This window comes from Schistocerca gregaria, chromosome 8 (genome assembly GCF_023897955.1).
Source record: "Schistocerca gregaria isolate iqSchGreg1 chromosome 8, iqSchGreg1.2, whole genome shotgun sequence".
NCBI classification, from domain to species: Eukaryota; Metazoa; Arthropoda; class Insecta; order Orthoptera; family Acrididae; genus Schistocerca; species Schistocerca gregaria.
The window spans coordinates 68,626,328-68,914,685 of NC_064927.1; the positions used below are offsets into that span (position 1 = coordinate 68,626,328).

Sequence of the window (288,358 nt, forward strand, 5' to 3'; positions counted from 1 at the left end):
TGATGATTGTGAAGCCTTATGACCAACAGCCTGTGGCTCCTTCAGCTACTGGCTCATGTCTGGTTGTAGACCGGCAGAAGCTTTGGAAGGAAGTGTCCTGAGGGTCCCCTTCCTGCTTCCTGGGAAGCCATTGGATGGTGATTTGTCTCCAGCTGGGAGGTGGTGGGGACCAGTATCCCCAGAGCATGGGAAGCCAAAAATCCCACAGTAAGTGTGGGGGAAGCATTAAGAGGAGAGCCCCCATCCATCAGTGGGGCAGGCATGGTTGAGCAGTGCTAAGGGCACACAGTAGGAGGTGTAACGGACAGGAATACCATTGCCAAAATGGAGCGATGCCATCACAGCTGCAGCATATGACACTGCTATACATGCTGGGTGTAACCCAACCGCTCATGCTACTTCTTGGCCTCTCGATAAGTTACTTTGTCAAGATAATTATATTCTTCTAGTTTCTTCTCTTTCTGTAGAACAGTGCAATCTGTCAAGCAGGAAGGCTGGTGCTTTCCACAGTTTATATTGATTAGGGAACAGGTACGTGGAGCGTTCACATGCAGCGGTCATCAGCATACACATTCAGCAGTCATCCAAAACCTCTACAGACAGGGCTAGCATTGCAACGCAAAGATGTACTCAAATTTCACACACTTCCAAGCACCACATAGGGGAGTTGCAAATGGTTTCACATCCCATCAGTATATCATCACCTTGACCTTTCCAGGCTATGAATCGCACTCAAAGGACAAGATGAAGGCACTGGTAGCAACCCTATTATCCTTTGGACTCGATGTACAATGTGTACCCCCGTTGCTCCAAGTTGGAGCAAAGCACATCATCAAATTGCAATAGCTGATTTCAGTGAAAAATGATGCGCTGAACCATAATTAGACTATTATTGGGAGTGACAGTCACCAGTATGTCGCTCAGCTTGTTACAAGCAAGGAGTGCCTGTGACAGGGCAGAGGGATGTTGTTTTGATCAAAATTGACCCACTTTTCTTTTTAGAGATACTTGCCACTTCCCCAAACTTATCTTCTATGTTCTCCTCAAAGGGCTTTGTGGCCAAGAAGGAAACCCCATCAGTCCTTGTGCAAACCAAGTAACGCAGAGAATATTTCTCTGCTTACCAGTTAGCCCTATGTTCCTCCCATGGCATAGCTAGGGTAGGGAACATTTTAGAGTGAAATCACTTTGCATTGAACGAGTTCTTTCCTTCTGAAGAGACTGCTGGGGCCCTGAAACCACCAGCGGGAGAAAGCTTCATCTGCAAGCCATCCACTCCGAATGGAGGCTCTCCCCATGGGTGCCATCCAGCCTCAGCTACGGCTACATGGCCAGTGATCCATTGCTCAGAGTCCCACACTTCACTCGCAATGGGCACATACTCCTTGGCATACATGGGGCGTTTCCAGCTCAGACACCAACAGTGCAATTCCTGGGTGGTCCAGCGGGCTCCACTATGCAGGTACATGACAACCCCACAGCAGGATCATTACTGTGCTGGGTTTAGGGTGTATTATGTTAGTAAAGGGAAGAGTGCGAAGACAGAAAGGCACAAAGATGAAGCAAAGATGAAGCACATTGGGTGATTTTCCTAGCACAATACACGTTTCTGGAGAACTTTGAAAATTCGTTTCAGGTCAAACCCAACAATGGGGACCATGATTTATGTGATGAAAAGTTGAAGCAAACACTGGAAATGGAAACTCGAGTCCCAAATCATAAAGCAGGCCCAAGCAGGATCTACATCAAGAAAACCATCCAATGGAGAGGCAGAGGGCAAAAGGGGAATATAAGATTGCAGCATGGAAAGGAAGTAATGTGCAAAGGCTGGGGCCCCAGGGTAGCCAAGCACATCTGCAAAGTATATGGCTTTCTTGACAAAATCCAGAAATGGTGGTGGTGACACATGGGAGCTTTTCACTGTGGTGTTGGTTGGTTGAAACGCGGGAGAAGGGACCAAACTACGAGGTCATTGTTCCCTTGTTCCTAATAAAACAGGGCCACAAGTGTGAGAATAAAACAGACGAAACATGACATAAAACGGAAAGAAAGGAAAAGCCACAAGAACGAAGGGAAGGCAATGAACACTAAAAAGAACAAGCAAACAGAGAGACGCTAAAAACAGAAGAGAGTAAAACAGGAAACCAGAGTACAATGGCTGGACAACCACGAGAATAAAACGGGAAAGGCAGCCACTCTGCAACACATTAAAACCTCCACCCTAAAAGCACTAGAGTGGAGAGCACAGAGGGAGAAAGGACATTCGCTAAAACGTACATAAAAGTATAAAAACCCACTCTCATGGATAAAACATAAAATTAAAGCTGCTGTGGAGACATTGTCGCCCAACACCAAAGATACGGTGCTGGGAAAGTTAAAAGTCTGCCGCAGAGCGGCTAAAAGTGGGCAGTCCAACAAGAGGTGGACGACTGTCAATTGCGAGCCACAACGACATTGAGGTGGGTCCTCACAAAAGAAGTAGGTAACCATGCGTTAGTTACGTATGGCCAATGTGGAGCCAGCAGAGGACAACTGATTCCCCGCAAGAGGCCTGCATGGAAGACTTCCACAGATTCATAGTCTCCTTAATGACGCGCAGTTTGTTGTGCATGCTGTTGTTCCATTCCGTCTCCCAAAGACAGGAAACCCTGCGGTGTAAGACACAACACAGGTCAGCTTCGGAGATGCCTAACTCCAGAAGCACTTTCCGCGTCACCTGTTTAGGCAGCCTGTCGGCAAGTTCGTTGCCGGGTATTCCGACGTGTCCTGGAATGGCGGGCCTGTTCTAGGGCCTAGATGGGACTCCTGAATGGATGTTAGCGGAGGGTGGCAAGTGTGGCACTGGTTGATAGCTTGTAGGCTGCTCAATGAGTCAGTACACAGAAGAAATTACTCGCCAGGCATGAGTGGATGTACTCAAGAGCACAAGATATGGCCGCCATCTTTGCAATGGAAACACTGCAGCCAACTGGCAAGCAGTGCTGCTCAATACGTCCTCCATGAACATATGTGAAGCCTACATGACCATCAGCCATTGAGCCATCGGTGTAAACTACTTCAGAGCCCCGGAACATGTCAAAAATCGAGAGGAAGTGACAGCGGAGAGCGGCAGGATTAACAGAATCCTTGGGACCATGCAAAAGGTGCAGATGAAGCTGCAGCCGAGGCGTACACCATGGAGGCGTACGTGAACAAACCACAAGTAAAGGTGGTAAAGAGAAGGACTCCAGTTCAGACAGAAGGGACCGCACATGAACTGCAATCGTTAGCCCCGATTTGGGCCGCAGATGTGGAAGATGAACTGCTGTGGGCAGGAAAAGGAGACAGTAATTCAGATGATCAGGGGAACTACGAATGTGTGCTGTGTAACTGGTGAGCAGTTGCGCACAGTTGATCTGCAGTGGTGGGACACGAGCCTCCACCAGTACGCTGGTCTCCAGACTCGTCGTACAAACTCCTGTCGTTAATCGAACCCCTCAGTGGTGCACAGGGTCAAGTAAACGCAATGCTGAAGGCACTGCCAAACCATAAACCATACTCGCATGGTCAATTCGGGATTGGACAAGGGCACTGTAGAGTCGCACCAGTGTACAGCGATCTGCACCCCAATTGGTGTTGCTCAGGCAACGGAGGACATTGAGGTGCTGCCAGCACTTCTGCTTAAGCTGACAAAGATGAGGGAGCCAAGTAAATCAAGTGTCAAAAACCAATCCTAGGAATTGATGTGTCTCCACTACAGTGAGTGGATTATCATTAAGGTAAAGTGCGGGTTCCAGATGAACGGTACGACGCCGACAGAAATGCATGACACACGACTTTGCGGGCGAAAACTGGAAGCTGTGGGCTAGAGATCAGGACTGTACCTAGGGGATGGCTCCCTGGAGGCACCACTAAGCAACAACAGTACTGGAGCAGCAGTACAAAACGCAGAAGTTGTCTGCATACAGAGAAGGTGAGATGGAGGGGCCAACAGATGCTGCTAATGGCGACTAAAACTAGACAGACACTCAATATAGAGCGCGGCAGGACTCCATTCTCCTGGATATGGATGGAACTATGGGAGTCGCCGACTTGGACATGGAAAGTACGGAGCAACAGGAAGTTTTGGATAAAAATCGGGCTTGCTCCCTGGAGACCCCACTCACACAATGGGGCGATATGATGTCACTAAGTCATGTCGTATGCTTTACATAAATCAAAAAAGATAGCAATCATGTGTTGCCATCTGGAAAAGCCTGTTCGGATGGCACACTCGATGGACACAAGATTATCAGTGGTAGAGCGACCCTGGCGGAAGCTGCCCTGACACGGAGCCAGCAAGCAATGTGACTCTAGGACTCGACCCAACCCAACCAACGACATACGATACGTTCCAGCAGCTTACAAAGAACGTTGGTGAGGCTGATGGGCCCATAGCTATCCACATCAAGTGGTTTTCTTTATGGGGTTTGAGCACCAGAATGATGGTGCTCTCCCGCCATCGCGATGGAAAGACGCCATCGCAACAGATATGGTTGAAGATGACAAGGAAATGTCGCATGTAGTCAGATGAGAGATGTTTAATCATATGGCTGTGGATGCGATCAGGTCCAGGAGCTCCCACTCTGTAAATGGGACGTTACAGGATTCACTGCAGCGTGTAGTGAATGAGAGCACGTTCCCTTCCAGCCGCCATTTGTATGTGCGAAAGGCTGGGGGTAAGCCCCTGATACAGAGGCTTGAGCAAAGTGCTCGGCAATCGCGTTTGCATCGGTACATAACTGGCCATTTATGGTAACACCGGGGAAGCAGTTGGAGCCTGGTACCCGAAAAGACGTTTGATCTTTGTCCATACTTGGGAAGGTGACATGTGGCACCCAATAGTGGAGACGTATCTCTCCCAACATTATTTCTTCCATTGTTTGATAAGGTAGTGAACATGGGAACGGAGCCGTTTAAAGGTTATAAGGTGCTCCAGGGAAGAGTGCCTCCTATGCTGCTGTAGAGCTCGCTGACGCTCTTAATTGCTTCAGCAACTTCCAACAGCCACCAAGGGACTGCCTTACACCTCAGGCACCCTAAAGAGCGAAGGATTGCCTTTTATGCCACAGAAACAATTGTGCTAGTCATTTGCTCAACCGTCAAATCGATGTTACTGTGTGGGGGAGATTCAGCGGTGACAGCAGAGGTGAAAGTTCCCCAGTCCACCTTGTTCAAAGCACATCTGGGTAGGCATCCATGTGCCTGTTGCTGGGGCAGTGACAGAAAGATGGGGAAGTGATCACTACCACACAGGTCGTCATGTGCTCTCCAGTTGAAAGATGGCCGTAGTCCAGGGCTGGAAATTGATAAACCAATGGCCGAGTAACTACTGTGAGCCACAATGAAACATGTGGCGGCCCTAGTATTTAAGAGGCAGAGGTCGAATTGCAACAGTAAAGTTTTGACATCTCTGCGTCGGCCAGTAAGCATGGTACCACCCCAAAAGGAGGAATAAGCATTAAAATCTCCCAAAAGTAGGAAAGGTTTAGGGAGTTGATCAATCAGTGCAGCTAATACATTCAGGGGTACTGCACCACTGGAGGAACATATACACTGCAGACAGTTATTTCCTGTGCCGTCCTTATTCTGACAGCCACAGCTTCAAGAGCAGTTTGAAGAGGCACATATTCACTACAGACTGAGTTTAGGAGATAAATGCAAAATACACCTGACACTCGATTACGGTCGCTACAGTTTCTGTAATATCCCTTATAGCTGCAGAGGGCAGGGGTCCGCATTGCTGGAAACCAAGTTTCCTGGAGGGCAATGCAGATAGCATGTGTAAAGCTTAACAGTTGCCATAGCTCAGCCAGGCAGTGGAAAAAAACGCAGCAAATCCACTAGATCTCTAATAAAATCAACTACCGGCAAATTCTTCAGAGTCCAGGAACTCAGCTGATTTTTTATGTCGTTTGGAGGGACTGCAGTTGAATGACTGATATTTTAGTGAGTTTTGATGTGGTCTCTCTCTTCACTCGTGTTCCTCTGACTCATTCGTTGCGGTTAATAGAGGCCAGGTTTGGTGCTGAATTAACTAATCTCTTTCAGCATGTGTTGACATCCACTTACTTTTTATTTAATGACCAGTATTACGAGCAGACAGATGGAGTTGCGATGGGTAGTCCGTTGTCTCCTGTGATCGCAAATTTGTTTATGGAAGACTTCGACTTGGGAGTCGGCACCTTTGAAACCCGCCTGTTTCTTTAGATACGTTGACAATACCTTCGTTGTTTGGCCTAATGGTAGGGAGAATTTGAATTCGTTCTAGAACATCTAAACTCGATCCACCCGAACATTCGTTTTATGATGGAGGTGGAAGAGGATGGTTGCCTTCCCTTTCTTGACGCGTTGGTTAAGAGGAAGGATGATGGATCATTGGGACATGCAGTCTACATGAAATGTACTCACACCAACTTGTACTTAGAGGCTAATAATTGTCACCATCCGGCTCAGCGTGAAGGGGTACTTCGTACCTTGGTACACAGGGCACATGTCGTTTCTGACAGTGAGACTTTGCCAGCTGAGCTGTCCCATCTTGAAGTTACATTTTGTCAAAATGGTTATAGTGATAAATAGATTGAACGTGCGCTGTGCTATCGACCAACTGTACATCAGGTGATTGATGATAATTCTGAGTCAACACCTAAGTCTACTGCATTTTTGCCTTTCGTAGGAAACACGTCCAACAAGATAGGTCGTATTTTACAGAAATACGATGTGAAATGTGTTTTCAAACCTCTATCGAAAATTAGAGCACTTTTGAGTTCTGTTAAGGATGATCTTGGACTGCGTCAGGTGGGCGTATTTCATATTCCTTGTAGCTGTGGCATAGCATATAATGGTCAAACTATCAGGACCATGGAGGGAGGACTGATGTACTGAGCATAAACGGCACACACGATTACAGCAGCCAAGTAGATCTACTATTGCCGAACATTGCTTGGATACTGGTCACCCCAAGTTATATAACAACACAGCGATATTGGCATGCACGTCCAGTTATTGGGACAGTGTTATTAGGGAGGCAGTTGAGATTAAATTAGTGAGCAACCTCGTTAACAGGGATGGAGGTTTCTGTTTAAACTCTGTTTGGAATCCGGCTCTCTCTCTTGTCAAAAAACCGACAGAGTCATTGCTACCTCACCTGCGAATTCATAGTCTCACTATCGCTAGCTCTGGCTTTGGTCATCTTTGGTGGCACTAGTGTTCAGTGTGTGTGTTATCTTTCCTGCTTCAATCAGAGAACCGAGGTTTCAAATTTGTATGTACGCCCCCTGTCCGTTACAGTTTGCCTTGAAAATGGCGGGGTGTTCTCCTGCCAAAATATCGGCGATCGCTGAAAGTGTTACTTGGCTGAATTCCTGGAAGTTATTTGAAAGTTGTATACGCCAGGAGAAACTCAGGTCTCACATAGTAGGCAGTAGTTTGTCGGCTCGTGAGCAGGCTGTATTGCCAGACAGAGATCATGTGGCATCTTAAATCTTGTGCTGGCAGAAGAATATGTTGTGGTCAATTTGTGGCCACACGATACGGCAGAGGCAAATAGATTTGCACTAGCTGCACCTTCCAGAATTGATGTGGCTGCCGCCCATCAGTTAGATGGGCGATCCAGATCACAGTGTTTGCCCTCGATAGATAACTAGTGAATTACTTAAGAAAATATTTACAATCAAACAAGTGGAAATGGTAACTAAATATTCTAGTAATACAGTACCTGGAATTGATCAAATAAATTATTGTATGATATTGAACTTGCCGACAGCAGCTGAAACGGAACTGTTGTCGGTCCTTAATGGAATACGGGCAGAAACCAAAGTCCCTCAAGAATGGACCAAGCGAATTATCTTAACTGTACTAAACCACAGTAGGCCTACAGCATATATGTATATTGTAATTTGCTTAGCAAGGCTTTTGAAAGCCTTCTGAAGTTATGTTTCAAGTGGTGATTAGAAAGTAATACAATTCTGCCAACAACACGGCATGACTTTTGGAATGAGAGGGGCACCACTGACTATTTAAATATCCTGAAAATCAATACTGAAAAAACTATCACTGAGAAAGGTTATCTTACAACTTTCTTCTTGGATAGAACTGGAGCATGCATCTCTGTCGATGTTTTCGTACTTTTGTAATTTAAGTTTGGCCACCTACGAGCCTCTCATATTTGTCTGTGATCTTCAAAATTATTTACATCACAGAACCATTCAGATAGCAAGAAAACAGTCCATATGGACTCTTCTCACTGTTGGAAGGGATTTACTCAAGGTGATATGTGAAGCCCCTGTTACATAATTTATTTATAGCATATATGGTTAACATTATTAGTGTGCTACAATACACAGATGATGTCTTCTTTTATACAGAATCTATATGGCAGCTGTGATCCACCTGAGTAGTCCATGACGCACAACCCCAGGGTATCACCTCCAAAACTTTCTGCGCTTTTCTTTTTACAAAAACGTCTAATGCACCCAAAAATTTGATAAGCCTGGGATATTTTAATGTACGAACACCGGCAAAGGTAATGGGGCTTCTTCTGGACCATATACTATCCTGTATCGAACACATTAGGGTTTGTTGGGGTAAAATGGGTATAAAAATAACCCATTTTTAACATTGTCATCTAGTGGTAAAGCTTTTTAAGTATTTCCATTTACTATTGCAACCTTTCAGAATAGTGAAGTGCATGTTAATAAACCATTTAGCAATTAGACGACTGCTATTTTTATTTTATATTTATTTTACTCCACGAATGGTGGAAAATGGGTTCAGTATCTCTTTTCAATTGTAAAACTAACATTTAACAAGTACTATACCTATTTTACCTCACTATACGTGTAAGGCAGGTATAATAAGAAATCAACATACATTAGGACATACTACAGAAAATTTTAAACAATATTACACTGTGAATTGCGCAAATAAAAACATTAGCTTATTTCTGATGAAAGTCATTCTCACAAAAACATTTCACACAAAATGTAAAATCTTCCATTGTAGTCAGGAATGGGATGTGTGTCAGCAATTTCACCCGCATCAACTCATTCAAAGCAATTTTTGTTTGGGAAAATGTAATGTTCACCTTCTCCTTTGCATTTTATCAAAAATTTAATGGAATAACATTTTATTTTTATTTATGGATTCTTCCTTTACTTCTTGGCAGAACAAGTCCATATTTAAGGTTGAATAACAAGTACACTGTTTTTTTTTCTACTGATTTTTGTTTATTTCGAAGTAGTTTTCGGCTTCTTAAGCCATCTTTTGGAAACAACTGACAGGCGCCCGGAAGGGATACTGGTTCTTAGGTAACCAACCATTGTAGGTGCAGATACAATCACTTGCATAGACTGTTGTACGTGAAACTTGTTTCTTAATGTTGAGATTACACTTTACACAATGGACACTCTTAAGCACAATAAATAATTAAACTACACAATATTACATATTACATGAATTTTTTACATTGTAAACAAAACTCTATGCAAAAGACAGTATTAAACACAATAATAAGAACCAATAATCTTACATTATTATAGGCTATATGATATTCCTGCACCCCCTGATCTTGAATAGGTTACCCTTGCACTTTTAGGACAATCCTTCAGCCCTTGCTCTTGTCAATAGTTCAGGTTTTCACAATCTTTTTTCGAAACATGCAATAAAGACACAGTCTGGCATAGCACTATCGTCCTTAAATGGTGTCTTCCTACCCACTGAATGTATGTAACTACGGACCATAAATTGTTAATCTTTTCTGTTTCACAGATATCCACACTTTGCTGTAAACACTAGAGCCTCTACTATATACTTTTCCTCCTCTTTTGACAGCACTGTTGTCTTTCCACAGCCTTTGACTTTAGCAGGATTTTCACACGAACATCTCAATGTTTCATAAGGATTTTTTTTTTAAAAAAAGCATCTGCAGCTTGTGTTATTGCATTTGCATCATATCTATGAGGTTTCTTCCTTACGTACACATGAAGCATGATATGAAACAAAAGGTGAGGTTAGTTTGGGGTGAAACACACACTATAATCATTTTACCCCATGTTTTGAAATCATAAACAACATACAAACCATTACAAATTAAATCTCTAAACTAACATAGCCTAAACTTAAAATAGACATATACGATATGAACATATCTGAATTTTAATCTTCAGTTCTTGCCGGTTAACTATAAATAATGATTTTAAGCAGTGGTTTTGTTTACTCTGTCAGTTGTAAAAAGAATTCTCTCTCCACTTATAAGTGCTGCCAACAAAATTTTAGTATAATATCATACACAATGATGATTCACATATATGAACATTTTTTCAGGCACACATTATTGATAATAGTACAAAAGGATTTATTTAAAAAAACATTATTTATGTGTGTTTTACCCCACTATACCCATTTTACACCAACAGACCCTAACCACAATGGTATAAAAACAGAGTAAGCTGTGAATGTCTCACACACTGTTAAGTCATGTGTGGTGGACAGCCCAGTTGGACATCCTCATCACCTTATACTAATGGCCGACACACTCGACAATGGATTACGGAAGTTTTCCCTTTGGAAATTGCACTACCTAATGCCCTTCTAATAAAACCAAAAGAAATGCCTCTTGACATCTGTAGAGAACTAGGAGCTAAAATGTTTTTACTTTAAATATTCATAATAATTAGTCATCCTGCCGCAATTAAAGCTAAGCATTTGATAGATGAGGACACTCAAAGAGGGGAAAAAATAAATACACTCCTGGAAATGGAAAAAAGAACACATTGACACCGGTGTGTCAGACCCACCATACTTGCTCCGGACACTGCGAGAGGGCTGTACAAGCAATGATCACACACACGGCACAGCGGACACACCAGGAACCGCGGTGTTGGCCGTCGAATAGCGCCAGCTGCGCAGCATTTGTGCACCGCCGCCGTCAGTGTCAGCCAGTTTGCCGTGGCATACGGAGCTCCATCGCAGTCTTTAACACTGGTAGCATGCCGTGACAGCGTGGACGTGAACTGTATGTGCAGTTGACGGACTTTGAGCGAGGGCGTATAGTGTGCATGCGGGAGGCCGGGTGGACGTACCGCCGAATTGCTCAACACGTTGGGCGTGAGGTCTCCACAGTACATCGATGTTGTCGCCAGTGGTCGGCGGAAGGTACAAGTGCCCGTCGACCTGGGACCGGACAGCAGCGACGCACGGATGCACGCCAAGACCGTAGGATCCTACGCAGTGCCGTAGGGGACCGCACCGCCACTTCCCAGCAAAGTAGGGACACTGTTGCTCCTGGGGTATCGGCGAGGACCATTCGCAACCGTCTCCATGAAGCTGGGCTACGGTCCCGCACACCGTTAGGCCGTCTTCCGCTCACGCCCCAACATCGTGCAGCCCGCCTCCAGTGGTGTCGCGACAGGCGTGAATGGAGGGACGAATGGAGACGTGTCGTCTTCAGCGATGAGAGTCGCTTCTGCCTTGGTGCCAATGATGGTCGTATGCGTGTTTGGCGCCGTGCAGGTGAGAGCCACAATCAGGACTGCATACGACCGAGGCACACAGGGCCAACACCCGGCATCATGATGTGGGGAGCGATCTCCTACACTGGCCGTACACCTCTGGTGATCGTCGAGGGGACACTGAATAGTGCACGGTACATCCAAACCGTCATCGAACCCATCGTTCTACCATTCCTAGACCGGCAAGGGAACTTGCTGTTCCAACAGGACAATGCACGTCCGCATGTATCCCGTGCCACCCAACGTGCTCTAGAAGGTGTAAGTCAACTACCCTGGCCAGCAAGATCTCCGGATCTGTCCCCCATTTAGCATGTTTGGGACTGGATGAAGTGTCGTCTCACGCGGTCTGCACGTCCAGCACGAACGCTGGTCCAACTGAGGCGCCAGGTGGAAATGGCATGGCAAGTCGTTCCACAGGACTACATCCAGCATCTCTACGATCGTCTCCATGGGAGAATAGCAGCCTGCATTGCTGCGAAAGGTGGATATACACTGTACTAGTGCATGCTCTGTTGCCTGTGTCTATGTGCCTGTGGTTCTGTCATCTGACATCTTTAGCCTACCAATCAGAGTGGACTAACAGTTTAGTGTTAGTAATTACGTAATGTATTATCTGAAAAGCGGATGACCAGATACTGACAGATCCGAAACACATGACTGCACTGGTTTTATATATTATTGTGGTGTTGGTGTGAGAAAAAAAATATTTTCATTGACACAACAGTACCACTGAAATAATAATAATAATAATAATAATAATAATAATAATAATAATAATAATAATAATAATAATAATAATAAAAACTGCATCAAAGAAGGGAACCCACAATTTACACAGTTTCCAAATTCTTTCTCCATGTTTCAAGAAATGAGGCACACAAGGAACAGGAAAAACAGTGGCAAATATTACAGCAGGAAAAATGGATAGTGTTGAATTCAGCACAATGCACTATTCTAACCGAACAATGGTACAGCCAGGAGAAACTTCTGAGGAAACATATGACATCAATTGCTCAAATAAGGTTGGGATATGCAAGGTTTCCTGGGCACTCCTATAGAATCAGAGTGACAGACTCTCCCAAATGCAGTGAGCAGCTAGATGACGAAGATCTTCACCACATCAATTTGGGATGTTCTAAATATGTTCCACAACAGAATAAACTGGTGGAAAAACTTGCAAAACTGCAGATGCCCATGCCAAGATATATTAGAAAAACAAAACCTGAACATAAACTATTTAATAGCACGCTAACTGCAAGGAGCTGGTATAAATCTCTGCCGTGTCAAATACTGACATGTAATTTTACAGCTCTGTATAAATTAGCTGTATACTTTAGGTTTTATTAAGGGCATAACCATGGCTTTTGCGTGAAAGGCTTACACTGTTTCAGATTAGGTTTTCCTTTGACACAAAAAGACCAAACATTACCGGTAAAGAGTACTGTCCATGGCAAAACAGTGCTATCCAAAACCAGCATCAAAGCAACTGTGGTGCACTACAGACCATAGGTGACACAGGTAAATGTTGGCTGTGGAGATTGGGCAAACGAGCAACCGACCACCCACATGAACCAAGAGACTACCAACAGTATCTTTTCAATGACCGTTCAGCAAACATTGCTGCACATGGGCCTCTGTGGAAGGCACTTTGTTCATGCACCTGTGCTAACTGCTATTCATTGGCAACAAAGGCTGGAATTTGCACACCTTTACTGGATGTCAGCTAAGGGGTGACAGGTGGCCTTTTCAGATTAATCATGTTTTATGCTCTATCAGGCAGATGGTCATTGGAATGTATGGCATGAAACATCTGAAAGCAAACATGCTGCAACAATCACTGGAAGGGCTCAGGCTTCAGACCATTTCCCTGGGTGACATTTTGGAAAGCAAAATGGATCAATGAAAGTATGCATTTATCCTTGTGGATGAAGCAATTATTTGGGCTTCTTGCCACTCTGCTCATGTATGTTTCAATGGTTTCTTGGGACAGTTTTCATTACAAATTGTTCCGCTGAGGTATTTGCAGGACTTGACCAATTGAAACTGTGACTCTTCGATACTGTAGTTGTAAGGCCGTCTATGTTTTTCACTTTGGGAAGTGTTCAGTTTCACATTTCTGAATATTTAATGGAATTTCTCAATCCTTGTAAAACTACAAAATCTTGTCAAGGTCCAACTGAATATTTGTGCAGTTTTTTTCAGACTGTACTTCATTATAGGTAACAGCAGTATCATCTGCAATAAGTCTGAAGCTACTATTAATACAGTCTACAAGGTCATTAATATACGACACAAGCAACAAGAGATATTAGACACTTCCCTCAGGCATACCCAAGGTCACTTACTATAAAGAATATATATAAATAAATTTCACATTCAAGAAATCATTCACACAAAAGAACCGTACAAACATACTGTCATTGGACCATCAGACAGGTTCCTGTATAGACGACATAGCAAGAAGCATATTTAGAGTCGAGAAGCAACTTAAAAGATTTGAAATCAAATAAATCACACCCGGTCTGGAATCCCAGTTCGATTTTACAAAGAGTACTCTATGGCACTGGTCCCTTAACTATCTTGCACAAAGTCCCAAGTGACTGGAAAAAAGCACAGTTGACTCCAATATATAAGAAGGGTAAAAGAACGAACATGTCAAATTATGAACCAATATCCCTAACTTCTGTTTGCTGCAGAATCCTTGAATGCATCATCAGTTCGAATATAACGAACTTTCTTGAGGGTAAGCAGCATATGTCCATGAAGCAGCATGGTTTTAGAAAGCATCTCTCACGCGAAACTCAGCTTGCCCTTTTCTGACGTAATACACGAAAACTATGGATAAAGGGCAACAGGCATATTTCATATTTCCAGAAAGCATTTGACACATTGCACCATTACATGCTGTTAATGAAGGTACAAGCGTATGGAATAAGTTCAGAGATTTGTGAGTGGCTCAAAGACTTCTTAAATAATAGATCCCAGTGTGTTGTCCTTGACAGTGCGTGTTCATCACAGACAAGGGTATCATCAGGAATGCCCCAGGAAAGAGTGATAGGACCGCTGTTGTTCTCCATATACATTAATTATTTGACAGACAGGGTGGGCAGCAGTCTCAAGTTGTTTGCTGATGATGCAACGGTGTATAGTAAGGTGTCAAAGTTGAGTGACTGTAGGAAGATACAAGACAACTCAGACAAAATTTCCAGTTAGTGTGATGAATGGCTGCAAGCCCTAAATGTGGAAAAATGTAAGTTGATGCAGATGAGTAGGAAGAACAAGCCGGTAATGTTTGAATACAGTAATACTAGTGTCCTGCTTGACACAATAACATTGTTTAAATATCTGCGGATAATGTTGCAAACTAATACAAGGTGGAACGAGCATGTAAAAACTGAGTTAGAGATGGCAAATGGTCGACTTCAGTCTACTGGGAAAATTACAGAAAGAGTGGTTCACCTGTAAAGGAGGCTGCACATAGGACATTGGTGCGACCTATTGCTGAGTACTGCTTGAGTATTTGGGATCCGTACCAGGTCGGATTGAAGGAAGAATTTATGCTGTCTGGCATGGAGGATGTCATTCTGTCTGAATACTGCATGACATTTCAGCTCAGACATGTTCTAAAATTCAACAACAAATGTAAAACAGGGATACTGGACAATAGTTTTGTGGATCACTTCTACTACCCATCTTGTAGAAAGGTATGAACCGAGCTTTCTTCCAACTAATGGGCATAGTTACATGTTCAAGGGATGTATAGCAGATTATGGTTAAAAGAAAGACTAATCAGGCGCCAACTCGATACGGAATCTGATAGGGATTCCACTGAGGCTTGGAAACTTGTTCAAGTTTTACTGCTTCTTAACACCATTGAACTGACACTAACATCTATATCACCCACCAGTAAGTTGGTACAAGAATTAAATTGGGAGAATATCCTAGAATTTTCATTTCTAAAGAAACATTTGAAAATGTAATCCAGCATTTCTGTATTTGTTTCACTACCCCCAGTTTGTGTCTAAGTATCACACATGAGCCCCTGGACACAAACTTTCATGACTACAATTTTGTGAGAAATCCTTTGATAATACTATGTATGGTAGTCATTGAATGCGACACCTTGCCCTTTTAACAGCAAAATTAATTTCATTCAGAATCTCCCTAGCTACAGCCCTGTGTTTTGTTTTTGTTTATGCAGCAGCCTCTGTTGGTTTATGCTGACTGTATACCATGGGTTTCGCGTGATCCCATCATGAACTGTTCTACTGGATGGGCCTACATTCCTGTCAAGTGCATGGTGAGCTACTTGAAACCTGAACTGTAGTTCTTTGGTACACTCCTCTCCAGAAATACATGAAATTCATCTGAAGACCTTAAATTCATTAGCGCAAATCACCACAGGCAATAAGACTATTTCTGACGGAAACATGCACAGATATTAGAGAATGGCCGAAACATTCATAGAGGCAAGGAAAGGTGCATTTAAGGATTTAATGTTGAAACTGAGATTATCTTTGTGTAATATTTATTCACTCAGACAAAATATTAGAAATACAAAGGGGGAGAAAAAACATGCACTTGTGTTTGCATCTCCTGCAATGTTATGCTCACCATTTACATGAATGCACACCAGTCGACAATACACATGATGATGAAATTTTATGTGGTGCACTTTGATTGGTTTGCAATGAATCTCTGTCCAAAATGTCAGTTTGCCTTCAAAATTACTGATATGTATATAATAGAAAGAAACATTCCACATGGGAAAAAAATATATTGAAAAAGATGCTGTGACTTACCAAATGAGAAAGAGCTGGTAGATAGTCACAATAAAAAATACACAAGCACGCACATAAATTTCAAACTTTCGCAGCCCATGGTTGCTTCATCAGGAAAGAGAGAAGGAGAAGGAAAGATGAAAGGATGTGGGTTTTAAGGGAGAGGGTAAGGAGTCATTCCAATCTCGGGAGCAGGAAGACTTACCTTAGGCGCGCACACACTCGCGCGCGCCCACACACACACACACACACACACACACACACACACACACACACAGATATATATATATACAGACAAGTAGACATATGTAAAGGCAAAGAGTTTGGCCAGACATCTCTGCCCTAACTCTTTGCCTTTACATATGTCTGCTTGTGTCTGTATATGTGCATATGTGTGCAGGTGTGTGTGTGTGTGTGTGTGTGTGTGTGTGTGTGTGTGTGTGTGTGTGTGTGTGTGTACCTGTCCCTTTTCCCCCCTAAGGAAGTCTTTCCGCTCCCGGGATTGGAATGACTCCTTACCCTCTCCCTTAAAACCCACATCCTTTCATCTTTCCCTCTCCTTCCCTCTTTCCCGATGAAGCAACCGTGGATTGCGAAAGCTTGAAATTTGTGTGTGTGCTTGTGTGTTTTTTATTGTGCCTATCCACCAGCGCTTTCTCATTTGGTAAGTCCCACCACCTTTTTGAATATATGCATTCAAAATTAGTTAGTAAACTGCTGGGGAAGCAAAGGGAACTTCACAGCAAACATAAATATAGCCAAAGCGTTGCAGACAAACAAAAATTACGTGAAGCAAAAAGTTGTGTGAGGAGGGCTATGCGAGAGGCGCTCAATGAATTCGAAAGTAAAGTTCTATGTACTGACTTGGCAGAAAATCCTATGAAATTTTGGTCTTATGTAAAAGTGGTAGGTGGATCAAAACAAAATGTCCGGACACTCTGTGACCAAAATGGTACTGAAACAGAGGATGACCGACTAAAGGCCGAAATACTAAATGTCTTTTTCCACAGCTGTTTCACAGAGGAAGACTGCACTGTAGTCCCTTCTCTAGATTGTCACACAGATGACAAAATGGTAGATATCTAAATAGACGACATGGGTTTCGAAAAAACCCAGCTCGTGCTATTCGTCCACGAGACTCAGAAGGCCACAGACACGGGTTCCCAGGTAGATGCTGTGTTTCTTGACTTCCGCAAGGCGTTCGAAACAGTTCCCCACAGTCGTTTAATGAACAAAGTAAGAGCATATGGACTATCAGACCAATTGTGTGATTGGACTGAAGAGTTCCTAGATAACAGAACGCAGCATGTCATTTTCAATGGAGAGAAGTCTTCCGAAGTAAGAGTGATTTCAGGTGTGCCGCAGGGGAGTGTCATAGGATTGTTGCTATTCACAATATACATAAATAACCTTGTGGATGACAACGGAAGTTCACTGAGGCTTTTTGCAGATGATGCTGTGGTATATCGAGAGGTTGTAACAATGGAAAATTGTACTGAAATGCAGGTGGATCTGCAGCAAATGGCAACTGAATCTCAATGTAGACAAGTGTAACGTACTGTGAATACATAGAAAGAAGGATCCCTTATCATTTAGCAATGATGTAGCAGGTCAGCAACTGGAAGCAGTTAATTCCATAAATTATCTGGGAAAAGGCATAAGGAATGATTTAAAATGGAATGATCATATAAAGTTGATAGTCGGTAAAGCAGATGCCAGACAGATTCATTGGAGGAATCCTGAGGCAATTCAATCTGAAAACAAAGGAAGTAGGTTACAGTACACTTGTTCACCCACTGCTTGAATACTGCTCACCTGTGTGGGATCCGTACCAGATAGGGTTGATAGAAGAGAGAGAGAGAGAGAGAGAGAGAGAGAGAGAGAGAGAGAGAGAGAGAGAGAGAGAGAGAGAGAGAAGATGTAACAGAGAGCAGCGCACTTCGTTACAGGATCATTTAGTAGACGCGAAAGCGTTATGGAGATGATAGATAAACTCCAGTGGAAGACTCCGCAGGAGAGACACTCAGTAGCTCGATATAGGCTTTTGTTGAAGTTTCGAGAACATACCTTCACCGAGGAGTCAAGCAATATATTGCACCCTCCTACGTATATCTCGCGAAGAGACCATAAGGATAAAATCAGAGAAATTAGAGCCCACACAGAGACATACCGACAATCCTCCTTTCCACGAACAATACAAGACTGGAATAGAAGGGAAAACCGAACACACCATTAGGTGGCTTGCGGAGTATGGATGTAGATGCAGAAATTGACATTGCTGACTGCTTTAATGGTAAATAACTGTTCCTGCAGCAGTTATTTTTTAAAATCATTTTGTGGTGGCTGCAGTGGCTACAAGTGCTTACATACCAGAGAAATAAATAGGCTAGTATCACCTTTGTTTCCCTTTTTGACTGTCCATCTCCATACTTAAAATAAATAAATAACATTCTTACAAGAATGATATCTAATGTAATAGTCATGACTGCGCTATTAGCTACTAATGGAATTTTCTACAGTCTACCGCAGGTTGCAGAAACAGAAGCAGAATGGGAAGCTATTGCTCAAGGCTTTCAAGAATAATGGAATTTTCCAAATTGTTTGGAAGCACTCGATGGGAAGCACATTTTCATCAAAAGACCACCTTACACTAGTCATTATTATAAGAAGTTTTCCAGCATTTTACTACTGACAGTTGTAAACTGTAGTGATGAATTTATAGTAGCTGATGCTGAAATTAACAGCAGATTTGCAGATAGAGGTGTTTTTGGGTTACACTTATTTTGAAAATGTATTTTTTGAAAGCTCACTAAAAATCCCTTCGCCACCTGTATTGCCAAACAGTAACAAAATACGTTCATTACTTTTTTGTTCAGATGTTCCTTCTCCACTAACATAACTTCCTGTAACCTTTTGGACAACCTAGATTACAGAGAGAACAGCAAATTTTTGATTAAGTCAAGTGCATTGTGTTGGAGAAAATTCACTTGTAATATTAGTATCAAGATTTAGTGTGTTTCAAAGGTCTTGTTAATCTGTTCCCTTACAAGTCAAAATTCTAGTATAAGCACGTTGTTCTTTTCACAACTTTCCAAGGAAAATCAAGAACACATGCAGGCCTGCATAGTATGTGACTCTATTAATATGGAAGATGTGAAGTCTGGCAATGTCGTAGAATGCACTCAGAAGCAGCAGGATCAATCCATATGAAGTGAACCAATGAGCTCTTTTTTTTGTGTATGGTTGCCCTATAATTGTGAAGCTCCAAACAGTTTAAAAAAAAAATTGCAAGCGTGCGATGGTTATTCAATTTGGAGACATTAGCGTTAATTTGAATATCTCTGCACTGGGCTAAGTTACAACACTGCAATTGACATGACTGTTTTTAGAAATTCGAAAATAAACAGTCAAAATTACTTCCAAAGTGTGGCACTGAAAATTTAGAAAAACGACTTTCTAGAACAGAAAATAACAACCTAAGAGTGATTTATCAGATCATATTATTTTTTTCTCTATGGTTAGGTATCATAAACTACTATCCTTATATAGAGCAAGAACACAAGCAAATGTATAAATTTTTTGAATTTTGATTTTTTTTGTGAAGTTTGGGACTAAATATAAAAATTAGGTTTTGCACATATTGTACAGCTATATTGTAGTGAAGTACTCTAAAAATTTCAAGATTCATAGTTCACTGTGAACAAAGATATGAATTTTTGAAAATAAGTTAATAATTCCCATTATGCTACAATTGGTGTTATGGTTGACACTATCGCCCTACATTTAGATAGTATTATTTATTTCAGTAATAAAATGCTGAACAATAGGAGCTTTTGCTTTAGTTGTGTGATTAAAAAATTGTCCATTTAAATCTATGTTTATTCTTAATTAAGTAGCACATTATTACAAGCTCAAAATGATGGTGGTGGCGGTTAGTGTTTAACGTCCCGTCGACAATGAGGTCATTAGAGACGGAGCGCAAACTCGGGTTAGGTAAGGATTGGGAAGGAAATCGGCCGTGCCCTTTCAAAGGAACCATCCCGGCATTTGCCTGAAAGGATTTAGGGAAATCACGGAAAACCTAAATCAGGATGGCTGGAGCCGGGATTGAACCGTCATCCTCACGAATGCGAGTCCAGTGTGCTAACCACTGCGCCAACTCGCTCGGTGCTCAAAATGATAAAAGTAAAATAATGAATATGCGAAATTTCCCCATTGTTGAGAAGGCTACAGTTTTGTGCATGAGTTTAGTCCTCGAGATAAGCATGTACAGTAGCTCAGTGGACAAAGTTACAAGTCTGTACAGGAGCCCAGCAGTCAGTGACAAGTTTGTACATCAACTGTCCACCCCCACCTACATTTGCTGGGTGCGGCACTTTTGTAGTCAGTCTGTTCAGAAACCTCTGTTTAGAGTGATGTATGTACTTCACTGACCATCTGGAGTATTTTATGTGCTTTTGTTGCGAGTGAAAATTTTAATTAACTAAAATAATTTAAAAATTTAATAATAACTAAATTTGAAAGACTAATTGGAAAGTAATGAAGTGGATGAAGAGTGCTCCATTGGACAGATGGTAAGTAAAGTGTGTCACAAAACAATTTGTGGTTCCATTACAAAAAATTAAAAAAAAAAAAGATCTTAATAACTTTGATTAAGATACACAAACTTTGTTTAAATTATTAGTAAGTTCTGTATCATCAGTTTGTGAATATCATGAAAAAAAATACACTGAAGTACAATCACACTAAAAAAAATATAAAAAAATGCTCTGATCCACTCAAAAGTTCATAAAAAGTAAGTTATTTAAGGTCTGAGGGAAATAAAACATGAACATTTGTCCTTGTTAAATGCGAGTCTTGCCGAGTGAAACTTAATAAGATTCCTGGAAGTTCCCTGTGCCCAAATGGCAACTTAAAAACATTTATTGTGAATCCAAAATCAGGATAACTTAACCTTGTTAATAACATTTATAGTCTTGAGAAGGAAGGCATTAGCAAACTGGAAATTGCTTGTTCTAATTTAGAGTTACCTCCTGGTTAAAAAATACGAAAATGAGTAGCAGAAAAGGAAATGCAGATACTGAAAGCAAGGTACAATGAATTTCACATAAAATTAGAAGAGACTCAGAATCGTGGTCAAGAGAAAAAAATACTTCACAAGTTCAATGTTTCTGATCATTTGTTTAGAATAACGCAAAAATTAGTGAAACAGCAACACATTCTGCCAGTTTTATGAAAGAACAAAGCAGTAGATGTAAGTGAAGAAACAATTAAAAAGATCCATTTGTTTTTTTTATGACAATGAAACCATTAGGATGTATCCGGGTAGCAAGTGTGTGTGTGTGTGTGTGTGTGTATGTGTGTGTGTGTGTGTGTGTGTGTGTGTGTGTTGGGGCTTATGGGCACTCAACATCGAGGTTATCAGCACCCTGACACACATTAAAAGGAACGAATGTGGACCGACCTAATAAAACTGAAGCACACACTCAAAGAAAGCAGGGAAAGAAGGATAATGCTACATAAGAAAGTAAAACCTAAGGAAAGGGAAAACATAGCAACAAGAAAGCCACAGGAAATTGTCATTGGCTGGCCGCTTACATAAAATATGGGTGAGCTCGTCACACAGTGAGCAAATTAAAATCCTCTCCCTAAAATCTTTGTAAAAACATGGCACAGAACTTTAAAACTTTAACCACATTCGTCCGAGTGTTGCCTAAACGAGGTGGCAGGTCCGCTGGCAAGTCAGCCGCGGCCCGCTGGTCAGAAAATAAAACACAATCCAATAAAATGTGGCGCATAGTGACCTGAACGCCACAAGCACCACCAATTGGAGGGTCCTCCCGCCGGAGCAGGAAGCCATGCGTCATAGGGCTGTGGTCTATTCGAAGCTGAGTGAGGAGAAGCTCGTCCCGTCGATGGGGCTGAAAGGAAGTATACCACACACACGTTGTGGGCTTGACTATACGGAGCTTATTGTCAGTCACTTCCAGCCACTCATCCTCCCACCGACGCATGACTCGAGAGCTCAACAGCGAGGTGAGTGCGTGCAGGGGGATAGCACACAGAGACTTGCGGGGCGAGACACGCCTCCTTGGCTGCGAGATCTGCCCTTTCATTCCCAGCAATGCCTAAATGCCCCGGAACCCAGCAGAAAGCTACAACCTTCCCCAGTCGCTGTAGTCAGGAGGAGGGCATCCTGGATGGTCTGGACTATTTTATCTGCCGGATACAAATGGTGCAATGAGTGAAGGGCACTGAGTGAATCAGAACAGACAAGAAATTTAGGAGAGGAAGAATGTCTCATCTGCTCCAGCGCCTGCAATATCGCAGATAATTCTGCATCAAAGACAGTAAAAGTCTGAGGCAGTCGGACCTTGAGGACACGATCCGGAAAAACAACTGAGCAACCAACAGTATCCCCTTGTTTCGACCCATCCGTATAAACAGCTACACAGTCGTGGTGCTCAGATAAAATGGCAGCAAATGCTGCATTAAAAATGGTGGCAGGATTGCAATCTCTCTTGTACTGCAATAAATCTAAAATCACTCCAGGCCTCTTCAGTAACCAGGGTGGCAGGCGGTTAAAACCCAGGATTTGGGGTTGTACAGACTCCACACTGAGGGACTCTAGCACACGTTGCACACGGATCCCAAACGCAACGTAGCCGGGGGGCGGCGGGGAAAAAAGGCAGTCCAGAGGTGGATGGGCAACAAGATGGTGAGCAGGCGAGCTGGGAGCAGCAAGAAAGTGACAAGCCTGGCGCACCAGCATGAGCTGCCGCTGGATGGTAAGTGGCAGTTCGCCAGCCTCAGCACAGAGGCTGGGTACGGGACTGGTCCAATAAGCACCCGTGGCCAGTCGAATCCCAGCATGGTGAACAGCGTCAAGGATCTGCAAATAAGACGGCCTTGCTGACCCATATACTGTGCACCCATAGTCCACCCGTGAACACACAAAAGCTCAATAAAACTGAAGGAGACGCGCCCTGTCCGTTCCCCAAGACCTGTGGCTGAGGCACTTGAGGATGTTCAGTGCCTTCAGGGTTCTGGCTTTCAAGTCACGTAGGTGTGGCAGCCATGACAACCTGGAGTCAAAAATTAGGCCCAGAAACCGCACTGTGCCTCTAAAATGTAGGACAGTATCCCCCATATGCAAGGCAGGCAAAGTAAAAAGATGACAAGAACGATTAAAATGAACACTAACACACTTATAGGCAGAAAACCGAAAACCCGTCTTTCCAGCCCACTCCTCTAACCGCTGCACTGTTAGCTGCAACTGACGGCTCACAATTACAACACTGGAGGAGAAACAGAAAACAGCAAAGTCGTCCACAAACAAGGAGCACTGTACTGGACTCCTCACTGTAGACGTTATACTGTTGGTGGCTATGGCAAAGAGGGTAACGCTTAAAACACTGCCCTGGGGGACACCATTCTCTTGCTCAAAGCGATCAGACAGTGTTACTAAAGCGGGTCCGAAAAAAGCGCTGAGACAGGAAAGACCGAATGAAAATGGGGAGGCGGCCACGAAAGCCCCATTGATGCAGTTGTGCAACAATACAGTGTCTCCAAGTAGTATCATATGCCTTACTGATATCAAAGAAGATACCGATACAGTGATGCTGATGGAGGAAAGCCTGCTGAATAGCCGCCTCGAGGAGGGTCAGGTTGTCGACCGTGGACCGAAATTTTCGGAATTCACACTGAAAGCGGCTAAGGAGCTTTCTGGTCTCTAGCAGCCAGACCAGACGACGGTTCACCATCTGTTCCAGGGTCATTCCGGCACAGCTTGTCAAGGCGATACTACGATAACTACTAGGACATGTGCAGTCCTTCCTGGTTTAAGGAGAGGGATGAGGATTGCCTCCCTCAACGAGGTGGGGAACACTCCTGTCTGCCATACGAGATTAAAACATTCGAAGAGGATTTCCTTTGACGCCGCTGGCAGATGTCGAAGCATGGAGTACCGGATGCGGTAGTAACCTGGTGCAGTGTCAGAAGTCTCAGTAAGAGCCGATTCAAGTTCCCACATGGAGAAAGGGGAGTTGTAGGCCTCAGAACTGTTCAACCGAAAGTCCAAGTTCGCTCTTTCGACAGTCGCACGGTAGCGATGAAACGCGGGATCCTGGGTTGCAGTGGCAGTACTGTGTGCAAAATGCTCTGCCAGCGTCTGAGCAATGGCTCTGGGTGCCGTTTGGAGGCATCCCTGGTTCAGGACTGCAGTTATTGGTAAACGGCTGCGTTTATAGGAAATCCTCCGGATGGCTTCGCATACTTTTGTGGAACAAGTGGAACGGTTGATGGAGTCCAGGAACTCCTGCCATGACCTTTTCTTGCTCTCTTTAATGACACGGCGTGCCCTGGCTCTCGCGATTCGATAGGTGGTAAGATTGACCGCTGTTGGGAGGCATTTAAATCGGCGAAGAGCCGCACGCCTGTCCCAGATGGCTGAACGGCACTCTTCTGTCCACCAAGGCACAAGGCGCCGCGCAAGAGTGCCAGAAGACTGCGTTATGGGCAGGTCAGCAGCATGATGGATCACAAACGTGATGTTATCCAACCATTCCTGTATGCTATTGTGGCGCTCAAAGACAGCCAACCGAGTGAACAGTGGCCAGTTAGCCCTGCCAATCATCCACGATGGTGGTCGCTGCTCCAGCAATACACCATCCAGGAGATGAATGCGGATAGGGAAGTGATCGCTGGAATGAAGGTCGTCAATGAGCTCCCAGTGAACAGAGTCGGTGAGGGTTGGAGAGCAAAAAGATAGGTCAATGGCTGAGAATGACCCAGTAGCAGTAGAGAAATGAGTCTGAGTACCTGTGTTGAGGATGCACCACACTTCAGATGTTACGAGGCTCTCCAAAATTCGACCTCGAGTGAAAAGAGAAGTGGAGCCCCACAGGACATGATGGACATTGAAGTCTCCCAGGAGGAGAAATGGACGGGGGAGTTGGTCGATAAGATCTGTGAGAGCGTCTAAGGTCATTGCATCCAGAGGGGGTAAATAAAGGGAGCAAACGGTAAGCCTCCGACGTGAATGAATTTCAACTGCAACTGCTTGCAGGTCAGTATCCAGGGGGAGAGCAGAGGACTGGTGGTCATTATTGACAAACACGGCTACTCCGCCTTTGGCCCTTTCTCCAGTCAGGTCATATTTGCAATATAATGTATAGCTCCCTAGTACAGGAGCATCAGATGGTTTGAAATGCGTTTCCTGTAAACACAAGCACAGGGGGCGTTGCCATGCTAGGAGGTTCAGTTCCTCCACATGTGCCCGGAATCCATTCATGTTCCTCTGTATAATGGGAGCCAACTATCAGGGTGGGAGTACCTTCATGTCGGGGAGGAGAGCCCACAACAGGTGGAGGCTCAGTTTTGGGGCGAGATGATTGCCTCAGTCTGACATCAACCTCCATCGCCTCTAAAGAGGAGTCGAGAGAGACGTCAGAGAGAATGACATCCACATGAGCAGGCTGTATAGCTTCAGTCTCCTTCAGCGGGCGAGTCTTTACCTTTGGCTTTGGCTTAGATTTTTTGGTCTGAGGTGGCACTGGAGCCAAAACCTCAGAAGCAGTAGGTGGTGTAGCAGCGCTGGGCAGTACACAAGACTGGACCCGGGAAGGGGCAGGAAGGTCTAAGATGTCAGCTACCATGGCCTGGTCAGAAGGCTGGGGAGGAGCAGCAGGCTTCACAGGAACTGCAGCAGCACACGTACATTGATAACGCAGGTGCTAGTGCTGACAGTAGCAACGTCCGTTTGTGTAGCGGAATCAGTTTTCAAGACTGGCTGTTTCAGAATGGAAGAAAAGGAGGCAGTGAACGTGGGCGGCTGCAGGGACTTCTATATTTTCTTTGCCTCACCATACAGGATGCGTTTTGTGGTTTTAAGTTCCTGGATCTTCCGTTCCTCGAGGAAAACTCTGCATTCCCTACTCCACACAGGGTGATCCCCAGAGCAGTTGACACACTTGGGAGGAGAGGAGCAACCAACTCCCTCATGGGCGGCTTTACCACAATTCCCGCAAGTGGCTTCCCCCATACAGCCGAGAGTAGTGTGTCCAATGTGTTGGCATTTAAAACACCGCATGGGGTTGGGGTAATAAGGCCGTACACTAAGACGTAGGAAACATGCCTTCAGATTCTCTGGCAATTTGGTGATGTTAAATGTAAGGACAAATGAGTCAGTCTTTATGAGAGTACCATAATGTGTTGCACGCCGACAATTCCTTCCTGGGACCACTCAGCCTTCAGTTTGTCTTGAGGAATGTCAACAAGATTTCTGCAAGTCACAACACCCTTGCTGTAGTTCAAGGTGCTGTGAAATTTAGTCTCTATCGCAAACTCCCCAAGAAATTGTGCCATCTGAAGGTTCTGGACTTGCTGGAAGCTAGATGTTCCAACCAACAAGGTGCAATTTCACAAGTGCTTCACAGATTTTAATTTGCCAGCAATACCTTCTAAGCCCTTCTGTATATAAAACGGTGAAACTTTATCAAAACTCCCATCTTTTCTTTTAATTATAAGAAACACATTCTGCGAAGCAGCATGCATTCTGTTAGGACTACCTGAATCAGGAGGACTGGCTACACAAGCCCTCTTGTTAGATTGGGTGTTAGAACCTACCAGCGGCCCACCCTTTCTGCTGGGAGTAGAAGAAGAAACGTTCGAGGGTTCCATCTTGGTCCCACGAGCAGCTAGGGAACTAGAAGTCCACCTAGACAAAGCCCCACGTGCCTAGGTAAGCCTTATACAACTGAGGTGCGGCAGGTTCCCCAGAGGTTGCCCGCTAACGACTGTTCCACCTCAACAGCCATGCACCTCATCAGCGCGCAGCACACCTTGAGATTGAGGGGTTGTTTATAGAGGTTTATCCCATCCTCGCAATACGGGCGGTCAAGCCAAGATCCCCACTCTGAGACACACAACATTCCACCGCTGCACCGCACGGTGGTTGTTGAAGTATGCCCAGAGCTTACGGTGGCAGAGGACTGGCGGCACTTACCAGTCCCCAGCTCAGGAACCCCGGGATCGCCAAGCCCGTACCCAGCAAATGAATGCAGAGCCCCTGGGGGCTCCGGGTAGCAAGGATAGCAAAAGAGTTGTTATAAATGGAGTTAAAGAAACAAAGCAGAAATGACAGGTGCTGTCAAATTTAAATGAACTTTATGTAGCTCTCTAAAACAAAAATAATCATCCTGAATTCAAAACTGGATGGCAAAAATTTTGTGACTTTCACCCTAAGTGGTGTATTTTGACCAGATCCTAAAGAACACACACTGTACGTTTTTGTTTATACCATCCAAACTGATGATTATAGTGCAACACTCTATGATGTTAACTATAAAGCATTAGGCCTACTAGATTTAATGGTTTGTGACAATTATGGCTGCATGATGAGTTAGTGTGATAAATGCCCTGGTAAAGAAATCCCTCTTGAATTGTGTAACAAATCAGAGGTTTTACCTTCAAACAGTGAGTCACAACCGACAGGGCTGAAATAATAACTGTGGTTACATCTCAGAAAGAGTACTTTCAATCTTTAATTGATAACTTAAAAATCTCAAAAGTAACTTCTATGTTTCTAAAATCCAAATCAAAGTTTCCAAATGACAAGAAACCACTACTTATGAAACTTAATGCGTAGTCCTAGTTGATTTTGCAGAAGACTTTACATTTGTGGTCCAGGATGGAAAATGAGGCTCTCACCGAGTCAATGACCAAGCGTTCATGTGTTATGTACTTCAAAAATGAGAAAGATGAAGTTTGCAGTTCTTCAATTTGCATTCTATGCGACTACTTGGAGCACAACACTTAGGCTGTCGGTGTGTGTTATAAGTACTTGACAAATTACATAGAAGAAAAGTTCCCAAAGTGTGAGAAGCTCTCATACTTTTCAGTTGCAGGTGGTAGTCAATATACGAACAAAAAGAATGTTTCAAACCATTGCAACCACAAAGTAGATTTCAGGTTGGAGGCCAAAAGGGAATTTTTTTGCCTCTTGCCGTGGTAAAAATTCATGCAGTGGAGTAGGAGGTACAACAAAATGTTAAGTGAGTAAAGCCAGCATAAAAGAATGATCACATACCAAATTCTTACAATGGAGGACATGCTTACCCTTTACAAGCATAATATTACAGGCATCACGTGTTTTCTTATAAAGAAAGAAGAGGTAGTTCTTCATAACATAACACCACTTCAAACTAGATTTGAAAACTGTATAGCAATAAATCAGTGTTGGGACAGGTTCTGGAAATCAGGGAATATTATGGGATTTCAAACACGCCAGGGAAATATCGGGAATTTGGAAAAAAAAAATACCACTGGAAAAATCTCATTTTTGTCTCAGTAGATGAAATGGTTTGTTTACTTAGGCATTGTGCATCATTGTTGGCTGGTTGCACTACTTCCCTACCACCTCATTCTTACTGCTTCTCCCCTTCCTACCACTTCCCTCAGCTTGTGGTCAGTGCTGCCATCACTTCTTGCCACTACCTAGTAGCTGCCAATGAGAGGTAGGGAGGTGTGAGGAGTGGTTTGTTTGGATCTGACCCTCGGAGACTGCAGATGAAGCAGCTGGAGACGGCGGTTGTGTGTGCACGAGTTGTGTCTTGAGTGATTGTGGGAATGTTCTCATTTTCTGAAAAAAGCTATGCCTGAAAATTTAGTTGTGAGAGTGTGATTATATTTTCTATGTGTCTGTCTGTGGCTCAGCAATAATCTTTACGGTGAGTCGCTACCTAGTCTCATTATTATCGATTCGTGCAGTATTTGAACAAGTTACCTGTTGCATGGATTGATCACTGTGGTATCATTTCATCAACATGCTGCCTGTGGCTGATGAGTAGCTGGCTACACATTCTGTGGGTATCTGTATGGATTGGGCCTACCAATCTGAAGCCACTTGGTTGCCACTAATGTGCAGGCCCTTCCTGTCAGATCTAGTCTGACCAATCTGCCCACAGGCTGGGTCTGTTTGTGTTTAGCATAATGCAGAGGATTTTCATGGTTTATCCACGGACCCAGGACTGCAGTGCTCCTCAGAAGGCCAGAGGCCACGGGCAATGGATTTCTGGAATTGCAACTGTCTCACCACAAGTACGTTGTACAATGTGGCATTTTATAGACATTTTATTTGTTCTAGTACATTTTGGAATTTCAAAAGTAGTTTGTGTGTTAGAGCGTATGGACGATAAGAAGAAGAAGAAGAAGAAGAAGAAGAAGAAGAAAACTGTGTCAGTCACTAGTGGTTTGTACGCTATGTTCTCATATATTTCTCTAAAGAAAAATCACAAAATACCTATAAAATAATAGATATAACACAGTGGATAATAACCAACAATAACAAACATTGTAGAACCAACATTTCATTGATGGTCACCTGCAGTGTTTATCTACACAATTCTTCCCCACCTTTTACATTTCCTTAAACAGGTGTACTTTTTTCTGAGGTTATTTCTGAAATCAGTGAAGGTATTTTAAATCTGTCTTGTGACCCCAAGGAAATGCATTTTTTGTCACCAAATGTGTTTTGTTTTACTGAAATAAAATGACATCAGTGGTCTTAATTAAGCACACACAGCATCTGGCTTGCTTTCTCCATCTAAAAACAGTTCATTACGGAAGATGTTGATGTAAGTACTCAAGATTTTTGCTCACATGAAGAAATGCCATCTGCCTGCAAGTTTTTTTTTATTTACATTATTGTTTCTGTTGCCACAGCTGCACAGATAGATTGTCAACTTACATCTTAACTTATCCTTGAGATCTCAAAATCTGTCAGGGGAAAATGTTAAAATCTGTCTGGAAATTAAGGTACTATCAGGGAATTTCATTTGGGGAAACTTGTGGTACCCTGTAAAAGGAACAAGGCAATTCCACAAATCCCTTAGCATTGCATAAAACTTAGTTCAATGCTATGTAACACGACAAACTGAAATTTATAATGATCACTGTGTCAGTAAAATTACATAAAAAAAACAACATATATGTGTGCATCATGGACAATAGTGGCTTTCACAGATTGAATGAAGAACTTTGGAAACAATGACTTTTTGTGCATTTTTACCAACTTGCTGGCCCAAGAACATCATTCAAGAAATTTAATAGTGACAAAGTTTGAATACCAATTAAGGAAGCTTTCAGTACTCTAACTTGCCACATCAATTGGGAGTTCTTACTCTATATCACAAAAGCTGACTAATGAAATAAGTGTTGTTAACAATCATATCTAGGATTAGGAGGCACCCCACTTTGAAAGTATGTTGACTGAAAATATTTAGGCTACTTTAAATTTGTAAAGAACACATATAAAAGTTTAGTTCAGTAATTTGAGTTTTTTCTTATAATTCAGTACATAAACTTCAATAACAATTGATTACATCTAGCCAATATCAGACATCGATTAGGCAACAGCCACAAGATCAACTGTAGCATAATGTGAATTATTTCCTCCTTTTCAAAAATTCACATATTTGTTCACAGTGAAGTACAAATGTTGTAATTTTTACAGTACTTCACTATCATATAGGTGTACAAAATGTGCAAAACCTAAGTTTTATATTCAGTCCCACTATCCCCAAACTTTACAAAATACTTTACAAAAACCATCAAATTTCAAAAGTTTATAAAAAATTAAGGAAACATTTTTCTGTGTTCTAGGCTATCAGTTCATGATACCTAACTACAGGAAAAAATACAATCTGATAAATCACTCTTTTCTCTCTCTCTCTTTTTGTCTAAAAAGCAGATAGGCCTATTTTAAGTTTTCAGTGGAGGTAACTTTGACTGGTTATTTTATAATTTAGGCTTAGGGTATTTTCAGTAATAAACAATGTTGTAGAGAAGACTTTTCTAACAGCAGTCATGTCACTGTGATGTTGTAAATTACCACTGTGCAGAGATATTCAGATTAACGCTGCTGTCTCAAAACTGATAAACTGTTGTGCGCTTACAAATAAAAATGGCCACCATTCAGTAACAGTGGTGACAATGGTGTTTGGATTATGGAGTGCTCAACTGCATGGTCATCAGCTCTTGTATTAAGTCCCAATTTTTACACAGTCCAATTTAGTCAGTGCCAAGAATGATGATGATGATATGATGAAGATAACACAAACACTCAGTTCCTGGTCAGAGAAAATCCCCAACCCGACCTGGAATCTAACCTGGGCCCCTGTGATTCAGAGGCAACAACGATAGCCACTAGACCACGAGCTGAGGACATTCATTCAGTAACAGTGCAAGGTAATTTCTTCTTTTTTTTAAAAAAAACTGTTATACAGATCTCATGGGGTAATCACATATAAAAACCCAAAATATAATTTAAAATGTTCAAGCAATCAGCTTAATTTTTATTGGATCACTTCACTTGGCTTGACCCAGCAAGGCTACTGATCACTTGTTTGAGACATGCATTACTGGCAGTAACCGGAAATGGAGAGCTTACTACTGTTTTGATAACATGTACAAGCATCAATGTCTACAGTAATACAAGAAACAAAATTGGTATAAAACTACTTAAAATGCTTTGCTCGGGGACACACACACGTCTCCATCTTCTGCTTCGCCTCATCCACGTGGTTATGTTAATGGAGGTTAATGAATTCGAAGGTGGTTTCGTGTTCTTTCAAACAGGTCAATACATCGAAGAACCACAGTGTTCGTTCCTATAGCTCGTCAGTACCAGCTCCGGTTTTCGATGGATTCATAACTCTTCTAAGTTCTGGTCCGTAATTGATCTGCAACGAATTTAATTTCTTCACTAGCTGTAACTTGTTGCTTCGGGGAGCATTTCCCTGTATTTCGCCAATAACTAATTATATTGTTCTCTTTTCTTTCGGCTTTTACTATAATCACTTGATATAACGCAGCACGTGGCTAGTAAGCCCCTGTATTTTTCGACCAGTTACAAAATGAACATGCGTTTACCTCATTTAGAAGCCACTTTCCCTGCACACAGCACGAACTACAGTACAAACTTCAACAAACCGATCAAGAAAAACGCTTCAGAGTTCGCAGTCACAGGCTCACAGCCATATGCGACAATGAGCTGACAAAAATTAACATTATAGTCAGAGACTACATACAATTAAAAATATGATTTCAGTAGATTCGTCGACATATTGCATGACCTTCAACCTTATCTACAGACAGTCAATAATTAACACACTATGAAATACTTCACAAAATTATTTAGAGTCTTAAGGCACGTCCACACGCAACGATCTGTCTGCGAAAATGTCTGCGCACATCACATCTGCGGCGACAGATCGTTGCGTGTGGAGAGAAGATTTGCACCAACCTAAGGTGTGTGCAAACCTGAAAGTTGGAGTTGCAGGTTTGAGCGAAACCTCTCAAATCTGTGGGTTCAAACAACATCTGCACAGACACGTTGGAGCGTGTGGACAGGAGATCACCGCAAATCTGGCGCGAAACAGCTGTTTGCTCAGTCTAGTGTTTGGATTTGTGCGCACAGGGCATTAAAATGGCTGATACTCGTCAGTGTTCTCGAGAGTTTGTTAGTGAATTCATTGAAATATATAGAAACCACCCATGTTTGTGGAAGATTAAAAGTAAAGAATATAGTGACAAAGACAAAAAGATAGCACCATGCAATGCTCTAACTGAAAAAGTGCGGTCAGTTGACGCCTCGGCAAACAGAGAAACAGTAATAAAAATAAATAAATTCGTTGCGAACTGTTTGCCGAAAAGAGTTATCCAAAGTTCAGAATCTAGAAGATCTGTTGTAGGAGTAGATCAAGTATACCAGCCAACGTTATGGTATTTTGATCTGCTTGGCTTTCTTAAGAATCGCCCTGCAAATCTCGCAGTAAATTTACGTGAGAAAACTGCTTTCGATTTAGCAGCCACTGTATACACCATTTTGACCGCTTTCTCTGTTTCCTGCGGTTGGTCTGAATGTTTTTTGCAACACAATTTCCTCCATTTGTATATTTGAAAATAACTGAATTAAATTTTTGACGTTTACGGGGAGCGTAGTCGCTTGCCACTGATATTTCTTTTCTACACCGACAGATGGCGGGCGAGTAGTAGATTGGGGTTTGTGTTGTGTGATCACATCACATTTGCAGCGATCTTTTGCATGTACAGACATCTGCGCTGATGTCTGCGCAGGCAGATCGTTGCGTGTTGACGTGCCTTTAGTGATACTCCTTTTCATGAATTCACACACGTAATTAAAACTGAGCAATCATAGAAATTATTTGTTGAAACATGACTATTTCGTCGGTATCATTTACTTACCTTGCTTGCGCAGGAGTTTTCATGCAACTCCTGACTTAATCAGAGTTTGTATACACGTGTTTCGTTTGGGTTGTTGGCTATCCTGGACAGTTATTGTTTTGTCCGTTTGTTTATAGTATGGCTGTGCGTGGATTTGTGTATGGTTATTAGTGCATTTAACTTTTGAAGTGATGCATTAAGTTTTTGTATGTGTGCCTCCGAACATTAACGTCCGTTTGGAAGGTGAGCTACAGGAATGTTTTTGCACATCTAAAACACCCTTGTTAAGTCAATCTGTACCAGTACGTTGTTGATAAGTTGAAGACTACTTGAGTGAATGTGAGTTACAGATCTTATTTCGTTACTTTGTACTCAACAGCAGGATGGCAGATACAGATCGTTACGGGAAAGTGAGAATGTCAGTGGACCAGTCACAAAGTTTAGATTCAATCGCTACCAAACGTAGAAGGTAAATTATGAATAATATATTCGCATTCGTTTTTTATCATGTGATTTGTTTATTTTTGTGTACATTTATTGTAAGTAGTTTGCCATACTGGACTGATTGCTTTGCTAAATGTTGTAAAAACATTGTTTCTCACGCTCAGCAGTTGTTGAAGAGTCAAAATTGCTCGTCTTGTTTTCCCACGGCATTTTATATGACCTTGCCGGTGCTAACTATTTATATGGCCATTAAAGCAGAGTGGTTACTTCTCTTATTATTGCAGAATATCACAAATGAGATTTAATTGTGTCATTCCATGCATTCTTGAAGTTATTAAATGTAGCAAAGAAGGCTTAGCAATATTAGTGAACAGCTACAAGTCTTTCACTAATTAACTCTGCAAATACTGGTCTGTTGATGGGTTTTTAAATATTCCAGTAGTTCCCGTTCGATAAAACGACGTCGGTTTGATGATGAGCTTGTGGAATCCAGTCTTGGGACTGCGGGTTCCTTGGGAAAAGTGGCAAGAGCTCGAGCCCAGTCAATATCCAGCCCCGGATTAGGTTAGTATCTTGCTTGGCTTGCACACTTCCAGAAAAATACATATAGTAATATTATAATTATTCTTTATGTCAGAGATACAAGAAAAGTATTGCAAAGTACAGTAGTTTGTTGTTGCGCTGAGCACTTGGGGAAATGTGCTTCAGTTGTTTGTGTGGGGAATTATATGTTAGGAATTGCCAAAACATATGTTATAGGAGTACTTCTATTAATTTGGTAACTCAGAAGTTACCAGCTGCCACTTTGAGAACTAAAGTTCACAATGATGCTTTATTTTTTCGAATTGCTAGTTTTGAGGGATGCTGTGATTTTTCTATTGTGAGCCTAAACATATTAAGTAGATGCTAATCATTAAACTTTCCTTGATTAGATCTACTGATAGAGGAGGGTGCAGGTAGATGAGAAATCATATCTGCAAAACTAGAAGATACAAAAGCTTTATTGTGTTGGCCTATTGTAACCGCCTTTCTTTGAGAAGTCTTATGTAGCACCCACGCTTCCTTCATCACTTATTTTGAAATGAATGAATGATGTTCTGATGTGACTAATTACAGCTACAAGGCTACAGACAGTAGGGTCGATCCCACCCGTCGGCTTTGACTCATGGCATAAGGCTGTTGTGGTGTGTGACATCACAAAGGCGCGGAATTTAGTTTGTGGTAGTGGCGTGTTTGTAGTTGTCGATTTGATGTGTTCGGTGGCTCTCTCTGGTGGTGTGTTAGGTGATGTTTCTGGTTTAGTTTGCATGTGTGGCGTGTTTATAGGTGACATATTGTTGCGGCTGATGTTTATGCAGTTTATTTGCGTGGTAGCATTGCATGTGTGTGGTATTGGGACAGTGCTATCAGCAGAATATTTTTCAGTGAGTTAACGATTTTAGTTTTGTCATTTCGACATTATTGTAGTTTTTTCCTGTTTGTCGTGTGTGAGTTTTGGTAAATTGCCTTTTTATGTCTTTGGTAGGTATGGATATGACTGACAAGGTCAACAGTTTTCAGTTGTCAGTGATGATGGGGGACAGTGCATTGTCTCTAATAAAATTTCATCAACTATTCGGAATTTTGGATGGAGTCATGAAATGTTCAGTAGGTCGTGAAGAAATGAGGCTCACTAAAGCTCTGGTGTCTCGGACCAGGGACGGCTGAATGTGGAGATGACATAAGAATAACAAGTCAAGGGAAGTGTTTGATTTCAATTTTGTTGGTTTGTTGTGTTTTTTGAGGTAGTGATGATTGTGGACGTGGTTGCAGTTTTGGGTTTTATGGTTTGGTATCGGTAGTTTCTGTTGACCTATATAGGTCAAGAGAAGTGTTCATTCCAATGTGTGGTTGTGGCTGTGGTATCGGGAGTTCCTGTTGAGCCAAATAGGTCAAGGAAAGTGTCCGATTCCAGGGGATATTGTGTTAAGTGGAATTTGGGGAGTTTTGTGTTTGTTTGTTTTTTTTTTTTTTTTTTTTTTTTTTTTTTTTTTTTTTTTTTTTTGTGTGGTTTGGTATGGTGATGTGTGTCTAAATTTGTTTATATTTACTTTATCCCCACCCCAAAGCCCCCAATTTCCCACACTTGTCCCATTAGTTTCATTAGATTTTTTGTGGAGTGTGTGTGTGTGTGTGTGTGTGTGTTGGTTTTTCATTATATTTTCGTGTTTGTGGTTATGTTTACATAATGATGTCATAGGCGCCATATTGAAGTTGTAGTGTATGGTATTTTCCGCCATGTTTGTGACGTCATGGGTCAAAGCAGATGGGTGGAATTGGACGCTTCTGTATTTGTTATTGTCAATTTCATAGGTTGGCGGCGGTTGAGTACAAAACACTAGTCCCCAAAATAACCAGTCTTCTGTTTATTCAGAACTATGGAACCCAGTGAAGGAAAAAATAAACTTTATAAAATAATGATGTCCATACTTCATATCACAAAAAAGTTGGATGTCTCGTTATTTAATCACACAGGCTCTGATGACAGCATCTCCCATTTCCTAATCTTTCTCATTGACCAGTCAGTTATGCTTAACTTTTCTACAATGCACATTTTATTTTTTAGTAAATTTTGACAGAATGTCCCTGTTCAAATCAGATATATCCATTTCTCTCTCACATTGTTAACTGAAATTTAAAAAAAAAATGGTATTTTGGATATAACCGAAGATTACAGTACCTCCCGCCACTTTGGATCACAGTGTTGACAGCATGGCGCACACCCCTAGTTCAACCTTATGTAATATGTGACTGTGTCATCATACATTACACACTCAAAGAAACCCTAATAATACAAAAAAATATTTAATTGCAGGCACTCAATGAAACTAATGGGGCAACTGTGTGAATTAAGAGGTTTTGTGCAAAGACAAACTAAGTATATAACAACACTAATAATGAAGATGCTAAAACAACTACAAAGGCAGAAATCAAGCATGCTAAATTCTCAGCAGCCAACAAAACCACACAAAAAAACTTGAAAAACTGGTATAGGGAATTCCACTTGACCTATAAAACTCAAATAAAGTCCACAATACCACAAATGTCTGTAAAGCCCCAAAATACAGTATCAGAAATTTTAATTGACCCCCATAGCTAAAACGAAGTACGTGATACCACAAAACCAAAACTCCTGCACGTAACTACTGAAAATGTAGCCTCGTCAAGATAGCTAAAACAATCTTCAAGACAGTCCATCAAGTTACCAATAACTAACAGCATGAACCAAAAATTCATAAAAACTTGCACCATCACCAATTTGAATGTACAGTTGTACACATAAACCCACATTTTATAACATATTATAATAAAAATTAAATAAAACCACTAAAACAAACTTACGAACTTACCATGCATACAATTTTCTCAGTAACCTTCAGTAAACTGTGAACCAAAAATTATCAGGAACACTCTTCATCCCACAGTACTCATATAAGTGACACAAAGATGGAAAATGCCACTTTCCCCCTCCCTATCACAGATTTAGTGACCCCAGTACCCCACTATTTTATTGGCACAAGCCCCAATGCAATAATCTATAAACTAAATACTATTGTTCACCACTAAAAGCCGAGTCCCCTTGTTCCCTAAATTTCTGTATGAAGGCACTTCACTAATTGTACTTTCCTCAATATACCCCTAAATCTCTAAATGATGCAGGGAAGGAATGACATTTTGTGAAAGCGTGTTATGGCTATGTTCACATTGACATCTGGTACTTATTTGTAACTATGAATATGAAATGAAATTAAAGGAACGAAATGGATCAATGTCTAGCAGTTCACTGCATAATGGTTAGCGCATTGCCAATTATAATTAGTGGCAGCCCATGCAGATTGGCAAGCAGGGTGGCCTGCATACAGAAACTTCTACATTCTGTTGACAAATACTGGACAGAGCTAATCAGTAAATGAAAAAAAATAATTTAGTGACTGCTATATTAATATCTTCAGTGTTAGTAGTTATTACAATGAACAAAATATTGCAGTGACATGCTTTTTCTGAATGAGATTATCTTGTGGAGTAGGGCTTCCCAGATAGTGGTAAGCGTACCACTGGCGGTATGCAAGTATATTTTAGGTAGTTCGCAGTATAAAAAAACAAAACGCATACTGCAGTAACTAAAATTTTGGCTTATGTTACTTTATTTGATAGTAGGAAAATGACTGATAAAAGCAGCATTTGTTTAATATTAAAGAAAATGGATTTACTGCAGAATGTTTTTTCTGGACTGTACTTGAAACATACAAAGGTTGTATTGTGCCCTCCCCACGCCTCCCTTCATTAGTTGCTGCTGCCTTGGCTAGGAATGATTCATCTTGATTTGAAATTGGCAACAATTTCATCGAATCTTGTCGGTGGTTATAAGAAAGTTTTTGTTCCGCTTTGCAACTGCTGCCAACTTATGTGGTGTACCAATGTGTGGTGGTGCAGCAGCATCGAATGGTTTGTTGTGATTGTTGCTTTGTGGGGTGTCACTTTCGATAGTATCGTGATATGAAGAAGCTTGCCTCTGGAACCAGAATGCTTTTTACAACAAGTTGATTCTTGACTACTATAATTGTGATGTGAAGTTTAACGTCATTGTGTGACTTATGCACCATTGTGTTTAAATTCATGATGACATGGTTTTTAAGCCCAGAAGCTCCTTCTGTCTCCAAGGGTGCAGCTACAAAACCTAAACCAACACCTAACCACAAGTATAATGAAAGCTATTTAACTTGACATTACAGTAAATCCTTTTATATAAACCAGTGATAATCCAATTCACCTCTGTGTTATGCCTGCGGGTCTGGGTGTTAGAATAGCCCTCCCCCCCCCCCCCCCCCCCCTGCCAGCTGGAAAAGCAAGTCTCCTTTAAATCCTCCCAAAGGAGCCAAAAGATACTGGACAAAGAGCTTCATGGTCTTCCTCTCTGCCTGAAGCTACTTCATAGAATTCCTCACAGCAATCCCCTAAAGAGAAGTGATAAGGTAAGCAAGCCAAGAAGAAGGCTGCTAAGAAACAGGACCCTATGGTGGCCCCAACACCGCCACTCCCTACCAATTCTGCATCTCGGGATGAGGTGGAGATCTTAGTGTCCACTGAGGGCCTAGATCTCACTGATGCCTCATACGCAGTAGGAATGGTAACAAATACTCAGTCTGCCCTCTATGGCTATAGGAGATATTACAGGAACTGAAGAGAATATAATAGCGTGTCAGGTGGAGTTTGCATCTGTGTTGTGAACTCAGTATGTAGTGAACCTGTGCCCCTTCAAACTTCTCATGAAGCTATGGCAGTCAGGATAAGGACGACACAGGAAATCACCATCTGCAACCTTTATCTTCCTCCAGGTGGTGCAGTACCCCTGAATGTATTGCACTGATTGATCTACTCCCTAAACATTTCCTACTTTTGGGAGTTTTTAACGTCCATAACCCCTTATGGGATGGCTCCATGCTTACTGACCGAGGTAGAGATGTTGGAACGTTACTGTCTCAACTCAACCTCTGTCTCTTAAATACTTGGGCCCCCACACACTTACGTGGCTCATGGTACTTACTCGGTGATTGATTTATCACTTTGCAGCCTAGGACTTCTTCCGTCTGTCCACTGGAGAACCCACGATGACTTGTGTGGTAGCGACCACTTCCCATCTTCCTGTCAGTCTCCGCCATCATGCCCACGGATGCCTACCCAGATGGGCTTTAAACGAGGCAGACTGGAGATTTCACCTCTGCTGTCACCATTGAAACTCCCCAACACAGTAACATTGATGTGGTGGTTGAGCACATCACCAGGATGATCATTTCTGTGGCGGAAAATGCGATCTCTTGTTCCTTAGGGTGCCCCCGGCAACGTGGGTGCAGATCGCTCTATGCTGCTGCAGCTCTACAGGGCCCATTTTGAATCCTGCCTTGACTATGGGGGTCTAGTTTATGGTTTGGCGGTGCCCTCAGTGCTGCGTTTACTTGACCCAGTGCACCACTATGGCATTTTACTGGCAAAGGAGCTTCTAGGTTAAGTCCGGTGAGCAGCGTCCTGGTGGAGGCCGGAGTCCCTCCATTGAAGGTTAGATGTACACTACTGCTCGCCAGTTACGTTGTAAACATTCGTAGCTCTCTTGAGCATCCGAATTACCATCCCCTTTTCCTAGCCACAGCGATTCATCTCCCACAACAGTGGCCCAGGTCAGAGCTTACAATTGCAGTTCATGTCCCAATCCCTTCTGTCTGAACCGGTGTCCTTCCCTTTACCATCTCTACTCAAGGTCCATTCATGTACACCTTCATTGTGTAAACATAGACTGAAGCTATGTCCGGAAGTTTCACATGGTCCTAAGGACTCTGTTGACCCCTCCTCACTTTTTCTCAATTCTTGACATGTCCTGGGACTCTTAAGTGGTTTACACCAATGGCTAATGGTCACATTGGCTTCACAGGGGACATATTGAACACCATTTCTTGCCAGATGGCTGCAGTTTTTCACTGCAGAGCTGGTGGCCATATCTCATGCTCTGGAGGACATCCGTTCATGCCCTGGCGAATTGTTTTGTCTCTGTACTGGCTCCTTGAGCAGCCTACACGCTGTTGACCATTGCTACTCCCACCATCCTTTTGTAGCAACCATCTATGCCCTGGAACATTCAGTCATTCAGTGGTGTTTGTCTGGACCTCAGGTCACGTCGGACTCCCAGGAAATGAACTTGCTGACACGCTACACAGAAACCGCATCTGGAGAGCGGCATCCCTGTAGCTGACCTGCATTCATTATTATGTTAAAAAGTTTATGACAAGAGAATACCGAAAGGAATATGTTCTAGGATGGAATATGAAAGTGAAACACTGTACCAACACTTCCTCCAAAGTGGTGACCCAGAGATAGCTACGGAACTATTGTCCAGCTTGGACATGTCTCAGAGGCAGAAATGGGCAGAAACAGTCGAAACTATGGACTTTACCCACTCGAGCAGGAAAGCATGGAGTCTTCTGAGAAAACTAGGAGGAAGTGCACCAGCATGCAGAAAAAAATTCCCAAGTAACACCAGACCAAATTGCTTCCCACATCATTACTACCTCAAGAGTACCTCCTGACAAGAAACATACAAGACATATCAGACAACAGCTTTGTGACCTGAAAAAGAAGGCATCTCCCTCATCTGACTATACCCATCCCTTCACAGTTTCAGACATTGACTCTGGACTGAAGGACCTCAAACCTCTTAAGGCACCTGGATTTGATGGTATCCATCCAGAATTCCTTATCCATATGGGAGGAAAAGCTCAGAAATGGCTGGCATAATTCTTCACTGAGATCCTGCTGACTGGTCAACTTCCATCGGAGTTTAAAAAGGCGAAGATAATATCTGTTCTGAAACCTGGCAAACGCAGCAACAAGGTAGAAAACTATCGCCCCATTTCCCTACTCAGCTGCTGCTACAAGTTTTTTGAAAGGCTAATATATAACAGAATAAGTAGTGCTATCTTAGAGAATGTTCCAGTTGATCAGGCAGGCGTCGGACCAGGGCGTAGCTGCTGCGACCAAGTATTGTCTCTCACATCCTTCATAGAGTCAGGATACCAAATGAAGCAGAAAACATCTGTGGCATTTGTTGATCTAACTGCCACCTTCGACACTGTGTGGAGGGAAGGCCTTATATACAAATTTCTCCGCATCATACCCTGCAGAACAATGGCTCGACTGATTAACGGCATGCTAAGTGATCGGAAGTTCCAGGTAATCACTGGAAGCAACATAAGTAAGGAGAGGAAGCTGAACAACGGATAGCCTCAAGGAGCAGTTTTCTCACCCTTACTGTTCAGCCTATATGTATCTGATCTACCTGACACCTCTTCCAGAAAATACTGCTATGCCGATGACCTGGCTCTAGCTGTAAAACACCAGGAAATGAAGACAACGGAAGGGATTCTAGCCAATGACCTGTCTGCATTAGATAATTACTTCAAAATCTGGAGACTCCAACCCAGTGTGAGAAAAACAGGAGCGTGTTGCTTCCATCTAAATAACCGGTTGGCGAACGTAAAACTGGAAGTAAGTTTCAGAGGCAGAATTCTTCGTCATAATTGGAACCCAAAATATCTTGATGTCATCCTGGATTGTACACTATGCTTCAAACAACACCTTCTTAACTTAGCTCAAAAGCTGAGGACTCGAAACAACATTCTCCATAACCTATGCGGAACTACCTGGGGATCTTCAGCAGCCAACCTGCGATCTTCAGCTCTGAGCTTGGTGTAATCAAGTGCTGAGTATTGTACACCTGTTTGGATGAACAGTCATCATACAAAGCTTGTTGATACCCAGCTGAATACAACAATGCGCATAATATCTGGCGCAATCAGATCTACTCCAGTTTATTGGCTTCCACTGTTAATCGGTATAAAGCCTCCTGATCAACGCAGATGTACTGCCCTTATGAGAGAATTCCACAAGGTCTCCAGGAGTTCTAACCGACCCGTGCATAGCGACCTGCCACTTTTAAATCACACCATCCAACTGTGTGCGATGCTGCTGACATGGTTGCTAAGAATATCAAACCTCTTGAAGAATGGAAAGGTCGGTGGGAAGCAGTGACAGATGTGCACCTGCATAACATCATCTCAGGTGCTAAACTTCCAAGTGGATTCAACTTACCACGCAAGACCTGGTTACTCTCAACAGAATCCGTACCGGCCATGGGCGATGCAGGGATGCTCTCTTTAAGTGGAAGAAGCTGCCTGATCCAGCTTGTGACTGCAGGGCTCCATACCAGACTGTTCACCACATTGTCAGTGAATGCAGGATTCGAGCCTATCACGGCGCCAAAGAGGACTTCCGGCTAGGAACTCCAGATGCAGTGTGCTGGATTGAAGGACTGGATATTCAGTTGTAAAGACAAACTTAAGTTTCTTTTGTGTTAATATGTACATATGTATAGATAATTTAATTTCATGATATGTCTGTATTAGTCATATGCTAAATAATATTTATTATGCCACAAGGTTCTTGGGCTTTGGGAGGCGGAATGACATAACTTTGGTATGCACAACAAACTGCGTGCCATTAAGGAGACTACAACTGTTTGGAAGTCCTCCATGCAGGCTTCTCATATGCACACTCTGGTTCTCTGCCGGCTCTGCATTAGCCATGTATGGGTGACCCACAGCTATCTCCTGCACTGTGTAGACCCACCTCAGTGTCAGTGCAGTGCCCGATTGACAGTAGCCTATATTCTGGTGCGCTGTCCTACTTTTGCTGCCATGCGACGAAATCTTCAGTTGCTGGACTCATTACCATTAATTTTTGCTGACAACTCCTCATCGGCTGCTATAGTTTTACGTTTTATGCGCGAGGGTGTGTTCAATCATTCTATCTAAGTTTTAGCACATATCCTTCATCCCTCTTGTGTCCTCCACCCTACTGCTTTTATTTTGGAGGTTTTAATGTGTTGCAGAGTGGGCTGGCTTATCCTTTTTTATTCTCGTGACCAAACAGCCATGATAATTGCTCTCTTATTTTAATTCTTTCTTCCTGTTTCTTGCATCCCTATCTGGTTTTCCTGCCCTATTTTGTTCATTTTAGTGTTCGTTGCCCTTTTGTCACTCTTGTGGTTTTTTTTCTGTTTCCCTGCTTTGTGCTGTGAGTGTCGTTTTTTATTCTTTCTCTTGTGCAATTATTTTAATAGGAACAAGGGACCGATGACCTAGCAATTTGGTCCCTTCCCCCCCTCTTTAAACCAACCAACCCAATGTGTTGTATGCTTAGACACTTTCAGATCAAAGCATGAAGCTGTCATTATTAAAATGCCATGAAAGTTCTAAGCCTCTCAGTTGGTAAACATATTGATTTTTTAAAGGAAATCTTCATTTTTTTAAAAGATTCCAACTGCATGGCAAATTTCATAAATACTGATAGTCACAAGCAAGTTGAAAGAACCTCATATGTGGCTAGTTTTAGAATTGGAAAAGAAGGAAAACCTCACACAGTTGGGTAGTCTCTCTTGCTGCCCTTGGGTAAGAGGCATGATCCAAATAGTTTTGGGGGCAAAAGCCGCCTAAGAAATACAAAAAGTTTTGTTATCCAACAGTAAAGGAAACTGAAGACGTGTATTCCAATATTGAAGAAATGTTGTTATTACAACTGCAAGAGTGCACTTATTTTGCTCTTCAAATATACTGTAGTGCAGATGTTGCAAATATGATGCAGTTACCTGTTTTTGTACATTTTGACCATCACAAAGATAAGAGTTTGTATGTTCAAACCACTGAAGTCAGATGACGCAGCAATAACAATTTTCAATATGATTGGCCATTGGCCTTTATTTATTTAAAGTAGGTATTCCTGGCCAATATGTGTTGGTATTTGTACAGATGGAGTCAAGACCAAGGCCACTTAACAGAGCTGACAGCAAAAATGAAGAAAGTTGCAGTGTTTGTTGAAGCGCTCATTGTATAATACGCTGAGAAGCATTTGCTTGTAAGTATATGTGCAAAGGTTATATCGTTTTGACAGACATTGTAAAGATTGTAAACATCATCAATGCAAGGACTCTAAACTCATGGCTGTTACACGCTATTGTGTGAAGATATGGGACATGAATTTAAAAGTTTGCACCTGCAAACTAAAGTAAGATGGTTCTCTCACAGAAAGATTTCAAGCAGAATATTTGAACTGAAGTCCAAGGTTTGTATGTTTCTGAGTGACAAAAACAAAGACGTTTTACATGAAGAAATATTTGGCTAATAATCATTGATTATTATTGTGACTCGCTGATCTTTAAAAGTGCCGCTGCACAGTTACGCGCATCCTCTACATGCAGCGCTGTCTGCCAGACATGCAGCAGCAGCGCCACCTAAGCGGCCAGCCAACCAGCGTCCGCTAGACTTGGACTCAGTTATGATTTGACTGTTAAAGTGTAAACACGCCTTACTCTGTTTACTTGATCTGTGACTTTCATGTATATGTGACTTTCATGTAATACGTCTTCCTTGAAATATATTTGTTCAACTTAAAGTTATTACAATTGGCGACGAGGATGGGATTTTTCTTTTCCATCGTTGACCCACATGTTTCCATGGCTACTTTAGAGCAACTATTGCAAGGTCTCATAGAACAGAAAACGCTTCTCACAAATGCGATTCGTGATTTCGTCGCGGCATCAAATGTGGGACATCTCTCGTCATTCTCTCTACCTACTTTTCCTCCTTACGCGGAGACGGTGAAAGACTGGTGTGATTACGAAAAAGTCTTCGACAGCACTTCTTGGCATTTCATGTCGCGGACGAACAAACATGTAAGTGAAATTTCCTGACAGATTAAAACTGTGTGCCGGATCGAGACTTGAAGTCGGGACCTTTGCCTTTCGCGGGCAAGCACTCTACCACATAGGAAATTTCATATCAGCACACACTCCGCTGTAGAGTGAAAATTTCATTGTAGAAACATGTAAATCTCTGTTCCTTTCATGGATTTCATCTCAAATGTATCAGTTGTTGTTGCAATTGGCTCCTTTGGAAGATCCTGCGTCTTTGTCCTTTGCTGAAATGTGCTCACTTCTGTCTGTCTATTTTCAAAATCGCACACATGTGGTAGCCTCTCGTGTTGACTTCTATCATTGTCAAAAACAACCGAATCAATCCTATCGTGTTTGAGCTGCTGAACTTCACACCCTCAGTAGAAAGTGTCAATTTGTTACTGAAGTTCACAAAGAATCCTACGCTGATTCCATGGTACGAGATGCTATTATCCAATCGGCGCCCGACAAAGAAGTTAGGCAACGTGCCCTTCAGTTGGCAAATCTGACTCTAGATGAAGTCTGATCCATCGCTCAGTCTCTTGAAATTTCTCGCGCCGCTGGAGCGCAAATAGAGGCATGGGGCAACGTCGGGGAATTACAACCTCTGTGCTATGTTGATGAAGCGTGTTGCGTGTCCCCGTCGGATGACGCGGCCGCAGTACGCTCCCAAGCACAGCCTCGGCCTAACCGTAAAACAAACTTCTAAGAAACTGCAGCAAAACCCACGGAAACTTCCTTCATGTCTGCGGTGTTTTAGGAAACATTCACAAGAAGATTGCCCACAACATTGGGCCGTGTGACACAAATGCAATACAAACGGTCATGTGTCATCCATTTTCTAATCCAGCCGCATACGTGATGTTCATGAACATGACGCTGATTCTGATTCTGTGTGGTCTGCCAATTGTACTACTTCCCTTTCAGGGAAGTTATTCCTCACTGTCCAAATACCTGGTTGAGATGTTCACATGCAGGTGGATACTGGTTCTGCTGCCACTATCATCAGTTCTCAGACGTATCTTCAGTTGGTTTCTCCAATCCTGTCACCTGTCACTGTGCAATTACGGAGATTTCTCTCTAGGGACAATTTGATGTTGAGGTATCTTACAAATCTGTCGTTCACACTGTTCCCATATTTGTGGTCGACATTGTTGTCACTGGCTCCACCACTGAAGAACATTTTCAGAACCTCTGCATACTTTTTCATGTCTTACAGACTGCCGGTCTTAAGTGTAATCTTCAGACATCACAATTTTTTCAGGCATCTATCACGTACTTGGGTGTTTCAACTCTCTCGTGATGGTATTCGTGCGCTTCAGCAAACTGTCGCTGCGATCAGTGCCCTTCCTCGCCCTCCATCTGTTAAGGAACTGCATGCTTTCTTGGGGAAAATAGCATACTATCACAAATTTTTACCGTCTGCTGCTTCGGTGGCTCAGCCGTTGCATCACCTGTTGCATAAAAACATGCCTTTTCACTGGTCCGCATCATGTGATGCGGCTTTCCAGAAATTGAAGACTATGCTGAAACAGGCCCCGTGCCTGGCTACTTATCGACCTGGCCAACATCTTGTTCTCGCCACAGACGCCTCTCAATACGGGGTCGGTGCAGTCCTTGCGCACTGTTTTTCTGACGGTTCTGAACAACCCATTGCATATGCCTCCAAAACGGTCACGGATGCCCAACAAAAGTATTCTCAAATTGAAAAAGAAGCTTTGGCCATTATGTATGTTCTTCATAAGTTTGTTGTTTTTCTCTATGGATTCAAATTTCATTTTGTTATGGATCACAAACCACTTGTTTCTTTGTTTCATCCATCAACGTCACTTCCCGACAAGGCCGCACACCACCTCCATCATTGGGCTCTTTACTTGTCTTGTTTCAATTACGAGAGTCATTTCCGGCCGACGGCTCAACATGCTAATGCTGATGCACTGTGCACTGTCTCGCCTTTCGATGGGTTCTGATCTGGCATTCGATAGGGACGAACGTTCCTGTTTCCACCTGGATGTTGTCGAGCAGCGGTTTGTGGATGGGTTCCCCATCATTGGGGACTGCCTGGCGGCTGCTATGGGTTCTGACTGTAACCCCTCCCGGTTTTTATGCTGTATTCAGAAGGGTTGGCCAGATTGTCCGTCCGCTAAGACTTCTGATCCGTTGCGGAACTACTACGCTTTGCGTTACTGCCACCATGGCTAGGGATGGTGTTGTCCTCCTTTCCACCAAAAATGTTTCGCCGCCTGTTGTGGTACCTGCGTCTTTGCGTGCTTCGGTCTTGCGCCTCCTTCACCAAGGGCACTGGGGTGTGTCTCACACAAAATCTCTGGCGCACTGTCATGTGTACTGGCCCGGCATCGACTCTGAAATCGCACAAATGGTCGCTGCCTGCGGTCCTTGTGCGTCACAGGCCGCCACCCCCGAAGTCATCTTTGTCACAGTGGCCTTCGCCTGAGAAGTCCTGGGAGCGTATTCATGCTGACTTCGAGGGACCTTTTTCAGGTATGTATTGGCTTCTCATTATTGACGCCTAATCTAACTTTCCTCTCATTGTCCGTTGCACGTCGCCTACCACTGCGGCAACCACCAATGCTCTAGCTCACATTTTCTCTTTGGAAGGCTTTCCCTCTACTCTTGTTACTGATAATGATCCACAATTTGCTTCTTCAGATTTTTCGGATTTTTGTGCCCGTCATGGCGTCATGCATGTCACGGCCCCTCCATTCCATCCACAGTCAAATGATGAGGCTGAACGACTGGTCTGCACATTTAAGGCTCAGATGAGGAAACTACTGACTTCTTCTGCTGATGGTGTGCATCTCCAATTTCTGGCTTCTTACTGTTTCACCCCCATGGGCGACCACAGCCCCACATGCTACTTCATCTTCTGCGGCCTTCCACCTCATGGCTGCAGATTCCTTCGCTTGGCCGGTTCACCGTTGACGACCTTGTATGGGTACGGGGATATGGAAGGCAGCCAAAATGGAGTCCTGGCCTATCTTACGACACCGTGGCCGACGCCTGTATGAAATCCAGGCAGATACGGTTGTTGCAGTGTGTCATTTAGACCAGCTTCGGGCGCGTGTGCTAGCAACGCCTGTTCTGGATGCTGCTACACCACCTTCGGCTCTACCTGATGCTCGGGATACTGGAAACTCTCATTACTCACAATGCAGTCCTCTCACCATCATATCCTGACACCACCAAGAGATGTGCCCATGCAGGAACCAGATGACCATCATCTGTTGGAGCAACTCTACTCTGTTATAACAACCGGACATGCCGCAATGGGCAGATTGTTGCACGGGACCTCAGCAGATTCGACCCCCACATCTCTTGTCATCTCGACCCGTTATCATCGGGGACACTTCCGTCCTTACGGGAAGCCTCCTTCTCGAAACTTTACGGCCACTCAAACAACACCTATGGACGTTAGCAATCTACAGGCCACCTACCTCAAGACCTGTGCAAAAAAATGCAAAGGGGGGAAAAGTGTTGTGACTCGACGATCTTTGAAAGTGCCGCCGCGCAGTTACGCGTGTCCTCTACATGCAGCGCTATCTGCCAGCCATGCAGCAGCAGCGCCACCTAAGCGGCCAGCCAGCCAGCGGCCGCTAGACTTGGACTTAGTTATGATTTGACTGTTAAAGTGTACATACATCTTACTCTGTTTACTTGATCTGTGACTTTCGTGTATTGTGTCGTCCTTGAAATATATTTGTTCAACTTGAAGTTATTACAATTATATTGACCTATTTCGCTGATATCTTTGGCAGGCTTCATATTTTAAATATGGGTGTGCAAGAAGGAGGCACAACAGATTTCATAGCAGAAATCAAAACGTCATCTTTCAAAAGAAAGTTGAGAACTTTTAGTTCACAAGTGCTGAACAATAACTTTTTTTTACTCTTAAATCATTTTTGGAAGACTGTAAGATTTTGTTTGAGACATATTTGCATATTTAAAGGTCCTTCAAAAAAGGTACGAAATGTACAAAGATTACATAAAATATGACGCGATAAGAAATCCATATTCAGGAAAAGTACCAGAAGTGGTATTCATGAAAGAAACTTTAGACGTGACAAGTGACAGTTTAAAGATAGGTGATTTCAAAAGAAAATTCTGCTTTCTTTTTGGATGGAAACAAAAACCAAATGCTTTACTCTTCTCTGTTACCACTTACATGTGTGAAAGTGGGTTTTCTTACTTCATGTAAATTAAAAATAAATACAGAAACAGCGTTAGTGTTGAAGGTGACCTGGGGCTGAAGTGAGCTCAATTAAGCCAGACTTTAAAGTTGTGATTAAAGATAAACGTCTACACATTACCAGCTGCGACATCTAGATGTTATCTCATCAGAATCTCAATTTGAAAACTGTATAATTACTGACTCTGAAGTCTGACTTAGTGTAAAAGTTTGATTTGAACCTGAATGTTTTTGCTGTTTGTTCAGTTTATTGCTTCGTAGCACAAGTGGTTTATATTATTTTTGATATAAAAGTTTAATATGTATATTTTAAATGTTATTCCTCTGATACTGAATATTTGTATCAGAACCAGCTTAATTTAATTTTGTATTATTTGCCACAAATAAGTACTCCAAGTGAGCATGAACAGCTCATTAAAAAGTTCTTCCACAAAACAGTAGTAGTACTTGTGTGTGTCAGAGTTCCAGATGTCTACCACACATAGCAGATTATTGGAATGACGTAAAAACAGTACGTGTTATCCGCACTGAGCAGGATCGCAAAAATTATTACTCCCATGCCATTCTTCACGCTTGCAGCAATCACAACTCAACCTTTTGCATCCTCACTTCCCCTTCTCCGGACCCCCGGGTTCATTATAAAGTGAACAAGCTATAGTGGTACATCCCAGGTTCTAAAAATGCCATATGGTACATAGTGGCAAAAAGTCTGGGAACACCTTATCTGGAGGATTACAAAAGTCAGTCTGTAGAATTAGGAACTAACGTGGAGCCAACAATGCAGAAAAGAACTTCACAAGCACAAATTAAATAATTTTTACAAAGTAAAGTAGCAAAACTGGAATAACCCAATGAAGACTAAAGAAAATAGTGAAGATGTTAAAAGTACAGGAAAATGGTTCTACTTGCACTCCTTGTTGTCAGTCTGATGTAGAGAGTTCAGAAAGTAGGTATGATTGTGTAAATATTTCTCCATTTACAGTTCCACCTGAAAAAGTGACACAGTTTCATTTTTTTGACAAAAGTAGGTTATGCGACACTGACTGGTTTGAAATGATAAATAATATATGGGTAATTATGCTGAGAAAGAAAGCCTTTGAAATGGACTGTCATATAACATGCAGTCTTTAGGTGTTACTCAGTTTATATCAACGTCAATAATAATCACAATTTTTCTATTCAGTGCCCTTGTTTTCATTTATTTGTATCAGAATTTTCAGTAGATATAAGTTGTGTTTCAGTTCCAAATGTTGAAACAGTTTGACAGTTCAGCTGCTAATATTTTGAGATCTGACCTGAATGAACATCTTGTACTTGAACAGAACTGATACTTCCCTCCCCAGAAGAAAAAATTATTTATGCCTCTGATAGCCTATATGGCAAAAGACAAGCCCTGATTGTTAAATCACACTTGGCGTGGTTGCTTCATGACTCTACCACAACCATTCATGTAATGTGATTCTGTAAGTGTCTCCAACCTTCTTATAACACTTGACATCAATCAGCTCTGTAGATGACTCAGTTGAAAGCTAGTAACAGTACAGCTGTAAAAGCTCTTCTTTTGTTATATTAAATATAAGTGAAGAGTTTATTTGAAGAACAACCTTTGGCAGTTGTTTTTTTGTTGTCGTTGTGATTTTTGCACATTCTGGTAGCCTTGTCAGGAAACCATTATTTTCATGTACTCAAATACAGCAGAAACAATGCTCATCCTATGAAATAGCAGCTCAAAAGTAGGGTGGATTTAGAAAACTAGCCATTGTGCAGAAAATTTTATCACAAAAACATCTGTCATATCACAGCACTTACTTTTGTTATAAAATGCAACTTCAGTGTGTATTGTCAACTTCCTAGTAATTATTTATTGTGTATTCTACGGCAATTTGTTGGCTACGTGAAGTCTGTGTTTCGGATCTGGCGTTGAATTACATTGATGATGATTAAAAGCCCAGGAAGTCAATGACAAAAGAATGTGATCAGGATGAAATCAGATGCCCAAGATTTATGGTATCTTTTTCATTTTTGATTAGTGAGTCCTTGCACTTTGACACACTGAATGTCTGAAGAGAGGTAGAAGAGGGACCAATCTTGGAAATCATTGCATTCAACAGCAATAGTGGAGAACTTTTATTTGAGTTGTTCTGTGCACTTTCAGTGTAATTTGTCACTCTTCTGTCAAATGTTAGTGTACTTTGAGGGTAATAATGCATAATTAGAGAAACTGTGTAGTTTTTTCATATTCATAAGTTGATTATATGAAGAGAGTGAGGAGGAGGGAAATGACTCTCATCAGTGAAACTTGTTTTTTAGACAAGTGCTTGTTGTTGGACTGCTATCTTACACAAATATCATAGGAATTTTTAAAGTAGCAACCTAAAAATATGACTGAAAATATGATGTCAAAGATAGAAAAATGCTCCACCAGAGAGACACATTAAAGCTTCATCATAGTGGAGAGGGTCATTTGGATAACAGTGATATGTCACATCAGATGCTTTGAGTGCTGAAATAACATTAAAACACAGACAAAATTTGAGTAGAATGTATGTGTAATTGATGTTGCAGTACATGTTGTAACCATGAAATAACAGAAATTTCAAGGAGACGAGGCAGAGTGCATGACCAGTGTAAGTGGACGTAATGTGTTTGTAGTCTAAGTAGCACCAGACATTCATAGTCTAAAATCAAAGAAGAAAAAAAAAAGTTTGGATAACCTAACTACATTCAACAGTAACAAACCCAATACCATAAGTTCTCAGATTCACTAATATGCATATTTATTTTCCTTCAGCACATGTTGAGTGATTGCTAGTCTAACAATGACTCTCATAAAATCTGCCCCATAAATTTTTATCGAAAACAATGTCATTAACCAATCAAGTACACTATCCTTATATCTTGATGTCAGAAGCAAACATCACACTCATTGGAAGCTCATATAATTACTTCTTTACTGTTGTCTTTGCCGAATTTTCATAGTTAATGACAGTGAGCATTCAAAATGTAGTTCATCACAATTGACAACATGTTTGTAGTTTATGCACAGACAGTATGTATCACAAATAAATCATACAAATTATTCCAAGGTACTGTTGCATAGATTCCTGAGTCAGTACTATTTACCTACATACCCGTTACTCATATTAATATGGCCTGCCGACTGTAATAGAATACAGTACATAATGGAATTGATTAGACGTGAACTTTCATTGAAATGTAGAAAGTGCTTACTAGGCACTGACTCACTTATAATACTGTGTCTACATGATGTCATTGTGCAAAACAACTTACAGATTTTAGCCTGTTCTTTTCTGGGTGCAAAGTTGCAGAAATAAATGTCTGAATTGCTGCAAGGTGTTCCACAATGATTGCCACACCCAGACTGAGTATTTTTGGGAGGGATGATAATATTCATAGACTGGTGTACTGATTCTTTCGTGATCTCAGTACATACACGTTAGTTTATACAGCTGCAGGCTGGAAATTTAACAAAAGGATACCTGATTAGAAAAACGTAAAAGTTCATTGTACTGTTTGGGTAGCACACTGTACGTCTCTGTGGTGGATTACCTGTTTACATGTAAAGTTGCCATGTTCAAAATTTGCTAATTTGTGTAAATTCTTTTATAGGCTTAATTTAATAATGTAGAGTATTATATGATGCAGAAAAATTAGGGCAACAAAAGTGCAGTGTCAAATATTGCAACATAACAGCTCAAATGTCAAAAATATTTTTGGGTGAAGTCGGTCTGTAATTGCTAATATGTTTAAAGTTCATTAGCTTTTGCTAAACAGAAACAGGCTATTAAAAAGAATCAAATCAGGGTTATCTAACGAGTAGTGTCAATCCTCTCAAACCTACTGATGAACTCACTCCAATACTGAACATACTAACAATTCAGTTAACAATTTCTCTTCATAAACGTTGTTCCAAAGGTAACTAAATATCACCAATATAACCAACTGACAGTAAATTATTACATGAACAATAAAATTATGTGAAACATTGTATGAACATTATTTTTGTGTTTTGGAGTACACACTGCCTGCTCACTAGTGTGCATAAATAGTTCAAGCAAGACAAGGAAAAAAAATAGTTATTTAAGAGGAGTAGAATAACAGTGGATGGATTAACTTCATGTTATGTTTCACCAGTACTTACCTTTAAGGAGGCGAAATTACAGTACTGTTAATACACATATTAAAGCAGAAAAACCACCTGTTCCTTGCTAGAGCTTCTTCTTTTACAAGATGGATTTCTTTTATCTTGGTGTCAACTGATGTGTCCTTCCTCCCCAACATTTGTAAACCTATCGTCTCTTTCCTTAATGAAGGAATAATGACAGTGTTGAAAATCTACTTACCGTGTAGAGGAGATGGAGTCACAGACAGACTCCATCTCCTCTACGCGGTAAGTAGATTGCATTTGAGCTTTTGACCAAAAGACCATCCTCTAAAGTAGAAAAAACACACTCATTCACACAAGCACAGCTGTCACATATGAGGATTATCTCTAGCTGCTGATATTGAATTTTACTGTCAGCATCAGAAAGCACTGAGTAAATATATTCAGAAGTGAGTGTTAACATTCCCAGGTCTTCAAACAGGCTTCTTCAAGATATACCACTGTCAGCTTTAGATAGTATTCTTACTGCTTCCTTCTACTGACCATATACTTATTACTGTCTTTTGACTGATTTACAGACTACTGCATGAAGGATGTAGAAATAGGCACCCCTGGCATACAGAAGCAACTGAAAGAGTTTAAAACAAGTAAGTCACTGGTCCAGATGGAATCCCGATTCAGTTTTATAGATAGTACGCTGTGGCATTGACCTCTTACTAAGCTTACATTTATCGCAAATCTCTCACCTTGCACAAAGCCCCTAGTACTGGAAAAAATTGCAGACGTCTTCTATATGTAAGAAAGAACAGGCCAACATAGTTGCACACCAGTATTCTTAACATCAGTCTACTGCAGAATACTTGAAAACATATTAAGTTTGAATGCAGTGAATTTTCATGGGACAGAAAAACTTCTGTCCACAAATTGGCACAGATTTTGAAAGCATCACTCGTTCATAACTCTATTTGCCCTTTTCTCACATGATACCCTACAAACTGTGGATGGAGGACAGTAGCCTCAATCCATATTCCTAGATTTCTGAAGAGCATTTGACTCAGTGCCCCACTGCAGACTGTTGACGAAGGTCCGAGCATACGGAATAGGTTCCCAGATATACAAGTGGCTCGAAGACTAAGTGTAGTATTGTTTGTAAAAAGTGAAACACTCAGAGGAAGTGGTCCCCAGCAGAACTATAATAAGTTATGTAAATGACAAAGAGATGGTGTGGAAGAAGGCCCAGCTGTCCCCTCTTTTGTGTGACTGGACGGGGCAATGTTAAGCGATACTCAATTGGTGCAGAGCCGTCATACGAAGTGGAAATGTTAGCAAAGTGCCACTACGTTTGGCTGACATCACAGGGTCAAATAGAAGTACCCGAGTGTGTTCAAATGGGGCAGAATGATTGGTTTGCGGGAAGCAAGTCTGTCATTATGTGACATTGCGGCTTGTACAGGGTGCGCTGCTTCAACAGTAAGATATATGTGGAAGCAGTGGAGAGAAGAGAGCTGTACACAGCGTTAACAGGCTATTGGGCCACAGCATGAGGCGACCGCCATCTTGTGCACTAGGCTGTAATGGACAGAACAGCTTCGTCCACAGTATCGGTGCAGTGGTGGAGCGTGGCAACAGGTGTGGCCATGTCTGTGTTAATATTCGCAGGCGGTCTTCTGCATGCTGGACTGGTGGCATGCATGCCACTGCATTGCCTATAACACTTGATCTTACTTCCTATGTCTTGAGAGTAATCTGAACAATTACCACTATATCAGGGAGGTCTTACAGTCTGAGGCACTGCCCTCCTGCAGGCCGTTCCACATACCATATTTCAGCAGGATGATGTCCAGCCACATGTGGAGAAGAATGTGCAAGTCACTGCTTCCCTGGCCGACTCATTCGCCTGACACGTCACCCCTCGAACATGTCGGATGTGTTTGGTTGGCAGCTTGTTCATTCAGGTCCTCCCGCAGACAGTTGGTGCTTTTTGGATGCGCCTACAAACCACGAGAGTATTATCCAGCAGCAGATTCAGGTGCTATTTGATTCCGTGCCACAACATCTAGCAGCCATAATTGAAGCATCTGGTGGTTTTGTGTACAGGCCTCATAGTGTACAGGTCTGATAGTTTGTATAGTGTCATGTCCCTAATCGGTGGAATAAATTTCATTGTGATCACATTTCTCGGTTTTGGTGTTTCACTTTTTCAAAACAGTGTGTACAACAACTCAGCCCTTTAGAGTGAGTGTTCATCACAGAAGGATGTCATCAGGAGTGTACCAGGGAAGTGAGATAGAACCTCTCTTATTCTCTATATATGTAAATGATCTGACTGACAGTGAGCTGCTGTTTGCTGATGCTGTGTTGTACGGTAAGGTGTCATTGATTGACTGTAGGAGGATAGAAGGTGACTGGGACAGAATTCCTAGTTAATGTGACTAATGGCAGGTTACTCTAAATATAGAACAATGTAAGTTAATGCAGATGAATAGGAGAAAATACAGGATCATTCCATGTGAAATCTACAATAGAAAATTGATTTTCAGTGTGACCCTTTTGGATTTTTTTGAAATGAAGTATGCATGTATTCATAAATAGTAACACAAAACAACCATTTCTTATTTTTCTGATGAAAGATTTCTGAGTAATGGTTGCTCAAAAAAAAGTTTTTGACTTGTGGAACAATATTAATTAGTTTCTGACTTTGCACAACAATATTAATTTGTTCACAACTTTTGTTCAGCAGTCTCTGATTCAGAGTTTTGCTAGGTTTTAAATTGGAAGAAGACAAAATATCCTTGACCTTCACCAGTTCTTTAAATTTTCTAGTTATGTAGTTTATGTTAAATTCCTCTTGAAGCTCCTTAACACTCCAGCTTTTAGCAAAAATGATTAGAATTTCCATCTGTTTACTTAGAGATGTGCAAGTATTAAATTTCTCTTTCTGTTGAATAATTATCTCTGATTCTGAATAATAATATCTCTATTATTCGTGAGAAGGAAGCAACAATATTTTTGTGTGGATTGCTGAAATTATGTTTATTAGTTCATTTTTAGGATATGTTGCCTCACATAACTGTTTTTTCTTAACTGGAAATTCACCAACAGACTGCGAAGAAGTGTTCAAAGTTTTTAGGGCTGTAGAATTTACTGCAATGTCTTCTTTATCACTACTACTTAACATCTTTTTGCTGTTTTGTTTGACCTCAGAATGCAGTAGATCATCATCGTTTTCTGTACTATACATATGTAGAAACTTCTGTGTAATTTTTTTCTGGCACTTGTCACATGCTTTATGATTTAATGTTAGTGCAGTAATGTTGTGCAAACACAATAACAGAATTCACATAAATCAAATCTTATACCATTCCACATTAAGGGTTACACTGGTACAATAACTCTTAACCACCAAAGCACAGTCTAACAGGGAGTGTACAAGTGTCAGATAAACATTAGTCTCGCTGAGGGCCTGGGCGCTGGATTTCATGAGGCTATTTTGCACATGGCGCAGCACTTGCTGTGCCATCTATGCAGGTACGACGTGACCTCTTTAGGCTGGCTGTGGAGCTGTGTGCCTTTTGATTACATGCACTCATTCTATGGGGTTAAAACATTCCTTCCAGCTTGGGAAAAAATGTTACAATGTAAAGATGTCAGAGTCTTCATTGGAAGGGGACTACTGCTAGAGCAGGTGTCGTGCCGTCGCAGGAGGACATGGTCTGAAATGCTGTGCGCCTGGACAGGTACATTGCCCACTCCCCACGAGAGACCTATACCAGTGATAAAGGAGCCGTATCTGTGTTTACATATGGGCAGGCTCTCAGCAAAGGAGGCAGTGAAGAGGACAGCAGTGCTGGTCATTACAACAGGAGCTGTGGAGATGGAAGCAGCCTGGTGCACACTACTCCACCTGGTTGCAGTAGCACACAGAATGAAGATGGCGCAGGAGCTGGAGGGATTGGGTACAGTGCCACGGAAATCCGCACAGGTGGTGGAGGTGGCAGCGGGGACAGGGGCTATCCAGCACGTGGGCAGTCACACATGGGTGGAGCTAGTTGTACTGTCATGACAACAAGCCATCAGAAGATGCACAGTGCAGAGGTGGTGGCTCCACAGTAACGGATGACAGACGGTATCCACTTGTGGTGCTGGCCAAAACCTAGGGCCCAGGTTGCAGAGTTCAGCTGGAATTGCCATGATGCATACGCCGATGAGTAGTGAGGTGCCGGCCGAAGCAGTGTACGGGACTGGCAGCCGTGAAGCAGCCCTGCCGGGCTACAGTTGTCGATGGGAGTGAACCTGTATGAACTTGAGAACCTATTGATGGGTTCCTTGGGAGAATATTGTGTGATATGTTTTTTCATCTGGGTTTTGAATGTATGGACCAGCCATTGGACTAGGAATGAAATGGAGGGACCATTAATTCCAGATGCCACTCTGTGTATAAAAATCTTGTCCACCACAAGCATGTTTGCAACCCTTCTAAGAGAAAAATCTTTGAGAGAGTCATGACTCTAGTCACCTTTGATGTGTATGGGCAACCAACCACATAACTAAATTTTGAGAAAGCATTAACTACTACAAGACAAAAGGAGCTAAGGAATGGACCTCCAAATGCTCAGCACAGTGATTTGTCTGGCTGGCCATGATGGACAAATTGAACAACCTGACTTAAGACAGGATTGGTCAAGACAGCTGCCTAAATCCAAAAACTCGTAATGGGAAAACTGATAAGACTTCGACATGTAATGGAAAAACAACAGTTCCTCCTGATCAAATGCTGGATCAGGGTTAGTCGGCAATCGAGAAAGAAGTTCCAGATTAACATGTTGTGATGTGGGGTCAGAAATAAATCTCCCAGCTTTGCAGGCAATGGGCCGCTTTGTCTGGTAAAGATGACAACGGACTGAAAAGAGAAACCGAAAGTTCATGATCAGTAATCAGATGAAACATATAACTGTACAGGAAAATGTGAAATTGTCTTAGAGCCCACATAATAGCATTGGCTTCTTTTTCTATCTGCTAGTAGCTCTATTGTGTCTGATTCAGAGTTCTGTAAACAGTGCAATAGGGCATTCAGAAATGTCCACATATTTGTGTATGAGAACGGCCCCGAAGCCATACTGGCAGATGTCTGTGTCCAATACCAGATGTTGGACTGGTTGGAAGGTAACCAGGCTAGGTGATGAGTGTAATTTTTACTTTAATAGGGTAAAAGCATGCTCACAGGCAGGTGACCAGTGAAAAGGAACATCTTTGTGCAAGAGAATATGTAGTGGTTGGGACATTGTGGCTGCAGCAGGAATAAATTTATGGTAGTATGCAATCTTTTTGAGAAACGGTTGCAACCCTTTGACATTGGTAGGACGCAGAAAAGCTGTAATGGCGTCGAGATGATGACTTAAAGGCTTGATGTCAGCATGTGAGACTTCAGAACTGGGACACATGATAAATGGCTGAAAAATTATGGTTTGTCTAAGTTACAGTTCAAACTGGCAGCCTTTAGCACTGTGAACAACTCACAAAAGATTGGCAAGTGTTCATCTGTTAAGGAACCTGAGACTACATTACCATCCAGGTAGTTAACACACCCAGTCAAGGGGGCTGTGAGTTGCTCCAAAAATCATTGGAAAAATGGAGGGACGCTAGCCACACCGGATGGCAGGTGCTGCTATAATTGTAACACAGAGGGGGTATTCACTGTGAGGATACATTTGGAAGCCTTACTAAGAGTTCATTCTGATGGGATTAGGGATAGGTGACAGTAACAGATGGTGAAGATGGTGGATTTGTAGACTTCTTAAAATTTCCCCAGGGCTGAATGTTGCCATTAAGTTTGACAACAATTACGAGCAGAATAGTCTATTCAATAGAGGAAACAGATGTGATAACACCCAAAGATGTAAGTCGATCTAGTTCCAATACGATTTGCTCCTGTGAAGTTCTTGGGGTAGGGCAGGCATGAAGAAAATTGGGTGTGCCGTCGATTTCGTTGAAATTGGTAGGACACCTTGAACCTTCTGAAAACAGGGAGGAATATTGCCTCCAGTTGTTGGTACATAACTTGATCCAATACCAGCCGCACTTTGTCAGAAATAGAGAACCCAAAAATTTTGAAGTCATCTAATCCAAATAAGTTTTCAGTGTTGATATCATCCACTACTAGAAAGATCAAAGGCCAAAAAATGCTTTGTGCACTATGGAAGTGGAAAAATCTCCCAGTGTGTGTATTTGTTGTAAGACACAAACTAACCATAACCCATATTTTGATGTACTTTGTTTGGGGCTACCATTACTTGGAAAACACTGTTTGCTTCCATATTCATGTCAGGGAAAGCAGGCTGAGAGTTGCACACAGACACAATATGTTATTTTCTTTTTTTTTAATTGGTTGCATGTTTTCCAATGCTGTGGGCACGTGGCCTGCTCATATTGCACAAAACAATGAGGGCACAATAGAAATGGAGTGCATAGTGGCTGTTGTGATGCCTATAGCTGCTGCTGCTGCTGCTGCTTAGCACGGCACTGGCCCATCCAACTTGGAGATTGCTGTTGCATAGCTGTGATGTCTTCTTCACCTAGTGAAGCCAAGAAGGAGAAGCAGCAACAACACATACTTCACACCAAGCTTCTGTCTGATATCCTGCTGCTCTATATATTTCAAAGGACTGGGCAATGTTCAAAACATCTGTGAGAGAGGGATTTTCAAATTGTAAAACACGTTGACGTACTTCCCTATCAGGGGCCAGGTGTATACACCATCACAAACCACTGAATCAGCATTTGAGCCCCTGTGAGCTTCGGTGACACACTTTCAGTGACGGCTAAGCGTATGAAGTTCTGCTGCCGAAGCTCTAGACAATTGCTTCAGCTGCTTTTGAAAATGCTTGAACTCAATGCCAGCAGCAGCATGAGTATGTTTTGCAATAAGTAGAGAGCAATTGACACATTTCTTCAAAAGAGAGACTGGCAGTTTCCTGAAAAGGAACTAGCTCACACATAAGGTGATAAAATGAGGAAAAAGTTTTACACGTTAGGATCAGTGGTCTTGAAAATGTTGACCAAGACATTTTTCATATGCGTGCCAATCATCTGCAGAGTCATCATATGGAGGAAGCGGGGGGGGGGGGGGGGGGGGGCGCGCTTTCTGCGGCAGTGAACCCTGGTGCATAGGCAGTGCTGCCAATATTATCAGAATTCCCAACAAGCAAACTTTATTCCACTTCCACATGAAGGGATACACAAAGGCACTGGATGAAGTAGGAATCAGAACAATAACTCTCTTAACCATTAGGGCACAGTCTAACAGGTGAGTGTACAGTCATTACATAAACATTAGTCTGGCTGAGGTCCCAGCATGCAGGCTTGTATAGGAGTTGTTTTGCATAGGGCTCAGTGCATGCTGTGTCGATGCGAGGCAGCCTCTTTAGGTTGGCTCTGGGGGTGTGAGCTGTTTGATTACATGTGCTCACTCTGTAGGGTTACAACAGTTCAAAAGGGTTCTACATCTACATCCATACTCCGCAAGCCACCTGACGGTGTGTGGCGGAGGGTACCCAGAGTACCTCTATCTGTTCTCCCTTCTATTCCAGTCTCGTATTGTTCGTGGAAAGAAGGATTGTCGGTATGCTTCTGTGTGGGCTCTAATCTTTCTGATTTTATCCTCATGGTCTCTTCGCGAGATATACGTAGGAGGGAGCAATACACTGCTTGACTCTTCGGTGAAGGTATGTTCTCGAAACTTTAACAAAAGCCCGTACCGGGCTACTGAGCGTCTCTCCTGCAGAGTCTTCCACTGGAGTTTATCTATCATCTCCGTAACGCTTTCGCGATTACTAAATGATCCTGTAACGAAGCACGCTGCTCTCCGTTGCATCTTCTCTATCTCTTCGATCAACCCTATCTCGTACGAATCCCATGCGGCTGAGCAGTATTCAAGCAGTGGGCGAACAAGTGTACTGTAACCTACTTCCTTTGTTTTCGGATTGCATTTCCTTAGGATTCTTCCAATGAATCTCAGTCTGGCATCTGCTTTACCGACGATCAACTTTATATGATCATTCCATTTTAAATCACTCCTTATGCCTTTTCCCAGATAATTTATGGAATTAACTGCTTCCAGTTGCTGACCTGCTACATCATTGCTAAATGATAAGGGATCCTTCTTTCTATGTATTCACAGTACGTTACACTTGTCTACATTGAGATTCAATTGCCATTTGCTGCAGATCCACCTGCATTTCAGTACAATTTTCCATTGTTACAACCTCTCGATATACCACAGCATCATCTGCAAAAAGCCTCAGTGAACCTGAAATCACTCTTACTTCGGAAGACTTCTCTCCATTGAGAATGACATGCTGCGTTCTGTTATCTAGGAACTCCTCAATCCAATCACACAATTGGTCTAATAGTCCATATGCTCTTTGTTCATTAAATGACTGTGGGTAACTGTTTCGAACGCCTTGCGGAAGTCAAGAAACACAGCATCTACCTGTGAACCCGTGTCTATGGCCCTCTGAGTCTCGTGGACGAATAGTGCGAGCTGAGTTTCACACGACCGTCTTTTTTGAAATCCATTCTGATTCCTACAGACTAGATTTCTAGTCTCCAGAAAAGTCATTATACTTGAACATAATGTGTGTTCCAAAATTCTACAACTGATCGACGTTAGAGATATAGGTCTATAGTTCGGCACTTCTGTTCGACGTCCCTTCTTGAAAACGGGGATGACCTGTGCCCTTTTCCAATCCTTTGGAACGCTTTGCTCTTCTAGAGACCTACGGAACACCGCTGCAAGAAGGGTGGCTAGTTTCTTAGCATACTCTCTGTAAAATCGAACTGGTATCCTATCCGGTCCAGCGGCCTTTCCTCTTTTGAGCGATTTTAATTGTTTTCTATCCCTCTGTCATATATTTCAATATCTACCATTTTGTCATCTGTGCGCCATCTAGAGAAGGAACTACAGTGCAGTCTTCCTCTGTGAAACAGCTTTGGAAGAAAACATTTAGTATTTCAGTCTTTAGTCTGTCATCCTCTGTTTCAGTACCATTTTGGTCACAGTGTGTCTGGTCATTTTGTTTTGATCCACCTACCGCTTTGACATAGGACCAAAATTTCTTAGGATTTTCTGCCAGGTCAGTACATAGAACTTTATTTTCGAATTCATTGAACGCCCCTTGCATAGCACTCCTCACACTACATGTCGCTTCGCATAATTTTTGTTTGTCTGCAAGGCTTTGGCTATGTTTAGTTCCCTTTGCTTCTGCAGCAGTTTTCTAACTCGGTTGTTGTACCATGGTGGCTCTTTTCCATATCTTACGATCTTGCTTGGCACATGCTCATCTAACGCATATTGTATGATGGTTTTGAACTTTGTCCACTGATCCTCAACACTATCTGTACTTGAGACAAAACTTTTGTGTTGAGCTGTCAGGTACGCTATAATCTGCTTTTTGTCACTTTTGCTAACAGAAAAATCTTCCTACCTAAAAATGTTTCTATTTACGGCTGAAATCATTAATGCAGTAACCACTTTATGATCGCTGATTCCCTGTTCTGCATTAACTGTTTCAAATAGTTCGGGTCTGTTTGTCACCAGAAGGTCTAATATGTTATCGCCATGAGTCGGTTCTCTGTTTAACTGGTCAAGGTAGTTTTCAGATAAAGCACTTAAAAATATTTCACTGGATTCTTTGTCTTTGTCACCCGTTATGAACGTTTGAGTCTCCCAGTCTATATCTGCAAATTAAAATCTCAACCCAGGACTATAACATGGTGGGGAAATCTACTCGAAATATTTTCCAAATTATTCTTCAGGTGCTCAGCCACAACGGCTGCAGAGCCCGCAGGTTTTTTCTTTCTTTCATTCAGTGGGAAACAGGATGTAAGTTTTTCTGATTGAATTTTTGAAGTTCAGTGCATCAGTTTTCTTTATTTAGTACCTCTCCATTTTGTCACATCATGCAGTAAAATTTAAGGTTGTCTTAATAGGGTGCAAATATTAACTGGTTGTAGGCAAATAAACTTATACACTTTTGTGGGAACAGTAAAAAATTTCATTTAAGCGAATTTCAAAACACAACATTTATTAATTAATCAGATTATTTCACTTTGTGCACTCTGTCACATCAAAGGAAAACGCACAGGCCACTTTTTAACAACAACAGTTGACTACAGCTGTCTATAACTACGTATATTATAACAATTTTTACACTGGCAACAACTTCAAATAGTTTTGTCTGCTTGACGAGTATGTTTCAAATACACTTACATGATCAGTCGTGGTACATAGAAGATTCTTCTGCTTCCTCATACTACTTTTGTTCTGTGAATTTTTTACATGTCATCGCTGTCTCCTTTCACAGAGGCCAGCACAACTTTGAGGTGGAGATCCACTGCACAGAGAAAACATTAAGAACAGAAAGTGTGGCCAAACACAAAGAACCACCAGTGTCGCCCCCGTCCAGTAATGACACCATCTCTTTAGCTATTCAATTATCGTGCACTTACAGAGAACCCCACACTCGACACACGTGTCCTACCTTCCAAAATAAATTAATTTTCTTCAGCAGTTGGTAATCATCATTTGTCAGTCCTAAATACCCTGTGCAACACGTAACTTTAACAGAGTTACACTATACACTTGTCGATTTGATGTAGAGTAACTCTACAGTATTAGTGGTGTGCTTACTTGACACAGTCACATTGATTAAATATCTAGGCATAACATTTGCAAAGTGATACAAAATGGAATGAGCACATTACATTAGGTGGCAGTAGAGAATGTGAATGGTCGACTTTGTTTCATTGGGAGAATATTGGGAAAGTGTAGCTCATCTATAAAGAAGACAGTGTATGTAGAACACAAGTGTGAACCATTCTAGAGTACTGATAGTGTGTTTGGGATTCCCACCAGGTCGAATTAAAGGAATACATTGGTGCAGTTCAAAGGAGTGCTGCCAGATCAGATTGCCACACAAGTATTACAGAGTGCTTCATGAACTCAAATGAAGACAATGCTCTTTTTGTGAGGCTTTATTACAGAAATTTAGACAATTGGCATCCAGCATTTGAGGGTAATGGCAGATTGATTCTACTGAAACTGACGTACATTTTGCATAAAGACTGTGAAAATAAGAGATAAATTGGGGCTCATATGGAGACTTACAGTTGATCATTTTTCTCTTGCTCTATTTGCAAGTGTATTGGAAAGGAAAGTGACTAGTAGCAGTTTGAGGTACTTTCTATCGTACACTGTACAGTGTATTGTGGATTATATATGTAGATATACTTTATGTGCTCTGTCCCTAGAAGACAATTGGGGGGGGGGGGGGGGGGGGAATAAGCAGAACTAGCTTAGCACCTATTGCTTCGCTCACATTGACTGTATGTTCTGCACAAAAATTTTTTTTATTTTTCTTTAATTGAATTTTTAGATTCTTCAGAAATTGCAACATCTTATAAACTTTTCACGCTAATTAAAGGCACAGAAACATGGTCTTTTTTTTTGGAGGTACTTCAACCAGAACGCATTTCTGGTACCTCCTGCAGTGTTGGGGGGCTAGAATAGACCCGTGGCCTGTCCTTGCTTGTCATAAGAGGTGATTAACAGGCATCTTTTTCTTTGGGTCAAGTTTTTTACCTTTGTCGTATATGACTGTTCATCCAACTCTTAAAGGTTTTTGCGCTTTCCAGTTTTTTTAATGCTGTCCCCTCATTTTTTTGGCTTTTTAAATTCTGGTCCCCCTATTTGGGTTTGACCTCCACTTTCCATATATTACTGAAGCGTTGGCCATTTGTGGAAGGATACCTTACTGTGATGCATCACCTCTCCACTGTGTGCTGTTATCTTTTGCACCTACCAATTAAGTGGACCTCTGCACCTGCACCTGAAATCCAGCACAGAAGCCAGTCCGTTGTGGTGAGATTTCCAGGTATCCTCTCAGTGGTAGCCCCCTGAGAGTACAGGGATCGCACTGCCGATGCCTGAACTCTGACCTCTTCATGTCAGCTGAGGAGTAGGTGCCTGTCCACTTCAGGGTACCAGGACTGTGGACAACAGCTACTGTGCCAGGTGGCCTTTGCCTTGGCAGGGTGGCGCCCACACGGAGAGTCTGCAGTTGGAATGAGTAGCATCAGGGCAGATGATTTGCAATGAAATGGATCAAACTTAATGGTGGCCATGCCAACATGGCCGTCTCATCAGACAGGAACAGTGATCTTATTGCAGAAGATTACTGTCGTACAGCATTTCCGTCATTGACAATGCCTTAAGTAGTCGGGAGTCAGGCAAGGAGAAGTGGAAGTGGACAGTTTGCTGACTTTGTTCCTGCACTGACAGTGGCTTATTTGCATCAGTGAAGTCAATGTTTCTGTTGAAAACATTGAAAATAGGTTTGGGAAGGTTGCAGCAACAGAGATGAGAAATGGAGATTTGCTGATCAAAACATCATGCCAACCAGTCACTGGCACTTAAGGCCAATGTCAAATTTGGAGATACACCATTCACCATTTCTCCTCATAACAAGCCAAATAGAATTAAATGTGTTAACTTCCATCAGGACCGAATGCTACGAACTGATGAAGAGCTGTGACTAATCTGGCGTGGCACAAAGTCCATTTTATTCGTCGCATCCTGAAGGTACTCAAGGATAATAAAGTGGACAATGGAGCCTTTATCCTAGCCTTTGACAGCAATATTTTACCTGAGGTCTATGGGTGTGATCTCGGGCCTTACTTCCCTCCAGTGAGATACTTTAAGTACCAAAAGGTTCAGTCACATGTCCTCCCACTGTTCTAATGAGGCTGTATGTAGGGCACGTGGACGGATGTCCCATGAGGGCAGCCCTTGTGACACTCTCTCAATGTGTCTGTTGTCCAGAATCACACTCTCCTTGTTCACGGCAGTGCTTAGTGTTGAAGAGGGAGAAGAAAATGCGAGAGTATAAAATTATGCAGGCTTACTAAGGTGCAAGGAAAAAGTTTGAAAGATATCATCCAACTAACGTAACCTCCAATTTTGCAGCAGTAGTGTCATAGTCTGCACCTCACATGATGAAAAGGTCTCACGCAACACCTTCTGGCCCTCATCGTATTCCAGGGTCTGCAGTTGGGGGAGGGAATGTCAGATCCCTCATCCCCTACACCTATAGCACAGGTGGTTCCCACACCATCGGTGCGGCCAGAGATGCCTAGTCTTCCTCTGGCATCAGGGATAAGGACACCCTCTCAATATAAGGACCAGCAGCCACAATCTGCAGGTCGAAGAAGAGTACGGTCCTCTTCTCTCTTGGAAGATAAAATGGGGAAATATTTACAGAAATTAAAGTCTCAGACGGATAAGCAGAAAGGTAAGCTACTCTCAGAGGCTTCGGATGTTTTGCTCCCCATTCCTACAGCAGTTGAGCCTATGCACGCAGACGATGGATCACCAGATAAACCACAACTTGCTAGTGAAGTAATCACAGCCGTCTTTTCCATTTGCCACTTTGTCAGACCTGACTCCAATGCTCCTTCAATGGAACTGTAATGGCTACTATCATCATTTGATCGAACTCCGTCGTTTAATGGCTGTTTACTCGGTAATTGGCATAGCGCTATAGGAAACACAGTTTATGGTAACACACCTCCCTGCTCTAAAAAACTACAAGCCCTATTGTACAAACCATGTTAACATCGAGAGCCCATCCAATGGGGGTTTGTACCCTCATACGCTGTGATATTTTCAGTGAGCAGGTGCCCCCTTACCACTACACTAGAGGTCATGCCCGTTAGTGTCTGTGTCAGTTCGGATGACTATATGTAATGTTTATCTATCCCTGGAGGTGCCTTTCCGTTATTATGAGCTGTTCAACTTAGTGGTACAGCTCTCTGACCTCTTCCTCTTATTGTGGGACTTCAGCACCCATAACCCTCTCTTGGTTAGCGGAACTATGTTTCACAACAGCCGAGTACTAGAACACCTTCTTTCAGAATTGGATGTCTGCCTGCTCAACATTAGACCTGCAACCCATTTCAGTGTGGCCCAGGTGACGTGTCCATGGCGATCTTTGTGACAGCAACCATTTTCCTATCATTCTCTCCCTCTCCACTCACAGACATCTAGAACATGCCCCACATTCATGTGACAGATATCGACAAATTGGTACAGTATACTATTGATATTATTACTCGTGCTGCAGCAACAACAATACCACCCTACTCCTCCAGCTCACCTGGTGACCACCAGTACCATGGTGGTCTGACGATACAGCCACAGCTGTAAGGGAACACTGCAGAATGCTTCAATGGCACAAGTGCCATCACTCTATGGATAATTTAATAGCATTCAAGATACTCTGGGAGAAAGCGCAGTTTTTAATGATGAAAAGGAAGCAGGAGTGTTGGGAGCAATATGTTTCAACTGTGTGATCCCACACCTCCATCATGCCAAGTACAGACTAAACTCTGCCGCATTTGTGGCCATCCACCACCCACGGCAGTTCCTGACGCCCTTGTCAGTGGTAATATCTGCACTGATCCCATGGTACTTGCCGAGTGTTTTGCAGCACAATTCGCTGAAGTGTCTGCTTGCTGTAATTAACACACGGGAACACCTCATTGAGCACTGCCCACTGTCTCTCCACCCACATGGCTCTCTATCGTATAATGGCCAGTTTAGCAATTGGGAGCTTCGCAGTGCTTTGGCAGAGTGTTGCGATATGGCCCCGGGATCTGACAAAATCCACAACCAAATACTCAAACATCTTCATACCAGCAGCACGAAACATATCCTCATGCTTTTTAATTGCATTTGGCAAAGAGAGTATTTCCCTCTCAGTGGTGGGAAGGTATTGTTGTTGCTGTCCTGAAACTGGGAAAGGACTCTCATATTTTTAACTAACTACCAACCAGTCTCTCTGACAATTGGGCTGTGTAAGCTATTCAAACTAGTGGTCAGCTGCCCTCTTTGTTGGTACCTTGAAACTGGAGGGCATACATCACGATTCCAAAGCAGCTTCCAGTCCACTACATATCACCTGGTTTGTTTGGAATCCGCAGTGTGCAAGCTTTTGCACATCGCCAACATCTGATTGATGTGTTCTTTGACCTACTGAAGGCATATGATACTATCTGGCGGCATCACATCCTATCTACACTGCATGAGTGGGGTATCCAGGGCAGTTTACCTATTTTTATCCAGAATTTCCTGTCACTCCAACTTTTTTCGGGTCCAAATAGGTTTGACTCTCAGCAACCAGTATGTACAGGAAACCGGAGCCCTTCAGGGATTGGTGCAGAGCATTACACTGTTTGTTATTGCCAGCAGTGGTATTGTAAATGCAGTGTGCCCCACAGTCTCTCTGTCACTGTCTGTGGATGATCCTTACCTGCACTATGCCTCTGCATCACTGTGCATTGCCGAATACAAACTTCAGGGGGCTGTCTGGAGAGTCCATGATAGGGTACGAATCACAACTATCAATTTTCTCCTACAAAATCAAGAGTTACGCATTTCTGTTGACTCTGGGCTGTGCACCCACTCCCAAAATTTATCTTGGTGACCAGTTACTTGACGTCATTGAAACATTCCAATCCTTAGGTATTTTATTTGACCACAAAGCTAACTTGGCTGCCTCATGTCTACCAAATCGAGGCAGCTTGCATGAAGAAGCTGAATGCTGTCTGTTTTCTTAGTCACTCCTCATGGAGTGTGGACCGCACAGTTCTGCGATTTTACAAAGTGCTGATTTTATCCTGCTCGGACTGGATGCATTGCCTATGGGTTGACAGTACCATCTGTACTGAACCTACTGGACCCTGTTCACCAGACTGGCATGTGGTTGACTGTGGGATCCTTCCGTATGAGCCCTGTTGACAGCGTACTGATGGAAGCCGGTGTCCCACCACCAAGCATTAGACGACAGTAGCTTCTGGCAAGTTATGCAGTCACAATCTGTCAGATGCCTACCCGCCTGTGTCACTCCACTCTGCTCCACAACCACCAGTTCAGACTATTTGCGCATTGCCCAAAACTGGGATGACCAGCTGGGATTCGACTTGATAATCTACTGAAGGACTGCCAACAGCCTTCGTTAGTCTGTGTTCCTAGAGCTCCCTCTGGACATCCCCCATGAGCTGCTCCTTGTCTTGTGATACAGATGGACCTCTTTCGTGGCCCTAAGAAGAATGCTGATCCTACCGATCTCCGACACCTGTTTCTTTCAATCCTCCATACTTAATCTAATTCAGTTACCGCTACACAGATGGTTCGAAAGTCAACAATAGGGTCAGTTATGTATGCAGGGGGACACGAGAAGCACTCTCTGAAAAGTTCCTGCAGCATATACACTGCAGAGATAGTTGCCATCTCTCAGGCTTTGCGGTACGTCAAATCCCAGGCCACGAAAAAATTTTCTGTTCTGTAGCGATTCCATGAATTGCTTAAAAGGCATAACCCAGTGCTATCCCAAAAATCTTTTGGCCACCAACATCCAGGACCTACTGGCTGACCTCCACAGCTCTAGAAAGGCGGTTATCTTCATTTGGACACCGAGCCACACAGGCATTCCAGGAAATGAACTCGCCAACCATCTAGTTAAAGACGCAATTACGGGAGATCAATTTGACGTCAGGATACCGGGCACAGGCTTAAGATTACAATTTTGATGCAATGTTGTGAGGTTATGGGAATTGGAGTAGCAGGCTACTATGACCCAAAACAAGTTGAGAATGATTAAAGGGCATACATCTTCCCAGGCCTCTCTGAAAGGTGCCATTGTATTGTGCGGAATATACATCGGCCACACTACAATCACTCAAGAGTTCCTTCTGTGTCAGGAAGATCCTCCTCACTGCAGCTGCACTATTCTACTGATGATAGCACATGTTATCGTCAAGTGTGTCCTGCTGGCCTACCTGTGGCACACTCTCAACTTGCCTACCTCACTAACTCAGATGCTTGCAGATGCCTTGACAGTCACTGCCAAAGTGTTGAATTTCCTGAGGGTGAGCGTATATTACTCTAATCTATAAGTTTCCTCCATTTCCAGTGTTACGGATTGTTGTGGGGATGAGAACCTCCCCCTATGGTGGGAACCCATCAAGTGACTGCTGGTTGCTTGCTACCCCTCTCACCTTGTGTATTTAGATCCTTTTATGTAAGATGCTGCCGAGGCTGTCTCTATTTTCTTTTCCCTATCAAGTTACAACTGCTGTCGTGAACTTTTAAAACTCTTTGGCTTGCTTATATAGCTTGAGCAGCCAAGTCGTAAAGAAACTTCCATATGGGAAAAATATATTAAAAACAAAGATTCCAAGACTTACCAAGCGGGAAAGTGCTGGTAGATAGGCACAATGAATAAAACACACAAACACACACACAGAATTTGAGCTTTCGCAACCGGCGGCTGCTTCGTCAGGAAAGAGGGAAGGAAAAGGAAAGATGAAAGGATGTGGGTTTTAAGGGAGAGGGTAAGGAGTCATTCCAATCCCGGGAGCGAAAAGACTTACCTTAGGGGGAAAAAAAGGATCGCCCCCCCCCCCCCCCCCCCCCCACACACACACACATACATACATACACAGACACAAGCAGACATGGGAATGTAAATAAAATTTAATGGGATTGCTGTAGGGATGTTGTGAGGTTGACATGGTATTAGAAGGTGGAAAGGGTAATATGAGGTTAAAGTGAAAATAAATAGAAATTTATATATGGAGAGATAAAGGAGTGAAAAAAAGTCGAAAAAGTGTTGGTTTGAGATGAGCTATGTTGATCCTGTGCTGAACTTAGGTTGGTGAACAACAATGGGTGCAAAGGTTAGGTAGTTGTGTTGTCTCCAAAACACGTTAAAGCGTGGGGAAATTCAGGAAAATTTCGAAAAAATTTCTCAAAAAAAGTTACGAAAGAAAAAAACAAATTTTTTTGAAAAAAGTTTCGAAAATATTTCCCAAAAAAAAAAATTCGGAAAAGTTTTTCGAATAAAATCTCGAAAAATATGCGTGTAAATGTATTCAAAGGACTGGTCTCTGTGTGTGTGTGTGTGTGTGTGTGTGTGTGTGTGTGTCTATCTATCTATCCTTTTTTCCCCCTAAGGTAAGTCTTTCCGCTCCCGGGATTGGAATGACTCCTTACCCTCTCCCTTAAAACCCACATCCTTTCATCTTTCCTTTTCCTTCCCTCTTTCCTGACGAAGCAGCCGCCGGTTGCGAAAGTTCAAATTCTGTGTGTGTGTTTGTGTGTTTTATTCATTGTGCCTATCTACCGGCCCTTTCCCGCTTGGTAAGTCTTGGAATCTTTGTTTTTAATATATTTTTCCCATGTGGAAGTTTCTTTCTATTTTATTTACATCATCATTAATTTGAACCCAACAATTACGCTTGTTATTGTCTCTGTTGCATTTCGAAATCTTCTCTATCATCTTACTTTCTCTTTTTGTTTGTACAATTAGTTTCACTTTGTATTCATCTTCCCTTTTTCCGTAATCTACCATACATTTTATCCTGCCTAATTATACTCAATAGTACGTAATTTACTTCCAAACCATAGCCTAAAAATTTTTAACGTTTTCAACAACATAACCGCTGCTATAACATCCACTGTTCCAAGTTTACAAACATTTCGTGTAAACTCGTGAATACTGTTTCACAGCTTCAGTTCCTTTCACCCATTAAACAACCATCTCAGCTATTCCAACAACTTTCGTTTTATTGCCATTCCCGTTTTATCCCACATAACCGATCATTTTTTAGCAGCTTCCCACAGGTTTAAACGTTATTATTTCTTCATCAAACAATTGTTAGCCTCATTCTCATAACCTGCCAGTACAAAACCAGCCCTTTGAATACATTTACACGCATATTTTTCGAGATTTTATTCGAAAAACTTTTCCGAATTTTTTTTTTGGAAATCTTTTTCGAAACTTTTTCGAAATATTTTTGTTTTTTCTTTCGTAACTTTTTTCGAGAATTTTTTTTCGAAATTTTCCTGAATTTCCCCACGCTTTAACGTGTTTTGGAGACAACACAACTACCTAACCTTTGCACCCATTGTTGTTCACCAACCTAAGTTCAGCACAGGATCAACATATCTCATCTCAAACCAACACTTTTTCGACTTTTTTCACACCTTTATCTCTCCCTATATAAATTTCTATTTATTTTCACTTTAACCTCATATTACCCTTTCCACCTTCTAATACCATGTCAACCTCACAACATCCCTACAACGACCCCATTAAATTTTATTTACATTCCAATGGCTGTGTGTGCAACGCGCGCGCGCGTGTGTGTGCAACGCGCGCGCGCGCGCGCGCGCGATTATATACCTATCCTTTTTTCCCCCTAAGGTAAGTCTTTCCGCTCCTGGGATTGGAATGACTCCTTACCCTCTCCCTTAAAACCCACATCCTTTCATCTTTCCTTTTCCTTCCCTCTTTCCTGACGAAGTAGCCACCGGTTGCGAAAGCTCAAAATTCTGTGTGTGTGTGTGTGTGTGTGTGTGTGTGTGTGTGTTTTATTCATTGTGCGTATCTACCGGCGCTTTCCCGCTTGGTAAGTCTTGGAATCTTTGTTTTATTATTACGCTTTTTACCTTTTCATGTGTTTCTCTCATAAGGAGGGGCCGATGACCCAGTAGTGTAGCCCCTTTAAACACATCATCATCATCATCATCATCATCATCATCATCGCATTTCTGGTATCTGGAAACCGAGGTTTTTGTTAATTGTGCCTTATGCGATCTTGTGGAGAAATTTCTGTAGGAACTTTCATTCTCTAAAGCATATTTCTTATTATCTAGGCCTAACTGAGAAGTGAAATACCAATTTTCAAGATTTACTTTTAATTTTTTTTTAATATAATGAAATATTTTCTTAATAAATTTTATCCTCTCTTTCACAGCCTCAGGACGTTGAATTTCCAAAAACAGTGATGGCCAAATACATATTTTTATTGATTTTGCTTTAAAAATGGTTTCATAGTGAAATATTTTCATAAAACACTTTGTACCCTATTTCACCCCCTGGGTGACTGAATTTCCAAAAACACTGAAACACACAATTTTTTATTTGTATCCAAGAAGTCAGATACCAATTTTCATAGATGTTGCTTTTAAATATACTTTAGAAGTTATTTAGTAATGATAAAAAAAACTTTCATCCACTGTTTCTCTTCCATAGAGATAAAATTTCCACACACACTGAAACGTGTATTTCTTTATTTCTGAGCGAGAAAGCAAATAACAATTTCCGTGTGTCTAGCTTAAAAATTGCCTTAATAGTGGCATATTTTCAAAGAAATCTTTCACTCCCTATTTCACCCCTTAGGAGTTGAATTTGAAAACGCCCTACAGTATAAGGTAGACACCCTCTCCAAATTTCAAGTTTCTACCCTTGACAGTTTTGGTTCATCAATGATGAAGTCTTTACGCCAATACAATGGGAGATTCTTCAAAGTGCATAATACACTGAAGTGAGCTTCATGATTACTTTATTCATGTGCCGACTCCATAGTAACTTCATACACAGCTGGATGCCTAGAAATCTTAAACATGTTTTTGAGTCAATGTATGACCATTAATATCTACCTCTGTTGCCAAAAGGTTATAGTTGCAAAGTAGAATGGATAAAACGGTAACAGGACAACATTGTTTACATGAAGGTAGTTTAAAACTAGAAATATTAAATGCATGAATCATGTGTTAAGAAACAATTTGTGTTTTCTTCATTCTCTTGCTCCAAAATTGTCATGAAGTTACAATTCTTATGGTCTATAACTCAGGTAAATTCATACTATAACTTGTTGTACTGCAGAGGCAATGAGTTCTGCTGCGACTACTCCAGCCAGTACTGTCACTCCTTCCTCGACTGTGTCCGTGCCACCTGAAAATCGGCAGAGGCGCACGGGCGGTTCGGCCAGTGGACGCACAGGGGGCTCAGCTGGTAGTCGTCGCAATAAGAGGCCGCGCCATTCCCATTCAGTCGCCACGAAGGATCTCGGTCGTTGGAAGCCCACTGATGATCTAGCTCTGATTACCAATGTTCAGCTGGTAAGCACCCTTGTATTGCACATAGAAAACACTTCATTTGTTTGTACAGCTTTGTTTTTCTCTAATTACTTTACTAGAAAAGGTACCATCAATTACTTTATAAGTTTTGATGAAATCTTTGTTTGTAGACCTATAGCTCTTTCAAGAGAAGAGTCATTACTCTTTACCACCGAAGGTAGAATGGGATAGATCTCGAAACTAAAAACATGAATGACTCTGTAGTCTGGTTTAAATTAGTCGGCATCTGATGTTATAACAACTTCTGTCTGCAGGTGGCCGCTACGGCACTGCACTCTCCATGGACAATCTCCTTAACCCTCGAGTGGGCGCACCTATGTGGAAAGTACACCAACCAGAAAAAAACATTGATCGGTACCATTCCATTTTTTTTAAAAAGTCCACTCCTATTCCTTCACTTCTGTTTCAGCTAATGCACTGATAAGTTGTTGTCATACATGCAACTGAGTAGCAGTTGTACAAAATCAACAGCGAGCTAGGTGAGAACAAATTTACAGCCTGTGCCAGAAATGACCCAGATTCCAAGCTTTCGTCACAATCACACACTGATGCAGTTATCTATGGAATAATTAGTAATCAAACAAGTGGTTTTTGTGGATCTGATGCAACTGCTCTGTCTAATACTTCCAGTAGGTTACTAACATGGGGTAACACTTAAATGTCACAGTTAGAGTTTATTTTATTATTGTTTAATTAAACAGTGATTTAGCTCATAGAATGTAATAATGCAGGAGTAGGTTTAATAATGAATAAAAAAAGGTAGGGATGCGGGTAAGCTACTACAAACAGCATAGTGAATGCATTATTGTGGCCAAGATAGATAGGAAGCCCATGCCTACCACAGTAGTGCAAGTTTATATGCCAACAAGCTCCGCAGCTGACGAAGAGATTGATGAAATATATGATGAGATAAAAGAAATTATTCAGATAGTGAAGGGAGATGAAAATTTAATTGTCATGGGTGACTGGAATTTGATAGTAGGAAAAGGAAGAGAAGGAAACGTAGTAGGTGAATATGGAAGTTTCGACTTCTGTGCCTCGGCCATTAAGCATGGCGTCACCCCACAAGGGGTTATGGGCGTTAAAATCAATCAGTACAGCTAATATGTTCAGGTGTACTGCACCATCTGGAGGAAGATATACATTGCAAACACTTATTTCTTGCGTCGTCCTTATTCTGACAGCCACAGATTCAAGAGGGGTGTGAAGGAGCACAGTTTCACTACAGACTGGGTTTAGGACATAAATGCAAAGTCCATTTGGCACTGGATTATAGTCACTAAGGTTCCTGTAATATCCCTTATAGCCAGGCAGTGGAAAAAACTGCCACAATTCCACTGGAGGATGGTGTCATCATGAGACTGGGAAGGCATGGAACATTCAATTAGGCAGTTTATACCTCAGGCTCACCTGTTAGCACTGACTTATTGGCTGAGCAGTCTATATCCATTGTGTCGGAGGGCCCGGCGAGATCTAGGTCTTCAACGAATGCCAGAATCTCCACCTCATCCACAGACACAGAGTTTGTAGGTAGTGGTGGTGTGGGCGCCACCACAATTCCCTTGCTCTTGGGATCTTCTATTTCTCTCGTTGCTCCTTGGGTTTCCCTGGCTGGAAGGACGTCACTGATTCAGTCATCAGGTCTGAGGACGAGCGTGAAGCCCTGTGACCAGCTGCTTTTAGACTCTTCAGCCACTGGCGGGTGTCATCTTTCCCCCTAGCAGAAACCTGGGAAGAGAGTGACCCAAGGGACCCTTCCTAGCGAGAGGAGCCAAAGAAGACTTACGCTTCTCCAGTGCAGAGGCAGGGACTAATATCCCCAATGGTTGGGGTGGGGGGTGGGGGGGGGGGGGAATTTCTCCAGAAGTAGGTTGTGCAGGAGCAACAGGGAGGGAAGTGGCCACCACCATCAAGGGGGCAGGTGTAGTCTTCCGGCTCAGAGAGGTGACTGGGGTTGGCGGAGCTGATTGGGCTAGAGCTGTTGTAGCGGCGGTGTAAGACAATGTCACAAATACAGGATGTCTGCATTCAAATTGCCTCTTAGTCTCAATTTACGCTAGTCAGTCCAGGGTCTTGTACTCAATGATTTTCCTTTCTTTCTGGAGAGTACTGCAGTCAGCTGAGCAATGCAAATGGTGCTCTCCGCAGTTGACACAGATGGGAGGCAGGGCACATGGAGTATCGAGATGTGATGGGTGTCCGCAATCTCAGCATGTGACGCTGAAAGTCTAGCACAAAGACATATGGCCGCACTTCCAGCACTTACAGCACTGCATTGAGGGAGGGATATAGGGCTTTACATCACAGCGGTAGACCATCACCTTGATGTTCTCGGGTAATGTATCACCCTTGAAGGCCAAGATGAAGGCACTGGTAGTAACCTGATTATTCCTCAGACCCCGGTGGACATGCTGAACAAAATGTACACTTCGCCACTCTAAATTGTCAAGCAGCTATTCGTCAGAGTGCAAAAGAAAGTCCCTGTGAAATATGATACCATGGACCACATTTAAGCTCTTATGGGGCATGATGGTTATAGGAACATCCTCCAGCTTGTCACAAGTGAGTAACACCCGTGACTGGGAATAGGATACTGTTTTGATCACGACTGAACCAGATCTCATTTTGCACAAGCCCTCCACCTCCCCGAACTTGTCATCTAAATGCTCAACAAAAAACTGAGGCTTTGTCATGAAAGATTCCCCACCATCTGTCAAATATACAAGGTACTGGAGCGAATAAGAGCTGCTCCCATCCTTAGCCTGACGTTTCTCCCATGGTGTGGCCAAAGAGGGGAATGCTTTGGGGTCATACTTCTGTGCACTGAATTGAGCCTGTGAACACTTAGAGACTACTGTGTTTGACCACCAGCAAGAGATGATGTACTACGCTTCATAGCGCGTCATCCACCCTGATGTCACCCACTCCAACAATGGGGTCCTCCCCACGGGTGCCACCCAGCCACAACACAGGTCACCTGGCAGGATGGCCATTGCTGGGAGTCCAGATGCCCCAGGGTGACAGGCACCTACTCCCCGGCATATGTGGGGAGTTAATGGTGCACGCATCAGCATAGAGGGGGCTACAACCAACAGGGTACATGGTAGCCCCACTGCAATGGACTGGCTACTGTGCTGGATATCAGGTGCAACCAAGCAAACAAGTCCATTATCATTGTCAGCGTAGAAAATGATACTGCACAGTTGATGGAAAAATATGCATCCAGGAGGGTGACCTCGTCCAACATTTGGAGAACGAGCATAAGTGCAGGTCCATGCGGACGAAGGATGCAATAGGTCTCAGTGCATGATGGACACGATACACCAAGTAAGGTGCCGTTCCCCAATTGGCTAGCTCTTCAGGAAAATTTTGAAAAATAGAAGTCAAACCCTACAGGGGACCATCACATAAAGGCTGAAACATGTGAGACTCCTTTTAGTCGCCTCTTACAACAGGCAGGAATACCTCGGGCCTATTCTAACCCCCAGCAGCAGGGTGTAAAGAACAGCTGTCTTTATGTTACTGAGGTAAATGTGTGTAAACAAATTTACATTTTACTGCCAGTTTAATATACTTACGTTGTTGTTGTTGTTGTTGTTGTTGTTGTCTTCAGTCCAGAGACTGGTTTGATGCAGCTCTCCATGCTACTCTATCCTGTGCAAGCTTCCTCATCTCCCAGTACCTACTGCAACCTACATCCTTCAGAATCTGCTTAGTGTATTCATCTCTTGGTCTCCCTGTACGATTTTTACCCTCCACGCTACCCTCCAATACTAAATTGGGGATTCCTTGATGCCTCAGAATATGTCCTGCAAACTGATCCCTTCTTCTAGTCAAGTTGTGCCACAAATTTCTCTTCTCCCCAATTCTATTCAATACCTCCTCATTAGTTGTGTGACTTATCCATCTAATCATCAGCATTCTTCTGTAGCACCACATTTTGAAAGCTTCTATTCTCTTCTTGTCTAAACTATTTATCATCCACATTTCACTTCCATATATAACTACACTCTACACAAACACTTTCAGAAACACCTTCCTGACACTTAAATCTATACTCGATGTTAACAAATTTCTCTTCTTCAGAAACACTTTCCCTGCCATTGCCAGTCTGCATTTTATATCCTCTTTACTTCGAACATCGTGAGTTATTCTGCTCCCCAAACAGCAAAACTCATTTACTACTTTAAGCATCTCATTTCCTAATCTAATTCCCGCAGCATCACCTGATTTAATTAGACTACATTCTATTATCCTTATTTTGCTTTTGTTGATGTTCATCTTATATCCTCCTTTCAAGATATTGTCCATTCTGTTTAGCTGCCCTTACAGGTCCTTTGCTGTCGCTGACAGAATTACAATGTCATCGCCGAACCTAAAAGTTTTTATTTCTTCTCCATGGGTTTTAATTCCTACTCTGAATTTTTCTTTTGTTTCCTTTACTGCTTGCTCAAATAAAGATTGAGTAACATCGGGGATAGGCTACAACCCTATCTCACTCCCTTCCCAACCACTGCTTCCCTTTCATGCCTCTTGACTCTTATTACTGCCATATGGTTTCTGTACGAATTGTAAATAACCTTTCGCTCCCTGTATTTTACCCTTGCCACCTTAAGAATATGAAAGAGAGTATTCCAATCAACATTGTCAAATTCTTTCTCTAAGTCTACAAATGTTAGAAATGTAGTCTTGCCTTTCCTTAATCTAGCTTCGAAGATAAGTCGTAGGGTCAGTATTGCCTCACGTGTTCCAACATTTCAACGGAATCCAAATTGATCTTCCCTGAGGTCGGCTTCTACCAGTTTTTCCATTTGTCTGTAAAGAATTTGTGTTAGTATTTTGCAGCCATGGCTTATTAAACTGACAGTTCGGTAATTTTCACATCTGTCAGCTCCTGCTTTCTTTGGGATTGGAATTACTATATTCTTCTTGAAGTCTGAGGGTATTTCGCCTATCTCATACATCTTGCTCACCAGATGGTAGAGTTTTGTCATGGCTGGCTCTCCCAAGGCTGTTAGTAGTTTTAATGGAATGTTGTCTACTCCTGGAGCCTTGTTTTGACTTAGGTCTTTCTGTGCTCTGTCAAACTCTTCACACAGTATCATATCTCCCATATTATCTTCTACTACCTCCTCTTCCATTTCCATAGTATTGTCCACACAAACGTCACCCTTGTGTAGACCCTCTATATACTCTTTCCTTCTTTCTGCTTTCTCATCCTTGCTTAGAACTGGGTTTCCATCTGAGCTCCTGATATTCATGCAAGTGGTTCTTTTTTCTCTCCAAAGTCTCTTCAATTTTCCTGTAGGCAGTATCAATCTTACCCCTAGTGAGATAAGCCTCTACATCCTTACATTTGTCCTCTAGCCAACCCTGCTTAGCCATTTTGCACTTCCTGTCAATCTCATTTTTGAGATGTTTGTATTCATTTTTCCCTGCTTCACTTGCTGCATTTTTGTATTTTCTCCTTTCATCAGTTAAATTCGATCTCTCTTCTGTTACCCAGAGATTTCTATTAGCCCTCGTCTTTTTACCTACTTTATCGTCTGCTGCTTTTACTATTTCATCTCTCAAAGCTACCCATTCTTCTTCTACTGTATTTCTTTCCCCCATTCTTGTCAATTGTTCCCTAATGCTCTCCCTGAAGCTCTCTACAACCTCTCGTTCTTTCAATTTATCTCCTTAAATTCTCACCTTTTTGCAGTTTCTTCAGTTTTAATCCACAGTTCATAACCAATAGATTGCGGACAGTCCACATCTATCCCTGGAAATGTCTTACAATTTAAAACCTAGTTCCTTAATCTCTGTCTTAACATTTTGTAATCTGTCTAACACCTTCCAGTATATCCAGGCTTCTTCCGTATATACAACCTTCTTTAATGGTTCTTGAACCAAGTTTGTTATGGTCTGTGCAGAATTCTGCCAAGCGGCTTCCTCTATTTTCCTAGGCTTGCATTTGTGTAATAGTAAATTAGTATCATTGTCATTTCAGATCTGAAGGTGGTTCTAAAGGAAGTGAAACTGGTCATGTGAATAAATATTTTGCAATCAAGACGGATTATAAGTAACATTGCTGGAACATATGACGTGTCAGCAGTTGGGTTGGGTCGGATCCTGGAGTCACGTGGCTTACTGGCTCCATGGCTCCATGTCTGGACGGCTTCCGCCAGGGTCGCTCTACCACTGATAATCTTATGTCCCTCGAGTCTGCCATCTGAACAGCCTTTTCCAGATGCCAACACTTAGTTGCCATCTTTTTTATTTACGAAAAGTGTGTGAAACAACCTGGCGACATCATATCGTTGCCACTTTACACGAGTGGGCTCTCAGAGGCCCCCTCCCGTTTTTTTTTTCATCCAAAATTTCCTGTTGCTTCGTACTTTCTGTGTCCAACATAGTGACTTCCATAGTTCCCCCAATATCAAGGAGAATTGGGCCCCACAGGGCTCTGTATTGAGTGTATCTCTATTTTTAGTGGGTATTAATGGTCCAGCAGCAGCTGTAGGACTGTCCATCTCACCTTCCCTGTATGCAGACGATGTCTGCATTTTGTGCTACTCCACCAGTTTTGGTGTTGATGAGCGGCATGTACAGGGAGCCATCCACAAGCTGCAGTCATGGGCTCTAGCCCGCGGTTTCTAGTTTTCGGCTGCAAAATCATACCATTCATCCATAACCAGAACTTTACCTTAATGGCTTCGTCAGCTTAAGCAGAAGTGATAGCAGCACCTCTATGCCTTCTGCCGCTTGAGCAACACCAACTGGGCAGCAGATTGCTCTATGCTGCTGCAGTCCTTGTTCAATCCTGCCTTGACTATGGGAGTCTGGTTTATGGTTCGGCGGCGCCCTGAGCATTGCGTTTACTCAACCCAGTACACCTCTGTGGCATTTGCCTAGTGACAGGAGCTTTTAGGACAAGTCTGGTTACTAGCATCCTGGTGGAGGCCAGAGTCCCTCCATTGCAGGTTAGGCATGCACAACTGCTCGCCATTTAACTTGCACACATTCGTAGTTCTCCTGCACATCCGAATTACCATCTCCTTTTCCCGCCCACGGCGGTTCACCTCCAGCATTGGCGTCCCAGGTCAGGCTTCCAATTGCTGTTCATGTCTGCTACCTTCTTTCCGAACTGGAGTCCTTGCTTTTACCACCTATACTTGAGGTCCAGTCATGTATACCTCCATGGCCCACTCGTACACCAACCTATTCATGAGTCGCTTAGGGGAAGCCTTAATGGTTACCCAGGCCTGCCAACCCAAAGTTTGGTACAGATTTATTGATGACATCTTCATGATCTGGACTCACAGTGAAGAACAACTCCAGTATTTCCTCTCCAACCTCAACTCCTTTGGTTCCATCAGATTCACCTGGTCCTACTCCAAAACTCATGCAACTTTCCTTGACGTCGAACTCCATCTGTCCAGTGGCCAGCTTCACACGTCCGTCCGTATCAAACCCACCAACAAGCAACAGTACCTCCATTATGACAGCTGCCACCCATTCCATATAAAACGGTCCCTTCCCTACAGCCTAGGTCTTCGTGGCAAACGAATCTGCTCCAGTCCGGAATCCTTGAACCATTACACCAACAACCTGAAAACAGCTTTCGCATCCCGCAACTAACCTCCCGACCTGGTACAGAAGCAAATAACCAGAGCCACTTCCTCATCCCCTCAAACCTAGAACTTCCCACAGAACCACCACAAAAGTGCCCCACTTGTGACAGGATACTTCCCGGGACTGGATCAGACTCTGAATGTGGCTCTCTAGCAGGGATACGACTTCCTCAAATCCTGCCCTGAAATGAGATCCATCCTTCATGAAATCCTCCCCACTCCACCAAGAGTGTCTTTTTGCCGTCCACCTAACCTTCGTCACCTCTTAGTTCATCCCTATGAAATTCCCAAACCACTATCCCTACCCTTCGGCTCCTACCCTTGTAACCGCCCCCAGTGTAAAACCTGTCTCTTGCACCCACCCACCACCACGTACTCCAGTCCTGTAACCCGGAAGGTGTACACGATCAAAGGCAGAGCCACGTGTGAAAGCACCCACGTGATTCACCAACTGACCTGCCTACACTGTGAAGCTTTCTATGTGGGAATGACCAGCAACAAACTGTCCATTTGCATGAATGGACACAGGCAGACAGTGTTTGTTGGTAATGAGGATCACCCTGTAGCTAAACATGCCCTGGTGCACGGCCAGCACATCTTGGCACAGTGTTACACCGTCAGAGTTATCTGGATACTTCCCACTAACACCAACCTGTCAGAACTACGGAGATGGGAACTTGCCCTTCAGTATATCCTCTCTTTTCGATATCCGCCAGGCCTCAACCTCCGCTAATTTCAAGTTGTTGCCGCTCATACCTCACCTGTCTTTCAACAACTTCTTTGCCTCTGTACTTCCGCCTCGACTGACATCCCTGCCAAAACACTTTGTCTTTACAAATGTCTGCTTGTGTCTGTGTATGTGCAGATGGACGTGTGTGTGCGAGTGTATACCTATCCTTTTTTCCCCCTAAGGTAAGTCTTTCCGCTCCCGGGATTGGAATGACTCCTTACCCTCTCCCTTAAAATCCACATACTTTAATCTTTCCCTCTTCTTCCCTCTTTCCTGACGAAGCAATCGCTGGTTGCGAAAGCGCGAATTTTGTGTATATGTTTGTGTTTGTTTGTGTGTCTATCGACCTGCCAGCACTTTTGTTTGGTAAGTCACATCATCTTTGTTTTTAGATATATTTTTCCCACGTGGAATGTTTCCCTCTTTTATATATATATTAAAAACAAAGATTCCAAGACTTACCAAGCGGGAAAGCGCTGGCAGACAGGCACATGAACAAAACACACAAACACACACACAGAATTAGAGCTTTCGCAACTGGCAGTTGCTTCGTCAGGAAAGAGGGAAGGAGAGGGAAAAATGAAAGGATGTGGGTTTTAAGGGAGAGGGTAAGGAGTCATTCCAATCCCGGGAGCGGAAAGACTTCCTTTAGGGGAAAAAAAGGACAGGTGTACACTCGCGCGCACACACACACACACACACATATCCATCCGCACATACACAGACACAAGCAGACAAATATGTCTGCTATTTATTTTCACTTTAACCTCATATTACCCTTTCCACCTTCTAATACCATGTCAACCTCACAACATCCCTACAGCAACCCCATTAAATTTTATTTACATTCCCATGTCTGCTTGTGTCTGTGTATGTGTGTGTGTGTGTGTGTGTGTGTGTGTGTGTGTGTGTGTGTGTGTGTGTGTGGGGGCGATCCTTTTTTTCCCCCTAAGGTAAGTCTTTTCGCTCCCGGGATTGGAATGACTCCTTACCCTCTCCCTTAAAACCCACATCCTTTCATTTTTCCCTCTCCTTCCCTCTTTCCTGACGAAGCAACTGCCAGTTGCGAAAGCTCTAATTCTGTGTGTGTGTTTGTGTGTTTTGTTCATGTGCCTGTCTGCCGGCGCTTTCCCGCTTGGTAAGTCTTGGAATCTTTGTTTTTAATATATTTTTCCCATGTGGAAGTTTCTTTCTGTTTTATATATATATATATTGCCTCACTTGGTATCTGAGGAATGTCTTGTTTCACAGACCAGTGATTTGCGAACAGTGCACCGAGCTACTAAATTCTCGTGCCGCTTCACTGTGCAAGAAATCCAGCAGCGCTGGTACGCCTTGCTGTATGACCAAGCTGTCTCACGTGTCGCCGTGGCTGCCATGCGAAATCTCCACCCTGAAATCGTAGCAGCTGTTCGCAGCCGTGCTCTTTTTAGCAAGGCTGAAGAGCAGTTGCTGCAGACCATTAAATCGGTAAGTGCATTCTATAAAACTGCCTTAGAGATTGGCCTTTGTTGCTTATTTGTATTTTTTGAGCAAATTATGAGGTGTGAAAAGGATAAGTGGAAAAAAAGCTTAAAATAATATTGTTGAACTAAGCATCCGTTTACCATACAGGAGCAAATAGGGAAAGCTTATAGACAGTCCACATTAAAAAAAAAAAAAGTTGTTGTATTCTTAGCTTTCAGCATTTTTAATATTTCTTTTGTCATGGGAAGAGAAAGCGAGGAAGAAAGCGTAAGGCAAATATTCTGAAGGGTGAATGAAGTCACACTTAAGCTGTCCTCATACGGAACGTGAGATCATTGGAGGATGAGGATCTGATTAAGTTTTGTGACATTATGGGGTGGAAGTTCACATTCCAGAGCATTGCGACAGATGAGAGACTGAGTAAGACACTCAAGAGTTTTTGCTCTGTGGAGAGGAATGTGGCCAATGAAACGAAAGATTGCACTGTAGCCTGATTTTACAATAACGCAGGAAAAAATGGATTGCTACTTACCATAAAGAAGACACATTAAGTTCCAGACAGTCACAATTAAAAGCCACCATTCCTACGCTCAAGAAAGCACTCCTCATGTGTGCATGGCTACCTGAAGTAGCCACAAAAGACCAAGAAAGCAAAACTGGACCAGTTTACCCACTTTGGAGAATTAATTACCAACAAATAAAGATTTCTGTTTGAAAATGGCCATACAAGAATAATGGTCAAGTTAGAAAATATTTGCAGGAGATAAATGAAGAACTGGTGAATGTAGTGACTGACAGTATTACAATTATGTCAGTTATGTTAATATTGTTACACTGTTACATAGTTTAAGAGAATGGTTTTTTATAGTAGCCCAGTGAGTTAGTTGAAGTGAAACAGAAACAAATAAGTGTCACAAGAGTTGTCTTGTTCATCTTTGCTATATGCAAGCGACAAACCACAGTCTACTTAATATGCAACTTGCAGAATTGTTTCGATATCCCTCCTGTATTTCTCCATTTTCTACTGATGCTAACTGCTGTCCATGAATTTTTCATTTGAATGGGAATGAATAAAATAAAACACAAATTTATATTGTTGGATATGTTCGTTATGCAGAAGGTGTCATCAGAAATTTAATGTTGTATTACTGGCAGAAGTAAGCCAATAGTTCCAAAGCACTAAAAATTAGCTCATTGTTAGCAAAATTTGGAAAATTTATAGGGCAAGGTATATGTTAAGCTTTGCTACAATTAATAAGAATAAGAATAAGTTTAAGAATTATATAATTGTTATACATTCTATTATTATTATTATTATTATTATTATTATAAGTTAGGAATTTAATAACATCAGTCCTACCTTCCCTTCCTGGGATAAAACTTGCACAATTACCTTGTAAACCTGATGAATAATACTGCATGTTGAGTTTTTTGATGTTCTATGAAAGTACATTAGAGTGGAGAAGGAATCCTCAGTGGCCAAAAATATGTTGGTCATTGCCAACTGATCCTCTTGTGCTCTTGCTTCCTGAAAGTTTGTGTTTGTTCTGGACACAAGAGAAGCCACAAGAGACAGGAAATAGCTAAAATCTTCCATGACCATTCTGACACATTTTTTGAAATATGTGCTTTCTTCAAGAGTTAGTTCTTGAACGAGCATTATGTAAGTTCCACAGGTAGCATGTTTGTGAAGGAACTATTGTTGCCACCATTTGCACTTCCTGTGCCTTTCTTTCCTTTCTCCATTCAAAAGATCAGGCACATCAGCACATAAAAATGTGAAGTCTTTTGCATACTTTTGAAAAGCTATCACAAACTCTAAGCAGATCTACACCACCAAACGCACTGATACAAATCAACAGACATAAACACAGAGTCATACATGTATGACTTGCAAGTAGCAAGCTCATACACATTACAATGTACATCCCAAAGGCACGTATAAGTGCCATGTGTACTTGTGCCAGTACAAATCCCATCTGTAAACATTCCCGAAGAATAAAGCTGTAGACCAACTAACAGTTTCACAGACCAATGAAGGAATATTTTTTTGTGAACCTAAATAATAAATATAAATATTAAAATAACATGAAGGATTTGAAACATTCATTCAGAGCATGGACAAAATGAACAGGTCTACTTACCAGTTTGGACACTAAGAATGGAACTGCCAAATTACAGTTTTTATTCACTATCATTTAATAAATATGTGCTTATGGTGCCTACAATAAAGAAGATAAAAACATTGTAGAATCTGTAGTGTTTAACCATTCTTGTCTTTTTGTGCTAGCACAATAACTCTTCTGCTGACAACTTTCACAGGAACATGTTTTTGTGTCAAAACACTTTTTTTTATTAAAAAAAGTTTACCATTGCATTGTGAGAATATAATTCAATTGAAGTTTCCTTAGGTAACATCTAAAACCGTGTAGTCAAATTTTGCAAATACTTTTCATTGGTGTGCTTCAGAAACTGAATGATTATGTAAATTTTTGTCATTGATGCAGTTAATGTTGTGTTTTTAATTTTGGATTCTACGTACTGGACAGATATTACAGTGTTTGAAGTCTATATAGGCTGTCTGTTTGTTATTGCTAATTCATCTGGGGAAAAGTTTCAAAGAGACTTTTTAGATCAGAATTTACAAAATTGAAAATATATTTTTAATTTACACATAAAATTGCTACATTGGGTCCATTAAAATTCATGTTTGTTCTCTTGTCCATATGCTAACCATGTTGTTTTGTCTGTGGAATTCATAGAGAAAATCTTCAATATCTGTGAGCATGATACAATGCAAAAAGAAAAGTTCAATGTCCAGTCAATAAGGACATCAGCTTTTAAAATTTCCATTACTAATAGTGTGATAAAAATTTAGAATAGGTCTACATAAAAGATAAAAATTATTTTATCATTCTCACTTTTTATTAAAGCCCTAAGGACATTCTTATTAGATCACTGCCTCTATTCACCAGCGGACGTTTAGAACATTTGAAACATGAGATCAGAAGCATGAAACTACAAAGTCCCCTACTGTACATAACAGTAATCTCTTGTAGATGAAGCCAAAAAAAAAAATCATATATTTACTGTAGTAACATGATTCACGTTTTCGTCGCACTTCACGTAGTGTAGACCGGGAACTGTCTGATAGGCATGACCGATGTGAACTGACTAGGCACGGCCAGTGCTGCCTGGGTTGTTGTTCCGCCGGCAGAGGTCGCGGCCGAATTCTCGTGTGCCCTGTGGTGGACAGGTCTTTACTTGTGGCAACTACTGTCCATGACGCGCCGTGCCGATGTGCGCCTCCCGTGATCTTTCTGGTGGCTACTGTTAAATTTTCTGTTCTGTTCTGTTCTGTTCTGTGTGTGGGTGTGTGTGGGTGGGGGCGTCCATGCACTTACACATGTACATGCAGTCATGCATCTACATGTGTCACTTGTGCACCCAACTATATGTGGATTTATAAAGAAATTATGTTTCCCATAATATGGAAAAAATTAAAAAAATACTGTCTCGCGATCAAATCAGGCAGACAGAGAGTAATCTTGCCATTCACCGGTCCCTGTTCCCTGGCACGTTCACATAGTCGAACTGATACACAACACCAAATATTACATATCATACTTCTATAAAATGAATAAGGAAGTACTCAGACTTGGAGTTGCACATTCACTGCCACTTGCATGTGTAGTTTTCTGGTTCTCTATGCTGATAAGTGGAATTGTTTTAACTTCCACAGTTTCTTCAAATCTAACATCATCCACCTCATAATCCTGAAAATAAATTTCTCCTCCTTTATGACCTTTCAAATATATAACACATTTCTAATGCAAAGTGAGCTACTTTTATATGTTATATACATTATAATCAAGTAATCTTAGTGACTTAAAAAAATGTGTAAATCAAACTATAAATAACAATTTTCTTTCCAGCATCCTGATAGAGAAAATGAATGGCTGGAAATTAACAAAGGGTATGAAGAAAAATGGAATTACCCAAATTTTTGGGTGCTGTAGACGAGAGGCACATTGACATTGTGGCACCACCCAAAGTGGAACACTTTATTTTAATCATAAAGAGCACTTCAACATTGTTTTGCTAGCAATTGCTAATGCCACTTATAAAATAATTTATGGCAACATTGGCACACAAGGGTGGATTTCAGATGGTGGTGTACTAAAATACACCACATTTTATAGTGAGTTAGAAAACAAAACACTACATATATGACCACCAGCTCCTCTTCCTGGTGGAATAGGCCTGTTCCATATCGGCGCAGTGGTTAGCACACTGGACTCGCATTCGGTAGGACGACAGTTCAATCCCGTCTCCGGCCATCCTGATTTAGGTTTTCCGTGATTTCCCTAAATTGTTTCAGGCAAATGCCGGGATGGTTCCTTTGAAAGGGCACGGCCGATTTCCTTCCCAATCCTTCCCTAACCCGAGCTTGCGCTCCGTCTCTAATGACCTCGTTGTCGACAGGACGTTAAACACTAACCACCACCACCACCTGTTCCATATCTTTTTATAAAAGATGAAGCCTTTGGCTTAGAATAAAATATCGTTAAACTGCTTCCAAATCTGACTTACAAGAATAGTTGGCAATGCATTTATAATTATAGACTGTGTAGAACAAGAAGAGTTACTGAAAATGTGTTTGGTGTTAGAAGCTCTCTTTTCAGAACTTTGAGGAAAGAATTGCTTCTGAGTCCACAAAAGCCTACAGTCATAGTACTAGTTCGTGTGTATGTAATAATTCTCATCAAAACAGAAAATCTCAAACTTATGTACCACCAGAGACACATGAAAGGAGGAGATGATGGGAACTTAATACATGGATCTTGGAGGGATAGTCCTACTTTGATGGAGCCACTACCAAGAACTGGTAGATCATCATCATTGTTAAATGATAATAGAAAAGAATATGCTGAATTCTTCTGCAGTATTCAGGGCTCCATACCGTGACAGTTCAGGAAATAATTTCTTTACATAGCATAATTATTGTAAATACTGTAATTATGTAACATTGCACTTCTGTGACATAGTGGCATATATATAATTCATAAAATAATGTAACAAATTTACATACGGGTGCTACTTCCTGAGTGCTCCTATGAGGCAGTGGTTTGTAACTCTTTCAGGAAATCGAGGCTTTCAAATGTGTACAAAATAAAGTTGTACACACTATAATCAGTGCTGCTAGTTCCTCTGCTACTTTCTGCTTAGCCAGCTCCTGACTGAATTGATTTTTTACATTGTGCCTTTTACCTTCATTCTTTTTCCTAGACACAGTGAATTGTTTCTCTTCCAATTTGTTAGACCGTTTTTGACAATTTTTATAGTCCATGGACTTCACATCCCAAATGCAGGGATGTAAGCATACTGTTTCAGTTAAATGAAGTGTGTTCTGCTTTGTCCAGCATCTCGTTTTTGCTGAAGACTAATTTCCAAAATAATTACGAAGTAAGTGCGCGCACGACACATTAAGACTACCGTGAGAGACACCACCTTCACAGAACACTCGGTATGAACTGTATACAAACAAAGCAGCAGACACCAAGAGAGGCTGGTACTCTGCAAGTGCAACTTGCAACTTGCAGCAGATGCCGAGGATGACTGGCACTGTGCAAACACAGCTTCTGTGGCTTGTCAAGTTTATCCCAAAAGAACTACATATAAAATGTGTACATGGCCAGGTCTGCATACAAGTTGTGTGAACTTTTGTATGAAATGATTTATTGCAACATGTCAACTTGATGCGCACATACAAGTTGTTGTACATGTATCCTAGTGTAAATATACCTGTTGGTCAGCATTATATGTTTGAACTTTTTTTTTTACAGCATGTGCACTTTGTTAAGCAACACTAACATTAACAAGTCGTGTGTGTTATCTTCAAAATGCTGTTTTTCCATTCCATTGTGGTAAAGTAGTGCTTTTTATACTGCCAAACCCTCAATAGTGGCTTAGAAAGCAGAGACTGTGTAGCAAACAAGGGGTCTAAGTAGAAACAGCGCGAGTGGAAAACTGTTTATCATGTAAAGTTAATCCAAAAAAGTTAATTTGAAGCATTTCTCTACCAAAGAAAGTTTGGTTACAGGCAGTAAACCATTTCTGTTTTGCAGGTAGTAATTCAAACATACAACACCCCTTTGATTTATCTACTTTACAGGATAGTGACACCCGGTTGTGTGTTGACAGTGCTTAATGTAAGCAACAGAGGGAACTGTTGCTATGCATTTGAGAGACAGGGTGAGATGGTTAGGGGGGTAACTTGGTCCCAGCGACCAGCCATAGCTGAAGCCACTTAGTGAACAGGAAATCGAATTACTGGCAGTGCCGCAGAGGTTGACGCGATAAGTAGAGCCTGTGTTTCAGCATTGAGAGAGTGAAAATGAAGGGACAGCATGAGAGTCCTAAAGCCTAGAGATTTAGTAATGTCTTTCAGTTGTTAGTTTGTCAATCTACCACATTTGCTCCTGATTCAGTGCTACTTCTGTTGTTATTTGTGTTATATAAGGATTTGCAAAGTTACAAATCTTTCACGTATCTCACACAGGCTTCAAATCCCACAATTGACGTATTTCAAGAATTGCTGGAACAAAATGCCCAAGTATTTTATCCAGCACGGACAGCAAAGTCACTTTACAATCACTGGAACTTGATGAAGCAGTACCATCTCCTACCTGATCAGACTGGTATGTTGGATTATTCTGTGTAACACCTGGGAAAGGCTTTCTGTTGTGACCTTTGTTTTGCAATGTGCATTTTGAATGTTTTGATATGTTGAACTTTATCATTGCAGTTCAAGCTGTTCCAAGGGGTGAGCATGTGTTAAACTTCTCAGATGCTGAAGATCTGATACAAGATGGTGATCTGGGAGATCCTCCAGATGAGGCAGTCGAATTTGAATTAGCGAGGTCTGATAGGTAAGTGTAGACACTCAAGTACACTTATTTTACAGCTTCAACCATTCAAATTGCAACACTGAGAAGAACCTTGCATTTCATGGATTTGTAGAGTATAATATGATAATGGTATTACTATCAGCATTTTTGAGCAGCACTTTGTGTCCCTGTGTAGATGATGGTGGTGGTAAAAAGAAGTGCAGTTGAGAAAAAGTAAAAATGTTGTAGCCTCGACTACAGAGTTAGCAAGTTGTAACTGTCAGGTACCTCCGTGATTGACACAAATTTATTCACAGCAATATAAAAGAAATGCACCATAAATTTACAGTGCTTACAATTTAAAATGCCCATCACTTGAAAATGACATCATGTAGTTGGCTGCCATTTTCCTTCACACACATTTAAAGTCTTTTACTGAAGTTAGACATCAGATCTTGCAGGACTGGAATTTGATTAATGTCCTCCTGAAGTAGAGAAGGGAAAAAGGGACTAATGGATGTTTTGGTTTAATAGAAGGCTATGTAGTGCTGGAATGGGTGAAGGTAAGAAGGTAGGTAAGTGAAGGACTCAGGGAGTAGAGATAGTTGTGGCCAGGGATGGTAGGGGGAAGAAAGGGGGTTACAGGGAAGGGTATACTGCAGTGAGAGTTCCCAGCTGCATAGTTCAGAAAAGCAGGTTTTGTTTATATGGTTGTATGGATCCACATGCTATGCTGCAGTCATTGAAGCAAAGCACATCCTGTTGGGCAGAATTTTCAACAACTGGGTGGTCCAGCTGTCTCTTGGCCATAGTTTGTCAGTATCCATTTGTGCAGACAGACAGCTTGTTAGTTGTCATGATAAGCAGCACTGTGGTTGCAGCTTAGTTTGTAGACCACATGACTTTTCATAGGTAGCCCTACCTTTGATAGGATTGAAGATGCATGTGACTGAACTGCAGTAGGTGATGGTGGTGGAGGATGTTGAAGGGATATGAGCCATGAGGGGTGGGAAGAAGAATGGATGAGGTAGTCCTCATTTCGGGGCTTGACAAAATACATCCTAAACACTGGCAAAGAATAGTTGCACCAACCCTTGGTGGCAAGAACTCACAAGGGGAGTGCTCCTTTGGGGCCAGACAGTGGGTATGTGGGAGGTGGTAGATGATGGGAGAGACATGTTATGCAAGGTCCCTTTCTGTATATTGTTGGGTGGGTAATTTCGGTCTGTGGACGTCACAGTTAGATCCTCAGTATATTTGGAGACAGACTACTCATCACTGCAGATTTGCAGTCATGTATTGCTAGGCTGTATGAAAGGGACTTCTCGGTATGGACTGGGTGGCAGCTGTCAAAATGGAGGTTTGATGTGGGCAGAGTATTGACATAGCAGTCTTTGAGGAGGAGGTCAACACTGGGGAAGGTGGCTTAATGGGATGAGTAGGGCCTGATGAAGTGATTGGGAGATAAGGTGTTGAGGTCCTGGAGCAATGTGGATAGGGTTACCTCACCCTCAGTCCAGATCGTGAAGATGTCATTAATGAATATGAGCCAGGTGAGGGGTTTGGGATTCTGCCTGATTAGGAAGGATTCCTCCTCATGGCTCCATGTGGGTGCTCATTGGTATAGCACTAATTTGTCATAGGTGATGCATTAAAAGTAGAATTGCTTGTGGGTGAGGATGTAGTTGGTCATTGGTCATGGTGATCAGGAAGGAGCCTGTAGTTTTGGAGTCAGTCTGGCATTGTGGGAGTAGCGTTCAGTAGTGGCAAGGCCAATGCCATTATGAGTGATTTCTTTTTGTGGGAGAGTAGGTTACGAGTAATAGACTGAAAGTGTTGATCCATAAGAGCAGAGGTGCTCTCAGTGAGGACATAGTAACCGATCACAATGAAGTGCTCTGTGTGGTTGGATTTTTGTATCTTAGGAAGCGTGTAGAAAAGAGGAGTATGGGGAGTGATAGGGGTGGTGGGTGTGGAGAGAGAGAGAGAGAGAGAGAGAGAGAGAGAGAGAGAGAGAGAGAGAGAGAGAGACTTGGAGAAGGTTCTGGGATGGGCCTAGGAATTTGAGGAGCAATTGGAGATCATGTTGGATTTCAGGAATGCATCACTATAGTGGGGTTTCTAGGTGGACGAATCTGGCAGCTGTCAGAGTCCCTGTACCATATAATCATTGCAGTTCAAAACCTTACTGGCAAAGCCTTTGTTGGTGGTGAAAAAGTGTTTCCTCTGTAGGAACCGGGAGAAGTATAGAAGGTCTACCATGAGTCCTGGTAAATGTAGTAGATCTGTCAGGCAGAGTTTGTTGACTGTGAGGGCATGTGGGGGAGGTTTGGGGCTCTCATAAAAGTGGTGGACAATGATAATCAAAGCTAGGAATAGTGTTGGATTGTAGAGTTTTTTGAGGTGGTGTTGTGCATGCTGCTCTAGTTCTTAGTGGTGAGGACTTATGTGAGGAATACAGGAATTTTGATTGCACATCAGGAGAATTTTATGGATAGAGAGGAAGTATTGCAAGTAGGTTTGGGCCTGATTTGAATGGTTTTGCTGGACTAGGTAGGTGAGGGATGTGGGCTGATGGGATTTGAACAGGTAGAGGTGATTGTGGAAGGTGGGGTTGAAGCTGGAGGTAGGGAATTTGGTGGTAAGGCCACCCATTGTGGGGAGATTCCATCAGCTAGGAAAAAAATGCCAGAACAGTATGTAGAACTGGATTCTGGCTAGGAATAGGGAACGTTTGTAGAGGAAGGGTCTATAGTGGAGGGTAAAAAATGCATAGAAATATGTTGCAAAATCTCGTACAGATATTCAAAAATGGCGATGTAACCAACTTGGACAGCATGGTGGAGTTATTAAAACTGTCTGAAATTGATCAGTACTGGCCGCCCGATGGCTTGTAAACTGAGAGACTGTAAACTGTGCGACAATCCAAATACCATGGAGAAGCCACTCCCTAGAAGCAATTGCTGCATCACAACAGTTCTCATTGGTGCTCCATATTATAATCCTCATATTACACCGTCTGCCTTGTGATGAAACTGCCGCCTCTGACCCGGACTACTCTTGGTTTGTGTACTTCTTGTTCATCTTTTTTCTATCCAGTGACTATGGAATAATGAGTGTTAATAAGTGTAAACATCAACAGTGGCGATGTGTGTTTTCAGACCTGCTGTACTTAGATTTCTGTGACATCATGGACCTGTAACTGCTGCAGCACTGGTTGGCACAACAACACAAATAGCGTCAGTTGGATAGGCAGTTAATGGAGCTATAGCATCAGCACTTAGTTTTACAACTGTCAGCATTGTTGGCTGGAGGTGACTTGCCCCCTGCTGTTCTTAAGTTTCCCTCCTTTGTGGGTGGTGTTGACAATGGGACACACATTTCCAGTGCCTCAACCATCATTTTGCAGTGTACCATGTAAATGACACTGATCAGAAGCGATCATTCTTTTCTGTCATGGTCCTCTCAGGATGTGTTAGCTTTGCTCCACAAGTTGTCTCCTATAGCGAATCCCAATACTTTGACATTTCATGGTATTTGCACTTTGAAGTTTGTCCACTGTGAAAGCCAGTCTCAGGTGCCGTGTACTAGGTAGGAATTCTGTCAGTGAGAAAAGTTGCCGTCAGAATGTTGTAAGGACTAGGTAACTGAGCTTCATGGCCACAGTCCTTGCTGTACTTCCATCTTCTTGACACACACTTGGTGAAAATCGTGTGCTGTTTCTGTGATTAGGGATTCGCATCTTCATGCGTTTGGTCTCCCTGGATATTCCATTTCAAGGCATTGAAGTTTTGACCACCTCCACCTCCTTTTCAGAGTTGATCTCTCCAGGTTTGTGTCAAGGTGGCATCCGTCAAGTTATGGCTTCACTTGAAGCTAGGTTCGGCCCCATGGTTTCACAGGCACACCCATTTCCTCACATCGTCTGGCACTGGATAGGGAAGTGCATGCATGAGCTGTGTACCTGCAGATCCTTTTTAGATGAAATTCTTAAAATCGTTATGGCTTTTGAACTTGTGTGGAGCTTGCACGGGGGCGGAGAGTGGCTGCAACATTGCCTTTTTCCTCTTCAAAGTGTGCTTTTTCTGTCATCTCATTCCCAATCTGAAATCGTATTTTCTGTTTTAGGTATACTTTCTTAATCAGCCTTCTCTCCCTCCAGTCGACACCATTCCACCACAGAATATTCATCAATTTATTCCACTTTCTCCAAGTCAATGGTAACAGTGTAAACTTCTCTTCCTCTTTCAGTGTATGTCTTGCATATAATTCTGAGCAGTCCAGCTGCATCTCTTGTACCTTCCCCTCTTCTAAACCCATACTGTTCCTGTGCAATACTTGTTCCCAGTCTTCTGTGAAGTCTTCTATTTATCACCCTTAATAGAACCTTTGCAGTAGTATGAAAAGGGTAGATTACTACTCACCATATAGCAGAGATGCTGAGTCGCAAACAGGCATAACAAAAATACTGTCAAACAAGTAAGTTTTGAAGAACCTTTGCTGTATGAGAAATCAAACTTATGGTTCTAAAGGCCTCGTATTTCTTGGCATTGCTTTTTTTCTCAATCGGTATCACTGCTGCCAAGAAAAAATTGTCCAGACATTCACCATTTTCATATGTGTTATTGCGTAGATACGTTCACTCTCGCACACCACTACATACAAAGCTCTTAATCAACTCTGCTGGTAATCCATCAGTTTCACTTGCTTTATGATTCTTCATCTCTCTTAAATCCCTTTCAACTTCACCTTCAAAGATGCAGCAGCCTATGTCCTCTTCTGTAACTCTCACATCCTCTTGTAATTCAATGTTGTTTGGTTTTTGATCAGCCTGATATAGAATTCCTAGATACTCTTGCCCCCTTTGTTCACTTCCTCCGATTTATGAACCATAGTACCATCACTTCTTTCTGTTCCCGTACTTGTCCTGCTTTCTTTTGCCTCAAAGACTATGTCAGCAACTAATCCACACTCCATTTCTTATTTTCCTTCCTTTTATGGTTTCTCTGTTTCTTTACATTTATCTTTCATCCTTGTCTTCCTTGTGCATTCTGTTTCCCTCCTTAATTCATTATTCAGCTTCTTGTACATTCTTTTCTTTCCTCAGTTCCTACTTTCAACTTTCCATATCCCCAAAACTCCCTACTAACACACAACTAAACCCAGAGCCAAAACAATAAAAAAAATATTGTTGTTAACCTTTCCACAGTAATCCTCAGTCCCTATCCAGAGGCCTGCACTGCACCCAAATTTACACATCTTGCAATTGTCAGAAACTTAGTCTCTTTCTCCCAAAACTGCAGTGGAAACACTTCTTTGTCATCAATCCTTCTGGCCAAAGTGTACCTAATCTCAGAATTGAATGCTGCCCTGCCCAGCAATAATCCTCCCCATGCTCCTCCCCCCCCCCCCCTCCCCACTTAACCAATCACTGGTCATCTTCCCAGGAATTCCTTACCTTCAACTTGACCTCGCTGTCTTTCTCCAGGTCTTTCCTAAGAACACCAACCTTTCAGCAGAAGAAAGGACAGCCATAAATAGCCACGAAACAGATCCTGACCTAATCATCCTACCTGCAAACAAAGGCTCCACCACCACATTACACTCACAGTGACTACCTGGTGCAAGGCCTCTGCCAGTTGTCTGACTCCTCCACGTACAAACTCTGCCCGAGTAATCCCATTCCCTACAGTCCCTACTTAAAGCCTTAGATCCTTTCCAGAACCTCTCCTGTGAATCCACTTCCCTTCCCATCCATATGTACACATACCCTCTACATGCTCCCCAAAATCCTCAAACCCAACAATCCAAATGTCCCATTGTAGCTGGTTATTGTACCCCCACTGAAAGAATACCTATGCTCATTGACTGAAACCTCCAACCAGATGCCCAAAATCTAGCCTCCCATCTCAAAATTACCTCCATCCCCACCCCTTTACCTCTTGGAGCCCTACTTGTCACCGTTGAGCCACTTTTCTATACACCAACATCGCTCATGCCCACGATCTTGCCACTATTTAACACTACCTCTCCCAACATCATTCAGACTCTAAAGCCACTAACTCATTCCTCATACGTCTTGTTAACTTCTCCTTGTAAAAATATATTAAAAACAAAGAATCCAAGACTTACCAAGCGGGAAAGCGCCAGTAGACAGGCACAATAAAATAACATACAAACACACACACAAAATTTCTAGCTTTCGGAGGCAATGGCTGCTTCTTCAGGAAAGAGGGAAGGAGAGGGAAAGACGAAAGGATTTTGTGTTATTTTATTGTGCCTGTCTACCGGCACTTTCCCGCTTGGTAAGTCTTGGATTCTTTGTTTTTAATATATTTTTCCAATGTGGAAGTTTCTTTCTATTTTATTTACTTTTTCTTGTAAGGTATACAAAACAAATGTGGAGCAGAGCGATGCGCAACTGCATGGCATCCACCTATGCCAACCCATTTACAGACAATCTAGAGGAAGCCTCCCAAAACCCCTGGTGTGCTTCAGGTTCATTGACGATATCTTCGCCATTTGGACCCAGGGCCAAGACACACTACACCCAAGACTCCTCAATCCAGCTTGCCTCCTTCCTGGATGTTGACCACCTCCTCTCGGACATTTCCACCCGAGCCTCTGTCCGTGTTAAACCCATCTGAGCCTCTGCCCTTGTTAAACCCATCAGCCACCAACAGTACCTGCATTTTGACAGCCGCCATCCCTACCACACCAAAAAATCCATCCCACACAGCCTGGCCACCTGGTGACAGCGTATCTGCAGTGGCAAAAACTCTATTGCCCAGTATATAGAAGGTCTCACAAAAGTTATTTACTGACAGATACTATCCCCAGACCTAGTCAGCAAACAGATTTCCTGTGGCATATCTCCACACACTCCAATCCTCCTACCACCCCCAAGAACCAGCTACAAAGGGAGCACACCCTTTGTTACCCAGTACCACCTTGGAATGGAGCAACTGAACCACATCCTTCACCAGGGCTTTGATTATCTGTCATCATGTCTTGAAATGAATGACATCTTACCCAAGTACCTTCATTGCCCATGTTTCATTGCCCATCCAACCTCAACAACATCCTAGTCCGTTCCTGTGCCCCAGACCTGCCTAACCCACACAAGCAACATTTCCTACTCCAGTCATGCTACAGGCTTATCCTACCCCATCAGAGTCCAGACCACCTGTGGAAGCAACCATATCATATACCAGATGTGCTGCAAGCATTTGCCATTGCCAAACAATGACCAAGAGCAGTGTGGACCACCCTGTGGCACAACTTGCAGAAAAACATAACATGCTTAGTTTCTGTGGCTGCTTCACTACTTGGGCCGTCAGGATCCTCCCCTCCACCACCAACTTCTATGAACAACACATTCTCTGCTCCCAAAATCATCCCGATCTCAACCTAAGGTAATCATTGACTGCATACCCTCCACACGACCATTTCCACTCCCCTTTCCCATTACTCCCACCCTCTTTCCCCTCTCTCACAGCCTACCAACTTCACACTAGGCAGGCATGTCTGACCACCATCCCCCCATGCTGTGTTAGGCAGTGCTGACTCTACCTCTACCTTTACCATGCTATCCCTTCACGTTTCCTGCCCCATTCCAGATTGCTGCTCATGCTTGACACGACACCATTTGCATTCTGGTCGCAGCAACTGGAGAGGGCGGTCATTTATGCGTGGGTTTGATGCTAGAGTGAATGTGTGTGCTTTGGCTTACAGCTAAGTGTGCAACAGTCTTTTAGGTGTGCACGTCTAAAACTCCATGTGTCATCTTTACAGTGAGTAGAAGTCCACGCTTTTCTTAATAATGTTAAATTGCTCACAGATTCACCATGAAATTATAGTGGTATGTGGACAAATTTCAGAGTCACGGCTAGCTGTAGTGAAGTGGTGCCAACAATTTGACCGAGGCCACACACATGTGGGTGGTGCAATTTCCATCTTTCCTATAAGCTGAAAGAACATCTAGGTGAAATGATATTTTCTCACATGACTTATTAATGAACGAACGGATTTATGTCATTGATGAATGGAATGACTGGCAGTGTGTGTTAACAGTTGTTGACAGAGACTTAGTTACTATATTGGAAAAATAGTGCCAGTTGGAAATGTAGTACAGCATTCAGTAAAAGTAACTTGGTCTCACATAGTAATTTGTAATTTTTTGAAGTCCCCTCATATATTTCAGAGCACTATAACCCTACAAGCAGATTTCCATTTGATGTCATTTTGTTGTCTGATGAATCCCAGTTCAGCCTACAGAACAAGGATCACCACATCTATGACATGTACCTCAGTGGTGCATGGCTACCAGAGTCCTGCATTATGTACGCTACTTAACATGAAGCCTAGTTGGCTATCAGTCACTGCTGAGTATTAAGTCTGCGCTGATCGCAACATGGGACAGCCAAACTGGCCCTGCTGATAATGCAGGGTGTATACGATCTGGGAAAAAGCTGGGAATTTTTTTGTCTGGGAGAGAACTGAGAAAAACCGGGGTATTTTTTTAGAATTCCAGGAATTTTTCATTCTTTAAGTTTTCAGTTAAATTTTTTTTAATTTGGCTGGTAAGAACCAATACTCTCAGAAATTGTTTGTTGTGCAACATTTAGCATTGCTGCCATTTGCTTCTGACTCAAAGTATCAACTTAATCCAATATTGCTTGCAATTTGGCGTCTTCAAACTTTTTTGATCGTCTTCCATGATCTTGATTTCTTACATCAAAATCATTATTTCTGAACCGTTGAAACCATCTTTTGCATGTTGCTTCTGATAAGCACGATCACCATATGCCTTGACAAGCATTCGATGCAACTGTGCAGCACTTTTTTTCAAATGAAAACAAAATATTAATGCTTTCTGCAAATCATCACTTTCTGGTACAAAATTTGACATTGTTAACACGAAAACATATGATGTTGTTTGTTCCATGACTTGATGTATACTAAATATCTTTGACAGATTTCACACCAAAAAAAAAAAAAAAAAAAAGGGCTCGTTCACAACAAATGTTCCCTATCGACACATTTGTATCTTAACGCTCATTTCATACCGGTATACCTGGTAGGTATCCTATATTTAATCTTATGTCACACAAAACAGCAAGTTATTAGCTAATAGACAATAAAGAGTGCAAATTTTCTGAAGAGTTATTGTTCTCTCAGTTGCAAATAATCCTATCCAGTATTAACTGCGAGTCTATTTTTTTAAGAGGGGCAAGATGTCAAACCGGGCGACTGGGAGCAGGAGAGGCACCACAGGACATTTTAGTTTCCATTGTCCTGAATATACCTTGATGGCATCCATTACAAAATATACATGTTGAATTCCATTGAGCGAAATACAGTGATGTGCGATAGAAGAATGCTGTGTGAAGAGGTGTGGCACTGTATTTTGGCACACTTAAGACCAAATTACATGTCTTATATTTTTCGAACACATAGTTTTATGTATCAGACTCTTCAGAAAAAAATGTGCTACTAATTAAACATTTTTTGAGAAGTCGATTTGCCCCCCCCCCCCCTCCCCCCTACCTGAAATGCTTGAGGGACGGACGGGGGGAGGGGCAGCATCTAGCATTGCCCCAGTTTGGAAATGTCGTAGGTCCGGGGTTTTTGAACAGTGCCGTCTTCAGTTGTAGTGGGGAGGCGGGTAGTCTCCACGTAACCCGTGTTTACATTTAGTGACTTTGCTGTTTCTCCTTTGTTTATTGCCCCTCAGGGGACTCAGCATTTCTTTGCTGGGTACGGGCTTGGCGAACCCGGGGTCCCAGAGCTGTGGACTGATGTGCGCCACCAGTCCTCTGACACCGTAAGCTCTGGGCATGCTTCAGCGACCACCGTGTGGTGCAACGGTGGAACGTTGTGTGTCGCAGGGACTGGGGATCTTGGCTTGATTACCTGGATTGCGAGGATGGTACATACCTCTATAAAAAACCCTTCAATCTTAAGGTGTGCTGCGCACCGATAAGATGCATGGCTTTTGAGGTGGAACAGTCGCTAGCGGGCGACCTCTGAGGAACCTGCCGCACCTCAGTTGTATAAGGCTTACCCAGGCATGCAGGGCTCTGTCTGGGCGGACGTTTAGTTCCCTAGCTGCTCGAGGGACGCACATAGCAACCACGTATTTCCCTTCACCACCTTTGCAATCAGTAAAGCGCATGAGGGAGGCTAGTCCTCCAGATCTGCTGATAGAACAGAGTAACAGGGCTCATGAAGTCGTAAATGACAATGTTTTCATTGTGATTAAGAGGAAGGAGGGCTCATTTGAAAAAGTGTGTCCTTTCTACATACATAAAGGTTTAGAAGGACTCGCATGTACTCTAAAATCTATCAAACGCCTGAGGAATGGTACCCTGCTAGTTGAGACTACTAGGGCAAAGCAAGTGGAGCTGCTTCGAAAGTCAACCAAGTTAGGCGAGTATGATATTACTGTCGAGTTGCACAAATCCCTCAACTGCAGTAAAGGCGTTGTCACCTGCAATGATTTAATGGATATCGAGGTAGAAGAGCTGAAGTAAGAATGGGCAACACAGGGCATTGTAGACGTAGAATAAAGGACACGTAGGAATAATGGAGTTATTGAGAAAGCTGCCACCTTCATTGTGACTTTGAATTCACCTGTCTTACCTGAATACGTTCTGGCTGGTTTCCTCCGACTTAGGGTTAGGCCTTATATACATAACCCTATGTGATGTTTCAAATGTCAGTGATTTGGCCATATGACTATGAGTTGGGGGGGGGGGGGGGGGGGAACTGACCTGCGGTATATGTGGCAAGGCAGCTCATGAAGCTGTGACCAACTGCACATCTCCAGCACTGTGTATTAACTGCTCTGGGAGCCATCCCGTCTGGAGCAGAGACTGCCCTGTCTTTGCGGAGGAAAGACAAATTCAGGAGATCAAGGTGACAAAGAGGCTACCTTATGTGGAAGCCAAAAAAGAGTATCGGGCGACAAAACCCCCTGTATTTGCCACATCCTATGCCTCCTTGGTGCACAACCGTGCATCAAAAGCTGACGCTTTGACGCAAACCATATCCAGCATAGCAGTATCCTCCACCAATACCTGTACCTGCGTTTGTACCTGCCAGAGCACTACCAATAATGCTGTAGCTACTCAGGCTGCTCCAACTGCACCCACCGCTATTGCAAGGAAAGCTGCACTAAACCCTTCGAAGGCCCTCCAGAAACTGAGTGCCTCTCCACTTCCTCCATCCCCGGCTTCCACAAAGAAAACAGGACCAGGGAAAGGGGCATGGCGTTTGACGTCAAACCTGCCAAAGGCACCATCGGATGTCGTCATGGCATCCCTGACTGATGAGGAGGAAATCGTCATGGATTTTGATGCCGCTTCCCCAGAACCTGGCAGCCCCTCTGCTGCCACTCGCTCCACAAGTGCCTCACCAGCGAGGTGGAAAGACGAGGAAATCTAAACCGAAACGCTGATATGGCTCTCATACTTCATTGGAATCGGAATGAAGTCAGACCTCGCTTTGAAGAATTGCGGCTGTTAGTACAGGAAAACCCCTTTTGCATCTCTTTGCAAGAGACACATTTTAAAGAGACTGACATGCCTGTACTTACAGGATACCACATGTACAGGAAAGACGACCTGACTGGTAATAGAGCTCAGGGTGGGGTGGCAGTGTTCATTAAGGACACATTCCACTCCTCACCTGTGCCCTTAACCACAATGCTACAGGCGGTTGCAGATCGGATCCTGGCCCAGGTTAATGTCACAGTGTGCTCCTTGTATTTACCACCTGCTGAGCTCATTGACAGTGAAGCCCTCACACAGCTTATTGATCAGCTACCTCATCCCTTTCTCATTTTAGGAGATTTTAATGCTCATAATGCATTATGGGTTTCAAATAAAACCTGCCCAAGAGGCCAGATGATTGAGCAGTTGATCAGGACTTCAGACAACATACTGCTGAACACAGGTCAGGCCATGCATTTTAGCACCGCTTCAGGATCGTCTTCTGCCATAGACCTCTCTATTTGTTCGCCTGTGCTTGCGGACATTGCTCAGTGGGTCATAGACGATGACCTTCATGGCAGCGACCATTATCCTATCTGGCTCCATCTCCCAGTTGAAATGGGTCGTGTCAAACAGCCGCCGAAATGGTTGTTCCAGAAGGGAAACTGGACGCTATACCGGCAGTTGGCTGTTTTTGAACAGTGTGAAGGCGTCCAGGATTGGGTGGATCACATTACGGTGGTGATGCACCATGCCGCTGATGCATCCATACCAAAGTCAAAGGGAACACCTGTGAGGCAGCCTGTCCCTTGGTGGAATGACCACTGTCGTACCGCAATCAGAGACAGAAGGGCGGCTTTGAGAAGATTCCGTCAGTGCCCCACTGACGCGAATCTGGCAACATTCCTAATAGCACGGGCACGGGCGAGACGAATCGTTAGGGAGAGTAAATGGAGGTCATGGTGTGAGTTCCTGAACTCCATCAATAGGTCCACATCTTCAAGCAAAGTATGGGAAGCCATTAGGAGGATCTCAAGGCGATACTCTCTACCACCAATAGCAGCTATACGTGAGCGGGGGTGTCTCTTGACATCTCCAAGAGACATCGCCCGGGCGTTGGCAGAATCTTTTCAATCTATTACGGCCAATTCTAGCCAGGACCCAGAATTTCTTCGCTATCGGGGTACACAGCAGGGGGCTGTTTTTGATTTCCGTTCAAACAACACTGAGGTATACAACCAGCCTTTCTCTTTGTGGGAGTTGGACTCTGCACTGTCAGTCTCTCGGGATACTGCGCCTGGTCCAGACCTGATATCGTATAGCATACTGCAGCAGTTGGATCTGCAGTCAAAGGAAGTCCTCCTCCAACTTTTTAATGAAATTTGGAAGACAGGTGACTTTCCTAGTTCGTGGAAAGAATCGATTTTAATTCCACTTTTAAAACCAGGGAAGGATTGGACCGAACCCAGTAGCTATCGTAGCATTAGTCTCAAGAGCTGCGTAGGAAAGACATTTAAGCATATGGCCAATAGGCGCCTGGTGTGGGTTCTCGAGTCCAGATCCTTACTTACCTGCTGCCAGTGTGGGTTCAGGAGGTACCATTCCACCCTAGACAACCTGATCCTACTCTAAACAGCAATACAAGATGCTTTCCTATGTAAGCAACACTTTCTCGGGGTTTTCTTCGATCTGGAGAAGGCGTACGATATTACCTGGAGGCATAACATTTTGCAGCAGCTTTATGAGTGGGGTTTCCGTGGGCGTTTACCCACAATCATCAGATCCTTTCTGTCTGATAGGTATTTTAAGTATAAGGTTGGGAATGTCCTGTCTGCCCGTTTTAAGCAGGAGAACGGTGTCCCTCAAGGCAGTGTCCTCAGTGTGACAGCTTTCGCAATTGCTATCAATAGCATTGCGTCCATGGTACGACGGCCCGTACAATGCTCCTTGTTTGTGGACGATTTCTCCATTTTCCGTGTGTCTTCCTCCCTTACAACTGCTACACGCCAATTACAGCTGACACTCGTGCGATTGGAGGAATGGTCTAAGACCTCAGGCTTTAAATTCTCTTTGGAGAAGACTGTTTGTGTAGATTTTAACCGTTCCCGTTCTCTTTTTAATCTCCCTGTTTTAAAACTACGAGACACTGTTCTCCCCTTTATGGGAAAAGTGAAATATCTCGGGCTTCTTTTTGATGAGAAACTTACATGGTTGCCACACTTAAAGGATCTAAAAGTCCGCTGTTTCAAGGCTTTAAACGTCCTTAAATGCGTCAGTCGTAGATCCTGGGGCGCCGAAAGGGCATGTCTGCTCCAACTTTATAAGGCCTTTGTGCGACCTCAACAGGAATACGGATGTCAAGCTTATGGCTCTGCACGACATTCCTACCTCAAAATGTTGGATGTGATTCACCATGAGGGTATTAGGCTTTAAACTGGGGCTTATCACACGAGTCCAGTTGCTAGTCTGTTTCAAGGCGGGAGAGCCTCCCCTGTCCATTCGGCGTCTTCTCCTCGTGGTACGGCATGCGTACAAGGCCAAGTCCACTCCTCTTTCATTGGCGTCCAACACATTTTCCCAGCCGGCACTGGACCGTCTCTTCTGCACACCGTCCGAAGGCAACAAAGCCGTTTGGCATCCGTGCAAATGAGTCTCGAGTCAGTCCACCTGGAGGGCATTAAGGTCCTCTGCCAGGGATGGAGTAGGGATCTCCCTGGCTACTACAAAGGCCAAGATTACTTCTTGATCTGGCTGCTTACAAGAAGTATTGTACCCCGGACCACCTTTTTAAAATTAAACTTACTGAGATTTTAGAACGCCATTCAGATTTTATTGCTGTTTACACGGATGGGTCTAAACAGGGGGATTTTATGGGCTGATCTGCTGTCCGTAGGATAGGACTCCCAGAGCAGTTCTCAGTTTACTATGCGGAACTGTTTGCCGTTCTGCAAGCATTAGTGCATATGCTCCGTGGCACGAAATTCATCATCTGCTCCAATTCCCAAAGTGCTCTACATGCTCATGAACAGATGTACCCAGCCGATCGGATGGTGCAAGAAGTTCAGGACGCACTCCTGCTCTTGCAACAGCAGGGTAAAGATGTAATTTTCTGCTGGGTTCCAGGGCACATAGGTATTCCTGGAAATGAACTTGCAGATGCTGCTGCCAAGGAGGCTTGCTCTATCACACCTCCTGCTTGCTGTTCCGTCCCTCTGCGGGAGCTAACATCTTTCGTGACTCGAAAGGTCATGCGTTGGTGGGAGGCTCAGTGGCTGGACGTGAGGGACAATAAGTTGCGAGCGGTGAAGGAATCTGTCCGACCGTGGCTCACCTCCTTCCGACGACGACGAGCTGAGGAAGTAGCCCTTACACGGCTTAGAATAGGACATTGTCCTTTGACACATTGTTTTCTGTTACGTCATGAGGAGCCACCAACGTGTCAGACATGTGGGACACAGCTGTCGATACGACATATTTTAACTGAGTGTGTTTTATATGCGGGTTTGTGGGAAGATTTCAGTTTCCCACCAGACCTGCCCTCTCTTTTAACTAATAATGAGGTGACTGTCGTTGGAGTTTTACGCTTTTGTGTGATGTCTGGACTTCTTCCCAAAATATTGGAATTGAGGTCTTAATGTGCTGTACAGTGGTTTGGTCACCCGTTCTTTGTAAGTGGTCACTCAGCTGCTGGTACTTATTTTTACCTGTTTTGTACTGCTCATTTATTTCTAGTTTTATCTACCTGTTTTGATTTGCTGTGCCCAATCTTGCAATTTGAACATTACAACTTCTCGCAAAGATCGGCTCTGAATTGATCTTTTGGTAAAGGGCGCTGATAACCTTGTTGTTGTGCGCCCTAAAACACTAATCATCATCATTTGTTTATTGCTCTCATGTCAAATGAAAACAAAACGAATTTCTGTGGCCAGGAGCTGTCAAGTGAATTAAAATACATTCACATAATTATGGAAGGCTAAAATGTTATTAGTTTCAGATTTTATTTTATTTCCACCTTTCTGACAATCTAGCATTAATCGCCGTGCAGAACAATGAAGTTGTTTTTGTTGGTTTGTTAAAGAATTAGGCTTTTATTAATCTCTTCCGCTGAGGCAGTCATTTTGTTTGAAACAAAGTGTTTAATTCGACACCATTGGCTAGTTTCAACTGTTTGCTGCTTTAAGTGCACGTTATCATCTTCTAGCACGTTTGGCATTATGCCATAATAAAGAACCAAGCATGAGATAATATAGAAGAAAATTTACATTTGAATTTGGACATGTGAATGTGCACTTTAAGCCGAATTATGGATTTTACTATGGTTCACGAAATTCCAGTGCTATTTGAGTAGCCTCTGATGTCTTGCTTCTTCTCTGACATAATGTAAGATATTTTAATATCTTACACGTATCAACATACAGGCTTGCTGCGTCGTCATAGCTGTGCAAGCGTGGTGAAGCCTGGTATCTGGCACTCTCTGGCAACTGCTGAAACAAACCTATTTCTTACAGGTCGCGGGAAAATATTGTGAATGGTAGTTTCAAAAACATTACTTTCAAAGCAAATTTCCTTTTCGCAAGATGAACTATGTGCGAGAATGTATGATGAATTTCTTTAATCACAGTGTGTTTGACTCTCATTTAAAAATCAACTCATTGAGGACATCCATTTCGAACAATTATGAGCCCAGAAGATCATACATTTATGTCGTTATTAAAAGTTTTACTGGCACATTTTTGTGATGTATCTAAAAGTGCAGCATGCACAAAAAAGATCAACATCATATGTGAAAACTTCTCTTGCAGCTTATTAATCTTAGAGACCAATATTATATGTGAAAGCTTTGCTTTTCTTGTAGCAACACTGTCTGTTAATTTAAACTATTAGCTTTTCCTAGTTATGTGTTTGCACTGCTTAATAGTGGTGTTGCTATTGGATGACTACACCACGTGTCCTATGCTCTGAATATCCGCTGTCATCGGCTGGCGAGATGACGTGACTTGAGCAATATGCTCTGAATATCTAATGTCATTGTGACAGGAGCTACGAGTGGTGGCTTACAAAAGAGCATCTCAATCTCGATTTCAATTCTTCGGAAAGTAACGTGTAGTGTTTGGTGGAATTCAAATTTAATCTTTCATAATACAAAAATATGCACTGGACAAATATCTTTCCAAAGCGTGTTTTTTTCCCCCTGACTTTCATTTTATAAAGTGGAAAATCTACACTGGTGTATAAAGCCATAACCATTCAAAGGACTAATAAGTTTTGCAATTCTGAGGAAAGGTATACTGTCACTTAACGCAGGAAAAGCATATTTTCACCCAGGAGAAAGTACACTTTTAACCGGAAAATCCAGGAAAAGTGTGGGAATTTTTTTTCCTTGGCATATATACCCTGTAATATGGAAGTCCAGTTATCTGCACAATCTGGCTTGCTGTAGACTGTGGCAATTCCTGGAGGGTGTCTTCTCTTGTGTTCGAGGTATTGCGCTATTTCTGCACCCGTGGCCTAGCAGTAAACAGCACATTGTTTGAATGCAACATCTCACATTAGAAGCCACTCATTGCATAAATTTTTATAGTGCCTTTTGTCTGAATGCTGAAGTCTTTAGCATAAAGATAGCACAGCGACAATGTATTTCGCTTTCTAACACACCAGTAATAACAGTTGTGTCCAGTAACATTTTTTGAATGACTTCGCGGCAGACTGTCTGCCTCCGAATGCCACATACATCACAGCTCTCCGGCAGCTGCTCATACCTGGCAGTGGCTGCCACAGTAGTGCTCCATTCCCTCACACTTTGTTGAAAGCATCAGGCACTGCTCATCACTCTGGAGAGTGAAAAATGCTTTACTGTTGTTGAGTGATGCTCAGCAAAAAGTGTAAGATTTGTATTTTATCCTCAGCGGCAACAGCTGCAGATGATCCATTTTTATACGGCGAGTATTGTATTACGTAAGACATGACTCTGGCTCAGAATTAATTTCGTAGTTTGTAACCCTTCTGACTACCTTACTTCAGTGTTTGACATTATTCTTAATGGTTTATATCTTACTTATTTCCCTTTAGAAATAATTCTTCGTGCAATTTTTTGCTCAGGAATTCGTATGTTTTCATCAAGCCACACTGGGTAATTGTGATGTAATGGTTTTGACTGTTGTGGGTTTAATTTCTTACAATAAATGGATGCAATAAACTGTGTGAATACCTTGTAGTGCATGCTCCATGACAATGCAGGCACAAAGTACATTTTGAGCTCCACTTATGTGTTCACGGTAAACTTAATGCCGATCGAAAGTGATATTTGAGCTATTCACTTAGTTTTAAACTAACAGAACTGCCTATTTTTTGAAGGTACCCAGAGTGGGAGGAAGTTGCTAATGTCAGTGTCAGCAAATGCGTACCGGACTGCCTAATTGCTGTTTCACAGATTTAGCACAGAAGAACCATATTCACTTCATAACTCTTCCCTGTCGTGTGGGCCCTATGTGACAAACCGAACTCAAATTCGTATGGTTGACAGTCAGGTCAGATTTCTTACAGACATTTGCATAGTGAAGAAGCTTCGTGTTCACAAAGCAGACACCTATGACCATTAACACAAGTTATGGAGTGGAGCTTGTGAGAAGACTTACTTTGTAATTTTTTTTTTTTCGGATTTTGTTAAATAATTTCTCCTAACAATTTGCAGTTGCATTAAATAAAGTGGAAAATAGTAATGTAGAGTGCACTGGTCTGCACTACAATTAAAGCTAAACTCACGCCCTTGTCATATGATAAGTTGCACGTGAGACCCCCTGAGCTAAAGAGATAGTTTGTGGTGTAGGCCTCTCAATTTAATATTGGTCGCCGAGTGTCACGATGCAACGTTAAAGATAAGAACTGGTGTTAATAGCGTATGGAGTAAAAAAATTGAAATTTCTATCTAAGCGTCTCATCTTACACGAAGATGAAGTAGAATAAGTCATCAAAGTCGAAGAGAATTCCAAATGAACTTTACAGAAAGATTCAGGACCACACACAGAAGTAAGTGCACAATGATAAGTGCTGTAATTGCTCCTGGATATCTTATGGTTGATCATTCTAAAACACATCATATGAGCAATTAAATCATGCCTTGCCTGAAGATTGACTTTCACCATTGTGACCCAATCAGACTGAATGCAGAACTGCTGAGTGTCTTAATTTATAGTGTGACATTGGATAACAAATGAAAAAAACATTTTTTTCATATGATATATTTACAGATTACAAATTTTTGGATTGTTTTCCTTTGCTTCTACTGTAAAACCGTGCTTCTTGCCAAACTTCACAGTTCAAGTCCAATCGGAAGTGCCCTATATAAGCCCGCCCGGCTAGCTGCGCGATCTAACGCACAGCTTCCCGAGCGGGAAGTCCCCGGCACGAATCGACCTGGCGGATTAGTGATAAGGTCCAGTGTGCCGGCCACCCTGTGAATGGTATCTAAGGCAGTTTTCCATATACCTCGGTGAATGCGGGCTGGTTGTCTCAGTTACACTGTGTCAGCGATTACTGTGCAAGCACTGTCTCCATGTATCCATACACAATAATTACTCTAACATGCAAAAATTCGGGGCTACACTCATCTGCTATGAGACGTTCCAGGAGGGGGGTGGGGGGGGGGGGTGTCCACTGGGGGCCGAACTGCACAATAACTGTGGATTTGGTGTGGGGCAGCGGTGGGCTGGGTGGACTGCAATGGCCCGTTGTGGGATTGTGAATCACTGAGGGCTACGATGGGACAAAGCCTCTCCATCATTTCTAGGCCCTCACTTTAAAATACACAATACACACCACATGTTTTGACAAATGAGTTTGCAAGTATCAAAATATGTAACAAAAATGGCATTGACTTAGAGCTTCAGTTTTTTGCACCACCAAGTGACCATAGACCTCAGATGTGACAAAATTTCAACTTGATAAATCTACCTGTTCCGTAGAAAAGGTTTTTTTAAGAGTTGGGCTGACAGACGGGCAACAAAGTGATCCTATAAGGAATCCATTATAACCATCTGAAGGGCAGAACCGTAAAAAAAAAACTGAAGTTATACGCATTGATTGTCCTGTGAGATCTGAACCAATAAATACTTTCGCCTTAATTCACTAATTCAGTTGTTAATTGTGCAAAATTTGGCAGTCCAGTAGTCCAAAAATTAAAATTTCTAGCTAAGTGTATCATCTTACATGAAGATCTTGTAGCATAAGTGATTGAAATTGAAGGATTCCCAAAGATCTGCAGTGATATTACCAATTCTTAGCTGTGCTATGGACAGCAACATAACAAAATATTTGTCATACATGCCTTTTAGGAGCACTCTGAAGGGACTGGCGAGCATATCTAGTTGGTTGGTTGGGTTTTTTTTTTTTTTTTTTTTTTTTTGCAGTGTTATCTCCTGATACTTTCTAATGTCACATATTCTGCATGTTGAAACAGCTAATGAATGAAGGTTATTGCATTATGGAATAATGTCGACAATAACAACTAAAAATATCAGTTGGTGCAATACAAAGCTTTTCTTAGCATTGTGTTACTGAATTCCATACTGGAAATTTCCAGAGACAGAGAGAGAGAGAGAGAGAGGGGGGGGGGGGGGGACAACCCTTAAATGATACAAAATAATTAGCCCAGTGAGATCTGAACAAAATAAATACTCTTGCCTTAATTCACGAAAAGAGCTTGGCAGCAAGGAGCAAATGTGATACTGCTTGTCTAGCTCTGTTGGTAGTTAAGGCAGACAGTACACAACACAAAATTCAAAATCAGTTGAAATTGAAGTGTGGAACTATATTCCTAGTTTCTAAAAATTAAATTTAAGGGAATATTATGAGAATTTAACAGGATCACTCGGCACCAATCCCGAAAGTGAGTGAACAATCACAAGGTGCCAAAGGTCATCAGCAACATTGCCGAGTCTCAAATGCATGACCAATATGAAGAACTTCACGAACAGCTCATAATGTCCTCACAGCCTGCCCCAGCCAGCCCTCAGTGGAACTACACTACCAGATGCCAGTCCAAGAGACAGTTACAAACTGACGGTAGATAATGAAAGTGAAAACTACGAATGAGTTGCACCATTGCACTATTCGGCTTGCAGTGAAAACTTATTTTAACTAGACTCAAAGTAATAAATCAAATTTTGGATTCACAGGGAAAAATTGAATGTGTGACTGCTAAAATAGAAACAAAACAGACAAATGTACAGTTGTGCACTTCCATACATTTCTCATTCCCAGATCTACCATAGGTAATGCATACTGACAAGCTTGATCATTGTTTCCACAATTTATCCTGTCTTTTTTTTATACCGAGATGATGAAAAAAATACAGATTAGAGTCATCAATACTTGCTTTGAGCCCCTTTGGAGACTGTTTCTTGTTTTGTTGGTGATGTAACACAGCATTCACAATGCAGGTGATTGTTGCTACTTCTGTGAGGTTGCCAGGAGACATGCAACACAAAGTGATAACATTCGTCACGTAACTTGTAATGGTTAGCACAGCAAAAGAAAGTGATATGACCTAGGTTTTGCAGAAAGATTGAAACTGATTTCAAAAGAATTTACCATTTTAGTAAGGGAGCACTTTACAGTGCTGCAATGAACACTCTCCAGTTGCCATAATCATAGCTGAAGTAGACAGGTCGCACCACGAAAAGTGAGAGTTGGTGCAGCTTATGCGTGAAACAACCTTTATGGAATGAAATAGTTTACTTTACTAATGCAGTGTGATACCATAAGTGGGAATTATTCAGAACATTTCATTGACACGGTAGGGAAAAGTCAAGTGAATTTAGCAGGATCAATCAGTCCCACACCTGCAAATCACTTTCATGACAACAGAGTTGCAAAACAGTGTCCGTGCTAAAGTGCTGCAAAGTCTTAGTGAAATTAAGATTAGTCATAAATTGAATGGGACCTAATGTAGCAAGATATTTTATCGATTCTTACTACACCTCTATAATAATTCCCATAGGAATATGCTGTTATTTTTGCACTAACAACACCCTAAGGAGCAATCTGGTGGAAAATCGGGAGGAAACTGCACCAACATGAGGTCAGTGTGTCAACACAGCACATGGTCTAGATGGTACATATGCTGCTCTCATTATTGGTTTATATTTGTCAGTCTGAAGTTACTGAAAACTGAAAGGCTCTTTCACAAGATGCTGTTCGCATTTACTGGCAAAGCTTCCTGAGTGACTACCCAATAAACATTATGTGTAGACGACAGCTGTCGTTCTTTTGATGTATATATGTAAACGGGTGGGCAATAAACTGTAGTGGAATGAAGTCAGGTGACGCAGAGGGAGTTTTTCATGTAGGCAGCAAAATACCTGATGGTGGCAGAAGAAAACCAGATAAAAAAATCTAGACTGGCACAAGTGAGAACAGCCTTTATCAGAAAATAAGTATGCTGATATCAAAGGTAAATTTCACTGTTAGGAAGACTTTACTGAAAGCATTTGACTGCCATCCTGCTGTTATTTAATGGTGTATGTTGTTGTCAGTACCCATAAGCATTACCTATGATCCGAGTAACAGAAATAGGATAACCACTCACAGGGGTATTGTTCAGCTTTTCTACTGGCCACACCACATATTGAAACCTGCAGAGCACAGTGTCTCACACTCAGGCTAGACTCGTCTGTCTATTAACACCTTACAACATGCAAAGAAACAAAGTGCTACCAACTTCTTATCTATTGATGTGAAGTCAAGAAACTACCCCAGCACTGTCAGACTATTTTAGATAATTTGAATGACTATACTGTTGCTGATTTATTTATCCCTTATGCACATATGCTGTGTTCAAGAACCTAACAAAAAGGCGCCATTTAGTATGTGATGTATTATTGCAAATGAATTACAGGCTATCATGATAATGTTACAAAAAAGTCTTTCTGTATATAAAACAAATTATTCCACATTGTCACGAATTAACAGGATATTATGCACTTTTGGCTTCAAATCGGTTTGTCTCTACATTCACATTCTTACTGAAGCAGCATTACAAGACTACTACAAAAGTATGCAAAAGTAGCAGTAGAGGTAGATGTAAAACAAAATCTAGCTAACAAATCACTCATTGCCACAGTAAGTCAATAAAAATGAAAGGAGCTGAAAAAGTAGACACTAAGAAGTGTGGCAATTCATCAAATTTTTCGTCTTTAGATTTACAGGGTAGAGAATCTAAAGTTGCGACAGAACTTGTGGGAGAGAAGTTGTGCTAAGATTTCTTTACCGATTGTCGATCTGCCTGCTGGCGGTTCTTTCACAGAAGGGGGAAGATTCTTGCCTGCAGCAAGATTAGGACCTAAAATTAACGTTCTCTTCCACTTGAAGGGCAAACACTTTCCAACTAAGGTAGCATATAAATGCTTCTAACAGTGCTCTCTTATTATCCAGTCACAGCATTTGCATTGTAAATGGTGAAGTAAGCTGCAGGTTCTGTTGGAACAATCTTCCTGGAAACAACAATTTGCTACCTCTATGTCATACCTTCAGTGAGAATAACGCAAAATATTTAATCTAAATGACAAGAAAATATCGAGTGAATTTACCAGGGTAAGTAATTAAACAGTCATATAGTTGCCAAACACGTTCTACAATGTTGCCAGTTCTCCATCAAACTACCGACAGGCAAAATACAGCTGCTCAGCCAATGTGAATCTTTAACTGCCTGGCATGAGGAAAGATTGCATGTCAAAGACATGCCAGTGCCAGCTATAGAAATTCTTAGCATAGTTCAATGAGTTTTATTTACATTTATGTAACTATGATTTGTATCCAATGTGTAGTTACAAATAATAATCAGATACACTTACTGCAACTCTTACAGCATAAATAAAGAGCTGGGAAAAATTAGTTCCATGGTTCCCCTCCTCTGTGGCTGTTGTAGGTTTTTTTCCCGTTTTAACTAAACTGCAAACAGAAAAACTAATTCAATGGAAGTGATTTGCTTTTGTAGAATCGCCGGATACTATTAACATTATGAGCAGATAATATTCATGTTAGTATTATACACTTGAAATAGTTATCCTTATGAATGCTTGCATTGTCAACACCTGCAATATGTAATAACACAAAAGAAAAGACAACATTATAATGTTTGTCAGTTTTTATATTTGCTAATTGAATCTCATAATTAAGTTGCAACAAACCTAAAGTTTCAAGTCACAAAATCAAACTGCGCAAGGGGTTTTTTCACAGTGTCTGGGAAAACACGACTCAAAAGCTTTGAAGATAATTAAATAAGTGAATCAGTGAAGTGGAAGCTCAACACCTGATTCAGGTGACATGAAAGGAGAATCTGAAACAAGGAACAGAAGGGGCCAACATTAACGTTTTCAAGATACTCATGGTGTATTTCAACTTCTCTCCTGAGTCAGTTGCTCATCAGTTCTTGCTCAACTGAAAAGTTGAGTGTCACTTAAATAGAGTGAAACCAGAAGGACAAATAGGCATGGAGTTTAGACATCTCACTTTTTACGTGACTGTGGAATAAGTTAAACATTGGGAAGGCAATGAATTTTGAAAATGAGGTTGGAATAAATTAAACATTTCAAGATGAAACCCACAGCATGCTAACAGCACAGTTCTAATTTTTTGTGCTCTGTGTTCAAATCCAATGTAATGGTGTTTTTTTTTTTCCTTTTGTTGTTATGGAAGTATAAGAGATCAGTGGCATCAGTCTTTTTGTGACATGAAGAAGTGCTTTGGAATTATTTACAAAATAATTAAGTTTTTCAAATGTTATTAAATTGGCTTAATCATTGCACATTGTATACAGCATAGCCCTACAGAAACTGGTATAGGCATGCATATTCAAATACAAAGATATGTAAACAGGCAGAAGATGGCACTGTGGTTGGCATTGTCTGTATGAGACAATAAGTGTCGGGCGCATTTTTAGATCGATTACTGCTGCTACAACAGCAGGTTATGAAGATTTAAGTGAGTTTGAACACGGTGTTATAGTCGGCACATTAGCAATGGGACACAGTACCTCCAAGGTAGTGATGAACTAGGGTTTTCCCGTATGACCATTTCACGAGTGTACTGTGAGTATCTGGAATCCAGGAAAACAATAAAACTCTGACATTGCTGCAGCCAGAAAAATATCCTAGAACAACAGGACCAATGACGACTGAAGAGTATCGTTCAACATGACAGAAGTTCAACCCTTCCGCAAGTTGCTGTAGATTTCAATGCTGGGACATCAACAGGTGACAGCCTGCGAACCATTCAACAAAACGTCATCAGTATGTGTTTTGGAGCTGAAGGCCCACATATGTACCCTTGATGACTGCGTGACACAAAGCTTTACACCTGAGCCTGCCAATGCCGACATTAAATTGTTGATGATTCCAAATATGTCGCCTGATTGGACAAGTCTCATTTAAAATTGTATCGAGCGGATGGGCGTGTATGGATAAGGAGACAACCTCATAAACTGGGGACCCTGCATGTCAGCAGAGGTCTGTTCAATCTGGTGGAGGCTCTTTAATGGCGTGAGGTACGTGCATCTGGAGAGATATGGGACCCCTGATATGCCTAGATACGACTCTGACAGGTGATGTGTATCTAATCATCATGTCTGATCACCTGCATCCATGCATGTCCATTGAGCATTCCAATGCACTTGGGCAATTCCAGCAGGAGAATGGGACACCCCACACACATCCAGAATTACTGCAGAGTGGCTCCAGGAACACTCTTCTGAGTTTAAACATTTCTGCTGGCCACCGAACTCCCCGAATATGAACATTATTGAGCATATCTGGAATGCCTTGAAATGTGCTGTTCAGAAGAGATCTCCACACTCTTGCACTCTTTCGGATTTATGGACAGCCCTGCTGGATTCATAGTGTCAGTTCCATTCAGCACTACTTCAGACATTGGTCAAGTCAATGCCACATCACATTGTGACACATCTACGTGCTTGCGGGGGTCCTACACGACATTAGGCAGGTGTGCCAGCTTCTTTGGCTCTTTACTGTATAAATCTTAAGTAAAGAGCGGTACTTGAAAATGAAATAAAAAATAGATTTTAGTATATAAATTTTTGCTTTGATTTTTACTTTTATACTTCATCAATACCAGTGTATTCCACAGAGTGAGATCCATCATAAAAATTTTCACACAATAAAAAGTCGATGAAACACCTGCAACATATCAAGGCACATACACTGATGAGCCAGAACATTTTTACCACCTGCTTAATAGCTTGTCTGTGTCTTTGGAATAAAATACATCACTGATTCTGCGTATCCAGGATCTGACAGTTTGTTGGTAGGTTTCTGGAGGTATGCGGCATTAGATGTCTACGCACAGTTCATGGTAATGAGCGACTGATTTGCGTATGGGGTGATGGCATCTGATAGTGGCCCATATGGGTTCCATAGGATTTACACCAGGTGAATTTGGTCATGAGTTCACTACAATGCACCTCAAACCACTGCTCCACAGTTCCGATTCCAAGACACAGACAGTATACTGCTGAATGATGTCATTGCCACCGGGGAAGATATCAATCACGAAGGGATGGAGGTGGTTCTCAGCCGTTGGCATGTCTTAATACTACAACAGGCCCCCATGGAAGTGCAGCAGAATTTCTCTCATAGTGCAATACTGCTCCCACCAGCTTGCATCCATGGCGCGCTGTATTTTTCATGCTGCTGTTCACCTTGATGACTGCGTTTGTGGAGATGACGGTCAACTTAGTGTAGCAAAAGTGTGATTAACCCAAAGAGCCAACACTCATTGTTTGATCAAAGGTCAAGTCCCTATGGTCCCGTGTCCACTGCAAACTTTATTGACAATGTCGTTAGGTCAACATGTGAACATGTAGGGCTTGTCTGATGAGGAATCCCATGTTCAACAATGTAAAATGGACGGTGTGTTCCGAAACACTTGTGCATGCACCAGCATTGTGCTCTTGTGGCAGAGATGCCGCAGATAACCATCTAACCTACTTCACAGAGCAGAAAAGTCTACGAGCCCCACGTTCTGTGAAGAGTCATGGATGTCCAACCATTTAGCACGTAGAGGCAGTTTCACTGGCCTATGTTTTTCCGCGGCAGTAGCACATGTACATTTTCGAGAAACTCATTCACAGACCCTGTGTAATAACAATTGGCTCTTTGTCAAAGTCGCTGATGTCAGTAGATTCCCCATTTGCGGCTAAAATCATCGCTAAGGCGAACCCCCCTCCCTCCCGACAATGTCCACTCCACTTACATACCTTTTTTTAGCATGTCACATGCTCACAATGTCACCAGGTGGCACCCATTGTTATGATGGGCTGTGGTTATAATGTTTTAGCTTATCAGTGTATGCCACAGACACATTTTCAATGTGACTATTTTGAAAAAAAAAAAAAAAAAAAAAAGCAGCTTTGTTAACATTCTAATTATCTTGAGATCTGGTGATAATTTCGCTGTAATCGAACCATATGTATTCACTGTTTTGAAAGCTGGTGCTTGCAACTGATTAAGGATCCAGGAGATACTTTATTAATTTCATCGCTTCTGTTTGTGATTTCCGTTTGTTGTGCAGGGAGAATAGCACAGTTTTGTAATGAGCGAATGTAATTTTCCCTGTCAGTAAAAGTGTACATCATAGGGTTCTTTTTTTTGTTTTTTTGTTTGGGGTTTAAGGGCGCTCAACTACTGAGGTCATTAGCACCCAGTCACAATTGTAAGAGCACATAGAATCTAGTAAAACTCAAGGGGTGGGGGGAAACAACAACACCAGAAGGTTCTTACAAAGATGCAGATAAAGTAAGTGAAAGAGTTAGATGTCTTTGGACAAGCCAGTCAAAGTAATAAAACGAAAAACATGAGCAGCTGCTCGAGCGTCATCAGCTAAAATATCCTGTAAAGTAGATGGCAGAGACAGGACAATACGAGATTGACTAAAACGGGGACACGACAATAAAACATGGCGCACTGTCAATGCATGACCACAAGGGCACTGCAAGGCTGGGTCACCGGAGAGCAGGTAGCGGTGGCTAAACCGGCAATGCTCAATCCGCAACCTGGTCAGAAGGACCTCTTCTCGCCGAGATGGTCGGGAGGAGGTTGTCCAAGCAGTTGGGAACGGTTTTACGGCCCGGAGCTTGTTTCCTTGAAGTGATGACCAAGTATCTCACCACAATGACACAAGCCTCTTATAAACAACCCCACTAATGTCAGATGATGGGACACAATAGGAGGCTGGCCGAGGCAGGAGGACTGCAGCCTTGGCTGTAGCATCAGCAGCCTCATTCCCAGGCACTCCTACATGGCCGGGAACCCACAGAAAGCTGACAGGAGAGCCATCATCAGCAAAAGAATGGAGGGACTGCTGGATCTGTTGCACCAAGGGATGGACCAGATATGGAGCTCCAAGGCTCTGAAGAGCACTGAGTGAATCAGAGCAGAGTACATACGATGAATGGCGGTGGCGGTGGGTATACTGAACGGCCTGATGGAGAGCAAAATGCTCGGCCGTAAAGCTGGAACACTGGTCGAGGAGCCGGCATTTAAAGGTGACGGCCCCGACTACAAAGGCACAGCCAACACCATTGTCAGTTTTGGAGCCATTAGTGTAAATAAAGGTGTGACTGGCAAGTCGCGCATGAAGTTCGACAAACCGTGAGCAATACACTGGAGCCGGAATACCCTCCTTTGGGAACGAGCTGAAGTCGAGATGAATATGAACGGGAACCTGGAGCCAAGGTGGTGTCAGGCTCTCACCCTCTCTGAAGGTGGTAGGGAGGGCAAAATCCAATTGTTGAAGCAGGTGACGAAAGCAGACTCCAGGGGGCAGCAGGGCAGACACATACAACCCATACTGACGGTCGAGAGAATCGGCGAAAAAGGACTGATAAGAGGGGTGGTTGGGCATTGACAACAGCCGGCAAGCATACCGACATAGCAGTACGCCGCGCTGGTAGGTCAATGGTAATTCAGCAACTTCAGCATAAAGACTCTCTACGGGACTCGTGTAGAATGCTCCGGAAGCAATACGTAACTCCCGATGGTGGATGGAGTTGAGACGGCGCAAGAGGGATGGCTGAGCAGACGAGGCTCCCATAATCCAGATTCGTTCGGACTATGGACCGATACAAGCGAAGCAGGACAGTGCGATCCGCTCCCCAAGATGAACCACTAAGAACTCTGAGGACATTAAGGGAATGTGTACAACGGGCAGCGAAATAAGAGACGTGCGGAGACCAACAAAGTTTCCAGTCCAGTGTGAGCTCTAGAAACTTAGTTGTTTCTACGAATGGGAGAACAACGGGACCGAGATGTAAGGATGGCAGAAGGAACGCTTTATATCACCAAAAGTTGATGCAAACTGTCTTCTCTTCAGAGAACTGGAAACCATTAGCCACACTCCACGAGTATATGCTGTCAAGACAACGCTGAAGGCAGCACTCCAGGAGGCATGTTCTCTGGGCACTGCAGTAGATCGCGAAGTCATCGACAAAAAGAGAGCCTGAGACATTAGGTGGAATGCAATCCATAATTGGATTGATCGCTATGGCAAAAAGGGCTACGCACTCCGTTCTCCTGGAGGAAGACGTCGGACAATACGGAACCCACACGTACCCTAAACTTTTGATCTGTTAAAAAGGAATCAATAAAAAGGGGCAGGCGACCAAGTAGACTCCACCTGTGCATAGTGTGGAGGATACCTCCTCTGCAACAGGTATCATAAGCCTTCTCCAAATCGAAGACCACGGCTACCGTTTGGTGCTTTCGCAAAAAGTTGGTCATGATGAATGTCGACAAGGTCACAAGATGGTCAACAGCGGAGCGGTGGCGACGAAAGCCGCATTGAACATTGGTAAGTAGCCATCGAGATTCAAGAACCCAAACTAACCGAGCGTTAACCATGCACTCCATCACCTTACAGACACAGCTTGTAAGAGAAATGGGGTGGTAACTAGAAGGAAGGTGTCTATCCTTCCCGGGTTTGGGTATAGGAACAACGACGGCGTCACGCCAACGCATGGGCACTTGATCTTCGGTCCAGACGAGATTGTAGGTACGAAGAAGAAAGCTTTTGCCTGCCGGAGAAAGGTATGTCAGCATCTGAACGTGAATGACATCTGGACCCAGAGCAGAGGACTGGGACAGTAAAAGTGCACGTATGAGTTCCCACATAGTAAAGGGGGCATTATAATTTTCCAGATTCAGAGAGTGGAAGGAAGGTCGCCGACCCTCTTCTGCCAGTTTCCTGGGAAGGAAGGCAGGGTGGTAATGGGCGGAGCTTGAAACCTCCGCGAAAAAGCGGCCGGAGGCGTTGGAGACGTCCACAGGATCAACAAGTACCTCATTACCTTAAGTTAGGCCAGGTACCAAGGAGTGGGCCATAATGCCCGACAGCCGGCACAGGCCACCCCAGATGACAGAAGAGGGAGTAAAACTGTTAAAGGAGCTGATGAAAGAGTCCCAACAAGCTTTTTTGCTGTCTTTGATGACTCTAGAGCATTGCGCTCGGAGTCGTTTGTATCCAATACAATTCGCCAACGTAGGATGGCGGCGAAAGGTGCGTAAAGCACGTCGTTGAGCACGGATAGCGTCTCTACAAGCCTCGTTCCACCAGGGGACGGAAGCGCGACATGAAGAAGAGGTAGTACGAGGAATGATAACAGCCGTGAGGTATTCGACCTGACTGTCACAACTGAGAAAATCGTGGTCCGGAAAGGTCACCAGGGAGGAGTAAAGTCCCCAGTCAGCTTTCGGTATGTTCCAGCTCGAAGGACGTGGGGATGGGGTGTGGTGCAGGAGACTAACGACACGGGAAATGGTCGCTCGTATAGGTGTCAGAAAGAACATACCACTCGAACCGACGGGCAAGAGTGGTAGAACAGATCGAGAGGTCCAAGTGGGAGTAGGTATGAGTAGAGTCTGAGAGGAAAGTCGGGGCGCCAGTATTGAGGCAGACAGGATTGAGATGGTTTAAGACATCCGCCAAGAGGGAGCCTCTCTGACAGGATGCAGGAGAGCCCCAAAGGGGATGATGGGCATTGAAGTCGCCAAACAATAAAAACGGCGGAGGAGGCTGAACAATCAGGAGCATCATGTCAGCCTGACTAACTGCGTATGACGATGGAGTGTAGACAGTACAAACAGAAAAAGTAAAGGCAGAAAGAGTAATACGGACAGCTATTGCTTGGAGTGGGGTGGTCAATGTATTGGGATGGTAATAGACATCGTCCTATATGAGCAACATGACCCCACCATGAGCTGTAATACCGTCCACAGGGGTGACGTCAGACCGCTCCGAAGTATAGTGGGTAAAAGCAATACGGTCAGTTGGGCGCAACTTGGTTTCCTGGAGACCAAGGACGAGCGGACAGTGCAGGCGGAGGAGCAGTTGTAATTCCTCCCGATCAGATCAAATACCTCTTATGTTCCAATGTAACAAAGCCATCGCTAGTCAGAAAAAAGGGGGAACGAAACGGGTGAAGAGCTGGTCACCTAGACGGCCGCGGAGGGCCAGGTTTTGAGGGAACAATGCTACAACCGGCGGGAGACGGATACTGTTCCATCGAGTCGTCGCCAGTTGCGGCCGTATTCCTGGGGTGCGTAGGAGGGGCAGCATCATTTGCCGATGACAGGCCAGCTGAGCGCCTGGCAGCAGAGCGTCCCAGCGAAACTGAGGACGGCTGGGAGCAGCGACTCACAGGGCCGCGAGGGAGGAGGATTTGGAAGGGAGGGATTTGGGAGACGGAGGCATAGACCCCGGATGGGGTGAGGAGGTGGAGGGGGAACAGGATAGGGGTGAGGATACTGTGGAAGGAGTGGACACGACTGAGGCGAACGAAGCTGTCAGTGTCACGGGATGGAAGCGGTCATACTTCTTCCTGGCCTCTGAATAAGAGTAAGGTCCAAAGTTTTTAATTCTTGAATTTTCTTCTCCTTCCGATTCGTGGGGCAATCTAAAGATCTTGGCGAGTGGAGGCCAGGACAATTGACGCACCGAGGTGGTGGAGTGCATCTGTGTTCCTCACGAAGAGGACGTCCACAATCACCACAAACGGGCTCAGCCTCACACCGTGACGACATGTGGCCGAAGTGCAAACACTGAAAGCAGCGCATAGGAAGCGGGACGTAAGGTCGCACGTCGCACCGGTAGCACATCACCTTTACCTTCTCCGGGAGAACGTCCCCCTCGAAGGCGAGGATAAAGGCCCCGGTGTCAATGCGACGGTCTTTGGGGCTGCGCCGGATGAAATGCACGCCTCGGTGCTCCAGGTTGGCCCTGAGCTCCTCATCAGATTGCAGCTGGAGGTCCCGATGAAAAATAACCCCCTGCGTCATATTCAGTGCCAGAAGCGGGACAATGGACACCGGGATGTCCCCTAGTCGGTCGCATGCCTGGAGCGCCGCCAACTGTGTGGCGGAGGTGGTCTTTATAAGAACGGACCCCGAATGCATTTTACTGAGAGCCTCGATTTCCCCGAAGGTGTCCTTGATGTGCTGGACAAAGAACATGGGCTTGGAGGTGGCATGTTGACATTTCATCTGCGAAACGTCTGCCCCAATACCACCCACTCCGACCAGGGGCTCTCCCTACGGGCGCCACCCAGCCTCAGCAAGGGCCACCTGGCAGGATGACCGTTGCCGGGAGTCCTGATGCCCCAAGGAGACGGGCATCTACTCCTCGGCCGACGTGGGGAAGGTGCAGCTCAGATATCAGCAGTATGATCCCTGTGTTGTCAGAGGGCTACAACCTAGAGGGTACATGACGACCCCACCACAATGGGCTGGCTACCGAGCTGGATTTCGGGTGCCACGGAAAGTCCATAATGATCGTTGGTGTAGATGGGGACGCACTATGGGCGTAACTTGTGCAGCCCATAAGGCGTTTAGGCCCAATTTGAGGAATAATGGGTGTGATTACAACGCCGTTACAATGCTGAGTGCCAAGGTCTTAGTGCACTGAGGACCAGTGATACACCACGTAAGGCGTCCTTCCCCATAACGCTCATACTTCTGTTGAATTTTGAAAAATGGAGGTCAAACCCCAAGGGGGACCATCACAGGGAAGTCCGAAATGGTTGAAACTCCTTTTAGTCGCCTCTTACGACAGGCAGGAATACCTCGGACCTATTCTTACTCCCGACCCGCAGGGGGGACATCATAGAGTTGACAAGTGTACATCATAGGGTTGACAGAATGCCGTACACTTCAGAGAAGTCAATTATAATGATTATTATGAATGCATCGATATTCCGATTGATTGACAACTGGGCTGCCATATAAGGAGGCAAAACTTTGCACATATCACGAGTCAGTAGTGTACAGAAATGGTTCCATTTTTAGAGCTCCATACCTTAATAGGTAAAAACAGGAGGCCTTGTAGGATCACTTCAATGCCCGTCCATTCGTCTGTCTGTCTGTCTGTCTGTCCTTCTGTCAAGCCTCCTTTTTTCAGGAACGGGTAGAGGAAACAAACTGAAATTTATTATTTGTTTGCGTTCCTGTGGAAATGTAAATAATTTCAGTTTTTACGCAAGAGCTTAAATGGAAAACCAGTCCTAAGCAAAGAAGGGGAAGCAGAAAGATGGAAGGAGTATATAGAGGTCTATGCAAGGGTGATGTACTTCAGGGCAATATTATGGAAATGAAAGAGGCTGTAGTTGAAGATGAAATGGCAGATATGACACTGCATGAAGAATTTGACGGCACTGAAAGACTTAAGGCAAAAAAGGCCCCAGGAGTAGAGAACATTCCATTAGAACTACTGATAACCTTGGGAGAGCCAGTCATGATGAAACACTATCATACTGGTGAGCAAGATGTACGAGACAGCCAAATACCCTCAGACTTTAAGAAGAATATAATAATTCCAGTCTCAAAGAAAGCAGGTGTCAACAGCTGTGAAAATTACCAAACTATCAGTTTAATAAGTCACGGCTGCAAAATACTCACACGAATTCTTTACAGACGAATGATAAGCTGGTAGAAGCCAACCTCATGGAAGATCAGATTCCATAGAAATGTTGGAATACGCAAGGCAATACTGACCCCACGACTTAGCTTAGAAGACAGGTTAAGGAAAGGCAAACCTACGTTTCTAGAATTTGTACGCTTGGAGAAAGCTTTTGACAATGCTGACTAGAATACGCTCTTTCAAATTATGAAGGTGGCAGGGGCAAAAGAGAGGGACTATTTACAATTTGTATGGAAACGAGATGGCAGTTATAAGAGTCAAGGGCCACAAAAGGGAAGCCGTGTTTGAGAAGAGAGTGAGGCAGGGTTGTAGCCTATCCCCAATGTTATTCAGCCTGCATATTGAGCAAGCAATAAACGAAACAAAAAATTGGAGGAGGAGCTAAAATCCATGGAGAAGAAATAAAAACTTTGATGTTTGCAGATGACGTAAGTCTGTCAGAGACAGCAAGGGACCTGGGAAAGCAGTTGAATGGAATGGACAGTGTCTTGAAAGGAGGATGTAAGATGAACATCAACAAAAGCAAAACAAGAATAATGAAACGTAATAGTATAAGGGAATTAATAAGACACTACAGCAGTAGATGAGTTTTCCTATTTGGGGGGCAAAATAACTGATGATGGTCAAAGTAGAGAGGATATAAAATATAGTTAACATTTTATATCCCCTCAATGGAACTGATATGCTGTTACAAGAAAAGCACTTCTGAAGAAGGGAAATTGGTTAACATTGAATATAGATTTAAGTGTCGGAAGTCTTTTCTCAAAGTATTTGTATGGAGTGTAGCCATGTATGGAAGTCAAACATGGAGAATGAACAGTTGTAAATGTGGTGTGAGTAGGGCCTCCCATCGGGAAGACCATTCGCTGGGTACAAGTCTTTCAATTTGACGCCACTGCGGCGACTTGCGTGTTGATGGGGATGAAGTGATGATGATTAGGACAACACAACACCCAATCCCCGAGCGGAGAAAATCTCCGACCCAGCCGGGAATCAAACCGGGGCCTTTAGGATTGACATTCTGTCGCGCTGACCACTCAGCTACCAAGTGCGAAGGCTGCTCTAAACATGATGCACTGCCACAATACTCCTGTAGCAACTACTTGTCCATTGTTTCTAGTTTCTTCAAAATGATCGAACAAACACGAATCGATCATTTAATATTTATGTCGAATCGATCGTCATCTTGGCATCTGGATCCACCATCTCAAAAGTTGTTTTCTGTTTGTGAGCTTGCTCAATGACATAGACAGCCCAGTACACATTAACACTTTACAAAACACTCCTAATAACAGTTTTTGCTTGTCTCCAAGAAGCAAGTGGTAGATGTGGCCCTCGACTCCAACAACATGTGAATAACCAATGCAATGGCATTATAATGTGTACGTAACAGCTACAAAATCTGGAAAGCTCACAAAGGTAATTGTCATCCATTTTTGGACAAAGTTTTGTGACTTTATGTAACAATGGAGCTGTATCTGTTTGCTACTGACACTGAGAATGGGCAAAGCTATCCCTTCTTATAAGATGGCCTTGTTCTTAATGAAATCTGAATATCAACATGTTCATAAAAAGCAATTCCACCAAAATGTATGCTGTTCCGCATACCCTATGACATGTGCTTTTACTAAATGGTGAAGAATTACATCTGCCCGATAAAAAAGTGCCCTATTCTCAACACACAGCAAAGGGAAATTGCAATTAGAAGCACTGAAGTTAATAAAACACGCCCCTAGATCCGAAAATGATTGAAGGCTCCAGCTTTCAAGAAAAGGCATTCATATGCTTGGTCTGCTATGAAATTATCACCAGATCATGAGGTAACTAGATCGTTACCAAAGCTGCTTTTCACCAAAATAATCACATTAACCCTGTGGTGCATGAATTTCCCTGCACTGGACAACTTTTCTGCCGTTTCCAATCAGTCACGAGGCTGCAAATGCATGCAGGACACAACACTAGTAGGCAGTGCCCACTGCAGTAAACTGTGCATTTGCAGCCTCAGGACTCATTGAAAATGTCAAAGAAGCTGTAGTGGACACTGTGCACCACAGGGTTAAAAAATGTGAAAAAATTATGAAATGCATAGTGGCAACTCGCCATATAATGAAGATGCTGAGTCACACTTAGGCACAACAAAAAGACCATTAGAAAGTGAGCTTACAGCCAACTAGGTCATTGTCGGGAATACACAACAAACAAACACACACCCACGCACGCACACGACTGCAGCCTCTGGCTGCTGTGGTGAGTAGCAACTATCCTTTTAATAATACTGTTACATCCCATCCTGGATTTTCCATTTTCTTAATGAATGTGTCTGTGGCATATGTGCCTTTGGACATTGCTAGTGCTTCATCTTTTTTTTATGTTTGAACATTTTTATTATAAATATCTCTGTCTGGGATACATTGGCCCTCTTGAAGTACAAAAGAAAAATAAAAGCAAAAATTTGTATACTAGACTTTACATGATTTTTCCTTTTCAATTACCATTTGGCACTTAGGGTTGTATCAAGTGTGAAATGATTAATCTAATTCAATTATGTTTGGAATACTGAAATATTTTGTAAATATATCCATAGCCTTTCCCGATGTTACAAATATACTGCTACTTTTGCATACTTTTGTAGTAGTCTTGTAATGCTGCTTCAGTAAGAATGTGAATGTAGAGACAAACCGATTTGAAGCCAAAAGTGCATAATATCCTGTTAATTCGTGACAATGTGGAATAATTTGTTTTATATACAGAAAGACTTTTTTGTAACATTATCATGATAGCCTGTAATTCATTTGCAATAATACATCACATACTAAATGGCGCCTTTTTGTTAGGTTCTTGAACACAGCATATGTGCATAAGGGATAAATAAATCAGCAACGGTATAGTCATTCAAATTATCTAAAATAGTCTGACAGTGCTGGGGTAGTTTCTTGACTTCACATCAATAGATAAGAAGTTGGTAGCACTTTGTTTCTTTGCATGTTGTAAGGTGTTAATATACAGACGAGTCTAGCCTGAGTGTGAGACACTGTGCTCTGCAGGTTTCAATATGTGGTGTGGCCAGTAGAAAAGCTGAACAATACCCCTGTGAGTGGTTATCCTATTTCTGTTACTCGGATCATAGGTAATGCTTATGGGTACTGACAACAACATACACCATTAAATAACAGCAGGATGGCAGTCAAATGCTTTCAGTAAAGTCTTCCTAACAGTGAAATTTACCTTTGATATCAGCATACTTATTTTCTGATAAAGGCTGTTCTCACTTGTGCCAGTCTAGATTTTTTTATCTGGTTTTCTTCTGCCACCATCAGGTATTTTGCTGCCTACATGAAAAACTCCCTCTGCGTCACCTGACTTCATTCCACTACAGTTTATTGCCCACCCGTTTACATATATACATCAAAAGAACGACAGCTGTCGTCTACACATAATGTTTATTGGGTAGTCACTCAGGAAGCTTTGCCAGTAAATGCGAACAGCATCTTGTGAAAGAGCCTTTCAGTTTTCAGTAACTTCAGACTGACAAATATAAACCAATAATGAGAGCAGCATATGTACCATCTAGACCATGTGCTGTGTTGACACACTGACCTCATGTTGGTGCAGTTTCCTCCCGATTTTCCACCAGATTGCTCCTTAGGGTGTTGTTAGTGCAAAAATAACAGCATATTCCTATGGGAATTATTATAGAGGTGTAGTAAGAATCGATAAAATATCTTGCTACATTAGGTCCCATTCAATTTATGACTAATCTTAATTTCACTAAGACTTTGCAGCACTTTAGCACGGACACTGTTTTGCAACTCTGTTGTCATGAAAGTGATTTGCAGGTGTGGGACTGATTGATCCTGCTAAATTCACTTGACTTTTCCCTACCGTGTCAATGAAATGTTCTGAATAATTCCCACTTATGGTATCACACTGCATTAGTAAAGTAAACTATTTCATTCCATAAAGGTTGTTTCACGCATAAGCTGCACCAACTCTCACTTTTCGTGGTGCGACCTGTCTACTTCAGCTATGATTATGGCAACTGGAGAGTGTTCATTGCAGCACTGTAAAGTGCTCCCTTACTAAAATGGTAAATTCTTTTGAAATCAGTTTCAATCTTTCTGCAAAACCTAGGTCATATCACTTTCTTTTGCTGTGCTAACCATTACAAGTTACGTGACGAATGTTATCACTTTGTGTTGCATGTCTCCTGGCAACCTCACAGAAGTAGCAACAATCACCTGCATTGTGAATGCTGTGTTACATCACCAACAAAACAAGAAACAGTCTCCAAAGGGGCTCAAAGCAAGTATTGATGACTCTAATCTGTATTTTTTTCATCATCTCGGTATAAAAAAAAGACAGGATAAATTGTGGAAACAATGATCAAGCTTGTCAGTATGCATTACCTATGGTAGATCTGGGAATGAGAAATGTATGGAAGTGCACAACTGTACATTTGTCTGTTTTGTTTCTATTTTAGCAGTCACACATTCAATTTTTCCCTGTGAATCCAAAATTTGATTTATTACTTTGTATCTAGTTAAAATAAGTTTTCACTGCAAGCCGAATAGTGCAATGGTGCAACTCATTCGTAGTTTTCACTTTCATTATCTACCGTCAGTTTGTAACTGTCTCTTGGACTGGCATCTGGTAGTGTAGTTCCACTGAGGGCTGGCTGGGGCAGGCTGTGAGGACATTATGAGCTGTCCGTGAAGTTCTTCATATTGGTCATGCATTTGAGACTCGGCAATGTTGCTGATGACCTTTGGCACCTTGTGATTGTTCACTCACTTTCGGGATTGGTGCCGAGTGATCCTGTTAAATTCTCATAATATTCCCTTAAATTTAATTTTTAGAAACTAGGAATATAGTTCCACACTTCAATTTCAACTGATTTTGAATTTTGTGTTGTGTACTGTCTGCCTTAACTACCAACAGAGCTAGACAAGCAGTATCACATTTGCTCCTTGCTGCCAAGCTCTTTTCGTGAATTAAGGCAAGAGTATTTATTTTGTTCAGATCTCACTGGGCTAATTATTTTGTATCATTTAAGGGTTGTCCCACCCCCCACCCCCCACCCCCCACCCCCTCTCTCTCTCTCTCTCTCTCTCTCTCTCTCTCTCTCTCTCTCTCTCTCTCTCTCTCTCTCTCTGTCTCTGGAAATTGCCAGTATGGAATTCAGTAACACAATGCTAAGAAAAGCTTTGTATTGCACCAACTGATATTTTTAGTTGTTATTGTCGACATTATTCCATAATGCAATAACCTTCATTCATTAGCTGTTTCAACATGCAGAATATGTGACATTAGAAAGTATCAGGAGATAACACTGCAAAAAAAAAAAAAAAAAAAAAAAAAAACCCAACCAACCAACTAGATATGCTCGCCAGTCCCTTCAGAGTGCTCCTAAAAGGCATGTATGACAAATATTTTGTTATGTTGCTGTCCATAGCACAGCTAAGAATTGGTAATATCATTGCAGATCTTTGGGAATCCTTCAATTTCAATCACTTATGCTACAAGATCTTCATGTAAGATGATACACTTAGCTAGAAATTTTAATTTTTGAGCTACTGGACTGCCAAATTTTGCACAATTAACAACTGAACTCTTATCTTTAATATTGTATCGTGAAACTCAGTGTCCAATACTAAGCTGAGATACCTTCCCCAGATGCTTCTCGTTAGCTCTGGTGTCCCATGCATATCTTGTAATATGATTGCGGTGTGAGTTGTAGCTCTAATTTCGGTGTAGACCACTGCACTCTACATTATTATTTTCCATTTTATTCAATGCGTCTTCAAATTGCTGGGAGAAATTTTTTAACAAAATCTGAAGAAAACATTTACACAGTAAGCCTCTCTACATGCTCCCCTCGGTAAACTGTGTTAATGTTCATTGGTGTCTGCTTTGTACGAATATGAGTTTTGTTCATCACATAGGACCCACATGTCAGGGGAAGAGTTATGAAGTGAATATGGTTCCTCTGTGCTAAATCTGTGAAATAGTAATTAAGCAGTCCTGTAGGCAGGTCATTAGTTTAAATCTAATTGAATAGCTTAAATATCACTTTCTATCAGCATGAAGTTCACCATTGATCCGTAAGTGGATCTTGAAATGTGCTGTGTGCCTGCATTGTTATGGAGCATGCACTGCAAGGTATTCACACAGTTTATTGCTTCAATTTATTGTAAGAAATCAAACCCAGAGCAGTAAAACTCATTACACCACAGTTACTGTGCATGAAAACATACAAATTCCTGAGTTAAAAATTGTACGAAGAATTACTTCTAAAGGGAAAGAAACAAGGTATAAAGCGTTAAGAATAATAAATGAAAAGCACTAGTTTGCTTTTGTTCTACAGTATTACTTTTATTGTGTTAGCCAGTATTCAGCTTACAAGGCCATCTTCAGGCATTTACTGAGTAGTGTCACCAGGGAAGTTATAATATTTGTAAATAACATTGAGAGAGAAGTTACACATATAGATTGAAGTAGAAACATACAGTAAGTAACATCGTTGACAGCATGGTGGTAATGCAATGTAAATAGTAAAAATTGAACATAAATAAATGAAATTGGAGTAGAGGAGGGGGGGGGGGGAAGAAAAAAAAACACTTCAACACAAAATAGGAACAGCGTGCCTACATAACAGTTTCTGTTATTTAAAAAAAAAACTAATAAAAAACATTTATTCATTTCTGCATATCTTATTGATATTGCTTAAGTTCCTTATATATTCTGTAGTTACATTGATAATTCTTTCTTCTTTTGCTTGGTTTGTGCATCACTCTCCATGTTTTATATCTTCTGAAGTAGCCTTATCAACTGCTAATAATTATGTTCCTGCCTATTTACCCTTAGTAATATTTATATTTTCATTATTGGCTCAGTTGTTCGGATTTAAGTATTACAAATTTTTAAAAACACATACAGTGATAGATTCATTGTCATTTTAGTCACAGAGACAAAACTGATTTTCCATAATTTAATGTGTGAATAGTGATTTATACTGACACTGTGTATTTGTCACTACAGGTTGATTAAGAAAGAAATCCGTTCTCTGGAGAATGAGATGGGAAACTGGCAAGTTCTCGTAGACTCGGTAACTGGTATTAGTCCTCCTGATTTTGACAATCAAACCTTAGCTGTTTTGCGTGGACGGCTTGTAAGATATCTAATGAGATCTCGAGAAGTAAGTGTTGCACATTTTCATTTATAAGTTTTCTATTGTATAATATGTATGAAATTATTTCTGCAATGACGTATGAAATTATTTCTGCAATGATGAAATGTCAGAGTAGAAATCTACATCTACATCTCTACTCTGCAAACTGGTGTAAAGTGCATGGCAAAAGGTACACCACATTTTACCATTTATTAGGGTTTCTTCCTGTTCCATTTGCATATGGAGCATAGGCATACCTTTGTGCGCACTGTGATTAATCTTGTCTTCATGATCCTTTTGTGAGCGACACATAATTACAGTATAATCTTCTTTAACAGATCTGAGGACCCAAATATTTTTTCCTTAGATTGGGGTTCTCCATAAATGGGAGTTTTGCATAGGTATACAAAAAAAGTGATCCAGTACCTTCGTTCAAGCGCATTTAGGTGATGTAAGTGCTATTTATTTACAAAACTTAACAATATCCTGCTGCACGTTCAAATACAGTACAGACAAATTCTGGGATTCCTCGTTACAGTAATTGGGCACTTTTTGTATGATATTTTGCTGTTGCGGTACTGCGAATGGCTGAAAGCAAGGGGAAACTACAGCTGTAATTTTTCCCGAGGGTATGCAGCTTTACTGCATGATTAAATGATGATGGCGTCCTCTTGGGTAAAATATTCCGGAGGTAAAATAGTCCCCCATTTGCATCTCCGGGCGGGGCTACTCAAGAGGACATCGTTATCAGGAGAAAGAAAACTGGCGTTCTACGGATCGGAGCGTGGAATGTCAGATCCCTTAATCGGGCAGGTAGGTTAGAAAATTTAAAAAGGGAAATGGATAGGTTAAAGTTAGATATAGTGGGAATTAGTGAAGTTCGATGGCAGGAGGAACAAGACTCTTGGTCAGGTGAATACAGGGTTATAAATACAAAATCAAATAGGGGTAATGCAGGAGTAGGTTCAATAATGAATGGAAAAATAGGAGTGCAGGTAAACTACTACAAACAGCATAGTGAACGCATTATTGTGGCCAAGATAGACAAAAAGCCCACGCCTACTACAGTAGTACAAGTTTATATGCCAACTAGCTCTGCAGATGATGAAGAAATTGATGAAATGTATGATGAGATAAAAGAAATTATTCAGGTAGTTAAGGGAGATGAAAATTTAATAGTCATGGGTGACTGGAATTTGAGAGTAGGAAAAGGAAGAGGAGGAGACGTAGTAGGTAAACATGGATTGGGGCTGAGAAATGAAAGAGGAAGCCGCCTGGTAGAATTTTGCACAGTGCATAACTTAATCATAGCTAACACTTGGTTCAAGAATCATGAAAGAAGGTTGTATACATGGAAGAACCCTGGTGATACTAGTAGGTTTCAGATTGATTATATAATGGTAAGAAAGAGATTTAGGAATCAGGTTTTAAATTGTAGGACATTTCCAGGGGCAGATGTGGACTCTGACCACAATGTATCGGTTATGAACTCTAGATTAAAACTGAATAAACTGCAAAACGGTGGGAATTTAAGGAGATTGGACATGGATAAACTGGTGGAACCAGAGGTTGTGGAGCGTTTCAGGGAGAGCATAAGGGAACAATTGGCAGGAATGGTGGAAAGAAATACAGTAGAAGAAGAATGTGTAGCTTTGAGGGATGAAGTAGTGAAGGCAGCAGAGGATGGAGTAGGTAAAAAGACAAGGGCTAGTAGAAATCCTTGGGTAAAAGAAGGAATACTGAATTTAAATGATGAAACAAGAAAATACAAAAATGCAGTAAGTGAAGAAGGCAAAAAGGAATACAAACGTCTCAAAAACGAGATCGACAGGAAGTGCAAAATGGCTAAGCAGTGATGGCTAGAGGACAAATGTAAGGATGTAGAGGCTTATCTCACTAGGGTAAGATAGATACTGCCTACAGGAAAATTAAAGGGACCTTTGGAGATAAGAGAACCACTTGCATGAATATCCAGAGCTCAGATGGAAACCCAGTTCTAAGAAAAGAAGGGAAAACAGAAAGGTGGAGGGAGATATGATACTGTGTGAAGAATTTGACAGAGCACTGAAAGACCTAAGTCAAAACAAGGCCCCGGGAGTAGACAACATTCCATTAAAACAACTGACAGCCTTGGGAGAGCCAGTCCTGACAAAACTCTACCATCTGGTGAGCAAGATGTATGAGACAGGCGAAATTCCCTCAGACTTCAAGAAGAGTATAATAATTCCAATCCCAAAGAAAGCAGGTGTTGAGAGATGTGAAAATTACCGAACTATCAGTTTAATATGTCACAGATGCAAAGTACTAATGCGAATTCTTTACAGGTGAATGGAAAAACTGGTAGAAGCCGACCTCGGGGAAGATCAGTTTGGATTCCGTAGGAATGTTGGAACACGTGAGGCAATACTGACCCTACGAATTACCTTAGAGGATAGATTAAGGAAAGGCAAACCTACGTTTCTAACATTTCTTGACTTGGAGAAAGATTTTGACAATGTTGATTGGAATACTCTCTTTCAAATTCTGAAGGTGGCAGTGGTAAATACAATTTGTACAGAAACCAGATGGAAGTTATAAGAGTCAAGGGGCATGGAAGGGAAGCAGTGGTTGGGAAGCGAGTGAAACAGGATTGCAGCCTCTCCCCGATGTTATTCAATCTGTATATTGGGCAAGCAGTAAAGGAAACAAAAGAAAAATTCGGAGTAGGTATTGAAATCCATGGAGAAGAAATAAAAACTTTGAGGTTTGCCAATGACATTGTAATTCTGTCAGAGACAGCAAAGGACTTGGAAGAGTAGTTGAACGGAATGGGCAGTGTCTTGAAAGGAGGATATAAGATGAGCATCAATAAAGCAAAACGAGGATAATGGAATGTATTCGAGTTAACTCGGGTGATGCTGAGGGAATTAGATTAGGAAATGAGACACTTTACAGTTGTAAAGGAGTTTTACTATTTGGGGAGCAAAATAACTGATGATGGTCGAAGTTGAGAAGATATAAAATGTAGACTGGCAATGGCAAGGAAAGCGTTTCTGAAGAAGAGAAATTTGTCAACATCGAGTATTGATTTAAGTGCCAGGTAGTCGTTTCTGAAAGTATTGGTATGGAGTGTAGCCATGTGTGAAAGTGGAACATGGACGATAAATAGTTTAGACAAGAAGAGAATAGAAGCTTTCGAAATGTAGTGCTACAGAAGAATGCTGAAGATTAGATGGGTAGATCACATAAGTAATGAGGAGGTATTGATGAGAATTGAGGAGAAGAGGAGTTTTTGGCACAACTTGACTAGAAGAAGGGATTGGTGGGTAGGACATTTTCTGAGGCATCAAGGGATAACCAATTTAATACTGGAGGGCAGCATGGAGGGTAAAAATTGTAGAGGGAGACCAGGAGATGAATACACCAAGCAGATTCAGAAGGATGTAGGCTGCAGTAGGTACTGGGAGATGATGAAGCTTGCGCTGGATAGAGTAGCATGTAGAGAAGCATCAAACCAGTCTCAGGACTGAAGACCACAACAACAACAAACCAATACTCCAGCAGTGACTTGCCAGCACTGCTGCATAGCAAAAGCAATCAGTGCAGGTCCGTAAAATTCCACTTTAAAAATAGTTTTGTTTGTAATGGGAAACAAACCAATGCCTTTCATTGATATTGGGCTTTGCATGAAACATGTGATGGGCAGTATTTGTTTGGTCTGACTCCAGCTAACACTGCAAAAATGAAATTGCAAATAACTGCTGTAACACCAACCGATGACTCTTAGGTCACCCTGTACATACTCAAAACAAAAAAGCATCACGAAGGAGTTAACTGATTTGAACAGGGATTGTTGGATTTGATGTACATTTACAGACAAACAAATGACCACAGTGTCAGGCAAATTGATTGAGAGAGAGTGCCTCACAAACTGAGAAAGTCAGTAACACATTGGTCCACCTCTGGCCCTTGTGCAAGCAGTTATTTGGTTTGGCATTGATTGATAAAGTTTTGGTTGTTCTCTTGAGGGATATCATGCCAAATTCTGTCCAACTTGTGTGTTACATTGTCAAGATACCAAGACGATTGGAGAGCCTGTCCATAATGCTACAAACTTTATCAGTAGGAAGATATCCAGCTACCTTGCTGGCCATGATAGGATTTCGCCAGCATGAAGACAAGCAGTAGAAATGCTCACCATGTGTAGACAGCCATTATCTTGCTGAATTATTAGCCTAGGACGAAGTGCCATGAAGGGTAACAAAATGGTGTGTAGAATATTATCGATGTATTGCTGTGCTGTAAGGGTGCAGCTGATGACGACCAAAGTGATCCTGAAATGATATGAAATGGCACTCCAGACCATCAATTCTGATTGTTGGATCGTATGGTTGTTGACTATCAGGCTAGTACCCCACCACTGTTGTCCACACACAATGAGAGTTTCTACTGCTTGTCTTTTTACTTGACAAAACCCACCTTGGCCAGCAAGGTAGCCAGATCTCTCCCCAGTTCAGAATGTTTGGAGCATTATGGGGAGGGCCCTCCAACCACCTCAAGATTTTGATGATCTACCATGCCAGTTGGATAGAATTCATCACTATATCCCTCAGGAGGACATACAACAACGCTGTCAATCAGTGCCAAACCATATAACTGCTTACATAAGGACTGGAGGTGGAACGGCTTGTTACTGACTTGCATGGTTTGTGGAGCTCTTTCTCATCAATGAACCATCCAGTTTTTTGGAAATTGTAATAATTTGTTTATCTGTCTGTGTACAGCACGTCTACAGGTTTCTGTCCCATTTGAATAAATCTTTCAGTATATGTCTTTTTTTTCCCTTCCTTTTTTAGTGCTTTGCAAAGGGCAAATATGTTGGAAAGTTCTTGACTGATTTACTTCAGATTTTTACTCTGTACTCTAACAAACCGTTGTATATTCTAACAAACCTTCGGACAGGTATAGGCTATATATTTTTAATATACACTGATCAGCCAAAACATTATGACTACCTACGCTATAGCCGCTATGTCCACCTTTGTCACAGATAATGATGACGATGCATTGTGGCATGAAAGCAATCGGACCTTGGTAGGTTGCTGGAGGGAATTGGTCCCACATCTGCACACATGGATGGGGGACTGTGAGCTCTGACGCCACAGTCAGTCACATCCCAAATGTGTTTGTTTGGGTGCAGGTCTGGCGAGTTGGGGGGTCATCACACCACTTGGAACTTGACACCGTGATCCTCAAACCAACTTGGCCTTGTGACAAGTTGCATTATCTTCTTGAAAAATGCCACTGCCATTGGGAGACATGATTGTCATGAAGGGATGTACATGACCCACAACCAATGTACGATACTCGGTGGCAATTGTGGTGCCTTGAACGAGCTCCACTAAATCCATGAATGCCCACATAAATGTTCACCAGAGTGTAATGGAGCCACCGCCAGCTTGTTTCCGTCCTGCAGTACAGATGTCAAGGAGCTGTTCGGCTGGAAGATAACAGATTCGCTCTCTCCCATCAGCACGATGAAGAAGGTATCGGGATTCATTAGATCATACAATGTAACATGCCCATTTCAGTCATAGTTGCCAATGTCGTAGTGTTAACATTGTCACATGCTAAGGTTGTCGGCTGTGGAAACCCATTGTTACGAGTTTTCGGTGCATTGTGTGTTCAGATAGACTTGTACTCTACTGAGCATGAAAGTCAGATGTTAGTTGTGCCACAGTTTTCTGCCTGTCCTGTTTTACCAGTCTGTTCAACATCTGGGGTGACTGGCCAATCCCACTACATCTGGACGTGGTTTCACTTTGATGTCACCACGTGTTGGAGACACACACTGTAGCACTCCTCAAACACCTGACAAGTTGTGTAGTTTGCAGAATGCTCATGCCAAGCCTACGGGCCATCACAATCTGCCCTCAATCAAACTCTAATGGATAGCGTGCCTTCCCCTTCTACATGTGGACAACACTGTCAGTTGTGCTACGTACACCGTGTGTGTGTGTGTGTGTGTGTGTGTGTGTGTGTGTGTGTGTGTGTGTGTGTGTGTGTGTGTGTGTGTGAAAAAGAGAGAGAGTGAGAGTGAGAGTGAGAGTGTGGCAGTCATTCCTCCAGGTGATGCTGCTATTGTCTGGATGGGTTTATATCGATAGTATGCCAGTGGCCATAATGTTCTGACTGATCATTGTATATAAATATATTTATTGGCTTGATGAATAAGTTTGTAACATTTTTCTGTAAGTTTTATAAACACAATGGACACATACCAGAGATTGTAGTCATCAAATTATATATACTCCTTTGCCGTTTACAACAGTCCACCTGCACTGGGATAACTTTCTGATTCCACAACTGTATAAATCATGTGGCTTTGAGGCAAAAGACTCTTTGAGTCATGTTTGGAGTTCATTTTCATCCAGAAAGAAAGTTCCTTGCAGGTTATTTGATAGAGTATAGAAAAGGTGAAAATCTGAGGACACAAGATCTAGGTGAATGAGGTGGGTGTGGGAATGACTTCCCAACTCATCTCTTGTATAGTGTTTTTTTTTATCAGGCTAGCAGAATTCAGGTTGGCATTATCGTGGGTAGCATCACTTCACACATACTTTGTGGTCATTGTTCTTGGATTGTGTTGCGAGGCATCTGAGTTGTCAGCAATGTATTTTGTATTCAAAATGACATAAATCATGTTACTTATATGTACAGAGTGTAGGTACACACATCTTAATTAAAAATAAATAAATAAATAAAATAGAAGTTTCATTTTTTCTGAACACTCTTGGTGGTATTATCTTTAAAGCAGTCCTTTAAAAAGATGTTGCTGCCACACATTTCACAATTTTTTTTAATTTTAGTTGTACACCGTTCGCTTGTTACATATTTTTATGAGCTTCAAACAGGAGTGACTGCAGTAATGGGTAGGAACTGTGATTGTTGTATACAGAAGCGAGCTGAGTGGGTGATCCTTCTCTCACAGCTCCAGGCTGCTTTGGCTTCCGACACACGGCTTGAGGCTGCTGCTAAGGGGCGTCACTATGGGGAGATAGAATGCAGGGCTGCAAGGGACATCGAGCATGTCCTAGGTGTCCTCTGATCAGTCCATTGCTGTGACTGCCCCGGGTACTGCCTGCGCTGATGTTGACCCCTCACCCGTGATCGAGTGGGAGATCATTCCAAAGTCTGACAGGCAGCGAAAAACTTTCCGAGGGGCCGATCGTAGGGCCTTCCCGGTCCAATTGACGAACAAGTTTCGGGCGTTATCTGTGGCTGACGATGTCTCTGAGTTGGATGCAGTCGTCCACCCTGTTCCAGAGGAAGCTTCTCGGCCCGCAAGGTCTGGGCATTCACAGAGGGTGGGTTTGCTGGTAGTTGGGAACTCCAACATTAGGTGCGTAATGAGGCCCCGTAGGAACATGGCCACCAAGGAGGGGGAGGAAGCCAGTGTGCACTCCGTGTGCACTCCGGGGGGAGTCACTTCGGATGTGGAAAGGGTGCTTTCGGATGCTGTGAAGAGTACAGGGTGCAACCAACTACAGGTGGTGGCTCATGTCAGTACCAATGATGTGTGTCGCTTTGGATCGGAGCAGATTCTGCCTGGTTCCAGGCGGCTAGCGGAAATGGTAAAGACTGCCAGTCTTGCTTCCGAGATTAAGGCAGAGCTCACCATTTGCAGCTTCGTCAATAGAACCGACTGGGGTTCTTTGGTGCAGAGCTGAGTGGAGGGTCTGAATCAGAGGCTCAGGCGGTTCTGGGACCGTGTAGGCTGCAGATTCCTTGACTTGCACCATCAGGTGGTGGGTTTCCAGGTTCTGCTTAATAGGTCAGGAGTCCACTACACACAGGAGGCGGCTACACAGGTAGCAGGGGCTGTGTGGAAGGGACTGGGCGGTTTTTTAGGTTAGAGGGGTCTCAGGGAACCACAGAAGGGACATCCGTCTAAAAGTGGGCAGGTAAAACACCATAAGGTAGTTGTAGAAACGATTGGTATTGTAGTTGTAAATTGTCATAGCTGTGTTGGGAAAGAACCAGAGCTCCAAGCCCTTATAGAAAGCACTGAAGCTCAAATAGTTGTAGGTACAGAGAGATGGCTAAAGCTATAAATAAGTTCAGCCAAATTTTTTTCAAACAATCTAACAGTGTTCAGAAAGGATAGATTAAATACAGTTGGTGGTGGAGTATTTATTGCTGTCAGAGGTAGTTTGCCTTGTAGCAAAATTGAAGTAGATAGTTTGTGTGAAATAGTATGGGTAGAGGTTATGCCTGACAATCGGAATAAACTATTAATTGGATCGTTTTACCAACCCCCGACTGAGAAGATATAGTTGCTGAACAGTTGAAAGAAAACTTGAGTCTCATTTCGAATAAGTACCCCACTCATACAGCTATAGTCGGTGGTGACTTTAATCTACTCTCGATATGCTGGAAAAATTATATGTTTAAAGCTGGCGGCAGGTACAAAACGTCATCCGAAATAGTACTGAATGCTTTCTCAGAAAATTATTGTGAACAATTAGTTCATGAGCCCACTCGAAGCGTAAATGGTTGCAAAAGCATACTTGACCTTTTAGCTTCAAATAATCCTGGGCAAATAGTGAGTATTGTGACGAATACAGGGATTAGCGATGGCAAGGCAGTTCCTGTTAGACTGAATACCATAATACCTACAACCATCAAAAAAAAGGCTGATAAAAATGCTCTTAACGCCTTTTTAAGAGACAGTCTTCACTTCTTCCGATCTGCTCATGTAAATGTAGAAAAGTTGTGGAATTATTTTCAGAGAGATAGTAGCCCAAGGCAAGATTCTAACCTGCGACCGTAGCAGTCTCGCGGTGTCGGACTGAGCGCCTAGAACCGCTAGACCACCGCGACCTGCAGAGATAGTACCGACAGCAGTTGAGAGATACATACCACATAAATTAATAAGTGATGGTACTGATCCCCCATGGTACACAAAACGGGTCAGATCGATGTTGCAGAAGCAACGAAAAAAGCATGTCAAATTTAAGAGAACTCAAAAGCCCCAAGATTGGCAAAGTTTTGCAGAAGTTCGAAATATGGCACATACTTCAATGCAAGATCCTTTTAATAATTTCCACAACGAAATTCTGTCTCGAAATCGTGCAGAAAAACCAAAGAGATTCTGGTCATACATAAAGCACACCAGTGGCAAGACACAATCAGTACCTTCACTGCATGATAACAATGGTGAAGTCACTGATGATAGTGCCACTAAAGCATGGTTTTCCGAAACTCCTTCACCAAAGAAGATGAAGTAAAAATTCCTGAATTCCAATCAAGAACAACTGCCAAGATGAGAAACGTAGAAGTAGATATCCTCGATGTAATGAAGCAGCTTAAATCACTTAATAAATGCAAGGCCTCCCATCCAGATTGTATACCAGTCAGGTTCCTCTCATAGTATCTGATAAAATAGCTCCATATTTAGCAATTATATACAACCACTCGCTCACAGAAAGCTCCATACCTAAAGACTGGAAAATTGCTCAAGTCACACCAATACCCAAAAAGGGAAGTAGGAGTAATCTGCTGAATTACAGACCTATGTCACTAATGTCGATTTGCAGTAGGGTTTTGGAACATATACTTTACTTGAACATTATGAAGTACCTCGAAGAAAACGATTTATTGACACATAGTCAGCACGGTTTAAGAAAATATTGTTCTTGCGAAACACAACTAGTTCTTTATACTCATGAAGTAGTAAGTGCTATCAACAGGGATGTCAAATTGATTCCATATTTTTAGATTTCCAGAAGGCTTTCGACATCGTTCCTCCCAAGCGTCTTCTAACCAAACTGCGTGCCTATGAAGTATCACCTCAGTTGTGCGACTGGATTCGTGATTTCCTGTCGGAAAGCTCACAGTTCATAGCAATAGACAGAAAGTCATCGAGAAAAATGGAAGTAATATCTAGCATTCCCCAAGGAAGTGTTATAGGCCCTCTATTGATCTTGATATATATTACCGACATGGGAGACAATCTGAGTAGCTGTCTTAGATTGTTTGCAGATGATGCTCATTTACTGTCTTGTAAAGTCATCAGATAATCAAAATGACTTAAAAAATGATTTAGATAAGATATCTGTATGACGCGAAAAGTGGCAGTTGGCCCTGAATAAGGAAAAGTGTGAAGTTATTCACATGAGTACTAAAAGAAATCATCTAAATTTTGATTACATGATAAATCACACAAATCGGAAGGCTGTAAATTCAACTAAATAATTAGGGATTACAATTACAAATAACCTAAATTGGAACGATCACATAGATAATGTTGGGGGTAGAGCGAACCAAAAACTGCGATTAATTGGCAGAACACTTAGAAGGTGCAACAGGTCTACTAAAGAGTCTGCTTACACCACACTTGTGCGGTGTGGGATCCGCATCAGGTGGGACTGACGGATGACATTGAAAAAGTACAAAGAAGAGCAGCTCGTTCTGTATTATCACGAAATAGGGGAGATAGTGTCACAGACATGATACGTGAGTTGGAATGGCAGTCATGAAAACAAAGGCGTTTTTTGTTGTGATGGGATCTTCTCATGAAATTTCAATCACCAGTTTTCTTCTCCAATTGCGAAAACATTCTCTTGGCACCCACCTACATAGGAAGAAATGATCATCACAATAAAATAAGAGAAATCAGGGCTTGCACAGAAAAATTTAAGTGCTCGTTTTTCCCGCATGCCATTAGAGAGTGGAACGGTAGAGAGACAGCTTGAAGGTGGTTCATTGAAACTTCTGCCAGGCACATTATTGTGAATGGCACAGTAATCACGTAGACGTAGATGTCAATATGTGTGAAATTTCATTTCTCCATTTTTAATAGTTTTGAAGCAGTATGTACAAGAATATAAAAAAGTCAACTTTTGGGAATTTCAGGTACTACTAAAATATGTTTCCTGAAATTTTTGGTAAAGGGCCATTGAGAATAGTTTTAATTAAGACCATTAGTGCACTGGTGCACCTCCAGTTGTCACTTGTCACACATCTCCAGGACAGCAAGTAATATGTTTAGCTCTTCCTTTTTTTTTCTTAGTAGTTTACATTCCTTAAATTTCATGCGTGTTTTTGTATTTGAGTTTAAACTCGTGTTTTGCAAGTGTACATTGAGGCACTCATTAGTGCAGTAGTTGCTTCTTTGTTTGTTTTGAAGATAATGAACCATTTGGTTCAGCTAGATAGGCATTCAATCTGGCCTCAGCTGTCACCTGTGACAAATCTCCAGGTCAGCAAGTTACATATCTAGCTTTTCGTGTGTTTTCTTAGTAGTCTATATGCTTAAATTTCATGTGCTCATGTGTCAAAGAGGTATAATCTTACATTTTGTAAATGCAAATTCAAGCAGTCTGCAGCTCAGTTGTCATTTCCTCCAAACAACCAACTACACAGACCATTAATGCATCAGCATCTATAGGTGATGCATCAGGAGGGTACCAAGTTGCATACCTATTATCTATTAGCTTTTACAGTTTATCTCTTCAGTTAGTCTTCCATGCTGTGTGCAAATGCAGGAGGAGCTGACCACAGTTCATGAACAGTTTAAATGTGGTTCTGGCTACAGTCAGCCAGGTTCTGGCTACAGTCTACCAACTTAACGCTGCTGTCTCAGAGTGTAGCAATGGCTGAGAATCGGGCATCATATCGGATACATGTGTCACATGTTTCACCTGTAGGCTCTGTTGCCAAGGCATCTCCTGCTGTATCGAATGTGGAGGATCCAACCTCGCAGCAGGATGAGTGGCAGGATGTAACATGCTCATGCTGCTTGAGGCAGAGGGCCATATGGAGACTGGCCATCTGGCCTAGTCTATTTGCACTGTTGAGTGAACATGTGGCTGTTCTTTAGCATGGACCAAGGGGGTACTCATAAACAGAGGCTTGATACTTATTGCTAGCTCCAACATTAGGCTCCCTATGGAGCTACTTATGAAGATAGTGTTCAGCACTGGCAAGAAAGCTAACGTGTACTTGTTATGTTTGCCAGAGAGCCTCATCCAAGATGTGGGGGGGGGGGGGGGGGGGGGGCTTTCTTGTGGCTATCGAGCAAGGAGGGTGCAGTAGCCTATAAGTGGTGGCTCACATTGGTACTGACAATGCCCTTCGCAAGAGTTCTGAGGCCGTCCTTAGTTCATACAGGCAGCTGGCAAGGGTAGTGAAGGCTGCTAGCATAGCATGCAGGGTGCGAGCAGTGATTGCATTTTGCAGCATTGTTCCCAGAATTGATTGGGATTCTTTGGTTTGGGGCTGAGTGGAGGGTCTCAACCAAAGGCTTTGTCTACTCTGCGATGGTAAAGGCTGCAGATTTCTAGACTGTGTTATCGGATGGTGAATTATAGGACTCCTTTGATAGGTCAGGGGTGCACTACACAAAGGAAGCAACTATCCAGGAAGCAGAGTACTTGGGAAGTGCTAGGAAGTAGTTTGAGATACTCCAATGAACACTCGCCAGTTGATAAGCAGATAGGGGCATTAGACAGCATTCAGAGTAAAAATATTTTGACTATCAAAATTTTATTAGTAAATTGTTGAGGTATTCCTAACAAAGTTTGTGAATTTATTGCTCTCCAGGAAAATTGTAAGCCCAAATCATTCTTGGATCTGAGAGCTGGCTAAAACCTGAAGCAGAAAGCTTTGAGGTATTTAGCAAGTCATGGAACATTCATTGGAAGGACAGATAGACACCGTAGGAGGGGGAGTGTTCATTGCAGTTGATGAAAATATTGTCTCTATTGAGGTTGAAATTGGGGGTGACAATGAAGTTGTCTGGTCACATGTAATAGGCCTAGGTGAAACCAAATTAATTGTTGGATGTTTTTACTGGCCAGCCAATTCCACTGTGACAGTTTTAGAGTCATTCAAAGAAAGTCTGCAATCTGCAGCATGTAAATACTAAGATATTTAGATTTACTGCTTACAGATGTTGACTTTGAAATTATTGGTGTATCAAAGTACCACTTAAATAATTTGACAATTCTGAGGCTTCCTTTAATACGATACAGATTAGCTGGCTGTTTTTCGAGGAGTTCCTTGAGGGGTGTGGGAGTGGCCATGTACGTAAAAAGCAGTATTCCATTAGAGTCCATAGACATATCACAGCACTGCACTGAACAGATATTTGAATGTTGTGCAAGGGCAGTTGAATTTAGTGTGACTAAACTTCTAATTGTTGTTGTTTATAGGTCCCTTAACTTTGACTTCAGAGCATTGGTGCTCAAGCTAGAAATGGTTCTTGATTCACTTTCTAGGAATTAGTTATATGTGTTGACTTAAGTATAAATTTTGTATATGATGGTGCAAGAAAAAGTACATTGATACATCTCCTAAATTCATATGATCTGATGCAGATTGTGTTCTTTCCAACTAGGGTGGAGGGGAACAGTAGCACAGCCATAGGCAATATTTTTATTCATTCCTCATTACTAGATGGGCATTCTGTTAATAAAAGGGTGAATGGCCTTTCAGACCATGATGCACAAATTCTAACACTAAAAACAAATGTCACATATGATTACAAACTATGCAGGAAAGTTAATCCAACAGCAATAGAGTATTTTTTAAACCTTGGCAAGGAACAAGAGTGGCAGGATGTTTACAGTGTCGATAGCATAGATGATAATTATCAACGCTTTCCTTAACACATTTCTCATGCTCTTTGAGAGTTGCTTTCCATTAGAACTTTCTAAATAGGGTACTAACAGTAATAGGCAGCCTGGGTGGATGGCTAGTGGGATAAGGATGTCACGTAGAACAAATGATGTTGTTGTTGTGGTCTTCAGTCCTGAGACTGGTTTGATGCAGCTCACCATGCTACTCTTGCAAGCTTCTTCATCTCCCAGTACCTACTGCAACCTACATCCTTCTGAATCTGCTTAGTGTATTCATCTCTTGGTCTCCCTCTGCAATTTTTACCCTCGACACTGCCCTCCAATACTAAATTGGTGAACCCTTGATGCCTCAGAACATGTCCTACCAACCGAACCTTTCTTCTAGTCAAGTTGTGTCACAAACTTCTCTTCTCCCCAATCCTATTCAATACTTCATCATTAGTCATGTGATCTACCCATCTAATAATCAGCATTATTCTGTAGCACCACATTTGAAAAGCTTCTATTCTCCTCTTGTCCAAATTATTTATCATCCACATTTCACTTCCATACATGGCTACACTCCATACAAATACTTTCAGAAATGACTTCCTGACACTTAAATCTATACTCAATGTTATCAAATTTCTCTTCTTCAGAAACGCTTTCCGTGCCATTGCCAGTCTACATTTTATATCCTCTCTACTTCGACCATCATCAGTTATTTTGCTCCCCAAATAGCAAAACTCCTTTACTACTTTAAGTGTGTCATTTCATAATCTAATTCCCTCAGCATCAACCGACTTAATTTGACTGCATTCCACTATCCTCGTTTTGCTTTTGTTGATGTTCATCTTATATCCTCCTTTCAATACACTTTCCATTCCGGTCAACTGCTCTTCCAAGTCGTTTGCTGTCTCTGACAGAATTACGTCATCGGCAAACCTCAAAGTTTTTGTTTCTACTCCGTGGATTTTAATACCTACTTCGAATTTTTCTTTTGTTTCCTTCACTGCTTGCTCAATATACAGATTGAATAACATCGGGGATAGGCTACAACCCTGTCTTACTCCCTTCCCAACCACTGCCTCCGTTTCATGTCCCACGACTCCTATAACTGCCATCTGGTTTCTGCCTTTTGCTCCCTGTATTTTACCCCTGCCACCTTCAGAATTTGAAAGAGAGTGTTACAGTCAACATTGTCAAAAGCTTTCTCTAAGTTTACAAATGCTAGAAACGTAGGTTTGCCTTTCCTTAATCTAGCTTCTAAGATAAGTCGTAGGGTCAGTATTGCCTCACGTGTTCCAACATTTCTACAGAATCCAAACTGATCTTCCCTGAGGTCAGCTTCTACCAGTTTTTCCATTTGTCTGTAAAGAATTCTCATTAGTATTTTGCAGCTGTGACTTATTAAACTGATAGTTCGGTAATTTTCACATCTGTCAACACCTGCTTTCTTTGGGATTGGAATTATTATACTCTTCTTGAAGTCTGAGGGTATTTCGCCTGTTTCATACATCTTGCTCACCAGATGGTAGAGTTTTGTCAGGACTGGCTCTCCCAAGGCTGTCAGTAGTTCTAATGGAATTTTGTCTACTCCCGGGGCCTTGTTTCGACTCAGGTGTTTCAGTGCTCTGTCAAACTCTTCACGCAGTATCGTATCTCCCATTTCATCTTCATCTACATCCTCTTCCATTTCCATAATGTTGTCCTCAAGTATATCGCCATTGTATAGACCCTCCTTCCACCTTTCTGTTTTCCCTTCTTTGCTTAGAGCCGAGTTTCGATCTGAGCTCTTGATGTTAATGGAAGTGGTTCTCTTATCTCCAAAGGTCTCTTTAATTTTCCTGTAGGCAGTATCTATCTTACCCTAGTGAGATGAGCTTCTACATTCTTACACTTGTCCTCTAGCCATCCCTGCTTAGCCATTTTGCACTTCCTGTCGATCTCATTTTTGAGACGTTTGTATTCCTTTTTGCCTGCTTTATTTACTGCATTTTTATATTTTCTTCTTTCATCAATTAAATTCAGTATTTCTTCTGTTACCCAAGGATTTCTACTAGCCCTTGTCTTTTTACCTACTTCATCCTCTGCTGCCTTCACTACTTCATCCCTCAAAGCTACACATTCTTCTTCTACTGTATTTCTTTCCCTCATTCCTGTCAATTGTTCCCTTATGCTCTCCCTGAAACTTTCCACAACCTCTGGTTCTGTCAGTTTATCCAGGTCCCATCTCCTTAAATTCCCACCTTTTTGCAGTTTCTTTAGTTTTTATCTACAGGTCATAACCAGTAGATTGTGGTCAGAGTCCACATCTGCCCCTGGAAATGTCTTACAATTAAAAACCTGATTCCTAAATCTCTGTCTTACCATTATATAATCTATCCATATTCACCTACTACGTTTCCTTCTCTTCCTTTTCCTACTGTCAAATTCCAGTCACCCATAACTATTAAATTTTCATCTCCCTTCACTATCTGAATAATTTCTTTTATCTCATCATACATTTCATCAATTTCTTCATCATCTGCAGAGCTAGTTGGCATATAAACTTGTACTACTGTAGTAGGTGTGGACTTCGTATCTATCTTGGCCACAATAATGCGTTCACTATGCTGTTTGTAGTAGCTTACCCGCATTCCTATTTTCCTGTTCATTATTAAACCTACTCCTGCATTACCCCTATTTGATTTTGTGTTTATAACCCTGTAGTCACCTCACCAGAAGTCTTGTTCCTCCTACCACCGAACTTCACTAATTACCACTACATCTAACAAATTGGGAATTATGTCAAAATGTTAGAAATATTGTCAATCAAGCTACAAAAGCCCATCACAAACAGTATTTTAAGGTGCTTAAGAATGTTAATAGGAAAGCAGCGAGTATATGGTATGCAAATAGAATAGCTAATTCACAGGATAAAATTAAATCATATATGGTCAGTTGTGGAGGAAGTGTCTGGTTAGCAGCACAAGGTCAACAATATAAAGTCAGTTTGTAGTAAAAATATTTCTGTTCCTGATAATTCAGATGTATAGTATTTAACAATCATTTTTTGAGCATTGCTGGTGAATTAAATAAAAATTTAGTTTTTACAAGGAATCGTATAACTTTCTTGGCAAATGCCTTTCCGAGATTGATGTCTGAAATACTCCTCTGTGATAAAACAAGGGGGAAATGGAGTCGATAATTAAATCACTGAAGACTAAGGACTCTCATGGATATGATGGAGTGCCTAACAGAATATTAAAGTACTGTGCTGCACATTTTAGCCCTGTATTTAGCCACATTTGTAATTTTTCCTTTAGGAATGCTCAGTTTCCTTAACGATTAAAGTACTCAGTAGTAAAGCTGCTTTATTAAAAGGGTGGAAAGGGATAATGTAGACAATTTTAGACCTATTTCTATGCCATCAGTGCTTACAAATGTTATTGAAAAGGCTGTGTATGTAAGGTTAAGTGATCATTTTATATCACACAATTTGCTGTCATATATACAGTTCGGCTTTAGAAGTTGTTTAACAACTGAAAATGCTATATTCTCTTTCCTCTGTGAGGTACTGGATGGGTTAAACAAAAGTTTTCAAATGCTAGGCATATTTTTTTGATTTAACTAAGCCATTTGATTGTGTTAATCACAAAATATTCCTCCAGAAGTTGGACCATTATGGAATATGAGGATTAGCTCACAATTCATTCACTTCTTATTTTAGCAACAAACAGTGAAAGGTCATGTTGAGAATGACTATGATGTGGGGTCTGAGTGGGGCACAGTCAAGTGGGGGTGCCCCAGGATCAGTGTTGGGACCACTTCTGTTCCTTATTTATATAAATTATATGCGCCTTTGCCTTAAATTTAAATATTTCTGTTTGCAGATGAACACTAGCTTGGTAGTAAAGGATGTTGTGTGCAACATTGACCTGGTTTCAAATAGTGCAGTTCATGACCTAAGTTCATGGCTTGTAGAAAATAAACTAATGCTAAATCACAGTAAGACTCAATTTTTACAGTTTCTAACACACAATTCAACAAAACCTGACATTTTAATTTCCCAGAATGGACATATGATTAGTGAAACTGAACAGTTCAAATTTCTAGGCGTTCAGATAGATAGTAAACTGTTGTGGAAAGCCCATGTTCAGGATCTTGTTCAAAGACTTAATGCTGCCATTTTTATTATTCGAACGGTATCTGAAGTGAGTGATCATTTGACACCTTATTTTCGTTCGCTTATATTGTATGGTATTATATTTTGGGGTAAATCTTCCCATTCTAAAAGGGTATTTTTGGCTCAGAAACGGGTGGTTTGGCCAATAAGTGGTGTAATTTCACGAACCTCTGGTCGACCCATGTTCATGGGTCTGGATATTTTGACATTGGCCTCTCTCTATATATATTCCTTACTGTCATATCTTGTTAACAATATAGACTTATTACCAGGAATAAGCAGCTTTCACTCAGTTAATACTCAGTAGAAATCAAATCTGCATTTGTATCGGACTTCCTTAACTCTTGTGCAGAAAGGTGTCATCCATTTTCAATAAGCTACTGCTTGAATTCAAAAGTCTTAGCAGTAAACCATGCACTTTCAAATTAAACTGAAGAGTTTCCTCATGGGTCACTCCTTCTATTCTGTCAAAGAGTTCCTTGAAAAATTAAGCTGTTTCTTGTTGTATTGTTGATTGTGTTTAAGTAAACTTATGGATTGACTTCTATTGGGTTCATGAACATTTTATTTTTATCTGTTATTACTTTTATATTGTAATTTCATGTACTGGCGTGTTCCATGACCTTGGAGATTTGCTCCTCAGTTTGGCCTTACACAACTTGACGTGTAAATAAAAAAATAAATCCCACAATACTAGTTGTGGGGGAGACTATAGCATACCAAGTCTAGACTTGGATGTCCATGGATTCATTACATGGGGTGCAGACAGACAGTCTTGCGAAGCACTTTTGAACACAGTTTTCCAAAAAATGTTGAGAAGCTAGTTCAGCAGCCCATATAGAGTGGAAATATAAGGGGCAGTCAAGTGAAAACCGGTCACTAGGGTAAAGTAACGGTAATGATTCTATTAACTCAAAAATGTTGTTATACACAGTACACACTCAAAAATAGTCGCAAAAATTGTTGGCACATTTATCCCATTGCAACACTAGCTAGTTGATTCTGTCCTTGAAGAAGCTAGTAGGCTGCTGTCGGATCCAGGCCTATACCCAGTCACACATTTCGTCGTCTGTTACGAATCATTGTCTGTAAATAGCTTGTTTTAGATTTCCAAACACATGAAAGTCACATGGTGAAAGGTCGGGACTGTACGATGGATGTTCCAGCATTTCCCTCCAAAACTGCTGCAATGTCATCTTTACCACATTAGTCGTGTGTGGGCGGGCATATCATGCAGGAGGATAATGCCATTGGACAACATGCCTTGGCATTTAGAGTTGATGGCTCGTCTAAGGTTCTTGTAAAGTGGCTTGATAACGCTGGGCGTTGATGGTGGTTCCCTGTTCCAGGAACACGACAAGCAATGGGCCCTTGTGGTCAAAAAAGAAAGACATTTTGACTTTACCAGAACTGGAGTGCACGGCCTTTGATTTCTTTGTAGGTGGTGAAGTCGCATGTTTCCACTACTTGCTTTGATGTTTGTTTTCCGGTTCAAAATGGTGACAGCATATTTCATTACTTGTGACGGCATTCAACAGAAAGCTATATTCCTCCTCCTGATAATGTTGCAGATGATTAAAGTATCGCACCGTTGGGCGGTCAGTTGGGGAATCCACTGCGGAATAGATTTTTTGAAAGTTCAAGTGTTGATGCATTATGGTGTGGGTGGAGCTCACATCAATACCCAGTAACCTGTGGATCTCGTCCACAGTGATTTTGGGGTTGTCTAAGACTAAAACATTCACTTTGGCAACCATTTCCAGTGTGATGACACAATGAGCCTGTCCAGGATGAGCATCGTCTTCCAGTGACTCGCACCCTTCAAGGAATCGTTTGCACCATTCCACAACACTTAAATGACTCAGACTGTACTCACAGTACACAGCCTTTATCTTTCGATACATTTCACGGCCTCCAACTCCCTCTACCACCGAAAATCGAATCACTCCTCATTGTTCCTTCTTACTCGCTTGCATGTTCGGTAGTGGATAACAACTTGTGTGAACACCTTCTCTTAGACGTGAAGCCACACTGGTGCTATGCAACATCAAACTGTGTGTATGCATCAGTCTCTCTACAAATAGATGGCACCACCATACCCGCAGTTATGTGGTGCCACCCTACGTGTAAGGCAAAGGTAGACACACTGACCAAGTTTTTCGAATGAACCTCATATGTCAGACCTTGTAGCTACAAACAGGCTGAAGCATATTGATAATATCAGTATACAGACAGCGATTAGTGATCATGATGTAAACATAGTGACTGTAGTGACGAAAGGTAATAAACCAGTTAAGAAGGCTAAGAGAGTGTTTGTGCTAGAAAGAGCAGAAAATCAGTTGTTAAAATATCACTTAGACAATGAACTGTACTCATTTAGTTCCAGTATATTGAACATAGAGTAATTATGAACAAAGTGTAAACAGATTATAAATTGTGCTCTGGACAAGTATGTGCCTAGGAAGTGGGTTAAGGATGGAAAAGATCCACTGTGCTTAGCAGTGAAATTCAGAAAATGCTGAGGATGCACTAGCGGTGCACTATCGGTCCAAAAAAGAAAACACTCAAATGACGATGGACAAAGTTGTAGAGATTCATGCGTCTGCGAAAAGCTTGATGCAAAAAACATTCCAGTGAACCTGAACTGAGAACCTGAGAAAATTCTGGTCCTATGTAATACGGCTAAGGGACCTGTGGCTTCCATCCACTCACTCATTGAATGTGTTGATGTGGCAGTTGAAGGTAGTAAATCAAAAGCTGAAATTTTGAATTCCACATTTAAGAAATCATTCATGCAGGACAATCATACTGATAAACCATCATTTGACCACTGAACAGACTCCCGCATGGATGACATGTTAATAAACATCCCTAGCATTAAGAAACAACTAAAAGAGTTGAAAACATAATTGTCACCATGTCCAGTTGGAATCCCACTTCGATTTTGCAAAGAGTACTCTATGGCATCAGCCCCTTGGCATGCGCTTAACACAAATCTCTCACCCAGTGCAAAACCCCAAGTGGCTGGAAAAAAGCACCGGTGACTCCTGTATATAAGAAGGGTAAAAGAACAAACCCGCAAAATTACAGACTAATATTTTTCACATCAGTTTGCTGCAGAATTCTAGAGCATATTCTGTGTTTGAATATAGTAAATTTCCTAGAGACCAAAAAGATTAGACCAAGAAGATTATGTCCACTAATCAGCACAGTTTTAGAAAACATCCCTCGTGTGAAACTCAGTTTGCCCTTTTCTCACAGGGTATACTGCAAATTACGGACAAAGGGAAACAGGTAAATTCCACATTTCTAGATTTCTGATAAGCATTTGACGCAGTAGCACATTGTAGACTGTCAACAAAAGTACGAGCATACAACTCAGGTTGTCAGATATGTGAGTGGTTCAAAGACTTCTTAAGTAATAGAACCCAATATGTTGTCCTCAATAGCACATGTTCATCAGAGACAAGGGTAGCTTCAGGAGTGCTCCAGGGAAGTGTGATAGGACTGCTGTTATTCTCTATATACATACATGATTTGGCAGACAAGGTGGGCAGCAATCTGCTATGGTGAATGGGAATATGTTGTAGATGAGTGACTGTAGGATGATACAAGGTGACATAGACAAAATTTCTAGTGGGTGTGATGCACTACTGTTAGTTCTAAATGACGAAAAATGTTAGTTAATGTAAATGAGTAGGGTTATCAAACTTGTAATGTTTAGATACAGCATTAGTAGTGTCCTGCTTGACACAGTCACATTATTTAAATATCTTGGCATAACATTGCAAAGCTATATGAAATGAAACGAGCACGTGAAGATTATGGCAGGAAAGTCAAATGGGTGACTTTGATTTATTGAGGAAATTTTAGGAAAGTGCGGTCCATCTGTAAAGGAGACCACAAACAGAACACTAGTGCAATCTGTTCTCGAGTACTGCCCAAGTGTTCGGGATCTGCACAGTTTGGTTTAAAGGAAGACATTGAAGCAATTGTGAGCTGGCTACTAGATTTTAGATTTGTTACCAATAGGTTCAAATGACATACAAGTGTTACAGAGGTGATTCAGGAGGTCAGATGGTAATCCATGGAAGGAACTTCAAAGCACACTGTTGAGAAAGTTTAGACAACCAGCATTTGAAGCTGATTGCGGAATGATCCTATACTTCATGTAAGGACAGCGAAGATAAGAGAAATTAAGGCTCATACGGAGGCATATAGACAGTCGTTTTTCCATTGCTCTATCTGTGAGTGGAACAGGGGAGGAAATGATTATTAGTGGTACAGGGCACCCTCCATCATGCATCATACAGTGACTTGTGGGGTATGTATGTAGAAGAGACATAAATGTTTGTGGGAAAAACCATGATCAAGCTCTTTATATAAACAAAAGCATTACAGATGAAGAATTCATAAAAACAAACAGTATTATAAGGTGTTTCTGGTGACAGAATACATGCCTGGCCTGCTCTTTCTCCAGGTCTACATTCATGTGATTTATCCGTGGTGCAAAAAATCTGTTTGCACTCTGAGCTAGGAGACAGTATTTGCCTTGTTGTTTCAAGAATTTCGGCAGCCAAAATTTGATTAGTGTTTGACAACATTTTCTGAATATGTTGAGCTACTGTTGCCACTACAGAAGGGGGCGTCATTTTGAGCACCTGCTGTTAACGCAATTGCTCCCTTGTGCCAACCTCTTCATCTCAGTGTAGCACTTGCAACTTGCGTCCTCAATTATTAGATGGGTGTATTCCAGTGTCCTACCATCCTGTCCTTTCCTCACCGATTCTCTGGAGAGCCCCCCCCCCCCCCCCCCCCTCCCCACACACACATTTGTTACCTAATCAGTCCACCTGATTTTCAACATTATTCTGTAGTGCCACATCTCAAATGCTTTGATCTCGCCTTTTCCAGTTTTCCCAACATTGATGTTTCACTACCATACAACACTGTGCTCCAAACGTATATTCGCAGAAATTTCTTCCTCAAATTAAGACCTATATTTAATGCAAGTAGACTTCTCTTGGCCAGGAGTGCCCTTTTTGCCAGTGCTAGTCTGCTTTTTCAATTTCTTCCTTGCTGCAACCAACATGGGCCATTTTGCTGCCTAGGTAGCAGCTATAAATATAAATAAACTTAATTTACCCACAGTGTGCCTGAGATTTCACTCAATTCAGTGAATCTCTTTTTCTAATCAATTACCCGAGCTTTGAAGTTCAACTTTTTATAGTTAGTCAGATGAGACACCACTATAAGGAGACTAAAATAGTTTAATTTAAGAGTGTAAAAATTGTGACTGGGGCCCTAGAATCTGCATCTGACTACAGTTAATAATGTTCCGTTGCTCTGTGTGTCACTAACTTCCAAAGAATATTAAACAATGAAACGAAGAATGTCACGGCACAGTTTCATGCAGCAGTTAATAATTTTAAAAAAATGAATAAAAAATTAAAAAAAGCACTGTGCACTCAATTATTGGAAATAAAAGTAAAATAAATTTACAAATGTGGAAATCTTGGCTTTATTTGTGTTAGGCGTAGATGTACTACTTGTTAGTGACATACAAAAAATTGTGTCAGACTGGGACTCAAGACATGGATTTCTCACTAATTGCAAGTGGTCGCTATCAGTGTGTGCCTCCTGGAGCGTCCTGAACTTCCACATGTCACACTGTCTACATTGTCCCCTACACTCATCACTTGATGCTCGCCACTTTGCTCTGTATTTCCACATCAGTGACAGTGAGACTATGAGCGATCGAGGTCGTCAGTGTTATTGTCTTGTGCGTGCCTTGGTATGTAATACTTAGTTGTGTGTCCAAAAGAATCAGACATTAATGATGATTGACAGCCATATGAAATTATTTTGAAATAAATTCACAAATGTGAATATTGTGGGTTCAGTTGTAGTAGGCATAAGTATATTACCAGTAGTGACGTATGGAAGTACACGTGAAGCCAAGACATTCACACTTGTTTTCAACTCATTTCACTCTATAAAGGAAATTACAGTGTACAGAATATATTTGTAAATAGTTTTATAGGCACAGAAACTCACAGCATTAAACTTCCTAACAATTTTTTGTAAAAAGAATGTTAACTGAAATAGTTTTAGTGTGGCACAACTATAGACTTCCATGTCTCTACTATGCCGAGTAAAATTACTTATGATTGATAGATTGCTTTGGTGAGGTCCATTGTTGCCAGTAGCACCCAGTCACACTTGACAAGGCACTGCACATATCTACAAAAACTGTGTAGTGGTTTGGAAGTTCTTCGATGAAAATATGCAACAATGTTTTACACGAATCATCAATAAAAATAATTTTTGGAAAATCTAGGATGGAATAACAACATTATGAAGAGAAGAAATGGCTACTCACCAAATAGAGGAGTCACAACAAAAAGACTGCTGTACATTTAAGCTTTTGGCTAAAATGCTTCTTCTAAGGTAGATGAGACACACACACACACACACACACAAACAAACTCAACTCACTCACACATGACCGTTATCTGTGGCCACTGTGGTCGGACTGCACAGAGCAGCTGTGCTTGATGTGAGAAGCACTCTGGGGTTAGTGGTTGTGGAGAGGGGGAAGAGGAAAGCAGGGTAGGAGCTGGGGTAAATGTATAGCTGTTTATGGGAGCGTACAGGGGTGTCATGGGGACAGGGTAGAGCTGCTTGGTGCAGTTAGCTGGTTTGAGTGAGGCAGGGAGGGGGTGGGAAAGGAGAGGAGGAGAAGAAGACTATTGGGTGCATTGGTGGAATAGAGGGGTGTGTAGTGGTGGAGTGGGAGTAGGGAAGTGGATAGTTGGATGAAGGACAGGGACTAGCAAAGGTTGAGGCCATGGGGAGTCTACAGGAACCTGCACAGTTTAGTTCTGAGAGGCTGGTGTTGGTAGGACGGATCCATATGGCACAGACTATGCCATAGAGATGAAGAACATTTTCTTGGGCAGCGTGCTCAGCAGCTCGATGGTCCAGCTGTTTCTTGGTGACCATTCGTGCAGACAGACAGCTTGCTGGTCATTGTGCCCACATAGAAAACAGTACAGTGGTTGCAGTCTAGATTGTAGAGCCACATGCTGCCTTTGATGGGATATGACATGCCTTTGACTAGACTGTAGTAGGTGATGGTGGGAGGGTGTATAGGACCGGTCTTACATGTAAGCAGGAATATGAGCCTTGAGGCAAGGGGTTGAGAGTGTGGGTGGAGTAAGAAAGGACAGGGATGTTCTGTAGGTTTAGTGTGCAGCTGTATACCACTATGAGAGGCTTGGGAAGGGTAGTGGTAAGGATAATCCTCATTTGAGGGCACGACTAGAGATAGTCAAAACCATAGTGGAGAATGTGATTCACCGCGCGAGATTAGCCGAGCGGTCTAAGCGCTGCAGTCATGGACTGTGCGGCTGGTCCCGGCAGAGGTTAGAGTCCTCCCTTGCGTGTGTGCGTGTGTGCGTGTGTGCGTGCATGCGTGCGTGCGTGCGTGCGTGTTTGTCCTTCGGATAATTTAGGCTAAGTAGTGTGTAAGCGCTGCAGTCATGGACTGTGCGGCTGGTCCCGGCAGAGGTTAGAGTCCTCCCTTGCGTGTGTGCGTGTGTGCGTGTGTGCGTGTGTGCGTGTGTGTGTGCGCGTGCGTGCATGCGTGCGTGCGTGCGTGCGTGCGTGTTTGTCCTTCGGATAATTTAGGCTAAGTAGTGTGTAAGCTTCGGGACTGATGATCTTAGAAGTTAAGTCCCATAAGATTTCACACACATTTTGAGAATGTGATTCACTTGCTCCAGTCCTGGATGGTAATGAGTCACAAGGGGAGTAGTGCTTCACAGTTGGACAGTGGGAATGTAAGTGGTGGTAGATGACTGGAGAGACGAGTGATGGGAGATAGGCTTCTGCACTAAGTTGGATGGGTTATTTCAGTCTGTGAAGGCCTCCTTGAGAACTTCGGTATATTTGTAGTGAGTCAGCTCATCATGTGACGACCATGGGTGGCTGGGCTTTATATACAATCTGTCTCGTACACTTTCCCACCTCCTCCTCCTCCTCCTCCTCCTCCTACTACTACTACTTCTACTATTACTTCTACTACTACTCCTCTATTCCAGTTCAGTCACAGGCATCACCTATCCACCAATGGCAGGATTACCTGTGAAAGCGGTCATGTGATCTAAAACCTAAGCTGCATTCTATGTGGATGTGACAACCAACAAGCTGTCTGTCTACATGAATGGCCACTGACAAACAGTGGCCAAGAGAGAGCTGGACCACCCACTTGCTGAATATGTTTCCCAACACAACATGCTTCACTTCAAAAACTGCTTCGTAGCCTGAGGTACCTGGATCCATCCTAACAAAACCATCTATTCTGAATCATGCAGTTGGGAACTCTCCCTGACATGTATCGTACATTCCCATAACCCCTTGCCCTCTAACTCCACTAATCCCTGTCCTTCACCTACCCTGCACCCACTCCTCTCTTCCACAAATGCACCCACTTGCTCATCATTTTCCCCTCCTTTACTTCTCTTCTTGCATATCACTTCTCTACATGTTCCCACAAGCAGCACTGCACCTTCCCCCATTCCTATCCTACTATCCATCGCCTCCCTACCACAAAGTCGTCTTTATCCTACCATCCACAAATTGCTTCTTTCATCAGGTGCAGCTGCTGTGCACAGTTCAGCATCGGCAGCCAGAGATAATCTAATGTGTGTGTGACTTGTTATTGTGAGAGTGGGTGTGTTTTCTACTTTAGAGGAAGTCCATTTGGCCAAAAGCTTAAATGAGTAGTATTATTTTTGTTGTGTCTGTCTGTTACTCAGCGTCTTCTCTGTATGATGAGTAGCAAGCTACCCTTTTCATAATACTGTGTTATATTCGAAATTGATATTTTACTGGGAATAAAAGAAACAAATGTAACTGGCCCATTACATGAAAATGCAAAGATTCCTTCATTATAATTTTGTGATTTTCAGTTTTGAGGTAGATTTCTTTTAAAGACATTCTTACAAAATATAATATCTTGCCTGTTTTTACTAGCTCTTGTACCTTGAGGTAGCTTATTTCGGAATTAAACAATGGGGAAATTCAGGATGGCATAACAATAATACTATTTCTGAATTAAAGTTTTTTGAATGAATTGTCTAGAAAATTGTTACAATCAGAAATAATATGCATGGTGATAATGTTATTGTAAATGTGCAAAAGTTGTAAACAAGGAAAAGAACTGATCAGCTCAGCAAAACAAGTTACGCGTTTTTGTGTAATGGTTTCCATTGCAAGCAACAGAACACTTTCAATTATGACTGTTGATAATGCCTAATAACCTGTTAACATAATTTGTTTAATGTTGTATAGGTGCAAGAATATATTTTGTGCCTATGTTTTTTGCTGATTCTGTGTCAACTTCTTTCCCTTCTCCACTTATGTGATATTTTTACTTTTTTATCTCTGTATCTCCAGTTAAGAAATTCATAGTAGATGCTTATCTTTTTCATGTAGCTGGCAGGCTACAAACTTTTTTTCCTCCCAGTATGCATAGTGTTCATTTTCAGATTTCATATGTGCTTTGAGGGAAGTGTAGATGAAAGCAAATATCCAAATCAGAACCCAGCTATCTGTGAAGCTATCCTCAGGAAAGTCACTATATACAGTTGATTACAACAGTGTATTTACTTTCCAGATTACAATGGGTCGAACAACGAAAGACAGCAGTGTGGACGTAGATCTTTCGTTGGAGGGCCCAGCGTGGAAGATATCTCGACGACAGGGTACCATTAGGTTACGGAACAATGGAGATTTTTTCCTGTCTAGTGAGGGGAAAAGGCCGATATACGTTGATGGCAGACCGATACTTGCAGGCAATAAGTATCGACTGAACAACAATTCTGTTATTGAAGTGAGTTACTTGGATGTTTCAAATAAAACCCATTTTAGTCTTTTAAAAACTTGTATCGTCCTATCACATTTTGATTTCAGTTTTGTATGTGTTTTTTGTTAGTCCGTTTATACTCAGTTATACAGTACAGATTTTAATACTTAAATGTGACTTGACAAGAGGTCCAGTCTGGTTAGTAAAGGTGCAGTGCTGATTACAGACAAATAGAATGTGCCCTTTTAAATGATGAAATAAATAAAAATAGAATACTTATTTTCCTACTCAGTGTTATCACCAAGAGCTGTTTCATGTCTCGTACAGGACATAATCAGTAACTGATAGAAGGTACTAGGACTGACTTTTTGTATATTCATTTGTGCTCTGCATTCACTTTAAAACACATGGGCAGGTGCTACTTCTCTCTTTTTTTCATATATCTTTTCATGCATTCATTTCATTGGTCCATTGTGGGTGCTGTTATTAGTCTGATTTCATTTTCATGGTTTCTATGGTAACATTAAGTGCATGGCTGAGTAATGTTTATAGATTAGACATTGGAAAACCACCTTCTGAAGGTATTAGGTGCACAACATTCGACTGTATCGGGCAGAATGGTACGTTGGTAAGACACTGTATTTGCCTCTAGGGGGACAATAGTTCAAATCCCAATTAGGGCATCCGGAAGTTTTTCTTCAATCCTATAAGGCAAATGCTCGGATGGTTACTTTGAAAAGAAAACAGCCACTTCCCTTTCACTATCCGAGCTAGTTGTCCATTTCACAATGACACCATCACTGACAAGATGTTAAACACGATCGACTTTCTCTTACTTCAGTTGTTTACCAGTTCAAATTATCACCATGTACATTCTTCTGTGATACAGACAAGACAGACCATTCATGTTAACCTTCTTTGTACACTCTGTGACATTTGTTAGTCCACTCTGATGTGGATTTCACACACATGGGTGGTATTCCAGTGGACACCAAACAAGTCTTTGCAAGCTATTTATTTATTTTATTTTATTTTATTTTTAAAGCAAGTATTGAAATTTGATTTACGATGATGTTGCATTCTTTATTCCAAATGCATCTCTCCTTACTAGTCTATCCTATGGAAGCCTCTTCATCGCTATATAACTACTGCTACCTACATCCATACTGTATTCAAATCTAGGTCTTGTTGTGACTCGACGATCTTTCAAAGTGCCGCCACTTAGTTACGCACGTCCTCTACATGCGGCGCTGTCTGCCAGTCATGCAGCAGCAGCAGCAGCAACAGCACCACGTAAGCTGCCAGCCAGCCAGCGGCCGCTAGACTCGGACTCAGTTATGATTTGACTGTTAAAGTGACACACATCTTACTCTGTTTACTTGATCTGTGACTGTCATGTATTGCGTCTTCCTTGAAATATAGTTGTTCAACTTGAAGTTATAACAATTGGCGACGAGGATGGGATTTTTCTTTGCCATCATTGGCCTACATGTTTCCATGGCTACTTTAGAGCAACTATTGCAAGGTCTCGTAGAACAGCAAACACTTCTCACAAATGCGATTCGGGATTTCATCGCAGCATCAAATGCAGGGCATCTCTCGTCGTTGTCTCTACCTCCTTTTCCTCCTTACGACGAGACCGAGGAAGACTGGTCTGATTACGAAAAATGTCTTCGACAGCACTTCTTGTCATTTCATGTCGCGAACGAACAAACTTGTAAGTCTCTGTTCCTTTCATGGATTTCACCTCAAATGTATCGGTTGTTGTCGCAATTGGCTCCTTCGAAAGATCCTGCATCTTTGTCCTTTGCTGAAATGTGCTTACTTCTGTCCATCTGTTTTCAAAAGCAGACACACGTGGTAGCCTCTCGTGTTGCCTTTTATCATTGTGAAAAACAACTGAATCAATCCTATTGCACTTGGGCTGCTGGACTTCACGGCCTCATTAGAAAGTGTCAATTTGTTACTGAAGTTCACAAAGAATCCTACGCTGATTCCATTTTACGGGATGCTATTATTCGATCGGTGCCCGACAAAGAAGTTAGGCAATGTGCCCTTCAGTTGGCAAATCCGACTTTAGATGAAGTCCTATCCATCGCTCAGTCTTTTGAAATTTCTCGCGCCACTGGACTGCAAATAGAGGCATGGGGCGAAGTCTGGGAAATACAACCTCTGTGCGATGTTGACTAATCGTGTGGCATGTCCCCGCTGGCTGACGTGGCCACAGTATGCTCCCAAGTGCAGCCTCGGTCTAACCATAAACAAACTTCTAAGAAACTGCAGCAAAACCCACGGCAACTTCCTTCATGTCTGCGGTGTTTTAGGAAACATTCACAAGAAGATTGCCCACAACATTGGGCCGTGTGACACAAATGCAATACAAAGGGTCATGTGTCATCCGTTTGCAAATCCGGCCGGCCGCATACATGATGTTCATGAGCATGACGCTGATTCTGATTCTGTGTTGTCTCTTAATTGTATTTCTTCCCTTTCAGAAAAGTTATTCCTCACTGTCCAAATACTTGGTCGAGATGTTCGCATGCAAGTGGATACTGGTTCTCTTGCCACTATCATCAGTTCTCAGACGTATCTTCAGTTGGTTTCTCCAATCCTGTCAACTGTCACTAGGCAATTACGGACTTACAATAAACAGAAGATTTCTCTCTTGGGACAATTTGAAGCTAAGGTATCTTGCAAATCCGTCATTCGCACTGTTCCCATATTTGTGGTCGACCATAGTAACGCGGAGAATCTTTTTGGTTTCGATGCCTTTGCGTTTTTGAGTTTTCCATAGATGACTCTGTCAATATCGTCTCTGAAGCTATTCCTTATGCTCAATTGGATTCCTTGTTGACTACATTTTCGTCCCTGTTTTCTCCTGGGTTAGACCATGCAAACGACTTTGAAGCTCATATTGCGCTCAAACCCACTGCTCGGCCTAAGTTTTTTCGGGCCTGGTCCATTCCTGTGGCCCTTCGTTATCAGATCGTACGGGAGCTGGATCGTCTCACTGCTTCGGGGGTCTTGCTTCCTGTCATTTCCAGTGAGTGGTCCTCTCCTGTCGTTGTCGTTGCTAAGCCAAATGATGATATTCGTCTCTGTGGCGATTTCAAAGCCACTGTAAATGCTCAATGCCTTATCGACACTTAACCTATGCCTCACCGTAAAGAATTGTTCACTAAACTTGCTGGAAACCAGTATTTTTCTAAACTCGACTTGTCAGAAGTTTATCATAAACTTGCTCTCGATGCTGCTTCCCAGTAGTTTCTGGTCCTTAACACGCCTTTCGGCCTCTATCAATACCAACGATTGCCATTTGGGTTTGCAGCGCCCCTGCTCTCCTTCAACGATTCTGGGAACAATTATTGCTCACTGTCCCTGGGTGTATAAATTAGCATTGTTGTCACTGGCTCCACCACTGACGAACATCTTCAAAATCTCCGCACACTTTTTCACGTCTTACAGACTGCCGGTCTTAAGTGTAATCTTCAGAAATCAAAATTTTTTCAGGCATCTATCACGTACTTAGGGTTTCAACTCTCTCGGGGTGGTATTCGTCCACTTCAGCAAACTGTCGCTGCAATCAGTGCCCTTCCTCGCCCTCCATCTGTTAAGGAACTGCATGCTTTCTTGGGGAAAATAGCATACTATCACAAATTTTTACCGTCTGCTGCTTCGGTGGCTCAGCCGTTGCATCACCTGTTGCATAAAAACATGCCTTTTCACTGGTCCGCGTCATGCGATGCGGCTTTCCAGAAATTGAAGACTATGCTGAAACAGGCCCCGTGCCTGGCTACTTATCGACCTGGCCAACATCTTGTTCTCGCCACAGACGCCTCTCAATACGGGGTCGGTGCAGTCCTTACGCACTCTTTTTCTGACAGTTCTGAACAACCCATTGCATATGCCTCCAAAACGGTCACGGATGCCCAACAAAAGTATTCTCAAATTGAAAAAGAAGCTTTGGCCATTATGTATGTTCTTCATAAGTTTGTTGTTTTTCTCTATGGATTCAAATTTCATTTTGTTATGGATCACAAACCACTTGTTTCTTTGTTTCATCCATCAACGTCACTTCCCGACAAGGCCGCACACCACCTCCACCATTGGGCTCTTTACTTGTCTTGTTTCAATTACGAGAGTCATTTCCGGCCGACGGCTCAACATGCTAATGCTGATGCACTGTCTCGCCTTTCCATGGGTTCTGATCTGGCATTCGATAGGGACGAACGTTCCTGTTTCCACCTGGATGTTGTCGAGCAGCGGTTTGTGGTTGGGTTCCCCATCACCGGCGACCGGCTGGCAACTGCTATGGGTTCTGACTCTACCCCCTCCCGGGTTTTACGCTGTATTCAGAAGGGTTGGCCAGATTGTCCGTCGGCTAAGACTTCTGATCCGTTGCGGAATTACTACGCTTTGCGTTACCGCCACCGCCGCCTGTTGTGGTACCTGCGTCTTTGCGTGCTTCGGTCTTGCGCCTCCTTCACCAAGGGCACTGGGGTGTCTCTCACACAAAATCTCTGGCGTGCCGTCATGTGGACTGGCCCGGCATCGACTCTGAAATAGCACACATGGTCGCAGACTGCGGCCCTTGTGCGTGACAGGCCGCCACCCCAAAGTCATCTTTGTCACCGTGGCATTCACCTGAGAAGCCCTGGGAGTGTATTCATGCTTCCTTTTTCGTTATTGACACCTACTCTAACTTTCCTTTCATTGTCCGTTGCACGTCGCCTACCACTGCGGCAACCACCAATGCTGTAGCTCGCATTATCTCTTTGGAAGGCCTTTGCTCTATTCTTGTTACTGATAATGGTCCGTAACTTGCCTCTTCCGATTTTGCAGATTTTTGTGCCTGTCATGGCATCATGCATGTCACAGCCCCTCCATTCCATCCACAGTCAAACGGTGAGGCTGAATGACTGTTCCGCACATTTAAGGCTCAGATGAGGAAACTACTGACTTCTTCTGCTGCTGCTGATAATGTGCTTCTCCAATTTCTGGCTTCTTACTGTTTCACCCCCTTGGGCGACCACAGCCCGGCTGAGCTCTTACATGGTCGACAGCCCCGCATGCTACTTCATCTTCTGCGGCGTTCCACCTCACTGCTGCAGGTGCCTTCGCTTGGCCGGTTCATCGCCAACGACCTTGTATGGTTACGGGGATAAGGCAGGCGGCCAAAATGGAGTCCTGGGCGCATCTTAAGACACCGTGGCCGACGCCTGTATGAAAACCAGATGGACACGGGTGTTGCAGTGCGTCATTCGGACAAGCTTCGGCCTCGTGTGCCGGCAATGCCTGTTCTGGATGCTGCTACACCACCTTCGGCTCTACCTGACGCTCGGCATACTGGAAACTCTCATTAGTCACAATGCAGTCCTCTCACCATCATATCTGTGCCAGCACAAGAACTGACACCACCAGGAGACATGCCCATGCAGGAACCAGATGACCATCACCTGTCGGAGCAACTACTCGCCTCCTTCTCCTACGGACGTGGACACATTGCCCATGTCTCCTATTTCAACAAACAGACTTGCCGCAACGGGCAGATTGGTGCACGGGACCCCAGCAGATTCGACCCCCACGTCTCCTGTCATCTTGACCCATTATCATCGGCGGCACTTCTGTCCATACGGGAAGCCGCCTCCTCTAGACTTCACGGCCAGTCAAACAACACCTATGGATGTTAGCAATCTACAGGCCACCTCCATCAATACCTGTGCAAAAACTTCAAAGGGGGGAAAAGTGTTGTGACTCACCAATCTTTCAAAGTGCCGCCGTGCAGTTACGCATGTCCTCTACATGTGTCGCTGTCTGCCAGCCGTGCAGCAGCAGCGCCACCTAAGCGGCCAGCCATCCAGCGGCCGCTAGACTCAGACTCAGTTCGGATTTGACTGTTTAAGTGTACACACATCTTACTCTGTTCACTTGATTTGTGACTTTCATGTATTCCGTCTACCTTGAAATATATTTGGTCAACTTGAAGTTATAACAGGTCTCCCTCTACAATTTAAACCCCCCCCCCCCCCCTCCCCCCCACACACACACCACTTGACAATTCCTTGATGCCTCAAGATGTTTTATAAATTAATCCCTTCTTTTAGTCAACTTGTGCCATACATTTCCATTTTCTGTTAGCTTTTTCCTCATTAGATATTAAATTATCCATCTAATCTTCTTCATTCTTTGGTATCACCATGTTTTAGAACCTTAAGAAGGATTAATTGTCTGTGTTTCATTTCTGTGCAAGACTTCTTCATATAAATACCACCAAAAGAATTCTTGACACTTAAATTTATGTTGTAAACAAATTTTTCTTTTTAAAAATGCTTCTCTTGCTGTCCAGAGTGCATTTTTTTTTATATCTTCATTACTTCAGCCATCTTCAGTTATTTTTCTGCCCAAATGGCAAAACTCGGATACTGCTGTTAGTGTCTTGTTTCGTAATCTTAATTCCCTCGGCGTAGTCTGATTTAATTAGGCTCCATTCCATTACGCTTGTTTTCTTTTCCAATCTGCTCAATTGCTTTTCTAAGTTCTTTATTGTCACTGGCAGAATTATAGTGTTATTAGCAAACCTTTAAATCGTTATATCTTCTCCTTGAACTTAAATTCCTTTTCCAGAGTTCTCCGTGCTACCTTTACTACTTGCTCAATGCACATATTGAATATTATCTGGGATAGCCCAATACTCTGTCTCACTCCCTCCCAACCATTGTTTCCCTTTTGTGTCCTTCAACTCTTATAGCTGCAGTCAGGTTTCTGTGCAAGTTGTAGTAAAGTCTGAGGATAGATAGCCAGGCAACATGTAAAAGCAAATGAAAAGAATTTCTGAATGACAACTCCTTCTACTCAATAGATGAATTTTTATACACATAGTAATAACTGTAAAATAAATAAATAAATAAATATATCGTGTGAAGAAAATTTATGTTAAGGTGACATGATCCACATCGTTATGAAATGTCATATTCATGATCTATGGAACATGTATTAATGTAATGTAACGTAACGTAACGTAACGTAACGGGCCTGTCACGTATGCTTCCACACCAGATGGAATAGCTTTGTCATGGCTGGTTCTTCCAAATATCACAATTCTACAGGAATGGTGTCTTGTTTTCTTACATTGATTGCTCGAGATAACGATATGTAATTTGATGCTCTATTGGCTTTTCAGAAAAGTCCTTAAATTTTATCAAGGAAATTCACTGTCCTTTATGTGGAATGTGTGATGCTAATAAAATTGGAACAAAAAAATTAAATTTCAAAAATGTAAAATAAAATTAAAAAATAAAACTTTGTTACACTAGTCTATCATGGGTTCGTGGGTGATTAGGGTGCCTAAAGAGGAGATGCTTCTGAAATCTGAACAGCAATGCTGTTTCTTAGCAGAATACAGTGACAGGTGTATTCTTTGAATGGAACAATTTATCAAAATGTACTGAATTTAGTGAATCCCTGAACACAGAAATGCATTGGGAGTCGTGTATAGTTCAGATGGTTACTAACCAACTCACAAATATTAACTTTCCTATCATATTCCCCTTCGCATAAAATCCAGAAGTTTGAACTTCATCGAATTATTGCAAAATTCAAAGTTGTCTATATAAAATTGAAGTCCTTATGACTTCAGGTGACAAAATCCAATGACTGTCAGAAATATCTTAAATTCCAACACCAACCAGAATATATCTATCCCTACCATACTTGCAGAATTTCTCAAAGTCTAACAATGTGTCCATACAGATTCCTGAAGAGCTGCTGTCTTGGCCAGTGGTAGGAAGGTCAAGCCACTTTATTCTTCTTTATTATTCTTGCACTTTTGTAGAAATATTTACCACATATAATAAGTACAAAGGCCATAGATTTTACGTACCTTTCTTCTTACTCTTCTTTTTGGCAGTCTATCGGTGTCTCTTGCAGAACTCTTTTAATTTGATGCTTTGTATATCCATTCTTATGGAATATTTCTTCTAGATGTACCAGCTCACTATGTAGGCCATAAGTGTCTGACACTACATGAGCCCTGCATACTAAAGTTTTATGAACACTCTTAGTATGCAAAGAATGGCAGCAGCTAGAGGGTTGCAAGTATAATTCGTATGGGTGGGCTACAGTAAACAGAATGTCCTAAAAACCCATCTTTCTTTTGTCAGACCGAAACATCCAGAAACGATAGACAGCCAATCATTTCTCATTCCATTATAAATTTGAAAGAGCAGCTCCCGCAGACAAGGCTATGTTGTTCTTTTTTTTGGACAGTATCTTGTTAGCCCTCGTAATGCTTCACATTTCATTTCTTCAGCAGTGCCATGCTGAAGAAACAGAATGTGAAGCATGCTGAACACTAACGAGATACTGCTATTAAAAAAGCAACATATCCTCATCTGAGAGTTTCATAAATTCTGAAACAATTCCCAGGTGGTAACGCTTACTCCAGACAAAGGTAATTCCACTGGTATGCTGCCAAGACACGTCTGTCTACATAGAGAGAATGTACAACTTACTTGAAGACACAACATATCATAAGACTGACAAGTATCCCACAGCACGTGTTCAAAGAACGAATGCTTCACTTCTGGATGCCAAGTATGAAATCAACTGAGGTTATATGGTCTCTCCAATGTCTACAAAGTAATACAGAAACAAAAAAGGGGTTCAGAAGAAGACATAAGTTATAAATCGCACTTGGGGCAAATACTAGAAGTGTTGACGTCAAGACCAATAGTGACTAACGTAAATGCGCCTACTTATTTGTTAGCCAGATATTTAGCCTCATTATTGGAACCCTTTGTAGGTAAATGTGGGCATTGTATCTGTAATTCAGCAGCTTTTATTAGTGGGTTAAAGACTTTGTGGCTAACAGCTGTAATTTATTGATTCGCTGTGATGGAGGATCCTCTGTCATTGATTAGCAGCAAGTCTGAAGAAGCCATAATCACATTATTTAAGTAAGTGTTAACCTCCACTTACTTTTTTAATTTTATAACCAATATTTTGAACAGATGTTAAAATTGGCAGTTCTCTCTCACCCACGGTAGCTAATATTTATGGAGGATTTTGAAGAAAGTTCAATCAAATTATAAAGAATGTAGCAACCAGTTGTGGAAATATAATTTATTTATCTTGTTGCAAAATGATTTCGACTGATATCAGTCATTGATGCATTTTTCTAACAGATACATGCCATAAGTACTTACGGCATGTATTGGTTAGAAAAATGCACCAATGATGACTGATATCAGTCGAAATCGATTTGCAACACTATAAATAAATTGTGTTTCTGTGACTGGTTGCTACATTCTTTATAATTTTATATTCCATGGTCGCTGCACAGAAAGGGAGCCTTATGGAGCCCAACATTCAAAAGTTCAATCAGCTGAGCAGTTTTAAAATGGACAATATGTCGATGACACGTTCATAGTTTGACGTCGTGGTGAGGACAAATTGATCCATTTTCCCGAACATCTAAGCTTCATTCACAAAAATATCAAATCTACAATGGAATGGAAAGTGATTTGCTGTTTACAGTTTCTGGATGTTTTATTTGACAAAAGGTAGATGGGCTTTTAAGACATTCTGTTTACTGTAATTCCACACATACCGATTTATACTTGCAGCCCTCTAGCTGCTGCCATTTTTCGCAAATTATGAGAGTGCGTAAGACTTAGTATGCAGGGCTCATGTAATGTCTTAAACTGATAGCCTACAGAGTGAGTTGGTACATTTGGAAGAAATATTCATAAGAATGGATATACAAAACATCAAATTAAGAGAGCTCGGCAAGAGTAAACGACAAACAACTCAAAAGAAGAGTAAGAAGAAAGAGATTTTTTCGTCTGTGGCCTTTCTGCAGCATGTGGGAAATATTTCTTCAAAAGTTACAAGAATAATGAAGAAGAATAAAGTGGATGCGATCTTCCTACTACCACCAAGACACAGTCTCATGCTACGGGGAATACTGGTCAAGGAAGCTGTGCAAATACAATTAGCAGTCAACATGCTCGTGAAGATTTCCAGCTCAATCAGCCATGGAAATCTCTCATTCCACATCTGTGCTGTCAAAGGAAATATTGTTCTAGGTCTTCCCTGCTTGGCATTACAACATATGCCAACCATAATAATCAAACAAATACTTCGTAAGCACTGTGGATTCACTGACTGCATTTGCTTGTTTTACTCTTAGAAGCATAATGTTTTGCATATGACTGATGCTCTTCTTATTAACAATATTATCTGTGATGCATGTTTATTTACTTCACAGTATAAAGTGTGTTAAAAATAAATCTTGCAAGTGACTCATCTTGAGAATGGCTAAAAGTTGTAAGCCAGAATATCGGTTAATAATGTCCTGGATGCACTCCCAAAAAATGATAAGACTATTGGTTTTGTTTAATTATTGCATTTATGAAAACTTAGTCACTGAAAAAATCTCAAATATGGAAAACTGAAATTAGCTGTTGGCCATAGATGTCAATAACAACAGTAAATCATAAACAATAACAAGTAGAAAGCACACTCACAGTACCCCCCTTCATGGCATCCCTGCGTTATCGCTGTCTAGTTCACTTGCACTTATTCACAGCAGTTTATAACTGTTTTTAAATTTCTCATCGCAGATAATGTGTGTGCCAATTCTCTTGGTTCCACCCACACTATTTCCAAACTTTGGTCACATTAGGCAGAGTGTCATCTAATGTCCCCTTCAGATCTGAAAATCTGCAGTTCTTCATCCACATTTTTCTGTTGTGAGGAAAACCTTTTAAATGCGAAATGTGAAAAATAGTGGATACTTCTCCAAAGAATCATTAAGAAAATATTGTCTCAATTTTTCTGTTCACTTACAGAATGCTGCAGCTCTTTTAGGTTTAACAGTGTTCTTCACAAAATCCTGAATGTGATGCTACTGAGAAAGATTCTTATGATTTTCAACTGTCCAAATTCACTGATTATTTGATCCTCCTGTGGTAATAACATTTACCTTTCATCAGAGTTCTGTGTTGGACATTGTGTGCACTGTTTTGCTACAGTTAAGTGGCAGTTTGTCTTGTGCAAGCCACAAGCTAACATTATCCAATACTTTGATAAATCACTTACATTGCATTATGTATATTTGACAGTGAAATTTGTCATCATAAAATAGAAATTATTTTGAATAATTTGTTATATTTAGTGGCAGATCATTTTGCAGTACTGTGATCAGACTCAAATTTGTTCCCTGTTTACTGACACAGGAAAAGAACCTACTGCTTCATATTTGCTTGGTATACAAATGGAATATTTTATATTGTCGTGAAATAGAAATTACTATAATTATTGCCATACTTGAGGAATTATCACTTCCCCCAGGTGATGATGGGCAGTGTGTGTCTCTTGAAATACTTTCATCATGCACTAGCAGATTATTCTCTGTTCTACATATTTAATACACATGGCACATCAGTTTCCATCTTTTTAGTCCAGCCTTCATCATAAACCAGACCATGCTTTACCTGTGTCCATTGTTATCATAACTGATACTTTAATTTCTCCATCACATTTAAACTACTAAATTTTGCCATACCATATAGTAAAATGTTAGTCTCATTTATCTTATCTTGAAAACAGTTATCCAAACTGTATTCAGCAGAAAACATAATGGGGACTTTTGTACTTTCAGAAATGTAGGTGAAGGAAGACGTCACATCATATTAAGAAAAAAGCAGCAAGTACAGTGATTTCTGTCGCTTTTGTTTTTTAGTTGGATACCAATGATCATTGCTGATCCTTCCACGTCTAGAAACAGTGTCCTATCCCAGGATCATAGATCCTTTAATCAGAGCAATTTTGCCATTATTTTGATAGTCTTTCTACACCAGATGCAAAGTGTTTTGAAATACTGTAACAGTTTTATTGATTGAAGTTATGATATGTGGTTCAATTGTCATTAAGACTACAATGTACCAAGGCCTTGTAGATGCATGCATGCAAGATGGCAAGGCACTTTGTACCCTAATTGGGCTGGATCTGTTACTGGAATAGATTGGAATATTGTGTTGATAGTATTTCAGGGAATGGTTAAAGTTATTCATTATTTCTGGAATATAGAAATAAGAGTAACTGTGAATTAGTATGCGTTGATGGATTGTGACAGAGGGATGCGCTTGGTTTCTGAATCACTCTCTATGATTATGACTGCGAAATTTAGATGCTAGGTCAACTGTTATTCTTAAATTAGAACTTTTGTAGTCTTCTAAATATAAATATTTATCTGTTCTCTAGGATATTAGTTTGTAGGGTACCTATACCATTAGTCCCCTTTTGAAGTTCTGTTGATCGTGACCTGGATATGTGGGAAGGAAAGTCTTTGGTTTTCTTCCTGAACCTTAATACCTCCCTGGGAACCCATTTCAGCTGTTCCTTCTCAACTCAGTGAGCTACTTTTTTAAATGTTGATCACCATCTTTCAAAAGCTTCCACACAAATCTTTGTTTGTGTAAATCATCCCAACCGCCAACAGTACCTGCATTTTAACAGCTGTCCAGCCACGCATATTTCTTATCAAATAAAAAATAAGTTGACACTGTTAAGATTTACACAAAGCTTTTGAGCACAGCCTTCATCAGCAACAGCACTGCTTCAGTGTCCAACCCTTGCACTTAAATGTTTCTCCCCAACCCCACTTTTCTGCCTCTGTCCTCAGTTTGCTCTTTCTGTCAAGAGGCACCTGTCCTCCCTTCCCAGCAGGTTCACGGTTCTTTCACAGGTTCATGCGTGGCTCACACGGGCCACAATCTATTGCAGCCTATTCTTCCTTCTCGGGCTTCATTTCTTTCACCGTGCCATTCCCTCCCCATCTTGGCTCCATCCCTGCTGCCCCCTCATTCCCCTCTCGTGGTGCTTTTATTTATGTCCACCTGGATATGAACCTAGTTCCCTATATTCCTTGGGATTTTGTTCCACTTGACCGTTCTTCCATCCTTTTTGGTGTTTTTTGGCCTCCTGTTGGGGTTTGACCCTCCGCCTCTAAAATTTTTGTCTCTGGTGAGAGCCACTTGGAGAACAACTCTCTCCATAGTGTCTATATCATTGATTTCTCTCCTCCTTTCCTTCGCCTCTTCCTTCCTCGCCATAGCCCCCTGTGCCCTGCTAGGTCACCAGCACGTGTAGCCAGTCCGTGTAGTGGGGCTGTTACGTACCCATGTGGCTGAGCCCCATGACAACAGAGGGACCACCACACTACTGATACATGAGCTGTTGTCTCGCCCCCCCCCCCCCCCCCCCCCCCCCCTCCAGGAATGCCAAAGAGGGATTACTTCTAATCCTGAAGCATCGGAGCTCTTGGCAACAGGTGCTGTGCCAGACGGCCCTTCCTATGGTTGGGTGGCACCCATGGGACGAGCCCTTTATCGGAATGGGTGGTATCAGGGCAGTTTCTTAGTGAAGTGTATCTAGCTACAAAAATCTCGCCGTACTGAAATGGCCGCCTCTTCGAGTGGTAATGGATCATTGAATGCAGCTTTGTACAACCCTGCAGCGTAGCCTTCCTTGGCTACACACCGGGAGGAAGGCTGGGCTCACCATCTTGGGATGAAACACTTTTCTCACTACCTGGTCTGTACCAAGATACATGGGGCACATTCACAGCCACAAAGCCATTGTTTTTTGTGGAGAATATTGAGGAAAAGTTTGGCGCTGTGGAGTCTCTCAGCAAGATATGGTTAGGCTCCCTGTTGATCAAAGCTTCTTCTACCACTCAGTCTGCAGCCCTTCGTGCTTGTGATCACCGAGGCAATGTCCTAGTGTCTTATTACCCCTCACCAGTCTCTGAATATCACCCAGGGAGTCATTTTTTGTAGGACTTCATCCTTCTAACTGACGCGAAACTCTGGACTGAACTGGAGGGACATGGCATTCATAGTGTTTGACATGTGCAGAAGTGTTGTAAAGACAGCTACACTGATATCAGTGCCTTTATTCTGACTTTCAAGGGAGGTCCCCTCCCAGGGAAGGTCAAAATTACGTGTGACCGGTGTGACATAAAAGTCATATGCCCCATCATCCATGAGTTGCTTTTGGTGCTTGCATTTCTGAGGATATGTATTCCCACTGTATGGTGGACACTGTGTGGTGACCATGGACATCCACTCGGCGAGGGAAGCCCGTGTTCCACCACCTGTGTGTGTAAATTATTGTGACTGCCATTCTGCATGCTCACCAGGTTGTCCAGTTTACAAGAAAGAAAAGAAGATCCAAGAGTACAAGTCCCAGTATCATCTATCTTATGCTGAGACTCTCCAAAAATACAATCAACTCCACCCAATGTAGATGTCTTCTACTTTTGCCTCTTTGGTACATCCTTTCCCCTCTCCAACAGCTTCCTTACCCCAGCTCTCTCTCTCTCTCTCTCTCTCTCTCTCTCTCTCTCTCTCTCTCTCTCTCTCTCTCTCCCCCCTCCCTTCCCCCCCCCCTCTGTGCACAGCTTCCCCTCCCTGGCCGAAGAAGTGCCCCCCTTCTTTCGCGCCCACTGGTCATTGTGAGGCTCAACCCCCCCCCCCCCCCTCTACGACCCTTCCCCCTGCGTCTCAGGCTGGAGGCCTGCCACCACAACACGGTCATGGGATGCGTCGTCTGTGAACACCAAAGTCACCCGCTGTCTTTCGGTTTTGGATCTTACAAAAACCTGCTCTCCCTCTGTGCCCTGCCCTCCTCAACTTCAGAGAAAGGAGAAGGAGAGGGAGAAGAAACATAAGTCCCAGGACTCCCCACCCGATCGGTGCCCCAGACATGCTGTCTCCCTCTTCACAACCTGAATGTGACATATTATTTATGTATGTCACCCCATCCTCATCAGTGGCACCACTGACAAGATCTCCCCTTGGCTTCTTTGTGTCTAACCTGGACTTTTGCCACAATAATCCAGTAGAATTGCAATGGGCATTACCATCGCCTATCAGAAATAGAGAAACTTCGATTCCTCTTATTCTGCATTCTGTTTTGCTCTTCACGAAATGCGCTTCCATGATGACCACTCTCCAACATTTCGCAGTTATTGGTCATTCTGTCAGAATCGTGCCAGCTCCAGGATAGTGTCCTAAGGGGTCTGCACTTTGGTTCGCATCAGTGTCATTAGTGACTGGACCCTTCTTCATACCAGTATGGGAGCCATAGTGGTTACAGTGCAAACGATCTCCGCAGTGACCATTTATAATGTCTACTTCCCTCCAGATAGGCCACTTCCTTATGTTGACCTGCCTACCTTAATACATCAACTTCAGCCCCCATACCTCCTCCTCGTGGACTTTAGTGTACACCCCTCTCTGTGAGGGAGTGCCTCTTCGATGGGTATGGGTCTTATAATTGACCAACTTATTACAGACGTTGATTTGTGTCTGCTCAGTGATGGTTCCCCTGCCCACTTCAGTGTCGCTCATGGCACCTTCTCAGCTATTGATCACACAGTCTCCTCTCTCTGCTCTCATGGCTTCCCTATCTTCATCACTCCTTGATGATCTTCGTGACAGTGATCACTTTCTGGTGCTTTTTTCGTTCCCCTGACACTGCCAGGTAGACAGGCCCTCACGTTGGGCATTCTGCAGATCGAATTGGCATTTATATATGTCTGCTGTGCACTTCAACTTCTATTTGCTACTTTTCTTCTTGGCACTGGCGCTGCTATCCCGCTATCCACAGATCCCCCTCATCATCAATCGGTATCGTGGCGGACCAAGGACATAGCAGTAGCAATCAGGACTGCCGACAGTCGCTGCAACAATTTAAATCACACCTTTCAGAGACCAACCTTATCACTTTTAAGCATCTCTATGCTTATTAAGCAAAGTAGAAAGAAATGCTGGGAGTGCTATGTATCCTCCCTGGGGATGTAGGCATCTCCATTGCAGGTTTGGTCCAAGCTCCGTAGCTATCTGGGCGACCAGCGACAATCACATGTCCAAGGTGTTATCCTACAGGATGGGTGCTCTGTGTACTGATCCATCGGTCCATGCAGAACACCTTGCGACACATTTTGTGTCAGCATTGGCATCCTGTTCCTATAGTGTGCCGGCCACTCGACCGCTACGGTCACAGGTTCGAATCCTGCTTCGGGCGTGGATGTGTGTGATTTCCTCAGGTTATTTAGGTTTAAGTAGTTCTAGGGGCTGATGACCTCATATGTTAGTCCGATAGTGCTCAGAGCCATTTGAACCATTTGTTCCTATTGTGCTACCTTTTCCTGGCAGAAAAGCTGAGCTGAATATCCCCCCCCCCCCCCCCCCCCCCCCCCTCTGTTTCAACCCTCACCAAGCTGAATTCTCTAATGAATCCTCCACTGAATGGTAGTTCTTGCAGGCTCTTACCTCTTCGCATGACATGTCCCATTCCCAGATTCCAACCACAAGCATATGATCCAAAATTTGGACGTTATCCAGAGGCAACACCTCCCCATTGTCTTAAGCCACATTTGGGTCACAGGTGCCTTTCCCTCACAATGGTAGGACAGCCTAGTTATCCCTGTCCTTAAGACTGGGAAGAACCCAACGTCTCTAGACAGCTACTGCCCAATTAGCCTGACCTGTGTACTTCGTAAACACTCGAGAGGATGGTTATCTTCCAGTTATGTTGGGTATTCGAATCTTGGGACCTTTTTCCCCAACATCAGTGTGGCTGCCGGGAAAGACAATCTACAACTGACCATTTACTTAAATTGGAAACAGCAATCCAACAGGCAGTTACTAACTGCTGGCACCTTGTCGCAGTCTTCTGTGACCTACATAAGTCATATGACATGGCTTGCTGCCATCACATTTCAGGTACCCGCCATTACTATTGCTTTCTTGTCCCCATTTTGATTCTTATCTGCGAGGTTTTATCCCACCGGCTCTTCCAGGTTCAAGTTGGCACTTCACTAAGCACCCCTTGGATCCAAGAAAACAGTATCCCACAGGGTTCTGTCTTAAGTGTTGCACTCTTCCTCATCACTGTCAATGGGCTTATACTTCTGTCGGGCCTCTGGTTACCACAGCATGGAATGTCAATGATGATTGCCTTTGATGCAGCTTCCACTCAGTAGCATGTGCTGAATGCCAGCTCCAAGACAGCATCAGATGGGCCCTCACCCATGGCTTCCAGTTTTCTTTTTCCAAAATGCAGTATACCCTGATGTAAAACTTTATTTAGGCGACTAGCACCTAGATGATGTAAGACAGTCCCATTTCTTGGGCCTTATTTTTGATAAGAAGCTGACATGGCTACCCCATATTTGCCACCTGAAAACTACCTGCTTGCGGAAGCTTAATGCTCTCAGCCCCCGGACCCACACATCTTATGTTGCTACTCTTCTCCATGTTCCCTGGGCTCTGGTTTTGTCCAGACGAGATTATGGTTTATGGTTCGGTGGCTCCTTCCTCCTGGTTTCTTACCCAATCAATGATTCCCTCACCATGCACTCTCTCCTCTATGCAAACAAGGAATGTCTCCCTCCTGTACCTGCCCTCTCGGCTGGAATTGCCGTTTGCAATGCACTTCACTTCCCTCTATCAGGATCTCCATAAGTGCTCCGTGTTTCCTCGTGCCCCCCACTCCCCCCCCCCCCCCCCCCCCCTCTCCCCACCTTGGCTGGTGCCCTGACCATGGATTAGGACTGACCTATTCCAGGGGCCTAACATCTCTGTTGCCCCTGTGATATTCCGGCATCTTGTACATTCCATCCTTAGAGAGTTCCTGGGTGCTACTATCTCCTACACTGATGATTCTAAGATGATAGGTGAGGAAGTATACACTTTTACATCTCCTATTGGCATGGAACACCATGGCTCATGTAGTGTGTTCACAGAAGAGCTTCTGGCCATTAACAGGACACTCTATTTTGTTTCTGAAAACTCCCTCCACAGTGTTTTAATATGTACTGACTCAATGAGCAGCTTGCAGGCTATAGAACTATGCCACTCTCATCACCCTTTTGTCTCTGCTATCCGTGACCTTCTCTCTGCCCTTGGCTGTGCCACCTGCTCTATTGTTTTCCCCCGTGTCCCAAATCATGTGGGCGTCCCAGGGAATTAACTGGTTGATGATTTGGCTGGTGAGGCAGATACTTACAACCCATTCCCTCTCATGATTCCAGGTGCAGATATGTGGATACACATCAAATCTCTCTTTGTCCAACAGTGGGATGACATCTGGCACACTACTGCTCTCAGTAATAAACTCCATATAATCAAGGAGACTACAACAGTTTGGCCCTCTTCCATCTGCTCCTCTCAGGAAGGTTCCATTGTCTTGTGTTGTCTACGCATCGGTCATACTAGGCTTATTCATTGTTTTGTCTTGCGTAACAAGCCACCCCCCACAATGTGACTGTGGAAGCAGACTGACGGTATCCCAAATATTGGTGGATTGTCCCCTTCTTTTGACTCTTCTTACCAAGTATAGCCATCTGGATTCTTTGTCTTTAATATTAGCAGACAATTCATGGATGGTGGCACTGGTCTTCATTTACTATGTGAAAGTGGTTTTTATTTTCAGTTATGAAATTTTGCTTTTTTCCAAAAGCAGGGGCAGGGGCAGGTTGGTTATGGTTGGGGAATCTCTTCATGTTTTCGAGGTCTGGGTCGCGTGACCACTCCCCCAGGCAAGGACCGCTCTTTTAGCCCTCTATTTTTCCAGTTTTTAGATTTAGCCTACCCATTTATGCCTTCTGCTGTCTGTGTTTTAACTTTCTCGCTTTGTAGTGTGACCCCTCTGACAGTCCGGCCACTTTTAGCAGGCCCTCTGTCTTAACCAAGTTAGTTTTGATTTGCAGGACTGATGAGGTTGTTGTTTAGTCCCATAACCCCCTCAATCAGTCAATCAATCAGTCGGACACCTGCCTCCCTCTGTCACTGCCACCCATTATCTCTCCACCCTCATGCGGCCCATATGTTTTTCTTCCTCTGAGTTGCCATGCCAGTTGTATCCCTACACTCGTGTTAGTCTCAGAGATCACCCGTAATGGCACGGTTGTGAGAGCTGTGGGCAGACAAATTGGGCATTTTTCTAGCTCACATTTTACTGTGGAATGTAAAAATGTTCAGGGTAGATTTTTATGATTATGTATAAGAAACTGATTTTCAATTGCCTGACTCCTCTGTGCTAAATTGGATGATCTGCTGGAAGTGTTAAATGACAGGTGACCACCTTACCAGTGCTCTGTGATCCACCTAACCACCAGTTGCCCTGACAGTGCAAGTGCACGAACTCACTGATGGGCTACTGCTAATGCCATAGTACACAGCTCTCCTGCCTGTTCCTTGTCTGAGGGGTGCCCACAACTCCTCGTGTTGTCGGCTTCATATGCCATCTGTCCCTTGGGTCTACCTGTTGAGAGCCTCTTTTGACAGGTAATTTCTGTCTTTTGAATGTAGGATGTAACTGTGTAAGAAAAGATAGATGGTTACTTACCATAAAGATGACATGTTAAGCCACAGATAGGCACAATTAAAAGACACTAGTTGTTGGCCACAGCCTTTGTCAGGAAAAGAAAGGGAAACACACACCATTCCTTCACACATGCGTGACCAGCAACTCGGAAGGATGGAAGGAAGGAAGGAAAGAAGGAATGAAGATTGGGTTTAACAAGCTCAGATTGTGTCAGAGATAAGAAGGAAATCAGTTGTGCTGTTTGAAAGGAAACATCCCAGCATTTGGCTGGAACGATGTAGTTAAATCATGGAAAACCTAAATTTGGATTGTCAGTCACAGGTTTGAAACTTTGTCCTTCCGCATACGAGTCCATTGTGCTTACCACTGTGCCACCTTGCTCGGTTCCAGCAGCTAAGGCCACAAATGTGTCTGTCTGCAAATTAACTGTTTCTTATGGTAAGTAGCAATCTTATCTTTTCCTTATATTGTTGACACTCCAACCCAGACTTCCCATTGTTTGAATATTTAGTATGATTTGCTGCAAGTTTTGTCGATGACTTGCAAGTAAGCACTGTTGACTGCTGTTTGCTTGCAGGAAGCTTTTTACATTTTTCTGGTGATATCTCTTTTATGTCTCCTTTATGGTATGACACACAAGTAAAATTACTTAGATGTTAGCATAGCCTATTATTGCACTCTCTCCCATGTCCTGATGGAAGAACGTGGTAATAACCATTACTCACTAACTCAGCCCTTAGGAATTCATTTAAATAAATACCTTTTAGAAACAGACTTTTACACCACAGTTAGGTCATTTTCCCTGCCCATGTCTTCAGGATCTACCAGCCAGACAGTTTACAACTTGGATGAGTGTGTAATCTTAAAGGCACTGGAGTAGAGATGGTGTCATTGAGGGAGGAATTTCCTCATGTGCTGTACCAAATTCATCCACAACTGGCTTAACAGATGTACTTAGCAAACAAAGTGATCACATGCTTCAGGATACCCTACAGCCACAAATACAAAGGACATGTTGCGATCCAGGATAATGAGAAAAGCTGACATAGTGGCTGAGAAACCTTGACAAGAATACGAGGGCTATGCCGAAAGTTTTTAGCAGAATGCGTGGAGAAAAAAAAAGTTATTTGCAAAAAAAAAAGTTTACAACTTTTCAAAATACTCTCCATTAGCATGTATATGTTTTTCAATTCTCTGAAACCACTGAGAAAATGTGTCAGTCCAAGCTTCTTTTGGGATGTCACTTAGTGCACTCTCGTACGCTGCAATGACCTCTTCATCTTATGAAAACCACTGCCCTCGAATTGTTTCCTTAGTCTTAGGGAACAGAAACAAGTCACAGGGGGCCAGGTCAGGTGAATAGGGGGAATGGTGTAACACTCGCACTTTTTCCTTCTCAAGAAAGTTTTCGTTCTGGCAGCCCTGTGCGCAAATGCATTGTCATGATGCAGCAGAAGGTGACCACTCTTGGACTTTGGATGCTGTGACTTCCATGTGGCGAAGACTTGTGGAAGACAATCGATCATGTACCATTCAGCATTGACTGTACGACATGTGTCCAAGGTCACCAGAGGTGAGATGCCGGATCTTTGTGAAAAAAGTTGCCACTTTCTTTTTCCAGAGCTAAGACTTCGTCGAACTTCTGTGGGTGGTTCCTCCCCTGGAAAGCACGACACAGAAGACTGTCTCTTTGTTTCAGAGTCATAATGGTAGACCCACGTTTCATCCATTGAATTTTTCGAGCAATAAACGACACCAGTCCACTCTCACCTCCTTTTGGCTTTCTGTCCGGGAATGTGGCACCCAACGAGCACATCTCTTAGTATGGCCTAAGGGACTGTGAACGAAGGTCTGTGCTGCTGTTGATCCAATATTTAGGGCCCCTTCAATGTCGCAAAATGTAATATGTGAATCTTCTTTGATCATTTTCCTCACAGCATCGATGTTTTTAGGAGTCACAGCTGTTGCTGGCCGACTGGGACGAGGTTCATCTTCAATTGACTCCCAACCCCCTCGAAAACTCGTGAACCCAATTTGCAACTGTGGCCCTAGAAGCTTCAACAAAAACACGCAGCAAAGAAGAATGGCATTATTCGGCACTTAAACCCTTTTTATAATAGTAAAAAATCATAGCTCGAAAGTCGCGGAACAGCTCCATCCTGCACCGTCTCTGACTCAACACTGCCTGTGCTTTCTTTCCGCACTGTGGGGGGATCACTGCTAGCCAGGCGCTGCGCGCGCATGTCCCGAGGTTGAAAAACATCGCTCTTTTGAATGAAAACAACCTCATGTCCTCCGCTTATGGTTTACAAGCTGCTAAAAACTTTCGGCATGGCTTTCATATACAGCTTAAAATTGTGTCATCACATTGTGAGACAATGCCTAACTCGTGTGGGTTAGAGGATGAGTGGCAGAAGTAACAGAGTTCAAGCTCCTATCAGGGAAACTTCGGCGGTCACATACCTTCTCCTGTTCTCACATTTTCTGGGGACTGCACTGCCTTTGGCTTTCCTATTTATGTCTTGCACTATCATGAAACTGATCGACCTACTTCTGAATTGTGTGCTGTTCTGGTACTCTTCCATATCTCTGAATGCTGAATTGCTGTCGAAAGTTCCACTGTGTAGCAACCACACTGTGTTTTGAAATACTCTTAAGTCACAAAAGTGTGATGCATCATGATCCGATGCGTCGTCGTAGCTAAAATGATATCCTTCCTACAACACACTACCTGCCCAGTTTTATCCTCACTGAAGGGGCCATATGAGCTGTCAAGCATTGACAGCTGCAGGTTTTTTTGAACCCTGTATTAGGTTAGAAATTTCAATGTGTTGCAGACTGGGCAGCTCATTTTTTTTATTTTAAATAGTCCTTTAAACCTTTGACTGTGTCATTTCTTAAAATAGTGTGTGTGTGTGCGGGGGGAGAGGGGGGAGGCTTTTAGAAAGGTACTTCTTTGTTCATATTTTTATTATTTTTAATCACAGTAGCAGAAGGCCAGTTTAGAATGGCTTCTAAAAACCAATATGTCAAGCCTGTATAACAGTTCAGAACGTTGCCAATCTCTTGAGCACCATGTCCCTCTTTTTGTTATTGGAAACTATTTAATTATTAGAATTTTAACACTTGTTTGCATGTTTCATTTTCATCTTTGTCAGTTCTGTCACAAATTTTCCCCACACATTGATAATTAATTTGGTAATGTTAACTGCAAGCTGTTGTGCTGTTTGGGAAGACATTTTCTGTGACTGTTTTCCACAACTCCACTGCGGATCAATGATGTGCATTGCTTGAACTAGAACGTGAATATGCCCACAAATTAATCTTATGTGTGTTTAAATTCCCAATACAGACCTTTGTCTGAACATGTAGTCACACAAGTTCACTGCAGCTGATGTATACAAAGTTTGACTGAAAGGTATCTATTGTTGCTCTTACGAAGTCTTGTGCCCATGGATGTATTCAATGCACAAAATATTTGATTGGTGCTCTGTCCATGCCAGAAGCCACATTTGTATGATATCTACTTTTATTTATCATAGGGTCTTTAAAAGTTTGGTAAATACTGGCCCGCATTACACTTCTCAGCATTACAGGAAGTTCACTACAAAGCATTACTTTAGCGGGCTAACTGAAGTCACACCTACAACAGTTACTAATTTTGTCATGTGACTACCAGAGGTAGTCATAAAGGTTTAGTTAACATCTCTAAAAAGAGTTACAAATTAATTTATTGTTGATCAGATGCCAGTAAAAAGGAAGAGCCGCAACAGAAGCACCTATAAACCTTCGGTTGTCTTCCACCTAAAACTTATGTACAGCAGTTGGGAAACTGGTATACAGCAGCTACAATTGGGAAACTGAGTGGTTGGAAGTGAGAAACAAGAAACTGCAGTCACGCAAATGGACCATTCAGGGTAGTAGATTTTGTGCCAACCACATCTGTGGAAGGAAGTACTGCTCTCCAGACTATGCAGAGGACATTGCCCACAAATTCGTGGTTTCCTCCTCCAGTGGGAGGTTCCACTGTTATGTAAACTGCCGCTTTCAGTTCCACATGTTTTGGCTACATGTGGTTTTGTTTAGTGACATTAGGGCAAACCTCAGTTTGGCTGGAGATTTACCCACCATCCTCGCTGACACCGATACCAGTGTACTACAGATTACGAAGTTTTGTCAGCCCTCACCTCTAAAGTGCTGAGGAAGGAAGATCAGCTTACTCTGAAGGGATAGCATCCCCAGGCTGAATAGCATTTTTATTAAATGGTCTTTAGTGTAATACACTCCTGGAAATTGAAATAAGAACACCGTGAATTCATTGTCCCAGGAAGGGGAAACTTTATTGACACATTCCTGGGGTCAGATACATCACATGATCACACTAACAGAACCACAGGCACATAGACACAGGCAACAGAGCATGCACAATGTCGGCACTAGTACAGTGTATATCCACCTATCGCAGCAATGCAGGCTGCTATTCTCCCATGGAGACGATCGTAGAGATGCTGGATGTAGTCCTGTGGAACGGCTTGCCATGTCATTTCCACCTGGCGCCTCAGTTGGACCAGTGTTCGTGCTGGACGTGCAGACAGCGTGAGATGACGCTTCATCCAGTCCCAAACATGCTCAATGGGGGACAGATCCGGAGATGTTGCTGGCCAGGGTAGTTGACTTACACCTTCTAGAGCACGTTGGGTGGCACGGGATACATGCGGACGTGCATTGTCCTGTTGGAACAGCAAGTTCCCTTGCCGGTCTAGGAATGGTAGAACGATGGGTTCGATGACGGTTTGGATGTACCGTGCACTATTCAGTGTCCCCTCGACGATCACCAGAGGTGTACGGCCAGTGTAGGAGATCACTCCCCACACCATGATGCCGGGTGTTGGCCCTGTGTGCCTCGGTCGTATGCAGTCCTGATTGTGGCGCTCACCTGCACGGCGCCAAACACGCATACGACCATAATTGGCACCAAGGCAGAAGCGACTCTCATCGCTGAAGACGACATGTCTCCATTCGTCCCTCCATTCACGCCTGTCGCGACACCACTGCACGATGTTGGGGCGTGAGCGGAAGATGGCGTAACGGTGTGCGGGACCAAACCCAGCTTCATGGAGACGGTTGCGAATGGTCCTCGCCGATACCCCAGGAGCAACAGTGTCCCTAATTTGCTGGGAAGTGGCGGTGCGGTCCCCTACAGCACTGCGTAGGATCCTACGGTCTTGGCGTGCATCCGTGCGTCGCTGCGGTCCGGTCCCAGGTCGACGGGCACGTGTACCTTCCACCGACCACTGGCAACAACATCAATGTACTGTGGAGACCTCACGCACCACGTGTTGAGCAATTCGGCGGTACGTCCACCTGGCCTCCCGCATGCACACTATACGCCCTCGATCAAAGTCCGTCAACTGCACATACGGTTCATGTCCACGCTGTCGCGGCATGCTACCAGTGTTAAAGACTGCGATGGAGCTCCGTATGCCACGGCAAACTGGCTGACACTGACTGCGGCCGTGCACAAATGCTGCGCAGCTAGCGCCATTCGACGGCCAACACCGCGGTTCCTGGTGTGTCCGCTGTGCCGTGCGTGTGATCATTGCTTGTACAGCTCTCTCGCAGTATCTGGAGCAAGTATGGTGGGTCTGACACACCGGTGTCAATGTGTTCTTTTTTCCATTTCCAGGAGTGTAGTTTACTGCATCATGAAGGTAGTTTTTTTTAATTGCTAGTGTACTCTCATGCATTATAAGCAACTCTGCCTGTGGAGAAAATCTTCATCCACCCAGGCCAGTGCCATGTTGACACTTCGTAAGGACTCCAATGATGATGCTACTGAGCACCTCTCATCCAACAACGTGACTACGTGTTGAGATAAAGTTTTATATTGAGAATTCAATCAAGCATAAAATTAATTTACAAGTGATGGCTTTGTAAATAATGTACAGTGATTATTTAACTGTTATGCCTGAAATAAACATTCCAGGTAATCATGTTCAACTGTGACAGAAACAAGTGACTGTTGTTAAATTATCATCTGGATGGTAACAAAATAATATTAAACAATAGGGAAAAACTTTTTTTTTTTAGTATTTAATGACCAGTATGTTGAAATTTGTCTTGAAATGTCACATTAAGAATTGCCAATTTTTTTGTTGCAGATTGCGGGTCTTCGCTTCATCTTCCTTGTTAACCAGGAGCTGATCAACGTGATTCGCCATGAAGCAGCTAGACTCAATCTCCAGCCATAATATATCCTCTTTTTGTGGCAATTTGTGTGTGTGTGTGTGTGTGTGTGTGTGTGTGTGTGTGTGTGTGTGTGTGTGTGTGAGAGAGAGAGAGAGAGAGAGAGAGAGAGAGAGAGAGAGAGAGAGAGAGAGAGAGCAATTATTGTATTTTAAAAGCTTAAGAGCAGACTTTCATAAGCTATATAGAATTTACTACTCAGACAGTGGTATTGAAAACTCAGGTCTCAAATGCTAATTTAATGCCCATGTACAAGTATTATTCTTAATTTAGTTATTGTACAAATTTTCTTCTCAAAAAATCATTTAATGTTATATATCTCATGGAGGGGAATACAAATGTAGACAATACTTTTTCTGGTGAAAGGTGGCATTTTTCTTACCTTTGCCAGTACAAGACTAAAAACTGTGAGAGATTTTATTTTCTGTTTGTTGTCTTAATACAGCATTTTGAGTGTTTACAATTTAATTTAGTAGTTACACTGAATATGTGATTTTTCATTGCTCATGTTCTGTTTTTGAAACACAATAGTTCATCTCAATAAATTGATTATTGGTCAATGTGAAAATTGATTTTAAAAAGTTTATTGGCACCATCGTATAGACTACTATCAAAACTGTGAGTTATCAATAAATCTGCCACAGATAAAGCTCCTGTAGGTCATTTTTCATTTAATTTCTCCTGAGAGAAATGAAAGCAGACTTAATTGTGAATAGAGCCTTAAAATTTGTTGGCTAACTGAATGAGAGGAATGTTAGATTAAACAGAATGTGAAATGAGAGACTGAAATTAACTTTGCATACTATTATTAATGGGGATCTGTAATTACCTAATGACAGCATCAAGTAGAATTTTGCTGGTAACTACCAAAAGACTTTTTTTGTTTTCAGCTGTACTTAGACATTTCAAAATGTTCTAAAAATTACTTATCAGAATGACATTAAATTTAAGCAGAATGTTATTGAAGAATGGGGAAGCATTGTGGAAAAAATAATAATTATTATTAACATTATAATAAAAACAATGTAGGAAAAAATAGATTACTATTTACCATAAAGTAAGCAGCATTCTATCTTTTGCTACATTTTGTAAACATAAGCCTCTGGAGCCATTGTCACAGTCAAAAAAAAGAAAAGTACCCTGAAGAAGGCCACCTGCAACATTGACTGAAACGTCTGTAGCTTTACGTATTGACAATGCAGTCACATCCCCTTGCAGGTCCAGGGGTTAGAATAGGCCTGAGGAATTCCTGCCTGTTGCAAGAGGCAGTTAAAAGGAGTCTCTCACATTTTGGCCTATATGTGATGGTCCCCAGTAGGGTTTTACCTCCATTTTTCCAAATCGTCCCGAAGAGCGAACCAATTGAGGAAGGGTGCCTTACATGGTGCATCGTGCACTGAGACCATCCGCATTTTTAATCATTGTGGCTTTGCAGTTCCGCTTATTCTCCATCTCTTGGGGGAGGACACCTTCCTGGGTGCACTTTCTTCCATCCACTATGCAGTGTCATTTTCCATGCCAGCGATGACCATGGATAATGGATACCTTTGCAACTCGTATACGGCTCAGTAGCCAGTCTGTTGTGGTCTGACCGCCATGTACCCTGTTGGTTGTAGCCCCCCTGACTACACAGGGATCGCTCTGCTGATGCCTGCACCGTTAACTCACCACGTATGCTAAGGAGTAGATGCCCACACCCTGGGGCATCGGGACTCCTGGCAATGGCCAGCCTGCCAGGTGGCCTTTGCTGCAGCTGGGTGGCACCCAAGGGGAGGGCCCCTGGTCAGAGTGGATGGTATCAGGGTGGATGACATGTCATGAAGTATACTACGTCATCTCTTGCTGGTGCCCCAACGCCAGCAGTCTCCAAGCGGTCGAGGTCTAACTACAATGCAAAAAATTATGACCCCAAATTGTTCCCTTCCCTGGCCACACCATGGGAGGAATGCCAGGCTAAGGATGGCAGCGAATCTTATTCACTCCGGTACCTTGTATGTACGAGAGCTGATAGGTCATCCTTCATGTCGATGAAGCATCAGTTTTTTGTGGAGAATTTAGAGGACAAGTTTGGGGAGGTGGAGGGATTGTCCAAAATGTGATCGTGATAGTATTTATAAAAACAGCATCCTCTGCCCAGTCACAGGCACTACTCACCTGTGACAAGTTGGGGGATGTTTGTGTTTCCATCATGCCCCATAAGAGTTTAAATATGGTCCAGGGTATTATATTTCACAGGGATCTTCTTTTGCAGCCTGATGTAGAGCTGCGCACCAACCTAGAGCAACGAGATATTCATTTCGTCCGGCGCATACATAGGGGTCCAAAGGATAATGAGGTAGCCACCAGTGCCTTCATCTTGGCCTTCAAGGGTGATACATTAGCTGAGAAGTTCATGGTGATGGTATGCCGGTGTCATGTCATTCCATATATCCTTCCCCTCATGCGGTGCTTTAAGTGCTGGGAGTTCGAGCATATGTCTTCTCGCTTTACTTCCAGCGTCATCAGTCTTGACTGTGGACATCCATCACATCCCAATACTTCAGGTGCCTCACCCGTCTATGTCCACTGTGGAGAGCACCATTCCCCTTGCTCTCTGGACTGCAGGATTCTCCAGAAGGAATGGGAAATACAAGCCCCTGGACTGACTGACCTACACTGAGGCTAAGAGGAAATTTGAATGCCAACATTCTGTACCTGGGACATATTCTTACACCGCAACTATGAGAACAGTTCTAGCCCCATCTGTTTCGCCAATTCCAGTTGTCTGTCAGAACCATAAGACTACACCTGCCCATTGATGGTGAGGGCACTTCCCTGCCTGTTGCTCCAGTACCACCTACCCAGGGAGCACCCCACCCCCCCTCCCAGCCATCGGGGATATCAGTATTCTTCGTCTCCTCTCGCCAGGTAGGGGTCCCTTGGGTCCCTCCCTTCCCCGATTTCTACTAGTGAGAAAGATGATGCCACCAGTGGCTGAAGTTCCCAAAAGCAGCTGGTTGTAGGGCTTCACGATCCTCTTCAGTCCCTGCGACTGAATCAGTGAAGCCCTCCCAGCCAGAGACACCCAATGAGCAGCAAGAGAAATCCAAAAAGAAGACCCCCCCCCCCCAAGAAGAAGGAAATTGCAGTGGCACCCACACCTCCACCACCTACAAGCTCTGCGTCTGAGGATGAGGTGGAGATTCTGGTGTCTGCTGAGGACCTAGATCTCGCCAGACCCTCAGACACAATGGAGACAGACTGCCCAGGAATTAAATCAGTGGCAGCAGGTGATCCTGAGGTGTAAACTGCTTCATTGAGCATTCATGCCTTCCCAGCCTAACAATCACGTCACCCTCAAGTGGAACTGCAGCGGTTTTTCCAGCACCTGGCTGAGCTGTGGCAACTGTAAGCTTAACATCTGCTTTCTGCATTGCCCTCCAGGAAACCTGGTTCCTGGCAGTGCATTCCCCTGCCCTCCGCCATTACAGGGGATATTGCAAGAACCGTAGTGTCAGGTGGAGTTTGCGTCTATGTCCTGAACTCAGTATGTAGTGAAACTGTGCCCCTTCAAAGCCCTCTTGAAGCTGAGGGTGTCAGGATAAGGACGACGAAGGAAATAACTGTCTGCAACATATTCTCCAGATGGTGCAATACCCCTGACCATTTTGGCTGCAATGATTCAACAACTCCCTAAACCTTTCCTACTTTTGGGAGATTTTAATGCCCATAACCCCTTGTGGGGTGGCACCATACTTACTGACTGAGGTAGATATGTCAAACATTTACAGTCTCAACTTGATCTCTTAACACCTCTTAAATACTGGGGCCCCCACACAGTTCAGTGTGGCTCATGGTATTTACTCAACCATTGATTTATCCCTGTGCAGCCCAGGACTTCTCCCATCTGACCACTGGAGAACCCACAATGACTTGTGTGGTAGTGACTACTTTCCCATTTTCCTGTCACTCCCCCGGGGCCAGTCCCCTGGACGTCTACCCAGATGGTCTTTAACAAGGTGAACTGGGAAGCTTTCACCTCTGCTGTCACCTTTGAATCTCCCCCACATGGTACCATCAATGTGGTGACTGAGCAGGTCACTAGAACAATCATTTCTGCAGCAGAAAATGCGTTTTCTTGTTTTTTAGGGTGCCCTGGCGAAAGTCAGTACCTTGGCATTCGCCGGAAATTGCTGAGGCAATTAAAGAGCGTCGGCGAGCTCTACAGCAACATAAGCAGCACCCTTCCCTAGAGCACCTAATAGCTTTTAAACGGCTGATTGCGCACATTCACCAGCTTATAAAAAGATGGAAACAGGAGTGTTGGGAGAGGTACGTCTCAACCATTGGGTGCCATACCTCACCTTCCCAAGACTGGACGAAGATCAGACGTCATTTGGGTACCAGACCCCAACAGGTGTGTCTGGCATTAACATCAATGCATGTTATCTACCGACGCAAACACAATTGCTGAGCACTATGCTCGAGCCTATGCATTGGAGAATTACCCCCAGGCTTTCGCACCCTCAAACGGCGGATGGAAAGGAAAGTCCTCATGCTCACGGCATACCACAGTGAACCCTATAATGCCCCATTTACAGAGTGGGAGCTCCTCAGCGCCCTTGCACGTTGCCCCGACACAGCTCTTGGGCCAGATCGGATCCACAGTAAAACGATTAAAGATCTCTCGTCAGACTACAAGCGACATGTCCTCGTCGTCTTCAACCAGATCTGGTATGATGGCATCTTTCCATCACAATGGTGGGAGAGCACCATCATTCCTCTGCTCAAACCCGATAAAAACTTGCTTGATGTGGATAGCTATTGTACCATCACCTTCCTTAACGTTCTTTGTAAGCTGCTAGAATGTGTGGCGAGTCGGCAGTTATGTTGGTTCCTGGAGTCATGTGGCCTACAGACTCCATGCCAGGGCGGTTTCCACCAGGGTCGCTCTACCACTGATAATCTTGTATCCCTTAAGTCTGCCTTCTGAACAGCCTTTTCCAGGTGCCAACACTTGATTGCCATCTTTTTTGATTTATGGAGAGCTTATGACGCAACCTGGCAACATAATATCCTTGCCATATTTTATGAGTGGTTTCTCCATGTTCCGCTTCCGATTTTTATCCAAAATTTCCTGTTGCTCTGTATTTTCCAAAACAAAGTTGGTGCCTCCCATAATTCCCCCCATATCCAGATGAATGGGGTTCTGCAGGGCCCTGTATTGAGTGTATCTCTATTTTTAATGGCCATTAATGGTCTAGCAGCAGCTGTAGGGCTGTCCATCCCACCTTATCTGTATGCAGATGACTTGTACATTTCGTACTGCTCCTCCAGTCCAGTACTGGTGATGCTGAGCAGTGCCTACAGGGCTTCGAGTTTTCAGCCATGAAATCATGTGTCATGCACTTCTGTCGGCATCGTACCATTCATCTGGAAACAGATCTTTACCTGTTTTAACTCTTCCTTATTCTTTCTTTGCTGTTTGTTTGCATTGATATTCGTCTTTTCCCTATTTGTGTTTCTTTAGACTTGTGTTTTTTTGGTTGCAGATTTTAGTGTGTCGCAGAGTGGCTGGCTCATCCTTTTTTACTTTTGCGATCAGCCAGTCCAGGCCATCTGCTTTATTATTTTAATACCTTTCACAGTGCATGATTTCCCCTTTTAATTTGATTATGTTGTTTCTTCTTTCAGAGTGGTTACTGGTTACTTTTACGTCTTTCTACTTTCCCCGACTGCTTTTGGGTATGGTTTTAACTTGAGACCTGTTTGCATGAGAGAAAAGGGAGTGATGACCCTATAGTTTAGTTGGTTGGGTTGGAAAGTAAAGGGACTATTTTATTTAAAATTACTAATTTTTTCAATTGGTTCATACAAAAACTTGAATAGTTCCATTTCTAGCTCTAAAAATAGCCTCAGTTCAAAAATTCACACTTAATTGTAGTGTGCTCAGACTCCAACCAAAATTTGTTCCAAAAACTTTTCTTCAGATCAGTGAACATTATCCACCGATCAAAATTTCCCCTTAAGAAACTTTCTGACAAACAAAAGTTATCTTTACAGTATTGCAAGAAATCAATAGGGTGTAAACTGTTACAAGGGAGGCTTTTCTATGGTAAACTTGACCACATAACACTGTTGTTAACACACATTTTCCTAGATACAAAATTTTCTGCCTTTCATTTACCTTTTTGTATAATACATGCATATCTTTTGTTACAGTTTGTTCTACTTAATCTATTTTTGCATTTAATTTAGGTATCTTTCCTTCTGTTTCAGTACCTAGATTACTAACTCTCTCCTCTACTGCTTTTTACACAGTCCTTTCCCTGCTTAGAATCTTCTTTGACAAACATTTTCTAAAACTACATCCATTCTGGAATGCACACCCTTTAAGCCATCCTCCATCTTATCTTTTTATTCTGAGGTTGATTGTTGATTTTTCTCTCTATTATTTTGAATTTCTGATTTCAAAAGTTCACTGTTGGACATCAGTGCAGATTCCATTTTCTACTCAGTTTCCTCAATTTTAGCTAGTGTTTCTATCCTCATCTGAACAGTCTGTATCCTGACTCACATCTGAACACCCCACTGTATCCTCATTTATCATCATTTTTATTTTTCCATTCACAAATCTACTAAACCAGAGAATGGAGTTTTAATTTTTTTGCACTAATTTGATTTCTGTAGTGGCACACAGTTTGAAAGTCATTCTGTCAGCCCTTTTGTTTTCTTACATTGCTCACAATGTTCACATCCAGGCTAGATCGAAAAATCTGCATTCTATTGCTACAGATCTCCTTTTTTCACGATTCAGAACAAATTAGTTTCCTTTATATGAAACGCTTCTAACAGTCTTTCTTTAAGTCCAATTAGAAGTCTTTATTATGTAAACTCTTACTGATGTATTTGCATAATTTGCTTTGTAAATGTACAGAGGAATAGTATGAGAAACAGCAGTGCAGAAAACCAGTTCTAAAATTGTTGTTTCAATGAGTAGAAATATTTTTAATACTGGTCTTATTTTATAAACGTTTTTGTGATTCTGGTCATCTTCTTCTGTTGTCTAGGGAATGATGTTCAGATCCATGATTTTAAATGGAAGTGGAGATACTAATTCGGATTTACAAGGCGTTGATAATTTTCCACTTCACACATGACAATCACTCAGCTTCATTCCTCAGTTTTATGCAATCTGCTAAAGAAAGTCCACTTTTTATATAAATAATAAACACTGTCTGCAAACAGACAAGAATGTATTTCATTTCAGATACCAGTTTGAATAAAAATTATGTACATGATGCACACTTAATTCCCAGTGCCCATACCAAACATACTATGTGGCTCTAAAATGAACACTGCCCTTCCAGACAGCAGTAAAAAGGCTATCTGACTTTTAGCATGAAGTGCAATTGGTGTATTACAGCTTGGAGTTCTAGATTGTTCCAGAACTGGTAATTAATCTAAATAATTTTGGTACATATTTTTCTGCATACATAAGTGAACAGTTACCAAGGAAACATGACTCTCAGGATAATCAAAATTTATACAAATAAAATAATTGTATATTATTGAACATAATTTTGAAATTAAGAGTTTGTAAAGTTTACGAAGTATGTCACATCACTAAAATAACAAATGTTTTGTATTTTCTAACATGTGACTGGTTTTTATGAAAAATTATAACAATTCTTAATTTAATAGGTAATATGTTATATGAAAATTTGATAACCAAATACTGCATAATGCAAAATATGTGCCAAATGGAATTTATAGTACAACTAACTTCTTCAAATGAAAGATAGAAAAGGAATTACAAAGTGTAAGAGAAAACACAGGGAATAATGAAATTTAAATAAATGTTCCCATACAATACATTGATCTCACATGCCCCCTCTTTGAATATCAGATTTGCATTTATAGATGAAAAAAGAGCAGAATTACAGATTTTGTCAATCATGATGCGTATCAAAATTTGCTGTTGATCGAAGGTTCCCTTAATACAAATTTGTCATAACACTGTCAACATTTTCACTGTTGTGCCAATATTTATAGTGCAGTACAGGTATAAAGAGAAGTGGGATAAAAAAGCAAACAAAATGCAATTTCTGTGTAACAACTCAGCACAGACAATGGGTTCCTCATAGCAAAATACTCAGCATGTATCCCTGAACAACTTCCAGAATTTTCCAGTTGAGGACAAGTTCACCCTGTATTCATCTCCTACATGAACATGTGCTTGTCTGTAGTGTCAAGTTGATATGTTACTGCATTTACTTAAATCCTTTACGTTCTAAATAGGCTTCGCATTTATCAAATTCGGTATACCATCAGCCTTAGTAATGTGTTATTCTGTGACAACTGCACCATTCAGATGTAAGCATTTCTCAAGCAACTAATCAACAAATTCCCTATGGATCAAGTACTGTCACCTGATATTGCAAACCAAGGAGGTGAGAGCATCTTGAAGTACTTCATTCAAGGCAAAATGTTGCGAGCCAAGCTGTTGTTTCATGTGCATGGGAGATGGGAATCTTGAATTGTAAAAACAATTCTTGTGTTTGGTGAATAGAGTAACGCCTAGAAATATGGCAGTGGTACTCAAAAGACTGCAGTTCAGTATGCCTTGTCTCAGTCTACTTATCACGGATTCAGTTTCAGAATTGTCATAATATGTTCCATAAAATTGACAATATACATTTCATCAATATCAAGGTTTACACCAGCTAGCTTTTTTTTTCTTTTTTGTCACATCATCTTGTAAGCAATTTATGTACATTCTATCATCCTATTGGCTTATAATCTAGTGTAGCTCCTTCGGAAACACGATCTACATCAGCATCCATACTCTGCAAAGTACTGTGAAGTACATAGCAGTGAATTTACATCTACACTATAATCTGCAAACCACTGTGAAGTGCATGACAGAAGGTTCATCCCATTGTGCCAGTTATAGGGTTTCGTCCTGTTCCATATTCATATGGAGTGCAGGGAGAATGATTGAATGCCTCTGTGCATCAGTCATTATTCTAATCTTATCCTTCTGATCCCTATGTGAGCAATATGTAGAGGGTTGTAATGTATTTCTAAAGTAATCATTTAAAGCCTCTTCTTGAAACTTTGTTAATAGACTATATCTAGATAGTTTACGTCTGTCTTCCATAGTCTTCCAGTTCAGTTCCTTCAGTATCTGTGACACTCTCCTATGGATTAAATAGACCTGTCACCATTTGTGCTGCCCTTCTTTGTATATGTCACGTTAGTCCTGTGTGGTACAGGCCCACACACTTGAGCAATATTCTAGAGCCAGTAGCACCAGTGATTTGTAAGCAATCTTTGTGTTTAGACTGATTGCATTTCCTCAGTATTCTACTACTAAACTGAAGTCTACCACCTGCTTTAACCCACAACTGAACCTATACATTCATTCCATTTCGTACCCCTACAATGTGTTACTCCCAGGTATTTGTCTGAGTTGGCAAATTCCAACAGCAACTCATTGTTATTATAGTTATAGGATACTACTTTTTTTTCTTTTTGTGAAGTGCAAAATTTTACATTCCTGAAAATTTAGAGCATGTTGCCAATCTATGCACCATGTTAAAATCTTATCAAGATCTGACTGGAGATTTATGCAGCTTCCTTCAGATAGTACTTCATGTATCAGCTGGAAAAACTGATTTTACTATTAATATTGTCTGCAAGGTCATTAATACACAGTATAAACAGCAAGGTCCCAACACACTTCCCTGGAGCGCACCCAAAGTTACTTCTCTGATGATGACTCTCCATCCAAGATAACATGCTGTGTCCTCCCTACCAAGAACTCATAAATCCAGTTACAAATTTCGCTTTATACTCCATATGATCATACTTTTGACAGTAAGCTTGGGTGTGGTACTGATTCAAGTGCTTTTCGGAAACCAAGAAATACTGCATGTGCCTAGTTGATTTGATCCAAAGGTTTCATTATGTCATGCGAGAAAAGTGCAAGTTGTGTTTCACATGATCGATGTTTTCGAAATCCATGCTGGTTGGCATTGAGGAGGTCATTTTGTTTGAGATACCTCATTATGTTTGAGCTCAGTACATATTCTAAGATTCTACAACAAATCCATGTCAAGGATATTGGATGATAGTTTTGTGAATCACTTCTACTACCTTTCTTGTAGACAGGTGTGACCCGTGCCACTTTCCAAGAACTGGGCACGGTTTTTTGTTTGAGGGATTCACAATAGCTTCTAATTAGAAGGAGGGCTAACTCAGCTGCAAATTCAGTTTAGAGTCTGACAGGAACACGTATCATTGTACCATATATTATGATTTCTTCCTATTCCTTTTGTGTGTGGAGTGTGGGAAGAATAGCTGCTTAAATATCTCTCTTTGTGATGTAATTAGCCTTACTGGTTCTTGTAGCTTTGTGAGTAGACTTCTGCAGGATAGTTAGCATCTGTCTTAAAGTGTGTGGCAAGACAGGTAATTTCAGTATATTGTGAATTATGCGACGCATCAATTTCACCACAAACAGAGAACTTACGCTAATAATAATACAGTTTTATTATAGAAAAAAAGTCTAATATTAAGCTATAGCCTAACTCAAATTATCAGTTTATCCTCTATGAATTCTTCTACCAAATAGTAACATTTCTCCCGCAAAATCTTCCACGGTCTTATTTCTAAATGATCACACTTAATATTAAATATGTTTTTGCTTATTAAGTTGTTATGTATTTAGGTCCCCATATAGTGTGCAGACTGTGCATGTAATTTAAACTGGTGTGTGTGAATCATAAAAATCTCTTTGTTTCGTATGTTGTATGTGGGGCTAAAATGATTCTCTTGAGGCAATTTTTGTATGCTGTGAAACAAGATTATTGTTTCTCATCATGATGGGCACTTTGCGTGCACACCATATGGCACAGGTAGTGTTGCCTTGATGGTCAGGTGGGCATCATTTCGTGCATCCTTGGTTGTGAAGGCACTGACATGCTGTGGCACGAATCAGTCAGCTACCTCGTAATGTGCAAGTGATGTGACTACCGACTTTGAGTAAATATTATGACATCTAATTGGCATATGCTGTCAGGACCATACAGTGTTTCCGATTGTGAGGTGGACAGGCAGCAACACCAGGTGATTATTATTGTATTGTGGTTCTTTTGTGCAGGTGGGTGGAGCAAAAGAATTTATTTGTTAGATAGTTTAATTAATTTCTTTGCGTGTTTTTGGGTACTTGCATTGTTTAATTCATATATTTCGGGCGTATTATAGTATTTGACAGTTGTAGCATCGCGCTTTAGTGTTTACTTCGTAGATTCTTATTTAAATTGCGTGTGAGTTTCGTATAGGAGGTGCAATTTCGAGTTTTAGTTACTGTAATCGTAAATTCAGCAGATTGTAGCGCAGTCGTTAGGCATTTGTACAGGTTAGTTGATACATTCTTTGTGTGTTCCGCTTGCGTTTTCTAGGCACGGACTCGTGTTTCGGTAACTGTTGTTAAACATCAATTAGAATGGACAGGGACTGCGATTGCTGTGTTCGGATGAGGGCTGACTTGGCATCCCTTCGCTCACAGCTGCAATCGGCGCTGACTTCGGTCGCGCAGCTTGAGGCTGTTGCCAATGGGCACCACTGTGGGGAGCCGGACTCGGGTATCACGGGGATGTCAACCTCATCCCGTCTGTCCCCAGATCGGTCTGCCGCTGTGGTTGCCCCGGTTGCTGCCCGCAGTGGGGCTGAGCCCTCGCCTGTGGTTGATTGGGAGGTCATTCCAAGGCGTGGCAGGCAGCGAAAGGCGTCCCCGGAGGCTGATCAGAAAGCCTCCCCGGTGCGTCTGACAAACCGGTTTCAGGCACTGTCTCTGGCTGAGCCAGATGCAGCCGCCTGCCCTGTTTCAGAGGATCATTCTCAGCCTTCAAGGTCCGGGCAATCGCAGAGGGTGGGCTTACTGGTAGTTGGGAGCTCCAATGTTAGGTGCGTAATGGGGCCCCTTAGGGATATGGCGGCTAAGGAGGGGAAGAAATCCAGTGTGCACTCCGTGTGCATTCCGGGAGGAGTCATTCCTGATGTGGAAAGGGTCCTTCCGGATGCCATGAAGAGCACAGGGTGCAGCCAGCTGCAGTGGTGGCACATGTCGGCACTAATGGCGTGTGTCGCTTTGGATCTGAGGAAATTCTCTCTGGATTCCAGCGGCTATCTGATTTGGTGAAGGCTGCCGGTCTTGCTTACGAGATGAAGGCAGAGCTCACCATCTGCAGCATCGTTGACAGAACCGACTGCGGACCTTTGGTGCAGAGCCGGGTGGAGGGTCTGAATCAGAGGCTCAGACGGTTTTGCGACCGTATTGGCTGCAGATTCCTTGACTTGCGCCATAGGGTGGTGGGGTTTCGGGTTCCGCTGAATAGGTCAGGAGTTCACTACACTCAGCTGGCGGCTACACGGGTAGCGGAGGCTGTGTGGCATGGACTGTGCGGTTTTTTAGGTTGGAAGGCCTCGGGAAAGTGCGGGATGGGCTGCAATGTCAAAGGGTGCTTGGCAATTACAGGACGTGCTTGGATCAAGGAACAGTCGGAATTATAGTTGTAAACTGTTGTAGTTGCGCTGGAAAAGTCCCTGAGCTTCAAGCGCTAATAGAAATCACAGAAGCTGATATCGTTATAGGTACAGAAAGCTGGCTAAAGCCTGAAATAAGTTCTGCAGAAATTTTTACGAAGTCTCAGACGGTGTTCAGGAAAGATAGATTAGGCAGAATTGGTGGTGGAGTGTTGGTGTCTGTCAGTAGTGGTTTATCTTGTAGTGAAGTCGAAGTAGATACTCCGTGCGAATTGGTGTGGGTGGAGGTTATACTTAACAGCCGAATTAAGTTAATAATTGGCTCCTTCTACCGAGCCCCAGACTCCGATGATACAGTTGCGGAACAGTTCAGAGAAAGTTTGAGTCTCGTAACAAATAAATACCCCACTCATACGGTTATAGTTGGTGGGGACTTCAACCTACCCTCGGTATGTTGGCAAAAATACTTGTTCAAAACCGGTGGTAGGCAGAAAACGTCTTCCGAGATTGTCCTAAATGCATTCTCCGAAAATTATTTAGAGCAGTTAGTCCACGAACCCACGCGAATTGTAAATGGTTGCGAAAACACACTTGACCTCTTGGCCACAAACAATCCAGAGCTGATAGAGAGCATCATGACTGATACAGGGATTAGTGATCACAAGGTCATTGTAGCTAGGCTCAATACCATTTCTTCCAAATCCATCAGAAACAAACGCAAAATAATTTTATTTAAAAAAGCGGATAAAGTGCCACTAGAAGCCTTCCTAAAAGACAATTTCCATTCCTTCCGAACTGACTATGCGAATGTAGACGAGATGTGGCTCAAATTCAAAGATATAGTAGCAACAGCAATTGAGATATTCATACCTCATAAATTGGTAAGAGATGGAACGGATCCCCCGTGGTACACAAAAAAGGTCCGAACGCTGTTGCAGAGGCAACGGAAAAAGCATGCGAAGTTCAGAAGAACGCGAAATCCTGAAGATGGGCTAAAATTTACAGACGCGCGAAATTTGGCACGTACTTCGATGCGAGATGCCTTTAATAGGTTCCACAACGAAACATTGTCTCGAAATTTGGTAGGTATGTAAAGTACACAAGCGGCAAGACGCAGTCAATACCTTCGCTGCGCAGTGCCGATGGTACTGTTATCGACGACTGTGCCGCTAAAGCGGAGTTATTGAACGCAGTTTTCCGAAATTCCTTCACCAGGGAAGACGAATGGAATATTCCAGAATTTGAAACACGAACATCTGCTAGCATGAGTTTCTTAGAAGTAGATACCTTAGGGGTTGCGAAGCAACTCAAATCGCTTGATACGGGCAAGTCTTCAGGTCCAGATTGTATACCGATTAGGTTCCTTTCAGATTACGCTGATACTATAGCTCCCTACTTAGCACTCATATACAACCGCTTGCTCACCGATAGATCTGTACCTACAGATTAGAAAATTGCGCAGGTCGCACCAGTGTTCAAGAAGGGTAGTAGGAGTAATCCATTTAACTACAGACCTATATCATTGACGTCGGTTTGCAGTAGGGTTTTGGAGCATATACTGTATTCAAACATTATGAATCACCTCGAAGGGAACGATCTATTGACACGTAATCAGCATGGCTTCAGAAAACATCGCTCTTGTGCAACGCAGCTAGCTCTTTATTCGCACGAAGTAATGGCCGCTATCGACAGGGGATCTCAAGTTGATTCCGTATTTCTAGATTTCCGGAAAGCTTTTGACACCGTTCCTCACAAGCGACTTCTAATCAAGCTGCGGAGCTATGGGGTATCGTCTCAGTTGTGCGACTGGATTCGTGATTTCCTGTCAGGAAGGTCGCAGTTCGTAGTAATAGACGGCAAATCATCGTGTAAAACTGAAGTGATATCAGGTGTTCCCCAGGGAAGCGTCCTGGGACCTCTACTGTTCCTGATCTATATAAATGACCTGGGTAACAATCTGAGCAGTTCTCTTAGGTTGTTCGCAGATGATGCTGTAATTTACCGTCTAGTAAGGTCATCCGAAGACCAGTATCAGCTGCAAAGCGATTTAGAAAAGATTGCTGTATGGTGTGTCAGGTGGCAGTTGACGCTAAATAACGAAAAGTGTGAGATGATCCACATGAGTTCCAAAAGAAATCCGTTGGAATTCGATTACTCGATAAATAGTAAAATTCTCAAGGCTGTCAATTCAACTAAATACCTGGGTGTTAAAATTACGAACAACTTCAGTTGGAAGGACCACATAGATAATATTGTCGGGAAGGCGAGCCAAAGGTTGCGTTTCATTGGCAGGACACTTAGAAGATGCAACAAGTCCACTAAAGAGACAGCTTACACTACACTCGTTCGTCCTCTGTTAGAATATTGCTGCGCGGTGTGGGATCCTTACCAGGTGGGATTGACGGAGGACATCGAGAGGGTGCAAAGAAGGGCAGCTCGTTTTGTATTATCGCGTTATAGGGGAGAGAGTGTGGCAGATATGATACATGAGTTGGGATGGAAGTCATTACAGCATAGACGTTTTTCGTCGCGGCGAGAGCTTTTTACGAAATTTCAGTCACCAACTTTCTCTTCCGAATGCGAAAATATTTTGTTGAGCCCAACCTACATAGGTAGGAATGATCATCAAAATAAAATAAGAGAAATCAGAGCTCGAACAGAAAGGTTTAGGTGTTCGTTTTTCCCGCTCGCTGTTCGGGAGTGGAATAGTAGAGAGATAGTATGATTGTGGTTCGATGAACCCTCTGTAGAGAGATAGAGAGATAGTATGATTGTGGTTCGATGAACCCTCTGCCAAGCACTTAAATGTGAATTGCAGAGTAGTCATGTAGATGTAGATGTACACTGGTATGCAGATTTTGCATGTTATGACACCTACCTGTGTTAAAATAAAATAAAATGGAGTAGGGGTAGTGTGTGCCAATGGCAGGTCCGGGTGAGAGGTGGGGGGAAGACACAGAGGAGACAAAATCCCAGAGGCCCAAGGCTCATGGAGGGGAGAGGTGGATGTCTCTCAAGGGTTCAGATCCCGTAGGGTTCTCATGTGGCAAATGTACCATAATAAATAAGAGAGAATTTCTCCAGCACTAGAACAGCCAGTCTAGCTCATGCAACAACTTCAGTTGATTTTTGCAGGCCAGTTGATTCTATTTCATGTTGAATCTTGAATGCACAATGTTTTCTTTAGACATGATGGGCAAAAACCAACTTGTGATGCAGTTTAACATATGCTTTCTTTAAATGCTATTGGGAATCCCACCTAAACATTTCCCCAGTGGTGGAAAATCATTATAATTTGGTACAATTGCCAACAGTGTTAAAAGATAAGACACTTCTGATTCAATCACAAGGCTATCTTACATTAAATACACAGGATAGATATTGCATGAAAGAGCAAACACAAAATAAAATACACTTATTTGTATATAGTTGTCCTGGAAGAACCATAAAAGTAAAGGAGTGAAGTGACATGAGGAGTTACATTGCCCCTGCTATTGCTCAGAAGTAAAGAGGTAATTTTCTTCTTTTGTTCATCCACAGAACAACCAATTTACTCAAACTTGCTTGTGGACTCTTGTGTTACTTAATGTAACTTTACTTATTCTTCATTAGTGGCTTGACCTTCAGAGGTTCAATGCAGAAAGCTGGAGGTACAAATAAAGCAAATTTCATTGGACTATTAGAGCTGTTGAGTCACTATGATTCAGTTCTCTCAAAACAAATTAGCAAAGTCAGAGATGAACAAGAAGCTGAAAAGCATTTACAAATGCATTATCTGTCAAGTGATACTCAGCATGAATTAATGTCTAGTCATGTCCATCATGTCAGGACCGACGTCTCGGAACAGAGAGAAAACGATAAGTCTTAATCAACTACTGTTGATGCAACTTCTGATTCAAATAATGTTGAAAAGACAACATTGATCCTTTGTCATGTTGACTTCAATAAGGGAACTGATAAATATGAAATAAATTAACAGTTTCTGCAATTCATAGATTGTAATCAGAAAACAGGAGTTGCTATTGCACATTTAATTTGATCAGTACTTGTGAAACACTCAGTTCCTATCAGTGAATGCTGTAGACAAGGTTATGGTAATGAAAGCAAAATGAGTCGCAGACAGCCACAATGAAAAGACTGATGAACATGTAAGCTTCAGAATAAGGCCTTTTGGCTCAAAGCTTCCTTGTTTAGCAGTCTTTTCGTTGTGCCTCTTTATGATTCAACATATCCACTATATACTGAGTAGCAATCTCTCCTTTTCATAATATTAACAATGAAGAAAAAATCAGATTGCTGCTTACTGTACAGAAGACAGGTTAAGTTAGAGACAGGCACAATTAATACACACTTACATAATGCTTTCGGTCACAGCTTTCATAAGCAAAAGAGAAACACACACCATTCATACACAAAAGCAAGTGCACCTCATGTACACAGAACCACCAACTCCAGCATCTCACGCTAGAGTTCAACTATCACGTGGGATGCTTGCATGTGTCTGAAGGGGGTAGGGAAGGGGAAGGGGTGCTAGTGTATGGGTGGGGTGAGAGACACTGTCTGGCGGAGTGTCCAGGGACTAGAATGGCAATAGGCACAGCATCAGAAGGTTGTGTGGCTAGGAGGTAGGGAAAACAGGGAAGGAGAAAGATGAGTGGATTCATTGGCAGATGCAGCAAACAAAGTCGGTTAGAGTCGAGAATGGGGAGGAGATGATAGGACAATGGAGGTGGAAACTGTTGGGTGAAGGATGTAAGATCAGTACGTTACCGTGCACTGAGGCCGGCATAGTTACAGGAGTGGAGAATGTGTTGTAAGGATAACTCCCATCTGAGCAGTCCAAAATGGTGGAGGGGAGGATCCAGATGGCTCGGTTAGTGAAGCAGCTATTGAAATCAAGCATATTATGTTCAGATGCATGTTGTGCCACAGGATGGTGAACTTTGCTCTTGGCCACAGTTTGATGGTGGCCATTCATCCTGCTGGACAACTAGTTGGTAGTCATATGAATATAAAAAGCTGTGCTGCAATTATTGCAGCAGAACTGGTAAATGACATGGCTGCTTTCACAGGTAGCCCAACCCCTGATGGGGCAGGGTAAACCTGTGACAGCTGTGGAATAGGAAGTGCACTTCTTGCACCTGTGTCTTCCACAGAGATGTGATCCTTATGAGGTTGGAGATGACTCTCTTTTCAGGGCGTGATGATACATGATCAGAGCCCTGGCAAAGGATGTGATTCAGTTGCTCCAATCCAGGCTAGTACTGCGCGACAAGTGGACACTTTTTGTGGCTGGGTCTTACGGGTGGTGGGAAGATTGGGGGTGTGAGGGGAAATGGCGTGGGAGATGTTTTCAGACTATGTTCGAAGGCCTTGGTGAGACTCTCAGCACACTGAGCAAGGGAGTTCTTGTTACTGCAGATATGCTGTCCGTGGGTGGCTAGCCTGTATGGGAGGGATTTTTTGGTGTTAAAGGGATGACAGCTGTCAAAATGCAGGTGCTGCTGGTGGTTTTAATTTGGACAGAGATACAGATGGAGTTATCAGAGTGGAGCAGGTCAGCATTTAGTAAGGTGATACACTGGGTTGAGTAGGACCACATGAAGTGGATGGGAGAGAAGGTGTTGATGTTGTGAAGGAACAAAGACAGGGAGTCTTGGCCTTGGGTGCAGATCATGAAGAGATAATCAATCAACCTGAACCAGACAAGGGGTTTAGTGTTTTGGGAGGCTAGGAAGGTCTCCTCTAGATGGCCCATACAAAGGTTGGCATAGGAGGTTGGCATGTGTGTGCCAATTGCTGTGCCACGTGTTTGTTTATATACCTTCCCTTCCAATGAGAAGTATTTGTGGGTTAGGATAAAGTTAGTAAGGTGTATGAGGAATGAGGTAGTGCATTTGGAGTCTGAAGGACATTGGGAAAGTAGTGTTCAATAGCAGTAAGACCATGGGCATGAGGGATGTCAGTGTATAGCGAGGTGGCATCAGAAATGACAAGTAGGGATCCAGGAGGGAAGTGATTGGTGTTTTTGATGTGGGAGGCTAGATTATGCGCAATTAGTTCAACATGTCAGTCAATGAGTGCATAAATTATTTCAGTGGGGCACAATTGGGTGCACAGGATTGTTGGGCTTGTGGATTTTTGGGAGCATGTAGAAGGTGGGCATGTGGAGTTTTATGTGGGTGAGGAGGGAAATGGATTCAGGATACAGGTTCTGGGAAGGGTCTAAGGTTTTAAGCGGGGATTGGAGGTTATGTTGGACTTCTGGCATGGAATCACTCTGTCAGAGTTTATAGCCAGAGGAGTGAGACAACTGGCAGATTCCTCCTGACAGGTGGTCACTGCAGTTCACAACAAGAGTGGTGGAGCCTTTGTCTGCAAGTAGGATGATTAGGTCAGGATTTGTTTTGAGATTGTGTATAGATATTCTTTCTTTTATTGAAAGGTTGGCACTCTGAGGAAAGGGACCTGGGGAAGAATGGTGAGGCTAAGCTGGAGGTGAGGAATTCCTGGAAGGTGACCAGTGGGTGGTTACGTGGGAGGGGTGGGGGACTCATTGCTGGAATTAGGCTGGTTTTGGTTGGAGAGATTGGTGGCAAAGAAGTGCTTCCACTGCAGGGATCAGGAGGAGAGTAGGTCTTTGACAAGTAAAACATGGTTAAATTTGTGAGTAGGGCTAAAGGTGAGGTCTTTGCAGAGGACACAAACTTCTGTGGGACTGAGGATTTTGGTAGAAAGATTAACAACAGTGTTACAGAAATGTTTAGGCCTTGGATTTGGTGATGTGGCAAGTTGAAAAGGCTAGCTCATCAAGGTTAGCTAAGCAGGTTCTATGAGGGATGGGTGAGGAGGAACACTGTGAGCATGTCAGCTGGTTGGATAACTTATGGAAGTGGCGGCTGAAAGAGGCAGCATCTGAAATGCTCCTCCAGGAGCTGAGCTGGAGGGCAAGGGATTCAATTTCAGAGATGCGATGTATGGAGTAGGGATTGCACAGTCACAGTATCTTGCAGGGGGAGCAGAGGTGGTTGTCTTTTTGCAGTACCAGGTTTGTGAGGGCCACAGGTTGGTGGATCTGAAAAGGCATAGGTTTCAGTGAAAGGAGAGGTGTAATCCAGATAAAGGTATCTTTATGGTTAGACCATTTGATGGGTTTCCATGGTGTAGGCAGCATTTAAGAAATAGGACGTGGGACTGGGTTTTAGCCATGGAAGCGTGTACTTTACTGTGGCAGGAATGGTGTAAAGGAAATGTGAATGAGGCAGAAATGGACAAAATAGGTGTTGATGGTTGTGAGAGGAGCTGGATAACTGGAAAGATGCGCAAAAAATATGTAAACACATGCACAGACACACACACACACATATGTAGAAATATGCAAAAATGGGTGAAATTGCATAAAATATGCAAAATTATGTTAAAATGTGGGAGCAAATGAACAATGAGGTATGGGGTGGGGGGAGAGGGAGAGGGAGAGGGAGAGAGAGAGAGAGAGAGAGAGAGAGAGAGTGTGTGTGTGTGTGTGTGTGTGTGTGTGTGTGTGTGTGTGGCAGTAAGTAGAGAGAGGGGGAGGGTAATGGGTTACATCTATAAAAGAAAAGAATCTGGGGCCTCAGATGCTGCATCAGCAATTCACACAGTCACAAAGTCTGAGTTGTTTGTGGACAATCATGGATACAGTGTGGCTCGGAAGTAGATGTAGTTTGAATGATGGACCATAAATGTAGGAAAGAAAAGAAAGAATGGACACCAAGAACAGTAACAAAAGGAAACATCAGAGGGTTGTAGGATGGAAGACAAGTCGTTCAGCAAAATCAAACAGCGGAAACTCCACGTAGGAATATTGACAATGAAGGAAATTATAGATTCCTACTTACTATAAAGAAGACACATTAACGGGCCAGAATACAACTATCATGTAGTATTCAAGCAGTAATTTGGCGAGGGTGGGGACACAAAAGAGATAGTAGTGTACGAGTGGGGAGAGAGATAAATGCTGTCTGGCAGAGTGTGTAGTGACTAGAATGCCAACAGATGCATCAAGAGGTGGGGAAGAAAGGGATGAAAAAGGAGAGGAGTGGGGAAAGGTTAGTGGGTGCATTGCCAGAGGACAGCAAACAAAGAGGGTGGGAGACAGGAATGGGGAGCAGATGATAGGACAGAGAGAGAGAGGAAACTGTTGCTTAGAGGATGTAAGGACTGTATGTTACTGTAGGTTGAGGAGAGGAGAATGTGTTGTAAGGATAACTCCAATCTTAGCAGCTCAGAAAAGCTGGTGGTGGAGGGGGGGGGGGGGGGGGTATCCAGATGGCTCAGCCATGGAAGCAGCTGTTGAAATCGTGCATGTTCATAATATTGTCATTATCCTATCCTGGATTTTCCATTGTTTGATGCAATATGAGTGCATCTTATAAAGGAGCTCAGAAACACTTTTTTTTTAGTTGAATCATCTTGCAAAATTTTGTGTGTGGGCTTGTCATAGCTTTATGTGGAGTACATGCAACTGAAAGCTGTCATGAAACAATTACATTTTTCTGAGAGACTGAACTTCGTTGCAGCCTACATAGCTGCAGTTCACACCAGTGAGAAATTCTCACAGTGTGTGGGAAGTTTCTATATTCCACATCTGATACCCATTAGAGTGCTCTAATTGACACTTTAAGGCCAACTGCAGTTCAGTTGGATAAGATTGCCATTACTGTTTAAACTCTCAGTAAATTAAATTTGTAAGCTGAATCAGGTTCTATGGTACACGGTGTTTTGGATTACGTGAGATCTTTGAAGTGTTTAATCATGACATTAATTTGGTTAAAGTTGTTGATACCAATAGACTACAAAAGCAAATTATTGCAAGCTCAAAATACCACCACTGATGCTGAGATAAGACAGTTTTAGAGCTTATTAAATGACTTTAAACATAAAAAGTGAGCAACTTCTGAATGCAACCAACATAACGTAGCTGTGTTGCAGGTCCTCTAAACACTGAAACCCTGTGGGGTACAGTTGTTTGACTAAACATAATGGTTACTACAAGAGATCACTAGCGAACACTGCTCATCATAGGAGTCAGTCCAGATTTAAACTAATACAGTCATACGACAAATATAAGAAAACACATTATTAGAGACGAGATAGTCCCTAACACATGTAAATTGAACTTTATTATAATATAAGTGATACTGCAGAAGTCTTAACACACTCATTAGGTGACATGATGAGTTGTTCGTGATTCGAATTTGAACCTACTGTTAACCAGAGCTTGCATGTGTGGTTGAGGCTCAACTAGGCATAAAGAGATGTAAAATGTTGAAGTTTAGAAGGCTGAATGTTTGAACCTGGGAATTAATGATGTACATTTAGCACTGCAGTGGGAAGCCTTGAAGCTTATATTACCCCTGAAGAGTAACCACGAAAGGTATGTAATAAAGGGCAATGCACAAATGTGAAACACCATGAAGTAAAGTTGTGATGACGGACTGGGAGTAAAACCCAGTACCTATACAAGTTGTTATGAAGCACAGTCAGATGTCAAATATTAAATATTTTCACCAATAGCATGATACTGAAAGCTTAAACGACAGTGCAAATGATTTTTGCCTGGCAGGAATTTGAACCCAGCACCTTCACCTTTTGGTGTTGTCTTATATCTAAGAATACACGTGAAATATTTATTGTTTCTTGACCAGTGGCGAGATGTGCTCATGTTTGGCTAGAGGCATCACAACAAATGTTCTGTTCTGTCTGGGACTCCAAACCCATGCGTATCATCTTTGTTGATCCAACACCAAGAAGTGTCAACTCCCAAATTCTCTTTCACTACTAGTTAGGATCACATCATTCATACAAACCTGGAGGAGTTGGGCATCATGGGGAAACAACAAAATGATGGGACAGTATCATCTCAAAGGTTTCAAATCTAGACAAAAATTGGAATCGAACCTTGAATCCCACTCCTGTGTCAATATTTCCAAAATCTCAAGGTCACTTAAAATAAGAAATGAAGGTCCTCTGATCTTACATCACAATTGGTTCGTGAACTAAAATGACATTACTAGTGTAAGAAAGTTTACCAGAGACAGAGTTTCTGCAAGCAGCGACTTGCGCCTCTGACAGCCGAACTAATCCAACTCTGTTCTTGTCAGTAGCAAATGGACATGTTTAATGGTGATTCGGAACCATGGTACAGTCCTGCATTCTTTGCTTGGCAGTAGTGGAGGTGAGGAGGGTATGTTTGTGGCTGTTAAAGACTGGTACTGCTGGTAGGAATCGAACCCACACCTTAGCCATTACAAGCTAGCCTCAGGCCAACCAACCACTGAATTTCACATGTTAGCATCATGTTTTTGTCATAATGGGGTATGCAGCACATAGTGCTGTGTTGACTCCCACTTGAGCTGTCATCGTGAGTAAGCTATTTGTGGTCTAGTAGAAAACATCATGCAATGCGAATGCAAAGCCGTGATATCAAATCCATCCTTTTCCTTCCTTTTTTAACCCATATCCCATCTGTCTGCGAAGAGCATAAGTCTAACAGAAAGTCAGAGACAGATTCATTCATTTTGTAACCGGGCAGTAATAGAAAAATCTCACAGAAAGATGTTTGTGAAAGAGCATGTTGATATCTGCAATGGTTAGACCAATTTCAGTGCCATCAGCCAGCAGCTGCTTGACATAGACCAGCGTCCACCCAAGTGATCGCGTCGCATCAGCCATACAGCTTATGATCGCCAGTGGACTTTTCTGCACTGCAATTAGCACACACAATATTATGCAAAGTTGCATATGATATAATAATACATTTCAGCATGTTCTGTGGCAATTTTGTATGACCTGTTGCTATAAGTGTATTTAACTATGGTCTTATTTTGTTAAAGTTTGTAGTACAGCTTGTGCCATGACAACTGGTATTTCTCATTTTTGATGTTATAAGGACCATCATTTATGCGTTAAAAAAAAAAAAAAAAAAAAAAAAAAAAAAAAAAGTCTAAAAGTGGAGTAAAGTCTAATATTTGTGATATTGTGTTCTGTTTGTGTTTAATAAAAGGGTGAAAGCAGTGGAGACAATTCGAAATGTCTGTGCCCTGTGTGGTGTGAGTGCTATCGAGAAAGTCAAGTTGTATCATTTCAGGTACAATCATTTGGAGATTAATTAATTACCACATTCATGGCAACAAACATTAATGAATGACATTTCTGCAATTTGCTACATGGTCAGTGACACTGTACCTGATAACTGGCAAGTGTGATGACCAAGTAAGCTTTGTGTGACCCTTGCCTTCAGTTTTCATATTGAGGTTAAAAGAAAGGAAGGAGGAGATGGGACGTGAAGCAGAATCTAACTGGAAAGGATTGGGAAGGAAGAAGTCTGTGCCCGTCCAAAGGGATTAATCCTGGCATTTGTGGTGACAGATTGAAAGAGATCACAATAAACCTAAATCAGTGCAGCCTGATGGCAATTTGAATTACAGTATGGTAACTTCATAAGGAGGAAAAAAAGGGTAAGCCATAACAAATGTTATCTGAAATCAATGCCTTAATACATCCATAAAAGGTAATGTTATTGATGTACTTCATCAGGTGGCACAAAGAAAGTGTTTTGTGTTACAAACTGATTCACAGGGATCTGTCCTTTGTAGTTGACATTCGTTGCCGACAAATGAGATGCCTTGCAGTTGAAGAGTAACAAACGTGAGCTGGAAGACAGCACAGAGGAACTTAGTTGACAAACATGCATACCGTACCTCTTCTAATCTGGCATCCATATGTGTTTACCTTCTTTGCCCCTTATTGATCAACCAGCAAGATAGATAGTTTTTGTTTTATTTTGGTAATTGCACTTTACATGTGGCTTAACTCAGAATCTGCAAGTCACTATGTGCGTGGGATTGAACAACTACCTGTGCATCATCAGACGGTTTTTGTTAACAAGTTGGAACATATTGACAATTTATCTGTATTCAATAACTTAATAGGGAACACTACTAATATGTACTACAGTAATACAACTGGTGTCTCATCATAATACACTCCTGGAAATTGAAATAAGAACACCGTGAATTCATTGTCTCAGGAAGGGGAAACTTTATTGACACATTCCTGGGGTCAGATACATCACATGATCACACTGACAGAAACACAGGCACATAGACACAGGCAACAGAGCATGCACAATGTCGGCACTAGTACAGTGTATATCCACCTTTCGCAGCAATGCAGGCTGCTATTCTCCCATGGAGACGATCGTAGAGATGCTGGATGTAGTCCTGTGGAACGGCTTGCCATGCCATTTCCACCTGGCGCCTCAGTTGGACCAGCGTTCGTGCTGGACGTGCAGACCGCGTGAGATGACGCTTCATCCAGTCCCAAACATGCTCAATGGGGGACAGATCCGGAGATCTTGCTGGCCAGGTTAGTTGACTTACACCTTCTAGAGCACGTTGGGTGGCACGGGATACATGCGGACGTGCATTGTCCTGTTGGAACAGCAAGTTCCCTTGCCGGTCTAGGAATGGTAGAACGATGGGTTCGATGACGGTTTGGATGTACCGTGCACTATTCAGTGTCCCCTCGACGATCACCAGAGGTGTACGGCCAGTGTAGGAGATCGCTCCCCACACCATGATGCCGGGTGTTGGCCCAGTGTGCCTCGGTCGTATGCAGTCCTGATTGTGGCGCTCACCTGCACGGCGCCAAACACGCATACGAACATCATTGGCACCAAGGCAGAAGCGACTCTCATCGCTGAAGACGACATGTCTCCATTCGTCCTTCCATTCACGCCTGTCGCGACACCACTGCACGATGTTGGGGCGTGAGCGGAAGACGGCGTAACGGTGTGCGGGACCAAAGCCCAGCTTCATGGAGACGGTTGCGAATGGTCCTCGCCGATACCCCAGGAGCAACAGTGTCCCTAATTTGCTGGGAAGTGGTGGTGCGGTCCCCTACGGCACTGCGTAGGATCCTACGGTCTTGGCGTGCATCCGTGCGTTGCTGCGGTCCGGTCCCAGGTCGACGGGCACGTGCACCTTCCGCCGACCACTGGCGACAACATCGATGTACTGTGGAGACCTCACGCCCCAAGTGTTGAGCAATTCGGCGGTACGTCCACCCAGCCTCCCGCATGCCCACTATACGCCCTCGCTCAAAGTCCGTCAACTGCACATACGGTTCACGTCCACGCTGTCGCGGCATGCTACCAGTGTTAAAGACTGCGATGGAGCTCCGTATGCCACGGCAAACTGGCTGACACTGACTGCGGCGGTGCACAAATGCTGCGCAGCTAGCGCCATTCGACGGCCTACACCATGGTTCCTGGTGTGTCCGCTGTGCCGTGCGTGTGATCATTGCTTGTACAGCCCTCTCGCAGTGTCCGGAGCAAGTATGGTGGGTCTGACACACCGGTGTCAATGTGTTCTTTTTTCCATTTCCAGGAGTGTACATACAACAAATGGCTATCTTAATTAAGTGTGAAGTCTTTTGTCATACTCAAGTAACTTTACCACAGAGTAGTTACTGAATAAAACAAAGTTAATAGAGTATTCAGTGATATGATTTCATTAAGAGATTTATGTATTTTCAGTATCAGTTCGACAGTATTTTATGTTTCTTACCTTTAGATTTACTGTTACTGAAGGTGGCGAGACATCTTATGATGACAGAATTTCTAAAGATGTCATTCTGAGTTCAGTATAGTTGTTTGTATTTATCACAAATGAGATAAAATGTTACTCTCCCATCAGTTTGGAACTGAGACTACTGCTTCTTACTCCTTACAGTGCGTCAACATTTTCATGGAGCAAGTGACTAACGCAGTTTTCATCTCCTCCTCATTGCCCTTGTGATGACTGATGCAGATAATTAACACTGTAGAGAATGACATTAGTGAAAGTAATCTCCGCTGTCTGTAAACATATATTTGATAAGTCAAAGATGAATTCATTTTCTGGTTGGTATACCACTTATCAAGTGAATCTTGCTAGATAATTCTCTATTCCAGGAAGTAACAAAACTATGACAGCATCACCAGGTATGTTCCACTATGCTGTCATGACTATCATTGCTATAGCAGGATGATTATGTTTCTATAATCAATTTTTTTTTTTTTATTATTGAGTGGGCTAACTATTTAGATGCAGTGGCTTAATTATTTTTGCTGCGGTGTCATGAGGAGTATTCTAGCATGTATGGTGAGGGAGAAGAATGGAAAGTTACACAGACCACCACAATACTTGTGAAAGAAAATAAACATAACCCACTGATTTGCAGATCCATTTCATTGACATCGACATCTAGCAGGACCTGTGAATAAATATTTTGTTCCAACGTTATGAAATACCCTGAAATATATTATCTAGTGACATGAAAACCAGCATGGATTTGGAAAGCATCACTCTTATGAGAGACAGCTGGCATTTTATTTGCATGATGGACTGTGTACAGGGGCTTTCAAATTGTTTCCATATTTATAGAATTCCTAAAAGGATTTTGATACTATTCCTCACACTGCTTTCCTAAGAGCTATCGTCTCAGTTGTGCAACTGGATTCACAATTTCCTGTATGAAAGGTCACGGTTCACAGTGACTGACGAAACGTCACCTATTGAACTGGATGTGATGAGTGTGATTCCGCAAGTAAAGTGATTTAGACCTTCTGCTATTTCTAATATATATAAACTATTTAGTAGACAATCAAAAAATTTCGCTTAGACTTGTGGCAGGTAATGCTGCTGTCTAGTAAACTCCTCAGAAGAGCAAAGCAAATTGTAAAATGATGATGAAACTATGTCTTCATGGTGCAAAATATGACAATTAACATTCAACAATAAAATGTGAGGTTCCCTACAAGCATAACAAAACAGTGCCATTAAAGTTTGCTTATGTGATAAATCAGTCACATTTAAAGGCTGTTGATTCAGCTAAACATGTAAGAATTATGATCATGAACAACTTACTTTGGAACCATTATATGGAAAATATTGTGGGGAAAGAAACCCAAAGACCACATTTTATTGGTAGAATATGAAGATGCAATGGAGTAATTAAAGTGACCACCTATAACACACTTATCCCTCCTCTTCGTGAGCAGTCGTGCATGATATGGGATTTCTACAAAGTGAACTGACAGCAGACATTGGAAAAGCACTAAGAAGGGCAGCTCATATTGTATTATCACAAAATAGGAGAGATTTTGTCACAGATATGATAAATAAGTCAGGATGCAAATCATCAAAACATAGGTGTTTAGTACTGTGGCAAGATGTTTTCACTAGATTCCAATTTCCAACCTCTGGTGAATGTCATGATATTTTGTTTGCTCTGACATACATACGAGATATGACCATTGTGTTTGCATGGGAAGGTTTAGTTGTTCATTATTTCCACACTCTATTTGAGTGTGAACGGCAGAGAAATAATGACAGTTGTTCAAAGAACACCCTGTCAACCACTTTATTGTGAATTGCAGAGTATTCATGTGGATGTCGATGTCAATGGACTCTAGGAATGGATAGGAATGAAGAAGTGCAAAATAAAAGAGTGAAAAGCTTGCAAAGTATTCCTTACTTAGACGTATGCCACAGTTTGTTTTATCTTAGGACAGACAGAAATGGGAGGAATGTTTTCAGAATGAGGAATGGGTTATAGATAAGGGGATATAAAAGAATAGGGTTTCATAGGTTTTGAGAGGAATGATAGAGGACAGTAAAGAAATCAGAAATTAAATGAGAATGTATAATTCCAGTGGAAACTACAATATTTGTTTATTACTTTTGGGAGAATGGAGTAAAAAGGTAATTGAGGTGATATAAGAGTGGTGCGAGAGAGTGAGAGAGAGAATGAAGGAGAAATTAACAATGAAGAAATGTAAGATGAAATCAATTGCATAATTTTTGGAGGATGGAGTGCGTATTAATGGATGAAGTGGAATCTGAAATAATACAAAATCCTTTAAAAGCGCCCATCTAAACTGATTACTTTGTAAGTATCTAGATAGGCTTACATGAAATAAAAATGTTTTACAAATTGTATATTCAAAAGAAACTCACTTCAGTTAAAAAGGCAACTCAAAGGAAAACAGCCTCAAGTTTTATTTCGTCTGTTGCCTTGTGATCTTCCACTGGCTCTCAATGAGGAAAAACGACAAAAGAGATGACGTAACAAAATGTTTTAAGACTCTAATACTTTATCCAGAATTCTACATTATTTTGTACTTCTATCACACGTCTTGACATAGGATCTATAAGCCATCGGACACAAAAGCCTCAAGAAGCGACTTCCTCCCGCGCTTCAAGAACACTGTCCCGAAGAGCATTAGCTGTAGTCGGCTGGTTTTGTGGCCAGTATTCTGTTAACATTCTGGCAACATCAGCCCACATATTTTTCCAAGGGTTCATATCAGCAGCCTGTGGCAGCAAGTCCACGACTTTGATGTCAATTGTGGAAAGCTGCTGCTGAACGAATACAGACTTGTGACCGGGAGAATGGTCCTCTTGCAGTGTGAAGTCCTCTTCTCTGTACAGCATTTGCGCTGATGGATGTATGACATTTTCCATTACACGGGTGTACTGCTCATTCTCGAGAGTTCCTTTTATCCTGTGAAGAATTCCTGCTCCTCTCACAGAAATCCACCCCCAGCATTAATCAGATAGCCACCCACTTCTTCTCATTGTGGTCACATATTCACGTCGATGGAGAGTCCCTTGTGACCTGGAAATGACTCTTGGACTGTCATTATTGGTGAAAAACACCTTCTCATCAGTGAAAATGACATTTTATACCAACACACTCAGATGGAGTTCCACATATGCCAGCCAGTATAAAATATTGTTTCTATTCACTCACTCGTTTTACGGCAAATCATTGTGCATGCAGTCCAGCATCCCTCAGCCTTCAGCGAATCGTGTCACTGAAGCCATTGAAGCTGGGCTCCTGCCGCAACTGCTTCCTGTTCAGAGAGGGATTTTCTGTGCTCTCATACACTACCTCCGTGAGCTCACTCTGCCTGAGCCAGGAGCCCTGTTGTTAGTGACTCTTTGAAGATAGTTCTTCTCACATCACGCTGTAGTGGTATGTGACATGCCATACCTTGTGCCAGCTTCTCTGATGGAACATCCACCTTCTTCAATAAGAGTGACAATTCTATCTCGAGTTGTGACCCATTGCAACAGACAGCCTGATGTGTATTTCTGCTTGCTGCTCTTATATTGATGCAAGAGTGGAAGAAAACAGTTAACGTCAAAAGGAACGGCAGAGGCAGAGCCATTTGTTGCAGCCATTCTGGCCCATGCCGGGCTGGGAAAGCTGTTTTCCTGCCACCACTGGCTTGCTCTCTTCGGTCTTGCCTTGGCACTGGGCTGTAGCTGGCCAGCCAGCTCATTAGCCATCCAGCCTGGCTGTCTCGTAGCCACAAGCCGTGGCTACAACAGGCTCCAGCCACAAAGCCACACAAACCTTTGAAGGATCAAACGTTTTGTCTACTCTACCCAAGTTTACCCCCCATCAACCATGGACCTTGCCGTTGGTGGGGAGGCTTGCATACCTCAACGAAACAGATAGCCGAACTGTAGGTGCAACCACGACGGAGGGGTATCTGTTGAGAGGCCAGACAAACGTGTGGTTCCTGAAGAGGGGCAGCAGCCTTTTCAGTAGTTCTAGGGGCAACAGTCTGGAAGATTGACTGATCTGGCCTTGCAACATTAACCAAAATGGCCTAGCTGTTCTGGTACTGCGAACGGCAGAAAGCAAGGGGAAACTATGGCCATAATTTTTCCCAAGAGCATACAGCTTTACTGTATGATTAAATGATGATGGCGTCCTCTTGGGTAAAATATTCCGGAGGTAAAATAGTCCCCCATTCAGATCTCCAGATGGGGACTACTCAAGAGGACGTTGTTATCAGGAGAAAGAAAACTGGCGTTCTATGGATCGGACAGTGAAATGTCAGATCCCTTAATCGGGCAGGTAGGTTAGAAAATTTAAAAAGGGAAACGGTTAGGTTAAAGTTAGATATAGTGGGAATTAGTGAAGTTCGGTGGCAGGAGGAATAAGACTTCTGGTCAGGTGATTACAGGGTTATAAACACAAAATCAAATAGGGGTAATGCAGGAGTAGGTTTAATAATGAATAGAAAAAATAGGAGTACGGGTAAGCTACTACAAACAACATAGGGAACGCATTATTGTGGCCAAGTTAGACACGAAGCCCACATCTACTACAGTAGTACAAGTTTATATGCCAACTAGCTCTGCAGATGATGATGAAATTGATGAAGTATATGATGAGATAAAAGAAATGATTTGGGTAGTGAAGGGAGAAGAAAATTTAATAGTCATGGGTGACTGGAATTCAGGGGTAGGAAAAGGGAGAGAAGGAAACATAGTAGGTAAATATCGATTGGGGCTGAGAAATGAGAGGAAGCCGCCTGGTAGAATTTTCCACAGAGCACAACATAATCATAGCTAACACTTGGTTTAAGAATCGTGAAAGAAGGTTGTATACATGGAAGAACTCTGGAGATACTAAAAGTAATCAGATAGATTCTATAATGGTAACACAGAGATTTAGGAACCAGGTTTTAAATTGTAGGACATTTCCAGGGGCAGATGTGGACTCTGAGCACAATCTATTGGTTATGAACTTTAGATTAAAACTGAAGAAGCTACAAAAAGGTGGGAATCTAAGGAGATAGGACATGGATAAACTGGCAGAACCAGAGGTTATGGAGAGTTTCATGGAGAGCATAAGGGAACAATTGACAGAAATGGGGGAAAGAAATACAGTAGAAGAAGAATGTGTAGCTTTGAGGGATGTAGTAGTGAAGGCAGCAGAGGATCATTATAGGTAAAAAGACGAGGGCTAGAAGAAATATTGAATTTAATTGATTAAAGGAGAAAATATTAAATAGCAGTAAATGAAGAAGGCAAAAAGGAATACAAACGTCTCAAACATGAGATTGACAGGAAGTGCAAAATAGCTAAGCAGGCATGGCTAGAGGACAAATGTCAGGATGTAGAGGCTTATCTCACTAGGGGTAAGACAGATACTGCCTACAGGAAAATTAAAGAGACCTTTGGAGAAAGGAGAACCACTCATATGGATATCAAGAGCTTTGGTGGAAACCCAGTTCTAAGCAAAGAAGGGAAAGCAGAAAGGCGGAAGGAGTATATAGAGGGTCTATACAAGGGCGATGTACTTGAGGACAATATTATGGAAATGGGAGAGGATGTAGATAAAGATGAAATGGGAGACATGATACTGCGAGAAGAGTTTGATAGAGCACTGAAAGACCCGAGTCAAAACAAGGCCCCGGGAGTAGACAACGTTCCATTGAAACTACTGACGGCCTTGGAAGAGCCACTCCTAACAAAACTCTACCATCTGGTGAGCAAGATTTATGAGACAGGCGAAATACCCTCAGACTTCAAGAAGAATATAATAATTCCAATCCCAAAGAAGGCAGGTGTTGACAGATGTGAAAATTACTGAACTATCAGTTTAATAAGTCACAGCTGCAAAATACTAATGCGAATTCTTTACAGACGAATGGGAAAACTGATAGAAGCCGACCTCGGGGAAGATCAGTTTGGATTCCGTAGAAATTTTGGAACACGTGAGGCAATACTGACCCTACGAATTACCTTAGAGGATAGATTAAGGAAAGGCAAACCTACGTTTCTAACATTTGTAGACTTGGAGAAAGATTTTTCAATGTTGACTGGAATACTCTCTTTCAAATTCTGAAGGTGGCAGTGGTAAAATACAGGGAGCAAAAGGCTATTTACAATTTATACAGAAACCAGATGGCAGAGTCTAGGGGTATGAAAGGGAAGCAGTGGTTGGAAAGGGAGTGAGACAGTGTTGTAGCCTATCTCCGATGTTATTCAATCTGTATATTGAGCAAGCAATAAAGGAAACAAAAGAAAAATTCGGAGTAGGTATTAAAATCCATGGAGAAGAAATAAAGACCTTGCGGTTCGCCGATGACATTGTAATTCTGTCAGAGACAGCAAAGGACTTGGAAGAGCAGTTGAACGGAATGGGCAGTGTCTTGAAAGGAGGGTATAAGATGAACATCAACAAAAGCAAAACGAGGATAATGGAATGTAGTCGAATTAAGTCGGGTGATGCTAAGGGAATTAGATTAGGAAATGAGACACTTAAAGTAGTAAAGGAGTTTTGCTATTTGGGGAACAAAATTACTGATGATGGTGGAAGTAGAGAGGATATAAAATGTAGACTGGCAATGGCAAGGAAAGCGTTTCTGAAGAAGAAACATTTGTTAACATCGAGTATAGATTTAAATGTCTTGTATGGAAGTGAAACGTGGACGATAAATAGTTTAGACAAGAAGAGAATAGAAGCTTTCAAAATGTGGTGCTACAGAAGAATGCTGAAGATTAGATGGGCAGATCACATAACTAATGAGGAGGTATTGAATAGAATTGGGGAGAAGAGGATCTTTTGGCACAACTTGACTGGAAGAAGGAATCAGTTTGTAGGACATGTTTTGAGACATCGAGGGATCACAAATTTAGTATTGGAGGGCAGCGTGGAGGGTAAAAATCGTAGCGGGAGACCAAGAGATGAATACACTAAGCAGATTCAGAAGGATGTAGGTTGCAGTAGGTACTGGGAGATGAAGATTGCACAGGATAGAGTAACATGGAGAGCTGCATCAAACCAGTCTCAGGACTGAAGACCACAACAACAAACAACCCAAGTCTGTATTACAAAATAACACAGATATAGCTATTTTGCTATAATATGAGCAGATACATCTTTTGACATTTCATTCAAATATTTAAGTAAATATTAGTTAAAGAATACACTCATGATAAACATAGCTACCACAAAATATTTCTACTAGCTAGCAATAGAAAAATGCAGAAAACTATTCCTTCTTGTAAGCACTCTGAATTAGATCTCACATTAAGAAAATATGTATTCTACCAAGATAACTAAGCGGATTGTAAAAGTAAACAGTTTTGGCGGCAGTCAGATAATTGTGTATACATACTATATCATTCACATTTTGAGCACTTATAAAAATACTCAGTGTCTCTGAAACAATAAATGCTGCACAATGGAAATTACATCCTTCTGAGGCACTTAATTTACATCACAATGAGACATGATTACAAAACACTTAACTGTGAATTACAGAGTAAAGAGTTCACAGAATTGCTTCAATTTTTCGAGTGTTCCACTCGTGTACGAAGCTGAAGAAAAACAAAGACCAAAATCTTTGTGTGTGAGTTCTAATTTTTCTTATGTTATTACAGTTGTAATATAATCCTTCATACAGTGGTGGCAACAAAAACTGTTTGCATTTGGAGAAGAAATATGATGGTTGAAATGTCATGGAAATAATGTGCCACATTGAAAAAGCATTTGTTTTGATACTGGATCCCCAACTTGTCCCCCCTGCCCCCCCCCCCCCCAAACTCAAGGGACAAAAAAGAAAAACATCCATAACATTCTCTCCCTAATACACTATACTACAGAAACAGCTGCCTTTCTTCAACATTTTTGATGTCCTCCATCAATCCTGTCAGTGTTCAGCAATATTCCAAAAGAGGTCCAACAACCATAGTGCTGCCAGTCTCCTTAGGTCTTATAAGGGCAGTGTCAATATCCCAACATCTGTTTCACCTTCACCACAACATATGATGTTTTCCAGTTGTGTTGTCTATGTTTGTAACTAGTAGGACTTTTGTTAGGTCTACAACCCTCAAATGTGTCTTAGTTACAGATTTATCGAAGCTTGATGAAACCTTCTTAGTAATCATGTATCATCATTTATTTCCAGGTCCAGATATTCGGCCTTGAAAACTGATATTGGTCCACACTTCAGTATTTTATACCTCTTTATGCCTAGTCGAGCCTTGATCGGACATGCAAGCTTTGTTTGACTAACAGTGGGTTCAAATTCGGATCATGAACAACAACTCATTATGTCAGTTAATGAGTGTGATAAGACTTCTTCAGTGTCACTTATCATAATACAGTTTAATTTACAAGTGTTAACAACTATTTCATCTCTAATAACGTGTTTTCTAATATTTGTTGTATGACAGTATTGGTTCACATCTGGACTGAATACCATAAAGAGCAGTGTTCTCTAGTAGTCTCTCTAGTGGTATCAAATTCATATAGTCAAATGACTGTACTGCAGAGGGTTTAAAGGAACTGTGACACAGCTGTGGTATGTTGGTTGTATACAGTCAGGTGTGGCCTACACACTTGAATTCAGGGGTGGCCCACTTTTTGTGCTGTAGAGTGTACAGTTAATTTTGATCCTGAACTTCTGGAGGTGAAATCCTTTATTGTTGAATCCAGGAATTAAGTGACAGATGTGAATGCAGAAGATTTATTCAAGAAGAATTCTTTTGAAGGCATTGTTGACAATCTAGTCTCTAACATGAAAACTCAACATGAAACAGTGAAGATCTTAGATGAACATTTGTGTTTTTATGGAAATACCAAAAGATGACATGATCAGGTCAATGAGGCCTGGCAAATGAATAGAATTTGGCAAAGCAACAAGATTTCGATGTAAACATTTGCTGGGCTCACAAAGTACCATTGACAGTGTGATAGACAAGTAGGTTATAACATGCTATCTGTTACATGACTCATTGTAGTTTACATGCGAGCACACTGATATCTGTTTTTTGAAATGTGTGGGCATGCCATGGAATGAGCTGGGACAGAACCACCCATACTGCAGCGTTACTGGCACCAGACATTTTGTCAGTGTAAAAATCAGTGTTATACATAACCTTTTGTTTTAAAGTGAAGTGAAAGTAAATTAAACCAGTTCAAAAAGTAAAGGTAAATGGAGAGTGCTTACCTTTCATAATAATTCATTATTGAGTAGCACCCGAAGTCGAACTTGTAAGTTTGTCATTCACATCAATGTTCTCTCTTGTCGTGTAGGTCTCGGTCAAACTGTCATCCAGTTTCCTAGCTGTGGACATCTTGAGTTTCTGATAACTGTCTTCATCACAACTTTTCACACCAATATTTACTGCTGTTATTTCAGTTTCCTACTCCACGAAAGTGTAATGGCACCAATATTCTTTCTTGAGTTGCTTGTTTTCCCTAAGCATTAGATGTTTCTTCTTTATGTGATGATGTATATCAAAACCAGGTCATACCTACAGACAAGTCTGACTCTGTGTTAGATCAGCAGATGATCATGGTCGAGTGTGCAATGACTAAATATATCGAGTAGGAGTACTGGCATATTACGAGGCTACAGTGGAAAGTAATGCCTCTTATTTTATTTTGTTCTGTTCTCAATATCACTTGAGCTATTACACATCACACATATTACTCAGTCGACATTCCCACTTCACTAACGCATGTTGCAACCCTCCACCACTAGAGGGCTCCAAATTGTAGCATGGGACATGGCGGTAAGTAATGTAACAATGTCAGTGCGTGAGAGACCCTCAGAAAACTGAAAGCACAAATCTGAAGAGGTCGTCCACACACTGAATACCCTCTCCTTCAGCACGACAATGCCAGACTGTACACAAGTGCTGCATCTGATGCCTCGAGTTCACCATCACTGATCATCCTCTGTACAGTCCCAACTTGGTCCCATCTGATTTTCCATTTGTTTCCAAAACTTCACTTTGATTGTAATGAAGTGGTGCAAGCAGAGGTGAGGCTGTGGGTCCGTCAACAAAGACCAACATTATACAGTGACAGTATGAACAAACTTAATTTGAGCACACTGTTCTAGTATGATGTGAAATAAAAACACCAGAGCCATTTTGGAAGCTAAACGTTGTCTTGACATATTTCACTCGTGTCTGCAGTTGGCACTTAAATTCATTTCACATATTATAACATGTATTTGATTATTGGGTGCTGCAGAATGTTTCATGGTGATTTACTACTGATTTTGTATTATGATTCTTCAGACAATTAATGTTGCTAGGCTAAATGACATATTTCACTGCCTGGTGTATCATTCAACCCTTATCTTTGTGGATATTACACTGCTGGAAAGAAAATTAGTACACCTACAAAGACGACGCCAGTTTTATTCTGACGGTGGCATATGCCACCTCGGGGATAGTAGATGTACTAAAAGTGGTTTCAACAGATAGCATTGTGGCATAGCTACCAGAGCACCGTCTGTGTCTACCCTTTAATAGGTAATGTTCACAGGCAGAGGACTCAGTGTGGTGCAGACATGAGAAGCAAGCAGGCAACCATGTCATGGAGAGAGACTTGTGCTTCCTACAGTCAACTGAGGGTATTTGAAAGGGGTGAAATTGTGGTTTCTAAGTGGTAGAATGGTCCATCCAAACAACTGCCACCCGAATGGACATGCTGCACAGTTGTGCAATGATTCTGGTATCAGTGGTCATGTGAACATTCTCGCACCTGTAGACGAGGTTCTGGACATCGGCACAGCACAGACGCCCGCCAGGATTATCATAACACAGATAAGAGGGCTTGTGAGCCCAGACATGTCAACACAAACTGTTGTGAACCTGTTGTTAGCAGTAAGACTATGGGCACGCACATCTCTAGTGACCTTCAGTTCACACTGCAGCATCGACGTACACGACTCGACTGGCGCTGTCAAAGGATCACTTGGAAGATGGAATGGCATGCTGTGGTCATCAGCAATGAAAGCAGATTCTGCGTGCATGGAAGTGATGGTTGTTCGCACATACAATGTAGAAGTGGTGAGTGTTATTTAGAAGAGTGCAAGCATCCAAGGCACACTGCCCCCATCCCAGGTGTTGTGCTCTGGGGTGCATTTAGCTACAAATCTCTTTCACCTTTGGTATTTCTGGAGGGGACACTAACCAGCACTCAATACATGCAGAATGTTGTTAGACTCATACTTTTGCTGTTTTTGCAACAAGAAAGTGACGTGTTGTTCCAAAAGGATAATGCTCGCCCACACACTGCCCGTGAAACTTAGCGTGCTGCGCAGAAGACGCAGTAACTTCCCTGGCAATTATGATCCCTGGACCTGAGGAGGAGGAGGAAATTAGTGTTTAACATCCCGTCGACAACGAGGTCATTAGAGAACGGAGCACAAGCTCGGATTAGGGAAGGATGGGGAAGGAAATCAGCCGTGCCCTTTCAAAGGAACCATCCCGGCAATTGCCGGAAGTGATGTAGGGAAATCACGGAAAACCTAAATCAGGATGGCCAGACGTGGGATTGAACCGTCATCCTCCCGAATGCGAGTCCAGTGTGCTAACCACTGCGCCACCTCGCTCGGTGATCCCTGGACCTGTCTCCAATGGAGCATATGTGGGATATGGTGGTATGAGAAGTGATCGTGCAATTGTCAACCAACAGCTCTTACAGAACTAGGTGAATGGTTTGAGCAGGCACGGCAAAACACATTCCGGGACAGTATTTGCCATCTGTACCATTGACTGGATGCCATAGGCAGCCTGCATTGTTGCCCATGGAGGCTACACCTCATACTAATATGGATGTTTCAGCACCTGAGAACTGCTTGTGCTACTGATCTGTAAATGTAATCATTTCATGTATTCCATATGCTCTGTGGCAACATTAAATTTTGAGTAAACTGGAAATCTCTAAAAGGGCCAATTTTTTCCTTGCAATGTAGTTTAGTGCATTAAATCTATGCATGTCTTAACAGTGTCACTCTGAACTCTATGTGCATGCTGCCTCAAACCTGAACACCACATACTAAAATATGCATTTAAATTACAATCAAGGTGAAGTTAACTTGTTCGAATTTATTTTAAAAAGGGCATGTACTTAAATCTCATTGAAAATGTAACAGATATTTATCATGCTTACGTACTTTACCTCATCTGGAATCATTCATCCAGTCTTCTTTCTTGAAGTAAAGACATACCAAATACATATATTTTCATTCATATCTCAGTAGTGTTTTTTTTAGAAGTGCACCATCACAAATAATTATTGATTTCTATGGTTAATTATATAGGTATTGATGTTCAGTATTATTGCAAATAAAATGTTCACCCATTGGTTACTAAATGTAATTCTAATGTGGCTCACCATTGAGAGCCTAGTTCCGAGAGTCTCCTTTTCTACTAAGGTATACAAATATCAAAAAAACGTTTTGCATCGCCCTGGTTCCCAGAACTCCTGAAGACAGACGTTGACTGTGGATATTGTATCACAACCACAGTCTCTTTAACTGTTCAGAGATGTCACTAAACCCACGCAAACAAATAAACAACCGCGCATGAGCAGTGCCTATTAGATGGAGGGGGTCCAACAGCCAATCAGTTCCACTCATTCCACCAGGAAGGAGGTACATGGCTCATGTCGTCTGTAGTTCACCATGTCTAGATGGTCAATACCATGGTTGGATTGCATCCGCATTGTTACTTTGTGCCAGGAAGGGCTCTCAACAAAGTAAGTGTCTAGGTGTCTCTGAGTGAACCAAAGCGATGTTGTTCAGCCATGGAGGAGATACAGAAAGACAGGAACCGTCAATAATATGCCTCGTCAGGCCACCCAAGGGCTACTACTACAGTGGTTGACCACTACTTACTAATTCTGGCTTGGAGGAACCCTGACAGCAAGACCACTGTGCTGAATAATGCTATTCGTGCAGCCACAGGACATCATGGTACGACTCAAACTGTGTGCGATAGGCTGCAAAATGCGCAACTTCACTCCTGATGTCCATTTTTGCAACGACGACACCATACAGATGGGCCCAACAACATGCTAAATGACCGCTCGGGAATGGCATCACGTTCTCTTCACCAATGAGTGTCGCTTATGCCTTGAACCAGACAATCGTCGGAGACGTGTTTGGAGGCAACCCTGTCATACTGAATGCCGTAGACACACTATACAGTGAGTGCAGCAATGTGAAGGTTCCCTGATTTTTTAGGGGTGACATTATGTGGGGCCGACGTACGGCGGTGATGGTCATAGAAGGTGCTGTAACGGCTGCACGATACTTGAATGTCATCCTCCAATCAATAGTGCGACCATATCGGCAGCATATTGGCTAGGCATTTGTCTCCATGGACGACAATTCACACCCCCATCGTGCACATCTTGTGAATGGCTTCCTTCAGGTTAACGACATCACTTGACTAGAGTGGCCAGCATGTTCTCCAGACATGAACTCTATCGAACATGCCTGGGACAGATTGAAAAGGGCTGTCTATGGACGATGTGACCCAACAACCACTCTGAGCGATCTACGCCGAATCACCACTGAGGAGTGGGACAATCTGGACCAACAGTGCCTTGATCAACTTGTGGCTAGTATGGCGAACCTCTTGGAACCGAGGTGATGCAAAACTTTTTTTGATGTGTGTATTTTAGCACAATGATCAAGGCTCTAGGCTCATGCTAGTTGTTCAAGTGTTGCAGGAACACAATTATGCTCTCTCTCCAGCTAGTCTGCTGCAGTGGGAAACATGCTCATCCTTGCTGACCAAATGCTTAACTGACCCGTGGCCCTCACTTTGGCCACTGACATCTTAACAACCTCCATAAAGAACTGTATTGTAACAGTGCTTATATTACCATTGTTACAAACTGTACATCCCCTTTTGATAGATTATCATAAATTTATTTAAATGTAACCCCTAAAATTTAAGGTCACACCAGTGCAACCTATCTCTCCATGGAAGCTCATGACAAGCTGTAAACAATATGTCATCACTTTAACAGGAGGGGGCAGAATGTAGAAGCCACAGTCAGCGTAGGGGGCACTGGGCAAAATTTATTAACCACTTGAAAATTGTTCTTGACATAAATTCACAGTGAGTATTTGGCATCCTCTTGCATGACCTATGTGACATATTCACCTAGTATAAGGGGCGTTCAGAAAGACACAAGCAAGAGTCTGGAAAACCGATGACAGGAGGGTAATATTGTGGCATGTGTAACAAGGTGTGGTTCCGACCATAGTGTGGAAGTTCACATCCGTCGCTAGAGGGCATACGTGCACGTCACATGACTATACAGAGCTAGCAGCAGCATGCACCAATCATCTATTGTGCCAGTCACATTGCAAACAGTAACATGGAGGCGTCAAGAGCAAAGAGGTATTGTTCATTTTCTAACAGCGGAAAGAGGAAGAGGAATGGACATTCATCGACGAATGTCACAAGTTTACGGAGAACACTGTATATCCTTTGCAAGGGTCAAGGCGTGGCACAAGCACTTCAGGGAAGGACGGGTATGGTTAGCCGATGATGCATGGTCTGGAGTACCCCACTTCATTACCAATGACATCGTCCAGCTGGTGGATGCACTCATTACGCAGGACTGCTGAGTGAAAGTGAAAGCTGTAGCCACCGTGGTCGGATTGAGTGTCGGAAGTGTTCACAATATCACGAAGGAACGACTGCACATGCACAAAGTATGTGCCCAATGAGTGCTCCCACAATCTTCAACCGCACCAGGAAACATGTCGAATGGCCCACTGTCTTGCTCATCTGAAGCACTATGCTCAGGGAGGGAATGCATTCCTGGCACCGGTGGTGGCTGGAGATGAGTCTTGGTGTCATCACTTCAAACCACAACCAAAATGACAAAGTCTTCAGTGAAAGCATCCAGGGTCACCGCCACCAAAAAAAGCCAAGACCATCCACAGTAGTGCTTAAAAAGCTATGCTGACATTATCTTTGACCAAGATGGCCCCCTTCTGATTCACTTCCTGCAGCACGGGACAAACAGTGAATGTCCAGTGTTACACACAAACCTTGGCCACCCTTCACCAAGTGATCAAATCAAAACAACCAGGCAACCCTGTGAGGTCATTCTGCTCCACAACAATGCAAAGCCTCATACGGCCAACACAGTGGCACTCCAGCAGAAATTCAAATGGGAGGTTCTTGGCCACCCTCCATACAGTATGGACATATCTCCCTGTGGTTACGTCATGTTTGCTCCCCTTAAAAAGGCTCTGAGGGGCAAATGATTCACCTCAGACAACAACATCCAGCTGTATGTGCAGAACTGGTTAACATCGCAGTCCCGGGAATTTTACGAGACAGCCATTCACCACCTTGTGTCACAGTGGGACAAGTGTCTCAACAGCCAGGGTCAATATTTCTAATGTACAGGTACTGGTTTCTGTAATTATACCTCCAGGTCATTTGTTTTTGAACGCCACTTACAATTCAGACCAAAAGTGGTTCATTCTAGTAAGGATGCTGACTCACCAAGCTTTCCTCCACGGAATCTGTGGCAGCCAAGAGGGCAACTGGAGAGGGGATCTGAGCCGAGCATGAGTTGAGGAAGCGATTCTCTCTCTATTCTCAAACCAGCATTTCTCCCTACTGTTCCACAGATAATCAGTCGCAGTGGCCCTTCAAGTGACTTTTGTTTAAAGCATGTTCACTGTACCCTGTATCACAGAAAATATTTTGTTTTTAACTGCTAAACCTTGGCTGTCATTTGTACCTGCATGGGATACCCACATCCTTGTGTATCCTGACTGTTTCTCATCACTCAGCACATTGTACACCTATACACTCCATTGCATGCCTAACCTTCACAGCAGCTTCAGCTGCAGGTTCCATGTCCTGTTTGCTGACATATAAAATTTGCAACTCCATGATGACCTCTGTCCACCCTGTGGTGTTTCCCTTGTGTGTGTTTATGGAAACTTAACTGTAACATCATGAGTACAGAAAACTATGTGGCAGATTTGTCAGTTTGATGTGGTCTAAATTATCTTTTACTGCTCTTGTTAAAATATGATCATCTTTTTGTTTTGTTCTCGTGGTCAAGTTATACTGCACTACAGTTGTACGTGAACTTACTCCTCTCGACTTCGTCTCTAGGAAGGGTTATACTGTAAGAAAGTGACTCATTTCCAGTTACTGAATTATGAACATGTCTTCAATGATAATCTGCTGTGTTGTTTCAATTTATTTACATTAGTTGTGAAGACAAATCTAATTATCAATAACTCATAACTTCAAGTACATCACTCAATATGTCTGACCACACTGAACTCAACTTAAGATTACAATTTACAGACTTCATTTGTCTTAAGCATTTGCACTGCAGTCTGTCTGTTTCCTCTACAGTGTTCATGACACCTTCAAGAGGCATCACCAAGGCATAAATTCCCACATCCAGCAAGTGCTACTGTGCTCACCATGCCACGCTTTGCTCCTGTTGTATTACGTCAAAAAAATGTTCAAATGCGTGTGAAATCTTATGGGACTTATATGCTAAGGTCATCAATCCCTAAGCTTACACACTACTTAACCTAAATTATCCTAAGGACAAACACACACACACCCATGCCCGAGGGAGGATTCGAACCTCCGCCGGGACCAGCCGCACAGTCCATGACTGCAGCGCCATAGACTGCTCGGCTAATCCCGCACGGCTCTATTAGGTCACTGCATAGGCACCATCTGCACAGATCAGGGAATGCACAGTGAACGTTTCTCACTGCATAAAATATTTATTAAAGACATAGCCATCTTTCACCAGCATGATCATTTGCAGTGGAACATAGGTCATTCTCACAAGTAATACATGTTACATTATAGATTCTCCCACTCAGACAAAAGATGTCTTGTAAAACTCCTTTAATCCACTCTTTACAATTATACTAACATATCTGGTATCCTATTACAATTTGTTACTCATTTCATTTATCCGTAATAAATATATGGAATGTACCCATAGAATGAAAAGTCAAACAATGAAAAATCCAGGATGGAATGTAACAATATTATGAAAAGGAAAGTTGCTACTCACCAAATAGTGGAGATGCTGAGTCACAGATAGGCACAACAAAAAGACTGTCACAAATAAAGCTTTCAGCCAGTACGGCATTTGTCAAAAATAGATGAAACACACACACACTCTGCAGTTTCAGGCAACTGAAGCCACACTGTGAGCAGCAGCAGCACCGGTGCATAATGGGAGTGGCAACTGGGTGGGGGTAAGGAGGAGGCTGTGGTGGGAAGAGGGAGGGATAGTAGGGTAGGGGTAGTGGATAGTAAAGCGCACTGCTGGAGAGCATGAAGACACGAGGTGGAGAGAGGGTACGACAGCTACGTGCAGTCGGGAGGTTGGATAGAGGGGAGGGAGGTAGCGGAAAAGGAGAGAAGTAAAAAGACGTGGTGCAATGGTGGAATGAGGGCTGTGTAGTGCTGGAATGGGAACAAAGAAGGGGCTGGATGAGTGAGGAAAAGGATAGTTGCTACTCACCATATAGCTGAGTTGTAGAAAGGTATGATAAAAAGACTCCTGGCTCCAGCTGTCAGAGAATGTGGTCACGTGTATGTGAATTGCATTTTCATATGTATGTATGTTGTCTACTTCTGACAACGGCCTTGGTGGTCAAAAGATAACTTTCCAACAGTCACTTTGTTGTGCCTTTCTGCAACTCAACATCTCTGCTATATGGTAAGTAGCAACTATCATTTTATAATATTGTTAATTCTATCCTGGATTTTTCATTGTTTAAATATATGGAATGTTTCCTTTAAATGTTCATGAAGGATTACTTATTTAGTCTCGAACAGTTAGCATGGAATTAACCATACCATGATATCTGTGCTTGGTCATTACACATCCCTTACAGGAGGATGGGATACGTTTCCTCGGTTGAATTTGAAATACATTGTTAGTTAACAGTGGTGGTTCAACACTAGCGATATACTTAATTTCATCCTTGACAATCCAAAGCTTAGGTTTGAAAACATCAACATATTACCAAACACTGGTTCCTGGGTAAATTTGTTTGTTCCTAGCGAGTTTGGATGCCCCCTACAACAACGTGACTGACATTCAACACATCTCCTCCAGTCTTAATAAATGAGTTCAGCCCTTTTTATGGGCAAATACTGTACAACATTTCTTCCTCGCAGATGAAAGTGTCCCCTATTCATTCTATACTAAAAACAGTTTAGGTTATTCCTCCGTGGATTCACCCAACCAAAGGACTAGGCCGCTCTGTTTTGTATGCCTGTCTCCAGACTTCTCTACACAAAATGTGGTACAGGCCATTTCTTTCTTGAATTAAACTGACTTCGGGGGTAGGACAGCCTCTCTATAGGACTGCCTACCCATTTCAGCTCCCTCAACTCATCTAAAGCAGGGTACACTTCACCACATAAAATCTATCTGCACAGTGCCTCTATTTCATTTCCCACGATCTGACAGGAAGGGGTACCTTCACTTCCTTGCCCCATTTTTAAAGCATACCAAACCATATTCTCTATACAAAATTACTTTTGCCTACATGTTTGTTGACATGCGAAAATACATCTACATTAAATGCAAACATTTTTAGGATAGGCTTTACCGTAACTGTTACTGACATTAAATGAAACAACAAGTTTACTGTTACCAGTCACCATTTTATTTATTCCCACAACATGTTTTGAAGGTTTAAACCTCCATTATTGGGTGGATTTACATTAGTTAGTATTGCATTTGTGTGTGTGTTGTGTTACGATTTTTGGAGGAACTTGTGGCACTGCCTAGTGGAGAAACAAGACACTACTTCGGAATATGGTTTAGGATTACTTTTGACAAAAAATTAAATTGATATCTAATGGTAAACATTAAATAAGTAAACTAGAGTACCTCCAGTGGTCACAGGTTCCTTTTGCTGTCGTAACACATCACATGTATACTGCCACATTTGTAAACAAACATGGCGTCTGGAAACAGCTGGGTGCAAGGTTCGTATAGCAAAAGAGAAGACACAATCGCAAAGTATATACATTGTAATGACATTATTACAGAATAATTGTTTAAAGCATTTGGAGGTGTTTGTTTTGAGGTGTCATATGTGTGTGTACTTCAGGTGGTATATAAATCCAATTTTGACAACAGCTAAACATTCGTACTCGTTTATACAATCAGGTGAAATGTTAAAATGGCTTAAACTTCATACTTTTTAATAACAATTAGGTGACATATTACACACTTGAATTACAATGATCATATTGGCTACAGCAGTAAAACCATACATAGAGGACACTCTTTGATTGGGATTAATAAACAGATGTGAGGGGCTGGAGGCAGAAGGAGAGGAAGAGAGAGTGAAAGTGTGTGTGTGTGTGTGTGTGTGTGTGTGTGAGAGAGAGAGAGAGAGAGAGAGAGAGAGAGAGAGAGAGAGAGAGAGAGAGAGAGAGAGAGGGGGGGGGGGGGGGGGGGGAGTGATTATATGAGAGCAAACATTTACATGACAAGGAGTCTTAAGATTACATGTTGCATATATTATCTGCCTAAAGGTTGGGGTAATACATTGGTTAATGCTATAAAATATGCACATAGAAATACATTTGTGCTGTCATTTTTGTTATTTGAGATGGATTCTGGTTGTTTCATTTGGTGTTTGTATATTTGGAGTGTATCAAGGATGTCTAGTTTTCTGCCTTTTGGTTGGATGTGTAGGATGCTAATACTTGTGTTGTTAACATGGTGTTTTGTTTCATGCAGGTGGGTAGCTATTGCTGATGTGTGGTATTTTTTGTTTTTTAGTACTTCTATGTGTTCCTTGAACCTAATCTCAAATGATCTGCCTGTCTGGCCTATGTAGAAGCAGTCACTGTCCAAACATTCAATTTTGTACACACCTGTGTGTTGAAGTGGGTTTCGTGTGCCGGTGTTGTGGGGTAACTTCTGTCCAATGTTGTTGTCTGTTGTAAAGGATATGCTTATGCCTTTTCATTTGAAGACATTGGCAGTCTGGTATGAAATGTTACCTAGAAAGGGGATTGTATGGAAGATGTTACTTTCATTTTGTTTTTTGTGTTGTGATTGCTTTGCCATTATTGAGTCTTTTAAGGTGTCTACTATGGAGCTGTTATAACTATTTTCAATAGCTGTTTGTTTTATTATTTCAATTTCTTGATCACATTTATCTTCAGAGAGTGGTAGTTGGATAGTTCTATTAATCATGTACCGGAATGCTCCCATTTTGTGTGCTCCAAGGTGGCAAGAGGAGTTGTGGATTGTGGTAGGCTTCCGATAAATTTCAAAATGATGTCTGTTATTCTTTATTCTACTGGTAAGGCCTAGGAAATTTATACTGTCATCTTTTTGGTGTTCAACTGTGAATTTTATATTTTCATGGGAGTTGTTGAAAAACTGATTCAACTCACTGGTGTCATCTTTAGTGCCTTTGATTAAAATAATGGTATCATCTACATATCTGTAGTAGTAGATGATATTTTTGAGGAGGTGGCAACTGGAATCCATTATATTGTCTTCTAGGTTACTTATAAATATTTCTGCTAGCAATCCGGAAAGATTTGAGCCCATTGCCAGACCATCTGTTTGTTTGTAGATTTTATTGTTAAATTTAAAATAGTTGTGTGAAAGTGTGAATTCAAGCAGGTCCATTAGTTCATTAAGGTGAGTTGAAGGGATTTTTTTTGTGTTTGTGTAGGTTGGCATTGATTATCTGTGGTGTGGGATTTATTGGGACAGAGGAATAAAGGTTTTGTATGTCAAATGAGGCAAGTGTGGCTCCATCAGATACTTGATGTTTTTGACATATTGTGTGAATTCTGTTGTGTTTTTAAGTGTTCTCTCATTATTGACTGTGTATGCTTCTTTGAGAATTCTGAAGAGCATTTTATTGAGCTTGAATGTTGGGCTGTTCCTACAGTTCACTATAGGCCTGATGGGGGTCCCATTTTTGTGTATCTTTGGTTGTGATCTAAGGCAAGGTGCTTGTGGGCTCATTGTTACAATGTTTCTTGCTTCTTGGATGGTGAGTAGAAAGTTAATGTTGTTTGAAATGTGTTTAATCTCCTTTTGTATTCTGGCTGTTGGATCTTTATGTATTTCAGTTACGTTGCTGATTTGGAAGAAGTCTAAAGTTTTTTTTTTATGTATGTTGTTCTGTCCATTACAAAAGTTGTGTTGCCCTTGTCAGCTTTTACAATTATTGCATTATTCATGTTTAATTTAGTCTTAATGGTACGTGTAAGGGTTTCTTCTCTTTTCTTGTATGCTGAGAATGGTTTTGTAATTTCCTTTTCAATGATTTCGTTAATTTTGTGCCAGGCTCATATTCTGTCAGTTTGCTTCTTAAAGGCGATGGTCAAGATCTGTGTGACACAAGTGACGAGCTTTTCTTGGTTCTTCTGGTCCAGCAGAGCTTGAACATTGTGTTTTAAGCCCTTGCAGAGTAGTGCCTCTTCTTCTGCAGTGAATATTATGTTCGTGTTGTTGAGGAAAGGTGTGTAGAATGTGTGTTTCTTTTGGCTATTTTGGTTCGGTTTGGGAGGTAATTGTTGCTTTATAAGATTGACTAGTTTTTTCTTCTGTGTAGCTTTCATTTTCTGTACGATGAACTCGGTGAACTCTTTGACTTTTTTGGTTATGGAATCATAGTCTAATCTATGAAGCAACTTTCCCAACTGTAATTCTGCATTATAACGTTGTGTGCTGAACATTTGTTTTTTAATATAAAGTTCTGTCAGTTCATTTTTCACCCAGAGTTTTCGTGCGATTTCCAGTGTTTCTTCGCAGTTGTGTTTGTTTTGATGTCAATCTTGACATAATTTGGGATGACGTTATTCTTGAGACAATTCCTATTAAAGTGTATGTGTTGTGTTGTCATTGCGACCTTTTCTGCACTGTTTTCGTACTGTTTAGCCTTTATTGCCTGACTGGGCAGATTAACTTTAAATGCAAACATTTTTAGGTTAGGCTTTACCGTGACTGTTACCAGAAACAGTTTAAACTGTTAAATGAAACAACAAGTTTACTGTTACCAGTCACCATTTTATTTATTTCCACAACGCGTTTCGAAGGTTTAAACCTCCATCATTGGGTGGATTTACATTAGTTAGTATTATATTTGTGTGTGTGTGTTGTGTTACAATTTTTGGAGGAACTTGTGGCACTGCCTAGTGGAGAAACAAGACACTATTTCGCAATATGGTTTAGGATTACTTTTGACAAAAAATTAAACTGACATCTAATGACATTTTCTGACTCTGATGGAACATTATGTTACATAAATATAACCTAATTTTAGTGTCAGTTACTCCTGCTCCTTGTGTAGCACCTGATGAAACAATCTCATTTTATAGATCATGCATCTGCACTATCAATCAATTTCTCACTAGATGGCACTGTTATTTGCTGCTAATTATGCTCATGTTAGCATGTCATACTTCACACTGCTGTGCTGCATGCATAGGCTCTCTCTCCTAATCCTCCCCAACATTGTGCCGTGTGCCTAATATGTATTATACTGATATCATACACAATATGTGTATGGCCCACAAAAATTACATTTCCTTGTCCACATCATATTATCACATGGGTGTTGCTTTCCTTGCCACTCTGTGACAACTGGTTGCGATAGAAACACTAGTGCCTAAACAGTTTTTCACTCAAGACAAAATGATGAGCACTCACTGTAGAACCTACATAAATGGGAGAGTCACCGCCTCTCCACAACTTTTAACTCACCATAGAAAGAAGTGTCATTTTCTGATCCTATTCTAGATCTACAGTGGTGTGGCAAACTCTCTTTTAAACCTCATTACAATTTGTATTCAATGTTTCATACTGGTAACTCCAATACATATAAATGACTCTTTTAGCCTCAATTTGGAGTGATCTGCCTACTTTGTCTGACCTTCATCAACCAATTCTTCTTTCTTCCCTAAAGAAGAAATTTAGTGCTTCAAAGACCTGAAGCACTATTACCTTTTTTGTGTATTTCTGTCAACGATGTTCAAACTGTGCCATGTTAATGCAAGTACTTATCAACCTGCCTCTTTCTGCATAAATGTAGCAATTTTATGAACTCAGTTTCTTTTATATACCATTTTTACATAATTTTTATACAATTAACTATAAGGAGTGATCACAATGTTTCAGTCTGAGGGCATTTCTGCAGTGTATATGCAACATAGTGAAACTCCGATGTGGGGATATAAGCACTGACGTGTAGGCAAGGGATTATTGTGGCATTCGTGTCTTTCCAACTTGAAAATGCGGAAATGTGAACATGGCAACGTTATTACCAAATGCGTGTCGAAATAAGGCGGAGGCGCTTTTATTTTTTTCTCGACTACCACTCGACAAACACCGGTAGACATTCATTGGAGGATTAAGAATATGTTTTGGAATGAAAACTGTGTCAAAGGCTGTGCTGTTGCACGCAAAATCACATCCCAATATCACAAGTGTCATAACGCAGATGTTACAACATCTCAAGAGGGAGACAATCAAGTACCCGCCCTACAGTCCTGATCTCTCGCCTTGCAATTATTACACTTTTGGTCCTAAAGAAAGGCTTTGAAGGGTCAATGATTCCACTCAGATGTGCAGCAGGCAGTTGCAGACAACTTCACACAACAGGACACGGTGTTTTACCAAACAGGTATCTTCAAACTGTTGCGTCAGTAGGATGATTACCTCAATGCTCGCAGCAACTTTGCCCGAACAACATACCAATTTTGGATTGTATGGCCTTCAAACAGAAACTTTTTGGTTGGCCCTTATACTAGATACTGCTTTAAATAGAGCAATATACGTTAAAAAAGAATCTAATATTTCAAATACTTTTATTTACACTAAGGCAATTAAATAAGGTGCACATTACACTCAATGCACAGATACAGCTTCTCACAGCACGTGCCCAGACAATATTAAGTAACACCCCAGACTTCTTCAAATGCTGAGCATAACTTTGTGCAAGTAAGAGCTGCAGATAATGGATAGTTACTAAATGATACTGTATCCTCAGTGTAGTCCACATTCACCTGTAAGTAAAAAAACGATCCCCTTATTACAACATGTAAATACAAGACAATAGTGTCCAATAACTCTGTAGCAATACATTAACAATTATAAATTTTAAATATACACTAAATACCATATTTTTACTAAACATACTCATATGATGGAGTTTCCAACACATTGACTAGAAATCAGAATAGAATGCCAAGTACATGTAAGACAAAGTTGGTGCAATAATGAAAATATTTTGTTTCATTAGCCAGTGGGACATCCCCTGGTGGAACCTACTAGAAAATGCGAGGTGTGCACAGTAGTAAGCTGAGATGGTGACATCACAGCCTACCCTGTCACTAAATATGTCACGATTGTGTGGCAATTTGAGTGCGAAACTGTGAAATTGTCTGCGTCTGTCTGTACACCGGATAAAAATAATGTCTTCTGTGTACCAAAAATAATTCATTACACTGAAAACTTATTTTGTTTGTGATGCATGTTGTTGAGAAACGTGAAATAAAGAACCAAGTTATATGTAGTGCAATTGCACTGCCATTTAAATGTGGTGCATTTGCTGTTTTCCCCTCTTCCCCCTCCACACGCTCAGACAGCACAGCGTGGCGGTGGAGGAAACGTGAAGCCAGATTTTAGCACAAAATGTCTTCAGCTGTTGACATAAAGGGCATCTTTAGGATAAATATGAGAAATTTCCAATAAGAATTGATTTTATGTCCATTAGTTACCAAAGCATTGTATTTGATGTCCCACTGAGGGACAAGTGAGTCAATAAGACTGAAGTTCATTTATTGTCAAGTACAAATATTAGACCCTACAATTGCCACATGTATGGAAAGTGCTGACTGGTAAGACTGGAATGAACAGTTATGTGGAATGCACCATGAACTAAAATTTTATTCTATGTATTAATACAAGAAACTAATTTTATCAGTCTCGAGTGGACAGTTGCCTCGAGTTGTTCACAATAAACTGACTGAAGCTACATTACAAGAGACATTAAAGGTGGATGACTTGAATAACTAAGGACACAAAGTATATAAGGGTATCAACATGGCTTGTGGAAGGTAATTTCAAGATAAGTAAACATCTAGCAATGATGGAAGATACCTCTGTAAGTTGATCTTATGAAGATTTTGAAGTATTGTGATTAAATTTGTATGAAGAGAATTGGAAACTTTCAGTATTGCTTCATCTCATACAGTGTATCAAGATTAAACCTACGCTTACAGACAGTGTCCACTCCTGCAAGCATCATGATGATACTGTGAAAGAAGAAAAAGACAGTTCATTCTCCATGGAGGGCAGCAATAATGGAACTCCCGGTTAGCTACTGTTATCTCATAAACTGCAAATTCACGAGCATTTAGTTTTTCTTGAAAAAATTTCCATTTCCTCCACATAACGCTACAATGAAAAGGTGCATTGACATATTGATTTAGAACGCCTCCCTAACATTTCTCCAATGACAATAGCTAAATATGAATGCCTTTCAACCTCTACCTACACAGCAGAAACTGACATAGGTCAAAGTATACAACAGGAGCAGAAACAATCCAGTAAACATGGGTCCAAAAGCGAGTCATTCACACGGTAATTGAGAACGTACATTACAAGCCACCACATTTTGCCCAAATTAGCTTACTAAAGGTTTCGATGACCTCACTGTTGACTGCCTCATACATATGATTGACCAATTGACGCACAAATTTCTTCAACGGTCCATGGTCGGAGAACGTAAGCAAAGCAAAACTGGCATAAAAATAAAGTTCATAGCATTTGCTGAGGTACCACCACAAGCACCTATGCTGTATGTTTCATTCACTCATACATGTTTATGCTACTGTGAGGAAGAGCCTTCAGAGATATGAAACAAATGAAGCTACTTCTTATCAATGTCATTTTCTGGAGATATCGTCATGTACATTTCAGAGGAGTATAAGTTCCAGATGACTTTTTGTGCAGACAACTGCAGGAGAACATTAACTGGGGTCCAAATGCAGTTGTGATAAAATGACTGGATGACAGTTGCTGCCACACTGATTGCTATGAATATGGCATTGTATCACAGATGTTGGAGTGTTAAGCTAACTACAGAGAAGGCTGCCATGAGTGACACTAAAATTTGTTGAGGTACCCCTGTTCATCAGACTGATTCCACAGGCAGCCAAGAAGCCATTGGATTAGCTGGCAATTACTATTTGCTTTCTTGCTGCCCCACACACAATTACAGATATTGACACCAACATGCAGGATTAGTGGGAGGGGTAACAAATCTAATAGTTCCTCCATTTCCTGATAAAATACATCTCCAGCTAGGGGAGGTGAAGTTGCAAATGGTTACCAAAGCAGACTTTCAGATTCCGAGGGCTACATTTCTTCTTTTGTTACTTAAAATGTGGTAGTTTCAGACTGTAGGAAGTTGGTATTCCCTTAACAGCAATTCTTGCAGTACAATACTTACTGTCCACAAGAGGCACATCAACTACTCCAGTTCCACAACGAGGTGGTGGTGGTGATGGTGATAATAATGCCACTGTATGATAGTTAAATGAGGGGGAGTGGAGCAGTGAAAGTTAAAGAAGGCTTGATTGAATCACTATACTGATACATTACCCGTATCTACAAGTAGTTCAACTGCAGGGAAAGATTTAGGGTCTAACGGTGCCATCAAAGATGTATTTGATTAACATATTTTCCTTTCTTTCTCTTTTTGTTTCTCTATTGAACAATTTAATTCTTGTTGGAACTTGTTAGGTTTCATATTTATTGCAAAGGATGACAGGACTGTTCTACTAGCCGATGCTCATACTATTTCTTCCCACTGATCACTATTTGTGAGTGGGTTTGACCCACTCACTACTGGAGGACATCCAGAGTGTTGATCTCTCAAGCAACACTAGAGAAAAATAAAAGGCTCCAGTTGTGTCAACAGAAGAGTATCCACTGATGCACACTAGGTGTACTCGGGGATACAATGAGAGAAATGTAGGATGTAGTTTGTGACTTTGAACACAGGAAGTTCTAGCTGTAGCCTTTGCAAAATTTTTGATCGTGTCATCTGGATGAAGCTGTTTATATCTTTGGCTTCAAAGTAAAACAAGTGACCAACTGTTTTGTATTTCTCATCCTGTTTTCCTCTTTAAAAATTGGGCAAACCTGGAACCCAATAGAATGATGCTCTATCTAGTTTATGTACAGTGGAGGTTCTTCACAAATGCAATCATTGTTTGACCATCTGCCAGAGTTACCACAAACAGTCTGCGAAGAATAATGAGATGATATGAACCCTGGCAGAAACACTAGGGACCCACACAGAAACACTGGGAATTCCTCAAGGGTGGCAAGATGAAAAGCTGACTGTCCCACCTACATATGGTGACTTATTTTTTCGAATAAAATATGTCCTTCAAAATGTCAATATGAAGACACCTGCGTCAACTCTATTTTTCATTAGCCTTCTCTGTACTTGTCGTACAAAATGAGTGCCGCATCACCGTATTTGCTCCAAGTTCATCAGATTGGAGTGATTGATTTCTGTGAAAGATAAAGCCTTGTGTTATATTACAGCTATTGCGCGGAGTAACAGTGGCAGAGATATCAACTACTCTGGTGCAGGCTCAGGTTGCTTGAGAATGTTAATGCATGATGCTGAGGGGTCACTAGGTGCAGTCAGTAACGATGCAGAACTACCAAAGGGTGTCATAAAAGCTGACAAAACATAGGCTTAAAGATACAATGTCGAAATTACGATCCATTCATCTCGACAGCAGCATTCCAGATCACCAAGACTGAAAAAAATCTTGACAAGTGCAGTCAAATGTAAAAATTATGTTCACTGTCTTCTTAGATTTCAATGGCCACAAGGTCAACTGATCAATAAGAATTACTACTTACATATTCAGATATGTTTTTTCAATTTTTGATGAAAAACAACATTGCAATGATGTCCCAGCCACCATATTTCCAAAAATGACCAACTGTGATTCTTTCCTGTTCCCAAAAATAAAGGAAACGTTAAAGGGTTGTCATTTTACAAGAATTGAACCATGGACCTTGCCGTTGGTGGGGAAGCTTGCGTGCCTCAGCAATACAGATAGCCGTACCGTAGGTGCAACCACAACGGAGGGGTATCTGTTGAGAGGCCAGACAAACGTGTGGTTCCTGAACAGGGGCAGCAGCCTTTTCAGTAGTTGCAGGGGCAACAGTCTGGATGATTGACTGATCTGGCCTTGTAACACTAACCAAAACGACCTTGCTGTTGTGGTACTGCGAACGGCTGAAAGTAAGGGGAAACTACGGCCATAATTTTTCCCGAGGTCATGCAGCTTTACTGTACGGTTAAATGATGGCGTCCTCTTGGGTAAAATATTCTGGAGGTAAAATAGTCCCCCATTCGGATCTCCGGGCGGGGACTACTCAAGAGGACGCCGTTATCAGGAGAAAGAAAACTGGCATTCTACGGATCGGAGTGTGGAATGTCAGATCCCTTAATCGGGCAGGTAGGTTAGAAAATTTAAAAAGGGAAATGGATAGGTTAAAGTAAGATATAGTGGGAATTAGTGAAGTTCGATGGCAGGAGGAACAAGACTTCTGGTCAGGTGAATACAGGGTTATAAATACAAAATAAAATAGGGATAATGCAAGAGTAGGTTTAATAATGAATCAAAAAATAGGAGTGCGGGTAAGCTACTACAAACAGCATAGTGAATGTATTATAGTGGCCAAGATAGACACGAAGCCCACACCTACTACAGTAGTACAAGTTTATATGCTAACTAGCTCTGCAGATGACGAATAAATTGAAGAAATGTATGATGAGATAAAAGAAATTATTCAGGTAGTGAAGGGAGAAGAAAATTTAGTAGTCATGGGTGACTGGAATTCGACAGTAGGAAAAGGGAGAGAAGGAAACATAGTAAGTGGATATGGATTGGGGCTAAGAAATGAAAGAGGAAGTCATCTGTTAGAATTTTGCACAGAGCATAACTTAATCATAGCTAACACTTGGTTCAAGAATAATAAAAGAAGGTTGTATACATGGAAAAATCCTGGACATACTAAAAGGTATCAGATAGATTATATAATGGAAAGACACAGATTCAGGAACCAGGTTTTAAATTGTAGGACATTTCCAGGGGTAGATGTGGACTCTGACGGCAACATATTGGTTATGAACTGTAGATTAAAACTGAAGAAATTGCAAAAAGGTGGGAATTTAAGGAGGTGGGACCTGGATAAACTGGCTAAACAAGAGGTTGTACAGAGTTTCAGGGAGAGCATAAGGGAACAATTGACAGGAATGGGTGAAAGAAATACAGTAGAAGAAGAATGGGTAGCTTTGAGGGATGAAGTAGTGAAGGCAGCAGAGGATCAAGTAGGTAAAAGGGGAGGGCTAGTAGAAACCCTTGGGTAACAGAAGAAATATTGAATTAAATTGATGAAAGGAGAAAATATAAAAATGCAGTAAATGAAGCAGGCAAAAAGGTATACAAACGTCTCAAAAATGAGATCGACAGGAAGTGCAAAATGGCTAAGCCGGCATGGCTAGAGGACAAATGTAAGGATGTACAGGCTTATCTCACTAGGGGTAAGATAGATACTGCCTACAGGAACATTAAAGAGATCTGTGGAGAAAAGAGAGCCACTTGTATGAATATCAAGAGCTCAGATGGAAACCCAGTCTAAGCAAAGAGGGGAAAGCAGAAAGGTGGTCTATACAAGGGCGATGTACTTCAGGACAATGTTATGGAACTGGAAGAGGATGTAGATGAAGATGAAATGTGAGATACGATATTGCGTGAAGAGTTTGATAGAGCACTGAAAGACCTGAGTTGAAACGAGGCCCTGGGATTAGACAACATTCCATTGGAACTACTGACGGCCTTGGGAGAGCCAGTCCTGACAAAACTCTACCATCTGGAGAGCAAGATGTATGAAACAGGCAAAATACCCTTAGACTTCAATAAGTATATAATAATTCCAATCCCAAAGAAAGCAGGTGTTGACAGATGTGAAAATTACCGAACTATCAGTTTAATATGTCACAGCTGCAAAATACTAACGCAAATTATTTACAGACAAATGGAAAAACTGGTAGAAGCCGACCTCGGAGAAGATCAGTTTGGATTCCGTAGGAATGTTGGAACGCGTGAGGCAATACTGACTTAAGACTTATCTTAGAAGAAAGATTAAGGAAAGGCAAACCTAGGTTTCTAGCATTTGTATACTTAGAGAAAGCTTTTGACAATGTTGACTGAAATACACTCTTTCAAATTCTAAAGGTGGCAGGAGTAAAATACAGGGAGCGAAAGGCTATTAATAATTTGTACAGAAACCAGATGGCAGTTATAAGGGTCGAGGGGCATGAAAGGGAAGCAGTGGTTGGGAAGGGAGTGAATAACATCGGGGAGAGGCTACACCCTGTCTCAATCTGTATATTGAGCAAGCAGGAAAGGAAACAAAAGAAAAATTTCGAGTAGGTATTAAAATCCAGGGAGAAGAAATAAAAACTTTGAGGTTCACCGATGACATTGTAATTCTGTCAAGAGACAGCAAAGGACTTGGAAGAGCAGTTGAACGGAATGGAGATATCTTGAAAGGAGGGTATAAGATGAACATCAACAAAAGCAAAACGAGGATAATGGAATGTAGTTGAATTAAGTCGGGTGATGCTAAGGTAATTAGATTAGGAAATGATACACTTCAAGTAGTAAAGGAGTTTTGCTATTTGGGGAGTAAAATAACTGATGATGGTCGAAGTAGAGAGGATATCAAATGTAAACTGGCAATGGCAAGGAAAGCGTTTCTGAAGAAGAGAAATTTGTTAACATCCCGAATAGATTTAAGTGTCAGGAATTCGTTTCTGAAAGTGGTTGTAGGGAGTGTAGCCATGCATCGAAGTGAAACACGGACGATAAATGGTTTCGCAAGAAGAGAATAGAAGCTTTCGAAATGTGGTGCTACAGAAGAATGCAAAAGATTAGATGGCTAGACAACACAAATAATTAGGAGGTATTGAATAGAACTGGGGAGAAGAGAAATTTGTGGCACAACTTGGTTGCAAGAAGGGATCGGTTTGTAGGACATATTCTGAGGCATCAAGGGATCACCAATTTAGTATTGGAGGGCAGCGTGGAGGGTAAAAATCGTAGAGGGAGACGGAGAGATGAATACACTAAGCAGATTCAGAAGGATGTAGGTTGCAGTAGGTACGGGGAGATGAAGAAGCTTGCACAGGATAGAGTAGCATGGAGAGCTGCATCAATCCAGTCTCTGGACTGAAGACCACAACAACAGATGATATTAAAAATGTGTTGTTAAGAGAGCTAAACGTTACCTGAAAGATTGAGTTTCAGATGTGTTGCAGGGTTTAGAAAAGTGCTGGTATAAACGTATAGTACGAAAAGGGTAATACTTTGAAGGGGGATAACACTAATGTAGGGAAATAGATAAAATTCTTCCAAAAAGTCAAATATGTATTTTTTTTCAATAAACTTCGTATGTGCAAGAAATTATTTTATATTTTCAATGATAAAAATTCTATCATATCTGTTACACTCAACAGATTAACAAATATGAAAAAATTTAGTAGGTGTTAAGGTACTGACTCGAGTAGGTGGGATTCATCCTCGACTCCTTTATACTGACTAGCGGAAATTAGATGGTGCCAGGGTGAAACAAAAAGATCAGTGTGTAAAAGAAACATATAGAAATATGTAGTTTACAGCTATTTTGTTAACAGAATACAAAGGTATTTTATTGTTAATGTTGAGTCCGCAGTGAAGAACACATTGGGAAGTGCCTAGAGGCTAAACTGGCAGTGACAGACTTACCCTTGCAGTCAACATTTACTCTTGTGACAATAACTGCTCATAAATAGGAAGTGCAGAACACAGTTTGTGATTTATGTTACCTTCTAGGATCTGCTGTAGGTAGTTTGCTATTTGCTCAATAGATGTTTCACATCCTGTGAAGTTGTTCAATCTTAAAAAATTTAACAAACTGTTGAAAGGTAGGGGGCAGCATGAGTGAAGAGGTTCTTCTTGCAATAGCATAATTCATGAGCAATTTTAGTACACCCAATTTGGAGACTGCCTGAGGCAATAACTTTGTAGTGCTTTCAGTTGCTCACAATTTCGTGTGGTGTATAATATATATAGCCATTTTTTTCCACAGCTCTCTAGGATGCTACGGTATAATCTGCATCCTTAAATTAGAGTTTTTAGTTCTTTTGTTTTGATCATCACTGATTTTTTGGGTAGTTTGCCACCCAATTAATTGCTCTGAATGCTGACATGACATTATCTAGAAGAAGAAAGTGGATATCCCAGTATTGTGAAGGCATGTAGCTGGTTACACACTCGAGGAATTCCTGTACACAAAGATGTTCTGTAGAGGAAAAGTTGTAATGTATTTTTGGGCTGTACATGTTGCTATTAATTCTGCAGCATAAATATTGCCATTCTTTATTTCTTTTAGAGATGAACACTTAGCCAACTAGCTCGCAATTGTTGGACATGTGTGTGTAATGGTATCTGAAATGTGGATATTCTTTGCGACTGAAGAAAACATACAGTAATAAAAATGAGATTTTTGTTTTCTTTGGTACCACATCACAGATCCATCCTTACTGGTGGCTGAGGCACATGCAATGGGGAGTCAGTGACTGGTAGTTACACATACGGGTTACTGGAGGAAATGTATGTTCTCATTGGAAGTCTGAGTCATACTGCAAGGCTCATTCTATTGGTAAGGTGGTTTGTGGTAACCTGGCCCTGAGTTTAGGAGCAAAATGGGATGATGGGAGTGCTTTAGCATTTAGTTAATATTAATTGTACAGTTAATAACATTTTATTGGTGTCATACTTTCAAAGAAGGTATTCCCAGTTGCATAGGAAGGCTATAGTCAGGGCTCGTATGAAAAGCTCTGATTGTGAAAGGCATTACACTGTGCTGTATGGCTTGTAATAAGCCTATGACAGGTCGCACAGCTGTCCCATACGCAGTGGGTCCATAGTCTAAATGGTATGAGAAGAGTGTTTTATAAATTTTAATAAATCTGTTTGTACTTTTCCTCTCAAAGTGTTGCTTGGAATATGGAGAATATTAAGGAAGAAGGAAGGAAAATTTAGTTTGACATCCCACCAACTACGAGATCATCAGATATGGGGGAGAGTATTCAGTGTGTCAAGCATCCCCCCCCCCCCTTCCTACCCACACCACTTCACGACTGTTGTCTTCTTGTTTCTGCCATGGACTCACTTTTCTTCTGAAAATATCTATATATCCTTTTATATTACACTTCTCTATTTTTTTTTCGTAAGTTTCTGAATACAACTTTGTTAATTTGTTTCGCCAGAGTTAATTTTTCCCTTATTCTTTTTGCTATGTTTTCTAATGTTCCACATATTCAATAATTGCTTCTTAATTTCCAGGTTACATATTCTTATTGGGCATAACATTTTCCCCACAATTCTTCTCTTTAATATTTCTACTCTCTAATTTATATTTCAGTGTGAGGCATATACTTGTGTAGACACATTCCCATACACTACTGCAACTGTACTGCATTAGTTTTGCATTTCTTCGACTGCACTTTTTATTGTAAATATTTTTTTTCTTAATCCATAGTCTCTTTCCATTTTGCATATCCTTTCATTTATGCTAGATTTTTCTAACCCATTTTTTTCAAATTCTCTCTTCTAAATACTTGAATGATTTGACCCTTTTTATTTGACCAACATCCATCTGCAAAAAATTAGGTGCTTCTCTTATGTTACAGATAACTTGGGTTTTCAGAATGCATTTTCACTCTGCAGTGGAGTGTGTGCTGACTTGAACCTCCCTAGCAGATTAAAACTGTGTTGAACTAGGACTTGAAACTGGGACCTTTGCAATTCGTGAACGAGTACTTCACCGGCTGAGCTATCTGAGTGAGACACACAGTCTGCCCTCGCAGTTTAAGATACCAAATTTAGTTTTCTCTACAATGATTCTCTATTGAGTAACTTTTTGGGAAACAGAATTTTATTTATGCATCCACTAGCTTTTCAGACAGAACAGCATAATTGTCTCCCAATGGCAGTCAGTTTTCTTCAGTCCACTGTGTCCTACATCCCTGTTTTGTTGGTGATACTTGACATTTTATTAATGACAATATTATGAAAAGGGTATGTTGCTACTCACCATATAATGGGGTCATTAAGCCACAGACTGCAATACATCTGCACTTCTGGCAAAAGGCCTTCTTCTAAATCAGAAAACATACACACATTCACGTAAGCAGAACTGACATACATGAGACCTCAGTGGACAAAAACAGTTGTCATGTGTGCGGGTTGTGCTTGCATGAATGTGTAAATGTTTTCTACTTTTAGAAGCCCTCTTGGTTCAAAGCTCAAATGCAAAGGTGTCTTTTTGTTGTGCCTATCTGCGACTTTACATATCTCTGTATGATGGGTAGCAATCTATTCTTTTGATAATATTATCATGATTCCACCCTGGATCTATTAATTTTTCATTCCAAATTCTCACTACTTTTTAACACACATCTGATGAGGAGAGACATCATCACCTTGTCCTACATCTTTATTTTAAAGGGCTCAGAAATTTACTTCTGAGACTTGTCTGTACTTGTGTTCCCCTTCAATAGTCATATGCAGTTTTTAAATCCACAAACCATACAAAAATAGCTTTAGAGTTCAGTAGTCTATGATGGTATACAGATTTCAAAATGAATTATTGTTCTGAGCAGAGGCTGCCTTTCCTAGACCCTCTGATAATTTTCTTTCACTTCTGTTCAGTAGAATCTTTGAAAATACTTCATAGGCAACTGGCAGGAGAATAATTGTGGTAACTGATGGTTTTCTTACGAAGAGGATATACTATGGTAACTTTTCCACTCTTCTGGATTCTTTTCTGTTTTCCATAATTCATTACAGACAACATTCACACTGCCAATACCCCTTAAAAAGAGTATAGTGACCTAAGTGAATATATCCACACCGCATGAGATTAATGAAGAATTTTCGACTGTACTATTGTTCACTCATAGCCGTGATATTTTGACACAGTGTATTCTCGTCATCTTACACCAGAAGGCTGCACCAAAATATTGTGGTAACAAGTTATTGACATCCAGTAGTTTGCCTGAAATCTCACTGAATGACTATATTATTACTAATAAAAAGTTAGAAAATTTGGTGCTGTATGTACTTCTATACTGGGGTCCAGATATAGCCTTCTAAAATAGCTAGGTCAAAGAAACTAATTATAAAGTATTCATAAAAATATGTTATAATAATTTTATGAAATGAGGAGATGTACATAAAACAGAAGGATTAAAAGATAGAAGAATAAATAATTGTACTTGTACATAAAACAGAGGGATTAAAAGATAATAGAAGAAATTACTGTACCAACAATGATTAGGAACTCAACAACAAAAACCAATACACAAAAATTCATTACATTTACAATAAATGAAGCCACAAAAAACTAAAAAGGAGTAAACTACAGAAAACAAAGGGCTTACATACATGGAATGAAGAATTAGCTACCCTGTTAGAGAGCAGCTGAACAGAGAGGAATCTAGCTATATTTCAATAGAAACAAATTGGGGTCAATGCCCAAAAATAATCCCCATCAAGCTAAATGAAAAGTATTTGTGACTGGTATAGAAGCAAACGCATACTGTCATCATCAACAATATGTTGTACCACAGAAGAAAGCATAATGCACAATGGGAGAGATTACAATTTCATCTTTGTAGTCATCTACTTGTATTGTCCACAATACTGAAACTGAGAATGTTATGATTTTCATGGTGAACATAAGAAAAATGATACCAAATATCATTTATGTTTTTTTTCTGGTCTTCTGTCCAAAGACTGGTTTTGATACAGCTCTCTTCGCCAGTCTACCCCATGCAAGCCCCTTTATTTTTGCATACCTACTGCAGCCTACACCCATTTGAACCTGCTTACTGTAGGCAAGCCTCAGTCTCCCTCAACATTTTTTGGCTCCCACACCTCTCTGCATTATCAAACTGATGATCCTTTGGTGCTTCAGAATGTGTTGTAGCAAGTGATCACTGCTTTTGGTGAAAAATCCAGGATGGAATGTAACAATATTATGAAAAGGATAGTTGCTACTCAGCATGTAGTGGAGATGCTGTGTTGCAGATAGGCACAACAAAAAGACTTGTCACACATGCACTCATGCAAATGCAACTCGCACATAGATGACCACAGCTTCTGGATGTTGAAGCCAGAGAATTTGGACATTACCATCCATAGCTTTGTACAATATTTTTTTCCTCCTCAATTCAGTTTAATACCTCCTCAGTATCCATTTCACCTACCCCTCTAACATTCAACCTTATTCTGTAGCACTACATTTCAAAAGCTCCTATTCCCTTCTTGTCTGAACTATTCATCAACTACGTTTCACTTCTATACAAGGCTACTTCCTCTTCTGCTATGCTAATTTCCAGTTTCTTGGTTCAGGTTGTGAACCCAGAACTTTCATTATTGTCTGTCCCTCCACCACTCCTTTCGTCCTTTAAGCACACCATCTGGTTTTCTTCCCCGTCTGCTCTATGGACTGCTCCACTGCATCTTCCATACAAAGCCACACTCCAAAACAAATAGGTTCAAAAAGTACTTCCTAGCACTAAAATTTATCTTACATGTTAACTTGTGAATAAAGCTTTCTTGCTGCTGTCAATCTTCATTTTATAACCTCTTTTTTTTTTTACTATGAAAAGGATAGTTGTTACTCACCACATAGTGGAGATACTCAGTCACAGATAAGCACAACAAAAAGACTATAAGAAAGTCAGCTTTGGCCAACAAGGCCTTCATCGAAAATAGACAAACAAACAAACAAACCTCTGGCTTCAACAGCCAGAAGCTATGGATGGTAATGTCCAAATTCTCTGGCTTCAACATCCAGAAGCTGTGGTCATCTATGTGCGAGTTGCATTTGCATGAGTGCATGTGTGACAAGTCTTTTTGTTGTGCCTATCTGCAACACAGCATCTCCACTACATGCTGAGTAGCAACTATCCTTTTCATAATATTGTTACATTCCATCCTGGATTTTTCACTGTTTGGTTCTATTTTGGCCACTGTTACTTATTTTACTGCCCAAACACGAAAATTCATACATTACTTTTAGTGTCTTTTTTACTAATCTAATTCCCTCAGCACCATTTTTTTTTAGTCCCTAGTCTTCTGACTGGTTTGATGCACCAACTCATCTCGGAGTAACTCTTGCAACCTACATCCTCGATTATTTGTTGTATGTATTCCAATCTCTATCTTCCTCTACAGTTCCCTCTAGTACCATGGAAGTCATTCCCTGATGTCGTAACAGATGTTCTATCATCCCATCCCTTTTGCCTGTCAGTGTTACCCACATATTTCTTCTGATTCTGAGCAGAACTTCCTCATTCTTTACCTTATAAGTCTCCCTATTTTTCAACAATCATCTATAGCGCCACATCTCAAATGCTTCAATTCTCTTCTGTTATGGTTTTCCCCCAGTCCACGTCTCACTACCATACAATGCTGTGCTCCACATGTACATTCTCAAACATTTTTTTTTCTCAAATTAAGGCCTATGTTTGATACTAGCAGACGTCTCTTGGGCAGGAATGCCCTTTTTGCCAGTGCTAGTCTGCTTTTGACGTCATCCTTGCTCTGTCCATCATTGGTTATTTTGCTGCCTAGAAAGTAGAATTCCTTAATTTTATCTACTTCTTGACTATCAATCCTGATGTTGAGTTTCTCAAGGTACTCATTTCTGCTACTTCTCGTTACTTTCGTCTTTCTTCGATTTACTCTCAATCTACATTTTGTACTCATTAGACTGTTCATTCCGTTCAGCATACCATGTAATTCTTCTTCACTTTAACTCAGGATAGTAATGTCATCAGCAAATCGTGTCACTGACAACCTTTCATATTGAATTTTAATTCCACTCCTGAACTTTTATTTTATTTCCATCATTGCTTCTTCGATGTACAGGCTGTACAGTAGGGGTGAAAGACAACGTTTCTGTCTTATACCCTTTTTTAATCCGAGCACTTCATTCTTGGCCATCCACTCTTATTATTCTTTCTTGGCTCTTGTACGTATTCTATGTTACCCATCTCTCTCTATAGCTTGCCCCTATTTTTCTCAGAGCTTTGAACTTTGCACCATTTTACACTGTCGAACACTTTTTTCAGGCTGACAAATCCAATGAACGTGTCTTTATTTTTCTTTAGTCTTGCTTCCATTATCAACCGCAATGTCAGAATTGTCTCTCTGGTGCTGTTACCTTTCCTAAAACCAAGCTGATCGTCATAACACATCCTCAATTTTCTTTTCCATTCCTCTGTATATTATTTTGATAAGTAACTTTGATGCATGAGCTGTTAAGAAGATTGTGCAATAATTCTCACACTTGTCAGCTCTTGCAGTCTTCGGAATTGTGTGGATGATATTTTTCTGAAAGTCAGATTGTATTTTGCCAGACCCATACATCCTACACACCAATGTGAATAGTCATTTTGTTGCTACTTCCCCCAATGACTTTAGAAACTCTGATGGAATGTTATCTATCCCTTCTGCCTTATTTGATCTCAAGTCCCCCAAAGCTCTCTTAAATTCTGATTCTAATACTGGATCCCCTGTCTCTTCTAAATTGACTCCTTTTTCTTCTCCATTATGATTTAATTCAAGTACATTCCACAACCAACAAACTGAGCATCAAACCCTGCTCAGAACAGTTCAACAGAAATCCCAGAGGAACCCTCCTCTTACCCAAAACCAGCCTCTCCAGGCATTCCAGAAATTCCTCACTTTCTGCATTGCTTCTGAATCCTTCCTGAAAAACTTAACCAAAAGAATAAACATTACTCAATTTGTATCCTGAGATACTACTATCACCTAATGCAACCTCACCACTGGGAAATCCTACAATATCGAAGGCAGGGCAGCTTGCACAACTACACATATTGTTCACTGACAAACTTGTGCCCACTGCACAACATTTTACATAGGGATGATTATCACTAGACTGGCCGCATGTATGAATAGACATAGGTGAACAGTCCACCTTGGGATCGGCCAGTATCCAAAACATACTCTACAGCATGTCCTGAGTGTCTCCTACACCATACTGGCTTTTTGGATCTTCCCACTTGATGCTAGTTTCCCTGAACTCTGGAGCATGGAACCTGCTCTCTGATGTATCCTTGCAATACTACATCACCCTTCTTTCTCCAAGAGCACCACTTTTTGTTTTACACAGTGGCCCAAAAACGTATACACTATTTAATTGTCCACAACTTTCAAATTAATAGCTGAAACATCTCAGTTTTGATACTTTAATAGTTCACTGTTCTGGTAACAGCCACATTTGCATTATCTTGTTTTTCCAGTTGCCACATACGCATTTATTTGTTTCATTACTTGATATTCACCACATAAGCATTGTTTGATTTTGCTTTCAGTTACCAGTGAACATGGCTGGTGGAAGGTTGACATTCGATGAAAGGAAGGCAGTTTTCAAGCACACAGTCAACGAGTTCTATGGGGACTAAAGGTTTTACTCTGAACAATATGGTGCCCCAGCCAACCATCATAATTGTGTCAGAGAGTGCCTCAATGAAAATCCATTCGCACGATTGGTAGACCAAAGAGGAGCTCTTCAGTATCCACCAAGCTCTCCAGACTTAAAACCTCTAACTTATACCTATAAGGAATACCAAAGGACGATGTTGATCAACAAAAACCACACACATCGGATGAACTTCAAGAATGAATTGAACATTTCTGTACAGATATCCAACTGGACACATTGCAGTTGGTAATTCTGCAGCAGTCAAATGTGTGTGGGTATTAATAGTGACAACTTCAAAGATCTATGTTGACTTCAATAGTTTGAATTTTAATTTTCGAGCTGGTGTGAATTTTAATTTTCAAGCTGGTGTGCTGGGTACTGAGTACTCCATTGCAGAATTACATAGTGCTGTAGCATAATGCAGAGCCCTGTGACATGGTACCGCTAGGCATTTGTTTACTTGATCCTCCTAGTCCCCTTCCTTTCCTCTATCCTCCTTCACCTCAGTATTGCTTTGTTTCACAAGGAAAATGTAGTGGGGCACTCCATATACTGTGCACCTGCTCTTGTTATACTTGTTTATTTCTGGCAATTTTGAACGTGTGTGCCATTTTCACTTTATCTAAGCAAAGAATTGAACCGTCAAAGTACCTTTTCATCACAGTATTTATCACAAAAATATGTAAGCTATTTTGTTACATATTTTTTGTAACGTAAGAGTCATTAGCCAACAGTTGGTATTCTTTGTCTATTTGTTTCTAGGACCACAGATTTCACAAAGCTTGAGGACATTCCTGCATACCTTCAAGAACTTGAAGTAGAGGGACCTGGAATAAATCTTGTTGAGTTAGCTGAAAGCGAAGGTGATCCGAGTGACAAAGTAGTTATTTTTAGTGACAGTGACCATGAAACTAACTCTGAACAGGAGGACAAAGGTGGGTGTTAGGAAGAATGAAGTTCAGAAATTAAGTTTTTCTTTGGAAAAGGCAAGCTATCAAAATAGAGTAAAACACAGCCTCTAAAACAAATACAACTAGGAAAAAAAATATAGAAGTTTCACCTGGTCTCCCAAGCTATTCAATCAATATTTCTAATGAAATTGACACATTTTTCCAGCTTTTAGAAATGGATATGATAGCATCCCATAATAACAAATATATAGACAATCTTAAACCAAACTACACATCCACAAGCGATTGTAAAGTTGTGGACAGATGTGAAATTATGGCACTATTCAGTGTTTTAATGTGGGTAAGTATAAAGAAAGATCAACATGTAAATGTAAAAGAATTCTGGGAGTCAGACAGTACAGGTATGGATACCCTGAGGGCCACAATGGGCTATGCGAGATTTCTACTTGTCATGTGTAGTATCAGGTTAGATGACCTATCCACCAAAATAAAAGGAGAAAACTTGGAAAGTTAGCTGCTGTGAGAAAGTTTTACAAACCTTTACAGTCAATGGGAAACAATCCTATAATCCTACTGAATATGAGACGATCAATGAAATGCTGATATTATTTAGAGGCAACGGCACCTGCATCCAGTATATACTGTCCAAACCAGCCAAATACACTATACAAATATTTGGCATGTGTGACACAAAGAGTTTTTACACCAGTAATATTGAAGTATATGTGGGAAAACAGCCAGATGGACCATCAAACAGCTCAACATAAATTGTAAAAATGCTTGTCAGCGACATGAAAGGTACACTCAGAGATGTCATCATTGACAATTGGTACAGGAGTTGCCAGTTAGCAGAGACATGTTAGAGAAAAACTGGCCATTGTAGGCACTCTGTGAAAGTGGGAAAGTCTGATGACCTTATGATAAGCTTATGCCCACTCTTAATATTAAGTTTTGCCCACACTATCTCATCTACAGCTAGAATTTCTATCTCAGTGGATTTGAGTTTCATATAATCTGCAACAAATACAGTATCTCCATTTTCCAATCGTCTATCCATTCGGTGTACTCTAATTAAATTTCCCCCAAAAATTTCACTGGTGCCGAGTCTGGGTTTTAAGTGCCTTTCTGTACCCAGTAATATGTGAACTTTATCATTATTTCAGGACTTTGCTGCGTTAACCACACAGTCTCACCTGCCTGCGGGAGGGAGGAGGTATTTTTTGGATCTTACACTAATATTTCTGGGGCTCTTACAGTCACCATTATCTGGACTGGATGCAGAGTCACATACTTAAAAAAAAAAAACATTATGTGCAACCCGTACAGTGTCAGCTATATGGTTAGCAGTCTCTGGCATACACTGCACACTGACTGACTCATTTAGGGGAACCCAGTAGTTTTCAACCCTACAACACATGTCCAGGACATCACAGCCTAGCCTGTCCCTGAACCTTCAAAGTCTCTGATTCAAACCTACCACTTCACTCAGATACAGAGGGCCATTATCCCTTTAGGGATAATGCTGAAAATTGTCAGCTTTGTTTACCCTCCAAGAGCGAGTCCAGCCTTCTCCACCTTCTTTGCCAGTCACTGGAAAGAGTACATCGCACATACTTCAAAAACATGGATGAAAATTGACTTACAATCTTTACTTCTTGCATATCTCAACAGCTTCATACCGACTGAGGCTTTTACTATCTCATTAGGAGAAATCAGTTTTCTTCTTTGAAATTTTGTAGAAGAAACTTAAATATACACAACACAGTTATTCTTTTGAATTCTTCAGCTATCTGCTGAACTCTTTTTTTTTTCTTCATCTTAAAAATATAAAATAAGTGCAACTTGTGCAATGGTGTCCATTTGGCCTCCAGTATAAGAAGGTAATCTTCACCAATTGTTTCTGAATGTGATTTTAAATCAAGTTGTTGTTTATCCAGCAAATAAATTTATTAGCACAGTATGTCCTCTCAGATGAAGTAACATCTCACATACTGGTGACCAAAATGTGCAAGTGCACTCATTCTTGAGAACAAAATCCATTGTAAGGTACTAAAAAACAATAGTATCTAGTCAGTACAATACAATAACATACTTAATTCATACACGAACGTCAGTCTTGCAAAACTGGCAGGAAACTATTACTGATTGGTCTTTACAAAAACTTGCTTAACTACTAAATAGCATCAAAATCAAATAATTTCTCCAACTGTATTAGAAAATGATCCAATAACCCAAATGGTAAATTATGGTAAATAAAAGTTAAACACAGGCTAAAGAAGTTCATGTGTCTCTAAGCTCACCTTCCCATGGGCCATAGCACCAACAACCACCACTATCGGTTCATTATCTGGCACAAGCTCACGGGGATGTACTATTCGGTCAGCTGAAAATGAAGTCCCCACCTTGCGACAGCCGACAGGGAGGTGATCTGTCACAGGGTTGCGTATGACTTTCAACAGCTTCATGGGGCTGTCCGATGCTCGCACACTAAATCTATGTAGCAGCTGCACTGTTTGAAGAATGAAACTGAATTAGAAATGACACACAGTAAACATACAACAGCAATAGTTTAACAGTTAAGACAATGTTTTGTCTAGTGAAGGGGGAGTAGGGGTCTTACTAAGATATGAGAACTTAACTTGAACAATCTACTTTGCTGAGAGATGTTGTGCTTCACTACACACAGCACTTATGCAGTGGTAATGAAGGCTGTTGCAGGTTAAGTGTACTAATGTAAGCATACTATACAAATGTGCCATCTTGTGGCAATATAAAGTAATAAAACTGTCCCAGATGTTCAGCTGTGTTGAATGGTTAAACCCCCATGAACTTTTGACTGGATACTCCTTGTGTTGCAAGTGCTCATCAAATGTCACATCGTTGATGGGCTAGTCCTCATACTGGTAAACCTGTGTCGCCCACTGTAATGTAACAGGGGCTCAGTCTGTCACCAAATAATGCAACGCCACCTATAATTTTTTTTTGCTCCCCCCCCCCCCCTCCCACCCTAGGTATTTTCCAAGATTCTAGTTTGACAGCTTCCTTACATATGCTAGTGCAGAAACTATTTGTCTCCATAACAACAGAGATGTAGCTGAATGCTCGATGTCCATTTCGTGCTTCTGCCACCCACAAAATCTTGAAAATCCTCAATTTATACAGCTCTTGTGATCATCTGGAACTGCTCTAGGGTGTGCATTGTCTATCTGACACAAGGAAGACTCTGCTCACAAGGTAGGTTAGGAAAGAGTCCCCTATCATCCTTCAGAGATCTCAAAAGCTGTATTTTTGCTGGAGGCCGAAAGAATGATTTAACGTTTTGCCTCTTCAGGATACAATTAAACTTCCCCATCACTGAACCTCAAAATGTCAATTAAACACAAATATCTTGCCTTGTTATTGACACATTTTTTATTGTATGCCTCATCTGAAATAATTTGTGAAATCAGGCAATGATATACATTTTCGAAGGGGAATTTCGATAGGTTACGGAAGTAATGTGCACAAAACTGAAAGCCACAAGCATTAGCAATGTATTGTCATTCATAAGAGTGTGCTTTGAAGGACCAATACTGTGAACTTCTGACACAGCCCGCAACAGGTGAGAGCCTATTTAAACCCCTCCATGCTATATTCGCACTCAGTTATCATGTTATTACTGCTTGCATACATTTGCCTTATCTTACTGTGTTAAGGGTACATTATGGAGGTTTGCATAAATGCCACAATCTAATAAAGTAGTACTAATATTCTGAGTTGTGTATCTAAGTTACAACACAAGTGACAACGAGTGTGGGACTGTTCTCCCAGCAGTTTTCAGTCTCTGGTAGGTCCTCTGTTGCATCTACAATGTATGACAGTGCTACTGATGACTTTATATGCGAGCTGGTTGATCAGCAAGGGGTTCTTACTGTGGTGTTGCAGAATCTCAGTTAACAGCGGGAGGCGTTTGCTACAGTGCAACACAAACAAATCCAGGTATTGCAAACACCTGCCTCTGTTTTGGCCAGTTATAGGTCTGTCCCAATCTACATCGCCTGCCATGTCACTCCTTGCACCTCCTGTCTAGCCTGGCACTACCCCCGTCATTTATCCTCCACCGTTTCCTGTTACGATGAGTCTGTTGAAGAATGGGGAGCCTACAAAAAATGGTTGCAGCAGCATTTTTCTGCATTTGGATTGACTGATTTTACCTTATGCCGCGCTTTTTTTTTTTTTTTTTTTTGGTCTTAGTTATCACTTAACACATATCAACTCCTTTGCCCACTCTCTTTTAATAACACATGTGATCTTCTTTCAAAATACTACTATAATAGACGCACGTCACAGCCGCTCGAGTTGGATTCTGTCAGTGTCAGAAGAAACTGGGACATTCCCCTATAAAGCTTGGGCAGCTGAGCATCACGGTTTAAGCTGTCATTGTCACTTTGTCGCTGATGTACATTAGCAGTCGACCAAATGATTTGTGATGCAATCATCTGGTTGGCCCCCGATCCTGAGGTTCATGAGCAGGCCTTTCAAAGTGAAAAACCCTTCCTCTCCAATGTTCTGACTATTGCACAATTGTTTGAGGTCTCAAGGGTTGCAGGCACTCTAACTGAATTGTGATGAGAGGTTGCAGAAGTTATTGCAGAAGTTACCCCACTTCCACACTCCATTTGTTGGATGGTTCGCAGGGTGAAGATGTGGTGGCAGTGGTCCATGCGTCTACATGACTACTCTGCAATTCACATTTAAGTGCTTGGCAGAGGGTTCATCGAACCACAATCATACTATCTCTCTACTATTCCACTCCCGAACAGCGAGCGGGAAAAACGAACACCTAAACCTTTCTGTTCGAGCTCTGATTTCTCTTATTTTATTTTGATGATCATTCCTACCTATGTAGGTTGGGCTCAACAAAATATTTTCGCATTCGGAAAAGAAAGTTGGTGACTGAAATTTCGTAAAAAGGTCTCGCCGCGACGAAAAACGTCTATGCTGTAATGACTTCCATCCCAACTCGTGTATCATATCTGCCACACTCTCTCCCCTATAACGCGATAATACAAAACGAGCTGCCCTTCTTTGCACCCTCTCGATGTCCTCCGTCAATCCCACCTGGTAAGGATCCCACACCGCGCAGCAATATTCTAACAGAGGACGAACGAGTGTAGTGTAAGCGCGAGCAGAACATCACGGTGACCAGCCCGTACCACTGCGGCAACCATGGCCACAGCAGCAGCACGCCCAGTTGTTGTTGTGGTTTTCATTCCTGAGACTGGTTTGATGCAGCTCTCCATGCTACTCGGTCCTGTCCAAGCTTCTTCATCTCCCAGTACCTACTGCAACCTACATCCTTCTGAATCTGCTTAGTGTATTCATCTCTTGGTCTCCCTCTATGATTTTTACCCCCCCCCCCCTCCCCACGCTGCCCTCCAATACGAAACTGGTGGTCCCTTGATGCCTCAGAACATGTTCTACCAACCGATCCCTTCTTCTAGTCAAGTTGTGCCACAAACTCCTCTTCTCCCAAATTCTATTCAATACCTCCTCATTAGTTACGTGATCTACCCAGTAATGAACAACAATTCAAGCACTTCACACTTTCCTCTTGTCCGTCATATTTTGTCACTCAAGATAGGCCGGACTGTCCTAAGCAGCGCACCATTTGCTGTCACTGCAATAAAACAGGCCACATTGCTCCTGTTTGTAATGCAAAATTCCAACAGCCTATTGCAAATGCTGATATGGACGTCAATGTCCTTTGATCCAGTAAGCTTTTTGTTGATGTCTAGGTTTTTCATAAGGTTTTGCATCTAGCAAACAGGCTATTTAGTCATTGTCAAGAATTGCTGGTGGTCAGCATTTTTCCAAGATCAACCTTCCCAATGCATGTTTGCAGCTTCTCATTGATGCTGAATCTCAATGACTCTTGGTCGTTAACACACCTTTTGGCTTTTATTAATACTTGAGGTTACCATTCTGTGTGGCCAGTGCCCCAGTGATTTTTAAACAGTGTCTCAAACAACTCACAAGGTCTGTGCCTGCCTCTGATAACTAACTTGATGATATTGTGGTCTATATCTCATCTACTGCTGAACATCTCAGCAACTTACGTAGGCACTTTTCAGTGTTATAGGCCACCGGGTTAAAATGCAATTTGGAAAAGTGCCGCTTCTTTCAGCCTTCTATTCTTTATCTTGGGCTGGTTGGTTAATTTCGGGTAGGGAACCAAACAGCGAGGTCATCGTCCCCATCGGATTAAGGATGGATGGGGAAGGAAGTCAGCTGTGCCCTTTCAAAAGAACCATCCCAGCATTTGCCTGAAGCAATTTACGGAAATTGTGGAAAACCTAAATCATGATAGTCAGATGTGGGTTTGAACTGTTGTCCTCCTGAATGTGTGTCCAGTGTGCTAACCATTGTGCCACTTCACTCAGTTTTGTCTTGGGTTCAAGATATCTACCACTTCATCAGGGTGTCCCCTCTGTGTCCTACATTAGCAATCAGTTTTTGCCATGGGCGGCATTGGTTGCACAACCGTTACATGCTTTGCTGCAGAAGGCAATGTCCCTTCACTGGTTGCAGATGTGTGAAACGGCATTTTCCAAACCGAAATCTATGTTACAATCTGCACCTTGCCTCATAACATACAAACCAGCTCAAAATTTAGTGTCAGTAACAGATTCATCACAGCGTGGGCTTGCGGTGGTGTTCGCTCATGAACATTCTGATGGCTCCCAATGGCCAATTGTATAAGCTTCAAAGATCCTTAATTCGACTCAGACTAGATATTCACAAATAGAGAAAGAATCCGTCACTATTGTTTATGCCTTAAAGCAGTTTCATGTTTTCCTCTATTACATCTCCTCATGGATCACAAGCTTTAAGTTTTGCTGTTTAACTCCTCAGTGTTGTTGCTGAACAAAGCAGCACTGGGCACTGTTCCTCTCTCGGTACAACTACGAGATTCACTTCTGCCCCAAGGCTAAACACACGAATGCTAATGTGCTCTCTCATCTTCCAGCTGGTCTGGACCCAGTTTTTGTTAGGGAAGAGTTACTCTGTTCCCACATTGATGAAAGCGCTCAATAAACTGTTGACGGTTTTTCCAATCACTAGCACTCAAGTTGTGCAGGTTACTGCTACCGATCTGATTTTATGGAAAGTGGTCTACTGCAAACAATAAGGCTGGCCTGAGGCACCTCCATCATGGTCATCTGATCCCCTCCATAACTACTGTGTGTTTCACCATCATTTCTCTATTGATGGTGTTCTACTCCTTAATACAGACTACTCAGCTCCTCGCGTAATGGTTCCCTTTGCTCTCCATTTGGAGATCCTACGATTGCTGCACACTGATCACTGGGTAGGAAGTGGGGCAGAGGGGGAGGGGGAGGTGTCACGCACCACGGCGTTAGCCTGCAGTTATGTTTTTTGGCCCGGTTTGGACAGCAACATCAATCGTTTGGGTACAGTATGTTTTCAATGCACATTGCAGAAGCTGCCCAGCAGGCAGTGTTGTATCCGTGGCAACAACCTTTGCAGGCCTGGGACCCTCTCCACATTTATTTCGTTGGCCCTTTCTTCAATATATACTGGCTAATAATAATTGATGCATTCTCTCAGTTCTCATATGTTGTTCGTTGCATGTTAATTTTGGCCTCTGCCATTGTGGCACCACTGTTGAAAATTTTTCCATCAAAGGACTTCCGGCAACATCGGTCTCTGATGATGGCCCTCACTTTGTGTCACAGGGGTTTGCCTCCTTCTGCAACACCTGCAGGAATTCACACAGTTTTGCCCCCCCCCCCCCCCTTTCACCTGTGCAGACCAACAGATAGGCTGGAAAGTTAGTTAGAAAATGCCAACTGCAAATGAAGAAGTACAAGATTCGGTGCCCATTTGACATTGCCTGATGAATTTCTGTCTTTCTATTGGTTCATACCACTCGGCAACAACAGTCCTGCCGAACTGCACAGGCGTCAACCTCGGACGCTCCTGCTTCTCTTGTGACACGGCCAGGGACACCAACTCGTGCAGCTGTCGTCCCATTTCCAGCCTGGGGTGGCCATCTGGACACGGGTGTTCTGTCGTTGCCCAAAAGGATTCCCGCCATCATCTCCTGATGTCGCAGCCACTGTCTCTGCTATGTTCATACGGAGGCGGCCTTCTGTGCACACCATTATGATCAGTTGTGCCTGTGTGTGAATGACCAGGCGAGCCTGGCCAAGACACCGACGTCACCACGCCAGTCTGCATTGCTTGCCGGATCACTTGACACGGCTGTGTCCCTGCCGTGACATACGAGGAGTTCCGCAGCATCAGTGGACAAAGGTGGCACAGTTTCTCAAATACCGCTACCGACACCGATGTAGTCACCATCCACACCAGAGCAGTCTCCTCCGCCTCAGCCGCCAATTGCAGGGACCCACCTTCACCAGGCCCTAGGCCTGATACGGACCCAAAGCTTGTGCTGATGTCACCCATCCTACCATACAGGTTGTCACAGGACAGCAGACTATGATGCTGCCCACACACCAAGTACTTCAGACCATATGCCCCAGTATCAGCACATCATATCAGTCAGTCTTGTGGAGGAAGATGCTACAGGCACCTCGCAAGAGTAGAGGAATGAAGTAATGTACATTCAATTGAAATGCACGCATTAGTGATGTGTCATCATCTGAAAGAATGAGGCACAAAAGAGCGATACTGTGAACTCTCAATAGAGCCCGCCATGGGGGTGTGCCTACTTAAACCCTGAACTCTTGTGTTCAGTTATCATGTCATTACTTCTTGCACACATCTGCTTTATCTTATTGTGTACAGTACAGTACAGTGACTGTCATATATCCCACAGTCTAATAAAGTTGTAATAACATTCTTGGTTGTGATGTGTGTCCAAGTTACGGTAGTGCTTACGGGTGTTCTGCCAATGTGTTGTTTCCATTTTACGTGCTATATTTCAACAACTGACCCACTGTCTTCTTCAGGTGCTTCGAGTTCCACTGTTATCTGCACTTGCCGCCTGGACTCCAGCCATACTGGCTTAAATTAACACTTAACAGCAAAACTTGCAGCACGTGAAGAAAACAGCTAGGTCGTTTGTCCATGTATAGCACATAAAATAAAACAATGAACTGACAAAACACCCAAGAGCCGACTATTAATCAACCACATCAAGAAAACCTGAGACATCATAAGGTACTCAGTTATCTTTTGGCATATTTTTGGCATTTGAAATGAGTCTTGCAGAAAAGACTAATACAATTAAAGTCTTCTCTCTTAAATATTGTGCAAATGGATCCTTTCATTTAAGTCAATCAAGGTTGCTGCCAATGTAGAACTCTGAAAGTGATCTTTCTTGGGTATGTCAGAATTTTTAGCATGTGGCATTTGGAAGGGACTGATTAATAAATCACATATGTTGCAAATGTGTGATATAATAGTTAAGATTAGTTTCGGTCAATCATCCATCATTGGTGGCATCTCTATTACAAAGGACACACATTTATTTTAATGTTAGTTGTAGTTTATATAGTAGCATTTTATGTGTATGTGACTTTTAATATCATTTGTGATGTGATTTGCCTTATATGTAATACTTTTTATGGTATGCCAATGATGATATTTAATAATATTTGCATAATGACACGATTATATGATTTAAGTATATACATATATGCAACAGCACCAGGTATTGTTTACAAAAACATACGCAGTAATCATTGTCAACTGCTGTACGTGCAAAGATTATTATTTCTAACACACCATAGAATTTTACTTAAAGAAACAGAAAATGAAACAGACACACAATGGAACACCCGATAAAAAATATCACAGTTATGGTTCAACATTAACAAGATAATAAAATAAATTTTTTAAACCTCAAAACCACAACAAATGGAGCTATGCATAAATTAAACACCTATCAAAAACAGGCCATCACAAACTGTATAGTGCACAATATCTCATCATCTGACGGCACAAAAAAGAAGAATATTTTTGAACGTGAATAGAAAGACTAATAATGCATCCACTGACTCAAGAAAACATAAAGTCTTCAAATCAGACACTAACAAGCATAATACAAAAATAATTCTTATAACTCCACCATTGACAAAATTTATATCAGAAAACAACATACAAATGAAACAAAATAAAAGACAACATTACCTTAACAAGGACAAATTATAGCAAGAATAAACAATTCACTAAACTGGGGAAAAATTTGATATAAAATTACACTCGCACTTTAGAAAACCAATCTAAAAATATGCTTCCAAAGATACAGCACATCACACACATAGCATGCTGTGATCACTAATTTGTCATAACATGGAAAAATCCCATAAATTGGCACATTCGGGAGTTTATAAGTTAAAATGTGGTAACTATAAGCACATTTATGTATGACAAACTGGACAAACTTTCAAAATGAACTACTCTCCATTTTGTACTTTAGCATCTGCACTGGAATGACAACTACACTGTCAGCACGGTTACTTCACGGGCAGACAGTGGCTCAATAACAACCCAGGAACAGAAGACTGAGAGGAAACAAAAACTCGCATTGAGTGTCAATCTAAGAGGAGCAGAAAGTCTGAGCCCACATAGAAAAGTGCACAGAGATAACACAACAAATGGTCGGCAGGTACGACTGTCGCCAGAGTATTCAGCAACAATTCTCGGCGTGATGCGTGGGGCAAGGTCCACAGTAGCTGAACTTGGCGTAAGCCCTGGCTCGCTTAGCTTATTGCCAACCGCAGGTAATGCCTCCATCAGCAGGTCTCCCCAAACTATGCGTCCGTGCAATCTCCGTGGCAGCTTCCCAAACTATTCCACAGCATTACGCAGGCCATCACGATTACTGCTGGTGAGGATACTACATCCTCCCCATCCCCAAAAGAAGGCTATATAGGGCATAAAATGGTCAGGCTCAGGTCGCGACCTCCAGTATAGAACTGCAGTGGCTACTGGAAACCTGGCAGCAGACTGACCGCTAACAGATGTAATGCCAACACCGCCAGTTCCACCAGAAGGGTGGAAGGGCATGGAGCCCAGAGTAATTTGGGGGGGGGGGCTGTCCGCTGACTGCGATGGAGGCAGTCACTTCCATCAGCGAGGGGGGAGAGGAGGAGGAGGAGGAGGAGGAGGAGGAGGAGGAGGAGGAGGAGGAGGGTGGATGAAGGACGATAACCCACACACTCCACATTGGCAGGCACAGGTGCAAGTCTCAGTGGGGACCAAGACTGCAGAAAATGGAAGGACAGTAGAGGAGATGGCAATGCACTTGAAAGAATGTCATGACCGATCATAACACCTGACTGATCAGAAGACTGCAGTGATAATGACCTGACAGGGCATGGGCACAACTGTTTTGCACAATGAGTCAGCTTCTCCCTACTGGCACCCAGCACAAACAGCTGCTGAACTCTGATGCCCACCATGAGACCTCACGGCCACCCTGCCAACCTGGCAGCCCCGAAAAATGCAGCAGGCCACGGTGGTTTGTGGCTTATGACTCAGGATGCGACAAAGCAAGCAAACACTGTGGCCAGTGCCCGTGCAAACGTTCTGCCAGACTGCACCCACTGACTGGTGACGTTCGGTACGTAGCCAGAAAAACTGAAAACACACCATTGTAGGAAGACCCAGATACTGACCTTCAGTTGGGTCTTGACTGTCTGCACAGCGCACTCCATCTCCGAGTTAAACCTGGTGGTAGTCAGGTGCCAGAAACTGTTACAAATGCAAAACTCTTCTTACTCCCACGATACATTTCCTACCATTACCAGACATGAGGTTACCGGACAACCCTCAATGACAAAAAAAATCAATAATACACAGTGGCAGCTGACAATGTGGAAAGCAGTTCGACTATGTATGGGAAACTGGACAATGCATGGACTACTGACAACCACATACTGCCCAAAAACTGAGCCACAAAATTGGAGCACAGCCTGTCCCAAGGGCACTCTGAGACCGACAGAGGAGAAAACTGTCACGGCAGTGTACCGTGATTCTGTCCATGAGCCCTGAAAGCCTTCACCAGACATAGAATGCCACAATCGATCGCAGGTCAGTACAGGTGTGAAGTTGCGCCAATGCCTCAGTGCGAGGTGTACCGAGTGCGATGCGTGCAGCAACTGGAGTATGCGAGGGCACAATGACAGGGGGCCACCACTCAACATCATAGCTTTCCTTTGTCAAGTATGTACCACCCCTCCCCATCCCCCCCCCCCCCGAGTATGTCGAGTAAATTGCATAGCAGAAAAAAGATACATGCTCTGGCCAACCCATCTCATTTGCCAAAACATTTTTTCTGGAAAAGCAGATTAGCAGCTGTTTTGGTTACAGCCTCTCATGCTGTCGACAGAAAATGCACCACAGATTGCTGCAAGGCACCATCCAATGAGGACACGAGAGCCTCCTGCCGATCCAATTCAGCATTGGGGCCCACCAACGGCCACGATACAACAGCACTGTCCCGAAGAGCGGTGGAGTGATAACAAATGTTGTCGCAAAAGTTACTGGGAAAGAGGGCCCACTTCTGCAACCAGTGGGTAGTCCTGTCATGCAGCATGGAACAAGGGCTAAATACAGAAACTGGCAGCTTATGGTTGATATGAAGAGGATTCTCACCCCATACAAGAAAACATTAAACTTTTTTAATGCTGAAAATAATAGCTAGTGACTCCTTTTCCACTTGTGAATAATTAAGTGGCATGGCTGAAAGTGTCTCTGATGCACAGGTGATAGGCTATTCGGAGCTGTCCAGGTTTCAATGGGACGGGACTGCACCAATGCCATACTGGGATGCATCATGGGCTAAGGTTAAAAGCCACAACACAGGCAGCATTGCACATACACCACTTGAGGGACTGAAAAGCCCACTGACAATCTGTAGATCAAACAAACTCAACACCCTTTTGGCAAAGGCAGTTAAGAGTTGGGCAGATATGCGTGGCCAGGGGAATGAACTGAGAATAATTAGAATTCTTACAAAAAGGCTGGAGTGCCTTCAGGTTCTTGGGTGCCATCAGGCTGATGACATCTTTTATGTAGTCACACATCAGCACAAGGCCATCTTTGCTAAGTGCATGTCCCAAAAAGGTAGCTTCGGAGAGAAAGAATTCCATTTTTTCCAGTTTGCAATGAAGTTCATTTTTCACACATAATTCAAAATCTGACTGAAAGCCTTGTAAATGCTCATCTCTGAGAGCTCCTGTTACCCAGATGTCATAAAGGTAATTGATGCAACAGGGAACATCTTGAATCAGCTGCTCCAAATATCATTGATAAATTCCCTGTGCAGACAAGAGTCCAAAAGGAAAGCGATTAACCTGTAAAGATCCTAAAGGGGCGTTGAGAACCAAGAAATTTCATAAGATGAGTCTGACGACAATTGCAGGTATCATCACGCAAGTCAATGCATGAAAGATACTGCCACTGTCAGCTCACCCAAGCCTGCAATCTGGGTAACTTCACCTAAAGAAGGGTCACATGAAATTGATGCCCTAATCTCAACTTTGGTATCGGGTGCTGACAGGACAATCAAGTCTCAAATTAGCAAGTCCAAATAAGAAGCAGCACATAAGAAACTCTGCAAATCAGCAATCTAACCTTTCTACAACTGCCCAGGGTGCTGGTTAAACTGAAATCATGCTGCCACCAGACAGGCTCAGTGTCTGAAATATTGCATCAGCAACTGACAGCTTGTCAAAGAGGAGTTCCTCATACTAAATGGAGAGCTTCAAATTTTGGACAACTTCGTACAAACCTGCACTGCTCAACAATGACGAGGCACCCTTATAGACTCGATTGATGATACACCTTACCTGGCAGCGCAGCAATTGACACTTTCCTATGTTATTTGAGGGTTACTGAGTAAAAATTGTGATAATGCCCAAGTAAATGAATTTCCTCCTATAAGTGAACAGGAGATGAAAATATTACTCTTACAACAACTGTTAAATTCCCTGGTGTGAATCGTGTCAGATCATAAAGGGGCATGGCTCAGTCCACGCTGCCTTCTTGCTCCTTGTGTGGTGGCCACTGACTCATCCCATTACTTGAACAATGCCAAGAAGATATCAAAACACATTCAGTTAAGGAGACTGAAGGAAACTAACTGACTACATTACATAATGAATGAGTCTGCCATGCAGAATTAAGTAAAGCTGGAGGGTTTCTTTTCTGTTTGCATTTTACAATTTTGAGGTGCCAGAGGCACCTTTCACATTATCCTACCAAGCCCAAATCTCATATGACTTATTCTTGCTCAAAAAAGGAAATACATAAACAATTTAAAAAAATGTGCCCATGTAAGAGCAAATCTACTCCCCCCCTCATCGAATTATTTATATTATTCTGAAGCGTGAAAGTTACCCCAAGGAATACTTCACTAAGAAGTTAGTGGTACATTGCCAAGAAAATTGGAAGATGATGATAGAATTAATGAATGGCTAAATACTGCAGATCTATCGCATTGGTCAGCTACACCAGGGTTGGATGCCTTTAAAGACCACTTCACATATAAAGTACAGAATAAAGCTACTGTGCCAAAGGCAGACTTAGCCATTACATCTGGATTATATGTCTTCAGTACTGCAGGTGCTTGATATGATTAAAAAAATCCATTTGTAGAACAGCTCTAAAAACGCTGCTCTGTTTGGTTTTTAAAAGTGTATCATTCCCTCATTCCATGTGGTATGATTAGAAAACCACCACTCAGCTTTACATACAAGTGGATAGTCCCTTTGTGCCATAAAATGTCACCATATTTTATCATCAAAAAGCTGAATAAGTGCTGTGTGTCCAAATCCCACGATAAACACTTCAGTTACTTGACACTCTCAATAATAAAGGGTGTGGCTTATATCTAAACCTATGAGCTTACGTGTAATGTTCATAAAGTAGAAGCTCAAACTACTGTGGGCCGATATACTGCAGGTTCAGATATAACACAGTATAAAGTATGTTCCCCAAAATAAAATATAGTTTATGAATGATTCCTGCACTCTCGGTACATCTTATGAACATGAAAAACATCTTATTACAGTCTGATGTAGAATTTCTGCAGTACGATTTACTGCTGCAACCTCCGAGCTCTTTAAACAATAACCAAAATAGATGGACATAATTAAACTCAATGTTTGGTTTGTCTTATCAGCATATGAGGAGTATAGCTGGACAGAAGCTTAGAATACACATCTCACTGTTAACACTGTGACGCAATCAACAAAGTGACTGTGTAACAGTGCTTGGAAATGATTGAAAAGAGCACAGCCATCATGTGGATCATAAAATATTCATTCATTGGCTAGATTTCTGTGTGCTTGTTATTTAGTCACTGAAATGGAAGGCATTTGTGTGAATGATAAACTAAAAGTTCTTGATCATGTGAAGAAGGTGAAATTTAAGCAAATTTATCACGTGAGTGTAGTGTATCTGAAGGAACAATCAGATGAAGTTCTGTAAACACAGTTGAAAGTAATGTGGGAATGAACAGAAAAAGGGCTACACTAGGAAAAGACAATTAACTTGACAAATGCCTTTGTTAGTGAAGGTGTGCCACTTTCTGGGTCAATTATTAAAGCCCAGGCTGAAAAAATTCACTTTGTTCTCATGCAAACCAAAGATTTTATGGCTTCCAATGGATGATTTTCAAGATGGAACTTTCACCACAGAGTTTGCCAAATGACCACTGAACAAGTTAAAGATGGAATTTGCCAAGCGACCACTGAAGGAGAAGCAAGGTCTTGCAACAGTGAATCTGCTTTACAGTTTCCTAAAATTCTACACAAAGTAACAGTATATAAAAGTTTAAATGACCATCAAGTGTTTAATTGTGATGAAACTGTGCTTTAATATTGACTGCTTCCAACCAGAACCCTCTAAACATAAAAAAGGAAGAAAAAAATCAAGAACTAAGTTGGGTTTGAAAATGAATAAAGATCGAATAACCCTGTTCTTTACTGCAAATAAATTGGGCAGCCGTAAGCTGAAACCTCTTTGTATACGTGAAACTAAATGCCCAAGATGTTTCAAGCATGTAAATATATCATCATTTCAAGTCTGTCTGCCGGCGCTTTCCCGCTTGGTAAGTCTTGGAATCTTTGTTTTTAATATATTTTTCCCATGTGGAAGTTTCTTTCTGTTTTATTTACATCGTCATTAATTTGAACCCAACAATTACGTTTGTTATTGTCTCTGTTGCATTTCGAAATCTTCTCTATCGTCTTACTTTCTCTTTCCATGTGCGGATGGATATGTGTGTGTGTGTGTGTGTGTGTATGCGCGAGTGTACACCTGTCCTTTTTTTTCCCCTAAGGGAAGTCTTTCCGCTTCCGGGATTGGAATGACTCCTTACCCTCTCCCTTAAAACCCACATCCTTTCATTTTTCCCTCTCCCTCCCTCTTTCCTGACGAAGCAACTGCCAGTTGCGAAAGCTCGTAATTCTGTGTGTGTGTTTGTGTGTTTGTGTGTTTTGTTCATGTGCCTGTCTGCCGGCGCTTTCCCGCTTGGTAAGTCTTGGAATCTTTGTTTTTAATATCATTTCAAGTCACTTACACATATTCAAAAAATGATCAGATGTCATGTGAGCTTTTCACCAATTGGCCAGATTGTAGCTGACAAGGACATTATTGATGCTGTTTGAAATTACAATAGTGAAGCAGTTGAGGATGAGAATGAAGAAGCTTCGAAGAAAATATTACATGACATTCCCATTAATGGATACTATAAAAAAAATGATTATATGCATGGAGAAATAAAGTGATTCAATCAAATTGAGTTTTTGCACCTGATGAGCATAAAACAATATGCACTAGAAAAACTGTGTGAAATGATCTGCCAAAAAAAGCTAGCCAACTTCTTTAAAGCAGTATAATAATAACATAGTGTGGCTCGCAGGCACTGTTGTAAATTATAGTAATGTATTTAAAAGCACACTTTATATACTGTATTGAAAGTTGTGTTATTGTTTGGTCAGTGTCTGAGAGAAGTTTGTCTAATTGCTGTACCCTATTTGGTAAGTTTCTGTAATGTTTTAATTCTAATGTTCATTAAATTTAAAGAAGTATAATATCACGTTATGTGCTACTTTTCCACACAAAGTTTGTCATTACACGGCTTACTCTCGATACATTGTGTGTACTCTGTAACGCGGCAGTAAAGCACGTCCCCTGACAACTGCATCATACCAGGCTTCTACTGTATTTATGCTCCCTGTATTTTCATGGTACTGTATAGTTGTAGCAACATCTTCATCTATTTCATAACAAGTAAGCTGGATGAGAATGTGTGCAATTAAAGCATTACCTGTTAAATGTGGTGTAAATAGGTCCTTATCATTCACGTCAGTCAAGTCCATGGCCCATGTTTAGTCACGGCAAGTGACCTTTTTTTGGAACACAAGAACTTTCAACAATTATGGCAGAGCTTTCCACACTGAGTGTCCTGATACCTCAGGGTGTCAAGTGGTAGCATCAAAGGTGTTGCGAGAATAGGAAATTCAGAATGTAACAAACGAAAAACTTGTGACAGAATAATACAAAACAACCTTCTCTTCAATATGTGTATTGTATTTACAAATGAAATTGAAATATAAAAGTTAAAATTTCTTTAAAATATAATTTGTTACAACAGAATGTGTCTTACTGATGTTAGTGAAAGGAAGTCTAGTGACACTGTACGTGTTAGAAGGGGTGTCACTGTGAGAAGTTTGAAAAGCTCTGAACTATGGTCTTCAAAACAATGTCTGTTCTGGTGGGTTTCCCATATAGGCTAAGGCTGAGATAACAATCAGTTTTCTGGGGAACGATGAAATTGACACTTTTCTTTTCCTACCTTCCTCTTGAGACCACTGTGGCTTTTGTGTGAGTACTTTATAACTTTTATACAATAGTGCATATTTTTTATACACAGCCCTCCACGAACGATTGTGTGCAATTACAGATTTCATGCTCTAACAGTGATGTAGTAAGAATACTCGTGTTGCACAACATTGTCAGAATATTTGAGAAGCAAAAGACTTTCATAGTTTCATACCAACAATGTGTCACAAGATAGCAGAAAATACAGGAATAAAATTGCAACTAGCATACTGAAATGTGAAACATTTCAATCAAATTACTAAGTAGAAAACAAGACAGAACACGTGTAGCTTACCCATCAAACCAGCAAATCTCTTGAATGTCCTGGGTATTCTCGTCTGTGGATTAACTTCTATCAGAACATTCTTCTCTGTATGCACGTACACCTACAGTCAAAAAAGATCACTGTTCAAGAACTTAGTAACACTTAGTACAAGCAACACAAAATAATTTTTAATCCTCATAAATTACAATTTTCTCGTGCATGCAATGTTCTTTAAGCCTGAGTGTCAATTTGATCACAAATTGATAAATATACAAACTAAAACAGTGTTGCATCTTCCGGAGAGATTAAATTTGTGCACAAATCTGGGACTCCAACTCAAACCCTCTCTTGCTGGAAAACAGAGACAACTAAATGCACAGAATTTTCACAGTGGCACAATCTATGCAGCAGACTGATAGGTTTATTCTGTGAAGCCAAACTATGCTCCGAGATCTTACAAAGCTTTCTCTCAAACTATATCTAAACCTCTTTTTGAACATTGTTCCTGGGAAAACAGTGATCAAAATCAAAATACATTGTAAAAGCTTTTAAATAAAAACAGCCTAGGACTACATGTAAGTGGTTAAAATTTAAAACTTATTAATCAGGACACATGTTCCAATCATTGTACAATCATCTTCAGACCACTAAAACTCTGAAAAGTGTAATACAAAGTTTCAGAGGCCAAGACTTAGGTATAAACTAATTTAAGTAATGTAACTAATTTAAAATATTCTTCCACCGCCACAGTTTGGGCAAGAAGAGAATAGAAGCTGTTGAATTGTGGTGATACAGAAGAATGCTGAAGATTGGGTGGGTAGGTCACATAACTAATGAGGAGGTATTGAATAGAATTGGAAGAAGAGGAGTTTGTGGCATAACTTGACTAGAAGAAGGGATTGGTTGGTAGGACATGTTCTGAGGCATCAAGGGATCACCAACTTAGTATTGGAGGGCAGCGTGGAGGGTAAAATTTTTAGAGGGAGACCAAGAGATGAATACACTTAGCAGATTCAGAAGGATGTATGCTGCAGTACATACTGGGAGATGAAGCAGCTTGCTCAGGATAGAGTAGCATGGAGAGCTGCATCAAACCAGTCTCAGGACTGAAGACTGCAACAAAATGAAATAGCTCCTCCTGAGACATGCTGGAAGACACTGGTGATATCTTGGGGGAGAATGGAACCAATACACTCTAGAGAATCACTTAGTGGCACTTTGGTAAACATAGAAACATCGCAGCTGATCAGAATGTCCTTTGGTCCACGTTTTAGTTTCTTCAGCTTCTCAATGAAATTGTCCCAAGTCCTTTATGTAAGTGTCAGTTTTTCCAGTGAGCAACTGAAGCAGAGGGGCCAGGTATTGCACCAGTTTATACTTTGATGAGCCACAAGTGCTTACGGTTGGCGTTATAAAGTTTTGGTAATCCATACGGTTGAGATGGTGAGGCTTTTGAGTAGCACAGATTTCTCTACATGTCTGCCAAGAGAGAAAATTCCTTGATTAACTGCTTCCTGTTGCATGTGCTCTGCTGTATTGTATCCATGCTTAGCTTTAGGTATGTTATTGGATCTAGCAGGTCCCAAACCTTCTGCTCACAATCTTTGGTCTTCATTACAATGGTCCTATTTCTCTCATTGGCAGATAGCATCAATACACTCTTGTTGACATTAAGGCTCTTGATCGCTTGTAACTCTTCTTTTTTCAATTTGCAAATTGATGGTTTGTTCGGCACAGTATCCTGGTGGTTTCAGTGTGAATTTACTCAGGTTTTTCATAAGAAAGGATGTGGAGGGCTGCTTCAGAGTTAGCAATGATATCCTCCGTAGATAAAGTTCTAGGACAATGGCAAAATTCCCCCCTTTCGGAAGGACAGGCTGCTCCTCTGAGGTCAACGGTCCTTCACTGAGGTTGACCAACATGTGTGACAACCCGCTTTCGGAATCGACCTGTCAATCTGGTTAATGTATCGTGCAAACTTGTTCTTCTGTCACTCAGAGAAACAGTCAAGTTTGTTCTGAATGTTCCTGTGAGTGATGCTACTAATCTCATCACAGTTTTCTCACTCAACGCTACCACTTAGTTGATTGAAAATGTTCCTCATCGGTTCTTACCAAGACTATCCATGTTGTGGAATTTGCTCGCAAAGAAAAGCTCATTCCATTATGTCATACGAACAACACGCCTCATGATTGAGCATGCAGATTTCAGGATTAATTTTCCCATACGACAACAGTAAGCTCTTTCCCGCAAGTCTTACCACAAGCTAGTTCATGTGAAATGGTGATTTCATGTGGAATGGTGATATCTACAAAGAGCTGAAAGGCATCATCATAGATCGTCCACTGGTTCCAATGGTGACCAGTTTCTTCACAGAGCATTTCAAAAGGCAATGGACTGGTTACCTGGTAAATCTAAGGTGTAGTAAATGTATGTAAAAGACACAATTGTCTAGAGTCATGGTAGCTTGGCAACTTCCTAAGATTACAAACAGTCTCCTTGCTAATGTAAAATTTACTACAGAGGCACAAAAGGACGAATAGCTGCCATTTCTAGATATGCTGGTTACAAGAAATGGCAAGTACCTGGACACAGCATGTATCAAAACTGACACTAATTGACCAGTAACTACACAAACTACCAAATCATCAGCCGAGCCATAAAAGAGGGATGGTTAATAAGAGGCCTGTCTAAAAAGTGTCTCTTCTCTATTCTCAAAACGGGATCCTTTCAGTGAAGTCTTCAATTTGGGAACAACCAGAAGTTGTAAGGAGCCATGTCTGCAGAGTAGGGAGGTTAGCGAATGGCTGTAATTCCATGTTTGGCCAAGAAATTTTGGATCAAGTGGTATGAATGTGCGGGGGCACTGTCGTGATGCAGTTGCCATTTTTTTTGCCATACACATGTCTGGTCTTTTGCGCCAAACTATGTCACGGAGGACATCTTGATAATACTCTTTTGTCCCTGTTTGTCCTTCCGGTGCATTTTTGTGATGCACAATTCTACAGACATCAAAGAAGACAGTTGGCATCACTTCGATTTTGCTTCGCACCTGCCGCACTTTCTTCTGCCTTGGAGACTAAGGATGCTTCCATTGCGATGACTGTCATTTTGGGTCGTACCCATACACTCATGACTCATCTCCAGTTATCACGGTGTTCAGAAACCCAGGATCAGTGTTGGTGGGGTCCAGAAGGTCCTGTGCAACCTCAAAACGGAGGTCTTTTTGTTCTGGCAACAACAACTTGGGCACGAATTTTGCAGCCACTTGATGCATTTTCAAATCATTGCACAAAATTGCATGTACAGAATCTTAATTCACTCCAACCTCTTGGGCAGTCTCCCACATGGTCAAACAACAATCTGCCATGACCAAATTTTGACCCCCCTCAACAACAGCTGCACTCCGAGCATTTTGGGGCCTGCCAGAACGCTGGTTACTCTCTGCTGATGTGTGGCCATTATTGGATCAGTTGAACCACTTCCTAATTTGTGTTAACCTATCTTACAAATTTTTCTCTTTGAGAATCACCAAGCTTTTCACAAAATATGATGCAGTATCTTTGCTCAATACATTCAGTCATCTTGAGAGAATCGGTAATCCGATGAACACGTTGTGTAGCACCTCACTTGGTGACCGACAGGTAGCGACTGACATGCTGGAAAGCAGGGACAAAATTCACGCATGCGTATAAAGATCTCTTCCTTTACCGTGTACAGTGGCACCACGCTATCGTCTATTTTGTGTGGGAAAATCAAAGGTTGGATAATTTTTAGACAGACGTCGTATGCATGTAACATGGATTCTGTGGAGCATTGGGTACTCCACCCATTTCATAACAAGTGTCATAAAACTTACCACCTGGCGAAGTAACACTGGAAGAATTAACGCATATAGCTGTCTGCCATACATTTCCAGGGTGACACACAGAATTGGTCGTACATAGTGCGAACATGAGTAAAGACCTTTTACAAACCAACTGAGATGATTGAAGAGTGCCTCAGATTGACACAGGACAAAAAGAACCGAACTGCGATGTCAGAAATATACCACACACCATGTACTTCTGGTAAAGTGCCTGTGGGTATGACAGGATCATCCATCAACACCAGGATCACCAAAACAGTATTTCAGGTTGGGCTGTGTGAGACTGGCCACATAATAAAATTCCACAGTGCAGAAGTTCTCACTGCGGAGAGGAGCTACCATGCCCATTAATTGAGGGAGGCGATAGAAATCCACAAACGTAACAACAGTTTCTGATGTCTGAGGTAAATCATTGAAGAATCCAATGAAATTAAAATAGTGGAAAACGCTCTCTACCTTACTGTCTAAGTAAGGACTGCGACCTGATCTCCATCACCTTAAAGAACAACAGAGGTTAAAACTAGCATTTGATCACAATGCGAAGATAAAACAGTGCAGTAAAGGTAGGAATATAATTTTAGACACAGTATCTAAGAATGTACAGTGGCTAAATAACAAAAAACTTATCTTAAAACAGTCCAGTTGACTCTTATTAACACTAGGTCACTGACTGAAGTTTAATACACTAAATGAATGGACATTATCTTTTACTGAAAAGGACCTACGTCACGACTAGTTCATTTTGTGTGACAATTAATTACAAGCAATCTGCAGGCAGTAGCCACACAGTTTCCATCATATGATGGGTGTGAACTGTTTATAAGTTTTCTCCATTCAAAAGATGTTAAGTATGCAATTTCTGAAGTTGTAAACCGTGGACAGGAATTGTACAACTTTAAAATATGCACAACAACATTAAGGTTTTAGCAAGCATGCAAATTACAATGGTTATTGACTCCTGCAGAAAACAGTACCTGCAAGTGAAATACTAAACATCACCAATACACCTTCTCAAACTTTATACATCAAATAATATGTCACTTGATCAATACAACTGCTTAAATACTTCTCAGTTTAACTTTCACATGTCCATTTCTCATGATTCTTTCTCCAGATACCTAGGTCAGCTCAAAAACACTGCTGATCCAGACACACTACTGATAGCATTGGCAACACATCACAACAGTGCCCCAACCGTGAGAAAAGACACATTACTACAAAAAATGCTAGAAGGTAAAGTTTACCGGCTAGCGCATACTGAGCCAGAGCATACAAGTGTCAAGGAATGAGTTTGGTTTAGCAAATGGCCTTCTTTGTAATTTAGTCCCTGTGCTATAGAGGTATCATTCCATTCAGTTATGTTCCTCCAACATATAGCCTTAAAACATAAATGCATTTCCTTGAGCTAAATTATGCCAGCAGTTCAAAACAAAATGGAGCACATAAACGATCACCATCTACACAATCTACACGATACTCTGCAATTCATAATTAAATGCCCGCCAATCCAAAATTTCAGCAATATTCATACTCTGTCACACTGCCTGTCCTCGATTTTTGGCACGTTTATATACATTCATCGTCAAACGAAAACTTGACCCACAATGGCAAAGCATACTGCTACTACTGTGGCAAGCAGATAGGTGGTACTACACATGCAAAATGATTACACTAACAATTTAGAAGGGCAAACATTTAAGGAGCAATAAACGTTTAAGGTGCTATACGGCCACAAAATTATGTGGTCCTATGGTGTGAGGTCCCCACAGTTGTAGATACAAACATCCAGAGGTCATAGCCAGAGCTGTACTTGTTTCAGGTGTAAACCTGTGATACTCTGTCCCTTGTCACCTACACCTGAGAGTGCAGTTCCCACATATCAGTTGGTGGAGGTGGAGTACCAATGAGACAACCCAGTCGTTCTCGATCAGGAAGCGGCTCGGGATGTGGCAGAGTATTGACAGCTGCAAGCTACATTCGGGAGGCGGTAGTGGTACAAGGACAAGCATTGCCCTGTGCAGATAGGGCAGGCATTGCCCTGTGCAGATAGGGCAGGGACACAGGCATTCACAAGTGGCAGAGCCACTAGTTGCAGGCCCTCCTCTGTGCAGCTGTCACAGAGCTTATTAGGGACACTAATGATGAATAGGTACTGTAGGATATTGCACCCCTCACCATAGAACTGGGCTGGTGGGACATCACAAACCGCACTTTGTGCCACTTCCTTCTGCAGACCTGGTACTCTTGGTCCCAAGGCACAAGTGAGACCGAACTAAAGGTGACCCACAGCCAGTCTTCGCGGCCCCATGTCCACCTTAGCCCATATTGGGTGAGTCGGGGATGGAGCAGTGGGGGTGCGAGTGACACACATCATAATGACCGGCGTGCAGTGAGCCTCGCGTTGTGCAATTGCCTACTGGTGGTGGTAGCACTAATGGGATGTTGCTGAGAAGGCCAGTGGTGGATAATCCGCCAGTCCTCCCTCCTTATGATGCACGTCGGACATAAGATCCCACACGTTGTGTGCGCATGACTTCCTGCATTCATTGCCACCGACAGTGGGAAACGATGGTGTCTGTACGACCAATGTGGTGAGCACTGCGAAGATATGACTACCAGCCCTCCTGCAGCCCTAACATGCAGCCTTCTAAAACTCGCCTTGCTGGGTAACCTTCTGTCGTATGTATGACCTCAGAATAGTCCACATCCAGTCGATACACGACAGACGCTACCTTTCGTACAGGCCAGCATAGTTGTTTGAGGCACTCTTATTTCAACTGGCAGGCAAGACGCCACGGCCCCACTCACCTTCCCCAAGTGCACAACCAACAGTGCAAAAGTAATTGTCGGCATAGCTGGTAGTGTGTGCGAACCCACCTGGTTTCCAATGCTTCGGTTGGGCCCTTCTGGATGCAGCTCTTTTTATGATGATCAGTGTACGACTGTAGTCTTTACGTAACTTCTGTTGGGACTTTTGTTTTTCAGTCATAGAAGAGCATGAAAATTAGTTGAAACATATTTACCTGAAGTAGTGCAGCCCTGTTGAGTGGGCTATCCAGCAACATGAGTAAACACTGATGTGTGATGTCTGGCCTACAAGTTCCAGGTTCTCTGTTGTGCTTTCTGAGTATATGTGCATGATCATCACAATTTAGAAGTTCAAATGTATTTCCTGCCTAAAAATGTAAAACAGAGCCATTTATGTATAGTATAGAGAATAAACAGAGTGGTACCAACACAAAGACAATGTAAAATCACAAGTTACTGAGGTTAAAAATACAGAGCACTATCATATACTTTAAGTGATCTGTGACCAAATGATTTAACAAGAAAAAATTATGGTAGTGACCTATGCATTTTTCAGTTAACACCGGAACACAGCAATTCAAATATGAGGGTCAAAGTTACACAGTAGACCCCCCCCCCCAAATTTTCCACAGTTTATGTATTAACATACTGTAAATAAAAATACTTGGTAAAATGCTCAGGTATTTGATACCAGTTGTCAGCTTTAAGTTCTAACATCATGTGTGACATTATTTGTGTACAGTGTGATGTTTGTAACCACCCAGAGATTAAATATTACCTAGCACTTTCTTAGTAACTGGTGAAAACAATGGTTACATTTTACTTGAATTCTGTGAATTATATGTTTGTTATTTATGTTTATTTTGAACTGTTATGTTGTGCCTTACAGTTGTGTGACAAATGCATCCACTTTTTTTAATTTCTGTGGTATATTCCTTTGGTTCTTATACACCATATAATCTGTGTTACAAGGTTTGATTTTTAGTTTGTTATTTTGGTCTGTGATATCTTTGTGTTGCTTTTTAGCAACATAGAGCCAAAGTTAACCTTCAATAGTCAAATGATGTTGAGTGAGATGGGCTATTGAATCTTCTTCTTCCTTTTTTTTAAATTGTAGATGTCGTTGGGGAGTACTGCAAATGTTACATTGTGACAATAACATTAGAGTGAAGAACGTGTTATGTTGGTGTTCTTCCAACAGCTATATGTGAGTGTGTCACAGGCATAGTGTGTGAGACAGTCCATCAGGGATGGAACACTAACTGAGAGGCAAAGAATCAGTCTTTATGTCATAGTGATACTGACACACTATTTTTGTTACTTATCATATGATAAACATAAAATGTACAAAATTTTTGTTTCTGAATGTCCAGTAATTGATTGGTTTTCATTCAGTGTTTTCAACTGTTTGGTGAGTTACATTAGTTTATTGTAGTTCATTTTTTCAAATTTTTTGTGTTATCTATGTTTATAAGTCTAGATCCCTCATTCACAGAAATTGTGTCTGGTAAGTTTGATTCTGTTTTGTTGAAGCTGTTTTTTTGTTTAAGCTTTTGCCTTTCCATATTCGTATCTGTGTTTTAAGTTGTGATGTATATAAATCAACTGAAATTGGTGATACAGCCTCTCGATAGTTTTTTTACAACTTTTTGCTATACGTATCAGCCTTCTTTTTGGCTTTTTGTAATACTATCTATTTTAGGATTTTTGTATCGGCATCTGCTTTTCAAGTTGAGGTGTATCGGTTAACTGATTGTCAACGTCTTTGATTATTTTTCCATTACGTGTATTGGTCTTTTGTCTTTCTTTTGGCCTTTTTAGCGCAGCCTGTGATAAGATTTTTGTGCTGGTACTGGTTTTCAAGCTGAGCTATACAGGTCACCCAATGCTGCTGATCCCAGTTACAAGCTGTTTATTCTAATTGTGCTTCATTTATCATGTTTCTGTCATCGATGCACCTTATGTATTATTGTGATTTTCAGTTGTTATGTCAGATATTGGTTTGTCCGCACCCAAAATCCCCACAGTAGTTCTGCTAGTTTCAATATTTATAAGATCTTATGTTCACATTTTTGCACCATGGAAACATTTAAAGTTATTGGTTGCCATTTTGAAATCATGTTTGTGTTGTATCTCAATGTTTGATGTGACATCTTTGTGCAAAACACACGGATGGTATCAGATGACCTGGTTTACATGATTTTCTGAATTTAAGTTACAGTTTTAGTTTCTATAACACAAATCATTAAATCCGGCACGAACATGGAGGCCAGGCTAAGCTATAGATCAATCTTGTTACCAAAACCTTTATTTAGCATTCATATTTCTTGGTTTACGGTGGTCCTACTATCACACATTGTCCAGTATCAGATGGCTTTTGGTGGAAGATGTAAGACAAAAGGAGTATACAAAAAAAAGAGACAAGTGTAAAATAAATAATTATTTAAAATTTAAAAAATATACAAAGAGAAAAGTTAGTAAATGGCTGACACAAAGCACTGATTAAGAATGCCTTGAAACCAGGAATTCCCTACAAGCAGAAAATTGCAGAGAGAGAGAGAGAGAGAGAGAGAGAGAGAGAGACAGAGAGAGAGAGAGAGAGAGGTGGGGGGGGGGGGGGGGCAATCCTTGTACAGCATCACACAAAACAACAGCAACCTGTGCTTTCAATGCATTGTAGGCTATTTTTGTGTTCCACTCATCTTCCAAGAACTTACCAGGTTAATGACTTGCAGAATTAGTTAATTAGCCACTCAGAGGTACAAACAAAGCTCTCTCAACTGACACACGGCACCGAGAGAGGGAGTGAAAGATAGAGAGATTGTACAAAACTAATGCATCTCATAGCTCATGCCAAGGATCACAAGACATTGCATCACTTGGTACAACAGCATTATTTTATGTGAGCATCTGCAAGCAGATGTAATTTTATCCAACCACACCTACAGTTAAGCACACTCACTTTGCTAGTGGAATATCACCAGCATTTATTTTAGTTTCAAATGGGTGCACATGCTACAAAAAGTTTCACCAAAGCCAGTCAACTCACTGACAGTGGAGAAGCAGTTTACTATAGAAATGTCCTCTCACTTCTCTAAGTCATGTATGAGGGGTGATACAAGAGAATGACACAGAGACTCTAAACTTTTGTACTTAGCAAATCCGTTCAGTTGGTGACAGATACTAATAAAGTAGACCCCAAAATGAATCCAGTATTCGTTCTGACCGCTGCTCAAAACATTTCTGGACTTTTTTTTCCATTTGGCTGCACAAGTAATGCACCACTGCTGCTTTCTGCCAAAGGGCAATACCATGCCTGCAATAAAATTTTCATCATGTGGCAAAGAGTCAATTTTTATTGAACTTTTCACAGCATAATCACACAGTTCAAGGTAAAACAAAGACTAATATGCCATGACAAATAGTACTTTAGTAAAGTGAACAGCCACTGTTTATTGCATTACAGACCAGGTTGTTTAGGAGAAAACAATAGTTAAGACAATTAATTCACCAATCAAGAAGCTCCCAATATGACAAAACTCAAAAGGAGAGAGAAAAAAAAAAAGTTATTCTCCTATCACTACTGCAACAGAAATGAAACGGGCATCTCAAGTTCAGAAGCTAAAATCATTGCAGGTAATATTCTGAAGAATTGGGTTCCAATCGAATCCCTACTTTCATCATTGCCTGTGGGTGGTTTGGAATGGATCTATCCAGTCAGCCTTGGTTGAACACACGAAAGAAACAGTGTCCAAGTCTCAAAAATTTACAGTCACTACTCCTGTCTCATTCCTGCCATTAAGTGCCTCTTGCAGCTGACAGACACACTTCTAACACGAATTGAAAAAGTACAAAAAAGATTTTTTTCAAAAATGACAGACTCATTCCAGGTCTTTTGATTACACTCAATATAGCTTTAATAGCTGTGCATTACGGTTATTTCTAAGACAGCGCCACCCTAGCTAAAAAAAAAAAAAAAAAAGTTAATTTGGCCTGTGCCTCGTAGTTATCCTGGACATAACTTTGTCCATTTTGACCAACGACACACTCGCAATTCTCCTCTTCCATGCAACCTCTAAAATTCCTTGGTCAACACAGTAACACCTGTCTTCGCACGTAAGGCAAAAAAGTCCTGTTTTGTTTCTCATTTATACAAATCACATGCAGTTTTTATATACAAACAAACGTAGATTACAATAGCAACGACACATGCACCTGTCGATCCCTCCATGCAAATACATCACATGGCCAAAAAAGGGTGGGGCCTCATTAATCTCCTACGTAAAATTCACTGTCAGCGAACCATAAAATTTATTTATGTAATCTACAATATTCCTCCGTAGCACAGACGTATAATTACGGTACCCCGCCGATAAAATAGAAAAACAAACCTTCACAGACTCCAGTTGTGCTCCTTCTAAAATTACAATCAACCTCTTCTCTTGGTTTTTAACGTGAGCCACCTCAAGATGCTTGGGCACTGGATCAAATTCGTGTTCTTCTTCTTTGTTTTCAAACTTCCTCTTCTTACCCATCGTGCTGTATAAACAAACACGTGTTGAAATGTGTATATTCACTCCGATCAAAGATACAAGCAAAAGCAAAGAAATTCCACTTTCTAGTTTTATCAAAGGATATTCTAAGCATTTCAGTTACGTTGCCCATGCTACTAGGGACGAAAACTTGTACATACATCTCCTCCCTCCTGACCAACACCGACAGAATGGCAAGGCCTGTGGAGGCTGGTGTTACAGCACGTGTGATACAAATTACGACTATAGCGTAGAAATATATCTGGAGTAACCGTTCAGATGTTGTGCGGTATGGAACACAGTACTCTTATATGTCAGAAATACAAGGCCAATGGTAAGATACGGAAACAGAGGCCGATATTTGCGCTCCTAGTGGTCTGGCAGTGAACTTCGAATTTCGGAAAAAAGATCTGTATTATTACTTTGCAAAGTACGAGTGCTAGATGATCATATTTTTCATTTTTATTTCATGGCTGGATTTGCTGGTAAAGTAAATCTATTTGTAAAACCCAATATTGCAACTTCAACTTCGTGGCTGTTATCAAGTGGAATTTATGTTCCTAATTACGACCTTCTTTCAAATATCGCACACATTCCAAATAAGTTTCTTGTATTCTACTTAATTTTGCTCTCACCTGTAATATTGAGTGGGGTACATGATTTCATAATTGTTTTTGTTTCATATTAAACAAAAGCCAGTGTCGACGTATGATATTCTGTGAATGCATGCATATTTGTTACTGCTTATGTACTGTCGTGTGAACTGCTCTTTTTAAATGCACTGTAGGTATACTACGTTATTTTTGGTCCCATTCGTTTTTCGCACTCTCACATTTAATGAAAGCCATTGAAATTCTAGTTGACTTCTGCTAAAATTTAGTGCTTGCAGTAACTTTTATTTATGTGTAAAACGATTTGCAAGATTATTATCGCAGTTTTAGCATCTATAAGGAAATGCTCTAGTCACCAAGGCTACAAAACACATATACTTGTTTACATCAACATTCATACTCTGCAAGCCACTGTGAAATGCTTGGCACTCAGTGGCAAGAAGCAACAGCATTCAAAGCAGAATTATACATTCGTTCGATGACAAGATGTAATAGTAATACAGCTGAATACCAATACTAGTAAAAATTACTGGTATGGAGTTCTCTATTAAATCCTAGAAAGTACAGGAACCGGGTGCAAACATAAATAAAGTAGAATAAAAGCAATACACTTAATATATTTTTAAATCATACTGTTTACACAGAGACCTAAAAGTAAAAAAAACTCAAAAGCCTTCAGAGCACCATGTGATCAAACCAGTTTTTATTTTATATGAAACAAAACTAAGTATGGAATCATTTATCCCACCCAATATAGGCCAATTCACACTTGCCGTCACGTCCCGTCAAAACATGCCTTTGAAATGACAGCATCCACACTGGCAGTCCTGTCACATCACAGAATGCCACTATCAAGGCTCCTCTAGAGGAAAGGTCTGATGGCGCACATTATCCGTTCAGTGCTCTTCATGTCACCCACAAGCTCATTTCTTCCTGGCACACAACTATGGACAGATCTTCATACTTCGTTTCATCACGGTTTTTGTGGTTAATATCAGCTGTGTGTTGTTTGCTATAAATTGTTGCGTTCCATTATTTCTTTTATCAAAATTGATAGTAAATGCCGACAGATCAACTGAAGCAGTGATGTAGCAGTCTGAATTGTACGACATGAGTGTACAAAATTACTTTACCTCTGCCACATTTATAAAGTGGATTTTTATAGGTACAGTACTGTATTTAATATTTTACAAAGAAATGGATTGCAACATGGCTTCAACCTGATGTGAAGAAAGTATTGTTGATAGAATGAGATTGATTAGTACGTGAAATTTATTTGTATGTTGTCAGGTATTTTTTGCATTCCATAAAGAAATGTACTGAAATCTTCTGACACTGCTATTTGTTTGTTTACATCTGTATTTGTGGCTCGCCTACTTTTGTAGGCAGTTCTCTGAACTGTATGCGAAACAGTTTTGCAAGCACCAGTGGTCAATATTTATCTGCTTGACTAGCTAACTCCAATGTCAATAAGGCACTTGAACTACTAAAACCCAAATACAACATGTAAAGAAGACCTATATATCTTGAAGAGAAAGGTATAGAAGGATATACACCTAAACGACAAAAATTTGCAACGTCCTAGCAAATAAAGTTACCCTTAAACAAACTTTGTGGATGAAAACAGTTGATAATTATCTTGCAATGAACAGATATGGTCAGGAAAACGAGTTGAGATCACGTGACTTTAACTGAGTTGATGTGTCATGATGTCACTAACAGTGTTAATTCAACCTGACGTTATGGTACTGTGATGTAATAGTGTCAAGACAGATAGTGTGAATTGGCCTCATTACAGATGCAAGAAAAACTCAATCAGAATATGAGTAACATATTTACAATGCAATACATATGAAATTTTAGTGAAACAAGTTTCTGTTAGTTCTGTGAACTTAAACGAAAACAAACATGGAACACTAGAAAATCAGGCTATAAGAAAGCAAGATGGATAGATGAACTTCTTGCCAAGTGGCCTGGCAGCAAGCCAACGTCTGGTTACTGGAAGTCATTGTATGAGTTACACCCCCATGGAGTAGAGGCCACATTGATAGAAACTGGAACAGAACATTTATGTTTAATGGCAGGTTTCCATAGGTACGAATTTCTTATATGTGCACACTGTCATGCCAATTTACATGTAAGTTACAGAAGTTGAATGGCATTCTAGTTACTTGTACTGTGTCGCTTCACTACCATGGCTTACGAGTTTCAGAAACTGCTGATAGGTGTATCTGCTCTCACTCTGCTCCTGTTTGTTCAACAACATACATCCAGGACCGTTTGCTCATGTAAGTGGAAAGTTAGCATGATTCAAAATCAATGTGTTTCGTCTTCAGTTAAGTAAATAAATACTTTCTAAACTGACAAAATTGTTTTAAACAGTGCAGTTTGGAGTATATTTCTAACATTCAGCAAGGTCTTATAATCACTGATTTGTAATGCAGTAACACACTATCGTTTGAAATGACAGAATGCATTGAAAAGTAATGCAAGTGGGACTCTTAAAGGTTTGTTTTACTGCAGAACAGCCAATACTGTAAGCGTATTTTTTTAAATTTCGTTATAATGGTAATAAGATTTTGCTTTTATCTTTGAGTGTAAATATTGCTGTGAAATGGAAATTTATTTTTGGCTTAGAGATTTAAAACTACTCTTGACACTCATTCAAATCCTATGTAAATATAAAGTGGTCGTATTGACAATTTTCACTGAGCAATGACTTACGCACAGTAGTACAACGTTTGGTTACGAGATTTAGTATAAGAGAATAATATTTATGTCATATGTTACCCACCATAATATCTCTTAACCGTGAAAATAAAAACAAAGCTGAACTGTTGAACCAAAAATCTTACTTTCTAATATATCTATAGTGCATTACAGATAACATAAATATTAAGAAATAGTAGCATTCAGAATGCAATGTGTATATTGAAGTGACTCCAGTTGTCAAGTATTTCAATGTTACTTGTAGTTTAATGAGAGGTGGTAAAGCATCTAGCATATGTGTATTAGAGTTTTGTTCATAACAAGAAATATGGTTTAAAACATATTTAAAAATTGATTTTATTGATTCTAAAAGGATTGTCAGACGAAATCTCCATCTCGATATATAACTCCCTTATTACCACATTGGATACCAATTTCTATACTCAACATTTGTGTGTCCAGTTTTTGATCACCAACATCGCTATAAGCTCTTTGACTGAAAGCTACTAATTTTCTGTATGAATGATTACACTTGTCATGATCTTGAAAGTCGCGTAAGTAGCACTCCAACTTCAGTGTCTGGAAAACTGAACTTGCGTCTAAGCATAGTGGTAGGGCGCTGCATATGTAAGAAATTCCTGCCTGTTGCTACCCAGAGTTAAGAAGTTGGCAAGCACGACGAAACCAAGAAAAATGTTTGAAAAAGATGCAAGTGATGTGTTTAGCAATATGCATTGGAAACTAATAAATATTGTTAAGCAACAATTTTTTGCATCCACTAAAGACACCACGTTTATCGTGGTTACAGTTGTCAATGTGCATTGCCCCTTTAATAGATGTAGTTTGCGTTTTCTGGATCAGTTTTTGAGATAATGAGAATATCGTTAAATTTTAAGCAAATATCACGGAAGTTGGTTGAAACTATGACAAAAGTTCATCAAAAACGTAATTCTCCTGAAAAATTAGAAAACCACAACAAGAAGTGGTCAGCAGATGGAAACGAAAAATATAAGTTATTTCACTATCTTATCGAATTTTTTCTCAATTTTTCAAAGTTTTGACTACTTTTTTCGAAACTGTTTTGCATTTACCGATCATTTCCCTATCAGTTCTGCAAAATTTCAACCAGTTTCCATGATATTTACATGAAATTTCATATTTTCATTACCTTGGGAACTAAGCTAGAAAATACTAACTACAACTACTCCAGATAAATTATTTTATAAAATAAAACGTAAATCTTTCCTTTAAAATTGTTTTCAAACTGCAAACTCAGTATCATGAAACACAACAACAACAAGAAAAGTAGAACGATTTGTGTTAAATAAGTGTAATTTGATGGAAATCCTGGAGGATACTTCATTTTCTCATATTTCGTACCAATAGATATTTTTTTCATCATGCTGTCTAGGTCCTTTACTGTGATGTCGTCATGATTTGCCAACTTGGTGATAGCTGTCATCTAGAATTTGTATCTATATTCCTTAATTCTAGGAGGCAGAGCTGGAATGTGATGATTGATGAACTCAATCACTTTGGGTGGCTGGCCCATCTCCTGGCGCTCAGCCACTGCCAGAAACTGAAAATAATCATTCAGATTATCCTTATATATTACCTAACTGAAGACTAAGCCTATCTGATATTTAACTTCATTAACTATATATATAAAAATGATCATACAATGATCATCGAAAATGATAATAACAAGCTTAAATAACATAAGTTCAAAGATTAAATCATTTAAATTTGTTAACAAATAAGTGTAAAATGTTTAAATATGTCTTGCCAGTTGTGAAGATTATCGAAATATGTGATATTTATTTTTAATCATTGAAATTAGTTTTAACCATTAAAAAAAGTGAGTAAATAACGAAATTTAAAGATCTGAAGCAGAAAAATTGGTCAAAAAACATAGCACTAAGTTTTTCACTGCAGATGCGTTTAGCAACTGTCTCATAAAGAGATAAAGCGTGTAGCAAGTTAGAGATAATTGCAGAGTGAGAAAGAGATAAGGGGAAGCCTCAATGGAACTAAAAAGACAAAAACACACGTAAGGCGGAGCCTCACAGTCTTAAAATGGAAAACAAAGATACCGCCGGCGCAGCACTCATGTAGCTGCTCAAAGGCCCTGCTTCAGTCATTTAAGTTATTTCTGCTGCTGCAACCAAAATAAATCGATAAATAAAACATAAAAGATTTAAAAATTCTCAAATATATTCTATATTGTGATTCATATGTTAAATTTTTCTTTCCATACTTAATTGTGTGGGCAAGCGTATCAGCTGTTATAGAGCATTAAAACTAGAACATAATTTCATTGTTGCTTTTTGTGTCGTCACACTAGCTTCTCTACATGTCACATTTATGACATAGAAAGGGATAATTTGTCAAGAAATTATATGGACTTTATATCAGTTTCTGCTTTTGAGTTGTGTAACTCATTTAAAACCATGAAATGAATCGTATGCATTCAGATAATTGTCTGCTGGCTTTAAATACCAAGTTTATTGCAGAAGTAATTCATTTCCCTATTTTTCAAATACAATGTCCATAGTTTAACACGACCATATAATGATGAATCAATCGATCGATTATTTTTATGTTTAAACACAGAAAGGATAAAATAAGGTATATCAAACACCATTGGCTTATAATAATTTGTTTTATCTGTCCCAAAATTTTTCTTACTACTAAATCCTGCTATATTTGTAGACTGAAGTTCATAAAAAGAAATCTATCTTTGGATTTTTCAATATAATTTGTCACTTTTCAAACTTATAATAAGGTTCGTATGTAGCAACTGCGATTCAGATTACAATTTCATTTGATAATGTATCTTTTACTTCACTGGCAAAATTTCAACAGTGAAATAAAAGGCAAATCAAATATAAATTTAGAAAGGGCAGCTAGTCAAATTTTTACTGACATTAATAAGTGGTTCATCGCCAGTTCACTGTCATTAAACTTTGAAAAGACCCACTATATGCAGTTCAGAACTTCCTTCTAGTGTGTGTAGAAAACATGATGGCATGAAAATAGGAGAAGTTGAGAGTGTACAATTCTTGGGATTACAACTTGATAATAAATTCAGTTGGGAGCAACATAGTAACGAACTACTAAAGCGCCTAAACAAGTCTGTGTTTGCAATGCGAATAATGTCAGACATAGAAGATATAAATATAAAAAAACTGGCATATTTGTTTATTTTCACTCTATTATGTCATCAGATATAATATTTTGGGGTAACTCCACAAACCGAGTACAGAAGTGTATAATAAGGGAAATGTGTAGTGTAAATCCAAGAACATCATGTTGAAACCTATTCAAAGAACTGGGCATACTAACCACAGTTTCTCAGTATATTTATTACTTAATGAAGTTTGTTGTAAATAATACATCCCTTTTTCCAACTAACTGCTTAGTACACAGTATCAATACCAGGAATAAGAACAATATTCATATAGATATAAAATCACTTACTCTGCCCAGAAAGAAGTCCATTGTTCAGTGACATATGTTTTCAATAAGTTACCAGCAACAGTTAAGAGTTTAGTTTCAGCTAAGATACAATTTAAACATAATTTAAAACAATTTTTGGTGACCACCCCCTTC

The 288,358-nt window shown here is 41.6% G+C and overlaps 2 protein-coding genes across 8 annotated transcripts; one reads left to right on the forward strand and one right to left on the reverse strand.

Moving 5' to 3' along the window:
* Window positions 1-33,390: 33,390 nt before the first annotated feature.
* Window positions 33,391-185,872, forward strand: LOC126284032 (microspherule protein 1). 7 transcript variants are annotated; one of them, XM_049982586.1, is made up of 11 exons: window positions 33,391-33,796; window positions 33,933-34,022; window positions 34,437-34,561; window positions 54,223-54,291; window positions 74,431-74,666; window positions 84,282-84,500; window positions 91,060-91,198; window positions 91,306-91,429; window positions 131,899-132,055; window positions 159,480-159,695; window positions 185,228-185,872. In XM_049982586.1, exons 2-11 carry the CDS (start codon window positions 33,937-33,939, stop codon window positions 185,315-185,317), a joined length of 1,461 nt encoding a protein of 486 aa, XP_049838543.1. In that variant the 5' UTR covers window positions 33,391-33,796; window positions 33,933-33,936; the 3' UTR covers window positions 185,318-185,872. The 7 variants fall into 7 exon arrangements, with proteins under 7 accessions (XP_049838543.1, XP_049838545.1, XP_049838544.1 ...); XM_049982588.1 differs by having other exon boundaries at window positions 34,440-34,561; XM_049982587.1 differs by having other exon boundaries at window positions 33,936-34,022.
* Window positions 185,873-235,361: 49,489 nt separating this feature from the next.
* On the reverse strand, window positions 235,362-281,498 carry LOC126284035 (ribosomal RNA small subunit methyltransferase NEP1). The gene is made up of 5 exons (XM_049982595.1): window positions 281,286-281,498; window positions 277,110-277,262; window positions 270,249-270,339; window positions 254,389-254,597; window positions 235,362-235,576 (listed from the first exon to the last, which is right to left on the reverse strand). The coding sequence occupies exons 1-5, from the start codon at window positions 281,427-281,429 to the stop codon at window positions 235,463-235,465; spliced, it is 711 nt and encodes a 236-aa protein (XP_049838552.1). The 5' UTR covers window positions 281,430-281,498; the 3' UTR covers window positions 235,362-235,462.
* Between the last annotated feature and the right edge of the window lie 6,860 nt (window positions 281,499-288,358).

Coding starts and splice junctions, on each gene's coding strand:
- LOC126284035 (XM_049982595.1), bottom strand. CDS start 281,429: ATGGGTAAGAAGAGGAAGTTTGAAAACAAAGAAGAAGAACACGAATTT. Junction 277,263..281,285: donor CACAACTGGAGTCTGTGAAG/GTTTGTTTTTCT, acceptor TTACATTTTTAG/GCAGGAAATACATTTGAACT. Junction 235,577..254,388: donor GTGCTATGGCCCATGGGAAG/GTGAGCTTAGAG, acceptor TTTTACTTACAG/GTGAATGTGGACTACACTGA.
- LOC126284032 (XM_049982586.1), top strand. CDS start 33,937: ATGGCAGATACAGATCGTTACGGGAAAGTGAGAATGTCAGTGGACCAG. Junction 34,023..34,436: donor ATCGCTACCAAACGTAGAAG/GTAAATTATGAA, acceptor TAAATATTCCAG/TAGTTCCCGTTCGATAAAAC. Junction 91,199..91,305: donor TCTCCTACCTGATCAGACTG/GTATGTTGGATT, acceptor TTATCATTGCAG/TTCAAGCTGTTCCAAGGGGT.